The sequence below is a fragment of the Equus caballus genome, chromosome 6 (genome assembly GCF_041296265.1).
Source record: "Equus caballus isolate H_3958 breed thoroughbred chromosome 6, TB-T2T, whole genome shotgun sequence".
Classification (NCBI taxonomy): domain Eukaryota; kingdom Metazoa; phylum Chordata; class Mammalia; order Perissodactyla; family Equidae; genus Equus; species Equus caballus.
Window position 1 is genome coordinate 48,684,138 of NC_091689.1, and position 247,739 is coordinate 48,931,876.

The 247,739-nt window shown below is 38.9% G+C and overlaps 4 protein-coding genes, 1 long non-coding RNA gene and 1 pseudogene across 18 annotated transcripts; 4 read left to right on the forward strand and 2 right to left on the reverse strand.

Annotated features, from left to right (window-relative positions):
• The first annotated feature begins 3,944 nt into the window (after nt 1-3,944).
• On the forward strand, nt 3,945-4,756 carry LOC100061174 (large ribosomal subunit protein eL18-like; annotated as a pseudogene).
• Nucleotides 4,757-7,847: 3,091 nt separating this feature from the next.
• On the reverse strand, nt 7,848-21,776 carry MFAP5 (microfibril associated protein 5). Of its 4 annotated transcripts, XM_023643098.2 has the most exons (10): nt 20,012-20,568; nt 19,424-19,483; nt 18,373-18,408; nt 15,552-15,596; nt 15,164-15,196; nt 14,535-14,570; nt 12,532-12,561; nt 11,713-11,800; nt 11,060-11,133; nt 7,848-9,756 (listed from the first exon to the last, which is right to left on the reverse strand). In XM_023643098.2, the coding sequence occupies exons 2-10, from the start codon at nt 19,479-19,481 to the stop codon at nt 9,644-9,646; spliced, it is 513 nt and encodes a 170-aa protein (XP_023498866.1). In that variant the 5' UTR covers nt 19,482-19,483; nt 20,012-20,568; the 3' UTR covers nt 7,848-9,643. The 4 variants fall into 4 exon arrangements, with proteins under 4 accessions (XP_023498866.1, XP_023498863.1, XP_023498864.1 ...); XM_023643095.2 differs by lacking the exon at nt 14,535-14,570 and having other exon boundaries at nt 20,012-21,776; XM_023643096.2 differs by lacking the exon at nt 18,373-18,408 and having other exon boundaries at nt 20,012-20,251.
• Nucleotides 21,777-74,473: 52,697 nt separating this feature from the next.
• LOC138924721 (basic proline-rich protein-like) lies at nt 74,474-79,086 on the reverse strand. The gene is made up of 3 exons (XM_070270341.1): nt 79,001-79,086; nt 76,974-77,024; nt 74,474-75,971 (listed from the first exon to the last, which is right to left on the reverse strand). Exons 1-3 carry the CDS (start codon nt 79,084-79,086, stop codon nt 74,474-74,476), a joined length of 1,635 nt encoding a protein of 544 aa, XP_070126442.1.
• RIMKLB (ribosomal modification protein rimK like family member B) lies at nt 74,553-145,270 on the forward strand. 7 transcript variants are annotated; one of them, XM_070270977.1, is made up of 11 exons: nt 75,213-75,514; nt 77,332-77,567; nt 89,996-90,227; nt 120,270-120,500; nt 122,421-122,507; nt 124,557-124,760; nt 133,555-137,399; nt 137,890-138,101; nt 140,306-140,383; nt 140,848-141,008; nt 145,087-145,270. In XM_070270977.1, the coding sequence occupies exons 3-7, from the start codon at nt 90,053-90,055 to the stop codon at nt 134,016-134,018; spliced, it is 1,161 nt and encodes a 386-aa protein (XP_070127078.1). In that variant the 5' UTR covers nt 75,213-75,514; nt 77,332-77,567; nt 89,996-90,052; the 3' UTR covers nt 134,019-137,399; nt 137,890-138,101; nt 140,306-140,383; nt 140,848-141,008; nt 145,087-145,270. The 7 variants fall into 7 exon arrangements, with proteins under 7 accessions (XP_070127079.1, XP_023498870.1, XP_070127077.1 ...); XM_023643101.2 differs by lacking the exon at nt 75,213-75,514 and adding an exon at nt 76,983-77,117; XM_070270978.1 differs by lacking the exons at nt 75,213-75,514; nt 77,332-77,567 and adding an exon at nt 74,553-74,664.
• Nucleotides 140,868-215,145, forward strand: A2ML1 (alpha-2-macroglobulin like 1). Of its 5 annotated transcripts, none has more exons than XM_070270974.1 (36): nt 140,868-141,008; nt 178,979-179,162; nt 179,539-179,701; nt 180,269-180,321; nt 184,576-184,596; nt 185,405-185,564; nt 186,089-186,173; nt 186,667-186,793; nt 187,241-187,355; nt 187,689-187,798; nt 188,817-188,984; nt 190,273-190,500; nt 192,162-192,222; nt 192,463-192,608; nt 193,091-193,240; nt 193,669-193,863; nt 195,098-195,191; nt 195,586-195,703; nt 196,199-196,427; nt 196,627-196,753; nt 197,932-198,053; nt 198,639-198,690; nt 199,038-199,121; nt 200,788-200,964; nt 201,126-201,207; nt 201,567-201,723; nt 203,433-203,507; nt 203,687-203,849; nt 205,053-205,267; nt 208,048-208,263; nt 208,904-209,031; nt 209,187-209,277; nt 209,593-209,661; nt 213,640-213,742; nt 214,179-214,220; nt 214,713-215,145. In XM_070270974.1, the coding sequence occupies exons 2-36, from the start codon at nt 179,127-179,129 to the stop codon at nt 214,715-214,717; spliced, it is 4,167 nt and encodes a 1,388-aa protein (XP_070127075.1). In that variant the 5' UTR covers nt 140,868-141,008; nt 178,979-179,126; the 3' UTR covers nt 214,718-215,145. The 5 variants fall into 5 exon arrangements, with proteins under 5 accessions (XP_070127075.1, XP_070127074.1, XP_014596075.2 ...); XM_070270973.1 differs by having other exon boundaries at nt 214,718-215,145; XM_014740589.3 differs by lacking the exon at nt 140,868-141,008 and adding an exon at nt 178,315-178,506 and having other exon boundaries at nt 214,718-215,145.
• A 1,233-nt stretch (nt 215,146-216,378) lies between these two features.
• On the forward strand, nt 216,379-219,874 carry LOC138924771 (uncharacterized). Its single transcript, XR_011439982.1, has 2 exons — nt 216,379-218,277; nt 219,447-219,874. It is a non-coding gene; the product is annotated as an uncharacterized lncRNA (long non-coding RNA).
• The last annotated feature ends 27,865 nt before the right edge of the window (nt 219,875-247,739 follow it).

A 247,739-nucleotide genomic window follows, 5' to 3' on the forward strand; every position in this document is an offset into this window, starting at 1 on the left:
TGAGAAGCGTAAGGTGAGGTTTCACTATGGCCAGGACGTGAGGCCCAGACGCCCCCTGGGAATTCTCCAGGGTGTATATTCCTGTGTCTGAGAGCCAACATGCTCAGGCATAGACTCCCCAGGCCACTATTTTTGGACACCAGGTAGATTGTTCAATGTGATACTTTGTTGTTTTTGAAAGAGCCCAAAAAGAGGTCCGCGTGGGTGAAAGTGTGGTTTTTGGAGTGCTTCAACTTCTGCATTTCCCAATTTTTGTTTTTCTCAGTTTACTGCCAGCCATATTACTGAATTTCTCGGGGGTATGAAGAAGTTGAGGGACAAACCTTTAAACATATACAGGAATTACTCATTCAGCCTCTGCTGTGCAGCTGCCCAGGACTTACTCAGGGTGAGAGAACACATAAACAGGTATTCATCAAAAGCCTAAGGCTGGGCAGAGGGCTAAAGAAAAAAGAGTTATTTTTGATGAGAAAATTAAAGAAGCTTCATTGATCATGCATACATAAGAAATAGTGTATGGGTGTGGAAAAAGCTAGGTTTTGTAATCAATCACATAGAGACTTGAATTCTATCTCCACCATTTTCTAGCAAAGTGTCTTTGAGTGTGTTGCCTAAGACTATGTGTTTCGTCTTCTCCATGTGTAAAATGTGAAGAGGTAATAGTAATAAAAGCTAACCTTTATTGTGCACTTACTTTATGTCAGGTTCTGTGCTAAGCATGCTAAGTATGTTGCGTGTATAGGGAGGGCCTATTATCCTCGGTCTCAGACATGAACACTGAGGCTTAGAGAACTGGAACAACTATCTTGCAAGATTGTTAAAAATAACATAAAAAAATGGCTCAGCATGTTGCCTAGTGCGTGGGAGATATTCTATAAAGAATAATTGTTTTTATAAAATATTACCTTACAATAGCTGATATATTTAGAAGACCAGACATTTCAAAAATATAAATTGTGAGCGTCAATAAGTTATCTGTGCTCATCGTCCAAAGTTTTCTGAATAGTAATAGAATGTGAGCGAATGGTTTTGAGATTCTCACACTGTGTTTCTGTCTAAATAGCCCCTAACAGTCGCTGGGATCAGATCACCCTCTGCTCTAGGAAGTCCTGGCACGGCGTCGGCAAATTCTTCCTCCTTGGGTCTCTTTCTATTGAGGGCCTGTGTTGGTCATTGCCTTTCTTCTACAATCATCACTCCATCACAACCCCTCTTGATTTAATTATATTCAGTGTCCTTGATGAAATTTGAGAAACAACTACTTGGTATCAGCAGCTCCAAATTCTTTAGTACACGCCTGAGCCTGGTTGCCTCCTCCCCCATGACACCCACATCTTTCCCCCTCACCCCACATTGGCTAAAAGTATCAACAAGGATTTCTTTATTTTGTTACCAGAGGAGGACAGGAAGAATCAACTAACTCAGCTAATTAGGAAAAAACGCCACTAACGCATTCAGCACGCGGGCCACTTTGGTTAATTAATTCAACATGGCTCTGCCTCCCACACACCCTGGTTACTTTAGACCTCCATCCGCAGGTTCCCTAAAGGAGGCATGGCGCCAGAATAGAAAGAAGAAAAATCAAAGATCTCCCTATTGACTCAATTATCCTGGATACACTCTGTAATCAGTAATTTATGCCCCATACAGATAATCTTAGACATCCTGATGATGGCAGACCCAAAAGGCCACATAGTATCTAATCCCATTTATATGAAATGGGATAGGTAAATTGACCGGAATAGGTAAATCCAGGGAGGCAGAAAGTGGATTGGTGTTTGCTCAGGGGCTGGGGGGAGAGGGGAACAGAGAGTGACTGTTTAATGGATATGAGGTTTTCTTTTGGGGTGATATCTTTTGAAGTAGATAGAGGTGGCAGTTGTACAACAATGTATGTTCTAAAGTCAATGAATTGTACACTTTGAAACGGTTAATTTTATGTTAATTTCACCTCAATAAAAAAAATTCCCGATCAATTCAGAGACTTCAAGGGACTGAACAGTCAGGAAAAGGTTGAGAGTGATAACTAGGGTATCACTAGACTAGGGTATTCTCTCTTAGATGTTAGTGTGTATCAGCAGAGGAGAAAGTCCCTAAGTAAGGGAAGGAAAGGCAATATGAGGTCTGGGACAGAGGAGAGAAAAGAAGAGAAATGGGAGGGGGAGGAAAGAACCAGAATAAATGGGAAATTCACTTGATTGAAACTTAGGGAGCAGGTACTTATGGGGAACTGAAGGCTATGGGCAGGGCTGTACAAAATTAAGGCCCTCATGGGGCTGCCCCACTGGCACAGTGGTTAAGTTTGCACGTTCCGCTTCGGCAGCCCAGGGTTTGCCGGTTTGGATCCCGGGTGCGGACCTATGCACTGCTCATCAAGCCATGCTGTGGCAGGTGTCCCACATATAAAGTAGAGGAAGATGGGCATGGATGTTAGCTCAGGGCCAGGCTTCCTCAGCAAAAAGAGGAAGATTGGCAGCAGATGTTAGCTCAGGGCTAATCTTCCTCAAAAAAAAAAAAAAAAAATTAAGGCCCTCTATGTCCCTGAACAGGAGGAAACACTATAAATTTGTACTATAAATTAAAGCATTATGTTATCTTTCATCAAATCAAACCTGAAAAGAAAACAAGAAAATATATGCCATTGTAGAAGGCAGAAGGTGTTATTCAAAACAGAAAGAAACAAGTTGAGTAATAAAAAAAGTGACTCTAATCTCTTTGAAGGAAGAGACCATGTCTGACTCAGCTTTGAGTCCCCAGCACTGTCCAGGCACAGATATTCAAAAGTTGTTGTTGACTGAAGGATAATGACTCACACTTAAGTGGGGCCTGTATGCCAGGTGCTATTCTAACCATCTAATTCATTTAATTTTAAAATAGTCCTAAGGGTTAGATATCATTGAGCTCTCCTTTACAAGTGAGGAAACTGAGGCACAGAAAGGTTAAAATCACAAGGGTGGAGTCAGGACTTGCACCCAGGTAGTCTAACTCCAGAGTCTGTGTACCAAAACACTTACTATACTTCCTGAAGAAATCAAAGAAACCATGATTAAGAGATTGACTAGTCAGCAAACACAGTGATTCTCCATTCTTCTGAGAAGAGGAAAAATATGAACCTCTTCGGTATTTTGCACGTTCTTCCTTCTGGTCAGAGTCATAGCTCTCAACCACTGGCTCTGTCTCCACAAAATTCTGGAGTAGCACGTTCCTGGGTAGTGAATGTAGTGTGTGAAAACCTGTAAGTGTGAAAGAGACCCCTGCAGTCAGCCTCAACTTTGACTAAGGGAGCACACATCGCATCCCGCAGTCAGTGGGCAAAAAAAGCATTCGCATTCTGAGATAAACAAGAAAACAGATAAGCATAAAACTACTGTCTAGTTCATCTCCAAAATAAATAAAACCTTCAGTCTTTCCTGTAAGTTACTGACTCTCTAGCAAAAACCACTATATCCCTGACTTTGGCAATGGTGATGTTTGAAGATAGGTAATCTGTGAGGACGTGACAATCAGGGGGAAAAAATGCTGTTTTCCCACCATGAACAGACTAATAGTAAATTTGGGAACCTTAGAAATCTAATTTTTTTTTCTTGTTGTACACTGTACTTTTTATTCCAGTTTTTCTAAACTCCAGACTCCCTTACAAACCTTCGGCAGACAAGTAAGCTACTTTAGATTTCTCTACACCTGTAATTGAATGAACATTAGCGTAAGTTGTAGAACTGATGAGCTCAGGCCTGGTTCTGTCATGCTAAACTTTACGAAGTTAGCCAGATCTCTTTACTTCTCTAAACCTGGTCCTCGTCTGAAAGATAGGAACAATAATCCCTCTGCTGCCCATCTTACAAGGTCATTCTCACAATGAAACGTGATGTTTGTAAAAAAACTACCTGACAAGAAAATTTACAAATTAAATCTAGTCCAGTCCTGATCCAGCAGGGGGCGCCATCATGGGAGTCAGCATCCGCCACAACAAAGATGGGAAGGTTAAACTTCGGCTCAAGGAGCCCAAGAGCCTGGACATCCACCAAAGGCTGTTGGTTGAGCTGTACGGGTTTCTGGCCAGACTAACCAACTCTTCCTTCAACCAAGTTGTGCTGAAGAGGTTGTTAATGAGTCGCACCAACTGGTCGCCTCTGTCTCTCTTCTGGACCATCCAGAATATGAAGCTTCCTGGCGAGGAGACAAAACAGCTGTGGTTGTAGGGGCTATAACAGATGATGTGCGTGTCCCTGAGGTGCCCAAATTGAAGATGTGTGCCCTGCGTGTGAGCAGCTGCCCCTCGAGCCGCATCTTCACTGCTGGAAGCAAGAGCCTCACCTTAGTGGCCGGCCCTGTGGCAGAGTGGCTAAGTTCACGCGCTGCACTTCGGTGGCCCAGGGTTTCGCGGATTCGGATCCTGGTCGCCGACATGGCACCACTGATTAAGCCATGCTGAGGTGGCGTCCCACATGCCACAACTAGAAGGACCCACAACTAAAAAAATATACAACCATGTACCGAGGGCTTTGGGGAGAAAAAGGAAAAATAAAATCTTTAAAAAAAAAAAAAGAGCCTCACCTTAGACCAGCTGGCCCTGGGCTCCCCCAAGGGCTGTGGCATCATCCTGCTCTCTGGTCCTCACGGGGGCAGAGAGGTGTACAGGCATTTGGGCAAGGCGCCGGGAACAGTGCTCAGTCACACCAAACTCTCCGTGTGCTCCAGGTGCCTTACGTTTGGGTGTGCCAGAGACCGCCATGCCAGCCGCAGCTACAAAAGCTAACCCAGATCCCGCCTGCTATTAAAAAGATTTTTGGATGCTGAAAAAAAGTTAAATTAAAATTAGAAACCTTAAACCAAGGAGACACCAGAATTGGTGGTATTGTCGACCGTTGGCAGATTTCCACACTGCTCCACTCAGTGGCTAACCAGCAAGGGTAAACTCATTGTGTTACAACGGAAGGAACTGAAGAGTCAACCTACTCAGGAAGAGTTAGGGAGAAACCAATCAGCCTAAATGGGAAAAAAAAGGCCTATGGCTTTATTATTATTTTTCTTTTGAGGAAGATTAGCCCTGAGCTAACATCCATGCCCGTCTTCCTCCACTTTATATGTGGGACGCCTGCCACAGCATGGCTTGATGAGCGGTTCGTAGGTCCGCACCCGGGATCCAAGCTGGTGAAGCCTGGGCTGAGGAAGTGGAACTGTGAACTTAACCGCTCCACCACACGCCCAGCCCCTTACAGCTTTATTAAATATATAATAGTTTTACAGGTGCTAAATCTTTTGAATACATGAGCTTGTTAATTCTCAGAACCACTGGTAAAGCAGATGTATTGCCATCAATTTACAGTTGAGAAGTTATTCCCTTAGCATCACAACTAGTGAGAGCTATGTCAGGACTGGCCCTGAAACAAATACCAATTCTTTTATATTGAAATGGACAGGATGCTGTAATGTACATTTTATTATACCTAGAACCATAAATTTAGTAGTGTATTCCATAAAGCTACACAATACAGATGCATGGCTAGGTAAACACACAGAAGAAATGAAAAGGGAGAGGAAAGAGAAAAACACCAGAGAGAGAGAGAGAGAAGAATTGCAGGACGCCTGTATTAGGAAAAAACTAGAACCTCACTGAAAGTGATTGGAGAAATTGAAAAAAAAAAGAAAACCCCACTATCAGCTATTTTTAAAAAATTGAGGGTTTGAGGTGAAGTGAAGCTTGATTTGTCAACAGGAAACAATGGGCTCTGCACCTCTATTTATATAAACAACATTTGCTTTTTCCATCTTAGGTTCTGCCCAGAAGTAGTCGTCTGACTGCTGCTTTTGGCTCTGCTTGACTGGTTTTTAGAAAAAAAAAAAACAAAACTGTGGCCACCTGTTCCTCTCTCCACCACAGAGGAACTCAACAAGTCACTTTCCCTGATGCTTGGTTAGTGAAAATGCTAAAAGATATAACAATTTCAATTTTTATTGGAGTGTTGTATTTTTAACCAAATCTTTGCCTCCCTGAGTGGACAAAGCTGCAAGGACAAGGCTTCCTCCCCTCCGCTGCTCCTGATGTCCTTCCATTCTGCCCTGTGAGTTTCCAGATTGCTCAGGTCCTCTTCACCACACTTTCCAGATTGCCTTCTCCCATACAGATTTCTCTATTCCCACCTTCTAGCCTCCTGGTTCCCCTTCCCTGAGGTCAAGCTGTCATCACTCTGCCGTTCCTTATCCCCCTTGTCCGGTGCTCTTCTGTCTTCTTTTCTATTTCTTCTCACATTTCTTCCTTCACTGTGCTACAGCTACTTCAATACAGAAGGAAGGGGAACCTCAGAGGCTGCAAGTTGCTTGCACCTTCTGACCAGTTGTAAAGCATTTGGTTAAACATCCAACTCTTGCCACAAGCACCCTGAAGCACAGGAGGGTGGAGCTTGTGGGTAGCAACTTATACTGCTTGATGTCATCAAAGGTAAGGGCCAGAAGTGGGTAAACCAGCTGGGTTTTGCACCTTCTGCCTGTGAGTCAAAAGAATACTTAGAGAAAGTGTGCATGAAACTATATTTAGAGAGCATAGTGCACACTTGAATTTCCAGAACTTGTTCATTCAAGGAGAAAGCAGGATTTTCTCCAATCATAAGCATGAAATATAGAAAAAGTTAGGCTCAGAGCAGGATCAACTCAAGTTTGGAAGAGAAAATAAGGGTAAACCTAATGGGTAGGCAGATAAGCCCACTATCTCTTCAAGGTACCAGGAAGGTATTCGAGCTCAAAAATTGCCAAATGATACTTTCACCAAATCCTTTCATTGCAACATTAAAGATACATTGTTTTGGTTCACATAATTTTTTATAATGTCTGTTTATTTATTTATTTTGCTGGGGAAGATTTGCCCTGAGCGAACATCTGTTGCCAATCTTCCTCTTTTTTGCTTGAGGAACATTCACTCTGAGCTATCATCCATGCCAATCTTCCTCTATTTTGTACGTGGGCCACCACAGCTTGGTTGCTAACAAGTGGTGTAGGTCCGTGCCTGGGAACCCAACCTAGGCCGCCAAAGCAGAGTGCACCTAACTTAACTACTAGGCCATGGAGCCAGCTCCCACATAATTCTTTTTCATCAAAATATATGTTCCTTGCTTAAGAAGGTTATCATTTGTGTTCGCCAGGAAAGGGATAATATTAACATCTTAAAGGGTAAAAGGTTTTAAATCCTTTCCACGGGAGGAACAAGGAAAGAAAACTAGAACAGCAGGGACCTGAAATGAGGCAAGAGTGAAAAACAAGCAAAAGGAGGTGAATGGAATTCTGCCGATGGGGAAGAGAGTGCAGAGGGAAAGAACTGAGACAGAAGCAACCTCCTGAAACTTTGACCTGGGACCCTTCTTAGGGCAAGGTTATGGGGGAAAATGAGACGTTATAAGGATGAGGAAAGAAAGAATGGAAAGCAAGTTAGAAATGTTGGTTTACCTATCAAGAAGAGTAAAAAAGGTAGAGAATATAAGAACAATGAGAAATGGCAAAACACAGCAATTTGACCATGCAAAAAGAAAGTGAGAGTGAGGTATGAAACCTCACCTAGCAAGACTGATGGACCTCAAGGGGGCAGAAAAGGAAACGAATTTTCTGGGGAACCAAGGAGGGGCCATGTCTAGAGGGGACTAAATAAATTTGGAATGTTGGAGAACCAATGGTAAAGTTGTGGAGTGAAGAAGGATGCAACAGAGAATAGCAGAATAGAGAAATTGGAGCAATGTTGGTATTCAGTTTTCAAAAGGAGATGAAAGCATAAATTCAGGTCTTCCTTCTAAACATAAAAGGGAAAGAGAAATAACCAGACCAAAGAACACTCTCTTCTGAAAATGAAACTTGAGAAAACATTATTTTAAAATGTTTAATTTGCAACATACACAATACTGGGATTGAGGTGCTTTCTGGTGGAAATGCCACCTCTCATTCAACATGCAGTAGGAGGGTCAAGTTCACGAAGAGATTCTTGGAAACTCTGTGCCTATGAGATTTCTCTACAGTAGCTACAATATCCACTTAATATGTCTTTCTAGGTATGAGTACATTTACTTCTAGAGACTACGGAGCAGAGATGACATGCTTTGGGGCTTTTCCTAGCATTTCTCTTTATTCAGTTGTGCAAATCCATTAAATTAAATTGCTTCTTAACAGCAAGAGCCTGATCGTCATTTAGGTAGTCTTCTCAGCAATACGAAAGGAATCCATCCCTGCAGAGTGGAATTCTCTCAGGTAACTTGTTGTCTCAGAGTCCCCTGGTTCTCACTTGAATTTCATTGGCTTTGTAGAAAGTTACTGAGTTATTCAGATGGAAGGGCTCATAATATATAATTTGTCACTTATAATGGGATTTTGTTCTATGACATTGTGGCCTGCTGTCCTAATGGAGGGTATTTCCCACCTTATAAAGCAGACGTGGTTGTTGTGAATTAGACTACGTCTAGGTTTCAAGAAACAAGACTAATGCATTCAAATCTTGAGAATCATATAATTAAAAGAAACCTTAGAACTTACATAAATTTAACTTTCTCATGTTAAAGATAGGGACATTAAACCAGGGCCTGCCGAGGGAACATGACTTATTTGAGGCTACCTGGTTACTGCTAGAGCCAGATAACAATGTGGTTTGACTGAATATCGTGTTTCTTTTACTCTTTCCTAGAAACCATTGGGTAAACTTCGTGCCTTCCTATTGAAGTTCAGGTCTGAATGCCCTTCTTAAGGCCCCAAATCAGGCTATTCTAGAATGCATTTGCACAATAATCTCTATAGATTTTGGTAAGTGATGAGGATGAAAGAAGTAGCAACAACTCAAGGAAGCTCAGACCAATGATATGATTTCACATTAAGTTGTCTAATTAATGTGTGGAGGTGGGCTAAGTAAATACATGAGACTTACTTTCCAGCACTATCTGCCGATTGGACAACTGCATGAAAAATTGAATGTGGAATCATGAGTCCAAGTTCTATACCTGGTGTGCTCCTCTAGCCTCAGCCTCTGAGCTTAGTAAAAGACAACATTTTGGGTCTTTATATGTTGCTAGTAGGATTGTATAACTCTTGGCTCTGGAAAATTTCCTAGGACTACAGAAATTACTGTGATTCTTCTCATAAAGAGGAATTGCCAGGCAAATGTTAGGACAATCAGCAAAACAGTTAAAATAAGAGTAAAGAGGACCATGTAGATGAATGGGGTGTTAATCTAGGAAACTCTTGAAAGCAGAATAAATGAAGTTGTATGACTAGTGAAAATAGACAATGATAGCTTCTTTCACTCTAAGATCTTTCTCAGACAGATTTAATAGTAAATATTACTAACCTAAAGTTTATGTTCCCTTGAAATTGTATGTAGAATGTTTGTATATGAGTCACATGGTCATCATTTATCTACCATGTCTATGATATTGGGGAGCACCCAAACCATGCAATAATATAGACTTTATATTTTATGTATTGAAAAATGACATAAATGTTAATTAGTCAGGGTGAAAAATCAGGGAGTAGGGGCAAAAGCTAGACATGCAAAGCAATTGGTTTAAGAAATGCTAATGTCTATGGGTTAGCTGAAAATGGTTGGACAAGGAGTTCCCTATTCTTAGAGCATTCTCTTCCTCCCATCCACACATTCTTCTTTCCTCTTCCTTGATGATCAGAGACCACTGGGTCTCTGCAGATTCACATTGTCACAGGGAGGAAGTCGGAAGTAGTTGGAACGACGGAGTCGCCTTGGGGGTAGACCAGCCATCTGACGGCAAAGTTCATCTAGAAGAGAAGCAGAGCATGATGGAATGAGAATGCAGGGAGAAATAGGGGCTCACGCTTGAGGAGAAAGAGAAGACTGCAGTGTGGGGTCACGAAAAGGTTGAAGAGAAATAGATGTGGGTTAGAACCCCAGCTCTGCCACTTACTGGTTATTTGCTATTTACTATAAAGTTTCTTAACTTTTCTGAACCTCACTATCCCTTTGTGTAAAATAAGTGTTAAAATACCTGCCTCAACACTGTAGTTGAGAGTATTAAAGTGAATAATGTATGCAAAGTACCTAGCACAAGTGGTCAGGAAATTTTAGTTTCCTTTCTATACCTAGCTCCCAATTCTTCTAATCATGGGCTTATTAAATAGCAAAAATATGAGGTCCAATCATTCAATATATGTTTAAGTGTTTACTGTGTGCAAAAAGCTAACTTTAGTAAGTCCCTTGAGACACTTGAAAGTGCCTAGAGTCCCAAATACTCATCCTCAATGTCAAGGTGCTTCCCTTGCAGGTGGCTTGCACAGAGCCAATGGGGGCAAGCAGCAAGTTTCCTTCTGCGAAGTTCGCTACAGGTCTTACTCAGGAACTCAGCTCAAGGCGGGCTGCTGAGTCAGAAGTGGCTGTGTCTGTGGTGGCTTCATCAACCACAGCCATCGTTTAAGGCTGGCCATGGGGAAGGTGAGAAGTATCTTTGCTTCCACTATGTGTGGTCTATAACCACACACTTTGGACCATTTTAATTGTTTTAAAGTCTTTCTATCTTCCTCTACCTCTGAAATTTCACAATAAGTAATGTAAATAGTTCCTGGAATTGGTGGACTGTTTATAATGTAGCCAGTGTCTAAATGTCCAGTAGATTTTTAATTTATTTATAGGCCCTATCCAAACATTACTGTCTCCAAATAAGTGGTGGGTTTTTTTTTTTTTTTTCTTTTTAGAGTTGTCAACATGGCTGCAGACTAGTAGAATCTGTGATCTGTAATGGCTGACTTGGCCCTCTCATCTAGAACTCTGATGAAAGATCTTCAAAGTGGCCAGAGCTTCAGGAAGAGAGGTTGGGGGTTACAGTCTAATTGGAAAGAGATCTAGGGGTCCTCTTCTTAGGGTTATGTTTATATATTAAGATACTGCTTTATTTAGATTGTTTATTTGGGGTAATGTGGTGGACCAGGGGCTGACAGAAGTTAAAGGGGTGGCCTAAAGCCCTTCTCCAAAGCCAGAGCTTAGATCCACGAGATCCATGAGCATCATGTCCCTATGTACCTCTCTCCTGACTGTCTCTCTCTCCTAAAAACCCAGACATCGTCTTACCTTTCATAGCTTCGTGTTCTTTACAGACAAGACGGGAGCAGATCTCATTGTTGATGATGTACATCCGTCGTAAACTGCCATAGTCCCAAGGTCATGGTTAAGGACAGAGATAGAAAAAAATCATTGAGAGGGAGGACTGGCCTAGGCCTAAGATGTCTCTTTACCTCCTGTATTCCCCACTCTTCCTTATCTGTTCTCCCCTATTTGGGTTTCCTTAAGTGTTTCAGACTTCTTTTTTTTCCCTCCAGAGGAATGTGGAGATGGAATGGTCTGAATTACTCTTCATAGCAACACTTTGCACATTCCACCTACAATCAAGCTCAATACTCCTCCCCACTATTTTCTGTCCTCAGAGTTGAATCTCTTACTTCAGCCTTTTTCTATGAGGTAATAAATTCAACGTACCAGTGTTTGCCTCATGACTTTCCTTTTTCCAGCCCTCTCATTCATTTGCTTTCTTGGGTCTAGAGTTCTTAGTCAGTCTGTTCTCCATATGCCTCAGTCCAGACTCTAGGTTCTAGCTGGCATCTTCAGGAATGGCTTAGGAGGGTCATGCTAAAAACTTCTGCCCCATTCACAGTGGGTGCTCATTAGTTACTGACACAAAACCACTACCATGTAAGATGCTCTCTGGGTGTTCTGGGATTCCTTACCTGGTGAAACATAACTGATGAACGCATTGCTTGACTGGCCGATGCACAGAATAGAGTCTTGTGCAAGCAAATTTCTCATCCCGGCACTCTGAAGAAGCCCAAAAATCGGGAGAGGCATAACAATAGGAAAGCCATAAACAAAAGATTAAAAGGCTAGAGGAGAGGAGATAAGAGTGGGAAACAAATACAAAGTAGTTTCTACAGAGGATCATAGTAAGTTGGGGCATGTCTTTCCCGCTCACTAAAACAGAGCACTAGGAAATTGGCTAAAATGAAATTTCGGTGTTTCCCTACCTGGAAACAGAAGTGGATTAAATAATCTCTGAGGGCTCTTCTAGGAAAAAGTCCTTCTAAGGCTTATCCAGGTGGCAATATGAAATATCAGATTGAAATCCTGATAATCCCATTCTGAAGAATGAGAATTCTTAGGTGGGCCACTGTTTCTCTGTTCCAGTGGTTTTCTGCACATCAGAATTATCACTACATTAAAGAAAGCAATTCTAGTCATGACATCTATGGTAATCTTGAGTCCTTGCAGTCACTTCCCAACACACAACCCACGAGCCAAATAAAGTCCCAAGGTAGTTTAGGGACAGGATTGTTTCAGGACCATGCAAAAGGGGTTCTGTCTTTTCCCCATGATTTTTAGGACAGGAGCTCTTTAACAAAGGGGAGTGGGGTGGGAAAATAAAGGGTAGTAAAAATATTCTCTGAGAAAGAATTGGAAGTAAACTAGAAGATGTACCAAGTGCCCTCCAAAGAAGAAGGAGGTAAGGAATCCTCAGGAAGAAAAAAAGCTTAAGAAAAAGACAATCATACCTGCAGTGGCATTTTTATCATTGGGCGAGGCTGGAAGGCAGAAATTTTATTCAGTTATTACTAGTTCTAGAAGTTGCTTCCTCTGTAATTCATGTTGCCTCACTTGAGACCCACGTGGGACACCCATAAATAGGAAACAAATGAGTTAATAACTCTTTTAGCAACTTCTAAAGGAAAATCCATAACGAGCTGTTTCGATCCACAAAATTGAAGAGATTTGGAAGTTAGGATGGGAAATTTGATTTTGCCTTTCTTGTTTCTCTCCTAGAAAGTTGAGAAATTTATTGTATTTTGAGTATCTTTATGTTGTTGTCAAGAAGCAAATTTAGTAGGGGACACAAGGCAGAGAGCCATATGTCCAGAAGAGCTTCATCCTAGAGCTAAGGAGAGAAAAGATTATTATCCTGTAGAAGCTCTTCCTCATTAAAGACAATTTCTTCTCTGTAAATTAGATACATCATCATGGTTCTTTGATAAAGGCTTTTGGGTAAAGAATAATGAGAGTCATAGCCACAGCCAAACCTACCCTAGGGCAGGTTAAATATGGCCTAGTTTGTTGAATGGAGAACAAATGAACGAGTAAGATGAGTCTTGAGGGAATACGCTAACCATGGGCGTTATCTGTAAAGATGTTTTGAAGGAGTTGCTAATAGGATACTATGGGAAGTATGCTAGGCGATTGTATCTATTCCTGGGTTCCAGTTGCAGGTTTATATGCTGAGAATTCTCAGATTTATACTTCTACCCCAGACCTCTCTTCTAAGCTCCAGACCTATAAATCCAACTGCTATTTTATGGAAGAGTTCATGGATTTTTCAAAGATCTCTCAAATCCAACATATCTCAAACTGACTTGACTATCTTTCCCTTCATCAGTTTAAATTGTTCTTCAGTGAATGGTACCACCAGGCACCCAATAACCACCCTCTACCCAGTAGAAAACTGGCCATGGTCTCGATAGTCCTCTCCGCCTGACAGCTCACATTTCATTCTCACTACCTCTACCTTAGTTCAGGCCACCATCTTTCATTGAGTCTATTACAACAGGGTCCTCACTGGTTTTCCAATTCACAAATCTGATTAGAACCTTTCTTTGCATAAACTCCTCTCTGATTGGTTTTCATTTCTATCCTAAGCCTTTGTCCATGTGGTTTTCTTTACCTAAAAGCTCTTCCCGCCTCTATTCACTTGATTCACTTCTACTTGTCTTTCAAGAAGCAAGTTAGCTACTGTGCCCTCCAGAAAAGCCTTTCCTAACCCCCAGCGCTGGATGTAGTCAAGGACTCTTTTTGAGTCTTCTGTAGCTTCCTTTGCCTGTACTGATTATAGCATTTTGTGAAACTGAATAAAGTTGTCTGTTCATTTGTCTATCTTGTCTATTAGACAAAAGATAGCTAGTAGAAGAAAATCAGTTTTGTTCACATTTATATCCCTGGCACCTAGTAGCAGATTTTCAGTAACTATTTGTTAAAAATAATCTAGCTTCTTTTTCGCACATCCTACCACTTACTTGTTTCTTGTAGTTTTTGCCCTAATCAATAAAAAAACTCAGTTTCCCCAATGTGCCAAGCGCTATTTTTCTTTCGCATCTCTGAACATGCTATTCCCTCTGGCTGGAATGGCCATCCCCTACATGACTGCCGGGCTTACTCCAATTTTTCCTTCAAAATTCAGTTTAACCATTGCTTCTTCTAGAAAGCTTCCTTTTATCTTCCCAAACATGTATTTGTTTATATATTTGTCTTGGCTTTACCTGTCCAGTCTTGGAAACTTTGAGGAAAAGATCACGTCTTGGTATTTTGTATATCAACACCTAGCACTGTTCCTGCTTGTTAAGGCATCAAAAATGTCATTAATTTAAAGTGAACTGTTGGAAGAATGTGCTACATAAACTGTGGTGCTGTCTATTTAGGATCCTTCACCAGCTGTACTGCCTTCCATAATGGGCTCTGAGGAAAGCCCAGAATGGCCCTGGGGGCCCTGGGATCCCGGATCTGAACTCACCCAGGTCATCTGTGGAAGGCGTGATATCAGCCAGAACTGAAAAGGCACAAAACAGCAGGTATGAGGAGGGCTTTAAATCGGCAAGGGGGAAGGCAGAGTAGAAGAGGGAGAATGGAGATATCAGTGCAAGGTCAAGGCTATGGCTGGGTGCATCATGTTCAAGGGAATAGTGTTAATTGAAGTAGTGGTGAATATTTTTTGAAGAATATTTGGCCTATAGACATTACACTAATTTTTAAAATCCTTTATTATCCACTTATTTTAGCTATTAATTTGTTATTTTATATTAAATTTTATGTTTTATATTTTATATATTTTATATAAAATAAAATATTTTTAATAAATATATATAATATATAATATGTATTTTATATATTTTATATATATTTTGTATTATATTATATAATTTATTATTTTAGCCTTATTTTAGCTATTAATCCACTATTTCCTTCCTTTAGCGAAGTCGGAGTCCCTTCTTGGCTTTCATTCCACTGTCACTGAATAACACACCCACAATCCCTCTATCCCTTTCAGAGAGATAAAATATAGGATTAATTTGAGAGCTGGAATAAATATTGTGAATATTAACAAAAATCATGCCGTTTTTAAAGAACTGTAGTAAAATCTACCTGTTTCATCCGTCGAAGGATCATTCACCAGATCTGCAAAGACAAGAGAACAGAGAATGAAAAACGCAGGTAGGAAATACTTTTCCTAAAAGAAAAAGAAAAGAAAGGCTGGATGAAGGGATGATGATCTAAAAGGAGACAAGAAAGATTGAAGTGAAAGCACGTGGACTCTTGGGCAAATATAAGGGACCGTCACAAGAGGAAATGGAAGAGATAAAAAGACTGGGCGTGTTTACAGTGTCAGAGGCATCTAAGACAGACAACAGGGCTCTGCGTGAGCTCAGAGTCTCCACTGACCTCTCTCCTAGTCCTCGTTTTTCTTTGTACAGACATCATCCTCACCCTTCTATCACCAAGATGAAAGCAAAGAAATAAACAAGTAGCTTACTGGGATCCTCTGTGAAGGTTTCTTGCGTCACTTGAGTCACATCGTCTGAATGAAAAAATCAGAAAGCATTTGCTGAGCATTCTGTGCCCCTCCCACCTTTGCACTCCCAGTCAGTGAAACTGACCAGCACAGCGGCCGGCACGTAGTAAGTATCCCACAATGTTGTTTTTTGGCTTCCTTCTCAACCGAAGCCCTTTCCCCTGTAACCCAAACAAACGTCACGCTTTCCTACTTCCGTGAATACACCTACACAGTCCCAGCCTAGAATATCCTTTTTCCTTTGTCCGCCTTATCAACAGGAATGAATGAACTACATGCCCATCAGATAATCCTCCACAGGCATCCTCTTTCTCAACTAGATGTTGATTAAGCATTGGACTGCAGGAATAGCATATTATTTCATTGTCCTAACAGATAATAATACATATAGTTAATCTGGGTTTACTCTGTGCCAGGTACTGCTTAAATCTGTTTTGTTTGTTTGTTTTTCTGCTTTATCTCCCCAAATCCCCCTGGCACATAGTTGTATATCTTAGTTGCAGGTCCTTCTAGTTGTGGCATGTGGGACGCTGCCTCAGCATGGCCTGATGAGTGGTGCCATGTCCGTGCCCAGGATCTGAACCAGCAAAACCGTGGGCCGCCACAGCGGAGCATGAGAACTTAACCACTCAGCCACGGGGCTAGCCCCTGCTTAAATCTGTTTTACCGATGATAAAACCGAGCACCAGAAGAATAAATAATTTACCCCAAATCATAGAACTTGTTAATAATTGCAGTGGATTGATGACCTCTCTGTGATACTTATTTAAAGAGAAATTGTCTTTACCAAAGACATTGTGATTTTGATATTTATAATTTTGATACAATTCAATATCAGTTTGCTGATATGCTTATAGACAAGAATTTTCACAAAAGGTCATGTTGATGGGTTTCTGATGCTCAAGGAGAAGTGAAGGTGAAGAGAGGGGAGGGGAAGTGCCAGTGTTAGTAGAGAGTGTCTTGCACTTGATCACTGGAGACTAAAGGCGGGCAGAGAAGAAACAAAAACGACCCAGGTCTTAGGTGAAATCAATTACAATAAACTAAGAAAACGGAATTTGAAACTATAAATAATAGCACCTCCTAAAACAAATTGTCTTGACTTTAAAAAACAAACTAAGAAAACAGTGTTAACATCCATATATTTAGCAAATGTCTCATCTATAGTTATCCTTTGTAGACGGCTGATAATCATAATCTATTTTACCCACTAGGGGTCAGCAAATTCACAGAGTTTGTTTTGACTTTTTTTCTTTTTTGAAAACTTCAGTCTAAATGTCAGATTTCAATCTGGTGAGAATAGCATTTTTACAAAGCGTGTCAGAGGTGTTGATCATTGTACTAGAGGCAAAACACGAACAGAACATTTTGAATGGATTTTCCCTGCTTACTGCTTACCTCATCCCTTTCAAAAGAATTTCAGATAGAAAGTCATCCATCTGACAAAAGAGCCTTCGTGTCTTTAAGACTCACTATAAGCTTTCTTCTTTCAGAACAAATTTTGATAAAAGCAATCCAGGTCTGTTCCAATCCCATAGGATATTTTTTAAAAAACCACTGACCTAGTCATTCCAGAGCCTGTAAGAGAGGCGTGGAGCCTCCCCAGGGTGCAGCCCTGGCCGGCCCTGTTTCCCTTCCTCTAGCTGCATTCCAGTCCAGCCACGCAGAGAAACAGAAATGAAGCAGTGGGAGAGCAAAGAGGTTGAGTGCATCCTAGCTGTCTCCTTGGGTTTCAGGGCAGAGCACTGCTTTTCTGTATATTCCTCAGTTTGCCCGCTACCCACTTTTCCATGAGCTACCATCATATAAATGCTTATCTGGGATTCATGAATATTCTCTGAAAAGGAATCTTAAGGTGACATTTTTATTGTATAATATTTCTGCTAGAAAAGCATCATTAAGTCATTAAACAGGACTGGACCTTAACCAGCCCAGAGAAATTAATTCAGATTTTTACTTTTGGTAGTACTGAAATCTGAAACAGCTTCAGAAACTTGAGGATTCAGCCCTTTTTACCCACAACAGAGAAAAAAAGTTTTGTTCCTATATTTTTATTTTGTGTATGAGGACACACAGTAAGAAATTATGTTGTGCCCCAGTGTACACATACAAAACTAAAAGAAGTTTGGTAAGATAATACTTTACTCTTGCAATGTACTTTATTTTTATTTTAATCTATCCTAATTCACTAAAAAATACCAATTGTGACCCACTAATTTGATTTGAGGCCCCATTAATGGGTTACATACTGTCATGGTCTCAAGGGTTGGGAAAGGTAAGAGAGAAATCATAATTCTGTTGAAGGTCTGGAGGCAGAGCGGAGATGTTGATCAGAGTTTCGCTCATCAGGCTGAAGGAAGTGGTCTTTGGACACCAAAGCTTTTGGGTTCTGTCCAGTTGTGCCACAATTTCACTGTAGTACTGAGATGACTTCTCATCCTGTCTTCGCATTTTAATTTTTCCACTGTTACATGGATAGGAAAATGCTTTCTGTTAGGATTAGTGGGCATCTTCTGAGTGAGATAAGAGATGTATCAAGAAGACTGAAAACAAGAGATGGGCATTGAGGAGGTCTTGGGAATTTCAGTAGTGAAAAAAAAAAAGACAACAAGGTTTTATGAATGGGATAATAGGATTGTGAAAACTGGTGAATTAGATCCTGTCCCCTACCCCACCCCCGGAAGTGTATCTCTGTCGTGTTACAGATTCTTTAACTCTCACCATTCAGCTGCATTATCCTAATAAGAATCCCAACAGAGCGCAGATCCAAGGGTTTACCTACCTCCTCGTTGACCATTGACCCCTAGGGGTGTCCAGTCTGTACCAAAGGAAGGAGAAAACGATGTGAGTGACTCCTGCTCTATGCTCCATAAAGCTTTGATGAGATGAACCAGAAAATGATGGGTTGTGCTTTATCTTTCTATGCTTTACTTCTATATTGCTTAAAACAGAATTACTCAGACTGTTAGCGCTACAAACAAACATGGAGACACTCAAGAAAGACCAGTTCCTGAGAACAAAGCCCTGCTCTGCTGTGCCCTGACTCAGGATGCCCTTTGCCCTCATCCCCAACCAGAAGGGGTGGGGTCCTGTTGCAAAGACAGGGCCAGCAGCCTTTCTAATGTGTGCTGTCCTTCTATTCCCACAACTGTCCCACTAGGTACACTATTGAACAAGGCAAAAAAATTATTTTTTCACAGTCTGTATCTGGAAGAAAGAGAAAAGAAATCAAGCAGGATTTCTTTGAGGTTTGAGGTTCACTTTCTGTGGCCAATCTCCTAGCTAGATTCTGTGAAATCTGTGAAGATCATTTTTCTTTTGTGTACAGACATGGCATGTGTTTTTTGTGTGCGTGTGAATATATTTGTGTGTATGCTGGTGCTGGTGTTTGTTAGGTGTTAGTGTATATTCTCCCACTATTTTCCTTCAGAATTTAAATTTGGTCCAGTTTCTTATTAGGTGGTCTCTATGTTTGTGTATGCACTTGTATATCAGTTTCTTTTTCCTTTGGTATTTACTTGTATATCTATGTCTGTGACCCTATTTTGGTTCATAGGCATCTGTGCATCTTCATTTAGCATTAGTTTCATAACTCTCAGGATACCTTTTTCCAAGCCCGAGGTCATCTCTATCCATACTCTTGCCCTTTCTTCTTTGACACGAAATCTGTTCTTTTCTCTCTTTAATAGTAATTCTAGAACTCAATAACAAGCATCTCTCCTCCCATTCCCCTTCAACCTCCTTCCATCCCACGCTCTAACACGCACCTCCACACACGTGTATCGCTGAGGAGCTGAAGTTTAGGGAGCAAAGAATAAAAGGTAGGGACTCACCGCAGGGGATGATGAGTGCAGTGAGAAACAGCAGCGCCTTGGGTCCTGAGAGCAGCATATCTAACAGGGTGGTAGGTAGAGTAGAGATTGTAATGCTCAGGGACACATCAGCATCTCAGTTCCAGGCACGGAGGTCTGTAGGGCCCTGTCTCTTTGTCACCCCAAGAGGTTTCTTGGTCCCCCATATGACTCAAACCCTGTCTCTCTTTTCTTATCTTTCACTCAACATTTATTTCTCCTTAAAATTCTATTCTTTGATCACCTGCCATTATTCTCACTCTCATTGTTCTTATCTACCAAGTCAGAGGAATTTTTATATTCAAAATGGTCCAACTTTGCCCCTACCCTGTGGCTTCTTTCATCCCTAGTATCTAATCTTCCTTTTTGGTATCTGTGTCATTTTTATATCATCTGCTCATCTTGATGCCTCCCTTCATTAAACTTCTATAGATAATTGGGATGTTTGCTCAAATCCAAGTTCAGTAACATTCCCCATTGCCTTCCTCCAGCCTTTCAATGGACAAACACAAACAAACACACACACACACACTCCTTCTATTTCAAGTTTTATATAATTGAATAACTCACTGTCTATGGTCCTCTGCTCTTTCCACCGAGTCCTTTGGCTGCTGAAAGTGTCTCTCTCCTTCTCACGCTGTTCCTGCTTTGGCTGGAGAATAAGATGAACAGGGCCACTCCCTGGGAAGGACTTCAAATTTGGCCTACTCTGAAACAATGAGATGAGGGAGAGCGAAGGGGAGAGAGAGAGAGAGAGAGAGAGGAAGCCAGGCTAGAGGAGTGCAATGAGGCTGGAATGAGAAGGGGGATGGGAATTTGCAGTCACTCACACCCTCATTCCTAAGATTATGACCACATTGGTGAGAGATGCTGCCGTTCGCTAGGAGAGTTGGCCCGAGCTCGTATTTGCCTTTCTTCCATGAGCCTATTTTTCCTCTCACAATCTGGCCCCAACATCCCCTTTTCCTTGAGTGCCTTCTTACTTAAATAGTTTCCCCTCATCCTTGGAGTGTTTTACTGAACATCACCAGAATCTGTTTCTGTCTCTCTGGCTGTCTTCTGTATTTGAATCATTCCTCCATCCTCCTTTCTCGCTTTCATTTTTTTTCAACGTTCATCTCTTCAACACCAACAAATTCCTTTCTATCCCTGTATTTCTCTTTTTTCTTTGCCTCTTTCTTGACCCACGCATTCAGGCTCTTGTTTTTTTCCCCTGGGAATCCTATTTACTTCCAAATCCAAGCCAACACAGACACCACATGAATTTCATCCAAGAGGAGCGCTGTCTGTCTTAGGGTTAGGAAAGGCTGAGAAACACAGAACTCTCCAAATTTGTTTTTGAAACATGGAGGAGCTCTGTGAGAGGAGATGCCAGACTTGTTCTGTCTTTTGGCTTTGTTTAAGCTTATGCTAAGAATCTTGATTTCTAGAATCTTAAGGATAAAGTGCCATCAGAAGCCCAAAGGAAATTGGGAGCCAAGTTCATTTTGCTTGCCTTTTCCTCAGATCATGTGCTTTTCCTCAGATCGTGTAATATGTAGATAACACTTTCTCTGATCCAGGAGTTTTAATGACTTTGTATTTGCTCTTATTCATAAAGACACTGGTGGTTGGACCATTAAAACATCTCCATTTTGGAGGGAATAATCTTGAATTATAGAAACTCATATTTGAGAAATGGTCGACCTTATGTGTACTAGAAGGGTATGAGTTTCAATTTATCTGTTAGCACCTTTAGTCAACACTGAGGGTCTCCTTAATGAGCTAAGAGGAAGGAAGGAAGGAAGGAAAGAAGGAAAAAAAGAAGGAACCTAGCTGTCTAGTTAGGAGGAAGGGACAGCTATAGACGTAGTCAGAAATAAGCAAATGACACCTCCAGTTCCTCCAAGGGAGCTGTACATGTTCCGTCTCTGAGACACATGGATTCTGGTGAGTCCTCAGAAGAAATCTGAGTACAAACCCAGCTCTTCAGATCTCCCTGGCCCGGACCTTGCTCTTCTCCCATCTGCTTCACAGTGAGAGTGCAGAGGCTGGAAAACAGATGTGACTCTAGTCTGAGGAGAGTTAGGGAAAGAAAAGGCAGGGAGGTGAGGGTCCAGGAGAAACAAAACGGCAGATGCAAAGCAGAACTAAGGCAGGACATATAATAGAGAGCCTAGAGCAACAATCATGTTTTCCATGAAGCTCAGACCGATGGAGAAACTGAACTCAGGCCAATGATTTGGCAGGGAGAGCAATGACCTCAGTGTGCTGGCCTAGCTAGAGACTATAGGAAAGTCTCCCCAGGCAGTAGGAGGGGGTGCTCTCCTGGGGTCTTAGGAGGGAGTCTGAAGTTAAGACAGTGAAAACAGGAACAGAATGTTCAGAGCAAGGCAGATGGGGAAGACAGGCAGGGTGCAGAAGAGGAGAGGAAGCAAGGCAGGAACTGGCAGAGAGCAGAAGCCACTATCTCTTCTTGGGCTTAATAGGCATTCAAGAAGGCAGTTTATTTCACAATAGTTTGGTTACTTTTTTTCTTCATGGCAGCTACGGTGGCCCCTTTCTTCTGGCACTGTTCCCCATTTGTCTTCAGAGCCCAGGCTTGGCTACCAGGTTTGGAGAACCTCAGATTTACTTTTCTCAAGGTGATTGGGTGAGCCTCTGTTCGATTACACTATCAGTTTATCCTTGAATTACATCACGTCAAAATCAGCACCATTAGCCAGAAATGAGCAACTACCATCCAGAGATGTGAGCCCATAATTTTCTGAGGTTCTCCCTGACACTGGGGGAGAATTCCCTGGGCAGCAGTCCATACTCCCTTCTGACACAGGCTGGATCTCCGGTGGGTGAAGAGCATATTCTCCAGCAACAGGAAAGTCCTCATGGAACTGACGGGCAGATGCAGAAGGCAATCTAATGTTTGTGTTACCTAAGAAAATTTTAGTTTTCGGAAAAGATCTCCAACCAATGGAAGATGAGTAAAGTGCAAAGAAAGAGAAAGGAGACAGAGATGCGAGACAGCACGCTGGCTTTAGTCATCTGTTTATTGGCCTGTAAAGAATACACCCATTAGCTGAAGGCCTCTGGGCAAATGTACAGAAACGTTATTACTACAGTCCAATCCAACAAAATTAAATCCAGGGCCTAAACACAAAAAAAATTCCCATAAAAGGAAAGAAGGAGGATTGTATGAGGTGGGGAGGGAGGGAAGAGAGAGAGCGGTGTGTAGAGCAATGAGGCAATAAAATAGCAACAGCCAAACTTAAAAGATGGCCTCAGTGCAGGCCTTAGGAGCCAGCAAACATAGAGTCCTCAGAAAACTCTCCGCTTCTTAGTAACCCATACCTGCTCCAATACGCTGTTCTTCATGCCTCTGTACATTGCACTTTCTGTTCCTTCCTTTCTGAAATATTCTTTTCCCAACTGCAGTAAATAAATGCTTATATCTCCATCAAAACCCAGCTTAGATGCTGCCTCTTCCCAGAAAGCTTTCCTGGTCCCCTCTGCTTCTGAAGAGAAGTCACTCCCTCTCCTGAGCCACCTCATTGCTTGTTTTTATAGCTATGTCATCAACTTTATTATGTTCTTTCTTTTACAATCTGTCTTCCCCACTAGACTGAGTATTCCTTGATCACAGAGGCTAAGTCTTACTCGTCTCTGGCTGACATAATGATTAGCACATAACAACTCGAAATTTGGTCATTTGAATTGCGTTGAGATGGAGACTTGAAATAGTAACTTCCTGTTTCCAGATAGAAACATTTAAAAATTGAGTCAAATGCAAAGAAATAGAGGATAAAGTTCTAGAGAAGAAAGTAGTTTGAGAGAGTGAAAGGAGTCTAGGCAGTAGGACAGCTAGCTGATGTATTGAAGTGATACAAGGGGAAGTCCGCAAAAGGAAATAGGCAAGGGAGTTAGGTAACAGTTATTCCAGAGAAACAAAGGCGTTTTGGCAGGAAGCTGTAAAATCAGTTCGTGTAAAACATGTGTAACTTACACCTATGCTAACTAGCGCTTCTGTCTCGTCATTTTGCCATCTGCAAATGTTGTGATGGCGCTGGTGGTCTCGCGCTGTGACTCTCTTGACCGTGCAAATGTAAAATGGTTGACCAGGTTCAGGATTCTGTTAAGATCCTTGAAATAGAACCCACAACCAAAAGACTTTAAATAACTGATAAAACTGTCCGTAGACAAGCAAAAGAGGATAAATACTAGAAACTCATTAATGGGAGGGAAATCTCCATCTTCCCATTCTACCCATCAGAAAACAAAAACAGAAGGCTGGAATTTGCGAATATGGAAAAGGGAAGTTCAGTGTACATAATTATTAACAAATAGTAATAGCTAGTATAATTATTAAATTTAGTATATTTATATGATTAAAATATATGTATATTTTATATATTATATGTGCTAAGCAGCCTGCAAGATGGCCCTAAAGATCCCCACCTCCTATTCTTCACCCCCTCGTGTAATCCCCTCCTCTTGAGTGTGGGCTGGATTTAGGGACTACTAGTAAATAGAATATAGCAGAGGCGATGGGGTGTATCGTCCCAGATTAGGTTACAAAGAGACTCTGGTTTCTAACTTTGGTGCTCCCTCTTAATTTCTTGCGTGCTAATTTGCTCTAAACACAGATGCTGCCATGCTATGAGCTACTGTATGGAGATGCTTGTGTGGCAAGAACGAATGTCACTAGCCAACAGCCAGCAACCTAAGACCTGCCAAAAGCTGTGTCAATGAACTTGCAAGTGGTCCTCTCTGCAGCCCCAGCCAATACTTTGACTCTAGCCTTGTGAGATACTCTGAGCCAGAAGTATGCAGCTAAGCTGTGCTTGGATTCCTAAGCCATAGAAACTTAGGGAAAATAAATGTTTGTTGTTTTAAGCTGCTAAATAGAAAACTAACATGTCTTATAACTACCATACCTGCTTATTTTACCTCTTATATAAATGTAATAACATTTATATATTTATAACTATATATTATATAATGTGTTATAAAACTGATACAATTATATTAATATGAAAGACTATAAATTAGCTATTATTATATGTTAGCCATTAATATACACTAGTTAGTAATAATAGCCAATGCTTAGGGATCATTTACCATACGCTAGACACTATCCTAAAAAATAAGTATAGTTGTGCTCCCTTAGAAATTAGTAGATTTGTAGGAAAGCATAGAGAAAAAGGAGACTGAAGAAAAGAAAGAGATAAGGGAGAGGTATAGAAGAGAAGGGAGAGACACAGATAGTAAGGAGGAAAAAACAGAAAGGGAGGGAGAAACACAGAGAGAGGATGGGAGAAAGAAAGAACTCACATGGAAACCACAGAATTACCTTTAATATTCACTATGAATCAAACCTTTATACCATTTAGTACTACAACTTAGTTGAAATGTAGAAAATCTGATAAGGGACCATAGAAAAGAAGTAAACAGTTAGAAAATCTAGTTTGCAAGAAAGAACTAAAGGAACTTCAGTTGTTTGGCCTGGAGAAGAAAACCTGAAGGAAGAATTTAATAATTTTTAAATATATATTATTCTGAAGATTTTTGGTAAGTTTATATTTACCACTTTCACAAAAATTAGGACAGAATAAAAATCAATTTATTTTGGAATTTATTTTAAATTATGTCTTGGAGTGACTTCTTGAATAAATGAACAGTGAATCGTTAAAATTCATTTATTCATTCAACAAACACGGAGAACTTTCTATACTCCAGCCATTCTATTATAGGCCATTGGAACGCAACAGGAAAAAACCCAGACATTTTGCCCTTATATTGCCTACATTTTCTAAGGAAAGCTATGGAAATTCTTTCTTTGGAGATAGACTTCTCCTCTAGTGACTTTGCATTGATCTGTTTCTAGAAAGACAGTGATAGATTTGATGATTAATAAAGGTTGGAACTGAATGTCATCCCAGGGAAATTGGAATTTGCTTGTTGCTCAGTGGTTGCATTTTCTGGTGCAAGAGTGAAGGAGGCTCATTAGAGAGATGAGAATGGTGATGGGCAGAAGCAGAGTGCTACTCTTTCAAATACTATTTGCAGATTGGTTACCATGAACCTTTGATATCTTTCTATTTGAAGATGCTTTTCCCCAATTCCCTTAATGGTGTTGTTTTAAAAACCTTACCAAAACTTAGCGATTTAAAAGAACAACAATTTATTACTCTCCATGATTTTGTATGTTGATCAGGCAATAATTCTGCTTTACGTGGTATTGGCTGAAAGATCCAAATAGCTTCATTCAAACAGCTAATTGGTGCTAGCTGCCAGAGGGGATCTCAGATGGGGCTGCTGCCGAAAGCGCTCTTCGATGTAGGATCTACACCTGACTCCCTGGGCTTCTGACAGCGTGGCTACGGGTTGACAGAGGGAGCATTCCAAGAAGCAAAGGAAAAGCTGCAGATCTCTTAAGGCTCAGCCTCAGAAGTTACCCAGCCTCATTCCCACCACGTTCTATTGGCCAAAATAAGTCTACAGGGAGGTCAACCGTGCAGCCTAGTGGTCAACTTGGGCATGCTCTGCATTGGCAGCTTGGGTTTGGTTCCTGGGTGCAGACCTACACCACTTGTTGGTGGCCATGCTGTGGCAGCGACTCACATACAAAATAGAGGAACAGATGTTAGCTCAGGCTGAATCTTTCTCAGCAAAAAAAAAAAAAAAAAAAAAAGAAAGTCTACAGGCTCAGTTCCAACTTAATGGGAGGAGAAACAGACTCCACCTCTTGATGGGAGGAGTGGCAAAAAATGCGTAGCCATCTTTAATCTCCCACAGTGCCTCAGAAGTTAAACTGAATCTTTTCAATAGACTGGATGAGTGCCAAACAAGGAACACTTGTATTTTGCACTTCCCTGAAACCTAATCCATCCTCTTCACAATTCTAAGAAAAGGTGTCACACAAAGACCTCTTTGATGCTCAATATCATACATAAATTCTAGTCTTATTTGACTAGATGTTAGCTCAGGCTGAATCTTTCTCAGCAAAAAAAAAAAAAAAAAAGAAAGTCTACAGGCTCAGTTCCAACTTAATGGGAGGAGAAACAGACTCCACCTCTTGATGGGAGGAGTGGCAAAAAATGCGTAGCCATCTTTAATCTCCCACAGTGCCTCAGAAGTTAAACTGAATCTTTTCAATAGACTGGATGAGTGCCAAACAAGGAACACTTGTATTTTGCACTTCCCTGAAACCTAATCCATCCTCTTCACAATTCTAAGAAAAGGTGTCACACAAAGACCTCTTTGATGCTCAATATCATACATAAATTCTAGTCTTATTTTCTTGTTTTCTGCAGCACTGGGCACTGTGGACCAGTCTCTCCTTTTTGAAATGTTCTCTTCCGTTGGCATCTATGACATCACATCCCTTGTTTTCCTCTTAGCTCCACTCAGTGTTCCTTTACACATCTGTTTACACTTTCAGGCCTGTAGTTTTCCAGGTTCTTGCCCCAGCCACCTCTCTTTTTACTCTCCTCTCCTTCATGAATCACATCCACTCCCATGTCTTTGTTCACCTTCTATGGGTTTATGCTCCCAGGTCTATACTTCAGTCTCATCTGCATCCATCTCCTGAGCTCTGCCTCGGAATGTGCAATAGCACATCTCTATTTGGACGTCTCAGAGGCCCCTTGAGTCAGTCAGGCTTTAATTACAGATTTTGCTGTATTGAGAGCAGAATCATCTAAGCACAAAGGGGGTAAACTAAAGAGCAGATACTAGCCTGAGCCTCCAGGAGTGACACCAAGAGACCCCATTGCTCCTCCCACCATCTGGAGGCCACTTTCCAAATTGAGATGTCACTGCTCAGGCTCTTGAGCCACACTGGCTCTGCTGCAATCCACACAAGCAAAATGGATCCTCGTTCCCTGCCTCTGTTTGAATTCAAGTCTTACGCTAGTGCACATGGCTGGTGGAATGTATTCACATTCAAATTCTACTAGGAGAGTCTAGGGTATATGGTGTTTAGTTTTCTACCCTCTGTAATGCAGGAAGGTGCACAAGGAAGTTTGGATAAATGTTGAGTAAGCTAAATGACAATATCTTGGCATGTCTAAAACTGGGTCATTATCTTCCCTGCACAGTCCACTCTATCTTAGGACTATGGTGCCACTATCTTCCCAGTTACCCAATTTACATATGTGTGAGTCATCCTCAGTTTCCTCAATTTCTCTTTTTCCCTCACATTGAGTTCCAGCACACACACACACACACACACACACACGTACCCTTTGTTGTCAAAATCCTATTGAGCTTACCTCCTTACTATCTTTCAAATCCATCCATGTTCTCCATTATTTCCACCACTCAGTTCAGTCCAGTCATTGCTCTAACAGAGTCCTACCTGGTCTTCCAGGTCCAGGGTTTCTCCACCCTTATTGATAATACAAAGCAACAAGAGTAATATTTCTAGCACTAATCTAAGTAACTCTGGTTCAGAAACCTTAAAGACTCTCCATTATCCTTACAATATAGATGGAACATCTTAGGATGGCATATATAGCTATTTATAGTATTTTTATTTATTCATTTATTTTTAGGAAGACTGGACCTGAGCTAACATCTGTGGCCAATCTTCCTCTTTTTGCTTGAGGAAGATTGTTGCTGAGCCAACATCTGTGCCAATCTTCCTCTATTTTATGTGGGACACCACCACAGCATGGCTTGACAAGGGGTACAAGGTCCACACCCAGGGTCTGAACCCAGGAACCCCAGGCCGCCCAAGTGGAGTGTGTGAACTTAACCACTATGTGCTACCAGGCTGACCCTGCAATTTATAATATTTTTATCTCTTATCACCAATGCGCCAACCTACCCAACCTAATACATTTGCACCTTACTTTCCAGCCATATTGAATTACTTGTAGTTGTGCAAAAGCTCCAAGCTCTCTTGCTTCTAAGCCATTGTACATGCTACATTCTATTTGCAACACCTCCACCGTAATCCTTACATTTCCACAATCCTTAGGTTCAGCTGGCTAATCTCTCCTCATCCTTTATACCTTAGCTTGTGCAATATCTCCTTTGGATTGTTTTCCAAAATGTCTCCACTACACTGAGTGGCTCCTTGTGGAGACACCTTGTTCACTGATGTATACCCCAAACCAAACACAGGGACTCACAACAATCTGTGCATCAGAAAGACTCATTGAATGTGGAGGGGAAAGGCTGTATTTCCTAAAACTGGACACAAGAGGGCAACAAATAACTTCTAGACCAGTTTTGCAGTTTAGCTGCTTTTTCCTACATCCCATTTACTATTCCAACTGACTGTTGACGTAGTTCCTGTAACACGACTCTTGAGCTATGCCTGACAGGATGGAAGATCCTAATGACTCAGAACTGTACTTCATTTATATTCTGGTTGCTTTCTCAATGCTAGGCACTTCACTAAGTACTGGCAATTTAAAAAAATTAATCAGACACAGTTCCTATATTCAAGGAATCAAGAATTTAGTGGGAAGGAGAAATGATTCTGAACTTTTTAAAAATTGCCCAAACATATGAAGAAATAAATGATTTAGCCCATTTTCATCAGTAGCAATGTCTGCTTAAGATGGTGGGAAGATTAGCTTTATGGGGGGCAAGGAAGATAGAAACTCGGAGTCACTAGATGGTTGACATGTTTGAAAACCACCGTCACCGGCTCAGCTTGTTCCACACCCAAGTAATTCTAGGACAGCCAGAGAAGTGTGACTTAAACCCATCACCTTCCCTCCCCCACCCCCATTTTAAATAGACTTTTTTTTTAGAGCACTTCTTAGGTTCACAGCAAAATTGAGTAGAAAGTACAGAGAATTCCCATATACCCCCTGCCCCACACACCCACATCTTTCCCTACCATCAACATCCTGTACCAGAGTGGTACATTTGTTACAACTGATGAACCTACATTGACACGGAATTATTACCCAAAGCCCAGAGTTTACATTAGGGTTCACTCTTGCTGTTGTACATTGTATGGGTTTTGACAAATGTATAGTGACACGTATCTACCATTATAGTATTATATAGAATAGTTTCACTGCCCTAAAATACTCTGTGCTCTGACTATCCCTCACGCCCTCTCCTCTAAGCCCTGACAGCTGACCTTTTTACTGTCATGGTTTTGTCTTTTTCCAGAATATGCATGGTTGGAATCATACAGTATGTAGCCTTTTCAGATTTGCTTCTTTCCCTTAGGCTACGCATTTAAGATTCTTCCATGCTTTTTCATGGTTTGATAGTTCATTTCTTTTTAGTGCTGAACAATATTCCATTGTCTGAAACGTAAGACAGTTTTATTATCTATTCACCTACTGAAGGGCATCTTAGTTGTGTGGGGGATCAGAATTTGCCAACCCCAAATGTGTTTCTTGGCTTGAATATTTTTAAGAACAAAAGACTCAGAGAGAAACTTTGATCTTCCCCCTAACTACTTAAAAGAATTTAAGATAGAAGGCCTGTCCCAGGCAGAAGCTACAACCCTACATACACCAGGTGTGGTAGACAGGGAGGAACCTAGCAAGGCCTATTTAATCAAATTTCTCCCCATATCCCATTGTTTTTGAAAGGTATGACAAACGTTTGCTTTTCCATCTCCAGATGAATTGCCTTGCTTCCCTTTGAAGTCCCAAACCACTAACCCTGACATCCTCCTTTGTGTTTAACTGAAGATGGTATTTAAGGTGGTGGCTTCAGCCATTTTGGTGAGTTCCTCAGTTTTCCCGGGTTTCTCCTGTGTATACACGTTATTAAATTGGTTTGATTTCTCCTGTTATTCTGTCTCACGTCAATTTAATTCTTAGATCAGCCAGAAGAGCCTATAGAATAGAGGAATAGTTCCTCCTCCCTTACAGTTGCTTCCAAGTTTGGGCGATTATGAATAAAGCTGCTATAAGCATCCATGTACAGGTTTTTGTGCAGACATAGGTTCTCAGTTCCTTTGGGTAAATACCAAGGAGCATAACTGCTGGATCATATGATAACAGTATGTTTAGTTTTATAGGAAACCACCAAACTGTCTTCCAAAGTGGCTATACCATTTTGCATTCCCACCAGCAATGAATGAGAATTCCTGTTGCTCCTCATCCTTGCCATTGTTTCATGTTATTAGTGTTCTGGATTTTAGCCATTCTAATAGGCATGGAGTGATATCTCATTGTTTTTAATTCACATTTCTCTAATGACATGAAGTGGAGCATATTTTTTATATGCTTGGTATCTTATATCTTCATTGGTGAGGTGTATATTCAGGTCTTTTGCCCATTTTTAATCAAGTTGTTCATTTTCTTATTGTTCAATTTTAAGAGTTATTTGTATATTTTGAGTAATAGTCCTTTATCACATATGTCTTTCTCAAAGATTTTCTCCCAGTCTGTGGCTTGTTTTCTCATCCTCTTGACATTCTCCTTGTCTCTTACTAAGCAGAAGTTTGAAATTTTAAGGAAGTTCAGCTTGTTAATTATTTCTTTCACGGATCATAACTTTGGTGTTGTCTCTAAAAAGGTCATTGCCATATCCAAGATCATCTAAATTATCCTCCAGCAGTTTTATAGTTTTTTTTTAAAGATTTTTTTTTTAACTTTTCCTTTTTCTCCCAAAGCCCCCGGTACATAGTTGTGTAATTTTTTTTAGTTGTGGGTCCTTCTAGTTGTGGCATGTGGGATGCCACCTCAGCATGGCTTGATGAGTAGTGCCATGTCCATGCCCAGGATTCGAACTGGTGAAACCCTGGGCTGCCGAAGCAGAGCACGTGAACTTAACCACTCGGCCACGGGGCCAGCCCCAGGAGTTTTATAGTTTTGCATCTTACATTTAGGTCTATGATACATTTTGAGTTAATTTTGAGAAGGGTGTAAAGTCTGTGTCTAGATTCATTTTTTGGCATGTGGATGCCCAGTTGTTCCAGCACCGTTTGTTGAAAAGACTATCTTTGCTCCATTGTACTGCCTTCGTTTCTTTGTCAAAGATCAGTTGACTGTATTTGTGTGGGTCTATTTCTGGGCTCTCTATTCTGTTCCTTTGATCTATCTGTCTATTCTTTTGCCAATATCACACTCTCTTGATTACTCCAGCTTTATAGTAAGTCTTGAAATCAGGTAGTGTCAGTGCTCCAATTTTGTTCATCTTTGATATTGTGCTGACTATTCTGGGTCTTTTCTCTCTCCATATAAACTTGCTGGGATTTTGATTGGGATTGCATTGAATCTATATATCAAGTTGAGAAGTAACATCTTAACAATATTGAGTCTTCCTATTCATAAACATAAAGTATCTCTCCATTTAGTTTTTCTTTCTTTTCTCAGAGTTTTGTAATTTTCCTCATATAGATAATAGCACATATTTTCTTAGGTTTACACAGAAATATTTCATTTTGTTGGATGCTGTGACATAATAAGTTATATGTAATGGGTCTTTGCCTCCCACCCCCATTTCCTGGCACACAGCTCCTAAAACCCTTGGAATCTGGGAAGTAATAAGTGTCTTTTTGTAAGCTAATGAGATGACTAGTGGTTGGAAGCCCCTGGATAGCCTCAAGATGGATGCTGGTTGCCAGAGAGAACCAACCTGTGTTTAGAGGGCTGGAACTTTCAGCCCTATCCCCATCTCCACGACAGTGATAATTGCTAATGGACAATGATGTAATCAAACACCACCATGTAATAAAGCCTTCATAAAAAACCCTAACTGAAGGGATTTGGAGAGTTTCTGGGTTGGTGAACACATCCAAGTGCTGAAAGAGTGGTGTACCCTGAGATAGTGTGAAAGCTCTCCACACTCCTCCCTCATCCCTTGCCCTATGCATCTCTTCCTTTTGGCTGTTCCTGCATTTAACCTTTATAATAAATGGGCAAAAATATGTAAAGCACATTCCTTTGTTCTGTGAGCCATTCTAGGAAATTATTGAACTCAAGGAGGGGTTGTTAGAACCCCTGATTTATAGCCAGTTGGTTAAGAAGTACAGTAGGCAGGACTTGTAATTGGCACCTGAAGTCGGAGCAGTCTTGTGGGACTTAGCCCTTAATTTGTGGAATCTGACACTAACTCCAGGAAGATAATGCCAGAATTGAATTGAATTATAGGGCACCCAGCTGGTGTTTGAGAATTGGTCAATGTGGGGAAAAAATCCACACATTTGGTGTCAGAAGTATTGTAAGGATAGGTGAAACAGAGATTTTTCCTTTCAGGAGCTAATGTAAATGGTATTGTGTTTTTAATTTCAAATCCCACTTATTCACTGCTGGTATATAGGAAAGTTGATGAATTTTGTATAACTTTTTATCCTGCAACCTTGCTCTAATCCTTAATTAGTTTCATGTTTTTTGTGTGTCAATTTTTTCAGATTTCTACATAGATGATCATGTCATCTGCAAACAAAGACAGTTTTGTTTCTTCTAATTAATTTTGACATCTTGTATTTCCTTTTCTTATCTTATTGCATTAGCTAGACTTCTAGTATGATGTTGAAAAGGAGTAGTGAGATGGGACATCCTTGTTTTCTTCATGATCATAGTGGAAAAGCTTCTTGTATCTCACCATTTAGTATGATGCTAGTGTTTTGTGCCAGTCTCAGGCTATCAATAGCCAATGTTGTGGTTGCATTTGCACTTACAGTTCTTATTATGATTGAAAAATCATAATAAGTATTCAGTAATAACCACAAGGAACTTTGAAAGAATAAACGTTTGTTACTTACAGGACCTGGAAATTACACAGCATAACTGGGAGAGGGAGAGAGAGAGTGCATAGGCCTGGGGTGCTGCTTTTATTGATGTAGAGGATAGGGTCCTAGGGGTTTCATGGGCTCACACTTTATTGGTAAATTTAAAACACAAGAACAGGAATTTAAAGTGGAGGAAGAGAAAAAAAAGTATCCCAAGTAGTCAGTTATTGAAATCAACAAAGATCTCTAAAACCAAGGAGCCTCAATGAAGGGGAAGATGGCCTGGCTGTTTATCTAGTCATGTGGCTGGCAATATGTTTATTTGAGAAATAAATAAACATATTTGAGGTGGATGGCTCTTTGAAATGGATGCCTCGGTAATCAAAACTAAGTCAGTCACTTGTGTTAAAAAAAAAAAGAGAAAACCCAACTGTGAGGGTTTACACAACTGATACTGAGGTATCAGAGTCAATGGTGAGGACACTAACTGCCTGGGTAGCTGATATGCTAAAAGTCAGGGGTAAGGCACATTGTAATCCAGAAAGTACACATATAAATAAGATTACAGTAGCAAATCCTATAATAATTATACAGACAATAGTCTGAAATCCAGTCCATAGTGGTTGTCCCAAACTTAAAAGGGTCTCACAATGAAACTAAGCCGGTGATCTTGGGTCCCTAGGAATCTGTTCAAAGATTTGGGAAATACTGTGAAATATTTTAATCTTGAGTCATCTGGTATAAGTAGGTTTGAATCCATCCTGAGTTAGTAGATTGCTCCATATCTCATTGGACCAGTTTCTTAGTCCTGAGAGCAGGCCAGTTCACTTAAACGTTCTGTTTCATTTCAAGAGGCATTGATGTAGGGTGGCTCTCAAAGTTAGGCCTATGGTGCAAACAATCAGGTTTAATTTAATTTTAATTTAATAAGAGGCATTTCTATGGATACAAAAGAAAAACAAAAAGATCAGAGTAGTTTCTGGTTTCTCAGTTTCTGGGTTCTGAAGGCAGCCAATTAAGAAGATATCTAGATGTCTGATGTGAAATGTCTTTAGATGGAGTGAGGGCAGAGAGTGACAATCTGATAGATTTTTCTGGTTTGCAGTTTGATTGTCTCTGGTGAGCTTTCTATGTGGCCCAAACAACCACAAGCTTGAAGATTGTCCATATATTCACTGTTATGTGGTTTCTCTGAAGTTTAAATTAAGTTGTGCCACTTCAGCTTGCATGGCCTTGAGAAAAGGGGAGTTTTAGTTCTCAATAATTCCAAGTCAGAAGGGTAGGAGAAAAATTGGAAACATTACTTTGGAGAGTAGTGGCCAGATATTAGGGAAAGCAAAAAGAATTTAGCATCCAATCAAATTTACAGTTAAATAACAAAATCTCAATGAACTTTACAGGACTAGAATCTGATATCCACAAGAGTATATTATGGTTTCTACTGAAACATAACTTTTCTACCTATAGTCACCCCCATTTCTGCCAAAGATAATTATAGTAAAACTAATTCATTTGTAAAATGTCTAATTTCAGTAAACTCAGCTTCATTATTTATATAAGTACAGCAAGAATAGTGATTGATCATATACAGTCTTTTAAACGTGCTTTGCTGGAAGTTTTCATAAAGTGTATCCAGATTGAACTTTTAAATGCCTCTCAAGGCCAGGGAACCAAGCCAAGGATTTGCTATCAGACTCCCCTGCAATGCCTATAGATTTGAGTGAATTTCTCTGCTTGAGATTTCCAAAATATCCTGAGATTCTTGCACTTGCTGAGAAGTGGCCTTCCCTCCTCAACTGGCGAGGCTGCTGGGAATCCTGTAAGCAGGGTACCAACTTGTTTTTCCAAGAGGCTTTATTGGCTACAGAAAGTCAATCATATTTTCTTAAAGCTGTCTGGTCATATCTGACTTTATGTGTGTCTCTCTCAAATATGAGATTCTAGTCAAATCCTTGGAAATATAACCAATATTTCCAATTGTGTCTTGTTAATGGAGAGCAAATTCTTATTGCACTTATGCAAATAGCTGTATTGCCATGAAAATAAGAATATTCACTCACTAACAGTTTCCAAATTCTGGAGGGATCCGGTAGGGAGGAAAAGATAAATGTTTCATCTTTGTTCACCAATGTATATTTTACCAAATTGTTGATAGCTTGAGAAAAGAGAAAAAATTTTCCTTAAATCTGAAAAATCAAAACATTACAAAAATCAGCAATGTTTTAAATAAAAAGTTATTTAAAAAATTATAGTCTTCCTTATCAAGTTCATTCAGTCCTAAGTAATTAATTCTTGATTTTGATCTTTAGCAGTTTTATGAAGCCATCCGTTTCTTTTTTTAGGAAGATTAGCCCTGAGCTATCATCTGCTGCCAATCCTCCTCTTTTTTTTTTTTTTTACTGAGGAAGACTGGCCCTGAGCTAACATCTGTGACCATCTTTCTCTACTTTTTATACATGGGACGCCTACCACAGCATGGCTTGCCAAGCAGTGCCATGTCTGCACCTGGAATCCAAACTGGTGAACCCTGGACTGCCAAAGTGGAGTGTGCGCACTTAACTGCTGAGCCACTGAGCCAGCCCAAACTATCCATTTCCTTTTAGAGTTCTGTAAATTCTTATAGAGCTCAGTGTCATGATCTGAAAGTTCTCAGAAACCTATACTTGTCAAAAAGCCCCTTCTTGAAGATGAAGCATTTTTGCAAAAGCAGTAGAATAAAACAGCTGCCTATAAATTACAAAAGACTCAAAACGGCAGGGTTAAAGATCTGATTAAAATCATTGTAATGCAGTTGACAAAAAAATTTGTTATTTCTGTGACATACAACATTTTCAGATACTAACTAGAATTATGGCTGATAACAGTATACCAAGACATATCAGAATTTTTTAAAATTTCATAAAATTTCTAGAATTTTTATATTAGTAATATATATGAATACAATAACCATAAATAAGGTTTAGCACCACTAATTTTACAGTGCTTCCCATGTAATTTAACATATCAAATAAGCCTAGTTATTTTTATATCTCCCTTTTATAAGAAGAGACAGCAAATTTGAGAAGTCCCAGGCACTCCAGAAATTCTCAAATTTACTTTCAGGTCAAAAATAAACTTTGGGGTGGGCCTCATGGCCAAGTGGTTAAGTTGATGCACTCTGCTTTGACAGCCCAGGGTTTTGCCAGTTCAGATCCTGGGTGTAGACCTAGCACTGCTCATCAAACCATGCTGAGGCGGCATCCCACATAGCACAACTAGAAGGACCTATGACTAGAATATACAACTATGTACGGGGGGATTTGAGGAGGAGAAGAAGAAGAAGGAAAAAAGGAAGATTGGCAATAAATGTTAGCTCAGGTGCTAATCTTTAAAAAAAAAGAAATGCTGGAGAGGAAGAATATAATGAATGACATAAAAAGCAATCTAGAGATGAGGAGAGCAATGTCAGCATCATGGTGGAGTGAGTTCTCTGGTGATCTCTCCCCTCCACCATACAATGAAAAAGGCATTCATACTCCAACAGAGGACATCTATACAATACACAAGATATCTGAAAGACCCACACAGCCACACGTCGGAGGGTGGAGAGCCTGGAGCCCCCATCAGAGGATGTGAAATGGTGTAAGAAAAAACTTTGCTCCCTCCCCAAAAGACTGCAATGTGGGACTGTGTCTGGCCTCTGACAGGGAAGGAGGGGGGAAGGGATGCTTGCTCACAGGAACATCACAGATCCCCAAGGTCCCTCACAGCCTAGAGGAAAGCCCCTACCAAGGTGAAAGCTAATGCAGGGGTGACCTCATCAAGCCAACATGCCAGGAGACCAGATAGTGAGTGCAGAGCAAAAAACCCTGACAGCATGCAAAAGAAAGTGTCCCTCCCTCCAACCCACCCAGCACCAGCTCCAGTGTCTGGGATCCCAGCAGATTGCAAACAGCACAGAATATGCGGCTCTTGAACCCCACTCAGTGGCCATAGGTGGTAACTGCAGCCAAATAATACCCGGATGCAAAAGAACAAAGCCACACCTTCTAACAGTATCAAAAATTATATTAAATCTCCAGACCAGAGAGAAAATGACAGTACCCAGACGTCAGTCCTGAAGACACAGAAATATGTAATTTAAATCACAGAGAATTCAAAATAGCTATCATCAAAAAACTCAATGAGTTAAAAGAGAATTTAGAGAAACAATTCAACAAGTTCAGGAGCTACTTCACAAGAGGTTGAAACTATAGAGAAGAATCAATCAGAAATATTGGAGATGAAAGACAATTGATGAGATAAAACAAAATATGGATTCCCTGAATGCTCAGGCAGAGACCATAGAGGACCGACTCAGCATAAATGAGGATAAAAATATTGAAATGCTCCAGATAGAGGAGAGAGAACTAAGACTAAAAAGAAATGAAGAAAGTCTCTGAGAAATAACTGACTCAATTAGGAAATGAACATAAGAATTATAGGTATTCAAGAGGGAGAAGAAAAGGAGAATGGAGTAGAATGCTTGTTCAAAGAAATAATAGCAGAGAACTTCCTAAACCTAGGGAAGGAGATGGAAATCCACGTGGAAGAGGCTGCCAGATCTCCTAACTATGTCAATGTAAAAAGACCTACTGCAAAACATATAGTAGTGAAACTGACAAAAGTGAATGACAAAGAAAAAATAATAAGGGCAGCAAGGCAGAAGAAAACAACCTACAAAGGAAGCTCCTTTGGGCTTTCAGCAGATTTCCTCTGCAGAAATCTTACAGGCTAGGAGAGACTGGAATAACATAATCAAATATTTGAAGCACAAAAGCTCTCAGCCAAGAATACTCTATCCAGTGAAAATATCCTTCAGATATGATGGATAAACAAAAACTTTCCCAGATAAACAAAAGCTAAGGGAATTCATAACCACAAGACCTCCCCCCATAAAAAATCCTCAAGAAGTCCCTCAGACATGGAAAAAAAAAAGTGAGAAAGAGGTTACAAAGCACAGAGTAAGGAGATAAGTAGGTAGATAAAAATCAGAAAATTGTAGCTATACATCTGAACAGGTTAGCAAATATTCAAGTATAACATTAAAGATAAAGGGAAGGAATATACCCAAAACAAAGATAAATATTGTCATTTTAACCACAAACTCACAACACAAGATGGAATAAGATGTGAGAAAAACAACTTAGGAAGGGAAGCAGAAAGGGACTGAATTGGTTTAGTCTAAGGAAACAAGAAGCCATTAGAAAATGGACTATCTTATCTACAAGATTTTGAATACAAATCTCATGGTAACCACTGAACAAAAAAGCAGAATAGAGACACAAATAATAAATAAGGAGGAAACAAAGAAACATAACATAAAAAACCTCATAACTTAAACAGTAGACCAAAACACACAGGACGAGAAATAGAGGAAATGCAAGAGAACCGGAAAACAAGTGATAAAATGGGAGCATTAAGCCCTCATATATCGATAATCACCATAAACGTAAATTGAATTCTCCAATAAAAAGACACAGATTGGCGACATTGATTAAAGAAGAAGACCCAACAATATGCTGCCTCCAGGAAACACATCTCAGCTCCCATTACAGACGCAGGCTCAGAGTGATGAAGTGGAAGATAATACTCCAAGCTAACGGCAAACAAAAGAAAGCAGGTGTCACAATACTTATATCAGACAAAGTAGACTTCAAGATAAGACAGGTAAAGAGGGGCTGGCCCCGTGGCCAAGTGGTTAAGTTTGCGCGCTCCACTGCAGGCAGCCCAGTGTTTTGTCAGTTTGAATCCTGGGCACAGACATGGCACTGCTCATGAAACCAAGCTGAGGCGGTGTCCCACATGCCACAACTAGAAGGACCCACAACTAAGAATATACAACTATGTACTGGGGGGCTTTGGGGAGAAAAAGGGAAAAATAATTTAAAAATCTTTAAAAAAAAAGAGACAAAGAGGGGCAGTATATAATGATCAAAGGGACACTCTACCAAGAAGACAGATCACTTATAAATATCTATGCACCCAACACAGGAGCACCAAAGTAAATAAAGCAACTATTAACAAACCTGAAAGGAGATATTAATGACAACACAGTAATAGTAGGGGACCACAACACTCCACTCACATCAATGGATAGGTCATCCAGACAGAAAATCAATAAGGAAACAGTGGAATTAAATAAGAAGCTAGACCAGTTGTACTTAATAGACATATATGGAGCACTCTATCCAAAAACAGCAGAATACACATTCTTCTCAAGCACACACAGATCATTCTCAAGGACAGATCATATGTTGGGAAACAAGGCAAGCCTCAATAAATTTAAGAAGATTGATAGAATAACAAGCATCTTTTCTAATCACAATGCTATGAAGGTAGAAGTTAATTACAAGAAAAAAGCTGAGAAAGGGATAAAGATGTGGAGACTAAACAACATGCAATTAATAACCAATAGATCATTGACGAAATTAAAGGATAAATCAAAAAATATCTGGAGACATATGAAAATGAAAACATACCATGCCATCTCATACGGGATGCAGCAAAAGCAGTACTAAGAGGGAAATTCATTGCCATACAGGCTTACCTTAACAAACAAGAAAAAGGCCAAATAAGCAATCTTAAACTACACCTAACTGAATTAGAAAAAGAAGAACAAACAAAGCCCAAAGTCAGCACATGGAGAGACATAATAAAAATCAGAGCAGAAATAAATGCAATTGAAACAAAAAAGGAAGTAGAAAAGATCAATGAAGCAAAGAGTTGGTTCTTTGAGAAAATAAACAAAATTGACAACCCCCTTGCCAGACTTATAAAAAAAAAGAGAGAGAAGCTCACCTAGATAAAATTAAAAGTGAAAGAGGAGAAATAAAAACAGATACCACAGAAACACAAAGGACTATAAGAGACTACTAGAAAAAGCTATATGCCAACAAAATGGACAATCTAGAAGAAATGGGTAAATTCTTAGACTCTTGCAACCTCCTAAAGCTGAATCAAGAAGAAATAGATGATCTGAATAGACCAATCACAAGTAAAGAGATTGAAACAGTAATCAAAAGCATCCTCAAAAATAAAAGCCCGGGACAAGACAGCTTCCCTGGAGAATTCTACCAAACTTTCAGAGAAGATTTAATACCTATCCTTCTCAAGCTATTCCAAAAAATCAGGGAAGATGGAATGCATTCTAACACATTCTTCAAGGCCAACATCACTCTGATACCAAAGCCTGATGAGGACAACACAAAAAAGGAAAACTGCAGGTCAATATCACTGATGAATATAGATGCAAAAATACTCAACAAAGTATTGGCAAACTGAATACAGCAATACATCACAAAGATCATACATCATGATCAAGTGGGATTCATACCAGGGACACAGGGATGGTTCAACATCTGCAAATCAATGAATCTGATACACTACATTAACAAAATGAGGAATAAAAACCACATGATCATCTCAATAGATACAGAGAAAGCATTTGACAAGATCCAACAGACATTTATGACAAAAACTCTTAACAAAATGGGGATAGAAGGAAATTACCTCAACATAATAAAGGCCATGTATGACAAACCCACAGACAACATCATACTCAATGGGCAAAAATTGAACGCCATCCTTCTGAGAACAGGAATAAGACGAGGATGCCCTCTGTCACCACTCTTATTCAATCTAGTACAGGAGGTTTTTCCCAGAGCAATTAGGCAAGAGAAAGGAATAAAAGGAATCCAAATAGGGAGCGAAGAAGTGAAACTCTCACTGTTTGCAGATCACATGATCTTATATGTAGAAAACCCTAAAGAATCCATCAGAAATCTATTAGATATAACCAACAACTACAGCAGAGTTGCAGGGTACAAAATCAACTTACAAAAATCAGTTGCATGTCTATACTCTAATAATGAACTTACAGAAAGACAGGTCAGGAATACAATTCCATTTGCAACTGCAAAGAAAAGAATAAAATATCTTGGAATAAATTTAACCAAGGAGGTGAAGGACTTATATAATTAAAACTATAAGACATTATTGAAAGAAATAGATGATGACACAAAGAGATGGAAAGAGATTCCATGCACATGAATTGGAATAATAAACAGGGTTATGAGGTCCATACTACCCAAAGCAGTCTACAGATTCAATGCAATCCAAATCAGAATCCCAATGACATTCTTTATGGAAATAGAACAAAGAATCCTAAAATTCATACAGGACAACCAAAGACCCCAAATTGCTAAAGCAATCCTGAGAAAAAGAACAAAGCTGGAGGCATCATAATCCCTAACTTCAAAATGTACTACAAAGCCAGAGTGATCAAAACAGGATTGTACTGGTACAAAAACAGGCACACAGATCAATGGAACAGCACTGAAAGCCCAGAAATAAAACCGTATGTCTATGGACAGCTAATCTTCAATAAAGGTGCCAAGAACTTACAAAGGAGTAAAGATAGTCTCTTCAATAAATGATGTTGGGAAAACTGGACAGCCACATGCAAAAGAGTGAAAGTAGACCATTATCTCACATGATACTCAAAAATAGACTCAAAATGGATCAAAGACTTGAAGATAAGTCCTGAAACCATAAAACTTCTGGAAGATAATATAGGTAGTACACTCTTTGACATCAAACTTAAAAGGATCTTTTCTAATACCACATCTTCTCAGACAAGGGACACAAAAGAAAACATAAACAGGTGGGACTTCATCACACTAAAGATCTTCTGCAAGGCAAAAGAAAGTAGGATCAAAACAAAAAGACAACTCACCAATTGGGAGAAAATATTTGCAAATCATATATCCAATAAGGGGTTAATCTCCCTAATATATAAGGAACTCGCACAACTGAACAACAAAAAAATTAACAGCCTGGGGCGGGCCCAGTGGCACAGCAGTTAAGTTCACTTGTTCCACTTCAGCGGCCTGGGGTTCACCAGTTCAGATTGTGGGTACAGACCTCTGCACCATTTGACAAGCCATGCTGTGGCAGGTGTCCCACATATAAAGTAGAGGAAGGTGAGCACGGATGTTAGCTCAGGGCCAGTCTTCCTCAGCAAAAAGAGGAGGATTGCCTGCAGATGTTAGCTGAGGGCTAATCTTCCTAAAAAACAAAGGAACAGCCTGATCAAAATATATGCAGAGGATATGAACAGACATTTTTACAAAGATATACAGATGGCCAATAAACACATGAAAAGATGTTCAACGTCACTAATCATGGAAATCCAAATCAAAAATATACTAAGATACCACCTTACACGTGTTAAAATGGCTATAATCACTAAGACTAAAAATAACAAATGTTGGAGAGGGTGTGGAGAAAAGGGAACCCTCATACACTGTTGGTGGGAATGCAAACTGGTGCAGCCACCAAGGAAAACAGTATGGAGATTCCTCAAAAAACTAAAAATTAAAATACCACATGACCCAGCTATCCCACTACTGGGTATCTACCAAAAGAACTTGAAATTTTAAGTAACTTTTTAAGTAATTTAAGTAAATTTTAAGTAATTTTAAGTAACATATGTACCCCTATGTTAATTGCAGCACTATTCACAATAGCCAAGACATGGAAATAATCCAAGTGCCCATTGACTGATGATTGGATAAAGAAGATGTGGTATATATATATACACAATGGAATACTACTCAGCCATAAAAAAGACAAAACTGTCCCATTTGCCAACAACATGGATGGACCTGGAGGGTATTATGCTAAGCAAAATAAGCCAGACTGAGAAAGACAAACACCATATGATTTCACTCACGTGGAAGATAAACACATGGAGAAAGAAAACAGCCCAGTGGTTACCAGGGGAAGGTAGGTTGGGGGTTGGCACAGGGGGTGAAGTTGTACAACGGAGATTTCACAATGATGTGAACTATAAACTATTTTATTTCACTTTAAAAAAAATCACATGGGAAAAAAAGCAATCTAGAAACCTTAAACAGCAGAGCTGAGATTACGGACAACAGAATTAGTAATTTAGATGACAGAAATATAGAAATGTTTCAGGTGTAGGAGGAGAGAGAAGTAACTAAAAGAAAAAAATGAAGGAATTCTCTAAGAAATATCCAAGTCAATTAGGAAATGTAGCATAAGAATTATAGGTATTCAAGAGGGAGACGCATGGGAGAAAGGAGCAGAGAGCTTGTTCAAAGAAGCAAGAGCTGAGAATTTCTCAAACCTAGGGAATGAACTAGAATTACAAGTAAATGAAGTGAACAGAACTCCTAATTACACCAATGCAAAAAACACCTTCTCCAAGGCATATATTAGTCAAACTGGCAAAAGTCAATGACAAAGAGAAAATATTAAGGGCAGTAAGGCAAGAGAGAATAATCTACAAAGGAACCCCTATCAGGCTTTCAGTGGACTTCTGAGCAGAAACTTTACAGACTAAGAGAGAGTGGAACAATATATTGAAAATTTTGAAAGACAAAAAATTTCAGCCAAAAATGCTTTATCCAGTGAAACTATCCTTCACATATGATGGACAAATAAAAACTTCCCCAGATAAATGCTGAGGGAGTTCATTGCCACAAGACACCCACTACGAGAAATGATCAAGAAGGCGGTCATACCTGAAAGAAAACAGGAGAAGTTTTGCAAAGCACTGAGCAAGGAGATAAGTAGACATCCAAAATCAGAAAACTGTAGCTCTTTATCAGAAGAGGTTATCAAACACTTAATTATAGCATTAAATATAAAGGGAAAGAAAATATCAAAACTAACTGCAAGCACTTCATTTTAATCACAAACTCACAACACAAAATGGAATAATATGGGGCAACAATAACTTAGACAGAGGAGAGGAAAGGGATGGAACATGCTTAGGCTAATGGAGATAAGAGGCTATCAGAAAATGGACTATTTCATCTAAATATATTTTCTACAAACCTCACGGTAACCATTAAATAAAAAATCAGAACAGAGACACAAATGACAAATAAAGAGAAAACCATCATAGAAAATCACGAAACTGAAATTGTAGTCAGAAATACAAGGGAAGAGAAACAGGGAAATATAGAACAACTGGAAAACAAGGGATAAAATGGCAATATTAAACCCTCATATATCAATAACCACTCTAAATGTAAATAGATTGAACTCTCCAATCAAAAGACACTGAGTGGCTGGACAGATTAAAAAACAAGACCAAACAATATGCTGCCTCCAAGAAACACATCCCAACTCTAAAGACAAACATAGGCTCAGAGTGAAGGGATGGAAGATGATACTCCAAGCAAATGGCAAGCAAAAGAAAGCAAGTGTTGCCATGCTTATATCAGACAAAGCAGACTTCGATATAAAAAAGGTAATAAGAGACAAAGAGGGGCAGCATATAATGATAAAAGGGATAATCCACCAAGAAGACATAACACTTGTGAATATATATGCACCTAACACAGGAGTACCAAAGTACATAAAACAATGATTAACAGACCTAAAGTGAGAAATTAACATCCAAACAATAATAGTAGGGGACCTTAACACCCTACTTACATCAATGAATAGATCATTCAGACAGAAAGTCAACAAGGAAATAGTGGAATTAAATGAAAAACTAGACCAGATGGACTTAATAGCTATATATAGAACACTCCATCCAAAAACAATAGAACACAGTCTTCTCAAGTGCACATGGAACATTCTCAAGGATAGACCATATCTTGGGAAACAAGGCAAGCCTCAATAAATTTAAGATTAAAATCATATCAAGCATCTTTTCCGACCATAATTCTACAAAACTAGAAATCAGCTACAATAAAAAATGTCACAAATATGTGGAGGCTAAACAGCATGCTACTGAACAACCATTGGATCAATGAAGAAATCAAAGGAGAAATCAAAAAATATATGGAGACAATTGAAATGAAAACATATCACACTAACTCTTATGGGATGCAGCAAAAGTGTTTCTAAGGGGGAAATTCATAGCAATACAGGCCCACTTCAACAAAAAAGAAAAATTTCAAATGAATAATCTTAAACTATATCTAACAGAACTAGAAAAAAGAAGAACAAACAAAACCCAAAGTCAGTAGAAGGAGGGAAATAATAAAAATTAGAGAAGAAATAAATGAAATAGAGACCAAAAAAAAAAAAAATCCAATAAAAAGGATCAGGGAAACTAAGGTCTGGTTCTTGGAAAAGATAAGCAAAATTAACAAACCCTTAACCAGACTCACTAAGGCAAAAAGAGAGAAGCCTCAAATTAAAAAAATTAGAAATGAAAGGGGAGAAATTACAAGAGGTACCACATAAATACAAAGGATTCTAAGAGATTACTATGAAAAACAATATGCCAACCAATTTGATCACCTAGAAGAAATGGATAAATTATTAGACTCATATAACCTCCCAAAACTGAATCAAGTAGAAATAGAGCTTCTGAGCAGACCAATCACAAGTAAAGAGATTGAAACAATAATCAAAAACCTCTCAAAAAACAAAAGTCCAGGACCAGATGCCTTCTCTGGAGAATTCTACCAAACATTCAAGGAAGATTTAACAGCTATCCTTCAGAAACTATTCCAAAAATTTGAAGAAGAAATAATGCTTTCTAAGACATTCTATGAGGCCACCACCACTTTGATCCCAAAACTAGATAAAAATAACACAAAGAAGGAAGATTACAGGCCAATATCACTAATGAACATAGATTCAAAAATCCTCAACAAAATATTGGCAAACTGAACACAGCAATATATTAAAAGGATCATACACCATGATCAAGTGAGATTTATACCAGGGACACAAGGATGATTCAACATTTGCAAATCAATCATTATGATATACCACATTAACAAAATGAGGAATAAAAATCATGTGATCATCTCAATAGATGCAGAGAAAGCATTTGACAAGATCCAATATCCATTTATGATAAAAACTCTCAATAAAATGGGTATAGAAGGAAAGTACCTCAATATAATAAAGGCCACATATGACAAACCCACAGCCAACATCATACTCAATGGTGAAAATTTGAATGCCATCCCTCTGAGAACAGGAACAAGACATGGGGCCCACTCTCCCCACTCTTACGCAACATAATACTGGAGGTTTTAGCCAGAGTAATTAAGCAAGAAAAAGAAATTTAAAAGATCCAAATTAGAAAGGAAGAATCGAAACTCTTGCTGTTTGTAGATGACACGATTTTATATAGAGAAAAACCTAAAGAATCCATCGGAAAACTATTAGATACAACCAACAACTACAGCTAAGTTGCAGGGTACAAACTCAAATTTCAAAAATCAGTTGCATTTCTATACTCTAATAATGAATTTACAGAAAGAAAACTCAGGAATACAATCTCATTTATGATTGCAAGAAAAAGAATAAAATATTCAGGAATAATTTAACCAAGGAGGTGACCATTATCTTTTGCCATACACAAAAATTAAGTCACAGTGGAGCACAGACTTGAAGGTAAGCCCTGAGACCATAAAACTCCTAGAAGAAAATATAGGCAGTACATTCTTTGACATCAGTCTTAGAAGCATCTTTTTGAATATTGTGTCTACCCTGACATGGGAAACAAAAGAAAAAAATAAATGGGACTACCACAGACTAAAGAGCTTCTGCAAGGCAAAGGAAACCATCAACAAAGTGAAAAGACAATTCACCAACTGAGAGAAGATATTTGCAAATCATATATCCAACAAGTGATTAATCTCCAAAATATATAAAGAACTCATACAACTTAATGACAAAAAAACAAACAACCCAAACAAAAAATGGGCAGAGCATATGAACAGACATTTTTCCAAAGAAGATATACAGATGGGCAACAGGAACATGAAAAGATGTTTAACATCACTCATTATTAGGGAAACACAAATCCAAACTACACCTTATACTTGTTAGAATGTCTTTAAATAGATTACCAAGAGAAAAAAATAACAAATGTTGGAGAGGATGTGGAGAAAAGGGAACTCTCATACACTGCTGATAGGAATGCGAACTGATGCAGCCACTATGGAAAACAGTATGGAGATTTCTCAAAAAATTAAAAATAGAAATATCATATGATCCAGCTATCCCACTGCTGGATATTTATCCAAAGACTTTGAAATCAGCAATTCAAAGAGACTGATGCAGCCCTATATTCATTGCAGCATTATTCACAATAGCCAAGACATGGAAGCAGCCCAAGAGCTCATCAACTCATGAATGGATAAAGAAGTTGTGGTACCTATACAATGGAATACACTGACCGATAGAAAAAGACAAAACTATCCCATTTGCAACAACATGGATAGACTTAGAGGGTATTATGTTAAGTGAAATAAGCTAGACAGAGAAAGACAAACACCATATGATTTCACTCATCTGTGAAAGATAAACACATGGATAAAGAGAACAGATTAGTGGTTACCAGAAGGGAAGGGTTGGGGGTTGGGCAAAAGGGGTGAAAGGACACATATGTATGGTGACAGATAAAAATTAGACTATTGGTGGTGAGCACAATGCAGTCTGTACAGAGACTGTTAAATAATAGTGTACACCTGAAATTTCACAATGTTATAAACCATTATGACCTCAATAAAATAATTTTAAAAATATACATCAAAGGTTTTAAAACACTTGGTCAAATATGATCATACGTCACTGTGAAACAATGCTTAGTTATTCATTTAACCAAAGTGACAATAGATGTTAAAGGCAAACACAAAAAGTTAAACAGCTGAAAAAAGCAAACAAACTGTACCTCTCTTAATAGAGAGGCCTCAACTTTTTGAACAGGAAATTATTTTGACAAAACATAGAATCCCTATTTTTTTAAGCAGATTGCTCTAGGAAAACAAAACTTTTTACAATCTCTTATCAAGAGCAGACCTACAGTCCAAGAAAACCTCATCCTCCCAACAGAGAGAGAAAACCAAATTCCAACCCTGCATCAGTTCACCCCTGATATTACAATTCATTTATTCAATTAAATTCATTCTAATTTCAGCCAGTCCTGACCATGCACAAAAAGCCCCCCTCCAAAGACTTCTTTACATGCCTTTTATAACTTTCTTTTTACATTCAGATTTTGTTCCATGCCTTTCCTCCTTCCCAGCCTCAGGGACAAAAATTACTTTCTTTCTCTTTTGCAAAGAATGTATCTTCATTTCTCATGCCTGTCTTTACTAAGAGCATACATTTTACTTTCCTTGTAGACAGAGATGTTTCCCTTATTAATTTTAGTGGTTTTAATCACATATACTAATTAGAATTCTTAACGCTTAGACGTCTTAATTTTTAGTGAAAACTCAGAAGTGGGTAACTATGAACTGTCTTTCACATTAGCATTCTATGGATTTGCAAACTTATAAACGTTTCTAGAAACGTGCTTTTTCATAGAAAATTTCTCAGCATGGCACAAAACATGTTTATTAATAGACCTATTTTTTTTTTAAGATTGGCACCTGAGCTAACAACTGTTGCCGATCTTTTTTTTTTTCTGCTTTTTCTCCCTAAATCCCCCCAGTACATAGTTGTATATTTTAGTTGTGGGTGCTTCTAGTTGTGGCGTGTGGGATGCTGCCTCAGCATGGCCTGATGAGCGGTGCTATGTCGGCGCCCAGGATCCAAACCAGCAAAACCCTGGGCCGCCGAAGTGGAGTGTGTGAACTTAACCACTTGGCCATGGGGCCAGCCCCAAGACCCGAATAATTTTAACTACTCTGTAAAAGGAAACAAAAAGTAGATAACCCTATATTCATTAGCCATTATATTTTATTTGGAAATGATCTAGATATTCAATGAGTTTCCATCATTTAATTTAATTTAGCAAAACTCTAAAGTTTCAAGTTACAAAAAAAATTTTGAATGCTATTTTTAAGTACATATACAAAAAAGTTCACCTGAAAACTTTTTCTTGTTTACACCTATTTAATTCGTTCATTTTTGCCATACTTAGATAACTCATGAAAATTTCAGCAGACATTAAAGCAGATAGCCATCACATTCATCACATTGTCATTTTTATTCTTATTTTAATGTTGACAAATTTTGCAAGAGAGATGACATGAACTTATTTGACTTTTAGTAAACCTAGGTAGAATAAAAGTATTATACATGATGTTGATAACTCTAAAGCACGTCTGTATTAATTAAACCAACAAAATCAAAGTAGCTTTAATACCTAATATTTTCCCAGATCACATGAACCTGAAATTCATTCGGGTTAGTTTCTGTTATATTTCTGAGAACTTTTAGAAAGACTTATAAGCATTTGTTTTTAAGCCAATTAAGTAGAGTTCTTTACAAATGAATTTTGGCAATACCATCTGGAGGTAAAAAAAAAATCACACAACTACAACATATGTATATACATATACGAATACACAGACAGACACTCTACGGCTTCTGTTAAATTTTTGCTACAAATCAGGTAAAATACAAAACTTACTAGTTTGTAAAAGAACAGTTGTGTCCAAATTTTGTTTTGGCAGTTGGAAAAAGTTAAGTTCACCTATTAAAGCTTTCTACTAATATTTGTGGAGAGGACATTTAAGATTTTTTTTATTTGCTCAATTTCCAAATACTTCCTCCTCCCTCTTTTTTTTCTTTAGTCTTAGGCAGAGTTTTAATTGCCTCCTGGGGCGTTTGCATTTCAAAAGACATAGTAAGATTCACATCTTCAAGGGACAGAGAAAGAAAATATAAGTTTCTCCTAGGAGTTTTAGTGCCTTTTGAATGGTTTTGGCAGTGCTAATAAAATGTAGCAGTGTCACACCGTAACTAGGGGGAGCGCCCTGTAGGGAGTTTCTCCAGACTCAGTCAAATGGGGCATCTTCAGGGTTGGAAATGGAGAGGGGCTGACTTGGGTCACTGTGTTCATGGAAATGATGAATCCATTGGATCATGCTCATTTTACACAGCAAGAGATGGGCTTTATCTTAATGTTTTCCATTCACCAGGAGCCTTAGTAGTGATCTCTGTGATAGGATAGGCACAGCATCAAGCAATAAATATCCAACTGAGGAGAGGGAGGGCCCTGGTACGCATATTGGTGGCTCTAGAGGACTTTGGCTCCCATTTCCCTCTTCCTCTGCACTAGAGGCTTTGATGACCCTGTCAGCTTTTCCCTTGGTGGTAGGGGCCCCTCCTGTGTTGTGTTCTTTAGTTTTGTTTCTTTCAGGGGAAAGCCAAGGAGACTTAAGATCTGTGGTATCCTGGAGGCAGTGAGCATATAGCCTGGATGGATCTTTAAGGAAGTTATGGAATTTCGGGTCTTTAGAGATACCAGCCAGTAGACCCATTTTGACAGCTGTGAATAATAGCTCAGAGCCCATTCCAAACAAACAAGCAAAAGACCAGTTAGTTCCCCACTCTCCTGCTTGCTGCATGAAATCTTTAAGAAAGGTCTGAATTCTAATTAACGTATAGTTTCTTATCTTAGTTTTTATTTCTTGACTTTCTCCTGTTACCTTAATCTTGTATGTTGTCACTGGAAAACTTTGGATGACATCACTGTGAGCCCTCTTCATAGGTTGCCATTTTCCATTCTAGGGTGTCCCAAGAGACCTCTCTGGGACTCAGGTTTGCTTCTACTAGCTTGTTATGCGCAGGGTCTTTGGGAAAAACCCCTAGGCTTCTGGGACATAATACTAGAGTCTTGGCACGTTGGTCATGCTGTGGCACTGAGTAATGCCTGGGAAGCTTCCATGGCGTTTTGCATTTATCAGGGAGCTGGTTCACCTCCTCAGAGTTCTTAGGAGGTGCTGGCACCAGATGTTCAGGACACTTAGATTTTTCCGTTAATTTTTTAGCAATATTTCACCAGAGATTGGACCTATAATATCCTATCAGGTCAGGGACAAAGAATGACAGTAACGGGTAAAGTGATGCCACAGAGACTGTAGGGCTTCGGTTATATTTTCCTTCTGGCATTGCCACTGGTTTCCAGTTGTAAAGCCATTTCACTTTTCTGGGTTAGGATACCTAGTCTGGGCACAACCCACCAACTCAGCGGTCGCAGGCAGAGGTCTCCCATCCTCCTCACCTACGGCAATCTTTTCTTATTGCCTTTAGCCAGAGCCTCTTCTTGGGCAGTAACAATAGCCTTTCGAGCCAATCCACCCTCGTTAGCTCTCCTTGGCTTTGAGGCATGGAGGACCCCTTACATATATTAATAGTCAATTAAGGCCTTTGTAATTAGTGGTCCAATCATCTTGTCAGACCAGATGGCCTTGGTCATGCTATTCTGTTGGATTATTATAGCACGCTTGACATTTTGGTCTGTATACTACAGGCAACACACAACAGAGGCAATATATAAATGCACATAGCAGTGACAGACAACCAGCAAGCAGTGCTCCTTTTCCAGAGGGTGTTACCCACCTGAGTTAGGGACTTAGGAAGCAAGTTGCAACTAGAGGGCTTTTCGCCTGGTTAATTGCAAAGGCAAGCATGCAATACTGCCAGCTAGACCAATTGTTTCGTGCCAGTCTCTGCCTATCAATAAGCAGTGTTGTGGTTGGAGCCGTTCTCGTGGTTCTCATTACGATTGCAAGATGCTCTTCAGCAATAACCATCCAGGAACTTTGAAAAAATAAAGGGTCATTACTTCTAAGACCTGGATATTACACATCACACCTGGGACCACATAGTGAGGTTTTAGATAGAGAGAGGGTGCATAGACCTGGTGTTCTGCTTTTATTGGGGTTGAAGGTGGAGGCCTTAGGGTTTCTTGAGCTCATTCTTTATTGGTGAATTTAAAACATGAGTGGGAATTAAAAGCACAGGAAGAGAAAAAAACAAGTAACCCAAATGGTCAGTTATTGAAATCAACCAAGATCCCTAAAACAAAGGAGCTTCAGTGGGGGGAGGCGGCCTGGCTCTTTACATAGCCATGTGGCTGGCAATGCCTTCTTTGAAGTGGATGCCTCTTTGAAATGGATGCCCTGGCAAACAAAACTTAAGCCAGGCACTTGCATTACAAAAAAGAGAAAACCGAGGGCCGGCCCATGGCCTAGTGGTTAAGTTTGAGCACTCGGCTTCTGCAGCCCAGGATTTCGTTGGTTCAGATCCTGGGTGCAGACATGGTGCCTCTCATCAAGCCATGCTGACGCGTCATCCCACATGCCACAACCAGAAGGACCCACAACTAAAAATACACAACTATGTACCGGGGCGGGGTTGGGAGGGCGCGGGGCTCTGGGGAGAAAAAGGAAAAATAAAACCTTAAAAAGAGAAAAAAAAGAGAAAACCCAACTATCAGGGCTTACACTACAGTTAACTGTAGGCTTTTTGTAGATGTTCTTCATAAAGATGAGGATGTTCCTCTCTGTTGCTAGTTTGCTGAGAGTTTTTATCATGAATCAGTGTTGGATTTTTGTTGAATGCTTTTTCTGCATCTATTGGTATAATCGTGCAATTTTTCTTCTGTGGACTGTTGGTTTAAATGAATTACATTAACTGATTTTTTTGAATTTTAAACCAGCCTTGCATTACCTGGGTTAAATCCCACTTGGACATGGGGTATAATTATTTTTATATATTGTTGGATTTGATTTGTTAATACTTGGAAGATTTTAGCATATATGTTCATGAGAGGTAATTGGTCTGTAATTTAATTTTTTTGTAATAGCTTTGTCTGATGTGAAGGTAATGCTGGCCCCAAAGAATGAGTTAGGAAGTACTTCTTCTGCTTCTATCTTCTGAAAGAGCTTATAGAGAATTGGTACAGTTTCTTCCTTAAATATTTGGTAGAATTCACCAGTGGACCCATCTGAGCCTGGCACTTTCTGTTTTGAAAGATTATTAATTGTTTATTCAATTTCTTTAATAGATATAGGACTATTCAGATTGTCTTCTTCTTCTTGGGTGAATTTTGAGAGATTATGAGTTTCAAAGAATTGTTCTGTTTCACCTAAATTATCAAATTTGTGGACATAGAGTTGTTCATAGTATTGCTTTATCCCTTTAATTTCCATGGGACCTGTAGTGATGTTCTCTCTTTCATTTCTGATATTAGTAATTTCTGTCATATCTTTTTTCTTAGTTAGCTTGCCGAAAGGCTTATCAATCTTATTGATCTTTTCAAAGAACTGGCTTTTGGTTTCAGTGATTTTCTCTATTGATTTCCTGTTTTCAGCTTCATTGATTTGTGCTCTAATTCTTATTATTTCTTTTATTCTGCTTACTTTGGATTTAATTTGCACTTTTTTTTCTAGTTTCCTGTGGTGGAAGCTTAGATTATTGAGTTTAGACGTTTCTTTTCTAATATATGCATTCAGTGCTACAAATTTCCCTCTAAGTACTGCTTTTGCTGCTTCTCACAAATTTTGATATGTTGTATTTTCATTTTTATTTTCCATTGACTTTTAAAGTTAATGCTATTTAGTGTGACATATGCATATAGATGTATATAAAAATGCAGTGTTTAACATGTTAAAAGATAAACTGAAGCATACTAAAAATTCTAGGAGTTTATTTGGGAAAAGTCTATTTGAATTGAGCAGTGCCAAATTGGAGTGCTCCACCAACAGGATCTTGGAGAGAAACTTTTATAGAGAAAAGGAGGAAGCAAAGCAAGGGAATTATTGATTGGCTATAGCTTAAAACCTGTTTGGCTGTTTGCTCTTGGTTATCCCTAGGTTTCAATTTTGTAACCTTGAGGCATCTACAGGCTGAGATTTTGGTTTGCTTATATGGGGCACCACAGCATTAGAGCCACCTCAGTCTAACGGCCTCCTTGTTCAATTAGTTTACACGAGAGATTTACCAAAATTTTGGTATCAGGGCCACTCTCAGTTACCATCACAGTTAAGTTGCTCTCGTCTCATCATGAAACTTGTAGATTATGATTTCAGGTGCATAGAAGAATTGTTTTTGCTGTTCATCTTGTTTCTGTTTCTCCAAATGCACTGAGACCATCTGATGTACTGCTGATGGCTGCAAACAGGCATTTAAGACCTTTGAGAGAACACAGCACACCAGGAAGACTATAATGATGACTATTTGAAGGATAATACCAGAAGTAAAGTATATTTCTTAGCTAGGTCCCCCAATGAACCAAGCCAGTCACCAAAGAAATTTAAAAATATTACCTGAAGGTGTATCAACCTGTTTTAGCCAAGTGGCTTGTTTATTAATTTCTTATATTTGCTATAAAGCTAACAGTGTTCATCCAGGTATAATAGATACTTTGCTATGACGTAAACTCTTATTTGTTCAGCCAATAAGTAATCTAAAGCAACTCTATTATTTAAAACCATCCTAGCAAGAAAGTCTAGGGAGTTTTGTTATGCCAACATGGCCTTACTGGTATATTCAGGGATAGTTGCCAGAGTTAAGGAGCATTGTCTTCCTGTGCAGAAACAGAGAGAAAAAGCAGGTAGTAGAAAGGCAAAAAGAATCAAGGTTTTATATTGGAGATGGAGATCTTGATCTGCAATCTTGGGAGAGCTGTCCACCTCAAGATGCCATCTGCTTCTGGGGAGGAGCCTCCATAGTCAATTTTAATTTTGGATCTCCAGCTGGTGTGTAGTTCCAAGAGTCTGCAGGAGCCCTTTTTATTGGGAGTCCTGGACCCAAGGTTGAAGACTCTGAAGTTTGGCTGCCATCTGGGTAGTGAGGAGAATCTGCTATGGTTCCTTCCAAGGAAGTTCAAATGCAGTCTTGGTTCTTAGTGATTCCAAATCAGAAGGGTGGGAGAAAATTGGAAACATTAGTTTGGAGCATCTTAGCCAGATATTTGAGGAAACTAGAAAAATTCAAGATCCAGCCTGGATTGTAGGTATATGAAAAAACCTCATAAAATGAACAGAACTGGAATCTGATATCTGCAAGTTGTATTACAGCTTTCTACTGAAATATGATTTTTTTTCTTTCTCTTCAATCACGTTCATTTCTATCAAAGATAATTGCGGTAAGATTAATTTGTTTGAAAAATAAGGGTAATCTCATTAAACTTGGCCTCATTACTAACCTAAGTGCAGCAAGTATAGTAATTGACCATACAGGCTCTTGTTAAATCTGCTTTGCTGGAACTTTTCATAAGGAACTTAGATTGGACTTTTAAAAGCCTCTTCAGCTTAGAAAGTCAAGTCAAGAACTTGCCATCAGGGACTGGCCCCATGGCCCAGTGGTTATGTTTGAGTGCTCTGCTTCGGCAGCTCAGGGTTTCACCAGTTGAGATCCTGAGTGTGGACATGGCATCACTCATCAGGCCACATTGAGGCAGTGTCCCACATACCAGAACTAGAAGGACCCACAACTTTTATTAAAAAAAAAAAAAAAAGAACTTGCCATCAGACTTTGCCTGGTATACCTATAGAAAGAGTTGGGTTAATTCCTCTCTTCTTCTTCTTCTTCTTCTTTTTTTTGAAGAAGATTATCCCTGAGCTAATATCTTCTGCCAATCCTCCTCTTTTTGCTGTGGAAGACTGGCCCTGCATCCATGCCCATCTTCCTCTAATTTATATGTGGGACACCTGCTACAGCAGGGCTTGACAAGCAGTGAGTAGGTCCACACCCAGGATCCAAACTGGCAAACCTTGGGCCACCAAGGCAGAACATTTGAACTCAACTGCTGTGCCACTGGGCTGGCCCAATTCCTCTCTTCTTGAGGCACCCAAGAGATTCTGAGCTTCCTGGGTCTGCCAGGAAGTGACCTTCTTTACTCACCTGGTAAGGCTGCCAAGAATCATGTAAGCAAGACAGCAGGCTGGTTTTTTAAAAGGGCTTTATTGTCTCTATAAATTCAACATTAGTTGCTTAAAACTGTCTGGTCATGTCTGATTTTTTTCTTTCTTCTCTTCTAGGTTCTTTGATCTAATAATTAAATTGATGTAATACAAATTAACAGGAGAAAAAAAAACAAGTTTAATAAGATATATACCTCCTATATACATGGGAGAGGCCCAGGAAAATTGAGTAACTCTCCAAAATGGCTGAAGCCACCACCTTAAATAGCACCTTCAGTTAAAGACAGAAGACGGCTGGGGGTGGAGAGTCAAATATGGGAGGTTTCCAGGAAAATCACAGTAAATAAGGGTAAGGTTGTTATGCAGATTTTATTCACTGTCTTCTGCATTGATAAGAGTTTCTAGAGATTGAGTCATTCCTGTCTTCCTGGTACAGCAAGGGAGATGCCATTACAAAGGGAGATTTTTTCCTTATGAACGTAAATGTCTCTTACAAAAGGGTAACTTCTACTCTGTTTTCAGAGCTTTTCCTGTGTCTGCAGTTTTTTTTTATTATATATTTATTTTATTGGGGTCACGTTGGCTTATAACATTATAAAAATTTCATATATTGCTGTTTTTTAAGGATAATCAGCATAGAATAGTCCTTATGCCAAACAGACATATTTTGGGGTATCAAATTCATCTCCTCTACAAAGCACTTTTTGCAAAAGCATCAGAGTAAAACAATAACTGTCTGTAAATGACAAAAAGACTAAAAAACAAAAAAGCCATGATTAAAGATCTGATGAGAGCTCATTTGGATAAGGAAGTGTAGTTATTTCTGTGGCATGTAACAATTTAAGATAATAATTGGACAATAAGAATATTAAAAAATTTCTAGAGGTTCAAATAATTTCTGGAATGCCTATATTAGTAATGTATATCCATACACATATAACTAAGAAGGTTTATCATCACTTAATTGACAATGTTTCCCACATAATTTAACATGCCAAATAAAACTAATTAGTTTAACATCTCTCTTTACAAAGTGAGAGACAAATCCTTTGAGACTTTTCAGGGGCCTTGTAAGATATCTCAAAGTTAGTTGAGGTCAGAAAGACTCCATTTATAATTCGATTTGGGGAAATTGCCAAAAACTTCAAAAGGTTTGAATATTTGACTAAACAGGATCACAGATGATTATACAATAATAATTAATTTAATCAAAGTAACAATAGAAGATCTTTAAAGGCAAATTCAGAAGACTATATAGTTGTGAACAAAACTAAGCTCTTCTAATATTGAGAAGACTCAGCTCTCCTAAGTAATTAAAGTCTTGATAAAGCTAATTTTAGGCACAGAAAATTATTTTGATAAAATACAAAATCCTCATCTTCTAGCCAAATTACTTTAAAGGTAAATAAAAACCTTTCACAATCTCTTATATGAGCAGATCAATAGTCTAAGAAAAGTTTGTCCTTTTAACAGAAAGAAAATCAAGTTCTAATTTTGCACTAGTGTACTTTTGATATTATGACTTACTCTTTACAAACTTAAATAAATTCATTCCAATCTTAGCTAGCTTGACCACACATAAAATTCCTTTTCTAAGATTCCTTTTCCACAAACCAGCTACAACTTTTTTTATATTCATTCAGATTTTCTCCTATATTTTTTTCTATTTCTCATTCTGGAACAATCAGTCATTCAACTTTAAGACAAAATTGCTCTTTTCCCCCTGTTGATGCAAAAAAAAAACCATTCTATAGATAAGAGAAATAAGGTAGGTTTTACTTGAGCTGGAATGAGGATTATAACCCGAGAAGGCCTTAGAAAACATCCCAGAGAAGCATGGTTTTCAGTATAGTCTTCTATCTTTTTAGAACAATGAGCATACATTAAACACACCCAGGATACATTTAAGTTTCAAAGGGTGTTCACTTGCAAATTAGCAGGTCAACATGACCCGGATGTCAGGAAAGGGACTAATATTGGCTTTACCAATAAGGTGTTACCAAAAGGGCATAGGAAGGAAGTATGCATTCTTACCTTAAGAGAGTGCATTCTTTACTTTAATAATTAAAGCAGATGTACAATGTATGTTTGCTAGGCCTTAAATCAGGTTTCTTTTATTTTTTTTTTTTGAGGAAGATTAACCCTGAGCTAACTGCTGCCAATCCTCCTCTTTTTGCTGAGGAAGACTGGCCCTGAGCCAACATCCATGCCCATCTTCCTCTACTTTATATGTGGGACGCCTACCACAGCATGGCTTTTGCCAAGCAGTGCCATGTCTGCACGCGGGATCTGAATTGGCGAACCCTGGGTCACCAAGAAGTAGAACGCACAAACTTAACTGCTGCGCCACTGGGCCGGTTCCGAAATCAGGCTTTTTTAGTCCAAGCTGAATCAGTTACCTCACATATCTCAATATGTGAAAATCACTTGACATCCCTAACAAAAACATGTCTTTCATAATTTTCATTATCCAAAAGAATCACATTTTACTTTCCTTACCTACTTTTCATACACAGTTGTTTTCTTTTGGACTTAATATTAATATTTCCAGTATTAATTACTTATATTGATTACAATTCTTAACCCTTAGAAACTTTAATTTCTAGTGAAAACTAAGAAAAGAGCAATTGTGGGCTGTCTGTTATACTAGTATTCTGTAGATTGGCAAGTTTATGAATACATTTCATAGTTTCTTTATATATATTTTTCCTCATAGTAAATTTTAAAAGATGGCACAAGACATGTTTACTGATAGACCCAAATATCTTTAGTTCTTTTGTAATAAGAAGTCAAAGTAGATAAACTTGTCTTCAGTAATTAATGTCTCAGTATTTTATCTTATTTGAAATAACCTAGATATTTAATGAATATCTATCAGTTAATTGCATAATTTTAAGGTTTCAAGTTCCAAAAAGATTTTGGAAATTCTTTTTAAGTAAACATGCCATACAACATAATTATTGTTTAACAGTTCATTTATAAACTTATCCTATTTACATCTAATATACCCGTTCTTAACAATTATGTTTAACTTAGTCAAAAGAACTTCAAGAGACATTAAACAGCTAACCATCATCTTATATTACTTTTCTTGCTGACAAATTTTGTGAAAGATAAGATGAATTTATGATGAGTACACTTAGAATAAAAGTTGTGTGTCTGCACTATATTTAATGCTGATAACCATGAAAACATGCCTATTTTAATTAAACTAACAAACCCAAACCAGCTTTTATTTACCCAAGATTGTGCTGGATCATGTGAACTTGAAAAACATTTGGGTGAGTTTCCATATTTTTGAGAGTATACTTAATTTATATAAGCACTTATTTTCCTTTAAGCCAATTAAATAGAGTTCTTTGCAAATTGATTTTGGCAGTACCATCCAGAGGTAGGAAAACCCACACATCTACAACATACATATATAGACATCTATAAACATACAGACAGACGCAAAGAGATCTTATAACTTTCATTTAAAAATTTTAGCTATGACAAATAAAAATGGCAAGCAATAGGATATACTGGAGAATATGAGGAAGCCATTTGGTATAAACCTAATTCGGCCTGACCTTGTCTTTCCAAAAGGGCCTGACCTCGGCTGTTGAGCATGCATTGTATATCTGCTTTAGATATTCCCTATGGCAAGCACAAAGGCCCTTGAGATAAAGGTGCAACTTCCCTCCCCCTCCCAACGGTGGCATCTCCTTAAGGATTAAGCATCTTTTCTTAGGCTAGAAACTGATTGCTGCGCTCACCTGTGACCGCCCAGCTTGAGACAATAGTCTTGCCTCCTGCTACGCCCTCTGAGATAGCAGACCCACTACCTGCTGTGTCCATCAAGTGCTGTGCAGACAGGGCAATCTTGTGACTGTTGTGGGAGGGACATTTCAATCATATGTGAAACATCTTGCTTGGGGGTATATAACCACTCTGTACACCTCACTTCTTTGGTGCCCTTTCTTCCTTCGGGAAGAAAGGCCCCGGACCATGGTCCTCAGATTTCAGCTCAGAATAAACTCACCCAAATTTTCATTTATAGATTGGTTATGGATTATTTTCGTCGACAGCTACAAGACAGGTATGATAATACAAAACTCACCAGTTTATAAAAGAACAGTTGGATCCAAAAATTGTATTTCTGGCAGATGGAATAAATTAAGGTTACCTACTCAGATGGCTTAAGCTTTATGCTAATATTTGTGGGAAAGACTTTTAAGATTTTTTATTTGCCTAATTTCTAAATAGTTTTTTTCCCTTCTCATAAGAATTACCTCACTGAAATTTGCATTTCAAAGAGATGTCTCTGGGTTCCTAGAGAAGCCCAAGTAGAATATTTACATCTCAAAGGCACAGACAAAAGATGTAAGTTTCTCCAAGAAGGGCTTTTGTTTCCTAAATCTAGATCTTCTACAATGTCTTTAAGCCTTTTGAGTTGAATAAGGGAAGTTTGGGGATTGGTAAAAAGAATAGGTGAGCTTTGAACTGCTTCTAGGGCCACATTTCTGTTCTTGTAAAGACTAGACTAGTAAGGCAAGTACAGTCATGCATTGCTTAACAACAGGGATACATTCTGAGAAATGTGTCCTTAGGTGATTTCATCGTTGTATAAACATCATAGAGTATATTTACACAAACCTAGATGGTATAGCTTACTACACACCTAGGCTACATGGTAGTAATCTTATAGGACCACCATAGTATACACGGTCTGTCATTGACTGAAATGTGGTAATGGAGCACATGACTATACAGTTGTTTTTAATTCCTCAAAGAATTGGGTTGTGATCTGAATGATATTGATGCAGGCTCAGCGAGCCGAGGAGTTGGAAGAAAGATTTCTTGGACTCTCAAGGTCTGGTAGCAGTGCTCCTTTATTCAGAGAATAGCATGGAGTAGCATGGGCAGTAAAGTGCTGCAGCATGAGGACAGGACCCATGGGCACTGAAGAGCTGTAATGAGTTGAGGGTAGGGCTAAATTTATAAGGCATATATATGTGAGTTATTTCTTTACAGGACAAAGGAAAGATTATGTTAAAAAGTCATTAAAATGGTATCAGTGAAAGTGGGGTCTGGTTCTTGGGTGGTCCTACAACTTCGGATGCAAATCAGGTGGGATCAGGTCAGGACCTGGAGGATGATATGGATGGGTCTGTAGGGCGGGACTTCTTGGGCTTCTTTCCCTGGGGCAGCCTTGATCCTCATCAATATCAACAGGCTGACCCACCCATCCAAATACATTAATTTGCTTCTTTATATCAGGGAGATTTCCAACTAAGATGGAAATCAAGATTCCTATGTTCTTGATTTAAAGCTGTGTGACTTTGGAATATTTTCATAAATGCTTCCACAATGGCTTCAGAATGGTTTCCCTACCTTCTGGGTATGTAGTTTTATTTTAGCTTAAGGGAGAAGGCCTGAAACAAAGTTCTGTCAAGCCCTGAATATCAGCTTGCAGTTTGGCTAACTTCTGACCATAGAGCTACTTAAAAAAAAATGTCCTTTCAAATATCTTGTCAGATTTCAGCTGGGACAAACAGTAAATATTCCTGTCAATATTAACCCCATGGACACAAGAATTGTTCCCAAAGAGGGTGCAAAAAGTACTACCCTTCCAAGATCCAGAGACACTCCTGAAGATAGCTAAAAGAAACAAAGTCTTATACAGTTGTCCTGAGAGCTAGCAACAGTCAGTAGGACCTTAGCCAAAAATGGAGTGCAACTCACATTTCAGTCCAGCCATATCCAGTTCCAGATGTGGTGCAATCCATATTTCCATCCGGCCATATCTGGGAGGCTCCCAATCTGATGGTTGAGCTGCCTGTATAAACAACCTGCATGTCCCAAGGAGGCAGAAAGCCATGTCAAGTTCTCAGGGTACAAAATGAGGCAAACAAGGAGGCAACAGCTGTCCCTAGGAGAGAAGGATGGATAACTAATGAGTACCCAAACTCAAAATTACACGAGTCTGAATTTGGAAAGGGAGGGACAGCATGAAGTTTTACCTTCCTGTCTCAACCAGGCACCACAGACAGAGATCTGGGAGAGCTGACTTTGGTAAGAATTCTTACCTTTGCCAGCTTCTGTCAGTTTCCCCAGGATCCCATCCGCAGGCTCTGGAGAGAGTGGGATGTCCTAGTGGGTCTCGTTCTGGTTGCTAGAAACTATAGAGGAGGAAAAATAATCTTCCGTCTACTCTATAGTGAGTGCTTGGCTGAAACCCATCTTTCTCTGGGGCAGCCATAAACAGATCTAGGTTAAAAGTTCCCCACTGTGGCCACTGTAATTCAAGACTATCTTTGGTAAGGGTAGCCTACTTGTTCAGCCTTAAAACAAAATTTTATTCACCTGAGACCTCACGCTGGACTCAGTCCAGTTTAAGCCAGACCCAGTTTGACCCCAAAATCAGTCCAGCTTCTAAATTGGACCCAATCCAACTCTGACTGGTTTCCAGACAGTCTACTTTGGTTCCCTCTTCTGACGTAAGAACTGTTAAAAGATAAACTTAGGCATATTAAAAATTTTGAGTTTATTTGAACAAAAATTTATTCTAATCAGGCAGTGCCAAACTGGAAGTGGTTAGGCGTTCTCCATCCACAGGAGCTTCGGGGGAAACTTTCATAGAGAAAAGGCAAAGGCAAGAAAATTATTAATTGGCCACAGCGTAAAGCCTAGTTGGCTGATTGTGTTGGTTGTCCTTAGGTTTTGGTTTTGTAACCTTGAGACATCTATAGGCTTAGATTTCGGTTAGCTTGCATACCTGCCATGGCATTAGAGCTACCTCAGTCTAATGGCCCCCTTATTTAATTAAGTAAACAAATTTTATACAGATTTAGGGCTCCCTGGAAGAATTGTGGGGAAATCAGTGGTGATCAAACTTTAGTGCATCAAAATCATCCAATGTACATCAAAGTGAAGGTTTTTGAGCTCCTTCTTTGGGATGTCTGTGGTGGGGGTAAGAATCCTCACTTTGCAACCACCTCCAGGTGGTCTTACTAAATGGAAGCTTTCTTTATACCATATTTCTCAGACTTGAGCGTGTATCGGAATCCCCTGAGGATGTAATTGCCAGGTAAAATACAGGATGGCCAAATAAACATGAGTTTCAGCTAAACAACAGATAAATTTTTAGTATATCTCAAATACTGCAATATTTGGGGCAAATCATCTGTTGTTTTTACTGAAAGTTAAATTTACTTTTCCTGTAGGTATCACTGACTACTTTCAAATTAGTAGTTTAAATCTCCCTTGTGGCAGATACTTGCGATGGCTGTCGATTTTGTCTTTTTAGGAAATTTCAAAACATACAATCTCATCAGGAGATTATTCTCTTTGTTATTGATTTTCCTGTTAACCTTCTCTAAGAATCTTCTGTCCTACTTCCAGGGTCATCTCAGCAACTTATTGGTTAACAAAAAGCTCAAGAAATTATTTTAACTAATCTTTCATACATTTATCTTATTTCTTTGTTACTCCTTTTACTTTCATATCTCCTGCTCCATTTCCTCTCTCCTTCTGCTCTGCTCTTCTCTCTTTCCTTTTTAAGTCTATTTCTCTGCTTTTGTCCGAGTTGTTTTCATTGAAATTTCTACCAGGGGTTTCTCTCTTCTCCTTCTTCCCTTTCCTCCTCTTCTTTCCCTTCTTCCTTTCCTCCTGCCTCCCTCCCTCCCTTCTTCCTTCCTTTCTTTCTTTCTCTCTCTCTCTCTTTATGGGGGATCTGAATTGGCCACCCCAAAATGTGTCTCTTTGGCTTGATTATTTACAAGGACAAAAGACTCTGAAAGAAACTTTGGCCTTCCCCCTAACTGCCTAAAAGAATTTTTTTTTAAGATTTTATTTTTCCTTTTTCTCCCCAACGACCCCCAGTACATAGTTGTATATATTTTAGTTGTTGGTCCTTCTAGTTGTGGTACGTGGGATGCCACCTCAGCATGGCCTGATGAGCGGTGCCATGTCTGTACCCAAGATTCAAACCCTTGAAACCCTGGGCTGCCCAAGCGGAGCACGCAGACTCAATCACTCAGCCATGGGGCCGGCCCCTGCCTGAAAGAATTTAATATAGAAGGCCTGTCCCCAGAACAGGCCTTCACCATAGACAATTTTGTGTGTGATAGACTGGGAGGGTCCTTGCTAAGCCCATTTTTATCAAAGTTCTGTCTCTCAGGTCACATTGTCTATAGATGGCCCAGCAAACACTTATTTATCAAACATTTGCTTTTCCATCTCCATGTAAATTGCCTTCCTCCCCTTTGAAGTCCCAAACCACTAACCCCAACATCTTCCTTTGTCCTTTGTCTTTAGCTGAAGATAGTATTTAAGGTGGTGGCTTCAGCCATTTTGGTGAGTTACTCAGTTTTCCTGGCTTTCTCCCATCTATACACGTAATTAAACTCTCTTTGATTTTCTCATTATTGTCTCATGTCGATTTAATTCTTAGATCAGCCAGAATGACCGAGAGGGGAGAGGAATAGTCCTTCCTCCCCTTCATTTTCTTTCTGTTTTCTTTCTTCTTTTTCCTTCTTCTCTGCCTTCTCCCCAAACCTTCCATGTCAAAATTAAAATCTGAGGAAACAAGTTAGGGCACTAGGGGTCAACCTAAAGTATTGTGTTCCAGAAGGAGATTCTGTTCTGACAGTCCTTTTGCTAGAGCAAGTTCTCAGTCAGCAAGTGGAAAAGAGAGCTTCAAGAAACAATTGCTTTGCCTGAGGATCTGTTGCGAGGGTGATGGATGGCACTGCAGCTAAGACTTGAACTACAGGAAGAGGAGGGGAGTCATTGCCAGGCAGTGTGAGGGGAGGAGGTGGCTAGGAGAGCCAGTCAGGAAGAGCTTGTGAAAGGGGTGGAGAATGCACTGCTTGTGTATGCTGCCTGTAAGACCTTTCTGCAGATATTGTGTCTTTGTGAGCTGACTGCAGAGGCCATGTGCATGCAGAATGTATGTGAATGTATGTGTTGCTTATTTCAGATCATGGGTCTGTGCGAACTGCTGACTGCTAGAAACAGGAATGTTTTGTTGAAAGGATTTTGCAGTCGGAGTGCTTGTTTGTGGTTGTGTGGTATGTGTGACTGACTTTTTGCCAAATGTGCTGTTCTGATTCCAGCTCTGAAAGTTTAGTGGAAGTCTGGCTGACTAAGCCAGGACATAACAAAGTCAGGAGGAAATGTGGGGGCACATGAGATGGAAATAAAGACAGAAGCTGTTGCAATGAGGGAAAACAAAAAGGAGATTTGGAGAAAGGGGGTATGAGAAAACAGAAGGTAAACAATAGAAATTCCTTGCTTAGAAAAGGAAGACGTTGAAGAGGAGGAGGGAAAGAAAAGCAGCATTCTTCCATATATAGGTGTGAGAGAGGAAAAATTTCCCTCTCCTCTAGATTCTTCTGGCTGGTCTGAGAATAAAAATTGACATGAGACAGATTAATAAGAGAAAATCAAATATAATAAATTATGTACATACGGGAAGCCCACATACATGGGAGAGGCAGAGACACCACATACAGGAGAGGTTCAGAGACAGAAAGGTAAAGTGAGGTATTTATGCCATCTTGAGCTAAGGAGTGGGCGAGGGGCCTGGGGCGTCAGAGGGGAGGAGGGTAATTCACACGGGATGGTAACAAGAGCAGACGTCCACTAATTAGAGGTTTGCCTGCCATACAGATAGGTCATAAAAAGTTGTTTCTGGTAATAAGTCATTATGGGCAAGGTCGCCAATTTAAATTCTTTAAGGGAGAGGTAAAAGTTTCTCTTGAGCCTACAGGGTCTCGATTGCCTTTAGCTCAAGATATTTCACATGCCAAAGTGGCACATATTGGGGAGGGCTGTTCTGAACCCCTCACAGGCACTATATATCCCCAGTTCTTCTGGCACCTTGGTGAGATATTTCCTAGTTTTTCCTCCATTATTTCTTTCTAGACATGGTTTATCTTGACGTGTATATTACAGGCATACTTTGGTTACACCAGGGAGTATTTAAAAACTTAACAATTATCCAGAAAGGAGCGTTAACAGTGTTTAGGTGAGAAAGAAAGGGTTTTTGTTGTTGTTGTTAGACAGGAGAGCTATTGGCCATAATGGAAAGATAGTTTTGATCAGAGATCAAACGAACAGGACTAGAGAATTTTTTTTGTAAGTAAAATAATACATGAATTGCATGACATATTTCAAAAGCAGGAGTGTTGAAATACACCCTATCTCCACATTCCAAAGATGGCTATTGTTATTATTACGATTATTATCAGAATTTAACGTGAACCACCTATACCTGGAATGAGAAGTTTAACTTAGTCGTGAGAACTTCTTTTAGATCTAGTCAGATAAACACAGAGACAGCATAACTTTGACCTTGGGTGTGGGCTGGAGGGGGATGTCTTAGTTGGGATCATCCCAGTTTTGTTTTGTTGCCAAAACACTACATATTTTTGACGATTTCAAATTGCAACCACTATGATGTCTTTTCAGCTTTTGCTCACTTCATTTTTTAAGCCTAAGTAATTGGAAATTACTATAATTATATTTCCAATACTACTTTTGCTCCATTTATTACTGTCTTTTGTTTCACTCAGCTATCTTTTCCTCCTTTTCTTTCTACTATTTTTTTATCTGCCTCTCTCCTTTGTTATTTCTTCCTCTTCATCACGTCTCCCTGAATCTGATTAAAATTCTTTTCACTTTTTTCCACACCGCTCTCTCCTTAATCAAAATTATTCTTTTTCAGGCTTGTCTTCCTCTTCATTCCTTTCTGCAGTGGCTTTGTCTCCAGCAGAGGGGGTCTGATGGTGACACGGAGGTAGGGAATGAGGCCTGGGAGAAAGCCGGCCAGGCGTGGGGAGGAGGAAGTGGTGCTTCAGCTGTTTCTGCAATTAGCCCATAAAAGGCTGACTTAAGCCGCCTCTGTAAATTCCTCCTCTCCCGCCCCCACGGTTTTCCCACTCAAAGGGTCTCTCCATTTCCCTACCTTAAATTCCACCTCGCCTACCCCACACCCCATTTCTCGAGTGACATCACTCTCTACCAGCTGTGACTGCCAGGGACATTGACCTACTTTTGCCCTCATTATTAAGCGCTAAAGCCTGGTTTCTCTGCTAAACCCTGATTTTTCTGCTAAACCCTTTTTTGCCCCAGCATGTCAGTGGTTCTCTTTTTAAACCTCAAAATCTTTCAGTCTCCCACAGGATAGTAGTTTTATTTTTAGTATCTGAAGTTTGAGAAAAGGCATAATGATAAAAAAGCTTCTATGATATAGCAAATTCATATATGACTTAAACGGATTTGTATTTGTTAACCAAAATAGAATCTCTAAATATTTGAAGAATATCACATATATTAGTAATAATTTTTTGTTGTGTCTTTATAGATATGCTTGGTTAAAGGACTTTTAGCTCCTTTGTGACAAACTATAGTAATATGTGACATAATTTTTCAAATGTTTGTATATGATATTGGAGCCATTAGCCAAAACAGCAGGCATTGAGTTCTCAAGAAAACTTTGCTTTCTAAGAAGCAGGGTGAAACTGCTGACAAAATCAGTTTTACAGTCTTTGGAGGGATTATAAGAAGTGGCTAAGAGCATGGACTTTGCTGCTTGGTTTTGTCACTGGTTAACTGTGTGAGTTTGGACAAGTTACTTAGCTTCTCTGTGTCTCAGTATGCTTATTTGTAAAAAAGAAGATGCTCAAATCAGTATTGTTATTAGGAAGATTAAGCTGTTTAATATCTGTAAAAGCTCTGAGAACTTTTCATGTTCTAAGACATGTAAGGTTTATTATGAGACTGGAGACAGATATATAACTGTATATGTTCCAATTTTTTTTTTTGTAATTTCTTTACGCCTAAGTCTTCATTCACTGTTTCTTTACTAAGCAAGCCAGTATTATAGATCCTCTATCTTGGTCTAAGTTGTCTGCCCCAGTTGTCCAAAAAAGTTCTGGGAAACAAGCAAAAAAGGATGGGAATCTGTATATTAGAGATTTGCTTAGTAATTCCGTAGTGTCACTCTCCATAGTTTTCTTTTTCATTTGTTCTTTCTTTCTCTACTGTCTCCTCTGACTTTATATCATCCTGTTAGGATGAAACCCAATTTGAAAGGCTTGAGAGAGAAGAAAAATCAAGGAAAGAGTTAGTTTGGGACTCAGGTGGAGTTGATGGAAGAAAGGTTAAATAGGAAATGCAAGAAAGATAAAAAAAAAAAATCTAGCTCAATGACCACTGTGGATTTGAAAACCAAGAGAGCAAAAATGATTTAAAACAAAATGAAGAGGGTGGCCTGGTGGTGTGGCAGTTAGGTTCGCATGCTCTGCTTTGGCGGCCTGGGGTTCGCTGGTTCGGATCCCAGGCACAGACATACGCACTGCTTATCAAGCCACGCTGTGGCAGGCATCTCGCATATAAAGTAGAGGAAGATGAGCACAGATGTTATAGCTCAGTGACAATCTTCCTCAGCAAAAAGAGGAGAATTGGCAGCAGATGTTAGCTCAGGGCTAATCTTCCTCAAAAACAAAACAAAATGAAGAAAGGGGGCAGATAAGAATTTGGACAGAATAGATATAAATCTCTCTGTTTCTTGCACTGAGGATAACTACATGAACTTAGGTTAATGAAGACTAGGACTCTCTAGTCTAACTTTTTCAACGTGCAAAAGACACAAAACAGACCAGGACAATCATGGTGGTGCCAGGTCATTAGGATGCTTCCAGAATTCATTCATTCATTCAGTAAATATTTGTTAATTATTCAGGGTGCTGCTGGTGACATAGATGTGTGACAGATCCACACGGCCCTTGTGTGGTTTAAATATCATCATTTCTAAGGTTGAAATGTCTAATTCAGTCACGTTTCTTTGCATCAAGTAGTGGATTCTTGTTTTCTCTTTTCCTTTATTACTTTGTGCTTTCTCTGTTCTTTAGAAGAGAACACACTGCCTTTCCACATTTACGTTTTCCATTCACTCTTTTTCCATTCTTCCCAGATTGATATACTTTTAAGATATTCCAGTGAACGGGGAATCAGGAGACCAGGAAATTGGCACTAATGATTTAATCTCATTGTCTCAATTTTCTCTTCTGTCAGAGGGGACTAACAATATCTGCTCAATCCTACAAAGTTGCTTGAGGCTAAAATGAATTTATAAATGTTGAGTGCTATAATTAAAGAGCATTTTACCAATGGTTATTTCAGTCTCTTGAAGATATGATTCTCAAACTTTCATGCGTCTAAGAACCACTTGGTGTGCTTATTAAAAGTGCAGACTTATGGCTAATTCCATGAGCTTTGAGTTTGGCTCAAAAAGTGCAGATACACAGGCTGATTCAGAAGGGCAGAGGTGAGGGCCAAGGAATCTGTATTTTAAACAAGCATCCCAGGTTATTCCTGTGTAGTAGAGAAAAAGAAATATTACTAACAACCAGATAGGGGAAACCCTACATCACTCCTCTTTCTAAGTCTTTTTTTCCTTTACACCCTTTCTTTCTCTGATTTAGCCAATGTACAGTCTTTCCTCCCTTTCCCCACCCCAGCCTCCTTTGTGTCTGGCATTGGCATTTTCTTAGCATAGTTAGAGAGGCGCTCAGTTTAATGTGCAGAAATGGAGTGGAGGAAAAGGAGGAGGGATGTGGGTGGAGAAAGGCTAGATCAGTGTTTAGCTATTCTGTGAAGACTGTTGTTGTCAGGCTGGTTCTGGCCGGCTGGCTCAGGCAGAGGAAGCATCAGGGAGAGCTAGCTCTGTTGCAGCTGCTGCTACTGTCCCTTATTCGTTAGTGTAGGTTCTGATATGACACCCACTACGTTTTCTCCAGCCACATGAATTTTACAGTAACCACATTAGATACTCCATAAGGAACAGTATTTTAGGCACTGATAACAATCCTGGACTCGTTTCCGTTTACAATTCTCCTCTTTACTACTTCACAGCCTTTAGTTTTGATTGTATCCCTGCCTGTTTCCTTGTCTTTACACTCAAGAGGAAAAGATTTGCACTAGGTGGTGTCAATGGGGTACTTAAAGATTTTTGCTTGACATGCAGTCGAGAAACAATTTCTTACTATTGCTCCAAAGGTGACTTATGCTTTTCTGGCTCATGTAGATATACACCAATGCACACAAGTAGAATCAGACACACGGGGTTGGTTGGACCTGAGCAACTTCATTAGGAGAGATTTCGTTTTCATCAAACCCTTGCTTTTATGCACCTTCCCCTTAGTATCTTCTTATTGTCTACCAATAACTTTCAAAAATGCTTCTTGCTTCAAATCCAGCTATCACATTCTAATCAGCTACTCTGATTAATTGAAATGTCTAGATAACACGCACATTTCAACACAGTCATATATAGTTAATGCTAACATCCATCTTGTCTAAACCTGGGTCTTTAGCTTGGTTACACAGTAGAATTCCCTGGAGAGCCTTAAAAAAAACGTTGGGGCCCAGTCCAATCCCAGATATTCTGGTTTAATCAATTTTTAAAAGCCCTTCGTTGATTCAAATGTGTCCAGGAATAAGAGCAAAAATCTCGAAGTGTTTTAGTTTAGGCAAAGGATGCACTTCAGTTTGTCTCAAAGATATTACTCATCTCAAGGTAGGTCTCATACTCATAAGGACATGCAGTGAATATGTACAACTATTTGTACTATTACCGCACGTGTCTAGGCACTGTATAGCTTCTTTCTGATATTTGAGTATTTTGGTATTAGTTAGTCTTGTATAATAATAGCCAATATTTATTGAGCACTTACTATGTAGTGCATTATATTTGTTACTTCATTGATCTTTATAACTTAGTGAAATAGTTAATCCTCATTTCGCTGATGAGAAAACTGAGGCTTATAGAAGTTAAGCACAACCTCATGTCACTAATAAATAAAGCTGGGATTGCAAATCAGACTTCTCTGACTCCAAAGATGCTAGGTTGCTTATAATATGTCTTCTCAAGGGATTCAGTTGACCCCAGAGCTCTCTGAATAATATTAATTTACTTGTTAAAAATGGGTGGTGCATGAATAAACCAAGACAAGCTACTTAAAGTACTTTTGAGCACACACTGCTACCCAAAGGAGATGTGAATCCATACCTGTCTAAACATATCAACCATGAAAGCACAAAGATTATGATTGAATCGAAGAAACTGAGCCTTTCTGGACCTTGCTTTCCCATTATGGAAATGCTAAAAATAGTTTCTGCTCCATCATTACTTCATACAAAAATATGAAGTATGAATTTGGTTTTTGTTTGTTTGTTTGTTTTTTGGAGAGGAAGATTGGCCCTGAGCTAACATCTGTTGCCAATCTTCCTCTTTTTGCTTGAGGAAGATTGTCACTGAGATAACATCTGTGCCAATCTTCCTCCATTTTGTATACGGGATGCTGCCACAGCATGACTCGATGAGTAAAGTACATCTGTGCCCAGGATCGGAACCTGTGAACCCTGGGCTGCCCAAGCAGCACATGCAAACTTAACCACTACACCACTAGGCTGGCCCCTGAAGTGTGAATTTGATCATTACTCATGTAAATATTATCTGATATAATGATAATCTATTTAAAATAAGCCTTATCATTAGCTTTTTAAAAAAATTTTATCGAGGTCATCATAGTTTATAACATTGTGAAATTTCAGTTGTACATTATTATTTGTCAGTCACCATATAACTGTGCCCCTTTACCCCTAATGCCCACTCCCCAACTGCCTTCCCTCCTGCCAACCGCTAAACTGTTCTCTTTGTCCATGTGTTAGTTTATCTTCCACATATGAGTGAAATCAAATGGTGTTTGTCTTTGTCTGGCTTATGTTGCTTAACATAATACCCTCAAGATCCATCCGTATTGTTGCAAATGGGATGATTTTGTCTTTTTTCAATGGCTGAGTAGTATTCCATTGTGCATACATACCACATCTTCTTTATCCAATCAACAGCCACTGGGCACTTGGGTTGCTTCCATGTCTTAGCTATTGTGATTAATGCTGCAATGAACTTAGGGCTGCATCAGCCTCTTTCAATCGTTGATTTCAAGGTCTTTGGATAACCAGTAGCGGGATAGCTGGGTCACATGGTATTTCTATTTTTAATTTTTTGAGAAATCTCCATGCAGTTTTCCATAGTGACTGCACCAGTTTGCACTCCCATCAGCAGTGTAGGAGGGTTACTTTTCTCCACATCCTCTCCAACATTTATTTTTTCTCTTGGTGATTATAGCCATTTCCACAGGGGTAAGGTGATAGCTCATCGTAGTTTTGATTTGCATTTCCCTGATGATTAGTGATGTTGAACATCTTTTCATGTTCTTGTTGGCCATCTGTATATCTTCTTTGGAAAAATGTTCATATCCTCTGCCCATTTTTTGATTGGGTTGTTTGTTTTTTTGTTGTTGAGTTATGTGAGTTCTTTAGATATTTTGGAGATTAACCCCTTATTGGATATATGATTTGCAAATACTTTCTCCCAGTTGGTGGGTTCTCTTTTCATTTTGTTCCTGGTTTCCTTTGCCTTGCAGAAGTTCTTTAGTCTGATGAAGTCCAACTTGTTTATTTTTTCTTTTCTTTCCCTTGTGTAAGCAGACAGGGTATTCGAAAAGATCCTTCTCAGAATGATGTGAAAGAGTGTACTGCCTATATTTTCTTCTAAAAGTTTTATGGTTCAAGTCTTACTTTCAAGTCTTTGATCCATTTTGAATTAATTTTTGTCTATGGTGAAAGTTAATGGTCTACTTTCATTCCTATGCGTCTGGGTGTCCAGTTTTACCCAACGTCATTTATTGAAGAGACTTTCCTTTCTCCATTGTATGTTCTTAGCTGCTTTCTCGAAGATTAGCTGTCCAGAGATGTGTGGTTTTATTTCTGGGCTTTCAATTCTGTTCCATTGATCTGTGTGCCTGTTTTTGTACCAGTACCATGCTATTTTGAGTACTGTAGTTTTGTGGGATATTCTGAAGTCAGAGATTGTGATGCCTCCAGCTTTGTTCTTTTTTCTCAGGATTGCTTTAGCTATTCGGTGTCGTTTGCTTCCCCATATGAACTTTAGGATTCTTTGTTCCATTTCCATGAAGAATGTCATTGGGATTCTGATTGGGATTGCACTGAATCTATAGACTGCTTTAGGTAGTATGGACATTTTAACTATATGTATTTTTCCAATTCATGTGCTTGGAATATCTTTCCATTTCTTTATGTCATGATCGATTTCTTTCAATAATGTCATAGGTTTCATTGTATAGGTCTTTCACCTCCTTGGTTAAATTTATTCCTAAATATTTTATTCTTTTTGTTATGATTGTTCATTGGCTTTGTTTTAAAAAATATAGTTCTGGGTTTTTACTTTTGTTTTTTCTGACTACCTTTAATTAAAAACAATTCTGTTGTATACATTAGGAATTTCCTTGGAGGTGTCTGCCACATAGTGACAGTACACTGAATGACAGATAGCATTTTTTAAAGGCAAGTGGGCAGTGAGTTAATAGTGTAATACTCCCTTTCCACAGTTTCACCAGTACAACCTGTTTTTCTGGGTGGTGCGTGGTTACTATGAATTGGGTTCCTGAACAGTGAGACTGAAGGATAGGCTAGGTGTTCCTGATCCTCTGCTGGACTGACTCATGCAACCTTTCCCTGTGTCAATTTCCCTGTGTACTGTTTGCTGGATTCTCATAGGGTTATTAGTTCTGTGATCAAGCTCCCCTTGATCACAAAATGCTTCTCTTCTTTGCCTTTAGGTTAAATATACTTTATGTTCCAGGAGGCTGAATATAAAAGTGGAAGTAAATAGCAACATTTTAGTTCTGCAGACTTTTTCCCCTTTCTTCTGAAAGCACTATATCATATAGCATATTTGTTCCTCTAAATGTGTCCTTTGTGAAAATAGTTCACTATCCTAGGTTACTCTCAGTGACATAACATATAATAAGAGCAGTAAACACTTATAATAGCACTTGCTTTGTGCCAGGCATTAAGTATTATATACGTAGTTAACTCATTTACTTATTATAACAATTCAATGAAATAGGTAACTGTTTTTATGAAATATTTTTATACTTAACTTTTACAGTTAAGCAGATTAAAATACAGAGAAGTTAAGTTGCTTCAGAAGATCATAGAAGTGGAATTACAAGTCCCAGCCAGTGCAGAAGTTGTCACCCTAGGTTATGCTACATCGCTTAAAGGACTCTCACTATCCTGAGGGGAATCAGCAAAAAAAGTAGACCCAAAAGATTGGAAGAGGAGTGCTGAAGAGAATTTGTTGGCTGAGGCGACTGAGAAGGGGACGTGACCTTCAAAAAAGGCAACCTGGTTGGACATTATTGTCTCACATCTGGGATCTCTGGCGGTAATAAATGACTAAGGTTGTCTGAAAATGAATCTTCCATGTAAAGTAGGGCAGACATCTGTTGCCTTTGGTTTTACTCTTCATAATCTAGAAAAATTTGTTAACATAGTAGTAATGAACAAAAATATGAATTGAATTGAATGAATTGAGCATATTCTTAGCCTCCTTTGGACTATAATTTTATTTTTATATATGGTTGTAGAATTTCCAAAATGCTCTTAAATATCTTATTTCATTCTCAGAGCAACCCTGGAACATACTCATCTTTCCATAACAAAGACTTGGAGGAAGTTAAGTAACTAATTTGCTCAAGGTTTACACTGGTTTCTCAGTGGCAGAGCCGGCTGTACCACACTCCCCTGCCTATGTCTTTAAACCTGCTAAAGCCGGGAGAATTTAGGATGTAGTTTAAAAATTTGCCTCACAAGATTCAGAGGCATTGTCTTGACTCCCTACACGGATAAGGACCTTAAAGATATTAATGATCTTTGTCCCCAGATCTTGGCATCCCGCAGGGGAGGGGAGAGACCACGGCTAGAAGGGACTTTAGGCGGTGGCCGTCCGCAAGGCTGCGCGGGAGGTGGGCCGGGCGGAGGCGCAGAGGCGTGGACACGCAGACAGGACCCCGCGCCCGGGAGGCTCGGTGGGCTCGCGTCGGGGTTCAAACCGTGGATGAATGGGGCCCGACGAGGGAATGCGAGGGCGGGGAGGGTGCACAACGGAAGGGATCGATCTCGCGGTTTCGAGTTGGGAACAAACCTTGCCCTCCCTCCCCCCAGCCGTTTCCCTTTCTCAGGGAGGACGGTTTGGGGGCGGGTGGGGAAAGCGCGTCCTCGAAGCGCTCTCGCGCTCCCATTTTCCCTCCCGGCGCGCGCGCTCCATCGCCTCCCCGCAACCCGAGAGGCCCGCGATGGCCGCGAGTGGGGACGGCGAGCCCGGAAGGCGGGTCCCGACGCAGGTGTCAGATCCACTCGGCCGGGGCCGCCCGGCTGTCGCAGCCCCTCGCTCCGCCCGCCGCCGGCCGCCGCCCCCCGCCCGCCGCGCGGCCGCGCCTGGAGGGCGGGGTCGCGGCGCGCGCGGGTCCTCTGCACGCGGGCGGGCGGCGCGCGGCGCCTCGGGCTGGGGGAGCGCGGGGCGGCCTCCGCCGGCGTCGCGCGCTGTGTGTGAGCGGGGAGGCGCGCGCGCGCGCGCACGACAGGCGAGTGAGGGAGCGAGGAGCGGCCGGGTGTGAGTGCGTGTGGGAGTGCGTGTGTGCGGGAGTGGGGCTGAGGGAGAGCCCGAGCGGGCGCGAGGCTGCGAGGAGGAGGGCGAGTGTGCGAGGGCGCCCGGCCTGGCCGCGGGAGCCGCGGCGGCGGAGGAGAAAGGAGGCGGCTCCCGGCATCCCGACCCCTCCCCCTCTCCTCGGGCTTCCAGCCGCTCGCTGCCCGCGCTGCCCTCCGAGGCCCCGACCCGGCTCCGCTGGCCGCGAGCGAGGGAGGAGCCGCCGGAGCCAGGTGAGCGGTACGGCCGCTGCCCTCCGCGGGCGGAGGGCGTAAGGCGGCGGCGCGGCCCCCGCCTTCTCCCCCGGCGGGCGACTCGGGCCGAATGAACTCGGGGCCGAGCGGGGCCGCGGCCGGGGAGGGCAGCGGGCTGGGGAAGGCCGGTGGTCGCCTCGGCGCCGGGGCCGGGGGGCGGCGGGCGGCGGGGCGGCCCGTGGGCCGTGGCGGGCGCCGGGAGGGGTCGCTGCGGCCGGGAGCGTGCGGCCGGCAGAAGCGTGCCGGAGCGGGGCGGCGAGGCGGGCGTGAGGAAGTATGGTTCCCGGGCTGAGGGGGTGTGGTGACCCTGCGAGTGCTGGTTGGAGGACGGCGGCGTCGTGCTAACCTGTCCCCGGGTGCGTGGCGAGCCCTGCCGCCCGTGCCTCCATCAGGCGAATTCCTGCGGTGCGACCGCGGCGAGGATGCGGTGTGCGTCCTGCAGTTATTGTTTTTAATTCCGTTTGTTCCTCCTTACGTGTAAATTTTAGCGTGTGGCAGTCATTCCTCTTTTTCGTTTGACAGCCCTCTGAGTGAGAATGGGGTGACAAAATAATGGCTTATCTTTGATTTCTTTTAAGCATTGGACCGTAATGCAAATTTTACCCCCCCCCCTTTAAAAAATCCCAGTTGGGGGACAATAACTTAAGGTTTACCTTATTGATTTAGCCTTATCTTTGATTGCTGATCTGTAATCCCAGTATTTTATCCCATTTGTGTTGATGAGTAGAGACGGGGCGTTGATTCTCTTCTCTGAGTGGGGTTATTATACGAACCTTGTTGAATGTAACTTGTGTGTGAATTCTTTCAAGGTGCTGTTATTTTCCCCTTACTGACATAAATTGTTGCCCCATCTTTGTGGAGTTGGGTCAGATTCTCAATCTGTATGAAAAGTATGCGGGCAGCCTAATATGGGAGATTTTTCTTTTTTGTGGGCTTAGTATGTTTATAATATTTGTGGAGTTTCTTAATTATTAACTGTAACCATTCAAATTTAAATGTTACTTAAATCTCATTTTTTTGTACAACACTGGGTAGTTTACAGGTCATTTTTTTCTGTTTTTTAAAACGATTTCTTAAAAACAATTCATTGTCAGAGTACTTTCAGATATTCATTTGAAATAAAACACTCTCTGAAATTCCAGCCATGGAGATTCAATATTTGTTTTCTAACTTTTAGAATGAAAACCTCTAATTTTAAAGATTAACAGTCACAGTTAAATTATTTTTCTAATGGTTACTGTGTGCTAGTTGGTTAGTGCGTCAGAGGGGAGGAGGCCTGTTTGTTTTGAGGTAACCTTTTGTTTATCCCTTTCCGACTTGGTTGGTCCTGTTACTTTTCCTTCTTTCATGTCTAGATTTAGTTGTTAGTTTGGCAACATGGCTGTTGATGTTTTCATCTTTCTCTGTCTCCCTTTTTCTCTCTCCTGTCTTCTCTTACCCCCACCAGGTGCTGGAGTCCACTTGTCGGGGAGGGGGGCGGTCTGTGATTCTGAGAACAAGAAGGGGAACAGCAAATTCAGTCACAAAATCCTCTGCTCAGTCAACAGCCACTTTCCTCGTCCCGCCTTTACCCCTGCAGGGGGTAAGGAGCTGTCTACCTAACCTTTAGACTTTTGGCTACCAGCTAAAATTCCTCTTATCTTAGTTTCTGGTGGATAGTTTTTAAAAAATTTTTCTCACGTTTCCTTTGAATCCCTACTGAATATAATAGCTATTGAATATAATAGCATCTGGGGGGTGGAAGGGAAAGTGACAACAAGAAATTATCCATTTTTTTCTTTTCCTTTCTTATTTAGTTCTCTTTTCCTCTCCGGAAGGAAATTACCAGGAACATCTTATAAACCCTCTATCCCTTCTCATCCATATCGTGAAGAAACACACTAAACGGAGTATTATTTTTTGCCTCTGACCAGTGAACACCAACCAAGCTTCAGGCATTAGTTTTTTGGGGCACAGGATGAAACATATCTTTTAAAATATCTCCCAATTCTTCCTTTCCCCAGTTTGTATCCGCCTGGGATTTGCTACTGGGGTAAGTCACTAGACTGATTTCTCAAAACTTCTCCCCTCCCTGGGAGGTAAACACTGTGAACACTGGAAGAGGTTGGGGGAAGGGCACAGAGCACACCCCATAGTTCCACACGTTGGGAAGTAGCTTTTATCATCTTCCTCTGGGGAGCAGGTGTAGAGATCTAAAGTGAGTGACAGTGGGTGGACGAAGAACTTCTCTACCCACGAACAACTTGTGAAGAGGGAGAGAAAACCAAACATAAAGTAAGGAGGGTGAGTTTTAATATATATATTGCTTGCTGACAACTGTTTTTGGGGGGGTACTCCAGTGAGGTGGATTTTTAGGGAGACTTTATGGCAGGTTAGTTTACAAAGAGTAGTCTCTGCAAGTGAAATTGTTGTAAACCTTTGAGAAAAGAACCTTTAGAAATTGTAATAGTTCTGTTATTTTAAAACCAGAGAGTAGATTCTGATAGGAACAATGAAAAAAGTATTGTTTTTAAATGTTAGCTGTACTGGCACATGCAGTTATTTCAAGAGAGGTTGAATAGGCGAGATTAGGTACAGATGTTGGGGAAATTGTCTTTCAATACTTGGGAATTTTCCTGCTTGTCATATTAAGGTTTGTTAAGAAATATAGTACCTCCAAAAATATCTGTACATAATGTATTTTAGATTCATGTGCCACATATATCTGTGTAGATGTTAGATTTGCAGAAAAGGACTTTCTTACTTCATGGTAGCTAATGCCATGGTGATATTTGCAATGTTTTGTTTTCTAGTGTTTTTTCCTTTCAAAATTGGCTTGGAGGACAAAAGCCACAGAGCTAGCCAGCTCTACTCTTTTAGAGCGTGGTCTGCATGGAACCCATCTGCTTATATCTTTTTTCCTCCTCTTACAGAAATTGTTTTTTTTCCTACTACTTTTGATTGTTAATAAAGCTAGTTATTTCAGGATCAGTTGTATGATGATGATGGAAAGTAGCATTAGGCTTGGGTTTTTTGTTTTTAATGAGAAACTCAAAAAATAAATTAAGAATTTTTGACAGGTTTAGATCTTCTGGGGTATGTATTTGCCTGCTATTTAGCATTGAAAATCGCTATGACTTTTTGATACTCCCTTATGACTTAATACAGCAGCCTCCTTTAAAGTAACTCATAACCCTTAACTTTTCTCTCTCGCATTTGAGGTTCAGTATTGTCCACTGGGGATAACAGCGGAGAGTGAAACAGGGATTCCATCTTCTTGGAGTTTACAATCTAATTTTGTTGATCCCTGTTCTTTTTGTCTGTCAATCAGTTCTCCCAGCAATGTCTGGAAGAGTCTACTAGATTCTATAAAATGTGTGCCAATTGGTGTAAACATTGATATGGCTAAGTAGTTTTTACTACCTTCCTTTCACAAGTGGCAACACATCACCAAGTTGACCCAAAAAAAAAGTAATCTAAACCTACCCCTCACTTTTCACTCTCATCTTTTTACATTCCATTTTTCTTTCTTTCTCTCTCTCTTTTAATGCCTTCTGATACCAGCTCTCCATGTTCTTAGAAATATAAGGTGTCCAAAGTAGAACATGGATTTACTATGTAAGATCAGACCAGTTCTGTTATTGTTCTGCTGCCCCATATTTGGCAGCATGTCAGACTTTGATTCTTTATCAGAAAACTACATCTTGAAAATTCATGCAAGTTTGGCCAGATAGCAACCTTGGAATTTTTCCCTAGTGCTTTGGAGGTCTCAGTTGTTAGCTTCTTCCTTTGACATGTGATTTAGTTAGCCATGTTTATAAAGCTTTTGGCTGAATTACATAAATAGCTTCCTAACTCCTTTTTCAAAGTAATGTCCAGAAAGAAAATTTGCAAGGAAGGCCCAACATTTAGCGTGTTAAATGTGATGAACTTTGAGCTAAACTGTGCATTGCATCTCAGCAACATTTTTCAAATTTTGTGCCATGTTCCGGAGATACTTGGATGTAACATTCCTCTATTAAGTGAAATCATTAGAAATTTTATTTGAGGGGCCAGCCCTGTGGCCGAGTGGTTAAGTTTGCCTGCTCTGCTCTGGCGGCCTGGGGTTCATGGGTTCATGGGTTTGGATCCTGGGCATAGACCTACACATCACTCATCAAGCCATGCTGTGGCGGCACCCCACAGAGAAGAACTAGAATGACTTGCAACCAGGATACACAACTATATACTGGGGCTTTAGGGAGACCAAAAAAAAAAAGAGGAAGATTGGCAAAAGATGTTAGCTCAGGGCCAGTCTTCCTCACAACCCACCCCCCCCCCCCACACAAAATTTTTATTTGAATTCCACGGAAAACTTTTAAAAAAAACATTTAATAGGTTTTATATGCCACAGACTATTTTGGGAATCTTAGTAACCAAGCTACAGGTAATTTAAATAAAAACATAATTTCCTGACCCTTTAGTTGGAAACGTGTAAAAATTTGCTTGTTAATTTGCTCATGAGATTTTTTCCCCCTTTTCCAATTTTCTTTTTGTTGTGGTAAAATACAACATAAGATTTACCATCTTAACTGTTGTTAAGTACACAGGTTAGTGGTATTAAGTGTATTCATATTGTTGTGCAATCATCACCATATCCATCTCTGGAATTCTTTTTGTCTTGCAAAACTGAAACTCTGTGCCTGTAAAACAGTGTCTCACCATTCTCCCAACCCCTCAGCCCCTGGCAACCACCATTCTACTTTCTATCTCTATGAATTTGACTGCTTAAGACACCAGAGCATAATATCCTCAAGGTTTATCCATGTTGTAGCATGTATCAGCATTTAATTCCTTTTTAAGGCATTGTATGTACATAGTGCATTTTGCTTATTCATCTGTTGGTGGACACTTGGCTTGCTTCCACCTTTTAGCTATTGTGAATAATACTGCTATGATCATGTGTGTACAGATTCTGCTTTCAGTTCTTTTGAGTATATACTTAAAAGTGGAATTGCTGGATCATATGGTAATCCTATTTTTAATTTTTTGAGGAACCACCATACTGTTTTCTGTAGTAGCTGCACTATTTTATGTTACCACCAACAGTTTCCAAGGCTTCCAGTTTTTCCACATCTTTCCCAATACTTGTTTTTTTGTTTTTTTAATAGTAGGCATCCTGATGTCTGTAAGGTGGTTTTGTGGTTTTGATTTGCATTTTTCTAATGATTAGTGATGTTGAGCATTTTTTCTTACTCATGACATTTTAACGTGAGATCATTTTTGAACTCTGTGAGGGCTGGGACTATGTCTGTTTTGTTTACTGTGGTGTCTTTAGGTAAGAGTGCATAGGCATACAAATATTAATTGAATGTATTACTTAATTAAATGCTTAGTTTTGTGTAGTTAGTAGTTCTCTTAGACTCTTAGTTTATCTGTGATTATGACTAATTTTTGACTTTGAACGGTTTGTGTTTTTGGAGGGAAGGATGTAGAAATACTTCTACAGAGATGTGAAAATAAATGTAAAAGTAAAATCCTCAAATGTAAAATGATAATCTTAACTACTGTAAAAATAAAGTACCACTTAGCAACAGCACCGCTGCTTGCTAACATAATGCAAACCTTGATGTCAAGGGAATAATTTCCTATAACCTTTGAGTAAAGTATGAAAGAGTAAATTTGTTAAGGTAAGTTTCAGTGGCCTGCCTATAATAAAGAATCCCCAAGTATCATTATCATATCACACAAACAAGATAGAAGTTTCTTTCTCATGCAAAAAGCAGTAGTTGGCAGTCCAAGGCCATGTCACTCACAATTGTCAGGGATTTAACTTCTAACATGTGGCTGTTCTTTTCCTAGAGTTGACTTCTGTCCTCCTGGTCCAGATGGTTGTTAGAGCTGTAGCCATAACATCTACATTCCAGGTAGCAGGATGGAGGAAGGACCAAGGAAGACCATGGCCTCTGAAGTATGCTTCCTGGAAGTTGCAGTGCAGTACTTTCATTCAGCTCTCATTGGCCAAAATTTAGTTATTGGACCACATCTCGTTGCAAGAAAGCCTAGGGAAACAGTCTTTTAGTTACATGGCATTGTGTTGAGCTAAGTATCAGATACTTTACTACTAAGGAGTAGTAGATAGAAAATGGATATTGGGAGGCCAGTGGAAATCTCTGCCGTAGAGTGTGTGAAATTTGAAGTCACTCTGGGCTCTACCACTTTGTAATTGTGTAAATTTAGACGAGGTAAATAACCTCTCTGCTAGAATAGTTTCACCTGCCAAATGCCTCCAAGGGATGCTTTTGAGTATTAAAGGAGGAGAGAAAATAAACTGCCCAACACTGTTTTTGGTACATATAATCACTCAAAATGTGAATTATTTTCTTTGTCCAAATTCCCTTTGATGTCTTTGGGTTTAGTGGAAAAGAGTACAAAGAAATCAGAAAATGTGAATCCTAGTTCTGGCTCTGCTATTGTGATATCTTGGGCAGGCCATTTTTTTAAAGTGGCATAATAGGTGTCTGTGTTCCTTACGTAATTACATGCAGATTTAATGAGAAAATGTATGTGGAAAGTGTTTTGTGAACTGTAAATGGAGAATGTTTTTAACCTCACCTGTATGTATGTTTTGCCTTTGTCTTGCATGTATTTTTTTGTGTGAAGAAGGGGAATTTATAGGCACTTGTCTCCAGTCTTTAGTCTTTAAAGGAACCATATTGAGTTTGGGTAGAAAAATGGTTGTGCTGTCATTTTTCACCCATAATCATGCATATAGCTTTTTTTAAAAAACGGTATTATAGGTGAAAGAACTATCAGAACGAGAGAGTTTGAGTGAATGTGTCATGTAAACTTTGGGAAATTAGATGTTTTCTCTATTTTTTTTTTAAAGATTTTATTTTTTCCTTTTTCTCCCCAAAGCCCCCCGGTACATAGTTGTGTATTCCTCGTTGTGGGTTCTTCTAGTTGTGGCATGTGGGACGCTGCCTCAGCGTGGTCTGATGAGCAGTGCCATGTCCGCGCCCAGGATTTGAACCAACGAAACACTGGGCCGCCTGCAGCGGAGCGCGCGAACTTAACCACTCGGCCACGGGGCCAGCCCCTTTCTCTATTTTTGAAGCATACTCCTTTGAGTATAAGGAGGGGACTTATGGGGGCTGTCATACATTTCTTTTATGTCACCACTAAAGTATACTTTGATTAATATCTAGCCTCCTCATACTTTCACAGCATTTTGGTCCACCTTCAAGTTAATGTGGTAAAGAAAATGGCATTTTATACAAAGATATTATTTTAAGTGGCATCTTAACTAAGGGGTGAGATTGTCTAGGAACTACCCAAGTTTCAAAGGAGCATTGTTTTGTGATCATTTATTGATGAACATTATTAGTGGGTAATGGAGTAACTGGACTAATGCTATTATTTGATTGTTTCTGAGACTCTCCTGAGATTTTCATCTTATCATTTATTTATTTTCTTTACCTTTAATAAGAGCTACAAAGAAATCACTCCCTTTCTCCCAAATAGGGTAGTTCTCCCTTTTTCCGATCCTCCTTCTTAATCTTTTGTCCCTCTACCACCTATTCCCATTCTTTCTCATTTCTAACAGTAATTCAGGTCGACCTCTGACAGGGACTTTGGATAGAGTAAAGGAAAGGAAAAAGGGTAAAATTTCATATATATCCCAAATTGTGTTTTGTTTTGGTTTGGTTTTTCGGGGGACAGGTTTGAAAAGAATTGGAGGCATTGGAACTCAATGAGAGAAAAAGCCATGGTAAACAGATCCTTGGTTAAAACCTGAAGCATCACAAAGTTGGTGTTAAAAAGTAGAATTATTAAGTCAATTAATAGGCACATAGTGCGATTTGAGGGGAAACTGTTGGGGCTTAGAATCAGGAAATCTCTTGAAATCCAGGCTATGCTATTTGGTGTTGTTTAGTAAAAGACATTTTTTTCAGGTATCTCTTAACCCTCTTTTTTTTTTTTTTTTTTTTTTTTAAAGATTTTCTTTTTTCTCTCCAAAGCCCCCCGGTACATAGTTGTATATTCTTCGTTGTGGGTCCTTCTAGTTGTGGCATGTGGGACGCTGCCTCAGCATGGTTTGATGAGCGGTGCCGTGTCCGCGCCCAGGATTCGAACCAACAAAACACTGGGCCGCCTGCAGCGGAGCGCGCGAAGTTAACCACTCGGCCACAGGGCCAGCCCCTCATAATGGTTACTATAATACCTGAGGTTTAAGTGAAGTAATATATATAAAAGTAGTCAGTAAATTAGCCCAGTATTTGGACTTTGATCAGATATGTAATCATTCAACATCTTCAAACATTGTGTTTCTGTTATAGCGTATAACAACTTGGAAATGCTAGGTGCTTAGGATAGAAAGGAAGACGTAACTCACGTGTACAATAAGATTAAGATCAAGTTTTTTTTTCTGTGCCTTTTTTTGTCCCCAAATGCCCCTAGTACGTAGTTGTATATTTTAGTTGTGGGTCATTCTAGTTGTGGCTCGTGGGACGCCACCTCAGTGTGGCCTGACGAATGGTACTATGTCCGTGCCCAGGATCCGAACCGGCGAAACCTTGGGCCGCTGAAGTGGAGTGTGCCCACTTAACCGCTTGGCCATGGGGCTGGCCCAAGATTAAATTTTTGTGGGGAAAAAGGCCCATGAACTTTTCAAGCTTGAGTATTAAAGATAAATGGGAAAAAAAGTTCACAGCCCTTGAATATATTTCAGGATCCTAGTTTGAAAAACACTGACTTAAACTAGGCTTATTCTTTGAACGTACCTTTCAATTATGATTTATCCCTCTAAAAGAGAAATTGTGTTTATGATGAATAGAATCATTTAAAATATGATCATCTACATGAAAACAAACTTTTAAGAATTCATCTTATAGCACTGGCAGACCCTAGTTACCAAAAAAACCCCCTGAATTACAACGTAGTGTGATAATTGTTAGAATATATGTATAATAAGGTAATATAGACTAATGGAATTAAGATGAATTTAGGAGTCAGGGAAAACTTAACAGATGTGTTAAGACTAATTCACTAAGTAGATAGGTCTAGGATATATATTCCAAGGAAAAGGAGGCATGAGAGAATACAGTATCTTCAGAAAATTGGAAATGAGAGAGAATGGAGGGTAGAGGATTAGTTTGGAGGCTTTTTGAGTATTCTCAGGTGTCGTGATGAATGTACTGGAGATGAAGAGAAGAGTAAAATTCAAGTGATACTTAGGACTTAGAATTGCTAAGGGGTGTGTGTATATTTAAGTAGTAAAGGAAAGATGGAGGTAAAAATGATGTCTAGGTTTCTGAATTAAGTGCCTTTGTGAGGATGGGTATGTATCAGTCAGCATTCTCTAAAGAAACAGAACCAATAGGAGAATATATATATGTGAAATATATATATGTAGAGAGAGAGAAAAAGAAATAGATATTAATTTTAAGGAGTTGGCTAGTGTGATTGTGGGGCTGGCAAGTTTGAAATCTGTAGGGCAGGCCAGTAGGCTGGAAACTCAGGCAGGATTTCTGTGTTATAATCTTGATGGAGAGTTCTCTGGGAAACCTCAGTTTATGCTCTTTAGCATATGCTCTTCAACTGATTGGATGAGGCCCACCCTCATTGTAGAGGGTAATCTCCTTTACCCAAAGTCAAATTATTGTAGATATTAATTATATCTACAAAATACCTTCACAGCAACATGCAGACTGGTATTTGACCAAACAGTTGGTCACTGCTGCCTAGCCAAGCTGACACATAAAATTTAACCATCACAAGGGAAAATCCAGGTGTTGAATAAAAATAAAAATTCATTTTTTACATTTTTATTTTGAAAATAAAAATTCATTTTTTACTTGCTCAACTGAGGCAGTAGTGGGTGGCATTTAGTTAGAGATGCCCAGTAGGCACATTGAAATAGGATCTGAAATTCGATTGAGAACTCTTGGATGGAAAGAGATATTTAGTGGGTCAATGATATATTCTGGTTTCAGTGATAGTAGCTGAGGATGACATTTCTAGAAAAAGGAGAGAGGGTTTAAGAATGAAGCCCTGGGGATTATGTACAGAAGGAGAGCTGTCAGGAGAAAAGAATCACAGAAAAGGAGACTGTGAAGGAATGCCTACAACTCAAGATACACAAATTTGTTATTTTCTGTACAAACTTGATCCAACTCATATATTTCACATCCAAGACAAAATGATGTTGTTGAAAGCACATCTGTAGTAATTGTCTACTGGAGTAAATTCTAGTTTGTAAATTAGTATATATTTTTTTCTTCTCCAACTTTATTCTTTTTCAGTCTTTTGATTCTGAGTTCATATGCTATGTCTTATCTGGAATAAATACTTTTCCTAATAGTAAGAGGCGCCTTAATATCTTCGGATGGTAGACTGTGATTTTGCTTTTTCCCTACTGGAATAATTACTATTGGGAACCAGGCCTCATGAGAAAAATGAATGAAGCACTTTATTTATGATTCCCATTTAATTAGCCTTGCCTAGACTATTTGAAGATGACACATTTTTTTCATTGGTGTGCCTATCTAGAAGTCTGCATGGGAAAACTATCTCTAATAAAAAGTAAATTCTCTTTGTTGAATTTCTCTTTATTTCAAAAAGGCTAATTTAGCAGTTTGTTGCTAGCATTTATTTGGTATCTGATATTTATGCATTATTTTCATTAATACTCCTGGGGAAATAAAGAAATAGAGAATGGGAATTAGTGGATCTGAGTTTACATTCTGAAAGGAGAAATATACTCTTATGTATATGTGGACATTTGCAAATGCTGTATTTATCTTACACTGTTGAAGAATAAACTCTTTTCTTAGAGATGTCTTATTGGGTAACCAAACCTATTCCTTTAAATATTGGGGGAGGGGGGAAGGAACCATTCACAGGGGACTATTTTCTGTCTTTTAAAATGGTGAATAATATTTGAACTTTCTGTGTGTGTGTGTGTGTGAGGAAGATTGGCCCTGAGCTAACATCTATTGCCAGTCTTCCTCATGTTGCTTGAGGAGGATTGTTGCTGAGCTAAAATCTGTGCTCATCTTTCTCTGTTTTATGTGGGATGCAGCCACAGCATGGCTTGACGAGTGGTGCTAGGTCCACGCCTAGGATCTAAACCCGTGAACCCTGGCTGCAGAAGTAGAGTGTGCAGACTTAGCCACTGTACCACCCAGCTGGCCCCTGAACTTTCTTTTAAGACTCAGGGCTGTCACTTTCTTCCTATACTTTGGGTTCCTGGACTGTGTCGATTTACTGTTATGCTGTTGACTTCTTACCAGTTTTTTTGTTTTTTCTTTTTCCCTCATGTTAATGGATGGGAAAAATAGAAAAGCAGATGTTTTAAAATAATAGAGAAAGAAGTGGCCATTGGAGGAGGTGTTGACCTGCTGGTCTCCACTGGCCCACAGGAAGGCGCTAGTGGCGTCCCAGGCCAGGAGGGCCATGAAGGTGGGGTAGAGATGGGGGAGTGGGACATGGAGCCTCTGCTCTTCTGGTAGGAGAGTCTTCCACCTGACATTTTCCTGGGTATAGGTTTAGATGTGAACCCCAGTGCAACAGCTTGAAAAAGGCAAGCAGCTACCAGCAGCATCAGGGCCCCAAGGACAGCCAGCTGCTCGTCCTTCTGTGGAAACAGGAGCAGATTATTGGGTGGAGGAGAGGTGGTGCCCTTTCATTCCCTGGCAATAAACTGGTCTCTGTAGATCACTGTAAAATTATAATGGATAAAATATCTGGGCAGGTGTCACTTGAAGATACCAGCACCAGTGGAACAGGGATTAACAAGCTGAAGGTTGTTAAGAAGCAGACACACCCTTTACGAAATGAGGATATCGTCTACTTGGTGTATAGGAAGAATGACTTGGAACACGTGTCATACCTCTCTGAATCTTTACATGAAAAGCGAGGCATAACAGAAGAATCCTTTTGAATTTGATAAAGAAAATGTATTCCACGTGACCAAAGATAGCTCAGTGTAGGGTGAAGTGAGGACCCCCAGATCCTGCCATGTTGCCTGCCACTTGGGTGGGCTTTGAGGAACTGCAGCCATTGACAGACCTCTTCAACACAGCCTCTGCCTTTTTTCATAGTGTCCTCCTCAGGGTGAGAGTGTTGCTCCAGGTGCAGATCTGGGGATTCAGGCATTCCCCCTGAAAGGATGTGGTCCAGTTGTGGCAAATGATGAGATCTTTAGCTTTGCTTCAACTCTCCCAGACAGAGAGGGAACATCATTTTCTTTCTTAGAACCCCAGGATCAAGAGGATTTGCAGCCTGTTAAAATGAAAGGAGACAGGAAGCCTAATCTGAACCTGCATTTGGTCACATACCAGTGTAGAAATGCTCAGACTTTACTTGAGGACATCATGTCAGAGTTGCTGCTGTGAAGCCAGACAAGAGGGAGATGCTCACGTGCATCATCTGTCAGGAGTTGCACGACTGTGAGATTGCAACCCTGGAGTGTTTTTATTGTCTGATTATGGAATCACTGAAAACACCATGTTGTGTAACTGTTGCAGCCTGGGCATTTTCTGAGAGCTGACATCAGTATTTGCAAAACATTCCTGCTTCCCATTTGCCAGTGGCTGTAACATCCTACCCTGATTTCTGCTGGGGTCACACTGCTATACTCATGCAATGCAGTTTTGTGCAGTAATACTGGTGAACAGATGATCAAGAACTAAGTGGTGGGGAGGCACCAAGATGGCTTTGGAGTATTGGAGCCATACTCCAACAAGAGAGTTTAAAAAGCTACCCAACATAAACATTTGAAGGGCGTTTTTACAGTTCCCTTCTGAGGGGAAACGGGATCTCTACATTAAGTACTTTGGTGTCACTTTTCTTTTGTGAAGCTTTTCCTTCTGAGTGGCATCCTTCCTAGTGGCCTGGAAGGCCCTGTAAGGCCATGTCCCATTTTCCTAGTGTGTAAATTGAGTTGTTACTGTATCTAGCCTAGGGCTTGAGTGAGCACGCTCTCGACCACAGCTGTGGAACAAGGGTGCACAGGGCCAGGAGGCTCTAGGCATCAGGCATCCCCTTTGCTAGTGACTAAGGTCTCTGCTTGATGCATCACCATGGCTGAGAGTTCCTCCCTCCCTCGCTCTTCCATAGCTACAAGCCCCTCTCTCCTGATTATCTCCCACATTATTTTTTTCCATTATTTTTTTCCTTCCCTGCTTTTCAGTAACTAATGCCTTTGAGACTGTGGGTTGTGGGGCAGGTGGGTGAGTGTGGCAGGCACAGCAGGCTAAGGTTCGGGGGTGCACGCCCACGCACATATGTGTGTGGTGGTGCCTCTGTCCCACAATGTTCTGGTCTTGCTGTGTCCATCTGTGGAGCAGGCCCTCTGGCTGACATCCTGGAGAGCGTGTGAATGGTGCACAAGGGACTGGTTCCAGCTGCTGTGATGCTGGAAGCCATCCATCTGTATGGCCATTGCTTCCTCTTGTCCTTGCCCTTGTCCTTTCCTTCTGTGCTAGATTTGCCGTGTCATCTGGAATAATAGTAGAAATTTTATTTTTGTAAATAAATGTTATTTTATCTTTTGTTGAAATCACCTGTCAAATTTGTTAGTAAAACTTATGACTTTTTGCTTCTTAGGAAAACTGTTTTCAGCTATTGTCTTGCTCATAGTACAGACTTGAGAAACAGCACTCTGTTTGTGGAGGAAAGTCCTTTTTTGTGTTCTAGTAAACAAGTTGTGTTTGTTTAAAAAAATTCTATTTAAAGAAAGAATAAAAACGCTGAGTAAGAGCATGCTGTCCTCTGACTGAAATAAACAAATTTTAGTGAATGGACTTGGTTTGGCATTTTTTTTTGGTTAAAGTTTTTTTCCCCCCATTCTTAAATTATTTATTTTGATTAAAGTTGCTGTGTAAATGACTTCAGTGCTGATGCTCATCTGGTAAAATATAGGTGCTACTATCTCATTTTTTTTTTAACATACTTATGTGTAGGTATATTTTATTATGAACATTTATAACAAAACAGGGGAAGAAAATTGAATAAAAAACTAGCTACAGATACATGAATATTCATAATTGGAGTTTGTAGTGGTGGAGAGATATGGGGATATATTGTTGATAGTTGCAGTCTCATCTATTTCATATCAAGGGATTTGCATTTTGGGGGAGGGATAAATCAGTCAAAAAGAGATGATCAGATTAGAGTATATTCCTAGACAATATATAATAGAGGGAATGGCATTGAAAGTTTCTGCTAAGTGACCTGCTGTAATTATAAAATTCCAGTGCTAGCTTCCCTAGTGGAAGATGGAGAAATCTTATTTCAGGGGAGGTTGACAGTTCCCATATTTCTTGTGTTATAAAAATTTTTAACTTGAACTAAAGGGAAACAGTCATACTATAACTCCATTAGTTTTTTCCTGTTGTATAGTTAGTATATAATCATAGCATTTATTTATGTAAAAGCCAGAAATTAAGTAGATTTCTTGATTTACCTTGTATGTGTATTTTTTTTTTTCCCGTCTAGAAAGAGTTTACATTGAGGAGGAAATAATCCAGGAAAAGGAAGAACAAGCAGATCAAGATGTGTAGCTCTGTGGCTGCCAAGTTGTGGTTTTTGACAGATCGTCGAATCAGGGAAGACTATCCCCAAAAAGAAATCTTACGAGCATTAAAGGCCAAATGTTGTGAGGAGGAACTGGACTTTAGGGCTGTGGTTATGGATGAGGTGGTGCTGACAATCGAGCAAGGAAACCTGGGTAAGTCTATATTAAGTAATTTTTTGAATTTTTACTTAGAATATGGTGAATCTGCGTATTTTAGGAATAATTAGGACAGAGGAATTGTTAATAATCTTATCATTACTAAGTATTAACTAATCTTAAAATCCAGTACATTTTATGGAAGAAATGGGAACACCATTGTTTATTGAACCCCTTTTTGTATTTAGAAAACAATTGGGAGGGAAATTAAAGATAACCTACTAGTTTTCTTCTATTATTACTGTCTTCTGCTTTTAAAGTACCTTGTTTTATAATGTGCTCCTAAGGGAATCTCTACCTCATGGGGGGTCCTTTTGGTGAATTCATCAAAACCTGTATGTGATTCTTATTTTCTTTTTGAAATACTTTATATATATGTTACAAAATACTAATATAGTTTTGTTATGGATAAAAGTGTCCTAATGATTTGACTCAAGTGATAAGTATTTCTAATATTTCATATTTGTTTTAGTATTACAAGATACCTTGGAAATGGTATAGAAATTCTTTAGGACTGACTTGCAGGAATCTTTACATGTTTGCTTTGGAAAGTTATGACTTGTTACAGCTAAATTGTTCATTTCTGTTAGGGAGCATTATATGTGGCATATAAGTGGCATTTTGATTAACTTTCAGAAAATACTTCATGGTTTAGTGATAGTATTGGATAAGGATATAAGACAAACACTTAAGTACATTCTGGTTCACTTATTTTCTTTGTGACTGGAATAATGAAGCCACGTGTTTTAATTTCCTCATCAATAAAATGGAAAGATATGGTTATTGTGAGAATTAATAATATACAAAGTACCAATCTGCTATTGTAGGGTAATATCACTCACAGGCTAGTTAACAGATCCAGAATCTTGCCTGATTATTAATGATACCATAGATTTAAGTAAGTAGAATCTCTTTGCAAACAATCGCTTTAGTCTCTGCCCTCTTAACATTTATTTATTTCATTCTCAGTACCTTTCAACAGGTATTGTTTCTTTAGAAATAACTGCTCTAGAAATGTTTCTAAGTTGTTTCACTTGAGCAAATAAGTAGTTAGTACCTTTATAAGAAAGATGGGCACTATTTTGTTTTCAGTGTGTGCCTAGGTCCAACACTTAGTTATTCAGATCCAGGAGATCTGGGATAGAGCCTGTTTCATTCTTTTATTAAATATTATTTGAACACTTACTTATATGCTAGCTGTTTGGTTTGGTGGGCAAAATGAGACATAGTCCCCACATTCTAAAGAATAAGATTAACATTAATCAAGTGATCACATAAATAAATGTAAAATTATTGTAACTTTGGTGAGTTACTAATGAATGGAATGGATATCACTTTGCACCCTCCTATCCCTATGACAGATAGTCCTGATCAAATCATGGTAAATCTTTTCTCTAAAATCCAGTATCTGTTATGTGCTTTTATAGCTTACAACTTTTTCAGCGTAAGTGCATGAACAACTATTGTTGAAATTGGAGTCAGAAACTCAGACGCCTTATTGTGGTAGGAGCCATGCTCTTGAAGTCTGCGTGAGTAGAGATATAAAGGCCAGTGTAGTACATTAGTTCACTAAACACCACTTACACGTATTTCTCATATATGTTTCTATGTTTTAAAGGTTGAAAAACTTAAGGCTGCTTTTCTAAGAGTTCTCTGCAGCCAGGATTTCTGAGGTGACCTACCTTCTGCTAAGTAGACACATTACTACAAGATTTGGGAGGTGGAAATGGGCATCTCTATTTTTAGAAGGCTTCATAGGTTGAAAAAGATCTAGGGTCGAAAACCGTTGCTCTTGATTGTTTTCTTATTTGCCTACTGGGCATTTTTACTTTTTTTTCAACTGTCATTTCTATGCCACTATGTCAAAATTGAACTTACGTTTTCCTCCTAAAACTGTCTTCTTATCTCAGCTTTTCTGTCCCTGTTTGTAACATCCCTTTTCATCCTTTGACTTGGGCTTACCTTTGACAGATTTTTTCTTTTATCCTTAAGAGCCACTTCTGCCACAAAATTTTGTTGCTTTTTCCTTCTAAGCCACAACTGTTCTGTCTTCTGCTTCTCACTGTCCTGGGTAAGGCTGTTGTTGCTTCAAATTTTAGTGACTGCAACATCCCTGTAGCTCTTTCTTTTTAACAGCAGTGCTTCCTCTCTAGTCCTTTCTCATTCATTAAATACCACTTTTATTATTCTTAACATCTCTCTAAACACCTTCAGAAACTCACTTTTTCCCTGTGGCATTAAATCTGATTATTTTTAAGACTTTTAATTGGTACATCTCCTGTATCTCCAAGAATTTCTAGGCTTTTTTTTTTTTTTTTACATTTTGCATATTTTGCTTTATTTAAATCTCATGCCGTCTTGTAGGGAAGGTGATATTATCATTTTACAGATGAGGAAAAAGCCTGTTTTGCAGAATTAAGTGGTGAAATATGAGCAAAATTCCTTTTTTAATCTGTCGTTGGCTCTCTTTGCTACAAATGCTGCTGCTTCTTGATAAGATAGACCATTTCTCCAAACGCGTCTCTTATTAGTCCTTATTCTTTGCCTTGGATCACTGTGTTCACGATGGAAGTTCAGTGTCACTTAAGCTCGTATATTTCACGCTGTCTGAATTTCTTCCCTGATCTTATCATATCTCGTGTCAAGTTTTACCTGACTACTTTCTTCTGAAGTTTTAAACCACTTAATGCCTATGCAGCACAACTAATACTTAATTACATAGTCATTTTTTTCTCTAACAGATTTATTTTCATTTTGTTTTTTCAGTTTCTCACATCCAGAGACTGTATTATATTCCATATTGTATCTCTCTTAGCAAGATATGGGACACATAAATACTTGTGATCCTATTCACACATTAGTTTAGTAAATATGTGTTGAATATCCATTGTTTACAGCATAAAAATGTTACTCAAATCAACAACAATGAGATGCCACTTAACACCCAGTAGCAAGGCTGTGATCAAAATGACAGCAAACGTGTATTGGCAAGAATATAGGGAAATTGGAACCCTCCTACATTGCTAAGGGGAATGTAAAATGGTGCAGTCCCTTTGGAAAACAGTCTGGCAGTTCCTCTAAAGCTTAAACATTGAGTTACCATAGGATCCATCCCACTCATATGTATACATCAAAGAGGAATGACAACATACGTTTGGAAGAGTTTAAGATGAATTGGTGTTAATTCTTCTTTAAATGTTTGGTAGAATGTTTCACTGGTGAGTGAAAACATCTGGTCCTGGGGTTTTTTTTGTTGGGAGGTTTTGGATTACTGATTCAGTCTTCTTACTAGTTATAGATCTCTTCAAATTTTTAATTTTTTCATGATTCACTTTACGAGGTTGTATGTTTTTAGGAATTTATTCATTTGTTCTAGGTTATCCAATTTGTTGGAGTATAATTGTTCGTAGTAGTCTCTTATAATCCCTTTTATTTCTGTGGTGTCAGTTGTAACAACTTTCATTTCTGATTTTTGTTATTTGAGTCTTTCTGTTTTTCTTGGCTAAGAGTCTGTCAATTTATTGATTTTTTTCAAAAATCCAACTTTTAGTTTTGCTGATTTTTTTTTTATTGAGGTCATAATAGTTTATAACAATGTGAAATTTCAGTTGTACGCTATTATTTGTCAGTCCCCATATATATGTGCCCCTTTACCCCTTATGCCCACTTCCCTAACGCCCTTCCCCTCTGGTAACCACTAATGTGTTCTCTTTGTCCATGTGTTTATCTTCCTCATATGAATGAAATCATACAGTGTTTGTCTTTGTCTGGCTTATTTTGCTTAACATAATACTCTCAAGATCCATCCATGTTGTTGCAAATGGGATGATTTTGTCTTTTTGAATGGCTGAGTAGTATTCCATTGTATATGTATACCAACATCTTTATCCACTCCTCAAGTGATGGGCACTTGGGTTGCTTCCACTTCTTGGCTATAGTCAATAATGCTGCAGTGAACATAGCAGTGCATAAGTCTCTTTGAATTGTTGATTTCAAGTTCTTTGGGTAAATACCTAGTAGTGGGATAGCTGGGTCATATGGTATTTCTATTTTTAATTTTTTGAGAAATCTCCATACTGTTTTCCATAGTGGCTGCATCAGTTTGTATTCCCATCAGCAGTGTATGAGCGTTCCCTTTCCTCCACATCCTCTCCAACATTTGTTATTTTTTGTCTTGATAGTTATAGCCATTCTAACGGGTGTAAGGTGATATCTCATTGTAGTTTTGATTTGCCTTTCCCTGATGATTAATGATGTTGAACATCTTTTCATGTTCCTATTGGCTATCTGTATATCTCTTTTGGAACAATGTCTCTTCATATCCTCTGCCCAGTTTTTGATTGAGTTGTTTGTTTTTTTGTTGTTGAGTTGTTTGTGTTCTTTATAGTTTGGAAATTAGTTTTGCCGATTTTTTTCTATTGTTTTTTGTATTTGTGTTATTTCTGTTCTCATTTTTTTATTTCTCTCCTGCTAACTTTGGGTTTAGTTTGTTTTTCTTTTTTCTTGCTCCTTGTGGTATAAAGTTAGGTTGTTGATTGCAATCTTTCTTCTTTTTTAATGTATGCAGTTAGAGCTATTTCAGTGAAACCAGAAAAGATACTTGGTATGATATCAATATTCTTAAATTTATTAAGATTTGTTTTGTGGCCTAACATTTGATCTGTCCTGGAGACAGTTCCATTTGTGCTTGAAGAATGTGGGTTGTGCTATTGTTTGGGTAGAGTGTTTTTGATATGTCTCTTAGATCCAGTTGGTCTATAGTGTTGTTCAGTTATTTTGTTTCCTTATTGATTTTATGTCTGTTTGCTCCATCCATTATTGAAAGTAGGGTATTGGAATCTCCTCTTAGTGTGTTAGTGTCTGTTTCTCCCTTCAGTCTGTTGCTGTTTGCTTCATATATTTGGGTGCTCTCTTAGGTGCCTATGTATTTACAATTCACAGCTTCCTGGTAAATTGACCCTTTCATCATTATAGTGATGATTATCTCTTGTGGCAGTTTTTGTCTTAAAGTCTGTTTTGTCTCACAAGTATGGCCACTTCTGCTCTTTTTTGGTAACCATTTGCATGGAGTACCTGTTTTCAGTCTTTCACTTTCAGCCTTTGTGTGTCTTTACATCTAGAGTCTCTTGTTGATAGCATATAGTTGGGTCTTGTTTTTTGATCCATTCTTTCCCTCTATGTCTTTTGATTGGGGGAGTTTAATCCATTTACTTTTAATGTAATTACTGATAGAGCAAGTCTTATTTTTTCCATTTTGTTAATTGTTTTCTGTGTGTCTTGTACATATTTTGTCCCTCTTTTCCTGCTACCTTTTGTTTTTTGTTCATTTGTTGGAGTGACATACTTCAATTCCTTTCTCATTTACTTTTATGTATCTTCATGTAGGTTTACATATCTTCTATAGATATTTTGTTTTTCCTGTGAGGATTACGTAATACATCTTAGAGTTTTAATAATCTGTTTTAGGTGTTAAATTCGTTTATATCCAAACTCTACTCCTTTACATCCCCCCCACTTTATGTTATTTATTTCACAAATTACATCTTCTATTTTGTATCCTTTAACATAATTTTATAGGCATAATTATTTTTTATGCTTTTAACTTTTAAGTGCTATACCAGAAATAACAGTGATTTGTACAGTACCATTACAGTATGCCAGGATTCTATATATATCTATATGTTTACCTTTACCCAAGAGCTTTATATTTTTGTATGCTTTTGTGTTGCCTTCTAGCATTGTTCTGTTTGAACTTGGAATCCATTTAGCATTTCTTATAAGGCCAGACTATTGGTAATGAACTCCCTCAGCTTCTCTTTATCTGGGAAAAATCTTTCTTTCTCCTTCATTTTGAAGGACAGTTTTGCTGGATGTATTGTTCTTGATTGGTAGTTCTTTTCTTTTAGTGCTTTGAATATATTGTCCCCCATCCTCTTCTGGCCTGTATGGTTTCTGCTGAGAAACCCTTTGATAATCATATGAGAGCTCCCTGGTTTATAAGTTGCTCTTCTTTAGTTGATTTCTAGATTTTCTATTTGTCTTTGGCTTTTGACTTTTGAGTTTGATTATAATGTGTCTTGGCATGGGTCTCTTTGAGTTCATCCTACTTAGAATCTTTTTGTTTTTTGAAGAAGATTAGCCCTGAGCTGACATCTGTGCCCATCTTCCTCTACTTTATATGTGGGATGCCTGCCACAGTGTGGCTTGATAAGCAGTATGTAGGTCCGCTTCCGGGATCTGAACCGGTGAATGGGGCTACTGAAGTGGAGCATGCAAACTCAACTGCTACACCACCGGGCCAGCCCCATGAGCATTTTAGATGTGGATGTCTATTTCTTTTCCCAGATTTGGAAAGTTTTCAGCCAATATTTCATCAGATAAACTCTCTGCATCTTTCTCTCTTCTCCTTCTGGGACTGCCATAATGCCTGTATTGATCTGCTTGATGGTGTCCCACATGTGCCTAAGGCTTTCTTCCCTTTTTTTCGTTGTTTTTTTTTTTTAATTCTTCTGACTCAGTAATTTCAAATGTCATGTTTTTGAGTTGGCTGATTCTTTCTTCTGCTTCAGCAATTCTGCTGGTGGACCACTGTAGTGTATTTTCAGTTTGGTTTTTGTGTTTTTTAGCTCCAAAATTTATTTTGATTCTTTTTTTATAGTTTCTCTCCCTTTGTTGATATTCTCATTTTGTTCATTGGTTGTTTTACTAATTTTTGTTTAGTTGTTTATATGTATTCTCTTGTAACTCATTGAGCTTCTTTAACACAGTTATTTTGAATTCATTGTGAGATAGTTCATATATCTTTTTCTCTTTGGGGTCATTTCTGGAGATTTATTTTGGCCCTTTGATTGGACCATATTTTCATGTTTCCCTCTGTGCCTTGTTATTTTTTGCAGGTATTTTGGCATTTGAAAAAGCAACCACCCCTCTCATTCTTTATGGACTGGCTTTGTACAGAAGACCTTCAGCAATCAGCCCAGTTAGAGATTGTGGGAGCCTCCTAAATCTTATCTGGGTTTTTGTCTTCTGTGGGCTTGTGCATGTAATTTCCCAATTAGAGAGGTTCGTCAGTTTCTTTTTCAGGAGTTTGTAATATCTCTTTCTTTCTGGTGTCTGCCTGTGGTACTGCAGGTTCTCTGGTTCTGCAACAAGCCACTGATCTTTGCTTTGTTCTTATTGGCCCCCAGGCATCCAAAGAATGCTGGATTGTCATGTCTGGTTTTCTGTCAGACAAGACAGAAACTACTCCCTTGGGCAGCCCTCCAAAAATCTGGAAAGTTGGATATACGTTTACTCTTTTTCTCTCTCGAGGTAGAAACCTCAAGTAGGGTAATTTCTCTGTGTCACACTGAGCTGTGCTGGCTTGTGGGAAGAAATATTGTGATTAAAATGCAAAAGGCTTTTCTTACCTGTTTTATTGTGCCTGTTTTTGGCCTTCCACTTGCCTGAGATACTGTAACTTCTTGACCATTTTCCCCAATTTGGATTTCTAAGAAAGACTTTTTAGACTGTATGTTGTTGTTAAATTGGTGTCCCTGTTGGGGAACAAGGTCTGGGGTTTCCTATTCTATCTTGCTAATGTAACTCTCCTTCTTGTCTTATGACCTTGAGAGTTGAAACATGCTGGTCACGTATTTTGTGGAATATCCCACATTTTGTACATTTCTCCTGATTAGATTGAGCTTATGTGTTTTTTTCAGGAGCCAATAAACTGGCCCATAGGCCATATCAGGCCTGCTACTTGTTTTTATAAAGTTGTATTAGGACATAGCTGTGCACTTGGTATTCATGTTGTCTGTGGTTGCTTTTGTGCTACAAGAGCTAGCGTTGAGTAATTGCAACTGAGACTGTATGGCCATTTGACCGTATATGTGATGATTTCTTTCTGGGTTCTCTGTTCTATTCCATTGGTCTGTAGGTCTCTCTTTTTGCCATTACCACACTGTTTTGATTACTGTAGCTTTGTAGTAAGTTTTGAAATCAGAAAGTGTGAGTACTCCAGTTTTGTTCTTCTGTTTCAAGCTTAGTTTGGCTAGCTATTCAAGGTTCCTTGAGGTTCCATGTGAATTTTAGGATGGGTTTTTCTATTTCTCCAGAAAACTTCATTGGGATTTTGATAGGGATTGCATTGAATTTGTGGGTCAATTTGGATAGTATTGACATTTTAGTAATATCATGTCTTCCAATCCATGAACATGAGATGTTTCCATTTATTTATTCTTCTTTAATTTCTCTTAGCAATGTTTTGTAGTATTCACTGTACAAGTCTTTCACCTGTTAGGCTAAATTAATTCCTAAGTGTTTTATTCTTTTTGATGCTATTGTAAATGGAATTGTTTTTATAATTTCATTTTCAGATTGTTTGTGAATAGAAATGCAATTGAGGTTTTTTTCTTTTTCTCCCCCAATCCCCCCAGTACATGGTTGTATATTTTAGTTATGGGTCCTTCTAGTTGTGGCATGTGGGATGCCACCTCAGCATGGCCTGATGAGCAGTGCCATGTCTGCTCCCAGGATCCAAACCAGCGAAACCCCGGGCTGCTTAAGTAGAGCGTGCGAACTTAACCACTTGGCCATGGCGCTGGCCCCTGCAATTGATTTTTGTGTGTCAACTTTGTTTTCTGCTACTTTGCTGAGTTTATTTATTAGTTCTAACAGTTTTTTGTGTAATCTTTAGGGTTTTCTCCATATAAGATCATATTATCTACAAACAGAGGTAATTTTACTTCTTCCTTTCCAATTTAGGTGCCTCTTACTTCTTTTTCTTGCCTAATTGCTCTGGCTAGAACATCCAATACTATGTTAAATCGAAGTGGTGATTGTGGGCATCCTTGCTTGTTCCTGATATAGAGGAAAAGCTTTCAGTCTTTCACCATTGAGTATGATGTTTGCTGTGGGATTTTCATATATGGCTTTTATTATGTGGAAGTAGTTTTCTTCTTTTCCTATTTCATTGACAGTTTTTATTTGAAAGGATGTTGAATTTGTCAAATGCTTTTTCTGCATCATTTGAGATGCTCGTGTAGTTTTTTCCTTCATTCTGTTGATGTGTGGTGTATTACATTGATTGGTTTTTATATGTCGAACCATCCTTGCATTCCAGGAACAAATCTCTCTTGGTCATGGTGTATAATCCTTTTAATATGCTGCTAGATTCTGTTTGCTAGTATTTGTTGAGGATTTTTGCATCAGTGTTCATAAGGAATATTGGTATGCAGTTTTCTTTTTTTTTTTTGAGGAAGATTAACCCTTAGCTAACATCTGCCACCAGTCCTCCTCTTTTTGCTGAGGAAGACTGGCCCTGAACTAACATCTGTGCCCATCTTCCTCTACTTTATACATGGTACGCCTGCCACAGCGTGGCTTGCCAAGTGATGCCATGTCCACACCCAGAATCCAAACTGGCGAACCCCAGGCTGCCAAAGCAGAATATGCGAACTTAACCCCTGTGCCACTGGGCCGGCCCCTGATGTGCAGTTTTCTTGTAGTGTGTTTGTCTGGTTTTGGGATAAGGGTTTTGCTGGCTTCATAGAATGAGTTAGGAAGTGTTCCCTCCTCTTCAATTTTTTGTAAAAGTTGGGGAAAGATTGGTATTAATTCTTCTTTAAATATTTGATAGAATTCATCAATGAAGCCATCAGGTCCAGGGCTTTTCTTTACCGGGAAACTTTTGGTTACTGATTCTTACTAGTTATCAGTCAGTTCAGATTTTCTGTTTCTTCATGATTTAGTCATGTTAGATTTTTTGTTTCTGGGAATTGGTCCATTTCATCTATGTTATTCATTTTTTTGGTGTTCAGTTGTTCATAGTACTTTCTTATAATACTTTTTATTTCTGTAGAATTGGTGGTAATGTCCCCACTTTCATTTCTGATTTTAATAAGTTGTCTTCCCTCTTTTTGTCTTAGTCTGTCTAGCTAATAAGGCTTTTTCAATTATATTGATCTCTTTGTAGAACCAGCTTTTGATTTAATTGATTTTTCTCTTGTTTTTCTATTCTGTTTCATTTATCTCTAGTCTAATCTTTGTTATTCCTTCCTTTTGCTAATTTTGGGTTTAGTTTGTTCCTTTTCTAGTTCATTAAGTTGCCAATTTGGATTGTTAATATGAGATCTTTCTTTTTTTTTTGATGTGAGCATTTATAGCTATAAATTTTTCCATTAGCACTGCTTTCACTGTCATGTTTGGTATGTTGTGTTTTCATTTTCATTCGTCTCTGAGTATTTTCTAATTTCACTTTTGATTTTTCCGTTGATCTATTGGTTGTTTAATAGTGTGTTGTTTAATTTTTACAATTCTGTGAGTTTTTCAGTTTTACTTGTGTGATTGATTTTTAACTTCATCGCATTTTGGTCAGAGAAGATACTTCGTATGATATTTATCATTTTAAGTGTTTTGAGACTTGTTTCCTGGCATTTGCTCTGTCTTAGAACATGTCTCATGTGCACTTGAGAAGAATGTGTGTGCTGTTGTTGGGTAGGGTGTTTTGTGTATGTCTGTTAGATCTAATTGGTTTATTGTGCTGTTTTAGTTCTCTATTTCCTTACTTGTCTTCTTCCTGGTTATTGTATCCATTACTGAGAGTGGGTATTGAAGTCTGTAGCTCTTATCATAGACCTGTCTATTACCCCTTTCAATTCTGCCAGTTTTTGCTTCATATGTGTTGGTGGTCATTAAGTGCATAAAAGTTTATAATTGTTATATCATCTTGCAGTATTGAACATTTTATTAATATAATTTCCTTCTTTTTCTCTTGTAACCTTTTTTTGGTTTAAATTCTATTTTGTCTGATATTAGTACAGCCACCCCTGCTCTCTTGGTTACTATTTGCATGGAATATCTTTTTCCATCCTTTCACTTTCAACCTGTTTGTCTTTGGATCTCAAGTGAGTCTCTTGTTCATAGCATACCGTGTGATTGTGTGTTTTTATCCATTCTGCCAATCTCTGTCTTGATTAGTGAGTTTAATCCATTTACATTTAAAGTAATCACTGATAGGGAGTGATTTACTTATGGGTTGTGCTATTTGTTTTCTAAAACGTGCCCTCTATCTTTTTTTTGTCCCTCATTTCCTGTGTTAGTGTCTTCTTTTGTGTTTACTTGATTTTTTTGTAGTGAAATGTTTGAATTCCTTTCTGATTTCCTTTTGTGTATATTCTGTAGCTATTTTCTTTGTGTTTACCATATAGATTACATTTAACATCCGAATGTTATAATACTTTAATTTGAATTTATGTAAGCTTAACTTCAGTAACATACAAAAACTCTGCTCCTTTACAGCTCTGACTCCCCCCCTCTTTTTTAATTGATGTCACAAAGTTACATCTTTATACATTTCGTGCCCCAAAACATAAACTAATAATCCTTTTAAATGCATTAGTCTCCTAAGTTACGTAGAAAACAAGAATTAGAGTTACCAACAAAAGTTACAGTAATATTAGTTTTTACACTAATGATTGTTTATTTTTTCTTTAATTGTATTACTCTCTAAAATCATGTAGAAAACAAAAAATACAGTTACAAACTGTTGTTACAGTACTACTAGCTCTTCTAATTGCCCATGTATTTACCTTTAATGAGATCTTTATTTCTCCATACAGCTGCGAGTTACTATTTAGTGTCCTTTCATTTCACTTTGCAGGACTTGTTTGAACATTTCTTTCGGGACAGGTCTAGTGGTCACAGACTCCCTCAACTTTTGTTTTTCTGGATATGTCTTCGTTTCTCCTTCATTTTTGAAGGACAGTTTTGCTGAATATAGGATTCTTGGTTGACAGTCTTTCTTTTAGCACTTTGAATACATCGGCCCCCTGTCTTCTGGTCTCCATCATTTCTGATGAGAACTCTGCTGCTAATGTTATTGAGAATCCCTGGTATGTGGTGATTTGCTTCTGTCTTGCTGATTTCAAGATTCTCTCCTTGTCTTGGGTTTTGAAAGTTTGATTGTAGTGTATCTCAGCATGGTGCTGTTTGAATTCATCTTACCTGGAGATAGTTGAGAGTCTTAAATGTTTATATTCATGTAGTTTATCCAATTAGGGAATTTTTCAGCTGTTATTTCAATATATTCTTTTTGTCGCTTCCTCTCTCTCTTCCTCTTTCTCCCCCTCCCTGAAGTCACTTCAGCCAGAAAAGGAGGGGCTTTTAACTATGGGAGAGTAGTGTAACAACAATGGCTACTGGCTGGTTTGTCTGGAGCTCTTTGATCAGAAGTGGCAACTTAGGTGTCAGAGCAGAGATCCACAATAATTGGAGAGTAGGGTCTTTTCAGCCACCCTGTCTCCTGCAAAATGTGTCAGCTGTTCCAACTGCTCCAGAACAGGTCCACAGTGTGGCTGAGGGGTGGGAGATGGGTAGCTGCTACTGTGTTAAGAGCTGAAATTGACTGGAATTAATGCATTTACCCTCCCAGTCGTTTTTTGGAAGTTGCAATCTTTCAACAGACTCCACAGTTCCAGAATAGTTACATCAGACAAAATTCTGCCAATACAGTTATCTAGATGGGGAGACAGATTCTTGATGCTCCCTAGTTCACCATCTTCTCAGAATCCTCTATATACTTATTTGTGATTGGGTTGTCTGTCTTTTTGTTTTGCTATTTTGCATTATATTGTGGGAGCAGGTTTCTCATTGGATATGTGTATGTGAATATCTTCTTTCACTCTGTAGCTTGCCTTTTTCACTCTGTTAATGGAATCTTTTGGTCAGTGGAAGTTTCTAATTTTAAGTACCATTTGTATTTTTAAATTCTTTGGTTAGTGCGCTCCCCCCCCCCCCCCCCGCTGCTGAGGAAGATTAGCCCTGAACTAACATCTGTTGCCCATCTTCCTTTTTTTTTTGCTTGAGAAAGATTAGCCCTGAGCTAAGATGTGTGCCAGTGTTCCGCTACTTGATACGTGGGTTGCTGCCACAGCATGGCTGATGAGTGGTATAGGTCTATGCCTGGGATCTGAACCTGCAAACCCCAGCCACTGAAGGGGAGCACCCTGAACTTAACCACTGTGCCATGGGGCCAGCCCCTGGTTAGTGCTTTTTGTATCATAGTTAGGGAATATTTATGTGCCCAAGAGTCCTTCTTTTGAGATACATACTGAAATGTCTACTTGATAAAATATAACATTGTTAAGTGAAATTATTAAACTGGGGAAAGGGCATGTAGAATGGTACCATTTTCTAAGGGGAAGGTGATATGTGAGTATAATTTCCACTGGTTTAAAAAATAGATAATGGAAGGATAAACTATAGTTTTTCAAATATGGTTACCTTTAGGGAAAAGATTGAAGAGGGTCGAGCTGGACTTCTGACTGTACCTTGTTTTGTAGACTCAAAATAATCTATGGTTGGGGAAAATAGGAGTATAGAATAAAACGGTTGATCATATATTGATAATTGTTGAAAGTGGGTGATGGTACATTGCATTATAATCTCACTGTTTTTCTGTTGAGAAGTTTCCATAATAAAAAATTTGAAATAAATGGAGAAAAAGTTTGAACGAATAAAAACTTGTTATTCCCAGTCTCATTTTCTGATTTAAACTAAAGGTTTCTCTTCTACTCTGGTAAATTCACCTGAAAGTGTACATTGCTTTGAAAAGTTCATGAAAGGTCATGAGAAAAGGCAAATGTTACACTTGATTTATAATAGGCCTATCTAATTGTTTAGGTTCTGTGCATGTATAATACAAATTTATGTAATTTGCATCTTGCATAAAATGGAAATTATGTCTTATATGTGTTAGCCTTTAAGGGGACCTTGTAATTTTACAGTTTGCCCGTGAAGACCTTTATTGTTTAACTGATTTCTTTAGGGGAGAGATGACAACAAATCAGATTTATATTCTCCAAAACGCATGTAATTCCTGAAACAGTTTGTAATCTTCTTTTCACGTGTTATTTTTATGTTTCCGCAAAGCTATAGAGTCTGGAAATTAGACTCTATTTTTTTCTTCTTTTTAAAAATGGTTTTGTAAGAAGAAATCAGTTTGCTTTTACATATACTGTGTTATGTTGGCATTTTGGTTTTAATTTCTAGTAGACTTAGAAATTACCTGCTTTTAGTATAGGCATATACTTCGTTACTTTCCCTCCTAATTCTATGTTATAGTGCTCTCATGACGGTGAGTCAGTTATTTAAAGCAGATTATTATTATTGAGAGCTCAGCTGGTCCTAATTCATTGGGCTAATTCTGGCTGTTTGGTGCTGCTTTTCCATTGTTGTATTAGTAGATAAACCTACCCCCAAATAACACTTAGTTATTTCATATAGTTAAAACATTTTAATTTGTTCTGGACATTTTTCTTAAATATTCCCCTGGAAGTTTCCTCTTAGTTAATTGCACAGGGAAGAGAAGGGAACAGTTTGAGAGCACCTACTGTATACAAAGCATAGTGCTAAGTACATCTTTTTTAAAATACTAACAGCCTTGTATTGTTCTTGATTATACAAATGATGCAAACAGTACCAAAATATAAAGATTAAAGCAAATATCATCTGAAATTTTACCATCCATATGTTGATCACTGCTAAACACACACACGTAAATGGATTTGTAACATATATGCTATTCTTTAAAATTTTTTCCCCTTGTCAGTGAGTGTCATCTGTGTGCCAAGATACTAGGCACTGGTGATGTAGAGTTTAGCAAAATAGACATAGTTCAACTGGTTCGTGTCTTCTTTACGCTAAGTGGGAGACATGGACATTACACAAAAGTCACAGAAATAGTTACCTACTAAGTGTTATAAAAGAAAAGTACAGTGTGATATGAGAGAGTACACCAATAGAATCTACTTTAGGTTAGGAGGTCAGAAAAGGCCTCTTTAAGCCTGGAGGATGCGTAGGTGTTATCCAGTGAGTGAGAAGAGGAGTATGTGCATCACCTAGGATTCCTCTGCCATGAAGTCCCAAAAATGGAATCACTGTTCATTGCCAAACTGTCCTCCTGAAAGAGCGTGCCCTTTTCCAATATCCTCTCCAGTGTGGCTGTTTTCATTTTAATGTTAATTAGACAAGGAATGGCCCAGGATGAGTTGCTTTCTGCTTCATCTTTTGGGAACTTGGACTGTACATGGGATTTACAGTTGGTTGTTTCCATAAGTCAGAAAATAGCTTGTTGAGTATTCACAGGAAAAGCCTTTAGTGTCTTCAATCACCAGGAAGAAATTTCTTTTATGAACTCAGGTCTTTTTTTTCCCCACTCCTCCTATCATCAAAGTAGGCAGCTTTGATTTATTTAGTGTGCATGCTAAATCAGTCTGCGTTTTCATGATTAGTTCTTCAGTGAGATACTTGAATGAAATTTTATCTTTCAGCTCTGACTACACCTGTCTTAGAGTGATTGCTTTCCCTTTCCGAAGTAGTTGAGGAAAGTGAAGGAATTGGATTAGTTGTACCTTTGATGCTTTAAACTCTTTCTGGTTTAGGGATAAAATAGCTCTTGGAAATGGCTATAGTTTATATGTGATGTTGAGTATTATAAATTAGGACACAGCTGTATGAATAAAAGTTACTATGATGAATTACAGGCAATTGAAGTGAGGTAAATTTGGAAATGTGGTGCTCTTGGAAATAAATAAGCAGATCCTTATATATAAGTGCCGTGTCAAATAATTCCCTTGGTTATGATGTGGGATGAGATAGTGATGAAGTGTTAAAAGACATCGAGTATCCCTTGTCCCTGCCCCCTAAATGCTGTTATTAAGATAACCAGAACTGTCCCACCAAATGTTATTAAATTTTGAGGACTAGATATACAGATAAAGTTGCTAAGTCAGTTCTTGGCCTGTGGTACATTCTACTTGTTTCTTGACCTTCAGTATCACACCCCTCACCCCTCAGCTCCCCCCTTTTTTTTTTAAACTAACAGCACATGGTTTTCCTTTTGAGAAATTCCCTCTTCCATATTGTCTAGCCTTGGTGGGGCTGTTAGGCATAGTGCCCTTTAGAGTCAAGCTAGGTCATAGTTGGCTGTCTGTTTTTAATGTCTCTCTTCCCTTTGACTTTGAGCAGTTCAACTCAAGGATGGAAGGAGAAAGTTTGGAATTTAATTATTTTGGTGTGGCACCTTGATGAGACTCAGGGTTGTTTCTTGTTTCTTGGATTCCCAGAATTGCCTTGGTCTTTTTTTCTGAGCCTGGTTTTCTCAGCATTCGTTTTAGTTCTTTGCACAATCCTATCTTCATCCATTAATTTTTTTCCTGTTCAAGTTAACTAGTTACTTACAAATAAAATAACCTTAATCAGTACAGAAATCAATTCCAGAGCACAGATTGCAGACAGTAGACCTTCAGAGAATTTGTTACTTGGCATAGATAGGGCAGAAATCAATTAGGACCACCTTTCTTATTCCAGAATGGGAATCTAATAACCCATGGTATATAGGGATGAAGCTGGTAATTAAGTAATTACCTTTATTACCTTGGAACCATGGTTTTGTTGAGGATAAAGCTCAGGGGAATCTGGTAGTGTTGCCACAGAAAATTTTTTTTAAAAAAGTATGAGGAATTTGGAAGCAGGAGACTAAAATGGTGTTTGAAGGCATTTGGGGACTTAAAGGAATGAATGAGGAGCTTAAATCTCTAAATTCTTTCTTCAAGGCAAATGATGGAATTCAGGGGCTTTCCAGTATTTGGAACTGTAGGTCTAACTTAACCATTAGAGTACATTCATACTAAAAAGAGTCTTCCAGCTATCATGCTGTTTAGGAAATTATTAGCACAGGTAGGGATTTGGAGGTAACCCATGTGACATAATGAAAAGAGCTTGAGCTTTAGAACTGGTTAGGTTTGCTGTCCTGGCTGATCTAGTTACTAAACTAAACGTTTTTGCAGTTGGTCACACTGATTGTCTTGTTTCATTGGGGTAGTGTTAGTGTGGTCGAGTGGATTCCACCTCCTAGCGACCCTGTGTACAGTAGAGTGTAACCCCGTGTTTCATTTACTTACTGCTATATTAAATTGTTGGTAAATTCTTCCTTTAAGGACAAGTAGGATTAAAAATTAATAGGCCTGCTTTGTAATGTGCTTAAGATTACTTGGGATATGTATAAAATGCTGTGGTATGTTGTCTGACACATAGGAAATATTCAGTAAATGATACTGTTATTAATTGGTGACATGATACTCTTCTATTGTTTATGCATAGTACTTTTGACAGTTATGAAATTGGAGGATTTGATTCTCTAAGACTGTTCTCTGAGAGATACTCGATGACAAGTCACCAAAGAAGAACTTAAGGAGTAATGGGTGTAGTTATAAAGTGAGCTAGGAAAAGAATGATAATCTGTCTCAGGTCTTAGAATGCCAGTTTTAAAATTATATTTCTTTTCAAACACTTATATAGCAGTTTCATAGCTTTTTACAAATATTAACTCATTTGATCCTGGTAATAATCCTACGGGGTTGGTACTGTTGTCTCTATTTTATAAGTGAGAAAATGGAGTCCTGGATTGGTTAAATGGCTTATGCAAGATCGTAAGCTATTGAGTGGTGGAACCAAGATTTAAAATTAGGCAGGCTGTCTTCAGAGCTTGGAATATATTCATATTTCTTCCCTTTACTTGCATATGAGGTGGCATACTATAAATACTCTTCTGTCTCTTGCTTTTTTATCCACTAGATTCTCCAGGATATCTTATGCACATAATCATATCTGCAAATGATGACAGTTTTCTAGTTTCTATGTCTTTTATTTCTTTTTCTTATTTTACTGGATTAAATAGGACCTCCACTATAATGTTGAATAAAAATGATGATATGAGCACACTTGTCTTATGCCTGATCTTAAAGAGAGTGCTGTGATGTTGTTTCAATAAATAAACCTGATGTGTACTGTAGATGTTTTTGGCAAACACCCTTTATCGGGTTAAGGAAATTTCCCCTCTCTTCCTAGTGACCATAAGAGAGGATTCTTTTTACACCACGTACTTATCAGCACTTGTTAACCGTCAGTTTGATTTTAGCTATTCTAGTGGGTATGAAATGGTATGTAATTGTGGTTTCATTCTTATATCACGGCTCACTGATGAGGTTGAGTATCTTTCATATATTAATTTGGATATCCTCACTTGTAAAAGGCCTCTTCAGGTCTCTTTTCTATTTCCTTTTGGGTTGTCTAATTATTTTACTTTTGTAAATGTCTCATTTGTAGCTTAGTTTTTTAACTTAATGCTGTCTTGATAAATAGAAGAATTTACTTTTAATGTAATCTAACTTGTCTTATTGTTCGTGGTTGATTCTTTTTGTGCTCTGTTTAAAAAGTCTTGGGGCTGGCCTGGTGGTATAGTGGTTAGGTTTGTGGGTTCTGCTTCAGCAGCCCAAGGTTCGCAGGTTCAGATCCCAGACGTGGACCTAGCACCAATCATCAAGCCATGTTGTGGCTGCATCCCACATAAAATAGAGGAAGATTGGCACAGATTTTAGCTCAACATCAATCTTCCTCAAGCAAAAATAGGAAGATTGGCAACAGATGTTAGCTCGGGGTCAGTCTTCCTCACACACGCACACAAAAAGTCTTTCCCTACTTTGAGGTCATGAAGATACCCCTTGATCTTAAGTTCTAGAAAGTTTATTGTTCTGTCATTCACATGTAGATTTATAGTCCACCTGGAATTGATTTGTGTGTGCTGATGTTTCATTTTCTTTCTCTTTGAATATTTGGTTGTCCCAGCACCTTTTACTAAGAAGACTGACCTTTTCCCACTGCTCTCTAGTGTTACCTTTGTAATAAATCAAGCATCTGTACATAGATGAGTTTATTCTGTTCCTTTGTTGTAAGTGTGGTTCTTTTCATCAATACTGCACTGACTTAATTACTGTAGGTTTATGATATCCAGTAGAGCATGTCTTCTCTCTTCTTCAAGAATGTCTAGATTAGAATTGTATTGAATTTATAGATCAATTTGGAAAGAAATTCATACTGTTGAACGTTCCATATATGTGAACATTCACACATGGGCTCCCCCTCTTTCTGTCTGTCTTTCTCATTGTCTTTGGTGTCTCTAATATGGTTTTGTAATTTTATCCTCAGAGGTCTTGCACATCTTTCATTAGATCTATCTTATTCCTATGAATTTTATAATATGTGATATAATTAAAGTTTTTTTCATTTCTCACTCATTGCTGGTTGAGTTTTATATATTGACAAATACCTCACTTCAGTAATTTATTATAGATTTTTTTGGATTGCTTACTTTCAAAATTGTTTTATTTGCAAGTAATGACAGTTTTATATTTCCTTTCCAGTCCTTATGTCTTACTTCCTTTTCTTGACTAACTTGCACATGATAGGACCTCTAGGACAATGTTAGATGAAATAGTTATAGTGGATATTTAGTCTCATTCCTGACCTCAGAGGAGAGCTTTCAACATTAAACCATGAAGCACAATGTTGGGAGTACAGTTTTGAAGACACCTTTATCAAAATAAGGAAATTTCCTTCTACTCCAGATATGCTAAATATATTTTTAAATACTGAATGCTTCTTGGATTTCATCAAACAGTGTTTATACATCTATTGGATGATCATATTTCTTTTTACTGTATTGCAAATTACATGATTAGTTTTTAAGTTTTTACAAGTTAAACCAACTTAAAGTATTTGGAATAAACCCAACTTGCTTATGATCATTATTATTATTGTTGTATTGCTGGATTTAACTTGTTAATGTTTTGTTGAAGATTTTTGCATTTATGTGTATGAATGAGATTGGCTTGTAACTTTCCTTTCTTGAAATATAATTGTTAGTTTCTGCTAAGTTATGTTGGCCTCGTGAAACAGGCTGAGGAGTGGTTTTTGTTCTTGTTGTGGTTGTCTCTCTCTGCTTGCTGAAAGAATTGTGTAGCATTGGTTTTACTTCTTCCTTAAATGAATGATGTGAATTCACCTTTGAAAGCTATTTGTGCCTAGAGTTTTCTTTGTGGAAACTTTTTAACTAATTTCAGATATACTGTTGTTCATGAAATCCTTCCATTATCTTTTATATGTAGTGATGCCCCCTTTTCATTCTTGACTTTGTTTATCTGTGCTTTGTTTTTTTTCTAGATCAGTCTCACCAGAGATTTAACAAATTTATTAGTTTTCTAGGGACCAACTTTTAGCTTGGCTGGTCTTTTCTGTTGATGTTTGCTTTTTGTTTAATTTCTGCTCTTTTAAATTTTCTTCTGTTTACTTTGGGTTTTTAGATATTAATATGATTTGATTTACTTTTGGTGTTTTGAGTTACTTTTGGTATTTTGAATTTGAATTGGCTTATTTTTCTGCAGCATTTATAGAGACAATCTTGTTTTAGGCAGGATAGCTTCAGACTCAGACCTGGGTTTAAATGCCTGCTCTGCTTCTTAAAAACTGTGAGACAAGTTCAAATTTCAGTAAATAATAATTGAGCATCTATTGTGTGCCACATAGTGCTGGGGGTAATAGCTCTGAACAAGATAGTCAGATTCCTACTCTCATGGAACTTAATTTCTAGTTACTCCAGCTCTCAGTTTCCCATCTGCAAAAGGGGATGTTGGATGGTAATGATGATTAAGAGTTATGTTAAGTGATTGTTATGTCCCAAGCGCTTCTTCATTAATGTTAATCAAATTAATCCTCACACAATGCTGTAAAGGAACTTCTGTTACTAGTCCCATTTTACAGATGAGGACTCTGAGGCACAGAAAGGTTAAATAACTTCCCTGAGTTTACACAGTAGGTGGGTGGTAGAACCAAGATATGAATCAGATGTGGGGTACCGGGGAGGATCTTGCAGTAGGTCTGCTCACTTTCTGTTTTTGCCTTTGCTATCCCCTCATCACTATCCGTTGTTATTTGGGGTCTAAGTAAAACATTTGAGGGAAAAACCTTAATCTCCTAACTTTCCCTGTAGTTTTCTTTGGAGGGTTCAGTATTCAAAGGGTTTGATATAGTTCCTCTTCCCCTTGTTATTTCATTATTCCATAGCTTTTTATTTATATTTGTTTAAAATTATATAAGTATATTTATATATTTTTATTTGTATTTATTTTTACTTCTAGCTGTATTCACAGAGTTCTAGGTGTCATGAAGTAGTGTAAGCTTCTCTGGATTGCCAAAAGTAGGATAGAACAGATTGATATAAATATTTGTCTTTAACCTGGAACCACTGTTAAAAAGAAGTTTACCCTTTTTCAAAGTGGACAGAGGCACTCGACATTTAAAAGAAGCTTTGTCTGCATTACAAAGACACTTTGCTTCCTCTCTCTCCTCTTCTACAGTAGTCTGTTGTTGGGAGGATGTGGTAAATTTTTATGGCTAGCTTCGTTAACAGTGACTTAAATTATACATTTCCCCACTATCTTCTATATAGCTTTTCCTTACCATTTCAGTAAAGATTGCTGTTTTATGGGAGAAGAAAATGTAATAATTAGATTTGATATAGTATTTCAGCTTTTTAATTTCCAAGTCATATTAGGATAATAATAAGGAAAAACATTAAAAGTTTCCATGCTAGCAAAATAGAAATATGTCTTCTTGCTTCTAATACTGAGTCCTTATGCATCAAATATTAAATAAACCAGATAAGTTTGATTGGGTGTTGAGGGCAAAAGGAGATAAAGAAACAAGTTCTCCAGTTGTATTGCTAGTAACAGCACAGGAGCCATCAACCTACCCCACCCCACCGTTGTAAACTGAGAGCAGTTGATAGCTACTAACAATTGTTAAGCACTAACTGTGTACCAGTCATTTATTAAGTACTTTACATGCATTCTTCCGCACCCCTCACCCTCCTCCATACTCCTCAAAACCTCTCAAGTGGGGCTTGGACTTTATCCCAAAGCACAGAGTATCTTGAAGTAGGTGCTCCGCAAATGTTTTTGAATGAATAAAAGAATGATTGGGTAAATAGATGAGTCCCTTAAGGGTATTTTGTGTTTTTACTTATCAATTCCATGAGGTATATCTCCCGAGCCAATTTTTTTTTCTTTTTTTTACTATCTATAGAAAAACTAAAGAGAATGTATTTAAACATGCAGAATTTGAATAACAACATTTATAAAATTTAAGGAGATGAATTATTTTAGCTAGTGCATCACGTTTCTCTACATTTCAATGCGTACCTCCTTTTGCCAAATTTTGGGATAGAATTGGTTCTCTTGACCTGAGTTTCTGTGGTTTTTTGAAGTTACTTACAAAAGAAGCTAGCCAGTCATTGCCTTCAATAAAAGATGCTTTTAAAACGGACAGCTATAATCTAATAGCTTGTTTGCTTGCTTTCTGTTTTCCTCTTCTCTTCTTTCTTTTCTCTCTCTTTTTTAAAAATTCTTATTCAGTTTATTTAAACTAAAAAAAAAAAGCAACAGTTCACCCATTTTCTTTCTCCCTCTTTTTTTTTTTAAATACCTGACTGTCAGCTACAATGCCGCAGTGCTCTGTGATAATGAGGTACACTGATAGCATACACAGAAACACTTCCTTTTGTTTCTTTCTGTACCACTCAAGAGGATCTGGGAAAAGAATTTTATTGGTTCCTCATCATTCCCCAAAGAGCATACCTTTGAAGAAAAAAATTGTATCTAACCTGGGATTAATAACTCGATTAGAGTTGCAAACAAATTGGAGGGGAAAAGGATTGCTGAGGATATTAAAGAGGGATGTTTTGATAGGAAACACAAAATATATCTTGTTAGGAAGCAGCTAAGCAGATAGGAAAGGCCTATCTATTCTTATAAGAACAGATTCTTATACTTATTTTTTATGTTTGATAATTAGTAGCTGTATGAGTTCTCATCCAGCCTTAGCAAAGACTTCTTAGTGCTTTGTATAACTCTTCTCAGAATTATCTGACCATGAATTCCCATTACAAATTGTCCTATTCTCTTCAAAATCTAGGTAATTACTTTTCTTCCTTTGTTTTTTATTAGTTTGAAACTTGGTGGAGGAAACAAAATTAGTGATTAAAAGAAAAGTTTGAGGACACTTTTGATGTGTTAGACATATGTGAAGACAGGATTGCATTTTTGGTGGGCGTCAGCTCTGGGTGATCTAAGCCTTCTTGCTGAAATCTTTTATTAGTCAATGTCCTAGAATAGATTAATTGAAAAATAGATTTATAGTGACTTGAGTATTGTAAATGTTCGGAACTCATCTGGTCTTTTTTGGTGATATGACTCTTGAGATTTTACATTGTCGATGAAAACTATCCCTAACCAATCTATAAATGAAAATTTGGGTGAGTTTATTCTGAGCTGAAATCTGAGGACCATGGCCCGGGGCCTTTCTTCCCGAAGGAAGAAAGGGCACCAAGGAAGTGAGGTATACAGAGTGGTTATATACCCCGAAAGAGGCTGGTTCACATGTGATTGAAATGTCTCTCCCACAATAGTCACAAGATTGCCCTGTCTGCACAGCACTTGATGGACACAGCAGGTAGTGGATCTGCTATCTCAGAGGGCGTAGCAGGAGGCAAATCTGTTCTCTTGAGCTGGGTGGTCACAGGTGAGCTCAGTAATCAGTTTCTAGCCTAAGGAAAGATGCTTAACCCTTAAAGAAATGCCAACGTTGGGAGGGGGAGGGAAGTTGCACCTTTATCTCAAGGGCCTTTGTTCTTGCCATAGGGAATCTCTAAAGCAGATATACAATGCATGCTCAACGGCCTTGGTCAGGCCCTTTTGGAAAGACAAGGTCAGGCCGAATTAGGTTTACACAAAATGGCTTCCTCATATACTCCAATATATCCCATTACTTGCCATTTTTATTTGTCACGTGTGAAACACCACTTTTTGGTGGTGAATTCAGTAGCTCTGTTGGTTAAATAATGGATCAGTTTGCTGAACTATTGACCTAAACAACTAAATTTTGTTAGGTGAATTTAGTTGGGAGTAGGAACCTCAGAAATTGTGAATCTCTTACACTTCCTCCTTGCTTTTTCTAGTTGAAACTCACGGACTGAGAAAGAACATGTTAGATTTCTGGTTTTAGATATGGTTCTGATTACCTTTTAAGTTATTTTAGGTTTTAGTTAGAATTTCCTCCTCCCTCCTTCCAAGATGAGCTAATATAACTACTTTCATTGCAGTAATAACACTTAAAACATAAATGAGAAGGGAAATGGGCCAGTGGTAGAATAGTAAATAGGCTTTTGGTGTTGGTGAAAGAAAAGATGAGAAACCACTGAAAAAATTTTTTAAAAAAGAGCTGAGCAACAAAACTTGGGGATTTTGAAACAGGAGTAACTAGCATCAGTTTTCTTTAGAGTATACTCAAGAATTTGACATGATGTCTTGATCCATCCACCCCCCTGCCAACTAAACCCCCAAATCTCGTTTTTTAACTAAAAAAATTTTTTTTTTTTAAAGAGTGGCACCTGAGCTAACAACTGTTGCCAATCTTCTGTTTTGTTTTGTTTTCTGCTTTATCTTCCCAAAACCCCAGTACATAGTTGTATATCTTAGTTGCAGGTCCTTCTAGTTGTGGGATGTGGGACGCCGCCTCAACGTGGCCTGACCAGTGCTGCCATGTCCGTGCCCAGGATCCGAACCCTGGGCCGCCGCAGCAGAGCACGCGAACTTAACCACTCGGCCACGGAGCCAGCCCCTTACTAAAAATTTTAAGTGAAAAGAAAAGTGGAAAGAATTACAAACAGCTATATTCTTGCTACCTGGATTGGGTGTTCAGTAGTAACCTTTAGTCATAGTTCTTTCATATATCTTTTTCCTAATATGTACAAATGTTATATACATTATAGCCTTTTGACGGAGTTATTTACCTTTCAAAACAAGTAGCTGTCTATGTCACCCCTAAATGCTTCAATGTCTGTAGCTAAAAAATAAGGACACTGTCCTATATAAGACAATACCATTGGCACATCTAAGAAAATGAATAACTCTTTAATATTATTTAATAGATACTCTAGAATCAGATTTTCACAATTGACTCCAAAATATCTTTTTCACTTATTCTTTTCAGATGGGGCTCTGCAAGGTTCTATATTTGGATGTGATGTCTACTTAGCTTTTTTAACTCTAGAGTGGTCTTCCCATCTTATTTCTTCAATGACGTCAACTTTTTGAAGTGATCAAAACAGTTTAATGTCTCACATTCTGGATTTGTCTGATAGTTTCCTTGTGATGCCCTCCTGAAACTTCTTGTGAATTGGCATGATCAGGTAGAGGTTATGCATTTTGGGCAAAAAAATTACTTCATAGGTGATGGTAGATACTTCATAGTGCACTCAACCGGGAAGCACAAAATGACAGTCTGTGCTGTTTGATCACTGAGTAAGGTAGTGTCTGCAGGGTCTGTCTGTTACAAAAATCTGTTTTTATCTTTGGCTTAGCAAATGTCTGATATTTTGGCAGCATACAAATATTCCATCAACCTTTCCTTAATGCTTTTAGCATTGTAATGATCCTTGCCTGGTTCACTGATTTCACTGGGATTTACAAAGTAGTGATTTTCTAATTTTGCTATTTCTTCTATATTAATTGGCATTCTTCTCCAAAGGAGAGCTTTTCCTACTGGTGGTAAACTATGGTTCCTCCTGAAACAGTGGGATAAATGTAATTTTTCCTCTTTACTTACCAGTTTTTAGAATAGAGATTTGTATAATAGTCCCTCCAGTGATACCAAATAAGGCTTTTTTACCTTTCTCCATAATGATTATGGATTCATGAACTTTTTTGCTGTGTTATCAGTTAATTATTCTTTTAATGGTCAAATCATCTGAAATTTGGCTAATGGGAGCCCCTCCAGACTGTCCCCGTATTCCAGTTAACACAACTCCCTTAGTCTTTGAGTGCTTCCTTGATTTTTGGCACAGAGATTGTGTAGGTTTTTAAATATATATAAACAGCACCTTTACTTGGAACTTTCTGTTAAAATTCTTAAAATTCTATAAGGTTTAAAAAGATTCCAGAAGTCTCAAAAAATCCTCTAGAACACTAGAGGATGGAAGAAAAATAAATGCCAGTCAGCAGGAGTCTATGAGTTGTCTGTTTCTTGTTTCCTGAGGACAAAAACACTAATACTTATTCCTAACAGTGCAGCCAAACTCTCCTTTCAAAAAGTACAGCTTTAGAGTAGCCTACATGAGAGAGTCCCCACTTAAATTACTGGCAAGGAGATTGTTAATATCCCGAAGAGAATTATCAGACACTAGCACCTTTTCACTCTGCCTTGACAACAGCAGCAGCCTTTTAATACATAATACATTTTTATCCTAAAAATATAGGAACAAAAATTGTCCCCCCATCCCATTGCTATTCTAAGCTTAACTCATCATTGGCTGTTAATTTGCTTGATCGTACACTTAACCCAAAACATAGATCCAAAGTATTCATATAGTCGTGTGCCGCATAGCAATGTTTCGATCGACAGCGGACCGCATGTACAGCAGTGGTACCGTAAGATTAGTACCATATAGCCTAGGTGTGTAGTATGCCCTACTGCCTAGGTTTGTGTAAGTACACTCTGTGAGATGTTCATATAATCACAGAATTGCCTAACGATGCATTTCTCAGAATGTATCCCCATTATTAAGTGATGCATGACTCTATTGAATCTTCGTCCCAGCCCAAGAGATCAATAGCACATAAGGCAGAGTTGTAAGAGATGTCACTTTGCCTTTTTTGGCTCACATTCATTTGTACCTGCTCTGCTTTCCTGTCCTGGATCACCTTCTCCTTGCCTAGAATAACAGAGTGTTTGTTTCTGTTACAGGTGGCATTGAATTTCTTTGCATCCTCGGTAATACCCATAGTGTACTATGCAGATCTGACTGAGCTTTGGGTCGAGTACTCCCATACACCCAATTTCCAGTGGCAGCAGATAGGTGGTTCCTACTAGTGGTATGGACTGAGCGTGGAACAGTTCCATTGCTTCCTTTATCCTATCTCTTAAAAAGGAGCAAAAGCTGTCTTTAGTTTGGAGAAATGAGAAGATAATGTAATAATGGTTTAATTTTTCTCTTGACAGTTGACAGTATCTCTTTTTCTGATCACTCAAGCTTTTCTTAAAACTCAGTCTTCTTGTTACCTCTATTTCATTTAATGAATTTGATCATTCTCTCCTGATAATATTGACTTTTCTTTTTTTTCTCATAATACTGCTTAAAACTACATTATCCTAGTTATTTGACTGATTTTTTTCCTCAGGTGGTTGTATCCTTTTGTCTCATTGAGATCCATCAAATTTTTGTCCTAGGTGTCTCCATTTTTTTCTTTTATTTTTTCAGCCTATATATCCTCATTTCTTCGGCTACTACGTTTTGGGCTGACTCCCATAAATAATAAATAAATAAATAAATAAATACACACACACACATACACACACTCTCTCTGTCTCTCACACACACACACACGCTCTCCACAGTACCAATATGAATTATATATACGTATATGTATAGTTCCAATCCATACTTCAACTGTTATAGAATAGTTCTACTTTGATGTCCTTATTGTTATCACCAAAACTTTCATCTTTAGATCCAAATTCAGCATCTTCTGCCCTAAACTGGCTTCCCTTTTCAACTTTCCCATTCTCCATATTGTGGTCTCAAAACTTTTAACCCCCAACCTGGTCACTAGGTTTTTCTGATTTAAAAAAAAGGGTGCCCTTTAGATTTGCCTGTTGAGGCAAGTCACTAAAGCCTAAGAAATGAGAAAGTGCAGAATTGCAGAAATCTGCTGCTGCTGTCAGGATTGCTTATAGCAGCACAGTGAACTATCATGAGGAGAATGCCTGAAGCCACTGGCAAAACCTCACATCTGATGACCACACACCTACCTGTAGTTGCCCCTTGAGGATAATGACTTCTGCTTCTCTTTCATCTTTAAAATTCTCTGTATTTGTTTCATTGCATTCTCAAAATGGAGTCTTGCTGGCAAGGGAGTGTGGGAAATGCTTACTAGCCTCTGCCGGACAGGGAGGGATTAAAAGATGGGAATAGTGTGAAGTTTCAACAGGCAGTATCTAGCACACACCCTCAGTTCCCTTAATGAGAGCAGATATAAACTTGTTAGCTCAGAATGTGGATTCAGCAATTCCATTTCTCAGTGTTTACCTGAAGGAAATGAAATCATTATCTCAAACATATTATCTGTACCCCACTCTTCATTGCAGCATTATTTACAATAGCTAAGACCTGGAACTAATGCCAGTATCCATCACTCGATGAATAGATAAAGAAAATGTGGTATATATACACAAGAGAATATTATTCAGCCATAAAAAAGAAGGAAATCCTGCCATTTGTGACAACGTGCATGGACCTTGAGGGCATTATACTAAGTGAAATAAGTCAAAGACACATACTGTATAATCTCACATGTGGAACAAAAAAGAAAAAATCTAACTCATAGGTAGAGAAAACACTTTGGTGGTTGCCAGAGGGTGAGAGGTGTAGGATGAGGGAAATGAGGAGATGTTGATCAAAAGGTGCAAACTTCCAGTTATTAGATAAATAAGTTCTGGGGATGTGATGTACAGCATGGTGACTATACTTAGCAATACTGTATTGTATACTTGAAAGTTGCTAAGAGATTAAATCTTAAAAGTTCTCATTACAAGAAAAAAAATTGTAGTTCTGTGAGGTGATGGATGTTAACTAAATTTATTGCGATAATCATTTCACAATATATACACATATAAAACAAATACAGTGTTATGTGTCAATTATATCTCAATAAAAATTTGTGGCTTTGCATATTTGACACCTTAACTGACCAACCTTATCTTTCATATTACATCAACACAGATTGCAGTTCACGCACACATTGTTCGTATTGCTGTTTTTTGCCCTGTGACTTCTGTTACTCTTTACAACTGAAATGTCCTTTCTCTTTTCTTTAAACACACGCATACCTTAAGGCTAATGCTCTATTTCGGCTGTTACCTCTACCTCACTGATCTCTCCTGTATCAGAACTAACACGTTTAAAAGCTAATACTATAAAAATTAATACATAGAATGTCTGTCTCTTCTGCTAGAATGAAAGCTTCAAAAAGCAAGGACCTTATCTGCCTATTTACCAATCTGTTTCCGACTTCTAGAAGAGAATCTGACACATAGTAATTGCTTAATATTTATTGAATGAACAAATGTCCATGAGTAAGGATTGATCGTATGGTATATCTATAAAATAGAATTCCATTCAGCCCACTAAAAAAAGGAGGAAATAAAGCTATATGTGCACTGACATAGAAATATGTCTCTGGTAGAATTTTAAGTGGTGAGAGAAAGTGACATAATATACATACAAAATATATCATTTTTCTGAAAACTATCTACATATCTTTCTATACTTAGGTAACAGTAGGGAAAATACATACTATTTACACAGAGTACCTGGAATGTTAGATGGGAGATGAATATGTTATATATTTTTGTATTCGAATATTTTAAACAAGTGTATATGTACTATTTTTTTAATGAAAATAAGTTTTAAGGAGCAGCTCATATAAATACCTTGTTCATTTATTATTTGGGACCTCTTTAAATAGAATAGTATTGGATAAAATTTAAACTTATCTTTTAAAATTTTTTTTTTCATTATAAAAGCATATATCCTTACTTAAAAGAAAAACAAAGAAGACAGAGAATTGTATGGAGCAAAGTATTTAAATTCCCCATTCTACCTTTCTCTTCCTGCCTTGCCACCCACTCACACTCAGAGAAGGCCGCTTTCATCTTTTATCCTTTCATATATTTTCTATGCATATGTAAACACAAACAAAACTTACTCTCAGATTTGCTTTTCTTTTTTTTTAACTTAATGTTATGTACCTGGACCTTTTTTCCATCTCTGAACATAGAGATTTATGACATTCTTTTTAAAGGCTCTGCAGTATTTCATTGTATTGACATGTACCATAATTTATTTAACTAGTGCAGGAATTTTCCCCCTTAAATTTTCTTTTTTCTTACAAAGGAATATAGTTTAAGGAGGAATGTCTATCTGTCCCAATGAAATGTTAACAAAATAGTACCTTTGGTTTTGTGACTCAAGCCTTGGTATATTTCTCTTCCTCTATTTTATTGTATATTCCCTTTTAATGGGTTTGGCTTCATTCCTATATATTTCAGGCCTACGGATCAATGGAGAACTAATTACTGCCTACCCCCAGGTGGTGGTAGTGAGAGTACCAACCCCTTGGGTGCAAAGTGATAGTGACATCACTGTTTTGCGCCATCTAGAGAAGATGGGATGTCGGTTGATGAACCGACCTCAAGCCATCCTGAACTGTGTTAATAAATTCTGGACGTTTCAGGAGTTGGCTGGCCATGGTGTTCCTCTGCCAGACACTTTCTCTTATGGTGAGTTCACTAATAATTTATAACCCAGGTTTTAGAACACTGATAATTTTTAAAACCATACTAAATTTATAGTTATGTGATATAAGGAAATTTGCGAACATGAAAGAAGTTGTTATAGAAGTGACTTTTAGTTTTAATAAACTGGACGGGAGAATTATGAATCATCTCTTAAGATTTAGTTCCATGGTGTAAGTAGAATGGGCTTAGCAAACTTCTCCTGTAAAGAGCCAAATAGTAAATATTTGAGGCTTTCTAGGCCATAAGTTCTCTCTTCTGATCCTCAGTAATGCTATTGTGGTATGAAAACTGCTATAGATAATGCTTAAATAAATGTGGCCGTGTTCCAGTAAAACTTTATTACAAAAAAAGGCGGTAGACCAAATCTGCCCCACAGGCCTTAGTTTGCCAACCCCTGAGGTAAAAGATAATAGAATTTGATAACATCTTTGTTTTATTTCTGATTATCTTCGTTACCATTTTCATGTTAAGTTTTCATAAATATTTTCTTATTTTTTTAAGGAAATGAACTCTACCTAGGTATGCTTTAAACCAGTGGTTCTAAAACTGTCTGTGGTAAAGGATCATTTTTTTTTTAAAAGCCCAGTCTGCTGTAGATACTCTCATAAAGTATAATTAAAATATCATAGGAATGTCAGATTGCTATAAAAGTCTCTAGTGCTTACTCTTTTTATATTTATCTGGTCACATATCAAGAGCAAAGAAGTCACAAACAGGTACAGGTTACTGCACCGCACTTTGAATAGCACTGCTATGAACAATATTAAGTTAATATATTTCCTGCCTTTCCGGTAGTTCTAGTTTGGAAAGGATTGGATTTAGTATAAATCAGTACAGTTTTTCGTAAAGATATTTCTCCAAATAAATGTACAGTAGCATGCTTGGAGAATTAAGGAGGCTTTTTAAAAAAGTCTCTATCGTCTTCTTATTTTTAATATGTTAAAGAAGGGAACTCCTCATCGGTGTGGCATGTGTGTATATAATTGCTGTTTCTAGCAATTGCTTAGAAAAAACTGTATGAATAGTTTGAGAATTCTGTCTTCCTGATGCTTTTGGGATGTTATGACTTATATCATTGGTCTACAATTCATGATTTTAAGAGAATGGAAAGGAGAAAAAGGTTAACCAAATTAACAAATATTACCTATGGTCTGATGTTGAGGGTTTAAAATTAGAGGACTGAATCATCTTAATTTCTCTAAGCTACAGATTTATGATATTACAGTTGCTTAACAAACTTTTTTCTGGTTTAATTTTTCTGTATCATCATGCTGATTTTTTACAACTACAGTCCAGTTTTGCTCTAATCTTGATACTGTACCATTTGTTTCTGGGCAATAAAAACAGTCAGAAGCAAGACTTATTAACCCATGGGCACTGAGTATCTTAGTGTAGAAAGAACTCTAATAATGGAGATAAAAGTAAATGTGTGTGTTTGTTGAGAGTATGTGTGTGTATGCATTCAGCATCTTTTCAACCTTGGATGAGTCTCCTCAACTGACTCATTCTTCCATTTCTTAATCCAAATGGGAATTGAATATACTAAAGTAGATCTTCGGGCTTCTATTATTTGTGTGGTGGAGGAATAAGGGATGTAAGAATGAAAAATTGTATAGAATTAGGAAACTTTGTTTTAGCTGAAAGATATTTAATTTCTTTAAGCTGGATATTAGAATATTTATAGTTTAAGATAGCTTTCATTCATTTTTAAAGTCTGGTTGTTTTAAACTGATATTTAACTGTATTTTCAACTTTTTGTTTATTACTTTCTCCAAGGAAAACAAAACTTAGCCATCAGGTTTTACCTTCTTCCTCCTTTGTGCTGCTGACTTCAATGTAGATAAAATTTATACAGAACACCTCTATTGCTTTTTTTCTTAAATTTCTTTTTTGTCCAACCAGGTGGTCATGAAAATTTTGCTAAAATGATTGATGAAGCAGAAGTATTGGAGTTCCCAATGGTAGTGAAGAATACACGGGGTCATAGAGGTGTGTATGAGTTGTTGCTACGGGACATATTTTGAAATTACTCGTGAGAATTAGCAAGGGTGATTATACAAAGTAGATTTTTTTCTTAATCGAATCAAAGCAATTATTATTTTCTTTGTATTCACTCATGGTTATTGACTAGACAATAATTCTTGTCAATTGGAATTCATAGCTTTTGAAGCAGGGCTTCTGAAGAATAATTAGAAGGAAATTGTTAGGTGCATGGTACCTCAAACTTAGAGAAGGCTACTGTGAGTTGTTCAGTTTGGCTGGAAGTTATTTCTGTTCATTTAGTGATTGTCCAAGGGATTTTTAAGAGGCACACTTATGGGCCAGCCCCGTGGCCGAGTGGTTGAGTTCGTGCACTCCGCTTTGGCAGCCCAGCGTTTCGCCAGTTCAAATCCTGGGCATGGACATGGCACTGCTCATCAGGCCGTGCTGAGGCAGCATCCCACACGCCACAATTAGAACGACCTACAACTGAAAATACACAACTATGTACCGGGGGGCTTTGAGGAGAAAAAGGAAAAATTTAAAAAAAAAAGATGCACACTTAATTTAGACTGATTCTCAAACCTTGGATCACTAGCCTCAGGCATCCCCTTCCCAGTTTATATACTTCAAAGACTTAAATGTATAAGGCAAAACTATAAAGCTTTAGAAGACTGTGTATAAAAATATCTTAATGACTTCAGATTAAAGAAGGATTTCTTAAGGAATAAAATGATTCATAAATCTCAGTACTTCACAAGGTTTAGTGCCTTGGCAGAGATAGCTGGATCAGGGTTCAGCTGGGAATGTTGATTGCATTGTTTATTTTGGCTTCTCCAGTAAGGCAGCCAAGAAATCTCAGGGATCCTACAGTAAATGCTCCAATGAACAAAGAAGCTGCCTGACCTTTTATGACCTAGCCTCAGAAGTCATGTAGAATTCTTCTGCTGAATTCTTTTGGCTGAAGCAATCACAAGCTCTCCTAGATTCATAGGGGTGGAGCATAGATTCCGCCTGTTCTTGATGGGAAGGAAGTAAAAGGATTTATAACCGTGTTTTTATTTTTTATTTTTTATTATTTTTTGTTTGTTTGTTTTTGTTTTTTTTTGGAGGAAGATTAGCCCTCAGCTAACTACTGCCAGTCCTCCTCTTTTTGCTGAGGAAGCCTGGCTCTGAGCTAACATCCTTGCCCATCTTCCTCTAGTTTATACGTGGGACGCCTACCACAGCATGGCTGCCAAGCAGTGCCATGTCCGCACCCGGGATCCGAACCAGTGAACCCTGGGCCGCCGAGAAGCGGAACGTGCGAACTTAACCGCTGCGCCACCGGGCCGGCCCCTATAACCGTGTTTTTAAAACATCCACTTTGGGGCCGGCCCTGTGGCCGAGTGGTTAAGTTTGCGCACTCCCCTTTGTTGGCCCAGGGTTTCGCTGGTTCGGATCCTGGGCGCAGACATGGCACCACTCATCAATCCATGCTGAGGTGGCATCCCACATGCCGCAACTAGAAGGACCCACTACTAAAAAATAGACAACTATGTACTGGGGGGCTTTGGGGAGAAAAAGGAAACAATAAAATCTTAAAAACAGCCTCTTCCATTGGCACAAAAATTGATAGAGCAATGGAACAGACTGGAGAATTCAGAAATAAAACTAGGTATATAGTGACATACTGCTGTTTTACCATATGCAAATAGAGTATATTAATGTGGAAGATACGTTTTAACTCAGAGGGAAATGTTTTGCTAATACGTGAGGCTGGTATTGGCCAACCTTTAGGGATACATCATAGATCCATTCCTCACAACATTTACCAAAATTAATTCTAGATTACTGTTGCAAGAGTTTGGGGATTGAGGGAGTGGTAGAAGGATATTATTAACTGTGTTTTTATATACATTTTTGTATTGTCCCACTAATTACCATGACTGTATTACTTTGGTTTAAAAGTAATTGATTCTGAAACAGCAGATTGGGACACAAGAAGATGCAGGAGATAGATATCAACTGCCCACAGTTTGATGACTTACGGATATTTTTATTCTTTTTCAAACACAGGCAAAGCTGTTTTCTTGGCTCGAGATAAGCACCATTTGGCCGATCTAAGCCATCTTATTCGCCATGAAGCTCCATACCTGTTCCAGAAGTATGTTAAAGAGTCTCATGGACGCGATGTACGTGTCATTGTTGTTGGAGGCCGTGTAGTTGGCACCATGTTACGTTGTTCAACAGATGGGAGGATGCAAAGCAACTGCTCGCTAGGTAAAAACAATGCAGGTGTCTTGCTAATGTATAAAGTAATATTACAGCTTGTCCAGTGTGTATATGGAATATAACCATAGATCTTTTTACCTAGTGAGTTGAAAAACAGTTTTTCATGTTACATGTTTTCTTTCACATATAAATATGATTAATAGACTTACCATAAATATAATAAATATACTTTTGAGCTTTTCTAGTAGTGAAATTGGATCATAAATTTACTGGAGTTGGTAACTAAGACTCAATTTGTAACTGAATTCACAGATGTATGAAATGTCTGATCAGAGTTAAAGATTCCCTCTTTGGTGATGTACTTACTTTGTGTATAATTGGAATTCATTTAAGCTGTGTTCTAACCTATTTTACCCATTGGTCCAAACAAGATTGCTGATTTTGATTTACTTAAGTGTGTATTTTCTGAGATCTCTTATTGTTGAAATGCCTCAGGGCTTAGTCTGGGTTTTTTCTTCTTCGCTGTTTGTTTCTAATTTCTTAGTAATCTAATCTAGCTCATGGCTTTAAATACCATCTATCTATATGTTATTATTTTCCAATTTATATCTACAATTTGGGTTTTCTCCCTGAACTCTAGGTACATACAAATAACCGCCTACTCAATATTTCTGTGTAGATGTCCAATAGACATTTTCATCTTAACATGTCCAAAACTGAACTTCTGATCTAACTCTCCCTCCCCGTGTGTTCCACCCACAGTTTTCTCCTTATCATTTAATGCAACTCCGTCTTTCCAGTTTAGATCAAAATCCTCAGTGTCATCCTCGATCCCTCTCTAGTCTCACACCCCAGATCTAAACTGTCAGGAACTCCTCGAAATCTCTAGTGTCAAAATGTATCCAAATATGACTATTTCTCGTCATCTCCACCACTAATACCATCTTCTCTTATTTGGATTACTTGTAGTCGCCTCTATTTGGTTATCTTGCTTCCATCCTTACTCTTCTTCAGTCTGTTCCTCACACAGCAGCAATATGATAGATCCTTTTAAAATACAAGTCAAATCAAGTCAGACTTCCTTCAGAATCCTCCAGTGGCTTCCCATTTTATTCAGAGTGTGGTAGTCTACAGTAGTCTAACAGGCCCTGCATGATTTGACCCTTAGTCACCTCTCTGAGATCTACAACCACGTGGATGAATCTCAGAGACATAATGTTGAGAAAAAATGAAAGTCACAAAAGAGAGTACATGTAGTATGATTTCATTTATATAAAACTTATATGCAAAACTAAACAACATTGCTGGGAATGCAAACGTATGTAGTAAAACAGCTATAAAGAAAAGAAAAAGCAGTGTATTGATAAGTGTGAAGTTCAATATAGTGGTTTGTTTCTGAGAATATGGGATAGAATAGGAGCACACAGGATTGAAAGATATGAGTGATATAAAGCCTCGTTTCTGCTCTTGAAAAACTGACGTACACCCCCTTGAATTAGTTCTTCATGTCCCATCTTACATTTTTCATCACAACATATCATGCTTAATGCTGCTAAGAGCTAAATGGCATCTTTTCATTTCTGGGACACCGTTCCCTTTTACCGTGCTACCATGAGATTTAATTAACACTTCTTATACTTTATGTAAAAGGAAATTTTTAAAAAGTTAGTTTTACATTAAGAAGTGGTCCTTTTTTTATTTTGAGATAACTGAGGCTTACAAAAAGGTATAAAGAATAATATAAAGGATTCCTTTGCACTCCCTGATCATTTCTCCCTTTCCTCCCCAAGTTCTGAACTTGATGTTTATCTTTCCTCTAAGTACTTTCAGTACTTCCATCTTCCTAAACAAGATACTATTTTGTGTTATAAAACTTTATATAAATGATTTATAACTATATATACTCTTTTTTCCCCCCCACTTAGCATCATTTGTGAGATTCATCTCTGTCAACATTATAGCAGTAGTTAATTTTCACTGCTGTATGATTTTACATGTTGACTATTTCTAGTTTGGGGCTTTTACAGACAGTGTTGCTGTGAACATTTTTTTGTGTCCTTAGATACATGCCCACGAGTGTTTCTAGCTTAACCCTTTTGCCCAGAGGTGGGATTTCTGTATCATGGTGAATTAGGTAACTTCACCTTTCCTGGATATTGCCAAATGATTCTCCAAAGTGACTATACCGCTTTAGGATTCTTCATTAAATACTGTTTCTTGTAGTGCCGCCTTCCTGTCAACTTGTGATATTGATAGACGTTAAAGATTTTGTCACACTGGTGGAAATTATATCATGTTGTTATTTTAATTTACACCTCTAACCCTTAGTGCTATTCGGGTATCTTCAGCTGTGAATTGCCTGTTCAGGTCTTTTGCCTCCATTTTTATTGTTTTTTTTTTTTTTTTTGCTTTTGCTTTTCTATATTGATTTGTAAGAGTCCTTTATGTAATCTGATTTCAAATCCTTCATCACTTACATGAATTGTAGATACAAGATTTTCATCCTGGTCTGTGATGTCTCTTCTCTTTTTTGTTATATATTTTGCTGGACAGAAATTTTTGTTGATTGATTGAGGAAGATTGGCCCTGAGCTAACATGTGCCCATCTTCCTCTGCTTTATATGTGGGATGCCTGCCACAGCATGTTTGATAAGCAGTGCGTAGGTCTGTGCCCAGGATCCAAATGGGTGAAGCCCAGGTCACCAAAGTGGTGCATGGGAACTTAACCACTATGCCACTGGGCTGGCCCCAGAAATTTTTAATTTTAATGTCAAGCATATTCATCCTTTTCTTTGCATCTCTGCTTAGTGTTTTTTTTTTTTTTCCTGCTTTTATCTCCCCAACCCACCCCGTACACAGTTGTATATCTTAGTTGGATGTCCTTCTAGTTGTGGGATGTGGGACGCCGCCTCAACATGGCCTGACGAGCAGTGCCATGTCCGCGCACAGGATCCGAACCCCGGGCCGCTGCAGCAGAGCGCACGAACTTAACCCCTAGGCCACGGAGCCGGCCCCCTCTGCTTAGTTTTTTTTTTTTTTTTTTTTTTTTTCTGCTTAGTTTTTTGTTGAAGAAATTCTTCTCCACCCCAAAGTCATATTTTGTTCTTGTATATAGTCTTCTAAAAATTTTGAAGTTTTGCTTATTATGTTTAGGTCTTTAGTCTCCCTGAAATTGATTTTGTTGTTCAGTGTGAGATAGAGATCCTGTTTTCTTTTTTCCAAATGAATAGTAACGGGTTTTTCCAGCACTGTTTATTGAATAGTCTATTTGTTACTAATTTGTAATGCCATCTTTTTTATGTATTGTATTTCTGCATATTCATTGGTCTCTTAAGGCCCTCTGGTCTGTTGTATTATTCTTTTTTCTGTGTGAATATCAATCATACAGGCATTATTCCTGGATGTATCTGGCCTTATACCTAGATGTCTGATAGAGCAAGAACTCCTCTACCTTATTCTTCAAAATTGAATGCCCTCATTACTCTATCCCCAGAGAGACCTTTTTTATGATGAATATTCTCCCATCTTCAGTATTAACAGTAACAGCAGCTACCATCTCTTTAGTGCTTTAGTGCTTTATGACTATTAGTTGCTTTAATTCTCATAGCAACTCCACAGGTATTGTTATTACTTCCATTTTACAGACAGGGAAGACCCAGAACAGTTAAGTAACTTGCTCAAGGTAACAGATCTTATAAGTGTAGCTAGGATGCAGATATACTTTTTGGCTCCAGAGTTGTCCTCTTAACCACTCTATTTTACTGCCTCTTGAATAACTTGGCTTCACAATTGGAAAGATTACATGGAAGCTTTGCAGACATCATCTAGATTTTCAAATAAATTTTATAAATTTAACCATCTTTTATAACTGTTAAGCTCTGTGCCTCTCATACTCTTCTTACTGTTTATTAACAATAATATGATCTCAGTTATGTGAAATTTCATAGACACACCTGATGGACATTCAACTAAATGTTAGATAACTATGGTTGTCCCTGGAAATCAACTTTCAACCTATTTTTGCAAAGACTTTTGGCTTTTCTATAATGAATATTTTTTGGTTGACCTTAAAACATTTAAATAGTTTTATACACACAAATAATTTTATAATGTTATTTAAATATGATCTTTATTGTGTTACTGTTTAGCTGTGTTATTTAAATTTTGATCCTAAAATGTGATCCCCTGCTTTTTTCCTAACCCCTCCACTCTCCTATCATGTACCATATACGTCTATTCCTATATTGATTTACAATCTATTTTCAGTTTTTTGCCACTGTGAGCTGTATTGCTATAAATACATATCCTTGTGAATATGCTTTTACATACTGCTGCTTTTATCATGACCAGTCTGAAGGTTGGTATTGCTGGATCAATATATGTACTTTTAATTTTTATAGATGTGGCTAGAGTGCTTTCCCAAAAGGCTTTAACTCTGCATTTCAACTTGCAGCATATTAAAGTACCCTTTTTTCTCCCTCCCTGCAAGCAGTGTTGTTCTTTGGATATATAGTTTTTGCTAATCAAATGGGAGTTAAATGATATCTCACTATTATTTTAGTTTGTATTTCAAACCTAACTATTAATGATTAGAGTATCTTTTCATAGCTTATTGGTCATTTATCTTTACTTTTATGTGGATTACTTTTCATTATATTTGCCCACTTTTCAGTTGAGTAGTCTTTCTTGTTAGTGTTTTGACCAATAACCACTAAATGCCATTAGAGCCCTCCCCCTCCAATCTCAATTATACATTCAAAGTTGCCACCATACAGTTTCCAAATTCTCTCCAGTTGAGAACCACTGTTTTAGAATCTCTAGCACAGTGTTGAGCAATAATGATCATAAGTATCTGTCTAGTTTCTGATTTTCCTTGAGATAGATTTAGTGTTTTGCTATTTAGGATGTTTATGTAGCTTCATTCTACTAGAGTTTTTAGTAGGAATGATTGTCAAATTCTATCCGTTGCCTTTTTGGCATCCTTCTGTGGATAAGATCATTTGTGTGTTTTTCACCTTTAATTTCTTGGTGTGTAATGGGTTATGTTGATAAATTTTAGATTTAAAAGGTTTTTTTGAACTACCCTTCCATTTCTAGAATAAACCTCTTTTGACTTGTAATAGTGTAGTGTTCTTTTGAAAATTTGAATTCAGTTCTTTATTTAGAATATTTACATATATTTTCATAAGTAAGATTGGCCCATACTGTTATTTTTTTACACTTCTTGATAACATTTAATATTAAGGTTATGCTGGCTTTATTCAATGTATTGGGGAATTTTCAGTCTTTTCCTGGGACATTCTGTAGGTAAAGTGACATTGGAATAAAGAGTAGCTAAATAAAACTCACCTCTGAACCCATCTGGTCCTGGTTCCTTTTGTAGTAATAGCTCTTTTATCACCATTCCAGTCTCTTCGGTAATAATTTGCTTGTTTAAGCATGCTGCTTCTTGATTCAGTGTTGGTAATTTATCATTTGCTTAGAAATCATCCATTTGTTTTGGGTTTCAGATTTTTTTGCCAGTTTCATGAGATAATTGCTTATGTTTCTTTTAATCTCTCCTTTGTGATTCTCGCTTTGATATCACGCTTAATCTTGTCAAAGTAGCATGTGGATATTTGTGTCCTTTTTATTTTTCTGTTCTATTCATTCTACTTTTTGTCTTTATTAAATTCTCTTCTTAGTTTCTTTTTCTAAGAGTACTTAATTTCTTCTTTCTGATTTCAAAATTAACATTTTGGTACAAAGTGTTTTTCTCTATCTAGATGGTTCTCATTTTCCTTTAATTCAAGGAATCAATTTTGCAGGTTCTAGTAGTTTTTATTCTTTTGGTTACTTGAATTACTAAGTTCTGGTTTCTGATTTTCTTGGGTTATTGTCAGAGACCGTGGCCTGTAAAAGTCTTCTAAAATTTGTTAAGGTTTTCTTTGTGGTCAAAAACATGATTGTTTATTGTTAATGTCTGATAAAGGAAAAATGCATATATGGTGTATACTCTAGTCAAAGATATAAGGCTAAGAAGTGGTTTGTTATTCCTTTGTCACTTATCTCTTTGCCCACTCCCTTTAGTTTTCAAAATTTCCTTTTCATTTTGTTTAAAGTATGTTTGTTATAAACAACATATAGCTAAGTTTTGTTTTCATTCCAGTCTGACAAGTTTCTATCTTTTAATGGGAATTTTTCAGTTTGTTTTTAGTGTAATTGCTAATGCACTTCATTGTATTTCTTCAATCTTATTTTGTGTTTTTTACTTAATTTAAGTTGTTCTTTCTTCTTTTTTCTTCTCTAATTTTTGCTGGTTTGTAAGGTACCATTAATTCCATTCCACTCCCGCCGCCGTTCCTAAGCTCATTAATCTGGAGGCTCAGCCGTGGTTGTGCATTCCATTAGTGGTTACCGTCTCTTTCCCTACTCTTATAATCACACACATATTTTCTACTATTACTTGAGGAGAGAACAGTTTTTCCTGATGCTCTTTCTTTCCTGCTCCCCTCTGCCATCATAGTAATATGAAGTCTTTGGAATACCTTCACTTTTCCTCTATCATCCCTTGATCCCTCTCTCCTCCAATGAGAAGATTAGAACAGTTTTACTTTCCTTCCTACTCCTCCCTCTTGATTCATTCATTCATTGAACAAATATTTTTGAATACCACTTAATTATCAAGTACTGTTAGCAATATTTTGTATATATCAGTGAACAAAAGAGACAAAAATTCATGTTTTCATGGGCTTTTACATTCCAGTGTTTTGCTGAAATCTTTTAATAGTTTTAGTCCAAGTCTGTATTAGAATTTCTCTTATTGTATGTCTTCTGTTTCGAGAATTCTTTTTTTTTTTTAAGATTTTATTTTTTTCCTTTTTCTCCCCAAAGCCCCCCGGTACATAGGTGTATATTCTTCGTTGTGGGTCCTTCTAGTTGTGCCACGTGGGACGCTGCCTCAGCCTGGTTTGATGAGCAGTGCCATGTCCGCGCCCAGGATTCGAACCAACGAAACACTGGGCCGCCTGGAGCGGAGCCCGCGAACTTAACCACTCGGCCATGAGGCCAGCCCCCTCGAGAATTCTTATATAGCACTTACATTATCCATTCCCAGGCAGTCATTCTTTATCCATTTAGAGTTAATTAGACCTATATTGCAAGAATCATTACTCACCATTTTTTACTTCCCATCTTTATCTTCCCATATCTCAGAGTCTCTATTCTTAGTTTATGTTAGTATCTGTTCATGATTATTTTCCTCAAGGGGGGTATATGAGTGATAGATACCTTCATATATCCTTCTTTCTTTCTAAAAGGAGAATATATTGGCTGAGATAGAATCTTAGATTCTAAGAGTCTAGCTTCGATTCTGCTGCCTTATAGGTTACGTTGTTGCATTTGAATGTCCAAATCTACTCTGATTTTAGGGTGGGTAATTTATTCTTTTTAAATTTTTTTCTTTCTTCCTTTCTTTTTTTTTGGCAGAGCTCAAAAGTTTTGTCAGGATATTTTCAGAGATGCATCTTTTCTCAATCAGCCCAACCTGGATTTTAGCAAACTGTTTCTATCAGCAGGCTGTTTTTCTACAGTTTCAGGAAAATTTCTTCCTTAATTATTGCTTATCCTCTATGTGTTTCTCTCCTTCTGGAGAAGTTTTTTTCTGATGCAGTTCTCCAAATTTCTTCTCTTTCTTTTGTGATTTCATCTTCAGTTTTTTGTATGTGCTTCGAAATATTTCTTATACTTTATTTTCCAAGTTGTACGTTAAACTCCCACAGGTGACTGTACTCTCAGTTCCTCTAATGAAGTTTTTAGTTGGGTAATTATGCTTCCATTTTAGGTTCAGAAAGTCCTTTTGTGCTGAACTTGAGTCTCCTTAAACTGCTCTTATTTCTTTCATTCAAGTTGTGGATACTTGTTATTTTGCTGTTACATCAGGGCTCTGCTCTGGTTATTTGGAGCATTCAGATGCCCTCAGTCGTACAGATGCCAAGAAGCAGAGTTGTTTAATTAATTGATTAGTGTGCCAGTCACCTACTGAGGTACTTCAAAGAAGCATTCCTGTTTCCTGGACTCCTCTACTCTTCCAGCCTCAGTGGTAGGGAGGACTAAGCTCACCTGTGCAGTTACTTTTTGACCCCTTTGGGGTCAAAGACGTCAGGCATACTAACATGAAACTGATGTCAGCTTTCCTCCTGTCGATACACAGAACTCTGTGAGCCAAGCTCTTCTCAGAATTCTTTGCTTTCTAGTCCTTATCTCAGAGCTTCCTGGACAGGTCTGCAAATGAGAAAATCTAGTTCTAATTCCTTTCTCTCAGATACCAGCAAAACTCAAGATTTCACCTGTATTCAACCAGCTACCATAAACCCTACAATCCTTTTGGCTTAGGAATGGCAGATAGATTGGAGTGGGGACTGTAGAGGAAGAGAGCTGTGTTTAGGTTACCATCTTCCCAGATTCTGTCCTATTCTCTGTCCCTGTTATGCATCTCTATTATTTTTACAAATCAAAAACTGAACCCTTTTTTCATATATAAAATAAAGTGGTTTTATTGTATTTATGCAAAAGTCTCTTCTACTTGGTCACATTATTGAAAGTAAGATAGGCTTCAGTGGAAGTTTAATGTCATCTTCAGAAGAATAGCATACTGAAAAAGTACTAAGTCATTGATTCTTTGAGAGACTGGGTTGAGGTGAAATTCCCTGATGAAGGAAACTTAGACTTCAAAGTCCCAGTTTTACACTAGAATTAATTTTTACTACTGCTTGAAAAGAAAGGATTAACTTTAGAGGCCAGCTTTAGTTTCACTCCAAAAATCTGTCATTTTGGTGACTTTTTATTTTGTTTCTCTTACCAGGTGGTGTGGGGATGATGTGCTCATTGAGTGAACAAGGGAAGCAGCTAGCTATCCAGGTGTCTAATATCCTGGGGATGGATGTGTGTGGCATTGACCTGTTGATGAAAGATGACGGCTCCTTCTGTGTCTGCGAGGCCAATGCAAATGTAGGTTTCATCGCCTTTGATAAGGCTTGTAATCTAGATGTAGCTGGTATCATAGCGGACTATGCCGCCTCCCTTCTGCCCTCTGGCCGGCTCACCCGGCGTATGTCCCTGCTCTCCGTGGTGTCCACAGCCAGTGAGACTAGTGAGCCGGAGCTGGGTCCCCCAGCCAGCACTGCTGTCGACAACATGAGCGCAAGTTCCAGCTCTGTCGACAGCGACCCTGAAAGCACGGAGCGAGAGCTGCTCACCAAGCTCCCAGGGGGCCTATTCAACATGAACCAGCTGCTAGCCAATGAAATCAAACTCCTGGTGGAATGACTCCACCAGTAAATAATTAACCAACAAAACCCTTGTAAAACTTTCTTTTTCTTCTTTCTTTTTCCTTTTTTGTTTCTTTTTTTAAACCAACTTGCAATGCTGTTCATGGAAGATACTCAGGAGAATGAGAGAAAATTGAGTAGGATTAGTTAGGAGAGGAGAAAGGGGAGATAGACTAGACCTCTGCTATTAAGATGTTGCTTTCACTTACAAATCCTATAGATAAAGAGGCAGAAGAGGTAAGATACAGAAAATTGTCAGGCTCTTGTAGTTACCCTTTTAAATTACTCAAAAATGTGTATGCTCTCAGGCCATGAAGAACATACAAAATTTTTTCATGGTCTCTGTTGTTTTTGTACAGTTGGTACAAATTTCAGAGTAGCATAACTTCACATTGTGTTGCAAAGATTTGTAGTGGGTGAGGGAAACATCTACCTGAAGTACAGCAGTTTTTTAATACAAATCTGAAAATTCTGCCTTTACCATATTAACTAGCAGCTTTATGTTCATAGTTTATGAGATCTTGAAGGATTTATTATTTTTGTTTTTTCCCTTAATTTGGGTGGGAGAGAAACATGACTGTGACTCAATAAAGGTTTTTTAATGACAAAATTGGCATGTTTGCATGATAAAAGGGAAATGAACAGTATTGCAACGTCTGGTACACAAAATAACATTTACTCCAATGTAGATAAAATTACACTAGTTTAAAATATGTGCATTGACTTGTATTTGTTAGTGTTTTAGTCTTTTTTGAAAGATATATGCTCTGTTAATGTTGCATTTTTTTTTAATACGTGCTAGTCTAACATTCCCTGATCTATGCCTGCATCTTTAACAATGGCCAAAGTGAAGAAAATGCTACCTTTTTTGTTAACAAGACACTGACTTGAAATATGTGCATTTAAAGCCTTTTTTTTCCCTTTTTTCTTTTGGTGGTTGGGCATTTAAACAATAAGGACAAGGAAAAATATTTTTAGGGGGCAAATCAAGGGCCTATAAGTTCCTAAGTATAAAGCGGAAGTGATTTCTAATACCAGTGTTATATATTTGCATTTTTCACATTTTAGGAGGGGGTATATGTGTGTGTGTGCACGCATGCATGTGTATGTGTTTTGCTTTTTGTTTTCACCAACCAATCAAAAAGGATAGATTCTAGAAAATGGAGCATGATGGGAAACAGTTTTTTAATTTAAGAAACAGATGAGTTGTTTTCGTAGCTATGCTCCACTGGGGTGGAGGTACTCACCTAAAGACATAAGGAGAATAGATGCTTCTTAGGCCTTTCTGTGTATCTATATGTTTGATTTTTTCCTTTGGTTCTGGACTGTTCAGTGTATAATTTATTCAAGGCTACATGCTTTTCTTCAATGCTTCTGGCTGTGCGTTTTCTCCTATTACACAGGTTTTGGGGTGGGATGGACTGGACGTTTTTGGTTTGGGGACTTATTTTAGCAGTGTTGAGTCTCTTATAGCCCTACTCTGAAGCCTTCAATACTCTTCACTCTTTATATTCCTTTACTTTCTGATTTATAAAAGCCCTGAAACTGCATATAATAGGAGCCTTTAAAACATGGGTAAAGCCATCCCAATGATGGGTTTGGAAGGTGTGTTAAGAAATGGAGATGCTCCAGAGCTCAACGTAATTTTTTTAAACAGCAAGTTCCATCTCCCTACAATCCTCTGAAGCTTTTACCCAAGTTGTTTCTTGCCTCTCCAGTGCTTTTTTCCCCTCAGATGGACCTTAAACATAATTTCTCGGACACTACTAGAGAGACTTCGAGGCAATAATAAAAGATCAGTATTAACCAGCTCTAACAGAGGTTTGATCATGCTTACTTGTACAGTTTTTCCCCCGTTTTAAAAAGGAATGTAATAAAATTTGTTTTTTCCATAGAATTAAATAATATTAAAATTGAGTGGAAGGTTGACTGTTGACAAATAGAATAGTACCTCTAATCTGTGCAGTGTCTCTTTTCACCTCAGAAAAAGATACATAAGAGGAGTTTCTAATTTATTTTTAGGATATTCTAATCTCATCTAAAAGAATTTGACTTGCACAGGGTTATTGTGGGACTTACATACATATATAAGTACCTCTGACTTATTAACAGAAAGAAATACTTGGTACTTCTTTCACTGAATGACCAGACTTTGAAGGATGCATACCATTTGGGATAGAGAAATAAATAAGGGAGAAATAACTGCTTAATTAAATCATCATTCATGTGTTTGTGTAGAGACCATCTGGTTGACATAAATTATGGTACATATACTTTGAATAGTTACATATCACATGTACATAGATTAATGAATTTTAAAACACAAATAAAACACCCTCTCTATTTGATGAAAAACTCAAGTTTCGTGTTGGGTTACCAGGAAAAATATAGGTAGCCTTTAAAAAAATCTTACCCAATTAATCAAGTATATCATAAAAAATATCTGAGATTACTTCACCTTTAGTTTTATTATTTATCCATCTTTTTGCATTCACACTATATTAAAATATAGTTTTACAAACATATTTCTGGATCGTGCACTCACATGTTAGAATGAGAAGGGCAGGAATGGTCATCTTAGACTTTAAAAACATGAATATCTTCTTGAATTCCCTCAAAAATTAAGGTAAAGAATGTGAACAAATCATTCTGGAAGAACCCAAATAAAACAGCCCAGATGTTTAAGTGAAAGTTAAATATATTTTCGTATTATTTAATAACTTTTGTATAATCTTAATTGCTATTATAAGAGGTAAAATTGTATTTATCAAATATGTATAATCATTATCTCGCCAAAATCTGAATTATTGTAAAATTATTGTGTATTGTTAAAATTGTAATTCTGAATTGTATTTTGAAAGTAATTCTTTCTGATATTGTTTTTTATGTCATCATGATGAAAACTGGACTATACACACACACACACATATAAATATGAACTAATTTAAAATTTTTAATAGTTTTTTTCTTTTTTGGTGCCTAAAATTGATTGGTGATTTCTGCTGGCTTTTATTCCACTGAACTTTGAAATCTTTCTGTATATACTATCAATAAGAAAATACCCTGGAACATTAGAAAATCCTTCAAGAGACTTGCTTTCCTCAAGCACTTTATCAGACTTTTGAGAAGGTATCGAAGGCGTTGAAAGAAGTAATTGACTTTCAAAATCATCTCTTCTTTTTCTCAAGAAGAAAACGATGAAAAAATAAATTCTCTTCATTCAGTGAATCCCCAGTTTGGGGTCTGGGGAGCTTAGAGACATTGTGAAATCAAATCTTGTGTTACAATTTTCTTCTGGCTCACTCTTTTGAGAAGGTTTATGGGCTATATGGCTGGTGAGACACGATCCCCTCCTAAGAAAATGTAGGTGCTCAGACAGGTAACCTCTGCTGCTACTGTTTTTATTTGTTTGTTTGTTTGTTTAATTTCATTTAAAATTTGTTTTTATTATAGTAGGATATTTTTAAATGTAATATATTTCAGGATTTATAACCAGGTTCACTGCTTTCTTTCTTTTTTTTCTTAAACAAAACAAAACAAAGTTTCATTTGAGATACATTTAGGCGCCTTTGAAGCTTGGATTTTGGAATGTTTCAGTAGTGGACAGAAATCTGCTGTTGGAATCTTCTAGTCTTCCAGGTTTAATTTGAAATGTTTTTAGTTTTGTTTTGGATTTTTGTGTGGTATTTTATTTCCTTTATGCCAATGCCCTTTTGCCATGCTGTTTTGGGGTGGCTGCCTAACTCTAGTGAAAATTCTTTCTATATTAACGAAAGTTTGATGTTTTAAATTCCTTAATGTTTTTGCATTTTTAAAATTGTTTTTAAAGAAATATTCTAACTGCTTGCACTGTTACTGTTCTTTACCAGCCTTTTCAGGAGCCAAAAAAACAAAAACAAACAAACAAAAAAATACCCAGAGAAAAAACTTTCCTTCTCCCCCTTCCTGATGATGAGTGAGAAGTATTGAGAACTTTCGGGGTCAGTGCCCTTCTAAACTCCCCTTCCCCCAATAATGCAGCTGTATAATGAATGGTAAATGCAGCGGTTTGGATTCAGGCGCAGCCCCAGCCTGCTTGCAGGTAATTTGACTCTTCCTCCTTTCTTTCCATCCCAAGGCTAACTTTACTTTCTTTTTTTAAAATTTCTTTTCTTTATGTACTTTAAAGGCAACCATGGGTTTGTAATAACTCTCATTTTAAAAAATAATGCATAAATGTATCTAGCACATAATTTGATTGAAGAACTTTGGGGGTCAAGTTTTTATTGTTTGGGATGAACTCAGGACTTTCTTTGGGGATTTGCTTTAGCCATTTAGATAACTCCATTCCTTGCATATATGTCTATAATTAAGTATTCAGAGTGTGACTTTTTTGGCTTTGTTTTTGTTTTGGGTTTGTTTGTTTCTTCCATTGTGCTACTCTGGCTTAAGCTTTTTCAGGGGTTGGTGTTCCGAATACACAGCTCACAGTATAAAGACATCAATTAGGAGTTGACAGGTATGGAAAACTAGAGTTTTGAAAAGGTAAAATTAGGTTCTAGGTTATATGTTGTAAAAACTCACCATAGCATTCAGTTGATGTTAGTGCTTCTCTTTTTGTGACATCATTATGGAAGTGAAAGGGAATAATGAGACAAAGATAATAGAAACTATTCCAGTTATTTTAAGAGCAGTGTGATTTCAGAACTAATCATTTTAGCATTTTTGGGACACTAGTTCTAACAGAGATGTGAGCAGTTTGAGAGTATCATAAAATAATCGTGTAAACATTCAAAAATTACAGATTTGAACAGATTGGAGGGCATTTCTGAAGCACAAGATCATTAAGCAGATGAACTAAGGCCATAAAACAAAGTTAGTGGCAGGAATTGGAATATAAATTGTCTAGTTTAATGGCCTTTTTATTAGTTAATATGCTATCTACTCCTCTGTCTACCCAAGTCCACCTACCCTTTCCTCCTTTTCCTGTCCTTCCTAAAGTTTTAGCTCTAATATGAGTTACCATTTTGGGAGATAATCTTCTTTCTAATAGGTAGAATTGTAGTGACAGTAACCAGGACCTTTTCAAGATATAATTCTGCATAATTTTATCCTGTGGCTTTGGATGTCCTATCCAAAGAGGCTATAAGTCCAATAAACCACTAGTTAGTAAAGAGGAAATCCTGGCTTATAATGCTATTTCTACAGCTGAAGGCATAAAATAAATCATTAACCTATTTTGTGCTTCAGTTCACTCATGTAAAATAGCAACAGTCACTCCCCTAAGCATCTTAAGACAAAAATATTTATCTGTTGAACTGAAGTTTACTAACAAAGGAATCCCACCTGCACTCCTGCAGGAATTTATGATGTATACTAAAAAAGGCTTGTACAGCAGGACCTTGTTCTCTTGCTGCTTAGAATGGCTAGCATTAGGATGTGTGGACTGTGTGATTGCATGGGCCATGGAGAATTTAACAGTCTCCATTCTTCTGCTCCTATGAGGATCATTGACTTGTTAAGAATGATCTTGCTTTCAGATATCACCATATTCACTTATTAGATGAGCCTTATATAGCATATATACCTGGCTGCTATTGTGGGGTTTGGGAACATGAGGGGTGGGGTGAATTGTTGTTGTTTTAGGTTTCAGTCAGACAGACATCCCTGTGCCCCAGTTCCCAGAAGCACAGCAGGCCTCTAGGAGCATCCGTGGGAACGGCGCAGTCCTGACATCACCAACTCTTCTGCTCAGGCTCATCCCATATACAGAGGTCAAAGGGTGGGGTTTGAGATTGGGGGAAGGAATGAGAAAGTAGAAACAATGTCACTGCATTGCCACTGTTGACTAGCCTTTGGTGCTTATGTCAGTGTTTGTTTTGTTTTTAAGTTGGCAAAACTGTACCTATTTTTATTTTGGGGTAAAGGTAGTGGGAGGGTGGAACAAAAACAAGCCATTACTATTATTGCTAGTTCATTACTGGATACTGTTCTTTAGTAGCTAATACAGAATAAATTTGAAACGTAGACCCCAATGACAAAGAGAATGGGCATAGAAATGAGTCTCAGGATTTTAACAAACAGAAAACGTTTATGTGGTGTTAATTTCCAGTTCTGTAACTGCTACTACATTTGTCACTCTGTCTCCCTTTTTCACCCTAATTCTTCTATATATGTATACAATTTGAGGAAATGTGCATTTGTGGTCAGTCCTTTTTAAAGGACATAATAAACTTACTACTTTTTTGCAAAAAATATACCCAGTGCTTATATGGGCATACAAATGCTACCCTATTTTAAATGTAGGTGGCGTATGTGTTCGTGTTTTAATGTATTCAGAGCCATTGGGCAATAAGCAGTCCAGAACATTGAAAACTCAAGCAGGTAAAGCACCTAACACCCTTAGTTTCTAGAATTACTTTTAAAAACTCCTTTATTGCTGCATCCTTCACAATTCTTGTGGTAGTCTCTGCACTTAAAATTTGTAGGAGTTGTAGACTACCTGGTTAAAATTGTAAATTATGTATTTATTTGTAAGATTGTAGGGATAGGTGAAGAAGGAAAGTGTAACAGAAAAGAAATGGCTCCTTGAGATGGCAACTGCTGAGTGTCTAAATCTTTCCACTTTTTTTTTTTTTTTTTAATTTTCTCAGCTTAGCATGAACATTGATCATACATTGTTTGATTTCCTGTGATGGGGATTTTTGTTGTTTTGACTTCTGGCGGGGAGGTCTTGGGAAAACATGAGGAAGTTCATGCACAGGTGAAGATATGAAATGTTAAAGGAATTTTTCTGTTTAATCTGAAATAGTAAGCAAGAACTTTTTCTATATACCCTTCTGCTGCAGCAGAGAGATAAACTGGTAGGTGGCAGCAGAAGAAGGAGTTCTTCAGATTGATGGCTACCGACAGAATCTACATAGAAGAGAGAGAGCATGGCATACCAAGTGAAGCAAAGGGGGCACAAAATAGAAACAAGACTCAGATAGCTGGATTTTGGCTCTAAATGGTAAGTTACTTTCAACTAAGAATGTGTTTTCAGTCTGATACTGGTATTGTGTAAGTCACTGTAGTGTGTAATCATAAATAGGTCCTTGCCTTAGGATGAATTTGTCCTAACTAGGGTACTATCATTCTTTACTTAGAAAAAAAATTAGAACGTGCAAAATTAGGGATTTCTCCCTAGTATATTGATGTATGTGAACCTTTTTTCCCCTCTAGGTTTATTGAGGTATAATAAACAGATGAAATTGTAAGATATTTAAAATGTACAACATGATGATTTGATACACGCATACATTGTGAAAAAATTCCCCCCACTGAGTTACTAATACATCTGATATGTGAACCTTAATGATGGCAAAAATTATGATATCTTATAGTAAATCTGATTTTTAAAAAATCTGCAAGATAAATGACATATGCATTGTTAACCACTTTGTAAAAATAAAATCTATCCTCTTTTTAGTGGGAGTACTGGGAGGATAACAACAAAAATATGTAATTTGAAAAATCATGGGGTAAAAGATGATCTTTTCGGGGCTGGCCTGGTAGCGTAGCAGTTAAGTTTGCGTGCTCCACTTTGGCAGCCCAGGGTTCGCCGGTTCCAATCCCAGGCACTGACCTACACACTGCTTATCAAACCATGCTGTGGCAGTCGTCCCACATATAAAGCAGAGGAAGATGGGCACAGATGTTAGCTAAGGGCCAGTTTTCCTCAGCAAAAAGAAGATTGGTGGCAGATGTTAGCTTAGGGCTAATCTTCCTGTAAAAAAAAATCTTTTCTTCAGTTGGCTGTCTCTCTTTTGTCTAGTCCCATTTCCTTGTCACTGTGTCTGCTCGTCAGTTCCACTCTGTGATCACTTTTCTCTCTTGCTTATTGCCTCTGCTCTTCTGCTCTTCTTCTTTCTTTGCTTGTGCTTCTGCCTCCCCGTTTTTGTATCTCTGTTCCACCTCAGTCTCTGTATGCTTCCCTCTCTCATTCATTCCCTTTGAAGTTTACTTCTCCAGTGTTGCCATTTTCATCTCTGCCTGCCTCTTTTTCTTTGTGTGTGTGACTGTGTGTGTTTGTGTGTGTGTGTCTCCCCCTTTTCATTTGCATTCTCTATCTGCTCGGGTAAATAGCTTTATTTCCTTTGTGTATGAATCAGAGTGGTGATTCTCTACACTTTAGAATTTGATGAGGCTGAATTCTAAGAAATCAAATGATATTTTGAAGTCTCGAGAGTTAAAGAATGTAAGTTTCAACTCTTAAATTCATAATAAAATACAAACTTACTCACTCACTTGTTAATTTTAACTATAGTATACTTTATTGTTCCTGGCAACCAAGCTGTTTAAGATCGCTTAGAAAGAAAAGGCATATGGTTCTTTTTTTTCTTTTTTGCTTTTTCTCCCCAAATCCCCCCAGTACATAGTTGTATATTTGTTTTTTAGTTGTGGGTCCTTCTAGTTGTGGCATGTGGGATGCCGCCTCAGCATGGCTTGATGAGTGGTGCCATGTCCACGCCCAGGATCCAAACCAGTGAAACCCTAGGCCCCTGAAACGGAGCACGCGAACTTAACCACTCGGCCATGGGACCGGCCCGGCATATGGTTCTTAATCTTATCTAGACTTTTCAGTTCAAATTGTCTCTGATTTTTAAATTTTCTTATGAAACCAAAAAATGAGCAAAGCAGTCAGTATTTTATAGACATTTATGAAAGAAAATCAGTTTTTTTAATTGAGGTATAATTGACAGAACATTATACTAGTTTCAAGTGTACAACATAATGATTCAGTACTTGTATACATTGTGAAATGATCACCACAGTAAGTTAACATTTGTTACCATATATCATTATAAAATTTTTTTTGATGAGGACTTTTCTTTTTTTGAGGAAGATTAGCCCTGAGCTAACTACTGCCAATCCTCCTCTTTTTGTTGAGGAAGACTGGCCCTGAGATAATATCCACTCCCATCTTCCTCTACCTTATACATGGGACGTCTACCACAGCATGGCTTTTGCCAAGTGGTGCCATGTCTGCACCCGGGATCCAAACCAGTGAACCCTAGGCTGCCGAGAAGCAGATGTGCGAACTTAACCGCTGTGCCACTGGGCCGGCCCCTGATGAGGACTTTTAAGACCTACAGTCTTAGCAACTTTCAAATATGCAATACAGTATTATTAACTATAGTCACCATGCTATACATTACACCTCCATGACTTACTGATGTCATAACTGGAGAAAAAAATCAATTTTTAGTCTTTCAGGTGAAAGTTAAAAGTAACTGATCTAAATCTTTTTTCTAAAATACATATATTTATATTTTAGTAGTATTTGTATTAGCTTTCTTAAAGTAGCACGCACATAATTTTTTTCAAGTTTTATAAATGGTGAAAACAGGACATCCAGAGGAGAAATTATTATTTAAAGAAAAAGAGTCCTGACCACTATTAATATCTGCAGTAACAGATTGAGCTACTGCCCTGCAAAGGCCTCCCATAGAAATTTAGAATTTTTAAGCTGTAAGGTCATATAGTATAATCTTGAATGTGCTGGTAAGGAAACTGAAGTTCAGAAAAGTTAATACCTTGGCCAAGATTACAGAGCCAAGAGTAGGACCAAGTCTCCTAACTGCCAGTACAGTGCTCTTTGCGTTATATACCGTGCATCTTTCAAAATCTACTGTAGTCACTGAGCAAGTGAAGTGTGCTGCAGCGAGAGCTGTGATGTCACAGAGTTGTCACTTTTGTGCTTGTGGTTATCTAATATAGGATAGGGAGTCTATTCAAATAAAGGATATTAAGACAAGCTGTAGGTGGCCACTTTAGATGGTTTGTGTGTAGAATTAATGAGTATATCAAGGTTTACATGATTTGGTAATGAGAAGATGTCTGTTATTAAGACAAAATGCAAAGAGGCCTTCAGGTTCTTTGCAATTTCTGGTCAAGGGAGAAGAGTAATGGAATCCTTAGATCTAGTATATGATTCTTCTACCTCTCCTCTTGCTTACTGCTGTTCCTATTGTAGAAAACGAATCAATCTACAACAAAGATAAAACTTTATATTGTTCTTACATTCCTTTTTTTTCTTGCAGATTTTTAGGCTAGCAGTGGGGGAAGTGGGTAGTTAAATGGGATGATTGTGTAAACTTGGATAATAGGATAAATAGTAACATGAAACCAGAATAACTGATATCATTGTCTAGAATAACTGATATCATTGTCTAAATGTAATGAAAGCTGTATATTATTATGTTCCATACTAATATACAAAATGTATTTGGCATTAGGATAAACATTTTTAGTAGAAGGTGACTTCTTTTTACACGTTTTTTTAAAAAAAGAAGGAAATTTCACCATACATTCACAAACATCAGGACTAAAGAAAAAAAGTGTTGGCTGTAGTGTTGGCAACATCTTGATGCAGTAAACAATATGATGGACTTATAAATTGAACTATTGATTCTTCATTCACTAGAGAGAACAAATTCCAGGCAGTTAGAATAGTTTCTCCTGAAGAAGGATCGAGTATTTGGGAAATAAGATTGCTCCTATAAGCCAGTCATAGATTTAAACTTTTAATTTTTTTTTTTTTTGAGGAAGATTATCCGTGAGCTAACATCTGCTGCTAATCCTCCTCTTTTTGCTGAGGAAGAATGGCCCTGAGCTAACATCTGTGCTCATCTTCTTCTATTTTTTATATGTGGGACGCCTGCCACAGCATGGCTTGTAAGCATGCGTAGGTCCACACTCAGGATCTGAACCAACGAATCCCGGGCTGCTGAAGCAGAACGTGTGAATTTAACTGCCATGCCACCAGGCCTGCCCCTAAACTTTTTAAATTTTTAATGATAACATTAAATGTCTTCAAAGTCAGAATCAGATTATACCTTAATATACCTTTTTCAGCTGAGATTACCAAGATAAAGTCTAGTAATTACAGAAAAACTGGTTGTGGTCTTTTCTTTGGTAATCTAGACAATTTGTAATATTTCATTGTCACATTAGTTAATTTGTTATCTTTCTTTTTTTTCCTCCTCCTAATTATAAACACTGTTTCAATCTGTGATTTAAGTGAGCTGTATGTGTTTTCCCCCCAGGTTCTTTTGAAGTAACCAGTGATCCTTTTTGCTTATTACCTCATTCACAGACTGGATGAAGATAGATTTGACTGTATGCTTTTTCAAATGGAGCATAGAAATACACAGAACAAGGAAGCAGTAGCTGTGACCTGTTTGAGTCAACGTGTTTTCTAAAATAAAAACACCAGAATTGGAAATGAAATAGCATGGAGTGTGATTTGTTCTCTTGGCAGCTATTTCTACACACTCCATCATCTGTGAATTCCCTTCAGTCCACATATGTAGACTTGAAGTCCAGCTCCCTGTGTGTCGTTCTCTTCATTCTTTTCATTTCTTCACTTTTTGCAAGATGAAGTTCCTTTGGTTCTTGACAGACTGATCTCTCTATAATGTATTCTAACATGATTACTCTTTCTTTTGGCATATAGACAGGCACAGGCACTAAAATATGTATTACATGGATTTTCCTCTGCCCCTTTCATCATACTTTATCTGTCCATGCTAAATAATTGTTGCTGTTTTTGTTTTATCTCTGAAGAAACACAGCCTTTTTTCTGTTTCACTCTGACAAGGCTCTGGCACACACTCGTCACAGCATCGCTCCCTACATGTTAATGTTTTTGTGGCTAGAGACCATGTCTGATCTAGTGTATTTGAACTGTAGGGGGTCTGATACATACATGTGTATACAGAGGCAACCTTAGTACTTGTGACAAAGAATGGGCTTTGTAGTCAGATATTAATACAAATTCTAACTTCATTACTGGTTACATGACCTTTGGAAAAGTCACCTTCAAGCCATAGGGGGCTGTTTGTGAAAAATGGAAGTAATTGTACCTGTTTCACTAGGTTAATGTTTGAGGATTAGCTATGCTATAGTATATGTATACTGCTTAGCACATAGTTGAGTATTGAAGAAACACCAACTGTCCTTTAATTCTGTAAATTTTGGCTATTGATATTTTATTCAAGACTGCTGAATCTTTTCATCTCAGAATTGGAGTTTATAAGGTTTTCTTTCTTGATTTCCTTTCAGTTTTCCTATTTAAGCTGCTTTCGCAAGATCTTATGGTTGAAATGTTGTGTGTTTGTGGCATTTCTCCTAATCTAGATTGATTATTCCTTATGTCCACACTCCACTGGCTAACTGAGGAGTTTTGTATAAGAAAAAACCTTTTATCTCATGTTTTCTCTGGATTTTTTTCCTTGTCAGCTCATAACAAAAATATTTTTTCTTGTTCCTAAACCGGGAGAATTAAATCAGTAAGGAATATGCATGCCATGTACTATTAAGAATAATTTAGGATATTGTGACTTGTTTTCCCAAAAATAATTTGAGATGACTTAACAGAGATGTATTAAAACAAATGGAAAAGATTGGGATGAGGCCAAAATAGAGGGAAAAAAATAAGGTGAAACAAGCATTCTTTACATTTGCTTAGAGGTGGAACCAAATTGGCAAAGAGTGGAATAAGATCATTAGAAGATTCGTGCTTAAGATAGAATCAAATTTCTTGCACAGGAAAAGTAATATTTCCTGATCCTCAGATGTCCTACAATGCAGGTCAATATCCTGACACTAAAATACAGTCCAATAAAAGCAGTCCAGTAAGAAGTCCTCTTGATGGTCTGAGCTGATCCAATGATAACATTTACAGTTTTCTCAAAGTATCCTAGAACCACCCACATCATAATCACTTGAATTATTTGTCTAGAATATAGATTCTAGGGCCCTAGACATGAATTTTTGGATTGCCAAAAATATATGTTTTGACAAACTCTTCAAGTGACTTATTCATACTAACGTTTGAGAACCACTACCCTAAATCTGGTCAGCACTAGTGTCTTTAAGAAATACTGCTCCAGGGGCCGGCCCTGTGGCCGAGTGGTTAAGTTTGCGTGGTCTGCTTCGGCAGCCCAGGGTTTCTCCTGTTTGGATTCTGAGCATGGACATGGCACCACTCGTCAGGCCATGCTGAGGTGGAGTCCCACATGCCACAACTAGAAGGACCCACAACTAAAACTCTACAACAATGTACTGGGAGCTTTGGGGAGAAGAAGGAAAAATTTTTAAAAATCTTAAAAAAAAAGTACTGCTCTGGAACTTGTCAAACTTACTCTGTGAAAGGACAAATAGTAAATATTTTAGTCTTTGACACATACATATAGTCTGTTTTGTCTTTTTTTAATGTATTTTTAAAATAACCCTTTAAGGACAAAATTGTCCCATTCGCATCAACATGGATGGACCTTGAGGGTATTATGTTAAGCGAAATAAGCTAGACAGAGAAAGACGAACTCTGTATGACTCCGCTCATAGGTGGAAGTTAACATATAGACAAGGAGAACTGATCGGTGGTTACCAGGGAAAGGGGGGGGGGGTTGGTGGGAGGGCACAAAGGGTGAAGTGGTGTACCCACAACATGACTAACAATAATGTACAACTGAAATCTCACAAGGTTGTAATCTATCATAATCTTAATTAAAAAAAAAAACAACAGAATTTCACAAATAAAAGAGTGAAGATAACTAGAAATTGTAAATAAAGTTAACATAACAAACATCATAAAAAAAAATAACCCTTTAAAAATGTGAGAACCGTTCTTAGCTCATAAGTTGTATGGAGCAGGCTGACCCCTCTGCTAGAGGAATGGGTGGATTGAATGTACCTTAGGCAATGATCCCTGAATTTCAGTTCTCTAAATTGAGACTTTGGTAATAGTGGAGTTTGAGGATATTTGCTGTGGTAGGAAAACGGATGTGTTGAAATGCTATGTAGTGAACTAAGAATGATGCTTTAGTAGTCAAGGAAGGTGGAAGAGTTGATATTCTCATGAAAGCCTAACTAGAAATATCTGAACAGAAAGGTAGAACTTGTATGACCAGAAAGTGCTAAGGCACTGAGTCCTTCAAAGTTCTTAGGACTTTAAAGCTCAGTAAACAATGACTTTAGTACTACAAACAGATGGCCTTGGTGGGTTGTTTAATTTTTTAAGTTCCTGTGTCCTCAGCTACTAATTACCCAGGAAGAATCCTTTAAAGTTCAGGGCTCCATGAAGTAAGCCCTTATAGGGCCATGACAGTACTCAGCTATTGATATTTCATGACATCTAAAACATCTAACGTGGTATAGGGCTGGCCCCATGGCTGAGTGGTTAAGTTCACACTCTGCATCGGCAGCCCTGGTTTCGCCAGTTCAGGTCCTGGGTGTGGACATGGCAATGCTCATCAGGCCATGCTGAGGCGGCGTCCCACATGGCAAAACCAGAAGGACCTACAACTAGAGTATACAACTATGTACTGGGGGGCTTTGGGGAGGAGAAGAAGAATGAAAAAGAAAGATTGGCAACAGATGGTAGCTCAGGTGCCAATCTTTAAAAAGAGAGAGTGTGGTATAAATTTGAGAGACAGCATGGATTAGGCCATTGAAATCTGTTCCTGAAAGTTGTGTAGAGTCAAGAGACGTGGATGGTTTTGGATACTCTTCCCCACTTGCTTATTGATTATTGTCATTTTAAAAGTTAATTGTTAGAGCATCCATGCGAGTATCACTTTGGATACTTCAACAGGCAGACACCAAGATGGAGTCAGAGGTACTAGAGGTGTATTGAAGAAGGTGCCTGTGAAGGATACAAGGGAGGAAGAGCAGCAGCCAGGGAAAGCCATCAAACCGCAACGTGGGTCTGACACCTGTGAAAGAAGAGAAGAAAGTTGAGTAGAAAGAGCATCAGACCTGAGCTGCTCTCAGAAAGTCTCTGCCAGTCTGTTGAGGAATCTTAGAGTGGATTACCCATTATAGTAGGCCTGCATTGGAGAGAAACTGTGTGACTCATCTGCAGGTAGCAGGCTGGGGAGAAAGCAGGACCTCCATGTGAGTGCCACAGCAGATCAGAAAGAATGGTAGCTAGCAGCTGCTTGCATCAGGTTTCCTTTTTTCTTTTTTCCTAGCTTTATTGAGATACAGTTGAAATATAACATTATATTAGTTTAAGGTATATAACAATGATTTGGTACATATATTGTGAAATTGTTACCACAGTAAGTTTAGCTAACATCTATCACCTCACACAGTTATAAATTTTTTTCTTGTGATGAGAACTTTTAAGATCTCTCTCGGCAACTTGCAAATATACAATACAGTATTGTTAATTGTAGTCACCATGCTGTACATTACATCCCCAGCACTTATTCACCTTATAACTGGAGGTTTATACTTTTCGACCACCTTCACCCATTCCCCCTCGCCCTTTTGCCCCCAACTCCCAGCCCTGGCAACCACAAATCTGATCTGTTTCTATGAGTTTGGTTTGTTTTTAGATTCCACGTATAAGTGAAATCATGCACTATTTGTCTTTCTCTGTCTGACTTATTTCACTTAGCATAATGCCCTCAAGATCCATGATGTTGCAAATGGCACGATTTCCTCCTTTTTTGTGGCTGGATAATCCATTATGTGTATATACCACGTTTTCTTTATCCATTCATCCGTCAGTAGGCACTCAGGTTGTTTCTATATCTTGGCTATTGTAAAAATAGTGCAGTGAGCCTCAAACATAAACATAAACATTGCGTCTTTTCTTCCCAATGACACCTACGATACCGTAAGATCTGCCAGATTATATAGCCAAGTTGCAGGGCTATCTGCATTGCAGCCCAAATCTTCTACAGCGCCCTTTCTTGCTCTAGGCCTTCCTCGAACCAAGTAGCCTTTCATATCATCCAGTATATGAGCTGTAATAGTGTTTCTAGATGGAATGTATTGCTTCTAGAATCTAGAGAGATCCATCAGGTATTGTGCTTGTTTCCTTGTAGCAGGTGATGCAAATGTAGCAAGCTGTCTTATACTTTGACAGGATATTCCAGCATGCCCCTTACACTGGTCTCCTAAAAACTTGATAAGAATGGCAGATCCCCAAATCCTTGTAAAGTTTGTCTCCTACCCTTTGAAACACATATCTCAGAAAGGCCTCTGGTGTGCTAAGCTACCTTATGCTCATTTTGTCCAATCAGCATGATGTCATTGATGTAATGCATTTATGTAATATTCTGTGGAATGTCCAGATGGCCTATAATTTACATTATATCATCAAAGGTGCAAGGGTTAACATATCCTTGGAGTAAAACTAATTGAATGTTGTCCATTCTGTGTGGATGCAAACTATTTTTGGTCTTCCTTCCTGATCAAGATAAAAAAAATGCATTTACCAAATCAATGGCTGTATATGATGTACCTAAGACCTAGTATGCCTGCCATGTGCAGGCATTGGCTAAGAGTAAACCAGGAAGAGACTGGCCTTAGTGTGAATCCTGAGGTAGAGCCAAAGAGAGGCAGCTGGAGGCTGGCCAGCCAACTACATTTTTCACAGCACATTTTAGGAGAGGTCTGATTGACAATCATCTGTGGCTGCCACAGTCCTCGTGGTAAACAAGTAGTTCTCAAAAAGAGAATAAACTGGAAAGTAAAGTCCACCGATACCCCTCCCTCTCCTCCTCACCCTACTCCCTGGATGGGATCATTGTTAACATTTTCTTGCACATCATCCCAGTATTTCTAAATTCATCTATAAGCATGTCTTTTTTTCCTTAACCCAGTGGAATCATGATAGAAACAGTGTTCCGTAACTTCACAATATATGTTGAACATCTTACCTTACCAGTAGGTACACTGCTACCTCAATTTTTTACACAGCTACATAAAATTCTACCATTTGCTTCTGTCATAATTTATTTCCTTGGCTTTTGTTAGATGAAATATTCCACTATTTTTCCAATAAATTTCCCCTCTTTCTTTCTGTTACATGCAACAAAAGAATTTTAATATAAGTAAAAGGACTGTTGGGTCCGGCCCAGTGGCATAGTGGTTAAGTTTGGCATGCTCCACTTCAGCAGTCTGGGTTCATGGGTTCAGATCCCAGGCACAGACCTACACCTCTCGTCAAGCCATACTGTGGCAGCAATCCACATACAAAATGGAGGAAGATTGGCGCAGATGTTGGCTCAGGGCCAGTCTTCCTCAAACAGAAAGAGGAGAATTGGCAATAGATGTTTGCTCAGGGCCAATCTTCCTCACAAAATAAAAAAAGACTGAGAACAAGAAAATAAACTTTGTCAATTTTCTTAGAATAACCAATTGAAAATTATTTGAACACAAATTGAGCATTGCTAGAGAGGTAACCCTTTGGGGGAAAAGTCTGTATACTAATGGTAAAAAATAAATAGTACCTTGGAAAACTATGGAGAAGCTTTCCATGGTTATTTCCAAAATGAATCCCAAAATTTGGTCATGTGATTAATTATCACAGGATGAGGAAAAAAGGACATAGGTTGATAAAAAAAAAAATAATGTCTTGCTTCTGCAAACCAGGAGAAGTCTTGGACTGACCTGAGTGGCAGTAGATCTAGTGGAGGGTAGCTGAACCATAACAGGGATGGGGGGTTAAAGAGTTACCAAGTTTAATTAACATCTAGGGACCATAAAATACCAACAAGAATAGTAAAGTCATTCGTACCAGTTCAATAAAATCACTTATTTAAACAGACATTCAGGGAATATATTCAAAATCCCTATTTGGCATAATTAGGGTATGGGATTATAATGAAAGCAGAAAGAAAAGAAAGACTTCCAACCAATTCAATATTTCCAAAACAATTTTATGGTCTTCAATTTCATTTCAGTTTATACTCCACTCTGTCTCTAAATCTATAGGAAATCCACTTGAGTGAAAACACATGCCAACCTTAGCCAGCCAGAAACATTTACTATATGTTTGTTGGCACAGGTAATAAACATTTTATAAATTAGGTTGATCTGTAAGCAGATGAATTAGCATAATTCTAGTCCACTTTATGTGAGGCATCTCTGCCAAAGAGCCTAAAGTTTTATATACTGGGCCTAGTCTGGGTTGAACAGACCTAGTTTTTGATAACATAAATACGCTATCCCCAGAACAGACCTATACACGTTTCCCAGTTCAGGGAGTTTGCAGTGAAGTCAACTAATAAATAAGATCAATCAAGTCTATCATTTGCCCAATAGTCTAATAACCCTAGCCTAACCATTTGACAGATACCGTCATGTGTAGTGAGCAAAGTCAGGTTAGAACTGAGTCTGAATTTCAGCTTTGCCACATACTAGTTCTACAATTGTGGATAAGTTAACCTCTCTATGCGCCAATTTTTTTATCTGCAAAAATGATCAATGATAGGTTTTTCTTTCATTTAAGGATAATCCTAGTAGCATTTGGAACATAATTGATATTAAAGAAATGCCTCTCCTAGATTTTCTCCCCTTTGCACTGAAGGATCATAAAAGAACTGTAAGTGATAATGTCTATTTTCCACTAGCCTATAATTCTACTGAGATATGGAAAAAAAAATACTTACAAACAATTAAAACAAAAATAAATTTGTATACTGTCAACAGTAAAAAGGCAACCCACAGAATGGGAGAAAATATTTGTAAATCATATATCTGATAAGGGATTAATATCCAGAATACATAGTGAACTCCTAAAACTTAACAACAGAGAAACAACTCGATTCAAAAATGGGCAAAAGACTTGAAGAGACATTTCTCTGAAGAAGATGTACAAATGGCCAACAAGCACATGGAAAGATGCTCCACATCACTAATCATTAGGGAATTGCAAATAAAAACTGCAATGAGATATCACCTCACGCCCCTTAGGATGGCTAATAACAAGTGTTGACAAGATAGACCAGATAAACATAGAATTAGTTTCCCATAAAAAAGGGGAGCCGTTTTCTTCCCTAAAAAGATACAGAAGCGATAATGAATGGAATGAAAATGATTAGAGAATGTTAATCTAGAGAGAGTATTATCTAAGTTTAGTGGAGACAATATTTAAAAGATTAAGACATAGGTTTAGAGAAATTGTCACCTTCCCATGGTCACATAGTAGCAAAGGCAAAATAAAAAAAAACACCAGCCTTTTGTTAACTCTTAGTCATTGCTCTCAAAGTGAGGATTTCAAGCATTTTGATCTGTTTTATGATGATCTAGTAAAGGGAAATCAATTGGAATAGATCTGGATACTCAGGAAGTGAGAATGAAATATCTTCCATTACATATCGTAGTAGGCAGAATTCTAAAACAGCCCCAGGATTCCCCTCCCCCGATGTACATGCCCTGTATAGTTTTCTTCAGTGAACGGGACCTTTGAATATGATGCGATGATATTCCCATGATTAGGTTATGTTATATGACAAAGGGACTTTGCAGTTACAATTAAGGACTCTAATCAGTTTATTTTAAGTTAATCTAAAGAAGATTATTCTTGGTGAGCCCTACCTAATCAGGTGAGCTGGTTAAGAGAAGATCTAGAGGACAGAGACAGGAGAAATCAGGTTTGAAGCAGCAGAGACACTCTTGTTGGACTTGAAGAAACAAACTGACATGGAGAGGAGAGGGCCATATGGCAAGGGACAGTAAGTAACCTCTAAGAGTCTAAGCCTTCGGTCCTAACAATCACAAGGAACTGAATTCTGCCAACAGCCTGTGGACTTGGAAGAGGAACCTGATGCTCAGATGAGATTGCAGCCTGGTAAGACCCCAAGCAGTCCTGTGCCCAGACTCCCAAACCATGAAAACTATGAGATAATAAATGTATAGTGTTTCAAACCACTAAACTGATGGTTCATTATATAGCAATAGAAACTTAATAAAAGTATCTTTATAGTAAAAATATTTGTATAAAATAAATATATATTATTAAATACATTTATATAAATCTATATTGTATTTAATATTTTTATGTTTGTATTTATATATTTACATATATCCTATTAGGTGTTTTTATATAAATATATTTTATACTATAAAGATATTCATAGTATGTAGACTCTGGCAGAATTGTGCTGCCTTGTCTGATGGTGGGATAACATGTGCTGGACATAGCTTATAGGTTCACAGGCATAGGGGTCTAGTATATTGAATCATTTAGGGTAGTTGCATTGTGTAATGGAAAGAGCACTGGATTGAGAGAGAGGAAATATTATTCTGGGCTGGCTCAGCCACTAACTGAGAAACTAAATCACTTAATTTGGGGAGGTTCAGTTCCCTCATCTGGAAAAGGAAAGAATTAGACTGGGTTAATTCTGATGTCCTTTCTAGCTCTAACCTATATTGTTTCAGTTATATGTAGGATGTAGTTAAACCTGGAAGGGAGGATAAATTTTCCAAGGTGGTGACATGCACCTCTTGACAAACTGATTTTAAAAAAAGCTTGATGGTGTTATACAGCAAGTCTTCAGTGAATTCTAGTAGGAATAATGTTTTCCAAGTACACATCCAAGCTCCTCCCGAAGTTCTAGCACTAGACGTTTTTGCCCTTTGAAATCATTCAGAGACTAAAATGTATTGTGTGCTCACAGTTAAAGACCAGGTCAGATAAGAGAAGCAGCAGAGACAAATTTATGAGAAAGATGAGGGGGCAGAGAGAGACAGGGAGGGAGGGGGAATGAGAGAGACAATCTAAGGGAGCAGAGTCTGAAAAGCAAGGGAGCAGAGTTTCTAAATGCAACTGGGATGTGAATTGTAAGAAAGTGACCTTGCCAATTTATGGCCAAAGGATCACAGACAATAAATATCTTGTACTTTTTATAATTCTCTGGCCTAAATGAGAACACCAAGATAACTACTACCCTGAAAGCAAGAACATATTTTAGAGCTTCTATGGGTACTACATGCTGCCCTATCTTCTGCAGACAGAGACCTCAGCCCACAAACAGCTGCCGGGTTCAAAATGAGATGGCCCGATGCATAAACTCCACCCACTGTCAGTGCCAGGAGAATTGGTACTGGCAGCTATCACAGAGGAAGAGGATGGAGAAACTGCCAAGTAGTCTTCCTGGTAAGACATATATTTGAAAGGGAGATGAGATCTGACGTGAAAGAAGGTTGAGTCAAGGGACATATGTTTTTCTTCTTAAAGAGCTGTAAACCTTTTCTGTCTTAAAGATAGAACACAATAGGTGGTCAAATGTACATACAGGGAATTAGGCCTCTGGGATTCATTTGTGCTTTCTCCTGTTTTTACTTATACTATATAACTAATCTCTTTAGGATATTGAAGGAAGAAATTTCTTTTTAGTTCACCAATTATGTAGGTGGGTAGATACAAATACTTTTAGAAAAAAATTGCTGCATCTTTTTTTTTTATTTTAAAATGGTGATATTGAACCAGTCCTGGGAGATGATTGGGCTGCACAGCAATGTGAATGTACTTAATGCCACTGAACTGTGCACTTAAAAATGGTTAAAAGAGTAAATTTTTTTACCATAATTTTTTGAAATTAAAGTTTGCAGCACAGTTCTACCATTAGTTTATAAAGTGCCCATTTCACCACATCTTCATCAGTATTAAAAATCTTGATAAACGAATTTTTTAAAAAAGATTATGGTGTTATATAGCAAGTCTTCGGTGAATTCTAGTAGGAATTATGTTTTCCAAGTACACATCCAAGCTCCTGAAGTTCTAGTACTAGATATTTTTGCCCTTTGAAATCATGTTTTTGAGGCATTTCAGGCTGAGCTTAATTATCAGGTCCTGCTTCCCACAGTTTGAGTCACTTTATCCCAATTTCTAGGTTAAATTCTGGTCTTTGGTAAAACATATTAAGTATCGCCTGTCCAACAATAACTCTTGGCATCAAATGACCGTTGTTACTGGCAAGACTCTGATAGACTCCATTTTTGGTAATTGGATTTTTGTTTTGTCTCTTATGGCTGAGTGCCTGTTTTTGTAACCTTGGTAATAATCCTAAATGCTCTATGATTGGGCTCAGACTTTCATTCAACAATATTTAAAGGATCTACTATGTGCCACACACTATTTTAGGTGCTTGGGTTAAATCAGCAAAACAAAATCCTTGCCATCACTTACTTTGTAGTACAGTAGGGAAAAGAGATAGTAAATAATAAGTTATTAAGCTGGAAGTATGCCTGGAATGTTTGAGGAACAATAATAAGGCTAGTATGGATAGAGCAGAGAGATCAACAGTAACACAGAGGTAATGAAGGGCCAGGTTAAATAGGGCCTTAAGATAACCATCGAGACATTGTTTTATTTGGAGAGAAATTGAGAGGCATTGGACGGTTTTGAACAGAGAAGTAATATGATCTAACTTACATCTTCAAGGGATCATTTAGGCTACAGTGTTGGCAATAGATTCGCAGCAATCATAGGTAGAAACAGGGAGACTACTGCAATAACACTGGCAAGAAGGTTTCTGCTTCTGGCCAAGGTGGAGTAACAATGACTGAGTTTACCCTGCCATCTGAAACAACTGAAGAACAGGACATAAAATATAAAACAATGGTTTTCAAATATTGGACATCAGTTAGCACGTGGTAATGATCCCTTAGAGATGGAAAACAGCTAAGCTGAGCCTGTGATTCCTCCAGCTTACTACCTGGAGAATTTCCAGGTCACAGTGCAGGGGAAGACAATCTAACAGGAGCCTATTGGTCTTACTGAGTTGAAGAAATGGAGTTGAGAGTTAGAGGGCCAGCACAGCTGAATTCTCAGAGCAGAGTACCAGGGAGGAAAGAGCTGCACAGAGAGAAAATACAGAGATCTGCTGAGGGTCTCCCTGAGTTTTTGGATGAGTACTGACCAGCACATGCATGTGAAGACACTACCCAAGAGCAAGGAAAGAGCCACCTGAAATTATCGGGAGCAATCCCTGGAGCTCACGAAAGGATCAGGATAGTTTGTATTCCCACCAGCCAGAGTGGAAAAACCAAGTATGTCATGGGACAGAAAGTAGAGAACTCAAAAGGGTATTGCCTCAGGAGGGGAAAAAAGATTGCTCTAGACTAAAGGCTGCTGGGTCACCCCTAACAAAGCTTAAAAGCAAGCCCTGATCACAGTTGGGGCAAACAATAGATTAACCAAAAAGCTTAAAAGAGAAAAACTAGAGAATGAGGTGACCACAGGGGCTTTGAAAGCTCCAATATATTCCTGGGACCTAGGAGGCCATGTGCATGAGTAGGGCTGTGCACATGCTCAGGAATGACCTGAAAGGGCCCTGAGCTCTCACCTCTGACTGACCTTGAGACTACACAAGCAGGAAGTGAAGGCTAAGATAAAGTTGTGAAGTGCCTGGCTAAATGTCGAAGATGTGCCCCAACATGCATGCAGAATCCTTCCATAAAGACCGAGAGATTTATTGCTTATAGGCATATAGGGAAATCTCCCTCTAGTTATTAGCCAACCAGTAAGCTAACTGAGTAGGAATTTCAGTGGCTACACACACACAAAAATACAGACTTTACAGAATCAGTAAACAACTTGGCAGAAGATGAACAAGGAAATAGAAGACTTGAACAACACTATAAACCAACTACACCTAACAGACATCTATGGAATACTTCAATAGCCAACAACAGCAAAATACATATTCTTCTCTAGTGCATACAAAACATTTTCCAGGATAGAACATATGCTAAGCCATAAGACAAGCTTCAATAAATTTAAAAAGATTGAAATCATATAATTTATATTCTCTAACCAAATGGAAAAATTAGAAACCAATAGCAGAAAGAATTTAGGGAAATTCACAGCTATGTGGAAGTTAAACAACATACTCCTAAGTAACCAGCGTGTCAAAGAAGAAGTCACAAAGAAATTGGAAAATAATTTAAGATAAAGGAAAATGAAGAGACAGTATACCAAACTTACAGGATGCAGTGAAAGCAATGGTCAGAAGAAAATTTATACTGTAAACACCTACATTAAAAAAGAAGAAAGTGGGGCTGGCCTGGTGGTGCAGCAGTTAAGTGCGCACGTTCCACTTCAGCAGCCTGGGGTTCACAGGTTCGGATCCCGGGTGCGGACATGGCACCGCTTGGCAAGCCATGCTGTGGTAGGCGTCCCACATATAAAGTAGAGGAGGATGGGCATGGATGTTAGCTCAGGACCAGTCTTCCTCAGCAAAAAGAGGACGATTGGCAGTGGATGTTAGCTCAGGGCTAATCTTCCTCAAAAAAAAAAAAAAAGGAACTCATATCAATAAGCTAAACTTCCATCTTAAGAACTAAAAAGAGAAGAGCAAACTAAACCCAAAGCAAGCAGACAGAAGGAAATAATAGAAATATTAGAGTGAAAATTAATGAAATAGAGACTAGAAAAACAAGTGAGAATATCAGTGAAATCATAGTTGTTTCTTTAAAATGATCAGCAAAATTAACAGACTACTAGCTAGACTAACCAAGAAAAAAAAGAGAAGACTCAAATGACTAAAATCAGGAGATTAAAATAGATTATAAGGGAATACTATGAAAAATTGTACATCAACGAATTAGATAACCCAGAAGAAATAGGTTCCTAAAAAGACACAAACTACCAAAACTGACTCAAGATAATAGAGAAAAGCTGAATAGACAGAAAGTAAAGTTAGTAATCAAAAAATTTCTCGCAAAGAAAGCCAGCCCAGGTGGCTTCACTGATGCATCCTATCAAATGTTTAAAGAAGAATTAACACCAATTCTTCACAAACTGTTCCAAAAAACAGAACAGTAGAGAACACTACTCAACTCATCTATGAGGCCAGTATTACCCTGATATGAAAACCTGACTAAGACATCACACAAAAAACTAGAGACCAATATCCCTAATGAATATAGATGCAAAACTCCTCAACAAATAGCTAGCAAACTGAATGCAGCATTATGTAAGAAAGATTATACACTATGATCAAGTGAAATTTATCTCAGGAAAGCAAAGTTGGTTTACCATCCAGAAATTAATTAATGTAATATACCGTATCAAAAAAATAAAGGACAAAACCACATGAATATCTCATTAGGCTCAGAAAAAGCATTTGGGCAATTGATAAAAACACTTGATAAATTAGGAATAGAAGGAAACTCCTTTGACTGGACAAAGGACATCTAGCAAGGCTGGTTCAACATTCAAAAATTCATATAATCCATCACATCAACAGATTAAAGAAAAAAGTGATCATATTGATAGATGCAGAAAAAGCATTTGACAAAATGCAACACCCATTCTTGATTAAAACGAAACAAAACAAAACAAAATTCACAGCAAACTAGGAATAGAGGGGAACTTCCTCAACTTGACAAAGAACATCTACAAAAAAACCTACTGCCAACATCATACTTAATAGCGAGAAACTGTATACTTTCCTCCTAAGACCAGGAACAGGACAAGGATGTTTGCTCTCACCTTGCAAATAACAATCGTTTGTTTCTTTTGATTGCTAAGTACTACTTCGTGTATACTATCAAGTATTCCCTCTTCCATTTTCTTCTTTTTCAGGGACTATTTCTATTGATTTTTTTTTTTTCCTGCATAAGGGTCATACTTTCTCATTTCTCATAATTTTTTTTGTTGAAAACTGAACATCTCAAATAATATAATGTGACATCTCTGGAAATCAGATTCTCCTTCTTCCTTATTGCTATCACTGCTTTTTGTAGTTGTTATTTGTTGTTCAGTGACTTTTGAACTAATTCCACAGAATTTTTCAGTGTTAGAGTTTTTCAGTGTCCCTATGAATATCGCACTCCTCAGCTTTTTCCTTTTAAGCTTTTTGGTTAGTTATTGTTTGTGCCATCATCTGAGGCAGCTGTGATGTTAAAGCATTCAACAGAATCTCCCCCCACCCCAAGGTGTTTAGCACAGTACAAGTTTGTGTGAAGTTGAATAAAGAAAAACCTGTCCAGGTCTTTCCAAGAACCACTGGCAGACACGTCAAATAGTGATATTTCTTTGGGAATGAGAGCCTTTCTGCTCCTCCCGGTGTTAGGAATGTAGGCTATTGTTTTTCACACCTGTCACGGAACTGGGGTGGGGGAGATGGGACTAAGGTAAATTAAAATGTCACAAAACTCACTGCTCTTACCATGATTCAGCTGTTTTTCTTAACTAAATGTTCCCTGGATTGCTGCAAGCCTTTGGTTGATTTCCAGAGTTCCAAAGTTGATTCTGACCATTTTTGCCAGGCTTTTCTGCTGCTTTTGTGAAGAGACAAACTTTTGGAGATCCTTACTACATAATTTTTGCTGAAATCATCTCAATTAGGCTTTTTTGCTCTCATTTTTTTTTCATTTATTCATTCATTCATGTTTATTGAGTGTCTATCACAGTTAGACACTATCCAAGCAGGCTGAGGATATATGTTCTTCCCTGGGGCTCACATGTTATATAACTACAGTAATAAAATACTGGTTGGTGGTATTCAATTTTATCTAGATATCTTGCTGTAAAGAATTTATGTCCTACTTGTTCTCTTAAGCAGTCAACAAAAATGTACTGAATGCTTACTACATGCCCTGCATTGCTGAGTTTCTAGAAAACCTTTTGCTCTTCTCTCCCATCAATCCTGTAAAGTCTTCTTTTCCAGAAGACGTCACAGCGGCACTTCCATCTCTTCCATTACCTTCCCCCTCCTTCCTCCAAAAATAGTACCTTCAAATTCAGAGGGGGTTGTTTAATATCGATAAGCCAGTCCCTTATAGAGGAAGTAATATGGTTAGGACTGGGGAGGATGGTCTTGTCTTTCAAAAAGGAAGACTTTTTTTTTATTTGAAAGAGCTTAAAGTTAAAAAGTAAGAAGGGTAAAAGCATAAGGAAAACCTGGATGAGAGGTTCCCTGAAACTTCTCAGTTACTGTACTCCATTAAATTTTTCCTTACAACTCTGATCCAGGCCACAGATCTGTCTTCTATTTGTCATCAGTAGCACGTTCTAGGTACTAAAGCAAATGCTGTTCAGTGGCATTTCTTTAATATTTTTCTTGTTATTGAACTTTTCATTTGTGAATATTTTATGTTATGAAATATTTCCCTTGAAGTCCAAAAAACGATCTTAAAATATATTTCCTATTGTGTCTAACATGCTCAAGATATATATATATATATAGAAAGAGAGAGAAAAGAGATTGATTGATAATTGGCTCACGTGGTTGTGGAGGCTGGCAAGTCCAAAATCTGCAGGGTAGGCTGGCCGACTCAACCCTATCTCCAAATACAGTCACGTCCTGAGGTACTGGGCGTCAGGACTTCAACATATGAATTTTGAGGGGACACAACTCATTCCATAACAGTGATCAATAAGTATTTGTTTAAAAAAAGTCCTTCTCCCTGAGTAATTTGAGCGTGTGATCTCTGTTTTTCCTTTGCCTCTTTTAATATGAACTTTCAGTTTCCTTTCATTTCTTACTTTAGGAAACTAAATGTTGGTTCAGGTCCTGTTGAGCTTGGGTGGGGCTGGGTGGCAACCTCCTTTGCCCTGATGTGTTCATATTTGAACTTTGAAACACTGCCTACTTCACTTGAATGGATTTGAAAAGGAAAGAGTGAAGCCTATAATTAATAGAGAAGGGTGGAGACACAGAGGCAAGCAAGGAGTGGCCCTTGCTTCAGGTGCTTTCTCCCTTCCTTTTCCCCAGTATTATAACTTGATTGGATTGGCTATGCTCTCCAGAGGTAGAGCCTCCGATCAGCAGTCCTGACGTGGGGCAGAGACAGGCCTCTCTCTTCTAGCCTCCTCAGGAATGAGGAGAGCAGAAGGCTTGCTGAAGTTGCCCTCCCCTAGGGGATAGTACCAAGGAATAACCTAGGAGATTACCAAGTAAAGCGAGCAAGTGACTTTTTGGACAGCAGAGTATTCAAAGAAAATGTTAGCAGATGGAAAACCAAAGGCTATAAGTGAAAAAGTGTAAATAATCTGGAAATAAGGAAATAACATCCTTGAGAAGAATGGTGTGGGACAAAATTATTAGAAAATGATCAAGAAAGCTAGGATAATATAAAGAAAGAAGAATTCCAAATACGCTAGAATAAAATTCTTTCCTTAGCTGTACTGAGTGCTTATTACCACTAATGTTTGGTGAGGATGAATTGAAAATTTATGAGTCCCCTTGAATGACAAATTACATATATGTAGTAATGCCTAAGATAATATGTAGCATAAGATAATAAGCTATTAGGATAAGATAATATATAATTAACGTAATTCTTACTCCAGAAATACTTTTATTGTTTACAATAAAGGTCTATGTACAATCACAATAAGATTAGTTACCACATCCATCACCTCACATAATTATCTTTTTTGTATGTGTGTGGTGAGAACATTTAAGATCTATTGTCTTAGCAAATTTCGAGCATACAGTACAGTATTGTTAACTGTAATCACCATGCTGTACATTAGATTCCCCAGAACTTATTTTTACCCTTTGATCAACATCTCCCCATTTCCTCCACCCCCCAGCCCCTGGCAACTCCCATTCACTCTCTGAGTTTGAGTTTCTTAAATTCCACGCTTAAGTCAGATCATACAGTATTTGTCCTTCTCTGGCTGGCTTATTTCACTTAGCATAATGCCCTCAAGGTTCATCTATGATGTTGCAAGTGGCAGGATTTCCTTCTTTTTTTATGGCTGAACAGTATTCCATTGTATATATACACCATATTTTTTTTATCCATTCATTCAGTGACAAACACTTAGGTTGTTTCCACGCCTTGGTTATGAATAATGCTGCAATGCACATAGAGGTGCAGATAAGTCTTCGAGATAGTGATTTCATTTCCTTCAAATATATACCTAGAAGTAAAATTGCTGGATCATATAGCAGTTCTATTTTTAATTTTTGAGGGATCTCCATACTGTTTTCCATAGTTGCTGTACCAATTTAAATCCCCACCAATAGTGCAAAAGGGTTTCCTTTTCTCCACATCCTCATCAACAATTGCTATTCCTTGTCTTTTTGATAATAGCCATCTAACAGAGGTGAGGTGATATCTGATTGTGGTTTTGATTTGCATTTCCCTGATGATTAGTGATGTGGAGCACCTTTTCGTGTAACTGTTGACCATTTGTATGTCCTCTTTGGAAAAATGGCTATTTAGTTCCTCTGCCCATTTTTTAATTAGATTATTTGGTGTTTTGCTATTGAGTTGCATAAGTTCTTGATATATTTTGAATGTTAACTCCTTATCGGATAGATGGTTTGCAAATATTTTCTCCCATTCCATAGGTTGCCTTTTTATTTTGTTGATTATTTCTTTGGCTGTGCAGAAACTTTTTAGTTTGATATACTTATTCATTTTTGCTTTTGTTGCTTGTCCTTTGGGTGTCATATCCATAAAATGATTGCCAAGACCAATGTCAAGAAGGTTTTTCCCTATGTTTTCTTCTAGTAATGTTATCGTTTCAGATTTTACATTTAAGTCTTTAATACATTTTGAGATAATTTTTGTAAGTGGCGTAAGATAGGGGTCCAATTTCATTCTTTTTCATATGGATATCTAGTTTTCCCAAAACTAGTTGAAGAGACTGTCTTTTCCCCATTGAGTATTCTTGGCTCCCTTGTCAAATATTAATTGATCATATATTCATTGATTTATTTCTGGGCTCTCAATTCTGTTCTGTTGGTCTCTGTGTCTGTTTTTATGTCAGTACCATACCGTTTTGATTACAATAGCTTTGTAATATACTTTGAAATCAGCAAGTGTGATGCCTCCAACTTTGTTCTTCTTTCTCAAGATTGCTTTGGCTATTTGGGGTCTTTTGTGTTTCCATATGGATTTTAGGATTTTTTTTTTTTCTATTTATGTAAACATCCCATTGGATTTAGTAGGAATTGCATTGAGTCTATAGATTGCTTTGGATAGTATGGGCATTTTGACAATTTTAAATCTTTTGATCCATGAAATGATATATCTTTACATTTATTTGTCTTCTTCAATGTCTTTCATTAATGTCTTATGTTTTCAGTGTACAAATCTTTCACCTCCTTGGTTAAATTTATTCCTAAATATTTCATTGTTTTTGATGCTATTGTAAATGAGATGGTTTCTTTATTTCTTTTTCAGATAGTTCATTGTTTAAAGTTTCCAAAAGGCAAGACTGGCCCCATCAGCAGTTAAAAGCTACCTGACACTTACCCTTCATGGACATCTCAAGGGGGGTAGATAAAAGGGAAAGATTGGTATCGAATAGAACCATGTATTTAGAGACAAGTAGTTATTAGCAATAGAAAATGGAATATAGTTCAGGATATCTCAAAATTCTGGGTTTCATGTTTCTCTAAATTGGTGTTAATTTTCATATAAACTTTCTGTAGCCTATGAATGTATTTGTAATAAAATTGATTATTAAGAATTTATTAGATGGGGCCGGCCCGGTGGCACAGCAGTTAAGTTCATATGTTCCGCTTCTTGTTGGCCCAGGGTTCGCTGGTTAGGATCCCGGGTGTGAACATGGCACCGCTTGGCATGCCATGCTGGGTAGGCATCCCACATATAAAGTAGAGGAAGATGGGCATGGATGTTAGCTCAGGGCCAGGCTTCCTCAGCAAAAAAGAGGAGGACTGGCAGTAGTTAGCTTGGGGCTAATCTTCCTGAAAAAAAAAAAAAAGAATTTATTAGATGTAGACTAAAACCTAGATTTGAAGTACTAGTTTTCCCTGTGTGCATATCAATCAGAGCCTCCAGAGGCAACGCAAAGTGTTCCAAAGAGTTCTGGTGTGTGTATGTATGTGTGTGCCTGTTGTGTGTCTGTCCTGGGAATGAGGGAAACATGGAGGGATTATTTTAAACTGTAGAAACGAGTTCCCTAGGACATTCCTAACAAAGCTCTGAAGAAATATTTATGGAAAATTCAGTCATGATCTCACCAGTACTCTCCAGTATTGACTGATTAGCTGAAAGCATATGTAGTCTGACTGTGCACCCTGGAGAGGTTTCCAAATGAACGTATATATGAATCTTTTAATTTTATTTATTTATTTATTTATTTTTAGGAAGATCAGCCCTGAGCTAACTGCTGCCAGTCCTCCTGTTTTTGCTAAGGAAGACTGGCCCTAAGCTAACTTCTGTGCCCATCTTCCTCTACTTTATATGTGGGATACCTGCCACAGCATGGCTTGCTGAGTGGTGCCATGTCCGCACCCAGGATTTGAACTGGCAAACCCCTGGCTGCTGAAGCAGAACGTGCACATTTAACCCTGCGCCACCGGGCCGGCCCTTATATGAATCTTATATTCTGGGCCTTTGAATGTTAACCAACTACTCCAGGGTGTAGATTAAGTTTAAAGGATAACATTCACTGTTTTCCTTATGCATCACTGCTTATTTGGATATATTTTAAAGAAAATTATAGACAATAAACAGAGGCAGCTCCTCATATTTTCTGAGCAGCTCTCCTTTCCCATCAAGGGAGAGTTCATCTGGATTCATTCCATAGAGAGCTCATTAGTGTTGGCATCCTGTTTCTTCTACCCCATGTGGTTACTATTTTCACTTTACTCCGGGTAGCAGAATACCAGACTAGAATTGTAGATGATAAGCCCAGAGAAGTCCTGGGAGAAAAAGACTGCAAGAGACAGAGGATGAAGAGAGAAGGAAGAAGTTTCATGGCCTCATTCTATTGGACATTGGTGGGGAAATGCAGGAGAGAGATTGGCATTCTGCATCTTTATTAATCAGAACTTTGCTCTCAACTCCAGGAAGCCTTTCTCACTAACTACTCCTAGATCCAGCATTACAGCAGTGGTTCTCAAAGTGTGGTCCCTGGACCAGCAGCATCAGCATCACCTGAGAACTTGTTCAAAATAAAAATTCTCAGCCCTCACCACAGACCAATGGATCAGAAACTCTGGGACTGGGGCCTAGCAAAACGTCTTTCAATAAGCATTTTGTCGTGTCTCCCTTATTAATAAATCACCTGAGACAAAAGGTGGGTTCTTCTGCCCATAGGATGTGCAGTTAGCTATAGGAAAGAATAATTATTTAATGATGCCACTAATCATAAAATCGTACCAAACGAGAGCCCCAAACATTGAAGAAAAGAAGGGAAGGAACATTCAAAGGGTTTTGGAGAGCAGGAGTAGAGGAAATTAATTTGGAGGTAATAAAGAGATGGAAGGGATGTGGGATAATCTTTGCCCTTTCTCCTCATTTATGCATTCTTACTGAGCACCTGGGCTAGGGAAGAAAGATGGATGAGCTTTGATTCTCTAAAGAGTTTCACAGAATGGGTGGGAAAAAGAGGCATATAAGTAAAGAGTGACAAGATATGATGGCTAGTGCTGTGGTCAAGTTCACTGAAGTTTCAGGGCACAGAAGAAAGGAATTATTTCTCTCTGGAGTTGGAAGAATATAAGGTGGGTTAGAAATGCCTTCATAGAGGTGTTAGCTGAACCTGGAAGGATGATGAGAAATTCTCCAAGTAGAGAAGGAGAAAAGCAGTCCGGGCAAAGGTAACGGCATGGACAACAGCACGTGCATTAAGAAGCTGTCTTTCAAGTTTTTTCCTGTCTGCTTGCTGTCTCTGGGCCTTCTGCTGATCATGTGGAATCCTCAGTGCACCCAAAGAGAAATAAACATCTGCCCACAAATCTTTTTCTTTTCAATGAAATTTGCCAATTTTTTAAATTTAAGAAATGCTAGAATAGGGGCCGGCCTGGTAGCATAGTGGTTAAGTGCACACACCACTTTGGCAGCCCGGGGTTCATAGGTTCAGATCCTGGATGTGGACCTACACATCACTCACCAAGCCATGTTGTGGTGGCATCCCATGTACAAAATAGCTCAGTGACAATCCTCCTCCAGCAAAAAGAGGAAGTTGGCAACAGATGTTAGCTCAGGGTCAATCTTCCTCACCAAAAAAAAAACCCCTTTATTTTCAAGAGTCCAAGTATATAAGATATGTGCCATTTTTGTTCTCATTTTATAGATGAGGAAACCAAAGCACAAAGAGGTTAATAACTTGTCATAAGTCACACAGCTAATGAATGGCATCCTTTGTACAGATTCTTTGCACAATTATCTTTTTTTCTGCAAGATTGGTGTCTTCTGGTTGCCAAGGCAGTAAATAGCTGTTTTAGTGGTTACCCTGAGGTTTGTATTCAAAATCTCATGGATAAGATAGTCCCTTTTCTGATGGCCTCTGATTTCCTTAGACTAAACCGAATCAGTCTCTTTCCTCTTCCCCTCCTAAGTTGTTTTTCTCACATCTTATTCCATCTTGTGTTATGAGTTTGTGGTTAAAATGACAAGATTATCTTTGTTTTTGGTGTTTTCCTTCCCTTTGTCTTTAATGCTATACTTCAGTATTTGCTATCCTGCTCTGATTCTGTCTACCTATTTATCTCCTTACTCTGTGCTTTGTAACCCCTTTCTCCCTTTTTTCTTTTTTCAGGTATGAGGGCCTTCTTGAGGATTTCTTGTAGAGGGGGTCTTATGGCTATGAACTCCCTTAGCTTATGTTTGTCTGGGAAAGTTTTTATTTCTCCATCATATCTGAAGGATGTTTTCACTGAATAGAGTATTCTTGGCTGAAAGATTTGAATATGTCATTCCAGTCTCTCCTAGCCTGTAAAGATTCTGCAGAGGAAATCTGCTGAAAGCCTGATGGGGGTTCCTTTGTAGATTATTTTCATCTGCCTTGCCGCCCTTAGTATTCTTTCTTTGTCGTTCAGTTTTGCCAGTTTCACTACTATATGCCTTGCAGTAGGTCTTTTTACACTGACATATTTAGGAGATCTGGCAGCCTCTTCCACATGGATTTCCTTCCCTAGGTTTGGGAAGTTCCCTGCTATTATTTCTTTGAACAAGCTTTCTACTCCATTCTCTTTCTCTTCTCCTTCTTGAATACCTATAATTCTTATGTTGCATTTCCTAATTGAGTTGGATATTTCTCAGAGACTTTCTTCATTTCTTTTTGGTCTTAGTTCTCTCTCCTCCTCTATCAGGAGCATTTCAACATGGCTATCTTCGATTATGCTGATATGCTTCTCTGTGGTCTCCACACGAGCATTCAGGGAATCCATGTTTTGTTTTATGTCTTCCATTGTGTCTTTCATCTCTAATATTTCTGATTGATTCTTCTTTATTGTTTCAGTCTCTTTTGTGAAGTAGCTCCTGAACTTGTTGAATTGTTTCTCTACATTCTCTTTTACCTCATTAAGTTTTTTGATGATAGCTGTTTTGAATTCTTTGTCATTTAGATTACATATTTCTGCATCCTCAGGACTGATTTCTGGGTACTTGTCATTTTCTCTCTGGTCTAGAGATCTAATCTAATGTTTGATATTGCTAGAAGGAGTGGCTCTGTTTTTTTCATATCCTTGCATTATTTGGCCACAGTTACCACCTATCACCACTGGGTGGAGGTCCAGAGCCCCATATTCTGAGCCCTCTGCCTTCAGCTGAAATCCTAGAGGCTGGAGCCATGCTGAGCTGGTGGAGGGAGAGGTGCTTTCTCCTGTGTACTCTTGGGGTTTTCTCCCTCTGCTGTCCCTGTCTGCTCTCCTGGGATGTTGGCTTGATAATGTCAGCCCCTGTGAGATCTTTCATCCCAGTAGAGGCCTTCCCTGTAGGCTGCAAAGGCCCTCAGGAGTCCTTGGTGTTCCCAGGAACGAACGTCCCCTCCCCTGTTCCTTCCCTCTTGGAGGCCTCCTGTGGTCCCAGATCACAATCTTTAGGGGAGGGAGCGAAGTTTTCTCTTACCCCTTTCCACCTCCTCCCAGGGGAGCTCCAGCCTCTCTGGCCTCCATCATATGGCTGCGTGTGTCTCTCCAACGTTTTTGTGTTGTGTTTGAATGTCCTCTGTTGGAGTATGAATGTTTATTCATTGTATGTCTGAGGGGAAAGATCACTGGAAAAACTTACTCTGCCATGATGTTGACGTCACCAGTAAATAGCTGTTTTAAATCTCCCTTAGCAGTATAGTTAGTTTCTTGGGAATACAAGATAAAAACATTTATGTATAAATAAGCACCCCTCTTTGGCTTGGGCATTTCTATTTTTCCATTGCATGGGTAATAGATTACTGGATGCAAAGGTAGCTCCCATAGCTGGAACAATACCTGTCTCCATTCTAGCTTCTCTCTTAGATCCACAGAATTGGAAAATGTTCAATAAGATCCCAAAGTTAACAAATCATCTGTACTAGAATCAAAGGACCAGGGTAAAAGAAGATTCATGGCTGGAGAGAATAAAGGTGTCTTTACTGGGATTTTAGAAAAGCTGAGAGAAGTAGACATGTAGTGGTAGGCCCTGAACAAGTTACAAAGGGAAGAAAAGAAATATTTAGAATCAGAAAATTCAAAATAGGAGAGAAGGAAAAGGTGCCAAAGGAATTATGCTAAGCAGATTCTACAATGTTTCTTTCTTCATTTATCATTCTATCTTGACATGTAAAAAATGCCTCACCCCTACGTCATACTCAGAATGAACTATTTTTTGCTTTAGGCAGTCATTTATCTTTTAGAGTTATTGGAAATTGATTTAAATGTCTTTTATATTTTATTTGATACCATTTAGAACTTCATTTATTTGTGCAGTTTTTGTATGGTGTCTTATTTCAGGAGTCAGCAATTTTTTTCTCTAAATGATCAGACAGTAAATAATGTAGGCTTTGTATGCCATATCGTCCCTTGTAATGCCTCAGATCTACCATGGTAGCACAAAAACAGCCATAGACAATATGTAAACAAATGAGAGTTACTGTGCTCCAATAAGACTTTATTTACAAAACCTGTAGCAGGCTGCATTTGACCTGCAGGCTATAATTTGTCAACCCCTGTCTTATATCTTCTGCCTTAAAAACTCTATTTAATAGTTCATGTAGCACAGATCTACTAGCAATAAATTCTCTCAGCTTTTGTTTACCTGAAAAAGTCTTTTTCTCCTTCAATACTGAAAGATATTTTTGCTGGGTACAGAATGCTAGATTTCCTTTTTTTTTCTTCCTTTCAGCGTTTTAAAGATACCAATCTATTGTCTTCTGGTTGATATTGTTTCTCATGAGGAGTTTGCTATAATTCTTAACTTTGTTCTTCTATATGTAATGTATCTTTTTTCTCTGGTCACCTTCAAGACTTCCTATTTATCTCTGATTTTCAGCATTTTGAATATGATGTCATTAGTGTGTTTTATTGTGGTATTTATCCTGTTTGGAATTCTAGAATTTATGGGTCTGTTGTTCGGTCTTTTGTTATTTTTGGAAAATTCTCATCTGTTATCTCCTTACACATTTCTTCTGCTTGTTCTTTCTCTCTTCTCCTTCCAGAATTCTGATAACATTTACATCAAACCATGTGACATCATCCTGCAGCTCTTGGATACTCTGTTCAGTTTTTTCTCTGCTCTTTTTTTTGCTTGTGTTTCAGTTGGTTACTTTCTATTGACTTATCTTCAGGGTAGCTATTGGTTGATTATTTCCTCAGCTGGGTCAAGTTTACTAGTGAGGCTGTAGAAGGAGCTGCTCATATCTGATACCATATTTTTTATTCTCAGCATTTTTATTTGACTTTGTTGCTTCCATCTTTCTTTTGAAATTCTCCATCTATTCATGGATGTAGTCCACCTTTTTTATTAGATCATTTGACATATTACTTTTAACCATCTTAAAGTCCCCTCTTTGATATTTCTAACATCTAGATTGTCTGGATCTGGTTCTGTCTGTTGCTTTCTATCTTGACAGAGGGCTGTCTTCTTCTTTCTTTCTTTTCCTCTTCCTCTTCCTCCTCCCTCTCCTTCTCCTCCTTTTTCTTCTCCCTCCTCCTCCTCCTCTTTTGGTAAGTCATATAAATTTTTATTGAATGTCAGATACGTATAGAACAGGAAAGATTTAGGTAAATAGTATTTGTGCCTAGAAGTGGACATGCTTTTTCTCCAGCAGTTTAGCATGGTGGATGGAGTCAATCTAGTTAAAAAGTGAGCTGGATTTAGGTTTTACTATTGCCAAGATTACTTCCAGTGCATCACAGGCTTCGAATTCTTATGGTACCCTTTGCTTAGGGCGGGGTCTGGAATGCCAGAGGGTTTTTTCAATGTTTGTTCTCCACACTCAGCTCTCAACCTTCCCTGTACACTTTGTAGGCATCACAGAGGTAGTCCCTCACCATGTTCTTGCCCCTCTGCCAGTGACAGACTGCTACTCCTCGTTACTTGGTATCTGCTAGGGTGGTGGTGATGGGCAGAATGGTTCTCTGTTGTCCTCTTCATCTTCAGTCTTAGGTAGGTTTCATATGTCTGGGCACTGGAGAATGAGGTTTTCTCAGCGTTACTGCCTCTCCTCCCTGCCAAACTCTGCTTGCTTTCTGTGGCAGGTCTTGTGTGGGAAAGATTTTCCTGCCCCTCCTGCAGTTTTAGGAGACCTCTAAAAGTATTGGTATAATATTCTGGACTGAGAACTCTTCCTTTCCTTCTCCCAGGAGTAGAGTTTTTTCCCACTATCCTTCCCCAGGCAACAATGGGTCTTTACCTGTGCAACAATGGGGGCAACAGTACTTGCTGCTCCTCCCCAGATGCTTAAGCCTTTTGAGAGAAGAGTATGGGCAGCTGGGGCCTCTGCTTCAGTGATAGATGATACTGTCCTCTGTGCCTATATTACGAAAGGAGGCTTTTCTCAGTCTCTCACCCTTGCCCATTCTTTCTTGCGAGCATCTGGTAAAGATCATGGGAAAGAGCCTGTGAGTAAGTACAAGCTCCCCTTGCTTCTATGGCACACAGAGATTCTTTGTAGTTACTCTGGCCCACACTAGCCCTTTAGCAATTCATTAAAATTTTAGCTGTGTTCTTCTTACTTACTTCTGTGATGGTCCACATACTTCCCATGCTCTGGCACAGATGAGACAGTCCACGCATCCAGTCTTGCTCTAGAGGAACTGTGCCTCCTTGTATTTCAGGCTACTTAGTTGACCTCCAACCTCAGCTCAGCTCTTAGATTCAACTTTTTGGTGCAAGAAAAGTTGTGATTTTGCAGTTTGCCTGGTTTTTTCTCATTGTCAGGGAGAGAGCAATACCCTCCAGTTTTTTACATCCTAAGTAGAAGTGGAACTTCCTATGTATTGTTTTGTATCATTCCCTCCTTCCTCCATTCAATTATCATTGAAAGCAATTTCTCTTTTCATAAAAACATTTTTTCATGTATTTGTTTGTTTATATTGAGGTAACTGGTTTATAACATTACATACATTTCAGATATACATTGTTATATTTCGACTTCTGTATGGACTGTATTGTGTTCACCACAATGTGGTGTATTTAGATATTGTGTATCTAAACATATCTAAAAGTCTAGTTGCCATCTGTCACTGTACACGTGTGCCCCTTTACCCCTTTTGCTCTCCTCTAGCCCCCGTTCCCCTCTGGTAACCACTAATTTGTTCTCTGTATCTATGTGTATTTTTGGTTTTTTGTTTATCTTCCATAAATGAATGAAATCACATAGTATTTGTCTTCCTCTGACTTATTTTGCTCAGCATAACACCCTCAAGGTCCATCCACATTGTTGCAAATAGCAAGGTTTTATCTTTTTCTTCTGGCTGAGTAGTATTCCATTGTATATATATATATATATATATATATATATATATATATATATATATACACCACATCTTCTGTATCTATTCATCTGTTGATGGGCATTAGGTTGTTTCTAAGTCTTGGGTATTGTGAATAATGCTGTAATAAACATAAGGCTGCATATATCTTTTCGAATTACTGTTTTCATGTTCTTTGGATAAATACCCAGAAGTAGAATAGCTGGATCATATAGTAGTTCTATTTTTAATTTTTTGAGGAATCTCCATACTGTTTTCCATAGATGCTGCACCAGTTTGTATTCCCACCAGCAGTATATTAGGCTTCCTGAAAACATTATTTTTAATGGCTACGTAGTATTGCTTTGTATTAACATGACAATTTATTCAAGCAGACTCATATTATTAGGTATTGTAATAGACTTAATGTTTTATTTTCCCAGCATTTTTACCCCAACTCACTTCCTATGAAAAGGGGCTCCTTTCTTTAGAGGACTTCTCTTCCCCAATTCTATGTGGCTCTATGGGGTTGCCAATGGCAATACTGTATCACCCTGGCCTCTGGGTGGTAAGAATGACTCAGGTCTTGCCTATCACAGTATTCTGGCTACAGTGATTGATTCAGAGGTAAGCTTGTGAGAGAAAGAGGAACAAAATACTTCTTCAGAAATTCCGAGGGGCCAGCCCCATGGCCGAGTGGTTAAGTTCACGCATTCCGCTTCAGTGCCTCGGGCTTCACAGGTTTGGATCCTGAGTGCAGAACTAGCACCACTCATCAAGCCATGCAGAGGTGGTGTCCCACATAGCAGAACTAGGAGGACCTACAACTAGGATATACAACTATGTACAGTGGGGGGCTTTGAGGAGGAAACAAAAAGAAGAGGAAGATTGGCAACAGATATTAGCTCAGGGTCAGTCTTCCCAAAAAACAGAAAGGAAGAAAAATTTCTATAACATAGATTAAACTTTTTGTCTACTGCAGTCATAGAGCTGGAAAAATATGGATAGAGGATTCACAGCTGCCATCTTCCCTACTACTTGAAGGAAACCCTGTGTGCAGTGGGAGACAAGCAAATAAGACTAAAAGATTGGGGAAAATGAGACCTGGCAACATCAAGTCTCTAATTCCAGGCCATAAAGTCTTCGGAGTTTCTCTGGTTACTTCAGTTCTTTCTTCATGTCAGTTACCAAATCTCTTTTTTGTTTCAGTTGGTTTGATTTGGGTTGGTCATTGGTCCAGAAATTATCCTCTCTAATTTAGACAGCCATGCATCACTTAATCACCGGGATACATTCTGAGAAATGCGTCATTAGGTGGTTCTGTCATTGTGGGAATATCATGGAATGTACTTACACAAAACTAGATGGGATAGCCTACTATCCCAGGCTATATGGTGTAGCCTATTGCTCCTAGGCTACAACCCTGTACAGCATGTTGTACTGAATACTATAGGCAATTATAACACAATGGTAAGTATTGTGTATGTAAACATAGGAAAGGTACAGTAAAAATATGATATAAAAGAAAAAATGTTAACACCTGTATAAGGCACTTACCATGAATGGAGCTTACAGGACTGGAAGTTGCTCTGGATGAGTCAGTGAGTGAGTGATGAGTGAATATGAAGGCATAGGGCATTACTGCATACTACCGCAGACTTTATAAGCACTGAACACTTAGGTTACACTAAATTTATAAAAAAAATTCTTTCTTCAATAAATTAAGTTTAGCTTATTGTAACTCTTTTACTTTATAAACTTTTTAATTTTTTAAAACTTTTTGACTCTTGTAATAACACTTAGCTGAAAATACAAACACATTGTGGGACTGGCCCCATGGCCGTGTGGTTAAGGTTCCGTGTGCTCTGCTTTGGCAGCCCAGGTTCACCAGTTAGGATCCTGGGTGCAGACATACTCCACTCATCAGCTGTGCTGTGGAGGCATCCCGCATACAAAGTAGAGGAAAACTGGCACAGATGTTAGTTCAGGGCTAATTTTCCTCAAGCAAAAAAAAGAGGAAGATTGCTTATGGGTGTTAGCTCAGGGCAAATCTTCCTCACCAAAAAACAAACAAACACATTGTACAGCTATACAAAAATATCTTATTTCTTTATATCCTTACTTTATAAGCTTTTTTTCTATTAAAAATTTTTTTTCTACTTTTTGAACTTTTTTCTTAAATACTAAGACACAGAGACACACGTGAGCCTAGGCCTACATAGGGTCAGGATCATTAATATCACTGTCTTCCTCTTCCACATCTTGTCCCACTGGAAGGTCTTCAGGGGGAATAACACACATGGAGCTGTCCTCTCCTTCGGTAACAATGCTTCTTCTGGAACACCTCCTGAAGGACCTGCCTGAGGCTCTTCTTGAGGAGCTGTCTCTCTCTCCAGAAATATGTCCATGGTGGTTTGTTTGGTTTGTTTCTTTTTTTCATCATTGATTTCCTTGTAAGCATATAATACATCATGAACATTCCTTTCTATTAATGAAAACCTTTTGGTGTTGGTGTCCATGTTTTCCAGCTTTTTAAGGAGCTTGTTGAGGTCTACAAAAGCTTCTGCTAAACACTTTACTGTGAATTTTCTTGAGGGTTCTTCTCCTACAGTTTTTTTTCTCTTGCCTCTTCTTTGCTCTGCATCTCTGTTCCAGTTCCAACTGGAGCAACTCCTCACTAGTTAATTCTTCAGGAGCCAGTGTCTAGGAGCTCCTCAATGTCATCCTCGCCCACACCCAGGTTAAAACTGTTTGTCATCTCAACCACAGCCTTGTTGATTTTTACAACCTTCTCACCCTTGGCAAATCCTTTGAAGTCATGGACGAACTTCTTGAGTGTCTTCTTCCAGATGCCATTCATGCACTCCTTGGTGACATCACCCCAAGCCCAAGCAAGGTGTTTTTGTTTTGTTTTGTTTTTAAAGATTGGCACCTGAGCTAACATCTGTTGCCAATCTTTTTTTCTTTTTAAATTTTTCTTCTTCTCCCCAAAGTCCCCCCAGTACTAGATTGTATATTCTAGTTTAGGTCCTTCTGGTTGTGCTACCAAGCAAGGTTCTTGATGCAGTCATAGATGTTGTAATTCTTCCAGAATGCATCAGTGTCTTCCTCAGTAGCAGCAATAGCCTGGACAAAGGTCCTCCTCAGGTAATAGCACTTAAAAGCTGAGTTTTTGATCCATTGGTTGGATCAAAGAGGTGGTGTTTGGAGGGAGAAGCACCACTTTGATATTGGGATGAATATCACCAATAAAAGGAGGATGTCCAGGAGCATCATCAACAATAAGCAAAATCTTGAAAGGTATGTTATTCTCCAAACAATACTTCCTCATTTCACTGGCATAGTGATGCAGGAGGGCATCTTGGAAGAGAAGCTGGGTCACCCATTACTTCTTATTGCTCCTATAGCGCAGTGACAGTGTGTGTTTACTGATATGCTTGAAGGCCCTGGGGTTCTCACTGTGCCAGATCACAAAGGGTTTCAATTTGTAGCCTGCAACATTGCCCCCAAGGAAAACTGTTTTCCTGTCTTTAAAAGCCTTGAAACGGGGCCAGCCCGGTGGCACAGAAGTTAAGTTCGCATGTTCTGCTTCTTGGCTGCCTGGGGTTCGCCAGTTTGGATCCTGGGTGTGGACATGGCACCGCTTGGCAAAAGCCATGCTGTGGTAGGCATCCCACATATAAAGCAGAGGAAGATGGGCATGGATATTAGCACAGGGCCAGTCTTCCTCAGCAAAAAGAGGAGGATTGGCAGTAGTTAGCTCAGGGCTAATCTTCCTACCCTTGAAACCTAGCATTGACTTGGCCTCCTTATGGGTCAAAGTCCTTTTAGGCATCTGTTTCCAGAATAGGGAGGTTTCATCCGTATTGAATATTTCCTCTGGCAGGTAATTTTCCTCCACAATCAGCTTATCTCGAGTTTCCAAAACTTCTTCAGCTGCCTTCACATCAGCACTTGCAGACTCACCACTCACTTTCACATTATGTAATGAATAATGATTTTTGAATCGTTTAAAATCATACCACCCAGAGCTAGCAGTAAAACTAACATTGTAGCGAGCCAGCCTGGTAGCACAGCACTTAAGTTCACACGTTCTGCTTTGGTGGCCCGGGATTTGCTGGTTTGGATCCTGGGTGTGGACCTACGCACCACTTGACAAGCCATGCTGTGACAAGCGTCCCACGTATAAAAAGTAGTGGAAGATGGGCATGGATGTTAGCTCAGGGCCAGTCTTCCTCAGCCAAAACAGGAGGATCAGCAGCATATGTTAGCTCAGAACTAATCTTCCTCAAATAAAAAAAAAAATTAACATTGTAGTCAGGTCCAGCCTTTTCTGTCAACATCATAAACAAACTTTTTGCTTCAGCTGTGATCATCATGGTGCTGAGAGGGATATGCTTCTGTGTCTGGTCTTTATTCCAGGTCATTAGAAGATTCTCCATGTCTCTTTCTCAAATTTTTCTTAGTCTCTTTGCCTTCAATGAAGTAGATCCTTTAACAGCTTTTGTCACTTGTTCATCTTCTTCAAGATTGTAGCTATGGTGGAATAGGATATGCCTGACTGGCGAGCAAGAACCATCACTGATTTTTTGCCTTTGTAGTCCTTAAGCACTTTTAAATTTGTTTCCAGGTCAATCACTTGACATGGCCTCTTACTGGCAACAATGGCAGTGGCCTTTGTATGCTTAGGGGCTACGATGAACAAAACAACAAACGATTAAATCAAGTATAAAAGAAAATGATGCCTTCAAGAGATGCAGTAAACACGAGATGGATGATGCAGCTGCCAGCATTACACAGCATACTGTTTTACAGTAAACTCTTTTTTTAATAAGTAGAAAGAGTACACTCTGAAATAATGATAAAAGGTATAGTATAGGAAATACTTGGCCCTGAAAACCCTATGAATAGCAGTGGAGCGTTGTTTGATATAGTGCCGGAAGATGAGAGAATGGCACAAAAAGACCAGGCTGGGTTCCCTTCTGCTGTCCACAGGGTCACCAGGAGTCGGAATCCACTCCATGGCACTAACAACAAATGGTAAATACATAAACCAGTAACATAGTTGTTTATTATTGTTATCAAGTATTATGTGCTGTACATAGTCGTACGTGCTGTACTTTTATACGACTTTCAGTACAGCAGGTTTTTTTACACCAGCATCACCACAAATGTGAGTAATGCATTATGCTACAATGTTATAATGGCTACCACATCACAAGGCAATAGGAATTTTTCAGCTCTATTATAATCTAATGGGACCACTGTCGTATATGCAGTCTGTCATTGACCAAAACATTCTGTGGCGCATGACTGTACTGTAGATGGCTTTCAAGTCTTGCCATTAAAAGGACACTGTGAAGAAACTCAATGTAGACGCACATTTTTTTTGCATACTTGCATGTTCTTTTTCCCCATTAAGATACATTTCCTGAATAAGAGTTGCTGAGTCAAAAAATATGCAAATCTGAAAGGCTTTTGATGTGTATTGTGAAATTGCCCTCAGAAAGGTTGCCTAATTATGTTTTCTCTAGAGTGTGTATATCCCTATTTCCATACAGTTATAACAATACTGAGTAGTATTAATTTCTTTAAATTCCCAGTTAGATAGAAATATACTGCTTTCCTATTGATACTGCTTCCATACCTGTGTTCCCAAACATGCCTTAATAAAATAATAAAATGAGAAAGAAAAAAAAAAGGATCAAATGGGGATGGGAATTTGGAATGAATTCAGAAAAAAAGGGAGGAGTCCAAAACGTGTTCTGAGAGCTTTACCACTGTGAATACCCAGCCCTGGTTTTTCCCCTCAAACGGGTATTATGGACTGGCTGAGCCAGTATGAATGTTTCAGGGAAAAATACATTTGAGGAAGTTATGAGAAGCCCTACCCTGGTCTACACATTAGCCTGAGGCCCCAAAAGGTGATTGGCTGGAGCATCAGTCATAGCTCCACACCCTCCCTGGGGGGCGGTTAATATATACGCTACAGCAGGGGAGTAGACCTCTAGTTCCTGTTCGTGAGGAGGCTATCCCACCCACAAAGATGTGGGCTCAACTCCTTCTAGGAATATTGGCCCTATCACCAGCCATTGCAGAAAAACTCCTCCCGTAAGTGCTGGGTGTCAGAGTTGATTCGGGGCAGATGGCTTCTTTGTCTCTCTTTCTGAAACAGAAATACGGATGAGAGAAGATAACTTCGATTTATTTTAATTTCCTTTTCATCTTTTCGCTTCTTTGGTTCCGTTTCTACTTTACCCAGAGAGAAAAGCTAAGGCACCAAGAAGAAGCTTTTAAAAAAGATAATATTAAAATGAGTAGATTCCTTGTGCCTTGTTCTCTGTAATGGAACGAGTTGCCTCCTTGGTACCCTAGGCATAGGTTCTCAGTGATGGTCTCCTAATGGTGGGAAGTTTAAGGCTGTGCACTGTTATTTGTTACTGTCTGCTCCTCCCTTCTAGAAAATAAGGTTCATATAGGCAGGGGCTTGGTGTGTTTAATTCGTTGCTATATGCTGTGTGCTTAATTTTTCATTGAATGGATGAATCATTACTGCCCTGAAATCCGTTTTCTTCCTTAACAGAAACTACCTGGTGACATTACCTGCCACTCTTAACTTTCCCTCTACTCAGAGGGTTTGTTTGGATCTGAGCCCTGGGGACTATAATGTAAAATTTACCGTTACTCTGGAGACCAAGGACAAGACCCAGAAGCTTCTAGAACAGTTTGGAATGAAGAAGAGGCACTTACATTGCATCTCCTTTTTGGTAAGCACAGACTTAACCCCAGATCAATGCTTACTTTCCTGTTCTCGTCTCCAGGCACTTACCGTAAGCCAACTTTAAGGATAATTTCTGCTCTCTTACTTTTGCCACGACCTTTAAGCCTATCTCCCCTAAACATAATGTCAGTTCCCCGCTATAGCTCATCCACAACTTCCTTAACTTTGGATTTCTTCTTTTAGTTCCTGACCTTAACTTCTTATATTATTGTTTCCATTCTTCCTGGCAGCAGGAAGGCTCTACCCTCGCTACTCCATCTAACTCAGTTCATTCCTTTTACTCTCCCACTCTTGGGTTGAGACCAGTTGATTCTGTTCCCCCAATCTCCTACTTCTCCCCAGAGCTTCCCTCTTTTCATCAGGTACCCCCTCCTGCTGGTGGCACGGAAGAAGTGGCCACAATCCGGGTGTCGGGAACCGGAAAAAACATCAGCTTTGAGGAGAAGAAAAAGGTTCTAATTCAGAGGCAGTGGAATGGCATCTTTATACAAACTGACAAACCTGTCTACAACCCGGGGCAGCGAGGTAAAAGGCACACTTACGGATTAGACAAAAGACTGGGGGAACAGTTGCACAGACTCGTAAAAAGGGGCTTTGTGGTTTGGCGGTAGGCCTATGGGGCCAGGAGTGCAGAAGAGAGGAAGGTCTGGAGGGATGGAGTGTTACGGGAGTTGAATATATGCCGTGTTACGCAGGCAAAAGAAGAGTGGATAGAGTTGCTACTGTGTGTGTGTGTATGTAAAACAAAAGTACAAATTTCTCCTGGAACGGAACGTGGCGAGTGTAATTGGATTGCTGGGTCTGGTAGCAAGCTGCTTGTGTATGCATAAGAGAGCCTCAAGGGAATTTGGCTGAGCTCCTGTTATTTGTATTTGTTCTTTCTTCCTTAGAGGCGCATTCAGTTCTGAGGTTTCAAAGCCAGGAACTGTGAAGAGAAACTGTTTTGGGGCTTTCTCTCTCTTTCAGACTAGGTTTTTTTAAAAAAGTAAAACCTGATGGGGTTTTGCTGACTCAGAAGTATGTGTGAGTGGAAGAAAGAAAGATTCCGAGAGGGGAAAATCCCCTTTGCTAATGATGCCCGTTCCCTTTTAGTGCATTTCCGCATTGTCAGCCTGAACAGCAACTTTCTTCCAGTGAACGACAAGGTGAGAATGTAGTGGGAGGAGGGAAAGGGAAAGGAGCAGGGCCGACTCAGAGAGAATGGGGGAAAGAGAAGAGATTCTTCCCAAGGGTGGGATGTGGTGAGGCCCTCTGGGGTGCAGAATGCATGTGGGACTTGAAGTACTAGCCTCAGGGTGTTCACGTCTGAATCCTCCTAGCCTCTGTCTGCCTGAAGACAAGCAGAGATGTCTAGTTCTCAGCTGTGATAGCTTCACGTCAGTTAGGTTCACATTCCTGAGAGAGGATTACGTTCCCTGTCATTTTAAAAGAGTTTTTGCAAACTTCAAGATTTTCTCTCCAGGAATGACACCAACTGGAATGAACTGGCTTTGCAGTTCAGATATTAAGACATAATTCAGGAGAATATTTAACAAAAGGAAGAAATAAGAATATCCACCCCCGCTGTCTTTTTTTAGTATGGTGCAAGGCAATTTATAAAATAGACAATTCTCTTAAGGCAACATTTAAAAAATACGTAGGGTAAATACCAAGGGTAAAAAATGTGATAACATCTGGCAAATACTTAAATTTTCCTTGAACAGCTCAATCCCTAGAATTGTAAGCCTTAGAAAAGGTTTGATCTCCATTCAGGCCACATACTTCCAAAATACTTACCTCTCAGACACCCCTGCTGTCTTTCTCCTTCAGTCACAGCCCACGTATTCAAGTGAAAGTTTTAAAGATAGGAAAAGCTTTATTTTAGTTTCCATCTCCACGTTCTCAGAGATTCTGTTTCCTTTCCCCATGTACAGAGAAGCTATGAGCTTCTCCACCACTACAGGTGTACCTCGTGTTATGCGCTTCGCTTTATTGTGCTCTACAGATATTGCGTTTTTTCACAAGACCCTTCACCAGCAAAAAGATTACAACTCACTGAAGGCTCAGATGATGGTTAGCATTTTTTAGCAATAAAGTATTTTTTAATTAATGTATATACATTGTGTTTTTAGACATAATGCTATTGCATACTTAATAGACTACAGTATAGTATAGTGTGAATGTAAATTTTATGTGCACTGGGAAACCAAAAAGTATATATATGACTTGCTTTATTGAGATGTTTGCTTTATTGCGATGTTCGCTTTATTGCAGTGGTCTGGAACCAAACTCACAATATCTCTGAGATAAGCCTGTATTTTCTTTCTCAATTTAGAATCTTTTTAGCTTCTCTTTCCTCTCACTTGTATCCTTTATTTGTTAGTTTAGTATAATTTTAAGTACTTTTTTCTTTTCAGACTGTTGATTCCAGAGCTGAAAAGAGGACATGCTAGGATCAAAGTGTGGCCACAGCCAGTTATGACTTGTGTTAGACTCTACTGCCCCCTGGAGGCTGATCTCCTAACTACCCCTGCTACATTATCTTTGCTCAAATTAAGCGGGGTTACTGAGAGGTGCTCCATAGTTACTCTCTATTTCCCTTGTAAAATTACTCCTTCCTCCCCACTCCCTTCTTCTAGCCAGCTCCTCCCTCTAAGTTCCAATTTGAAACTCCAGTTCAAAACACTGAAATTAAACAAAAGGAATTTTACTAAGAAACTGAGGGACAAACATTATGAGTTTACAGAACACAATATTTTATCCTCAAGCAGCTAAAGTAGACTTGAGATTAGGTGACCCTGTCTAGTTTGGTTGCTACACCCGTTTGTTCAGAAAGCTCAGGCAGCTTCCAGCTGGAAATGCTATCTTCTTAGTTGAACACCTGTTTCCTTCCAGAGCTTGTTTCTGGCTCACTGGTGTGCTCCCCGATTCTTGACTCTCTGTTGAGAAAAGTACTTTGTCTTCTGAGGAAGTATTCTTTCTCTGGAATTCATAGCAATCCGTAGTAATCTCAGTGATATTTGCCTTCTTATTGTCTATATAGCCCCGGGTTTATGGAAGTCCTATTTTGCCTTGATCCTTGTCTCTCATTTTTGGGCTTTTCTGAAGAATTGGCATTACCCTTGATACCAAGGCTGATGTTTGTGTGTAGTGATGCTCTACTTCATCACTGCTTGGCATCACATGGTACTTGGCCCAAGAATCAAAGGCAAGCACCATCTTGATTTCCTTCTCTCTCCCTTCCAAGTGAGACCCAAACTTTGTACCGTCTCCGAGACCCCATATCTAAATTCCAGCATTCAATCTCATTTAGTGGCAAGTCCTTTTACAAGTATGTAATTCTAATTGGAAAACCATGAATCCCATAATAATACGGTGTCTAGTCATGTTTTTAATTATATTCACATCTAGACATTCTAATTATCTACTTCCTTGGCCATGATTTTGTAAAATTCTAACTACTATAGTTTAAAAAAATCAAAACATCTTATACAAACAGAAAAAACATAGCGAAAAGATAATTCTCTCATAGAAAGATTATCTTCAGCAGTTATTTTGTTTTCAACATTTTATTGTTAGAATTTTCAAACATAACACCAAGACTCAACATTTGTTTCATTTTGCCGTATATGTTTTAATCTATCATTTTTTTCTGAATCATTTAAAAGTAAGTTGCAGACATCATGTTACTCCTAAATGCTTTAGCATGCATCTTCTAAAAATACTATCTTTAATAATCATAATATTATTACACCTAAGAAAATGAACAATAATTATTTAATATCATTTAACCCCATTTTTCCAAATGACGTTGAGGTTTTTTTAAAACTAGGATCCAATAAAATTCATGCATTGCATTTGATTTTTTTTTTTTTAAGGAAGATTAGCCCTGAGCTAACATCTGCTGCCAGTCCTCCTCTTTTTGCTGAGAAAGACTGGCCCTGAGCTAACATCCACGCCTATCTTACTTTATATGTGGGACGCCTACCACAGCATGGCTTGACAGGCGGTACCATGTCCGCACTGGGATCCAAACTGGCAAACCCCAGGCAGCCGAAGTGGGATGCGCGAACTTAACCTCTGTGCCACGGGGCTGGCCCCTGCATTTGATTTTTATATCCTTTAAATTTATCTTAATCTAAAATAATCTCCTTTTTTTTTTTTATTTTTTTAAAGATTGGTGCCTGAGCTAACAACTGTTACCAATCTTCTTTTTTTTCTTCTTTTCTGCTTTTTCTCCCCAAATCCCCCAGGTACATAGTTCTATATTTTTTAGTTGTGGGTCCTTCTAGTTGTGGCATGTGGGATGCCACCTCAACATGGCCTAATGAGTGGTGCCATGTCTGCGCCCAGGATCCAAACTGGCGAAATCCTGGGCAGCCGAAAAACCTTGGGCCACCAAAGGAGAGCACGCAAACTTAACCACTCAGCCATGGGGCTGGCCCCCAACCCTTATTTTTTCATTATGTAGACTTTTGTTTTTTGAGACAGAGAGAGAAAGATCAGACTATGTGACTTATAGAGTGTTCCCCCTTCTGGAATATAACATTAACTTTTGAGGAAGCCTAGTTGTCTCATTGAATATTTGACTTTTTATTTGTCTGTTATTTCCTTATTATGTAATCTAACTTGTTCCTCTATCTTCTGGAATTACGTTTGAGGTCTTAATTAGGTTGAAGCTAAACATTTTTGGCAAAAATACTTATTAAATAATGCTGTGAATCTCAACTATGTCTCTTCAGGTGGCATATAATGTTAGGTGGGCCATTATTAATGATGATGAATTTAATCACTTGGTTAAGGAGGTGACGGCCTAATTTCTCCAAAGTAAGGGTACATCTTTTTCCCTTTGAAATTAACAAATAACTTTGAGGTGACACTTTGACACCTAGCTCAATGACCTGTCTCCCTCCAACTTAATGTAAAACCATTTTCTTCAGGAAACTAGACATGATCCTTTGATAGAACTCTTTTAAACAAAAAAAAATTTTTTGAAGTTGTTTTGCAATACTTGAAAGTAAGGTTGCCGCCCAGTGGCGTTCAGGCAGCAGGAGACCAGGAGACAGTTGGCTCCCAAGAAGAGGTTGAAACACTGGGGGGCCTCCAGGTGCTGACATCTTTTAGGGCGTGCTGTGGAGGAGCTCAGTCAGAGCACTGCGGGATGCTGAAGGGACTGAGAGTCTGTTTGTTCAAATTTTTTGGAGACTAATAATCCCTTTGAGGAAATCTCTTCTCTTCCCTCCTTCAGCCAATAAACCTTTGCCCCATTGTTACTTTTATCAGGGCACACAAGAACCATTTAGAAAGAAAGGAGTGGGCAACAGAAAAAGAAAGAGTCCTTTGTGAACTTCTTGGTTTCAGCAAGCCTATCCTCGTTGCTTATCCTCCTTTAACTCACATTATCTGGTTTTCCTTTTCAGTACTCCATAGTGGAACTGGAGGTAAGCAGAAGTTTCTTTTTCTTTTCTCTCATTTGGGGTGAAGTAGGAATGAGAATTGGGTGCTAAACTTTGATGTCAGAAACAACTCAGATTTTGGCCGAGAGCCTGAGACTCTGCCCTACCCAGAGGACACACAATTCCTCCTAAGCCTCTGCCTGCACGTTCACTCAGTCCTAAACCTCTGTAGATAGGACACCAACCTCTGCTGTGGCTAACCTGCCCACTCTCATTCCTGTAATTCTCTGTGCCATGCCAAGCTAGCCTTGGTTCTGTACTCCTCTTAGTCTTTGGTAAGGGCTATTGTTGAAGACCCTCAAGAGCTGAATATGACATGACTACCTGTGAGAAGTGCTTAGAAAGAAAGGGACTAGAAAGACAAATTCCCCACAGCATCCCCTCCATTTTTCTGCTAAATTACCTATCTTTCAGGCGTCTTATGATCAATCCCCTCAGTGTTGTCCTGTAATAGGGACCAAGAAGAGTAAACACTCTTTGTAATGTACATTCTAAAGCCTACTTTCTGAAACTGGTGATAACACCTTGAAGGACTCAGTCTGATCACTTGAATCCACAAGGACTTTTTTCTTCCCAAAGGAGGGCTGGACCTATAGGAAAACTTATCTCATTCAGTGGTAAAGAAAAGTATAAATAGCACAGGGAGCTGTTCTTCCTGGACACAGACCATGGCAGGTCATGAACAATGGGTGGGATTCTCTACCTGCTTTTTACTTCTTTATCTACTTTTTGCAGTGCAGAATGGGAATCAAACAGGCAGGCACATCATGAGGTTTCTTTTTAATGGACACAGGATCCGAATAGCAACAGGATTGCACAATGGCTGGAAGTGGTGCCCGAGCAAGGCATCGTCGACCTATCCTTCCAACTGGCACCAGAGGCAACGCTGGGCACCTATACAGTGACAGTGGCTGAGGGCAAGACCTTTGGCACCTTCAGTGTGGAAGAATATGGTAGGTGGGAGCAGGTCAAAGTGTTGGACATAATCTTGTCTCAAAATCAGCAAAGGTAAAGTAAAATCTTCTATGGGAAGGGATTGTTTACTCATTTTTGAATCAGTGCTAAACCAGCTAATAACTTCAGGAGTTTTACCTTAACAATGCCCCTTTAATTTAACTAATTAGTTGGATTACCACTGTTTTTTTTTTTTTTTTTGAGGAAGATTAGCCCTGAGCTAACTACTTCCAATCCTCCTCTTTTTGCTGAGGAAGCCTGGCCCTGAGCTAGCACCCATGCCCATCTTCCTCTACTTTATATATGGGACACCTACCACAGCATGGCTTGCCAAGCGGTGCCATGTCCACACCCGGGATCCGAACCAGCAAACCCTGGGCCGCCGGTGCGGAACGTGCGAACTTAACTGCTGCGCCACGGGGCCGCCCCCGGATTATCACTGTTTTTATACCCTTCTGTTCACTACTTATATGGTCAAGTCCCTCTCCCATTCCTTTTCTATTTCTCTTTCCACTCTCTCCAGTGCTGCCGAAGTTTAAATTGGAGGTCGTGGAACCCAAGCAGTTATCAGTGGTGGACAAATCTTTCCTAGTAAAAATTTGTTGCAGGTAAGAATAAAGCTCTGGATCTGGTGGTGATTAAAGCTATATTGAGAGATGTGATGAGGGAGTGTTATGGGGAGAGGGATTATGGACGTAGTGGTTGAAACTTGGGATATTTTATGTAGTCTAGTCATGACTTCTCCAAGAACACATTTTCTAATTGTGTTTCTGCTCTTACTTTCCACTGCTCACTCAGTCAGTGTTATTGGTCTAGTGTCTACTTTGTGCAGAATTCAATATCGAATCCCATGGAGAAAATAGGAGTAAGGAAAAAGAAAGACACTGTTTCTGTCCTTTGGATGGTACTTATTGTGTAATGGCAATATTCTAAGGCTTTGAGTAAAGTAGGGAAGTGAAAAAGAGCTGGAGAAGGGTGGGGTTCCTAGATTACTTTCAGAGGCTGGAGTGTGGGAAGGAAGGAAAAGGGGTGTTTGGGGGAGGAGAGTTGGATCTCAAGTGAAATTTCCCAACTCTGACTCCTCGTGCTTTTCTGGGCTAGGTACACCTATGGAAAGCCCATGCTGGGGGCCGTGCAGGTATCAGCGTGTCAAAAGGCACATAATTACTGGTTCCCAAAGGCAGAAGAGGAACAGCTACTCGACAACTGCAGGAACATCTCTGGACAGGTGAGCAAATGGGATGCAGAAAAGGAGCTCTATTCACACGTCCTAAAGAGTAAATAAGCAGGCACTAATATAGAAGAGTGGTGAAAGCCCAAAGTAGAAAGCATTTCGTTTGATTATTACCCCAGTTCCAAAGCACAAAGCAGTCTTTTTTATCCTAAACAAATAAAGTCTTTTAGATTCTGCCTTGTACTAATCCCTTGGGAGATACGATTTTCCTATTCTACGGTTGTTTCTTTTCCCCTTGTCATATTTTGGAACTTCAAGGTTGTGACATGATTATATATGTGTGGGTGTATACTTCATGTTACAGGAGAGTTTTTCTATCTTAAAGATGGAGAAATTAAAGTATAGAAATAAGAAATTATTTCCTTCTACAGTACATTATGAAATGGAAGTTGAGATTGTTGTTCATCCTCTCTCTCTCTCTCTCTCTGATTGCCTCACCAGACTGACAAAGCAGGATGCTTCTCAGCTTCTGTGGACATGTCCACCTTCAACCTCACTAGTTATAGGTATAGCCACAGGATCAATATTGTGGCTACTGTGGTGGAGGAAGGGACAGGTAAGTGGGATACTCCTTGTTCTACTAAGAAAAGAGAATGAAAAAAGACTGTCCCAGGGACAGACCTCCTCAGAAGATTCAAGACCTACCCTCATTAGTGTTTGGGAACTAGTATTCTTAGTTCACAGTCAAAGGGAAATGCTCGATTCCAATCTGCCATCCACTACCTATTTCCCCAAAAGTTTGGAGAAGAGGAGTTGGTTTGGATCTTTGGCCAGAAATACATTCAGCTTCGTACTTCCAGTGGCACCATCCTTTCAGGGATTTTATGTTAAACATAAAATTGAGGATATCAGGTATTTAGATCATCATATGTCTGGTTTCCCTCTGCAGGAGTGGAGGCCAATACCACACAGGAGATAGACATTTCTTCACAAATGGGATCAATGAGCTTTGAAGACACCAATAATTTTTATCACCCCAATTTCCCCTTCAGTGGGAAGGTATGTTGAAACTTGTCTCTGCACAGACAAAAATGCTTAACCACCCACTGTTGACTCCTTCTTGTAGACATATAATAATGGCTAACTTAGCATTGTTCTAAGTACTTTATATGTGTTTACTTATTTAATCTTTACAATCCTATGAGGTAGGCACTATTATTGGCCCCATTTTACAGGTGAGGATCCTGAGGCATAGAGAGGTTAAGTGATTTTCCCAAGGTTATACAGCTGGTAAGTGGTAACTACCATCAAACTCAGGCAGTCTGCATCCCAAGTACTCTTAACTCCTTCACGGTGTTGCCCTTAATCCCCTGTGAGATATGCCTTGAATATTAACGTGACTTCAGTGCCCTTCCCAGTGCCAGCGGCTCATATTCTACTGTACAGATCTTTGAGTTTTAGAGCTGCAAGCATCTGGAGAAATCATCTAGTCTGGGCATCTGCATCTAGGCATGGTTAATATCAAACTTTCCTTGACAGAGAGCCATTTGTAGCTCCTTAAGCATTTTCTTTAGAGATTTTAAAATTTCTTTTGTTGATGCCTTCTTTCCGATGCCTAACAATCTACCCCTTTCTTCACTTCCCAAACAACTGGTCAACACAATAATGTTGTGCATATTTAGATACGTTTATTTCTTAGTCATCCTTTCTCTAGACCGAGAGTAGATCCAGAGTTTCTTAGAGCCTAAGAATTATACAATTTGGGAGGGGAAGGGGAGTCTCTTGAAGAAAACAAAAGCGAAACAATGTACAGAACCTTGGAAAGAGCCTGTGCAAATGAAGCACCCTAAAGCTTCATTAGCTTCCTGGCAAATCTGCTTCTGCTCCAGGCTAATCTACTTCTGTTTGTTTCTCAGTTCTTCATAGATCCTAGTTTCCAACCCTTGAGTCACATTTACCTTTTTCTGAACTCATTCCTGAAGTGTACTCTTAGAGTTTCTGTGATCACTTCACTTTATGTCATACTTGAACCTACTCCAAACCTAATTCTAATGTCCTAATGACCTTCACCCCTCAGATAAGAGTCAGGGGCCGTGATGGCTCCCTTCTCAAGAGTCATTCAGTGTTTCTGGTGATTAAAGGCATAAATGGAACCACCAACCAGACCCTAATTACAGACAATGATGGCCTCGCTCCCTTCCAGTTGGATACGATTACTTGGAATGGGACAGACATTTCTCTAGAGGTAAGCACTGGGGAGGACCGGCTTTCCAGCAAGGAAGGCTTCCCTGAAGGAAAACTTCAAAATTTTTCTATTTCTCCCCACACATCCATTTGAAATTCCAACTCCCTCACTCACCAGTCCTGCTCTTCAGTTGATAAACACTTTTTCTTGGATCCTGTTTGTTTTTAATATCAATCAAATAAGGGATGCTTCAGATCAAAATTCCTATTTCTACTAATTCGTCTTATAATTTATCCCCATCTCTATCTGATCCTATATTTGAAGTCAGAGTAGGGAGAAAAAAATGGTTCAGGGTCATCTTCTTCCTCCTATTTCCCTTCCCCTTTCCCCTATTACTCATAAAAATGGCAAAGAAGTGAACTTTAGAGTTTGGACAACTTATAAGGAGGGCTTGTATCAGTTATCAATTCCCACACAATGCTCTTAACAAACCACTACAAAACTTTAGTATTTTACAACAAGAAGCAGTTATTGCTCCTGCATCTAGGGTAGTCAGCTAGGCAGCTCTGCTGACCGTGGTGCACTCCCTTATATGTTTGTGAATCAGCTGGCTATAAGCTAGTGCTCCCCATGTCTCTCATGCTCCAGCAAACTAGCCCAGGTGTTTTCTCATGGCGATGATGAGATGCAAGAGCAAAAGTGGATGTGCAAAGGCTTTTCCAAGCCTCTGCTTATCTAGCATATGCTAGCATCCTATTCCCAACAGCAAGTCACATGGAAGGCCCACAGTTAGACTGAGAGGGCACTGTAAGATTACATGGTAAAGGATGTTGATGCAAGGAGCGATGAAGAGTTGGAACCATTAATGCAACCATTCAGCTATACTATTTAACTAAACACATATTGTTTGCATGGTGTCTAATTTAACTATTTCTTTACTCTTGGCATCACTCAATCACTCAGAGATAATCATTTTCAATCTTATTATCCTCTAAACCCAGTTTTCTTGTCTCTGAGATATAGTCTTTAATTTCTATATAATCTCAGTCATGCTTATCTATCTCGTAGGCATCAGATGTGTGAAGATATATCATCCTCAATTTTCCATCACTTGACAACTATAATTCAGCCCTTATTTCACTCCTTCACATCCCAAAATGCTGCTGCACATAACCACTATTAGTGGATTCCTCAAACATCCTTGGCTGCACCTCTAGTGACATATATATATGCCATTTTTAGGCAGTGAAGATTTGTGAGAGATCTACGTGAAAATCATAACAAATCCATGGGGTTAATATGGTTGGGGTACATGCTAAAAGGACTTTTTTCTCTCTCTTTTTCTTAGGGCAGGTTCCAAATGGAAGATTTGGAATATAAGCCAGAACAGGTGCATCATTACTACCAAAATGCCTACCTTTACCTGCGACCTTTCTACAACACAACTCGCAGCTTTGTTGGCATCCGCCCACTAAGTGGCATCTTGGAATGTGGCCAGCCGCAGGAAGTGCTGGTGGATTATTACATTGATCCGGATGATGTGAACCCTGACCAGGAAGTCATCTTCTCCTACTATGTGAGGCTGGGAAATAAGGATTGGTGAAAGTGTGTCAGGAAGAAAAGGGGATGAGGAGAGTGAGCCAGAGAAGGTGTATAGCCTGTCTAGATAGAGAGATAATACGAACCACATAGGTAATTTAAAAACTTTTAGAAGCCACATTAAAAAAATTAAAAGTTGAAACTATTTTTTAAAATATTTTTTATTTAACCTAATATATCGAGCATATGATTATTTTAACATGAAATCAATATAAAAATTATTAAAATAGATATTTTACATTCTTTGTTTCAGCTAAGTTTCAACTCTTTGAAACTCAAAATATATATTTTATTTTATTTTATTTTTTTGAGGAAGATTAGCCCTGAGCTAATGTCTGTGCCCATCTTCCTCTACTTTATATGTGGCACTCCTGCCACAGTATGGGGGACAAGTGGTTCATAGGTCCGTACTGGGGATCCGAACCAGCAAACGCCAGGCTGCCGAAGCAGAACGTGCGAACTTAACCACTGCGCCACTGGGCCGGCCCCTGTATTTTATTTTAAAGCAGTTTGAACTAGCCCATTTCAAGGGCTTGGTAGTCACATGTGGCCAGTGGCTACTGTATTGCATGGCGTAAGTATAAAAGATGGGGACAAATGAAGAATAAAGAGACTGTGAGAAGGAGCCCAGGGAAATTGTGTGAGGAAATAAAACAAAGAATTAACAAAAAACTGTTGCTGGCCAGGGCTGAAAGGGAGCTGGGTGAGTGAGTAGGAGGGAAGGTGAGGAGGGGATAGGAGTCAGAATAAATTTCATTCTGTGTTTCCTTGGTCAATACTTTTAATAGATGATATAGGGTTAAAATTAACATTGATAGCAGCCTTGTTGGAGGAATAAAATCACAATTTGTAGCCTGAAGGAAATATACAAAGATAAGCAGCTTTGCTGGTGGCCTTGGTGATAGTGAAGAATTAGACTCATGTAAACCTCAGGTTTGATGGTCGAGAGTCTCTTTATTCTCTTATCTTCTCAAAGTCTCTGAGAGACTTTCTCCCCACTGAATCATTCCAGTGTCTACTATCATTCAGTGTCTTCATCAAGCTGAAACAATCATCCTGACACAACAGAATGAGGAGGTGTAGGTGGAAAATAGCAAGTCAGAGTGATAATGCAGGCCCTGTCTTCAGGACAGAAGTGTGGGGAGGCCCAGGAGAAAAGCAGAGTTGGATTGATCCGTGTGGAAGGGCTGAGTGTCAGATGGCTGTCTGAGAAGCCGGCCATGCAGCCCTTGACTGGAGTCTGAGATGACAGCCCGCTTAGAAACAATTTCACTGAATTTAGTTTCAAGTGAGAGTGAACAGGAAGGGAGAGTTAGAAAAGGAGATTGTTCCTCCAGAGAGTCAAATGTCAGGAGGACTCAAGACAGTTTAAGGTACACTCACTTTCATTGCATTTTGAATTAAGTGATAATAAAAAAAGGTTGTAAGGGTGGATTTTAGGTGGAGGAAGAGTCATTAGGACTGTTGGCAGTGTCCGACATTTGACAAGCAAAAGATGCTCCATGAAGTATTGATCCAGGCTCTGGAACTGTGAAAGGAATGTCTCGTTATGGAGAGATGCAGGGATGCTCCAGAAGCAGGGTCAAGTCTAAATTCCCATAACTACTGTGCTGTTGATGATTTTTTTCTCTTCTTTAGTTAACAGGGAAAGGAAATTTGGAGATGGAGGGGCAGAAACACTTGAACTCTAAGAAGAAAGGTGAGTGTTCATGCTTCTGTTAGAAGAAAAAAGGATATTTTGAACTTCCAGGAAACAGGTCTTATAAGTAGAAACAATGAGAAGAGAACACTAACAATAACCATAGAAGAATAGGAAAATGAGAAGTAACTTGCACCATGAGGCCTGCATCTGGCCCAGCGAGAAGTGCAAACACATGTTGGATGTCATTGGTAGGTGGGTGTGCACTCTCACCCCTGTATATTCCCTCTTCTCTTGCAGGACTGAAAGGCTCCTTCTCTCTTTCACTGACCTTCAGTTCCAGACTAGCCCCTGATCCTTCCCTGGTGATCTATGCCATTTTTCCCACTGGAGGTGTTATAGCTGACAAAGTTCAGTTCTCAGTAGAGCTATGCTTTGACAATCAGGTAAAACGGCAATTGAGGAGGGTGAAGAAAAGATCTGGGTGTAGTGTGAGATCTTGCATATGCTGGGGTTGGAGATAAGGCAGGGGCAGGGAAATGAGAAGATAATATTGAAGTTGGATGTTGTATTGTGTTTATATCTTTAGTACATTTTGTTGAAATCTATCTCCTCCTTCTTTTTAAAAAGTCATGCTGGGAAAGCACATATATAGCTATTCCAAATATAACTATTCCATATGTTCTCTTTCTTTCTACTTTTTGTGTTTTAAACTTTCTACATCCTTCTACTGTGCTGCTCACTTTTTACAACTCTATCTTAAGACACTGGTTGTAAAGGGCTACACTTTACAAACGAAAATCAGTATGAAAGTGAAGAGTGGGCTGGATACCATAGTTGGGGCCTATCGGCTGATAACCCAAATTACATTTTTTCTCCTCCTCTCCAGGCTGACCTGATCTTCAAGTTATACTTTTCCCTTCCCCAGGTTTCCCTTGGCTTCTCCTCTTCCCAGCAGCTTCCAGGAGCAGAAGTGGAACTACAGCTTCAGGCAGCTCCTGGTTCCCTGTGTGCAGTCCGGGCCGTAGATGAGAGTGTCTTACTACTTAGACTAGAGAGAGAGCTGAGCAACAGCTCTGTGAGTAGTCTTCTAATTGGATGGGAAGAAGGAGTTAGCAAAGACAATTGACTGCTTTAGAATAAGAAATGTATTTCAGGGAGTGGGAAAGACAGTCTTAGGGAAATAGTGGACCACCATAAAGTGGTAGAAAAACTGGTATGGAAATGAAGGTAGAAATGATGGTATGAGAAAGGAATGGTTAATATAGACATGGAGATAAGGAAAGAAGATGAAATAGGAGATAAGAGTGACAGATTATGCAAAAAGGGGAGGTAAAGGTTAAAATTTTAAAAGTAAGGAAGGGGTTATGGTGGAATAGGAAGAATTCTGGACTAATGAAGAGAAATAATGCAGGAGTAGTGAATTGTGGCACCAGAATCTGAAAGAAATTTCTCAACTGATTTCACTGTATTGATGGTTTATTTCCTTATCCTCTCTTATCTCAGGTCTATGGGATATTCCCATTCCGGCATGGTTACTACCCCTATCAGGTGGCTGAACATGATGAATGTCCAGCGTCTGGTCCGTGGGACTTTCCTCAACCCCTCATTAGGCCGATGTCTGTGGGGCGTTGGAGCGAGCATCCGATTATATGGAGGCCTTGGTTCACTGAAGGCACGGACCTTTTTGGGTTTTTCCAGGTAGATGTTCTTACCCATTTTGTTCTTATAGAAACAATGGTGGTGGGAGGGGGGAAAGAAAAGTCCATATCTAAAAGGCAAAGAGACTCATATGGACACAGACAGGGATGAAATCTTAAAAGAAACTCCTGATACGTAAGGTAGTCTCTCTTGGTCTTTATGCTTGAAGAAGTTGCCCAGGTGCATTGGAAGAGAACCACTGTGAGAGGCTGTACACGTAGTCCTCCTCTCTCTGTGGTCCCCAAACATTGATTTCCATGGGATCAGTCAAGAAGGAGAAAGAAAAGGTACACCAGAGGTCTCTTATCATTATTATTAAAAATAATACACCTATTTTATGAGCAAAAATTTGGGACGCTGTGGCCCAAGTCTGACCAGGAGGTCTCTGAGGTCAAGTACCATGTCTTGTTCAGTTTTTTATTCTCATTAATGCCTAATCCATCACAATGCTCAGTGTATTTTTGTTGAATTGACTGAGTTGATATGGTCCCTCTCCTCAGAAATTTCAGTGTCTAAATCAAATAACAAGAACACAGTGACTAATAATTAGAAGAAGCATTGAACAAGTTTAACAATAAAATAAGTGGAATACTATTCAACCATAACAAAGAATGAAATCTTGTCATTTGCGACAATGTGAATGGACCTTGAGGATATTATGCTAAGTGAAATAAGTGAGATGGAGAAAGACAAATGCCATATGATCTCACTTATATGTGGAATCTTTAAAAAAACACAAGCTCATAGATACAGAGAACAGATTGGTGGTTGCCAGAGGTGGGAGGTGGGTCAAATGGGTGACTGTGGTCAACAGGTATAAACTTCCAGTTCTAGAATGTCAGTCATGCAGATAGAATGTACGGCGCAGTGCCTATAGTTAATAATACTGCACTGCATATTTGAAAGTTGCTAAGAGAATAGATCTTAAAAGTCTTCATCACAAGAAAAAAATTTTTTTTGTAATTATGTATGATGTTGGATGTTAACTAGACTTATTGTAGTGATCACACAATGAAATAAGTTTAATTGAAAGCCCTTCACACTAGCAGGAACAGAAGTGAACCAATCTTGATGCTGCATATTAGGTAATAACCACCAGTCTCCTATTAACCATAATTAATAGGAAAAGAATGTTTTGGTTCAACCCTTTGAGGGTAGAATTCCTAGGCTGTAGCCCTTGTAGTAAAGGAGGGGACTTAACACTTAATTCTCTGGTCTCTTTGGTGCCTATCAGGATATGGGCCTGAAAATTCTGTCCAATGCCAAAATCAAGAAGCCAGTGGATTGCAGTTACTGGTCTCCAGAATACAGCATGGTAACAGGAGGAGGTAAGCTACCTCTGTGGCTTATGAATTCACTGAGATGTTTAGAATCATGGAAGTCCTAAAGCTCCTTCTTTGCTTCCTGTTCTTGCACTGAGTCTCTAGCCTTAGAATGATAATGGGTTGTGGGTCATAGATGCAGGCGGTTTCCCCTCTCTCTGGGGGGTGCTTTTGAAGCCTGAAGTCCTTGTCTATTCATTCCCTGGCCAAGCCTCCTTGTCTGTCACTTCCTCCTGATGGCATTATGACTAGTCGGTTCCTCAGTGGTCCTTCTTCCTTGTGTCTGACTGGATGTTCTCTGCTTTCCTCTGAATTTCTTGCTGATAGTCCCTCTGCCTCAATTTATCTCACAACAGAAGTCTTCTGTTTCCCAAAAGTCCCTTATTCTTGGTCTCTTTAGCAAGTGATAAAATTCGTCCAGTGGCTTTTGAGTCATCCTCTTCATCACTTCAGTCAGAGGATTCTCAGGTCCGCCAGTACTTCCCGGAGACTTGGCTCTGGGAACTGTTTCCTATTGGGTAAGTGATGCCTCAAAGGTACAGCAAGATTATACAGTGTGGAGTCAGCAGAGAACTCAAAATCAAATAATTTCTAATGAATCTAATTCTCAAGCCAAGAAAGTTTAGTAGGGGTAAGGAAACCTGTTTCTTTCCCTGAATTCTTAAACAAACATATACAATCACTCAAAACAAATTCACCCATCTTCACATTTACACAGTGCATCACAGATTCAGAGGGCACTGGTCCCTTTTTCAGATATTTTTCACACAGGTGCCCACCCACACCTACTCCACCCCCAGATTCCGTCATCCCCCTTCTCCCATATTTGTACATCCTCATTCACCCGAAGATTCACACTCTGAGGTTCACAAGTTCCTCCAGTTCAGTTGCCTCTGCTTTTTCACCCATGCACAACAAAAAAAATTCACTTCTGTAGATGAATTTGTAGCTTAATTCCCAAATGCTCTAGTTCTCCTGCTGTCTGCCTCACCTGGGTTCTTGTGTTCTCACAGTAACTCAGGGAAGGAGGCTGTCCACGTCACAGTTCCTGATACCATCACTGAGTGGAAAGCCATGACTTTTTGCACCTCCCAGTCCAGCGGCTTTGGTCTTTCACCCACTATGGGACTAACTGCTTTCAAGCCATTCTTTGTTGATCTGACTCTCCCCTACTCAGTAGTTCGTGGAGAATCCTTTCGTCTTACTGCCACCATCTTCAATTATCTAAAGAACTGCATCAGGGTAAGAGCTGGGGTTACAAGAAGCAAATGTCAGCCCTGGAACCACAGCCCCCCGCCATAATTTTGTCCCTAAACTGGAAGAATACCAGTTTTCCCTGGGAAAGTGATGAGATGTCAGTGTCTCCACCCCCAAATTTTCCTAAGCCTCTATGTGCCATCTCCTTTTCTCATACCCTTTATCTCTTAAATATGCTCTTCAGGTTCAGACTAACCTGGCTAAATCAGATGAGTACCAGGTGGAATCGTGGACAGACTCTCAGGCCTCCAGCTGTCTCTGTGCTGATGAAGCAAAAACCTATCACTGGAATATCACAGCTGTCAAATTAGGTAACAGAAGGAATTGGTAGATGGGCAAGGAAAGCACAGAGCGAAAGCTCAGTGATTGAGAACTCTACCCTTTTCTCTGCTGCATTTGCTTTGTTTCTTCTTTCCTCTTCTTTTTATTTGCCGCTGTTTCCCCCCTCCTAAGTTTATGTTATAAATAAATAAAGAAATACTCTTTGATAGATGACCAAAAAATTATCCAGACTGGACTATTTGAGTGTGAAAGGGGGAGCTTTTGATATTTATGCCGGGACAAGGGATATATGGTCATGTTACTAATCCAACGCTTACTGTGGGCCAGGCACTATCTAACTGTTCTATGTATATTAACTCATTTAATCATCACAACAACCCTATCAAATATCATTTGCTCTTGGATTAAATCCTTACAACTCAAAGTATGGTCTTCAGATGTATTAGTTATCGACTGCTGCTTAATAAATTACCCTAAAACTTAGCAGCTTAAAAGAACTAATGTTTATTATCACACAGTTTCTGTGGGTCAGTAATCCAGGTATAGCTTAGCTGAGTGCCTCTGGCTCAGGTCTCTGAAGTTCTAGTCAAGCTTCAGCCAGAGCTGTGTTCTCCTCTGAAGACTTGACTAGGATCCTTTGATCCACTTCCAAGCTCATTCCAAAGCCTCTTTTCGTCACAGGCTGTTATACTGAGGCTGTGGTTCTTGGCCTCAGCTGTTGGCAAGTGGCCTCTCTCCACTGGGCTGCCTTGTGACATGATAGCTGGCTTCCTCCAGAGGAAGGGGTTCAAGAGAAAGAGTGCACCTGAGACAAAGAATGCAGTCTTTTTTATAACCTAATTTCAGAAAAGACATTTCATTACTTCTGCCCTATCCTCTTGCTTAGAAGTGAGTCACTATATCCAGCCCACACTCATTGAGAGGGGATTGCAGAACAGCACATATATCAGGATTCAGAGATCATTGGGAGCCAGTAGAGGCTGCCTACTACACTGGACCAGTGTCATTGACATCACCTGGAAGCTTGTTAAAACTTTAGACTATAGGCCCCACCCCAGGTCTACTGAATCAGAGTTTGTATTGTAACAAGATCTGCAGGTGATTTATATGCCATTAAGTTTAAGAAGCACTGGTCTGGATGGAAAGGGACCTCATTGGTACCTCTGGGAATACAGCTAATGCGTCCTTTCTTTTTCTTTGTTTTCAGGTCATGTAAACTTTACTATTAGTACTAAGATTCTGGACAGCAATGAACTCTGTGGGGGCCAGAAGGGGTTTGTTCCAGAAAAGGGCCGGAGTGACACACTCATCAAACCAGTTCTGGTCAAGGTGAGTATTCTGTGGGCCTAGCTTCAGAGGCAGAGACAGCAACCAACCCAGGGATGTTCAGTGTGTGTCTAACCATACCAGTGAGTCTCTCACAGCAGTCTTACTCCAACTCCAATCAGGTAGCTCACCTTTCCCATTCCTTGGCCCTTTTCTGCCCTTAACTGTTTGCTTAACCAATACTGATGGTTATGGTTACATGAATGTGCCTAATACGGTGCCTGGTGCTTTGTAGATACTCAATGAATGTTAGTTTCTCTTATTAGAATCCATGATGTCATCATTAGCTGCTTTTTTATCCTATCATGAACCCCATCGTCAATCCTCCCTCTTAGAAGTTTCCTAAACTTGTCCTTGGTTCTAGCTCTTGCCCAGAAAGAATTTTACTGAGAGGCCCCTCCCTTGATTGAAACGGAGTCCTCCTGAGTTTCGAAGAGAAGCTCTGTTCTCTCCAGCTCTGAGAAAATCCTGGGGGCACAGGGAGGGCCTGTTCTCCCCATTTCCTTCCCTCTTCCTGTTTCTTCACTGCCACCTGCCCTGACGTTCATCTTCATTGTTTTCACCCATCCATGCCTCTCTTCACTTCAGCCTGAAGGAGTTCTCGTGGAGAAGACACACAGCTCATTGCTGTGCCCAAAAGGTGGGTGAGCACAGAGAGGGGTTGGTAGTGAGAATTCCCTTAGACAACAGGAGATTTTCTTAGGCAAAAGGAGGGACATACGGGACTCGAAGGGATAGGAGAGTCTAGGGGTGCCATCCCAAACAGGGCCAGTTAGTTGGGAGAAAGGATGAAGAAAGAAAATGTAAAACACAATTATGGCTCTCTTTGAAATTTGTTTTCACCAACAATCTCTATGAATAGGTTAAAAAAATTTGCCTCCATCCCACAGAAAGCACTGGGTACAGAAAACCCTGGATTATGGAAAGTTTTTCTATGGTTTCATTTTGACAACCTCACTATTTTTGCCTTTTCTCTGGCTCTCGCAGGAAAAGTGGCTTCAGAATCCATCTCCTTGGAGATCCCTGTGGATGTTGTTCCTGATTCAACCAAGGCTTATGTTACTGTTCTGGGTAAGCAGCTAGAAATTCTTGGCTCAAAAAGGAAAAATGGGGTGGGAGGCTGCCAAGGTGAGGAGTGGGGTTGGGCATGTGGACCTATCTGAGGAAGGTGTGGTAGATTAGAAATGATGAAGGAAAAAGAGCTTATTTTATATAGTGGACAAGTACAGCCTATAGGTAACAGTACAGACAGGATTAGACAGACTATGTTCTGGTTAAAAACAAAAAGGAGTCTGGGCAAAAGGAAGTTAAAGGTCATTGAAGCTTAATAGGTATTTAAATTTAGGTGGTCTATAAATTGGGTGGAGGGGAGACAAAATATTTGCAACAACCATTTAGAAAATGAGGAATTTATCTATTTGAGTATCATTTGGGGAAGATTCAACCTTATTTATGTAGGCAGGACATTTCACTCCTTTGGACAAGGAGGGAGCAAATAGAAAAGGGTGAGTTTGAAAAGTATATTAAACTGGGTTAGGATCCCAGTTCTGCCATTTATGAGCCACATGACCTTGAATAAGTTAGTGAACAATTCTGCTCCTTCTTTTCCCTTCTGTAAGACAATGATAATAACCTATCTTAGGACTGGTGTAAAGATTAAATATAATATCAAGTTCTCAGCACTATATCTGGCACATAGTAGGAGGCCTGTAAATGTTAGGTTCTTTCTTTACTCTTAACCCTCTACCAAGATTCCTTCTAGGTTAAAATTTCTCCATTTTGATTGTATTTGATTCATACCTCTGGTATAGCACTCATCTTATTGTATCATAGCATGCTGTCTATGTCTGTCTTCCACACTGCATTGTGAGCTCCCTGAGGACAAGGGCCATGTCCTCTTCATGACTATTCCTAGTACAGTTCCTGCAACATAGTTGACTTTCAGTACATATTTACACATTTGAATTGAACTTGATGACTAAAATCCAGATGTTCATGAGTCACTTATGTCAAGCTTACTGGCTTATGAAGTACATGTACGGGTCGGTAGATATGACTTGGAAATGAGTATAGGATTGTGTGTGTTTGGGAGAGACTTGGTGATTTGGAGGGTGATGTATTTATATGCAGTGGAGGAACTTAAGAGATTGAGTTTAAGTATCGTGGGTTTTGTTGCATCACTCATCAGCTCCAGTGACTTCCCTTAGTGGCCTATGTACCTCACTGTGTACTCTAGCACCTTGTACATACCTAATATTATGGTACTATTTTATAATTGTTTATAATGAATTTTAATTGTAATGTATTATAATTGTTTTCCTCTCTGACTATGAGCTCTTAGAGGTAGAGATTGTGTTTGACTTATTGTTGTCTCCCAGGCTGGAGAGTAGGTATACACTAAATAATAGCTAATGCATGTTTGTTAAATGAATGATAATAATTCTTTTTTTTCTTTAAAGATTTTATTTTTTCCTTTTTCTCCCCAAAGCCTCCCAGTACATAGTTGTATATTCTTGGTTGTGGGTCCTTCTGGTTGTGGCATATGGGACGCTGCCTCAGCGTGGTTTGATGAGCAGTGCCATGTCCGCGCCCAGGATTTGAACCAACGAAACGCTGGGCCACCTGCAGCGGAGCATGCGAACTTAACCACTCGGCCATGGGGCCAGCCCCATGATAATAATTCTTAAGGGTTCTTTCTTCTACCATCACCTTTTTTTTCTCTCCTTTTGTATCCTAGGAGACATTATGGGCACAGCCCTGAAGAACCTAGACAATCTGGTGCAGATGCCAAGTGGCTGTGGGGAGCAGAACATGGTCTTGTTTGCTCCCATCATCTATGTCTTGCAGTACCTGCAGAAGTCAGGGTTGCTGACTGAGGAAATCAGGTCTCGGGCAGTGGGTTTCCTGGAGATAGGTGAGTTGGTTCGATCTTTCTTCTTAAACACCTTCTCTAGGGCCTATGATACGTAAATAAGAAATAGAGATGTTTTCCCATGAAGTGTCCTGCATCCTTGAAAGCCATGGGGTGTATTTTGAAGTTGTCACTGTGATCTAAAACTACATCTGGCTTCCCAGGGTACCAGAAGGAGCTAATGTACAAACACAGCAATGGCTCATACAGTGCCTTTGGGGAGCAGGATGGAAATGGAAACACATGGTAATATTGCCCAATTCCCAATGAGTTCTGTACCCCAGAACATAATTCCTGAACCCTATGGAACTATTCCTCTACCTGTCCCCTTAACCCCATTCCTTCTTGCACTCTATCCTCTACTTCTTTCATACTGTTTATTTCAGCCTCATGTATGGTCAAGCCCCTCATGCTTCTCCCTCACCTCATGCCTCCCCAGTTCTTGTCCCCATTAATGCCTGTTAATGCCTCCCTTCTCCAGGCCTCCTATGGCATTATGTTTCCTCAACTCCCTTTCTGGAACCACATACCAGAGTAAGCTATAGATATTGCACTCTCACCTGGAAATCTTCCTTCATGCCATGTTTCCCTCTTTACCCATATAGGCTGACAGCCTTTGTCACCAAATGCTTTGGCCAAGCTCGAGAATTCATCTTCATTGATGACAAGAACATCCAGGATGCTCTGGAGTGGATGGCAGGAAACCAGCTCCCCAGCGGCTGCTATGCCAATGTGGGAAAGCTCCTTCACACAGCGATGAAGGTACGGATCTGCCCGGGGCCTGCAGCCTACCGCCGTGTCTGGGAGGGACTTGTTCCTCTGACTGAGCAGAATCAAAAGAGCCAGGGCCTAGGAGTTGGTATTATTCAGGTCTCAGCTCTGGCTCTGGGTGACCTTGATCAATATACTTAACCAGTCTGATCCTCAGTTTCCACATCTGTAAAATGAGAATATTTACTAGAACATAGTTCTCAAAGTATGATCCCCAGATCAGCAGAATCACCATCACCTGTAAACTTGTTTGAAATGCGAATTCCAGCCCCCACCCCAGATCTACTCTGAGGTGTAGGCCAGCAATTTGTATGTTAACAAGTCCTGTGGGTGATTCTAATACTTGGTAAAGTTGAGAACCACTGTACTAGAAGATCTTTGAGCCTTCTCTCTGTCTCTAAATCTGAAGCAGGGCCATTTCCTCTGGTGAGGACTAACAGGCTGCATAGTGTCTTTTGCGAGGGATCTACTCTCTGCCAGGCACTTTGTTTACTTCATATTATTTAATGTTTACAGCAAATCCATGAATGAGGTACTAGTTTACCATTATTAATGCCATTTTACAGATGAAGAAACTAAGGTGCAGAGATTAAGTAAATTGTCCAAGGTCAGTGCTAATGAGTGGTAGGACTGTGGTTTGAATCGCAGCAGTTGGACTCCAGAGGCACTGGTCTCGCCCGTTCGCTACACGACCTGCATCCCCCACAAACACAGGGTGAGGTGGTGATGCTGCAGGAGAACTTGTTCAATTCAGAACATGCTCAGTGAAAGAAAGATCCATAACAACTTTCCTAGAGAAGTTGTTTACATTGCTGCTCCAGCACCTGAATTAAAAATCTGGAACATTGAAGAAACAATCTCTGTAGAAGATTCATTCGTATTCCTTATGCAGAATCTTTTCAGTGCCCCCAAGTCTCTCTCTTCTCTTTTCACTGTGTGAAATACACCTGGGAGTAGTACAAGCCGTGACTTGACTAAAACAAGATCTCAGAGGTTTTTCCTCCTTCCTTCTTACCAGAGCCGGCCGGTCTATTAAGAAACCCCTCACTTATGTGGCCAAGCTTAGTGGTTTCGGCACAGGAGCTCCAGAGTTTAACTCCCCGGGTTTGAATCCCAGGCCTGCCACTTATTAGCTGTGTAATCTTGAACAAGCTATTTAACCTTTTTAAGTGTTTGTTTCCTATATAGAGAGTGAGGATAATAATTTAGATATTTTTTAAAACTTGTGAATATCTTTCTGTGAAATGCATTAAACAGGGAAGGTGTCACCTAATCTCCTCTGGAGAAGAGGCTGGGCTTTGTGCTGCCTGATGGGACCGCCTTTTAAGGAAGCTCAGATTTAGTAAGAATATGAGAAGAAAGGATTCTCTCCTTATTCCCCCCGTCTTTTTTTTTTTTTTTTTACCTCTCATTCTTCCTAACCCCTTTTGTTTGGGTTTCCTAAATGCCCACTCAGAGCTGAAGACCTCATGTTACCTCTTGCAGGCCACTGTTTAAGGCTGTGCAGTTATTGAAGTCCAGCCAGTTCTCCCCTCATTGTGTATCCTGGAAGCTTGGGGCTGCAGTCAGCCTGTGGAAAGGAGCACTTTTTTTTTTTAAATAATTCATCCGTTCAGAGGGGACAGCTTTTTGCAATTTGCACACAATCCTTGCGTGTGCTGGCTGCTGCCTTGACTTGCTGTCTCCCTGTTTCCCTCTAGGGTGGTGTTGATGATGAGACCTCCTTGGCTGCATACATCACAGCTGCATTGCTGGAGATGGGCCAGACCCCAGATGTGAGTTTCTTTACCTCTTCCTCTTCATGCTCTTCTTATCATGCCTATTTCTAGAAAAATTCACCTAATTTTGTCTTTATTCAGCCTTTTAAACTCAAGGAGGGTATAGATGATTTTCTTATTACTTGCCATTTTATAAGAAATACCTTATAAATTCCATCTTCACCTTCACTTTTTAGGATCCAATGGTGAGTCGGGGTCTGCAGTGTCTCAAGAATTCTGTTTCCTCCACCACCAGTCTCTACACACAGGCCCTACTAGCTTACACTTTCTCTCTGGCTGGGGAAATGGACATCAGAAACATTCTTCTTGAAAAGTTAGACCAACAGGCTATCATCTCAGGTATGTTGGCCACGTTAGGAGTTTTTTGAAGTTGCAAAAATATACTGTGAGCTGTCTATAATTTCCCCCACTCTCCATAGTCCTACATATATTCATTTCTAGGATTCATTTTAGCAAAAGTTGTAAAGTCATAAAATCATTGTTGAGAGTTTTGTGGGAAAGCCCATGTAGGTCCTCAAAGGCATTGTTATACTTTTAACACAAAGAGAAAATAGATAGTAGAAGCTAGTCAGAAACCTTATTGGTGTTGTAGAAGCACCCATTTGCAGATATTGAACAATTCTTTGGTGTGAGATTACTGAGGTTGACGGTAAGACTTAAACTTAGAGATTTCTCAAGGTCTTTTTAAAACTTTGAATTTATTTAGAATAATATTTGACATTCTAACAGATCTTGTAAATAAAATATTAATGCATTTAATTTATCTAGCTGTGTTTTTAAAATTATAATTTCAGACAGAAATTTAATCTCAGCTTTCATTTATACAAATGTCATTGCGGAGTTGTCCTTTCATATGGGCTCTGGGTAGTTTTTGGCCTGTGTACAGGCAACTCTAGTCATGGAACTGGTTATTTATTTGTTATCTCTAAACATATATTTAATTAAACTTCTAGCTTCCACTCTTCTTATTTCCCTTTTTTCTTCTTGTCTTCAAGTTATCTGTCATCTTGGCTGTCTTAGAGTTTTGATTTAGTCTCATGTTCTATTGGCTTACCCTCACTAGCATTTCCTCTATGGCTTCTTAGACTTCTTGTGTGTGTTCTGACATCTTATTATTCTTAAAATGTTAAACCTTTGATTAAATAAATAAAAGCTGAAAATTAATAAAAATTCTGTAAGCCCCAAAAATGCCCCCAAATACATAAGATTCTTCTAAGACGTTTTTACTTGCTTATCTACATTAGCGTTAGAATTTATAAATTAACAAGAGTGGTTTTCATATAATTATTGGAGGCATTTATTGGTGCTCCCAGCTTTACCTTGGGTAATTAGGTATGGATACACACACACACACACACACACACATATCCATGCGTATACCTTATGGCGAATAAATCAGAAGATTCTGAGAAATATTTTTTCTTAACACATGATTAATTTTTGGTTGGTACTTTCTCTTCTTTAAGGTGTAGCATTTACAAGGTGAATATGGGAAAGTCATTTCCTTCCAAGACCTTCCTAATTATGCTTCTTTCTTCATAGGAGAGTCCATTCACTGGAGCCAGAAACCTACTCCATCATCAAATGCCAGCCCTTGGTCTCAGCCTCAGGCCGTAGATGTGGAACTTACAGCATATATATTGTTGGCCTGGCTTAGCAAATCCAGCCTAACTCAAAAGGAGATAGCCAAGGCCACTGGCATAGTGGCTTGGTTGGCCAAGCAACGCAATGCCTATGGGGGCTTCTCTTCCACTCAGGTAAATAGCCTGCTCTCCTACTGCCACTTACCAGGTAGGATTAGATCCTGTGTAGAGATAGAGGGAAAACTATTGCCCTTGCCCTCTAGGGCAAGGGACTTATAATTCTATCTACATATATAGAAAAATCATTTGAAAAATGTATAGAAGGATTCATAAAATTGGATTATATGAGCACATAAATAGTACTATATGCATTTAATGTTCTTTCTTTATAGAGTGTGAAACATCATGAGATCCATGTTTCATATGTAAAGAGAATATACATAATTATGGCTAAATTTATACAGTAACAAATTAGAAAGCCAATTATTGGGTCTGTAAGCATAAAAGCAAGATTTTATGGCATACCTTCTTCTACTATTGCAGATATTGGAAAGGTAATAAGATATAGCCTCTACTCTAAAAAAGTTTACAATCTAGAAGGAAAGCTGGGAAAAGTACTATATATTACAAAGCAGGATCTGCTTATATAACATAAGAAAGCTGCAAATGATTGAATTTCAAAAGGGAGAGAGAGCTCACCATCAGCTTGAGGGATAAGAAAAGTCTTCACAGGGGAATGGCATTTGAGGTAGATGTAAAAGGATATTTAAAATTTCTGTAGGCAGCTATTAAGAGGAAGAGGGAATGGTGTGAATAGAGATACTCATTTGCAAAAGTATAGCATGGGTTTTGGGAAAGTTGGTATAGCTGAAGCATACTGAGACATGAGTTGGAAAGGTAAGGTAGGTTCATATTATGAAGGGCCTTACATATCAGGCTCAAGTCTGTTCCCAATTCTGAGGAGCTATTAATTTTTTTAACTTTGTTTCAGAAAGATTAATATGTCACTTGGTATATGGGGTGATTTAGAGGAGGGAGACACTGGATTTGAAGAGATCATGAGACTGTTCATTTGTCTAGGTTAGGAGTAACGAGAAATTGAATTAGTGGGGGAAAAGAGGGAAAAAGGGGGGGTAGAATTGTATGATAAATTCAAATAATGTCATAAAAATTATCTTAGATCATCACAGAGTAGTCATTAATTAATTTGTTCTACAGATACTATTAAATACCTACCATGTCCAAGTCATTGAGGATACAGAAGTAAACAAGAAAATATATTTCTTGTCCTCAAAGTGATTATATTCTGACTCATTGAAATGAGTGTCAGTTTCACTGAGGATGTAACATGTAAATTAGACCTGGAAGAATGAACAGATTTTTTGTTGTCGTCGTTATATATTTCAATTGACTGGTCAATTCAAAACAGTTAATTGAATCCAACCTGAGCTTTTCAATAGGTGATCAAAGTAAATAATCAATGTCATCTATCTAATGATCCTTCCATGAAAATTAGTTGTGATCTTAGAAGTGATAATATGGTGAAATGACCTTATGGTCATATACCTTTATGTGAAAGTGAAGTAGACAACAATAATTTTTAAAAAGTGGTAGCTCCCAATGCCAAGAGAGCCAAAACCCTGGTGCTGTTGATCGCTGGCTTCAAAATCCTCCAGTACAGGTGTGCGTCAATCACAGATGAACAGGTTCTAATAGATGGAGGGTCTGGTAAAGATGTTAAGAGCCCCGAGCTTAAATATGGTAATGGCTTAATAGGAATTTTTAAAAATTATATGGTACTATGCTTTCTTATTTCAGGGAAATTCTTTGCCAATCAGTAAAGACTTCCTTCTACTTGCTGAGCCCTAAGTAATTACAACATACAATTTTAGAAAGCAGTGGATGAAATGTTTATAACTCTCAGTGACAGATATATGTCAGAATTATTTTTCAATAAAATCCTGGCTATTACAAGAAGTCACATATCACTCACATTGGTTTTTCAGCTGATGTTGAAGTCTCATTCCTTGAATTGTTTTTACATGTCCAAGCAATAAGACCTCCTTGGCTCCAGGTCACAGAGGGTTGACACACAGTTGTTTGTAGATGGTTGAGTTGCACAGGTATAACTTGTTCACAGCTTCCCCAGGGTGAGTTACCTGTCTTCCTGTTTTTATATGACAGTGTGATGTCTAAATACATCTGTTCTTTTTCATATGGGATAGGAAGAAGTGGGGTTCCTTTATTCTGTAGTAGATATTTCACAAAGTGTTGAGCATATAGAAATTCTCATAACACAGAGTGAGATATGACAATTTGGCTGAACACTTCATTCTTTTTTTCTTTCCCCTAGTTGTAATTTATATAAATCATGTTTTCAGAGTGGAATGGTTTAAACTACATGACGCCATGCCCTCTTAGTGACAGTTTATCTGTCTTATTCCCAAATGAAGAAAAGATTGTTACACGGCTAAGAAGCCTTGGCCTGCAAGGAAGGATTTTCCAAGGATCCACTATTACGCTCTCTAACTATGCCATGGAAGATTATTACACAGTTAAATAAATTTGAAGAACATGCAATTTCTAGGGCTATCAAGTTACTGCTGTTTCTTCCCCAAATAAGGAAAATGCAAAATAGATACTGAACAATTATCCACTTGCTTCTAACAACAGCCTCTTCTGAAGCAACGTTTGGTTGCTGAAGATGGATATATGAGATTAGCCTAGTGACCTGTGGATTTTTGATAGTAACTTGATGGTGATTTTCTATACACGCAAGATATTGTGATTTCTATGTCAGCTTCCCCAGCATTGGTGAATGTGGTTCTTAGATACTTAGAAGAGGTATCATCCAAGCTAGCAAACAGCAGCGAGATGTGTAGGTTATAGGGTTGTTTGAGGTTAATTCCAATGGCTCATAAAATGGTAAGTATATGCTTGATTGTTTTCCTCAGGATACTGTAGTTGCTCTCCAAGCTCTTGCCAAATATGCCAGTACTGCCTATAAGCCGTCGGAGGAAGTCAGCCTGGCTGTAAAATCCACTGAGAATTTCCAGCGTACTTTCAACGTTCGTGCTGCAAACCGGCTAGTATTTCAGCAGGAAACTCTGCCTAATGTCCCTGGAGTGTACACATTGGAGGCCTCAGGCCAGGGGTGTATCTATGTGCAGGTAAGCAGAGAGCCATTAGAACAAGTATGCATCGGGAAGGAGAGTCTGAGAGCATCTTTGCCTTTGGTAGAACCTTCTCTCTGTTATCTTGTTTGTAAGGAAAGAGTTTGAACTGTACAACTGTTACCGGCTACAAACATAGGTTCTTTACCTGCCACAGAAGAGGGGCCAAGAAAAACCTGGAATACCAGGCTTATTGCAAGGAAAATGTTTTTATTTCTGGTGACATAGCTGGGAGACGAAAGTGAGCCCTCAAATTTTTCTCATCTCCCCGAAAGATGGGAGGCGAGGGGTTTTAAAGTTTGCAAGGAATGTGTCTGCTTGTTGGGAGGGGGAAGCCTGTAGCCCTGCTGGTCGGAGCTTTCCCACCAGCCTGGGTTAGAATTTATGAGGCTGCTTATAGATATGAGGAGGAGGAGATAACGGAATCCACAGGTGGCTGTCCTTTGTTGTCTGCCTCTGTGGGGCATGGTGGATTCTGATGCCAGAAAGGCAGGGAGTAAGCAGGGAAAGGGGTTGAGTGCTTTGATTTTAACCCTATCTATGCTGGGTTTAATATAGGGGAACTGATATCAGGGCCAGCATCACAATCTTTAAAGTTCTTCCCACTCTGATTTGGTTATCTATTTCCTCCTACTAGACGGTGCTGAGATACAATATTCTCCCTCCTAAAAATGTGGAGACCTTTGATCTTAGTGTGGAAATAGGCAAAGCTAAGTGTGAGCTATCTACTTCACCTCGATCCTTGACTCTCACTGTTCACACAAGGTGAGGAAAGCTGAGGTGGTGGTGGGGGCACCTGCATCATAAAAGCTGAGTTGAGGGGTGTGTGTGTGTGTGTGTGCGTGTGTGTGTTTGGCATGCAGAATGTGCTGAGAGGGAAAGTAATGGGCTCACACTGATCTCCTTCTTTTTGCCCTCAGTTATGTGGGGAGTCGCAGCTCTTCCAATATGGCCATTGTGGAAGTGAAGATGCTTTCTGGGTTCAGTCCCATGGACGGCACCAATCAGTTAGTAAGTAGCTTCTATTTTCATCATTTAACCAGCTCCAAGGGGACCTAACATTATCATTAAAAGGCTGATGAAATGATCATCATGGTGTTTGTGTGTATCTATATATATATGCATGCAACTCATGGTTGTATTATCTAAATGCACAAAGGTGCATCAGATATATGAAATGGAACCTGTAATAGTCTCGGTCCCTTTTTCTTACCTTTTCCGCAGTATATAGTGTTTCCTTGATCATGACAGAGCTTTGGAAGATTACCCTAGGGGATAGGGAACGCTCTGGCTCTCAGTCTCCTTTTTTTCCCCTTTCTTATTCAGCTTCTCCAGCAACCACTGGTGAAGAAGGTTGAATCTGGAACTGACACACTTAACATTTACTTGGAAGAGGTAGGTATTCAGGAACTGAACCAAGGAGACTGATGGTAATGTATCTTCGTGACTTCCCTTCTAATCTATATGTACTAGTGTCACAAATACAGGGATGAGGGACCTGAGAGAATGAGTCCACAAGCACATGATGAATTCTACCTCCATGCTGGTATAGCATAAAATACCCTCATGCACCTCCAGGGCAGCACTGTCTAACAGATACAAAATGTGAGCCATCTATGTCATTTAAAACTTTTTAGCAGCCACATTTTGAAAAGTAAAGAGAAACATAAAATTAATTGTAATAATATATTTTATTGAAACTTATGTCCCCAAAATATTTTCATTTCACCATATAATTAATATACAAAAATGTTAATGAGATATCTACATTCATTTTCTTTCTTACCACATCTTTGAAATACATCTTTGATGTATTTATTTTATGCTTATGGCACATCTCAATTCTGACTGGGCACATTGAAGTGGTCAGTGGCCACCTGCAATATGACTGCTCTAGAGTATAACATAGTGGTTAATAGCAGGAGCTTTGAAGCCAACTGTCTGGTCTAAAATCCTCGTTCTATCATTGGTTGCATAACTTTGGGCAAGTTGTTGAATGTCTGTTTCCTCAGCTGTAAAGTGAGGGTGGGAGTGGTGAAAATAGTTATCTATCTCATAGAGCTATTGAAAGAATTAAATGACTCAAGATGTGAAAATATTTAGAACTCTGCCTGGTGTAGAGTAAGCCCTCCATAAACATTAGCTATTGATATTATTTTAATTTAATGTTAATATTAATTAGACTTATTTTGTGTAACCTTTCATTTCAACAAAACAAGAAATTCTCAAGTACTAGTCATGTTCTACAAATTGTTACAATACCTATTTCATCATATTCTATTCAACACAAGGAACAAAGGTAACCTTATTGTATAACTGACAGACAAGTGTATCCCAAATTAAAATTTACTGTTGTTAGTAATATCCATTTGCAGCCCTCTGCCCCCAAACCAGCTCATTCCTCTAATTGCGGTTTTCTTTTTCCCAGGCAGCCAGGGGTTTGTTATTTTGAGTGAGCCCTGTATAGTTTCTTTTGAGACAACTCTGGTTAAGCTGTCAGGAACAACCCTAAAATCATGATGTAGTTGTTTAAAATCTTTGCAAAGTTTATGATGTTTTCATATACACCTCGTTTGAGTCTCACCCAGCAGCCCTCCTTATATATCATGAGACTGAGGCCTGAAGGGATAGAGTAAGAATGGCTTGTCTAAGTCAATGTTTGTCAGTGGCCAAGGTGGAGTAGAACCTGGGAATTTCAATTTCCACAATACCATTCCTGAGACTGTAATGACCTGCTCATCAGTGTACCCAGCCAAATTTGTCAGTCAGCTGCTAATCTGAGATATCAAGTCTAATGGTCTAAAGGCCACTGTTTGTAATTATATCTATGATTATTTCCCCTTTCTGTGTATCTTCTCCCCTTTTCTCCTGATCAGTTTCACCAGAGAAAAATCTTATTCACATTTAATAAGAATAGCTTTTGGTTTTATTCATCTTCTCTGTTGTTTTTTGTTGTTTGGTTGAATTTGTGCACTATTTCATTAATTTCTTCCTTATCTTTATTATTTCTTTTCTTCTTTATTTTGGATGGGAGGAAAGGGGAAAGATATTTTTTGTTACTCTTTTTCTAACTTCTTAAGTTGAATCTAAATTTTGTTGTTTTCAGTCTTTCTTATTTTCTAATGAATTTAAACTATGAGTTTCCGTCTGAGTACATTCTATCTCTGTCCCACAATTTTTGACAAGAATTTTTTTCATTACTATTTAGTTCCATACCTTCATGATTTGGGAAATGCATGGGATTTTGAAAGCCATGTTTTTCTTATTAATTTTTAATTTTATTGCATTGTAGTCTTCATGATAGTGATCCTCTGGAACATATTCAAGTTTCTTTTATGACCTAATTCACGGTCTTTTTTGGGAAATGTTCAGTGTGCACTCCAAAAGAATGTCTATTTCCTTTCTCAGGTATAAATTTGATCTAGATCTGAAAGTCCAAGATCATTATTTCTATTGTTCATGTCTTTGATATCTCTGCTTATTTTTCTGCTTGATCTAACAGTTTCTGAAAAGGGTGGGTTAAAATTTCTAATTACAATTGTTAATTTATCAATCTTTCTATGCAATTCTATTAGTTTCTTTTTCTTTTTTTTTTAAAGATTGGCACCTGAGCTAACATCTGTTGCCAGTCTTTTTTTTCCCCCTTCTTCTTCTTCTGCCCAAAGCCCCCCAGTACACAGTTGTATGTTCTGGTTGTGAGTGCCTCTGGTTCTGCTATGTGGTATGCCACCTCAGCATGATTTGACAATCAGTGCCTTGTTCGTGCCCAGGATCCAAACCAGCAAAACCCTGGGCCGCCAAAATGGAGTGCACCAACTTAAGCACTAGGCCACGGGGCCAGATCCAGTTGTTTCTTGATATATTTTGCAACTACATAATTAGTTGTGTGTATTTTTATGAACTTATATTCTTATTCAATTTCCCTTTTATTAGTATATACTGTCCTTTTTTTACCCTTATTATATACATGTGTGTATATCTTTGTCTTGGATTCCATTTGGTCAGCTATTAAGACCAATCCCAGCCTTCTTTTGGCTTATGTTAGTTATTTACTTGAAATATTTATGGTAAATAAATGATGGACAAGAACAGTGGTCCTAAAAACTTTTAGTTTCAGGACCCCTTTATATTCTTAAATTACTGAGGACCTCAAATTGCTTATGGTGATGTAGGTTATATCTATTGATGTTAATCACATTAGAAACTAAAACTGAGAAAATCTTAAAATATTTATTAATTTATTTAAAATAACAATAATAATCTTACTACGTTTTTATTTAAATAACTCTTTTATGAAAAATAACTGTATTTTCCAAAATTAAAAAAATGAGAATAGCAGATTGTTTTATACTTTTTGCTTTAATATCTGGCTTAATTAAAGACAGTAAAATTCTCTCGTCTGCTTCTGCATTTGATCTGTTGCAATACTACACGTCACGTAGCCCCTATGCACTTATAAGAGAATGAGAATGAAAAAAGCAAATAATGTCTTAGTATTATTCCAAAAATAATTCTGATTTTACAGACCCCCAGATATACTCTTGGGGATCCCTGAGAGTTCCTGGACCACACTTTGAGAAGCATTGTACCAAAAGAATCTTGGAAATCTCTTCCTCTTAGGCGTTTATAACTCCATATCTAAATTTATAACTTGAAACTTGTTTTCTTGTTATATTAATTTATACAATTGTCTTAAATTCTCCATTTGTTTACTTATTCAACAAATATTTCTTGAGCAACCAGTATATGCCAGACACTCTTCTAAGTGATGGAGATGCAGCAATGAAAACAATAGACATGATCCCTATCCTTAGAGTTGATATTCTATGGGAGAGAAACGATATTTGCAAGTTTTAAAAAATTACATATATGTTTGTACACACACACATGCTCAGTAGTGATTTCAGTAGTAATAAATGCTATTCAGGATAAGGGAATAAAGAGTGATGGTAGGGGTAGCCCAGGATGTGACTATTTTAAAATAAGCTGGTCAGGAAAGGCCTCTCCAAGAGATGTAATCTGAGCAGAGACATGAATGAAGAGAGAAAACCAATAGGGAGCATGAAGCTGTTGGAGTAAAATGGAAGTCTCTTTGGCCACTTCAATTAATTTAGTGGAGGAGCAATGGGTTAGTGTAGACCAAGAATGGAGGGAACAATTTTACAGAAGGACCAGGAAGCTGTAAGATCCTAAGAAGAAAGAGCCAGAAAGTCAGCAGGAGGCAATATCTTTAAGACTGGCATAGGTCAGAAGAGACAGGTAGAAGAGTTTCAGAAAATCTGTGTGAAGACAAGAGTCTTTTGACCTCCATATTACATAGAGTGTTGTTTTCACTTTAGTTGTATTGTGATATTTTGTCTGTCTTCCCCACAGCTCAGTAAAAAGACTCAGAGCTATACATTCACCATCAGCCAAAGTGTGTTGGTCACTAACTTGAAACCAGCAACCGTCAAGGTCTATGACTACTACCTACCAGGTGAGGGCTGAGATTTACCTGCATCTCCCAACACATTTCTGCCTCATTCTTCATGATCTCTCTCTTAATTTTACAAATACTCCTTCTCAAGCCAAATAGCACATAATTATATAATATAATCTCCTAAAACATTTCAATTCAATTATATGCCATTTTAAAAAGTCTTCTGTACTAGAGAGGTTTTGTATGATATGATCCGTAGACCAAAAGAACAATATGGACCATTGTTCTCTAAGGGCTAACCATTCTCAAGATTTCTGCTATGATTAATAATTTACCAAGAGCATGCAAATATTAGTGATTGGAGCCTTCCTATAATTCTGAATATGCTCATGACCTGCAGGGATCCTCTGAAAAGCAGTAGCTTTTAGGAAAGATTTTCTCTCCGAATGTATGAGGCCCACGATGCAATAATATATGCCATTTCACTTCACAGATGAACAGGCAACAATTCAGTATTCTGATCCTTGTGAACAAGGTAAGCCCAGAGGGGAGAAGCGTGGGCATTTGGGGTAGGGTGGTCTTATTCAAAAGTAAAGGGACCCTCTTCTGAATTACTGTTATTGTCTTTTCGAAGCTCATTTTTCATAGAAAGCAGGCTTTCCTTTTTTGACCTAAACTCTTGAAGAAAGAATAACAATTTCTGTTGTTCACATCAGAAAAAGCTAGTAGTGGCATTTGTATGAAGAGTTTTCTGTGATTTTTAAAAACAATATTTCCTATCAGATTGAAAATTGATGAACTTTTCCTAATTATTTTTACATTGTACATCTTTGTTACATAAAAATACTAAGACAGGTTACCTGATTCTTCTCCCCTGAGATAACACTATTAATAACCTCATCATGCATTTGTGAGATTTTTTTTCTTAATAAAGTTGTCAACTCTCATGGGAAAAAGCTCTCCTATAGCTGTGAAAACCTGAATACATGATGTTTTCTTCCATTTTTGTTTTTGTTTTTTTCCCCAGGATAGAAGTTGGAAAGAAACTGAATTAATCCTCTGTGACGTTACTGGACAGCATTCTTCAGCCTCTTAAAGCAGAGCTCATTCAGTTAAATAATTTGATTTCTCTGATTGACTAGAAAGTAGATAAAGATGAACATGCCGGAACCTCAGCTACTTTCTACCACTTTTTAGACGCATTGGTGCCAGAATAAAGGGTTGGGGGAGATGGGATAGGGATAAAAACAAAGGGGGAACTACATAGCAAAGATCATTGCAGGAGGAGATGAGGTTTAGCCTTCTCTTTAACCATTTAGAGGACTCTCCAGAGAGGAGATGGTAGTAGAGGGTGATCCAAGGAAGATGAGAATGTCCTCCTGGAGATTAACTTACAGGAAAATGTAATTTAGGGCTTTTGGAATAGACTGAAAAAATAAATTTCCTTTTTTGGGAAAAAATCCATGTACTAGGCTCTGTACATATTTTTGTGGATATCAAAGGTTCTGTTTAAGGATAATAATCTTCCTTTGACAAAAACTCACAATTTGACTTCTTCCTTAAACCTTTTGACCCAGACTTCTCAAAGAATCATGTTGAAATTCAGGGAGGGATCAGAGAAGAGAATCGTAATTAACTGGCCAGTGTTCCGCCAGCCCATCACTGCAGGGCAAACAGTGATTGATAACAAGAAAAGTGGGCGGCCAGGATTCCCTCTCTGTCTCTGCTGTTCTCCTGCATGATCAGTCCCAGCCTTTCCCACACAGATACCTATCATTGTGTAAGCTCTTCCTTGGAGCGATATTTTTGTCGCGGAAACAGAGGTTTGGAGGCAAAGGGATGGGGGAAAAGATGAGTGATATTTAAGAGAGAAGATTGTCTAGGTAATTACACTCTAGGAAATTACACCCTAGGTACTCTTTTACCCTAAATGTCCACACTCTGATCTCACTCCTCTAGATCATAAACTCTGATAGAAAGAGTCAGGGAAAAGTAAGTCCTTGACTAGAGAGAGTTGAGAGATTCGAGAGAGAGATTTCCCTAAGCTCAGGGCCACACTTGCATAAACGATTTGTCCCCTGTCTGCACCACCCTAGACTCTGCCCTGGTCCTCCTAGGAGGTCCCAAAGTGAGAGAGGCTGGGGAACATAGCCAGAGGAGGTCATCCCCAAGCCTCCCTTATACTTTGGTATCGAGAAGAGAACGGTGAGCACTCTATAGAAAAGAGGGCAGTCGTGAAAGCTCCTCCTCTCACTGAAAGCCCCACCCCTACAGTTTGGGTCTGCAGCTCCTACTATAACTTTCCATTTTTTTGCAATGGAGGGAAGTAGTAATCCTCAAGACTGAAGTTCTATCTGGACAGGATACATTTTAAATGTTTACAGAAACTCTTTATTCTTTTATCTTTGGGGTTTCAGAGAGGAGAAAAAGAATATTCTTATGACTTAAATGATCAACTATACTGTATAAAAGGCTATTTACCAGAAGATGTACATTGTTCAACTTACTGAAATGTAAACATTTGTGCATATTTGAGAAGCAAGGTGATTGTAAAGAGTAAAGTCATATTGTATTATAGTACTTACAGCAAATACTCAATACATATATTTATTATATGCCAGACACTTTACAGGCCTGGGAATGCAAAGATAAATAAAATGAGGTTTCTATCCTTAAGGAGCTCACAGACTAGTACAGAGAGAAAGCAAACAAAGTTATAATACAGTGTGACAAGAAAGTAACAATAGAAGAAGAGACAAAAAGCTATGGGAATACATAGGAGAGGTACCTTCCCAGACTGAGGTGAGGGGGTGGTCAGGAAAACCTCCTCCAGGTTGATGCCTGAGCTGGATGAGCAACAGCCGGGAAATGAAAGAGGAAGCAAGTTTTGGCAAAGGGGGCTACATGTGAAAGGCAGAGAGGCGGTAGAAAACGATATTTCACCCAAGTAGTTCAGTGTACTCATGGATAGCGAGCGTGTGTGTGTGTGTGTGTGTGTCCTGGAAGTTAGACTGGGGAAGTAGAGAGAGGTTAGATCAAGACTTGCTTCTTAGAAAGATCATTCTAGGGGCCGGCCTGGTGGCACAGTGGTTAAGTGCTCACGTTCCCCTTCGGTGACCCTGGGTTCGCCAGTTCGGATCCCGGGTGCAGACATGGCACCATTTGGCACACCATGCTGTGGTAGGCATCCCACATATAAAGTAGAGGAAGATGGGCATGGATGTTAGCTCAGGGCCAGTCTTCCTCAGCAAACAGAGGAGGATTGGCAGCAGTTAGCTCAGGGCTGATCTTCCTCAAAAAACAACAAAAAAAGAAAGATCATTCTAGCAACAGAGTGAAGAATGAAGTAGAGAAGGGTAAAGCTGAAGACCTTGAAACCCTTTAGGAAGCTGCTGCAGTAATCCGGGTAAAAGCTGGTGAACCGGCAGTGGGGATGAAGGGGGGTGGGGGCATATTCAAAAGTTACTCAATTTAGCAGATAGCATCAGGAAGACCTAGTGATGTCAAAGGCGAAAGGCACCAGACGATTAAGGAAGTGGTTTTATTCAGGCTATAGCAACACAGAACATGTTCATTAATAAGGAATGTCTGATAGAAAAAGAAGGGGACCTGAAGTTTTATAGAGGTAGGAAAACAAAGGAGTTATGCATGAATCTTATTGGAGTCACGAGGAAGGGTAGAAATGGTTCTTTTCATGGAATACTTAAGAGAAGGAGGTCTGGAAGTTAGCTATTTCCCCAGAACACAAAAGGTAGGGGGGTTTTGGAAAACAAAAGGATGGGAGAATTTCTTAACTGGCCCATTTTGCAGAAGCACAGCGCTCAGGTAAAGCTCACCGCTGGCAATGACTAATTGGATGTAAGACAGGAGAGCCACAGAGGAGTCTGGGAAAACTGCCAGAATTCCAGACTGTAGACTCTATAGGAGAGGAAAACTATTCCTCTACCCTCTTATATTCAGTAGCTGGGACCTGTGAATTAAACTGGTAAAAGACAGATTAACAGGAGAAGTTTATTTCACATGCACATGGTCACTTCACAGGAAAAAAAGTGAAAATCCTAAGAATTGGTTAGGCCCCAGGGCTTATATTACCATTTTAACAAAGAGTTAAATTTTAACAAAGGATTAAATTGTGGAGAAGGGATGAAACAATGGAAAAGAGCTTTGGGCTTCTAGAGGTGGTAAATTGTGGGAAGGTAAATATATAGGGGAAAGGAATGGAAGATAAAGGCTATTTTAGTAAGGTTTGTCTACACAGATACAAGTCAGTGCCGGCTTCCATCTTCCATGATAAGGGTTGTTCTCCTCCTGCTATGGAAGGGAGACACCTTCACAAAGGGAAATCGATACCCTGCTTTCAGGCAGAAAGGGGAAGGGCAGAGAGTTCCTCCTGTGTCTGTCCCTCTAGCTCCATCTTTGGCCTTCCAGCCTCACACTTACTTCTCCAGGAATCCCAAACTACATTTAGTTCCCAATTTCTACTATGCTCTCTGACAATTTTGGTATATGCTTTCTATTATGCTGCTTGGAAAGCCTTTCCATCTCTCCCGCCTGGAGGACTTCCGCTAGTCCCATAAGGTATGGTCTTCAAGGTGTGTGTTCTACTCTAGCAAGTAAGTCTCCCCCAAGAACCCCCCTCTGCCTCTACAGCACTTTGCTTCCCACTGAGGACTGACTAGGTTCACATTTTCTGTTAGCCCTCCCATCTCCCCACCAGAATGGAAGGTCCTTGAGTGTTGGTACCCTATGGTATACACTTCTTTTTTTTTTAATTTATTTTATTATTATTATTATTTTTTAATTGCAGTAACATTGGATTATAACATTATATAGCTTTTGGATGTACATTGTAATATATTTCAAATTCTGTCTAGATTACATCATGTTCACCACCCAAAAACTAATTATAGCCCATCCTTCACATGTGAGCTTAAATCAGCCCTTTTGCCCTCTCCCCTCTCCCCTTCCCCTATGGTAACCACCAATCCAATCTCCATTGCTATGTGTTTGTTTGTTGTTGTTTTTATCTTATACTTATGAGTGAGATCATACAGTATTTGACTTTCTCCCTCTGACTAATTTCACTCAGCATAATACCCTCAAGGACCATCCATGTTGTCACAAATGGCTGGATTTCATAATTTCTTATGGCTGAGTAGTATTCCATCATGTATAAATACCACATCTTCTATATCCATTCGTTTCTTGATGGGCATCTAGGTTGCTTCTAAGTCTTGGCTATTGTGTATAATGCTGCAATGAACATAGGGGTACAAGAATCTTTATGCCTTTGCATTTTCAAGTTCTTTGGATAAATACCCAGCAGTGGGATAGCTGGATCATATGGTAGATCTATCCTTAATTTTCTGAGGATACTTCATACTGCTTTCCATAGTGGCTGCACCAGTTTGCACTTCCACCAGCAGTGTACGAGGGTTCCCTTCTCTCCACACCCTCTCCAACATTTGTTGTTTCCTGTCTTGTTAATTATAGCCATTCTGACCAGTGTGAGGTGATACCTCATTGTAGTTTTGATTTGCACTTCCCTGATAGCTAATGATGTTGAGCATCTTTTCATATGCCTGTTGGCCATCCGTATATCTTCTCTGGAGAAATCTCTGTTCAGATCTTTTGCCCATTTTTTAATTGGGTTGTTGGTATTTTTGTCGTTGAGCTGTATGAGTCCTTTGTGTATTTTGGATATTAAGATGGTATACACTTCTAATGCCTTCCCATTATCCATTCTCTTCTTCTGCATTAGCAAAAAGCGCAATTTTATCTGGAGCAGCAATGTGCTAAACTAAAATATTCACCTTCTCAGAATCGCTTGCAATTAGGAATGTGGCAGAATTCTAGCCAACAAAATGTAACTGGAAACCTCTGGAAATAAATCCTTTCTGAATAAAATGACAAATCTTCACAAAGGGAAAACTTTTGGCCATCTTCTTCCTGACTGGAACAAGGACAAGATTCCTGGAGGAAGAGCAGCCATTTTGCAGCCATGCAGATAAAAGCCATATGCTGAAGAAGAGAGAGCAGAGAGATAAAAGGAGCTGGGTGACATCGCTGATGCAGCCTGGACTGCGTGCTCTTGGATATTTTGGATAGACAATGAGAAAAAGAAATGGTTTACTTTTTATTTTTTTACCTTTTTATTGAAGTATAATAAACTACAGAAAGTATACATTTCGTAAGTGTGTAGTTCAATGAATTTTCACCAGTTGAAAACATCCATGTAACCTGCTTCTAGAACATTACCAGCATCCTTGAAACCCACTCTCCAATTTCAGTCACCAATCCCCAAGAGTAACACAACACTGACTTCTAAGAGCAGAGATTATATTTGCCTGTACTCTTTGCCTATAAAAATAAGAATATGTAAGAATATGTCTGGTTGCTTCTGGCTTATTTTCCTCAACGCATGTTTATCATATTCATTGATATTGTTGTGTGTAGTTACACACCATTCGTTCTCTTTTCTTTTCTTTTTTTTGAGAAAGATTAACCCTGAGCTAACTGCTGCCAAGCCTCCTCTTTTTTCCGAGGAAGACTGGCCGTGAGCTAACATCCATGCCCATCTTCCTCCACTTTATACATGGGATGCCTACCACAGCATGGTGTGCCAAGAGGTGCCATGTCCACACCCAGGATCCGAACTGGTGAACCTGGGGCTGCCAAAGTGGAACGTGTGCACTTAATCACTGCACCACCGGGCCGGCCGCACACCATTCATTCTCATTGCTGCTCAGTATTCCATTGTATGAGTATAGCTCAATTTATTTATCCATTCTACAACTGCTGGCAAGTTGGGTAGTCTCAGATTTTTCTTCCTATGAATAGCACTGCTCTGACTATTCTAATACATGTCCTTTTGTGAATATATTGTATGTGTTAATATTGAGTGTATACCTAGCAGTAGGTAGGGTCATAGGGTATACATATGTTCTACTTTAGCAGATACTACAAAACCACTTTCCAAAGGGTTTGAACCAATTTACACTCTCAACAGCAATGTATGAGAATTCGCTATTCCACACTTGTGCCAACACTTTGTTATTTCCTGACTTGTTTATTTTCGCCATTATGGTAGGTGTACACTGGTAGTGCATTAGTTTTTAATTGGCGTTTTCTTGGTAACTAATGAAGTTCAGAACTTTTTTTTAAAAAGTTTATGGCCATGTGGATATCCTCTTTTTTAAAAAACAGCTTTATTGAGATATAATTCTCATACCATACAATTCACCCATTGAAAATGTACAATTCAATGGTTTTTAGTATATTCACAGATATGTGACCATCAGCACCGCCAATTTTAGAATATTTCCATCATCTCAAAAAGAAACCACATACCCTTTAACAGTCGTCCTTTATCCCCCTACTCTCCCTCCCTGACCCTAAGCAACCACTAATCTACTCTCTGTCTCCACAAATTTTCTTATTCTGAACTTTCATATGAATGTAATCACATAACATGTAGACTTTTGTGACTGGCTTCTTTCACTTAGCATACTGTTTTCAAGGCTCATCCAAGTTGTGTCATCTATGCTTCATTCCTTTTTATGGTTGGAGAATATTTCTATGGCCTGCCATTACATTTCTACTGTATGGATATACCACATTTTGTTTATGCATTCATCTTTGGAGGGATATTTAGGTTGTTTCCACCTTTTTACTATGATGAATAATGTTGCTATAAACATTCTCGTAGAAGTTTTTGAGTAGATATATGTTTTCATTTCTCTTGGGTTTATACCTAGGAGTGGAATTGCTGGGTCATATGGTAACTCCATTTTCAATCATTTGAGGAATTGCTAGACTGTTTTCCAAAGCGGGCATACCATTTTGCATTCCCACCAGCAGAGTATGAAGGTTCTAACTTCTACACATCCTCATCAATACTTATTGTTATCTGTCTTTTTGATTCTAGCCATCCTAGTGGCTATGAAGTAGTATCTCGTTGTAGTTGTATATCCTCTTTTCTAGTGTCTTTTAAGTCTTTTGTCTATTTTTCTATTGAGTTGTTTTTCACTTGGAATTCTTTATATATTCTAAATAAGAGGACTTTTGTTACATAGATATATTGCAAATTTCCTCTTTCAGTCTATGGGTTGCCTTCACACTTTTTTATGTGTTTTTGGTGAACAAGAGTTCTTAATTTTAATACAGTTCAAGTGAGTGCTTTTTATGTTCTATTTAAGAAATCTTGGTATACTCCAGGGTCACAAAAGTGTTTTCCTTATGTTGTCACCTAAAAGCCTTTTTTTTTTAACTTTCACATTTAGATATACAATCCATTTGGAATTAATTTTTTAAATTGAGTTCATAATAGTTTACAACATTGTGAAATTTCAGTTGTATGTTATTACTTGTCTGTCACATAAGGGTGCTCCCCTTTACCCCCTGTGCCCTCCCCCCAGCCCACTGCCCCCAGTAACTACTGAATTGTTCTCTTTGTACATGTGCTTATCGTCCACATATGAGTGAAATTATGCAGTGTTTGTCTTTCTCTGTTTGGCTTATTTCGCCTAACATAATACCCTCCAGGTCCATCCTTGTTGTTGCAAATGGGACGATTTTGTCCTTTTTATGGCTGAGTAGCATTCCATTGCATATATATATACCACATCTTCTTTATCCAATCATCAGTCAGTGGGCACTTGGGTTGCTTCCATGTCTTAGCTATTATGGATACTGCTGCAATGAACATAGTGGTGCATAATTCACTTTGAATTGTTGATTTCATGTTCTTTAGATAGATACTCCATAGTGGGATAGTTGGGTCATATGGTATTTTTAGTTTTAGTTTTTTGAGGAATCTCCATACTGTTTTCCATAGTGGCTGCACCTGTTTGCATTCCCACCAGCAGTGAATGAGGGGTTCCCTCTTCTCCACAACCTCTCCAACATTTATTATTTTTTCCTTAGTGATTATAGCCATTTTAACGGGTGTAAGGTGGTATCTTAGGGTAGTTTTGATTTGCTTTTCTCTAATGATTAGGGATGTTGAGCATCTTTTTATGTGCCTATTGGCCATCTGTATATCTTCTTTGGATAAATGTCTGTTCATATCCTCTGCCTGTTTTTTGATAGGGTTGTTTTTTTGTTGTTCAGTTGTGTGAGTTTTTTATATATAATGGAGATTAACCCCTTGTTGGATATATGATTTGCAAATATTTTCTCCCAGTTGGTGGATTGTCTTTTTGTTTTGATCCTGGTTTCCTTTGCCTTGCAGAAGTTCCTTAGTCTAATGAAGTCCCACTTGTTTATTTTTTCTTTTATTTCCCTTGTCCAAGAAGACATGGTATTCAATAAGATCCTTTTAAGATCAATGTCAAGGAGTGTACTACCTATACTTTCTTCCAGAAGTTTTATGGTTTCAGGTCTTACCTTCAAGTCTTTAGTCCATTTTGAGTTTATTTTCATGTATGGCATAAGATAGTGGTCTACTTTCATTCTTTTGCATGTGGGTGCCCAGTTTTCCCAACACTATTGAAGAGACTGTCTTTTCCCCATTGTATGTTCTTGGCACCTTTGTTGAAGATTAGCTGTCCGTAGATGTGTGGTTTTATTTCTGGGCTTTCAGTTCTGTTCATTGATCTGTGTGTCTGTTTTTGTACCAGTACCATGCTGTTTTGATCACTATGGTTTTGCAGTACATTTTGAAGTCAGGGATTGTGATGTCTCAAGCTTTGTTCTTTTTCTCAGGATTGCTTTAGTTATTTGGGGTCTTTGGTTGCCCCATATGAATTTTAAGATCCTCTGTTCTATTTCTGTGAAGAATGTCATTGGGATTCTGATTGGGATTGCATTGAATCTATAGATTGCTTTGGGTAGTGTGGACATTTTAACTATGTTTATTCTTCCAATCCATGTGCATGGAATCTCTTTCTATTTCTTTATGTCATCATCGATTTCTGTTAATAATGTCTTATAGTTTTCATTGTATAGGTCTTTAACTTCCTTGGTTAAATTTATTCCTAGATATTTTATTCTTTTTGTTGCAATTGTAAATGGAATTGTATTCTTGAGTTCTCTTTTGCTTAGTTTGGTATTGGAGTATAGAAATGAAACTGATTCATGAGTTGATTTTGTACCCTGCAACTTTGGCTGTAGTTGTTGATTATTTCTAATAGTTTTCCCATATGTAATTAAGTTTTGCATCCAGTGTGAAGTAGGGGTCAAGATACATTGTTTTCCTGTGTTGAATTATCACTGTCTATTGAAAGACCATCTTTTCCCCATGACATTGCATGTTTTGCTTTTATCATAAATAAGGTAACCATACATATGAGAGTTTATTTCTGGATTCTACAGTAGTCCCCCCTTATCTGTGGTTTCACTTTCCACAGTTTCAGGTACTGCAGTCAACCACAGTCCGAAAATATAAAATGGAAAATTCCAGAAATAAACAATTCATAAGTATTAAATTGCAAACCATTCTGAGTAGCGTGATGAAATCTCATGCTGTCCCCCTCTGGCCCGCCCGGGACGTGAATCATCCCTTTGTCCAGCGTATCCATGCTGTACAGGCTCCCTGCCCATTAGTCACTTAGTAGACCTCTTGGTTATCAGATCCACTGTCTCAGTATCTCAGTGCTTGTGTTCAAGTAACCCTTATTCTACTTAATAACGGCCCCCAAGCACAAGAGTAGAGATGCTGGCAATTCAGATACGCCAAAGAGAAGCTGTAAATTGCTTCCTTTAAGTGAAAAAGTGAAAATTCTTGACTTAAGGAAAGAAGAAAAGTCATATGCTGAAGTTGCTAAGATCTATGGTAACTTTTATTCAGTATACTGTTATAATTGTTTTATTTTATTATTAGTTACTGCTGTTAATCTCTTACTGTGCCTAATTTATAAATTAAACTTTATCATATGTATGTACATATAGGAAAAAACATAGTATATAAAAAGAATATAGTATAAGGTCGGTACTATCTGTGGTTTCAGGCATCCACTGGAGCTGGATGCCTGTCTTCCCTGTTGTGTTTTGTTTCATTCTTTAGTTTGCCTATCCTTGCAACAATACCACACACACACACACACATACCCGCTACAGTTTTACATATTTATCATATGTATGGTATCTGGTAGAATAGTCTTCTAGTTTTGTGATTCTTCTTGAAGATAGCCTTAGCTATTTCCGGTCTTATGAATTTAAATAAGTTTGTTAATTTCTTCAAAAAACCTGTTGAGAATTTAGGACAATTGCTTTGAAGCTATAGATTTGCAGATTACTGACATCTTTATAATAAAAAGCCTTTCAATTTATGAATATACTCTATCCTTCGATTTATCAAGGTCATCCTTAATTTTTCTCAGCAGTCTTTTGCAGTTTTCAATGTAGTGGTGTTGAACATCTTATACTAGATTTCTTTCTAGGTATTCAATTTTTTTGATGCTAGTAAGGTATTTAAATTTATTTTTCTATTTGTTTTGTATTTGGACTTGAATCCATCAACCTTTCTAAATTCACTTATTGTTCTGATTTTTTCTTAGATTCTTTTAGATTATCTAGGTACACAACCCTGTAATCCATAAATAATGACAGTTAGTGGACTCTGGCACACCACTTCCATCTACTCCTGTTCAGGAGAGAGGCACTTATTCCCCCAGTTGCTGAGAGTGTTAACAGCTAACAACTTACAGTTGTGTCCTCTCAGGACTATTGCTTTCAGCTGTTGTCCTCCACTTTCCAGGGACAGCCCATGATCAACAACTGACTGATGTGGGGGATAAAGACTCTGCCTTCTGGGGCCGGCCCCGTGGCTGAGTGGTTAAGTTCATGTGCTCCGCTTCGGTGGCCCAGGGTTTCACTGGTTCGGATCCCGGTGTAGACATGGCACCGCTCATCAAGCCATGCTGAGGCAGCATCCCACATGCCACAACTGGAAGGACCCACAACTAAAAATATATGATTATGTACCTGGGGGCTTTGGGGAGAAAAAGGAAAAATTTTAAAAACTCTTTAAAAAAACAAAGACTCTGCCTTCTTACCTCAATTGGGGAACACTCTGCACAGCCATCTCCCCTCCAGGGCTCTTCATGAGATTTGTCGTGACTGAATTGTAGCCCAGTTTCTCCCCTTATCAACCATAGGTGTTGATCTTGAGAACTTTCCCTAATAAATTTCCTGCACGCAAATCTGTGTGTCAAAGTCTGCTTCCTAGAAAACCTGATCTGAAGCACCGGTGTCAGAATTGGTCCAAGAAAATAGACTCTAAGTTATGCTTTTGGAGCTGAATCATTGACTGACCAGCTTTGAAGAGGACCCTATCCCTGCGGGCAGGGGGAGCATTGATAGCCTCTGGCACTGTTAGCAGTGCAATTATTGAAATTGTCACCTGTCTTGAACTGAAATGGCATATCTGTGGAAGAAAATACAGGGGGCTGGGCATTGTAGCAGGTGTTTGAGAAGTACAGGGGAAATAGTATTTATAAGGACAATGGAATTGGATGGCTTTTGATGAGGAGGGATTGATGCTTTGGAGAAAGATAATTACATATTGAGGGTGATTAATAAGCAATTAAGTGTTAAGCATAAAAGTCAGAGGGCCTCTTGGCAGAGTATAAAAATTCTCAACTTCTGAAGGCTCAAAGCTTTGTCACAAGATGAACAGCTCCAGAGAAGTTTGAATTCTCAGTCTTGCAGGTCTTGCTGTTCCAAGGCCAAATTTCTGTTTGGGAAGGACTGGGACCCTGAGACATTGGGATGGAAATGTCACAATTGATGCACTCAAAGGTTTAAATTTCTAGATTCCTCTGAATCCTCAAGGCTTGAAAAAGTGGCCGGCCCACTTCTCCGTGTTATAAAAGCTAGCATTTCTCCCTGTTTAAAGATGAGGCAGGGGCTTCTGCCTTGCAAGATAGCACATGCTGCCCCCAGAATATGCCCCTTATTCTCTTCTGTCCATTATAGCAATAACTAGGATTAAGTCACATGACAATCTGACTAGGGAAGTGCTGGGCCTATTAAGGAAGGAAAAGGACTATACCCAGAAGAAGCTGCAGGATCTAGCCAACACATACCATGAGGAGCCAGGAAAGTAGGCATGAGATAGATTCTGAGGTGCTGGATCAAGGGAGCTAGAACACAGGTTGGATAAGGAGAGTCTATCAATATGGGAGCACTTTCCCAGGATATAGGATTTTATACCCAGGCAAGGATCCCAGGAGTTGGTACAAAAATGCTACCAGGGTGGCTCTTAGGGAACTTGAGGAAAGTGATACCGACACTAAGAGAAGTAGAAATGACAACTTGCCATGGTAGATAGTCGAAGATGGGATCAAACAGCTCAGAAGTGGTCCTGCTACAATGTCCAACGGGGGAACCCAGAGGACATTTCATTTACCGAAGCAGTAGGAATGCCTTGTTGAGTGAGGGACCAGGACCAGAGAAGCTAAGTGGTGGCTGTAGTCTGCAGGCATGGGTTCAGACAGGAGACACTGTTACAAAACTAGACCCTCTGAGAGCAATGACAGCTTCCCAAAATCATAGAGACCAGGTGTCAGCACATCACCATCAGAAGCAAGGCGAGTCCCCTTGTCATGAAGAACGGCAAGTCAGAGTGGAATTGAATGGGACTAACCCACAGAGGGCTGTGGGGATGGTTAACAGACACAATATTGCTACATACAAGATAGGTGGCGTGATGGTTTAAAATATGTCCAAAAATTCTGGAGCATGCCTTTCAAAAAGTGGTCCTTAATTCCCTTCCTCTTGAATATCAGCTGTCTTAGCGACTCACTTCTAACAAATAGAATAAGGCAGAAATGATGGTGTACAACCTCTGAGATCAGGAAGTGATAGACCTTACAGCTTCTTGCCATGTTGTTAGGACATTAAAACAGCCTTATGGAGAGGCCTCCACAGTGAAAAACTGAGGCCTGCAGCCAACAGTCAGTAAGGAACTGGGTCTCTTGTCAGTAGTCATGAGAATGAGCTTGAAAGAGTGTATTCCAACACCAGTCAACTCTGCAGATAATCCCCTCAGCCGACATCTTGACTGTAACCTCATGAGAGAGCCTGGGCTAGAATCACCAGCTGAGCTGCTCCTGAATTCCTGGTCTACAGAAACTTGTGAAATAATAAATACATATCGTTTTAGTCACTATGTTTTGAGGGTAATTTGTTATGCAGCAGTAGATCATTAATGCAAGGAGGCTTTTCCCAATTCCCCTTCAAGATTAGATTTGCTGTGTGTCCCATAGAATGCTATACTTATCGTACCAGAGGGCTTGCTATACTGTGTGGCAAATGTCTCTGTACTTATCTGATCTCATCTCAAGGTAGGGAGAATGGCCCCCAAAGCTGTTCATGCCGTAAACCCTACAGCCTGCGAATATGATACCTCAGATAGCAAAAGGGATTTAGCAGATATGATTAAGGTTACACACCTTAAAACAGGGAGATTATCCTGGATTACCTGGGTGATCTCAATCTAATCACATAAACCCTTCAAAACAGAACTTTCTCCAGCTGGAGGCGTAAGAGACACAGCAGATGAAATCAGAGAGATTCCAAGTGTGAGCAGGAGTCACCAGCTGTTGCTGGCTTTGAAGATGCAGGGGGCAAAATGATAAGGAACACAGGCAAAGAAACCTACTGCTGCAAGGCAGTTAATTCTGGATGAGTTTGGAAGCAGACTGTCCTCCGGAGCCTCCGGAGAAGAATCCAGGCTGCCGATATCTTGATTTCAGTCTTGTGAGACCTGGACCAGTGGAACTAACTAGCAGAGCCTAGCCCGGACTTCTGATCTACAGAACTAAGAGAAAATAAATGGATATTGCTTTAGGCTGCCAAATTTGTGATAATTTGTTACAGGAGCAACAGAAAACCAATAAGCATCCAGACTGGAAACACCCTGAGAACAGATATTGTGACCTGGTCATCATTTTATTTCCACCACTTAAGACATTGTCAGACCCAAAATAGATATTTTATAAATATTTGTTAAATCAACTCAACTGAGATCAAGGTTATCCGACAGTGGAGGTCACCCAGCTTTCCTCCACTCCATTTTAAAATTTCATCTATTGCCTTCTTTTTTCTCAAGACCCAACTCAGGTGCCACCTCCTCAAGGACATCCTTGATCTTCAATGCTGTAAGTATTCCCCTAGGCTTCTCAACTGCCTTAGCACTTCAACCACATCTTTGGCATTGCTCATGTCTCTTGTACTTTGTATTGTCTTCATGATGCTTCCTGCCCAACTACAAACCCTGGAGGGCAAAAATCATGCCAGATTCGTTCATCTTTGATCCCTCAGTGCCTAACAAGATTTTGGATCCACCAGTCAGGATCACTAATTTTGTTTTCTATGAAGCAAATGTGAGGAAAACATGAACTTCAAACATTTTTTATTGCATAGCTCCTAAAAGAAATCTTTTTTGGGGGGGTGAGGAAGATTGGCCTGGAGCTAACATCTGTTGCCAATCTTTCTCTTTTTTGTTTTTTTTCTCCCCAAAGCCCCAGTACCTAGTTGTGTATCCCAGATGTAGGTCATTCTAGTTCTTCTATGTGGGATGCCGCCACAGCGTGGCTTGATGAGCAGTGCGTAGGTCCATGCCCAGGATCTGAACCAGTGAACCCCGGGCCGCCAAAGTGGAACGCATGAACTTAACCACTCGGCTACAGGGCCAGCCCCTCCCAAAAGAAATTTTAAAAAGCACCCACTTGGAGCAGGCATGGTGGTGTAGTGGTTAAGTTTGCATGCCCTGCTTTGGCTGCCTGGGGTTTGTAGTTTCAGATCCCAGGCATGGACCTACACACAGCCATGCTGTGGCAGCATCCCACATACAAAAGAGAGGAAGACTGGCACAGATGTAGCTCACAGACAATCTTCCTCAGCAAAAAGAGGAGAATTGGCAACAGATGTCAGCTCAGGGCCAACTTTCCTCACCAAAGAAAAATAATAAATAAATAAAAATTAAACAAAAAAAGCACACACTCCCTTGAATATTTTCAGTCAACATCTAGAATTTTTATCTTAAATTTAAATAGTTGAAAGAATATGATTTCTGGATATTATAATATTGACAATCACAATACAATATAATATTGTATCACTTAAGAAATATTATCCAATGTTATCTAGAGTCCATACAACTTGATACCCACTATCCATTAAAAAAAATTACACAGGGTCTGCCCAGTGGTGTAGTGGTTAAGTTTGCACACTCCACTTGGGCGGCCCAGGGTTCACAGGTTCGGATCCTGGGGGTGGACCTAAACACCACTCCCAAGCCATGCTGTAACAGTGTCCCACATACAAAATAGAGGAAGATTGGCACAGAGGTTAGCTTAAGGACAATCTTCCTCACCAAAAAAAAAAAAAAAAAAAAATTACACAAATAAGTCCTCCAACAGTCAGAATTTTTACATTGTTCCTTTTCTCCTTCAATCCATATTTTTATCCACTTTTTTTTTTAAAGATCAGCACCTGAGCTAACAACTGCTGCCAATCTTTTTTTTTCTGCTTTATCTCCCCAAATCCCCCCAGTACATAGTTGTATATCTTAGTTGCATGTCTTTCTAGTTGTGGCTTGTGGGATGACGCCTCAACATGGCCTGACGTGCGGTGCCATGTCCGCGCCCAGGATCCGAACCAGTGAAACCCTGGGCCGCTGCAGCAGAGCGCATGGACTTAACTGCTCAGCCACGGGGCCAGCCCCGTTTATCCACTTTCATCATAGAATTTTTCTAATATATTTTTATGCATAAAAGTTTTACTGATTACCCTATCAAACTTTCTGCCACAAAAATAATGTATAACTTGAAACACCAAAGTGTTTTTATTTTATAAGCCTTGAAGGTATTCAAGCATTCTTGTGGATTGAGTTAACATTACAATTATGAATAGACACAGTGGATCAAAAAAACTAATTTTAAAAATAAACAGTTAAAAAAACATATATTACATATTTTGGTAAATAAATATTGAACATAAAACCTAAAATAATGTTGGAAACACAGTTCCTAATGAGATAAATATAGTTGGGATTTTTTTTCGATTAGTGCATGTATCTATTGATGATTATTATTTACTTCTAGAATGAGATAGGAATAAGGATTACTTTTATCCCCATTTTTAATTTCTATCGATGCATTCTTTGAGAAATCTCACTCGTGTAAATGAGTAAGTGGGCATGGAAGGCATTTAGCTTTAGCGATGTCACTGAATTTTCTGAACTCTTTCAAGTTATATGCCAAAACCATATAATAATCTGTCATCAAAAATTACTCTTAGTGAGCTATTATCAGTGTCCAACTTGATTAGGTTCTCCTACAGAAAGAGCTGTAAATCTTGACTTGAAAATGAATTTTGTATTAAAGTAATTTACTTACATAAAGTGACAATATTTCAAATTGGTTTTGGTGGTCAGGAGGGTTTTTTTTAAAGCCCCAGAACAAAAACAACGCACCATGGAATGAATGACAGTTATAAGCTTTGTAAAGAGCAAAGGGAAAGGAGAAAGAGAAATCACGAAGCTTCGACGCAGACAGCCCGTTCTCAGTGAAGAGCTGAGCTGGAGAGCACATGTGGACGGCGAAGATCTAGGAATTTAAGCGCTTGTACCTTCGGGAAAGTCTTTGTACATCCCCAGAGGTACACGTACTACAGTTTGAAAGTTGCTGGTTTGACATATGTCTGGTATCAAATTTGCCTGTGTTCAAATACCCACTCTACAACTTGCTGGCTGACTGACTCGGGCAAGTTATGGAGCCTGTCTGCCCCTCAGTTTCTTCCTTTGTAAAATAGGAGTAATAGCCTCAAAGTGTGATGGTGGGGGTGAGAGAACATTATCTATACAAGGTACGTAAACACTTATCTAGAGACAGAGGGAGGGATGAACTACAAATTAGCGTGAGGAAACTCTCGGGGTGATGGACGTGTTCATTATGGTGATGTGGTGACAGTTTTATGGTTGCATACGTATGTCAAATTCATCAAAGTGTACACTTTAAATATGTGTAGTTAATTGTACACTAATTTTACCTTAAGAAAGGTCTTTTTAAATTATCATTTGGCGTTTAGAAAGCATTCAGTAAATCTTAGCTGTTGTTGTGAGGAGAGGTCCCCAACTCTTCTTGCCAGGAGTTAAAATTTCCAGCCCCGTTTGGGTCCTCTGCCATGTCACGGAGGCTCCCCTGTCATCCCCACACCTTCTTTCCCCAGCCCCAGGAAGGGTGGAAGCAGCTTGTACCTCGGCAAGGAAGTGACACCTTCTGGTCAGAGAGGAGAGTACACAATGGTGTCATTTTTAAGGGTTTAAATTTTATTTTATTTATTTATTTTGGAATAGATAAGACATATTGATGTAAAGATTCAAAGCTACAAACACACACCTTCCACATCCCTTCTCTCAGTTTCCTCCTCAGGAGTACTTACGATTAGTTTTGTTGATCGTCAGCTCCCTGAAAACACTGCCCAAGCATCCACTGGTAAGGCAGAGCTGCGTTCATTCAAACCGTGGTGAGGGAGCGCACCGGCTTGAAGGAGCCTTCCTAGCACCTGGGAGGGGAGGGCGAGTCAGGATATTTATGAGGTTTTGGGATCTGGTTTAAGCCGGGTTGGGGGGCGGTGGTCTTGCATAGTAGGGGTTTGATTAAACTTGGGTTCAGGTTTAAGGATCATGGTTTAGGACTGGGGACACAGCAAGGTGAGGGTTTTGAAAAATCTTAGAGAATAAATGATCATTTGCTGTCTATTGCAAAGGCAAGCAGTTTAATGGATTTTCTGCATGTTCCTGAAACGAACAATACAATTATTTGCAACTTCTATTTTCTGGCTAAGAGTTTTCTGGAATACTAAAGCTGTGTTGACGAAGATGGAATGGTAAAGTCAGTCAACATAGGCAGTAAACTGTGTGGGCGTGGATGCTTCTCAGTTTCTTGGATATCTTTTCAGAAATATTCTGTGCATATTCAATCATATATGTATAAATTTAAGAGATGTCATCTTTTACCCTCTAAGAGTTGTTGCAGAAATACAGAGAGTGGGAGATATTCCTTAAATAATAGCTACCCAATAGCATTTGCTCTGTAGTTACACGTGGTGTGCTTTTTTCAGAGCATGCATATTTTAATCTTTTGTGTTGAATGGAATTACTGTTTGCAGTATTTTACTAGTATTTTTCCCCGCAGCAATTTATCTAACACATTATGGTTTTGGCAAAACCGCTGGGGCTCGTTTCCTCTTATTCCAGGTTTCTTCTTTTCCGTCATAAAGCAGTTACAGGTTGTGTGGGAGGTGAGAGAAATAATTATTCCATGGCACTGAAATAAGAAGGCAGCTGGGGAGGCCTTCATTAAAGTCATGTGCCACTTAACGGTGTGGTTGCATTCTCAGAAATTTGTCGTTAGGCAATTTCGTCGCTGTGCGAACATCCAGTCTTCTTACATAAACCTAGACGGTATAGCCTACTATACACATAGGCTCTATGGTACTAATCTTATGGGACCACCATTGTATATTCGGTCCATCATTGACTGAAACATCGTTATATGCCAGGCCTGACCGTAAATACATATTTTCTAGGCCCCTACTGAGTGCCAGACACCGTGCTAGGCACACGACGAACATGACAACTACTCTCTCTGCTCTTCCAGGGCCTAGAGCTTAAGGGGGAAGAGAAACACTAAACATAGGGTATGAATGGAATGAATACCACAAAGGACAGGAGTTATGGCAACCTAATCTAATATTGGGGCCAAAGTAAGGATTCCCAGAAGTGATGTTGAAGGATAGGCAGGAACGATACAGGTATAGGCGTGAGGTGTGGGAAGAATGTTCCAGACAGAGCGAATAGCTTATGCCTTCTCTGGGAACTAAGGTTATTTTTCTCCATTTTCCTGTTTTCTGTGTCCAGCCATTTGTTCCATGCATCTTGTGATTTCCTTTCCAAACATTTTGAATAGGAATGTATACAGAGAATTTCCCAGTTGAAAGTCATCACCCGGAATACATAAGAATCCATCCTGTGACTAACGCCCCTCATCAGTGAGAGCCTCTCATGCTAGTGGTCCTAGGGAGACAAGCCTGCACTATTTTTTAGTTTCCAGGAGCTTCAATGAAGATCGTTTTCTGAATCCTGGATAAAATTCAAGAACCATTCACTACTGGCAGAAGATTAGAATCATAATTTTTTAGAATTGCAAGTGTCTTTAGAACCACCTGATATGGGACAGGTCCGGTGGTGCAGTGGTTAAGTGCGCACGTTCGGCTTTGGTGGCCTGGGGTTTGCTGGTTTGGGTCCCGGGTGCAGACATGGCACCGCTTGGCAAGCCATGCTGTGGTAGGCGTCCCACATATAAAGTAGAGGAAGATGGGCACGGATGTTAGCTCAGGGCCAGTCTTCCTCAGCAAAAAGAGGAGGACTGGCAGCAGTTGGCTCAGGGCTAATCTTCCTCAAAAAAAAAAAAAAGAAATCACCTGATATGATCTCTTCAACTGAAAAAATGAGGAAATTGAGCCTAAAGTAGAGAATTTTTTTAGGATATCCAAGACAAGCAGCACAGGAGACCTGAGGGCTACAGAAACCAAACAGGTTATCATCTCACAGAAAATCTGATGTGCTGATGTCTCCCCAACATTTAGCCTTCTGATGTGTGGAAAGTGGAGGTAATTTAGAACAAGGATCAGGTATCCTAGGTTCCCTTTTTTTTTTTTAAGATTAGCCCTGACCTAACATCTGCTATCAATCCTCCTCTTTTTGCTGAAGAATATAGGCCCTGAGCTAACATCTATGCCTGTCTTCCTCCATTTTATATGTGGGACACCTGCCACAGCATGGCTTGATAATTGGTGTGTAGGTGCACACCTGGGATTTGAACTGACAAACCCTGGACCACCGAAGTGGAGCGTGCAAACTTAACTGCTGCGCCACTGGGCTGGCCCCCTTCTTTTTTTTTTTTTTAAAGATTTTATTTTTTCTTTTTCTCCCCAAAGCCCCTCGGTATACAGTTGCATATTTTTAGTTGTGGGTCCTTCTAGTTGTGGCATGTGAGATGCTGCCTCAGCGTGGCTTGATGAGTGGTGCCATGTCCACACCCAGGATCTGAACTGGTGAAACCCTGGGCCGCTGAAGCAGACTGCGCGAACTTAACCACTGAGCCATGGGCCGGCCCCTCCTTTTTTTTTAACCAGAAAAATTAGGTCTCTTACTAGGTGATGAGGAATTTCCTTAATTAGGTGCCAATTTTGTTCCCCAGGAAGGAGTCACCAGTTTCTGTTTTCTGTGACTATGGCTCCACTCTCTGGGAGGTCTTTCTTTGCCTTCACCCTCCTTGGCCACATCTGAAAAGGGCACTGGACTACTAAGTTTTTATAGCTTGTTCATTGCCTGCAGAAGATTAAGAGTCCAGGAGTCATTTTTTAGTTCCAAGTGGTCACAGATTTCTTAATCTAGGTTCACGGTTTCAAAATTTAGTCAGCTTTTTATCTATTTTATTCTTTTTTTTTTTTTTTAAAGATTTTATTTTTCCTTTTCCTCCCCAAAGCCCCCAGTACATAGTTGCGCACTTCTAGCTGTGGGTCCCTTCAGCTGCGGCATGTGGGACGCCCCCTCAGCATGGTTCGATGAGCAGTGCCATGTCCACGCCCAGGATTCCAGCTGGCGAAACCCTGGGCCCCGAAGCGGAGCTCGAGAACCTAACCGCTCTGCCATGGAGCCGGCCCCCTCTATTTTATTCTTGTCAGCTCCGCATGTCAGTATCCACATCTATAATTCTTTCTTTCGAGACTTATCTCTTTCTCAATTGAACTGTGGCTACGTTAGGCCTATTAAGCTTTGGTGGGAGAGCTACACACTAAGCCATTTTTTCTGAGAGGATTTGCTGGGCAATGCATTAATCCATTCTGAAGTTTTAACAACTAATGTGACTATCATTCCTTGATTTGATCTTTGCCACAAAGCGAAAGTCTAATTAGCTTTCTTACTCAAAAGTTTTTCCATGCGGTTGTCTCTTCCAATTCCATAAGTCTACAAATTTCTGGACTCTCTCTTTTCCCTTTCACTCCTGATTGAAAACTGGCCAGTTCTGTGCTAGGGTCATCTCTCGTAGTACCTTGTCAAACTCAGTCAAATGCAGTAACCAACACATGCTACTAACATTCTATTTTCTAACTTCTTCTAGACCGATAAGATTATCCAACACATTACCTGACTTTCAAGTTATCGTGGACAAAATAATAACATATCGTTCCAGACTTTCAGTCTCCAGTAAGTTTCCTCATCACCTGCTGACTGGTCTTTAAGCTAGAGTTACATATTTTAGGAATTTAATGAGAAATGCACCTTATTTCCAGTACCAATGAGTCAGGATTGATTAGGTTAAGTTGTCAAAATAAACCACCTCAAAGGTTAGTGCTTAAAGTAGAAATATTTATTCCTCCTTTTACATGTCCACGAGGGTCGGATAGGGCCTGTGCTCCATGTTCTCTTCATTCCAGGACCAAAGGTGAGTGCGTGGTTGCAATAGCGAATATTGCTGTGTGTTGCGGCAGAGGAAACCAGAGAACAAGGGTAATCGTGTGTGCTGGCTCTTGAGGCTTCTGCGCAGAAGTGATGCATATCACACCCACTCACATCTCATTGGCCAGAGCAAGTCACATGGCCACACCTAACTTTAAGTGGGTGGGGAAGTACAATCCTACCATATGCCCAGAAAGAGAAAGATCTGGAACATTTGTGATGAGTCTTAAAGGCTGCCTCAATATGATAAAAACAGTAAGAGATTTAGAATTTGATATTAGCGTTTCAGTCCCTGTTCTAATATGTATGTTACCAGGGACAAGTCACTTAGCATATCAGTTTCAGAAACCTCATGTATAAAAATGGAGAAAATAGTCCTTAATTCAATGAATGCTTGAGAGGATTAAATAAGAATCATACGAAATCACTTAGCTCAACATTAATTTTCTTGTTTTCTTCCACCCATTGCCTGGTGATAATGTATCATATATTTTTAGTATTTTCAGTAAAGAAAAATTTGTATGCGTTGGTTGGCTGCTGCAATCTACATTGGTAATTTTCTTCTACTTTACCATGTTACAAGCTTTTTGAGAACAGGGGCAATGTTTATAGTTCTTCTGTGTCTCTTACATTGCCTATCTGAAAACATAATACGTGCTAAAAATATATGTATTGATTATTTTCTCCTGACAAGTGTCTTACTTCCATGGGACTAGGTTAACTCTCAAATAAAGCTTTCAATAAATTTCAATTTCTTCTCCTAGAACTTGTAACTTTTTTTACAGCCTTTTCCAATTGATTATTTTATTTTATATGTATATTATCATAGTGTCATGATGACCTTTTGGGATCCATGTGAAGATTAATGGATAATAAACAAAACACATCCAGCACAGTTAATGTAAATGACTGCTGAGGTGGTCATTTGGCCAGTTGGATCAAGATATAAGATTCTTAAAGACATCCCTTCTGACTCCTTCATATCCTGACCAAACCCTACTCCAAATAGTATTTTTCTTTTTTGTAGGAAAGGCAACTCTTTTGGAGACCAGATGGGAACAACAGTATCCTTGAGTCTATATAATCTTATAGAGTTGTTATCACAGTGTGCCTTACACTCTAGTTGTTGATTAATAATAACAATAAATATTTATTGAATGCTTACCTAGGACAGTCAATGAGCTAAATGAATTCTATGTACTACTCATTTAATTCTCACAACAACCCTGAAAGGTAGGTAGAGCTCTCATTTTACAGATAAGGCGAGTGAGACTTACAGAGGTTATGTCACACGCCATGTAAGTGGCAGAGCTAGTAAGGAGCAGAATCAGGAGCCAAACCCAGATCTCAAAGTTCATGTTCTTAACCACAACACCAGACTTAAACAATATACACACCTGACTGTGTTTCCTAGTTATGTTAAATTCCTTGAAAGGAAGGAACATTTGTGTTCATCCTAGCATGTCCAAAACGTCTAGCACAATACCTTGAACAAAGTAAATCATTAAATCATGGGAAACATTTACTAATTCTCTGTAGGGTATTATGTTTGTGGAAAGAACTATAGATTCAAGAATATGAATTCAGGTTTTATGAGTGATGTATTTAAAGGGTATCAGAATATGCGTCCCAAAAGTATGCCACTTTGGCATAGGAATTGTTTTGAGCTGAAGGCAACTGAGAAACAGCAGATGCAAGAAAAGCTCTCTACCCTCCCCATCCCCCATCTGCCTAAAATCGGGGAATAAACTTCCCTTTGTGAAGCTGTCCCCCTCCCCTCTGCCACACCAGGAAAAAGGAGACTGGCTTTTAATCACCAGGGACAATAAAAGGAAGATGGCACCAAGATGGGTCTACACAAACAAATCTTTCTAAAGTAACATTTAATTTCCATTAATTTCTTCCAGATATTTAGCTCCTTACAATTTATCACCCCTAGAAGCCCAAACCCCTTTTTCTTTGTCTTATCACTTCTCCAGAAATTTATTGCCCTTTGTTAAAGTTGTATAAAACCTCCCAGGCCTATCTGCTTTTTGGGATTTTCAATTCTTTTCTGTGAGCCTCCTCCCCCCACGTTCATACGGAATAAACATTTTCTTCTATTAGTCTGTCTTTTGTCGGTTTAATTCACAGGGTCCAGCAAAAGAACATAACAGGGAAGAGAAATGTTTTTTCCTCTTCTACATAATCAAAATTAAGAAATCAGACTACTTTTATGACACTCAGAGAATAAAATAATCAACTTTGGGGCCGGCCCCGTGGCCGAGTGGTTAAGTTTGCGCACTATGCTTAGGGGCCCAGGGTTTCGCCGGTTCAGATCCTGGGCGTGGACATGGCACCGCTCGTCAGGTCATGTTGAGGTGGCGTCCCACATGCCACAATTAAAAGGACATACAACTATGTACTGGGGGGATCTGGAGACAAAAGAAAAAAAGCAGGAAAGAAAAAAAAAAATAATCACCTTTAGCAGGACTACCAAGCTATTAAGCTAGAGAAGCTATATCCTGCGTAGGATCAGTGTTGTTGCTTTCTTTATTTGAGTCGTTATAAATTTTCTCAAAACAAAAATGAGAGAGACACTGACTGTTCATGTGATATTACAGTTCAAGTCTTGAAAAATCCAAACTTCTCTTCACCTATATGCCAAGTCTGAACCTGGGGAAAATGGCTCAATCTATTATAAAGTATAGATTTACTAAACCTGAGTACACCTAGATAGATCCTGGGGACAAGACTCCCAAATTTCCCACTAATACTCTTGATACCAGAATCCATTTGGGCTTGCTTTTTCATTCAATAATTTTGGTTTATGTGCGGAAAACTCATTTACGGTCAAATAATATACTTCTAACCCTAATCAGCATCTGGTAAACGTGATGGTGGACAATAAAACCTAAAAATCTCAGCATAAAATTCTTAGTACAAACAAAAGCATCAAAAGTGTGTATTCTATTGATAATACATTATCTTTCTATGGGAAGTACAGCTTATCTTTACCTAAATGTTCATAGGAGACGTTTTCTGTGTGTGTGTGCATGGAGGGTTGGAAAGGAAGGGCGGAGAGAAAAAAATTAAAAAGTTAGAAAAAAAAACTATGAAATTATAAGGCTTCGACAAGAAGCCATCTGAAACAGAGGTTTTCAACCATTTTGCTGCTACAGTATGTACAAGAGATGATATTTTCACACACCATCCCTATGCTGATTCATTTCTATGAGGGGTCCCAGGACTATGTCTAATTCTGGCTGCCCATTAGTTCACCCACTTAAGAAAACACAGGAGTACGACCTCCATACATAACAATTTTGCAATAGTTATTAAAATATAAAATATACACCTATTTTGTCCTGAGAATTATACTTTAAGGAACTTATTTTACAGTTATGCTTGCATCTATGTGTTCTGATACGTTTAAGGATATTGTGATTATAAAATATCACAACTAACGAAAATGCCCACCAATACATCTTATACTATATAATAACACAAACGTCCATTCAATCTATCTACACAAGGGAATACTGTGCAGTTGTCAACAAAAGAACTTGGCAGCATCCTCTTAAAAAGAATTTCTAAGGTCTCTTCTTAGGCCAAAAATCTTGGAGGCACCTTTATTTTCTTTCTTTTTCTCCCATCCCACATCTGTGATGTCGGTAAATCCTGTTGGCTCTAGCTTCATACTACATCCCAGTATCTGACCAGTTCCCCCCATTGCCACGGTTAACCATTCTGGTCTATTGCAGATGCCTCCTAACCAGTCTACCAGCTTCTATCTTTGTCTCTCATGTTTATTCTTCACACAACAGCCAGAGAAATCCTGTTAAAAATGTAAATCAGATTGCATTACTCCTGTACTGAAATCTTTTCAATATTTTTCAGAGTAAAAGCCAAGTCAGTTTTAATCATCATTATTTGCTTTCTTCCTCTCTCATCCTCCCCTCCCCTGGGACTCCCACACTTCTTTTTTTTTTTTTTTTTTTTTAAAGATTTTATTTTTTCCTTTTTCTCCCCAAAGCCCCCAGGTACATAGTTGTGTATTCTTCGTTGTGGGTTCTTCTAGTTGTGGCATATGGGACGCTGCCTCAGCGTGGTCTGATGAGCGGTGCCATGTCCGCGCCCAGGATTCGAACCAACGAAACACTGGGCCGCCTGCAGCGGAGCGCGCGAACTTAACCACTCGGCCACGGGGCCAGCCCCTCCCACACTTCTTGACAACTCTGACCTCATCTCCAGCTCCTTTCTTCTTGTCTCACTCTGGTCCGGACACACTGTCCTTGCCGTTCCTGCAGGGGAGGAAAAAATTTCCCTTGACCCTCTTAGGGTTCCTGGCTGGGTCTGAAAATTAAACTAACGAAGACAGATTAACAGAAGAAAAGCATACAAACTTATTTAATATAATTTTGACGTCACAATGGAGTCTTCATAAAGAAAGGAAGTCTTGAAGAAATGGTTACACCTGAGTATTTTCCTGCTGGGCTTGATGACGAACGGACAGGTGAGGAGGAATAGGGAAGGTTAAGCAGTCTGAGGTAATGCACTAAGCTGGGGGCACTCAGCAAGGCCTGTTTGTTCAGATTCTTTTCAGCATCCCTTTGTCTTCAGACATAAGGATGTTCCTTTCCTCCAGGTATAAAGAGAGCACCTGTCACAGGAGGCTTTTATGACCTGGTTCAGGGGAGAAGGGTGAGGCAAAGGTCAGAGAGACAGTCCTGTTTCTGTTGTTTTCTCAAACTCCTTCAGCTGAATATCATCAATATGGCAAGGTGCCATATTTTAGGGTAGTGTGTCCTGAACCACGTTGTTCCTCTAATGCACCAGCACATGATCTCTCTGCCTGGAGCAAATAAACACACGACTGCCTCTCACACTCCCTTCAGAATATGGCTTCCTAATTTTTCTCTTTCGGCTTCCCTGCTCTATGAACTTACTAAAATTTCAGTCCCTGAACCCCTTTCCCGGGAAGGTAAATATGAACAGGCCTTTACACAACTAAAACAAAAGCTTCAAGAGCCACCTGCCCCAGGTCTACCTAACTGTTCAAAACCTTTTACCTTTTCTGTACATGAAAGAGATAACCAGGCTCTGGGAACGCTCACATAAGAACATAGCAATAGGGGCTGGCCCGGTTGCATAGTGGTTAAGTTTGCCTGCTTCACTGCGGTGGCCTGAGGTTTGAGGGTTTGGATCCCGGGTATGGTCCTACACACCACTCATCAAGCCATGCTGTGGCAGCATCCCACACACAATATAGAGGAAGACTGGCACAGATAATAGCTCACAGACAATCTTCCTCAAGCAAAAAGAGGAAGATTGGCAATAGATGTTGGCTTAGGGCTAATCTTCCTCATTAAAAAAACAAAGGAACGTAGCAATAAACATAGGCCTGTTACCTATTACAGCATACAACTTTAATCACTTGCTTGTGCCTTCCCAGCTGTTTTAAGGTTACAGCTGCAGCTGCAAAGTTAATAGAAGCCGCAATAGATCTAAACCTAGAAAACCACATGTATTAACAAACACCACACATTGTCCAAAGTCTTCTTAACTCTGAACTGCTCATCGTTTCTCTGCAGGCAGACTAACCTCCTATGAGATCCTTCTGCTCTCACCTCCTAATGTGCATTTTCAGCATTGTAACGTTCTTAATCCTGCTAAACTGCTACCCCTGCCTGACACAGGTGAGCCCCACGACTGTGAGGCGATGTCCCGTTTCGTGACACCACATCCTGATTTTCGAGACACCCCTTTGACTAATTCTGATCTAATTTTGTTGTTGATGGGTCATATTGTAAAAATGAGAAAGGGAATTTCCGAGCTGGTAATGCTATTACCATCCAGCATGAGCTGCTTGAGAGGGGAAAACTCCCACAGGCTAAATCAGCCCAACAAGCAGAGCTCCATTCCCTCACCAGAGTATGCCAATTATCAAAAGGGCAAATTGTTAATATTTATCCTGCTGGCTGAAATGTCCTGGGGTCCTCCATGATTTGGGGATGTTATGGAAATAAAGGGGTTTCTTACTTCCACTGGGACCACAGTCAAAAATGGACAAGTAAGTGAGCTTCTTACTGCAATTATCCTACCTTCTGAAATTGCTGTCATCACAATGAGGCTCACACTAAAAGACTGAATCTGAGTGTCAGGGAAATGCCCTAGCCGACTTTCAGGCGAAGGCAGCAGCAAGGGAATCTGTAAAGGTTGTGGGACATGTGGATGAAGGTCACAGGCCCGAAATGGAGTCACTTATGCTAAGCTCCACCAAAACTCAATACCTAGCCTAATCGCAGTTTCAACCTGCCCAGGAATCTGACCTCTAACCAGCTGACCTGGAACTTCCTGGTCAGCACTAGGAGGTGATTCGCTGATTGACCCCTTCCGTTTCCTTAGGGGGGCAACCTTGCCCGAAACAATGCATTCTTTGCTAATGATTTCCTTTTTTATGCTCCCTCTCTGCCTTTAAAAATCTTTCTGTTTCTGCAGCTTGACAGAGCTCCCTTCTATTTGCTAGGTGGGATGCTACCCAATTCATGAATCATTTAATAAAGCCAATTTGATCTTTAAATCAACTCAGTTGAATTTTTGTTATTTAACAATGTGAAGCTATGGACAAAGTCTCTAAGTATATTTTGAATATTTTTTTCTATTTAGAATTCTTCCCAGGGGCTTAGCTTTTCTAGCCTAGAGCACACAATGCCAGAGGGTATAAAGCTAGAGTTTAGTCTCAACATGGATTTGTACCCCAATTCTGGAAAAGTAGACTAGAAGACACACTTGAAGCTCAAAAGAGGTAAATTTCATACACAAGGAAGGAAATATTCTTTTCATATAAAATGATATTAATGAAGGGAATCAGAATATGCCACCTCAAAATATGCCACTACGGCAGAACGATTATTTTGAGCTGAAGGCAATTGAGAATCAAAAGACGCAGGAAGAGTTCTCTACCTAACAGCAGGGCATAAATTTCCCTTTGAGGAAGTGAGGAAGGTCCCTTCTGTGCCCGCCCAAAACCCCCGCAAGCCAGGGAGAAAAGAGAGCATCTCCTTGAAATTTATGTTTCCTTGAAGCCCAAACCCTCTTCTGTTTGCTAAGAAGAGTACATAAGCTCCTGAGTCTAACAGCTTCTTTGAGTTTTACTTCTTCTCTATGAACCCCCACACAAGTAAATCTCAATAAAAATTGTGTGCCTTCTTTCCTGTTAATCTGACTTTTGTTGGTTTAATTACTGGGCTCTCATTAATGGAATCTAAGAGAGTGAAGCAAAAGTTTTTCCTCCTTGACAGTAAATTCGTTAACTAAACTCCTTAACTCATAAACTCATTCATTAAATTGTGAGTTAATAAAGTTGTGATGTAGGCTGAATAAAAAATAGAGAGATGTTTAAATACATTTGGTGATGACAAAAATATATTGGGTTACTAAAGGAAACGAATAGCTTGTACTAAGAGTCAGATACTGTATGAAACACTTTATAAACATTTCATTTATTTCCAACAATTACTAGGTGTTATTCCTATTTTACAGGAAAAAACCTCCAAAGCTGAGAGAAGGTGCACAATTTGCCTTTAATCACATAGTAATTTTCTAAACTGGTGAAGCCTATGTTATTGTCAACCTTATGCTACTCAAGGATGTGGGGGTATATCCATTTTTGTTTTTTTGAGGGCAATGATGGATGGAATATGGAGCCGAAACAATCAATATGGTAATTTTAAACTTTTGCTCTAAAGAAATAGTATAGAGGGCATAGGGTAGGAAAAATTTCCTTGACTCTCTTAGGGTCCCTGGCTGAGTCTGAAAATTAAATTGACAAAGACAGATTAACAGGAGAAAAGCATACAAATTGTTAAAGAGAAAATGATTAAAGAAGACAATTTAGGTGATACAAACAAACTTCATTTAACACTTCATGAAAAGGACCGTCTCCATTCAGAGAACTGAAAAATAGGGCGGAAGACAGGAAGCTTTTATAGGATAAAGAGTAAGGAACAAGGAAGTAAGTGCAGAGCCCAGAGTTGGCGTGGCCTTTGGGCATTGGCTGACCGGCTGCACTGCTGGATGTTTCCGCTCAAGTGAGGCACTTACAAGGACATGAAAGTGTCATCTAAATTTTGGTTTACTGATGGAGCACTTGGTCAGGCGTGGCTCTATCTTGGGCCTCGAAATTTATTTCAACAAAATTTCATATAATTATGATGTGACACGAGAGCCTTCATAAGGAAAGAAAGACCCAAAGAAACAGTTAGACCAGTGTGTTTTTATGCTAGGTTTGATGAAGAGTGGACAGTCACGGAGGCGTATCATAGGTTAAAGAGTATGAGGTGATTTTAGTTGACTGGGGGAAACTTAGCAAGGCCTGCTTGTTACAATTCTTCTCGGTGTCCCTTTGTCTTTGGAGACAAGAATGCTCCTTTCTTCCAGACCACCTCTCACATGAGGGTTTTATGTCCTGTTTCAGGGAAGAAGGGAAAAGGAAGGAGGAGGTCAGAGTGACTTTCTCGCTTGTGCCATTTTCTCAAACTCCTTCAGCTTAAAATGTCAAAGTGCTATAATTTAGGGTAGCGTGTCCTGAACTCCATCATGGGTATGAGTGGTGAGGAATGAGAGGTATCCTTGTATCTTTTAATTCCATATTTTTTTGAGTTGAGAGAAGGGCATCTAGGAAATTAATTCAGTTAACTAACATTTATTGGACCCCTTCTATTTGCTGGGGATTATGAAATGTCCCTCTTCTGCATTTATCTTTCAGCCTTCAATTTTCTCCACTTAAAATTGAGGGGCTTGGATAATTTTTAAGTTCTTTTTATGCTTTAGTAATCTAAGAATCTATAAATCCTCTTAATCTTCACTTCATTTTCTCCCAACTAGACCTTAATGTGGCAGACAGCACTGTGGCGAGACCGAGTGGGATGTGTATGGTGGTTCACGTCCGCAATTAGGGGTAGTTAGAGTAAAGGTTATCGTTTCTTTTTCTCCCTACTTCATTCCACCTCCATTTACATAAGAACGTGATCACACATGCTTGCTTACTTAGTTACTTGTAAATAGACACATTCCAGTGATACTAACACCTCTCGGGGAAGGGTCATCTCTTTCTCCACAATTCATTGCACAATGCTGGGCTAAGAAGAAAAGCTTGAAGAATGCTTATTCAAGGCACAGTTGTGCAAAATTATATTAGCCTACCTTCTATTCTATTTACTTTAGTTGCTGCCAAACAGTTGATTTCCTTTCAAACCCTGATCTTTACTTCTTTAGATAACTTTGCAGGGGGAAGCCTTCGATTTCTACACACCAGATAGAATGCATTTCCTTTTCACCTATTTAGGCTAATGGCTTTCAGTGTTATGTAGAGTAAAGAAATGATTTAGCCTCCATTCAGAAGGACTATTTGGTTTGAAAGAGAAAAGACTAGTTCCACCAGAATCATTAAATGAAAATGAGAAAGTTTAGCAAAAATTCAAAAAAAAAAAATCAGTTGAGGATTTTCTAGGGAATCACCAATTGTTTTGCTCTGTTTAGATTGAGATAAGCTCTAAAGTATCTGTTTCCAAGCTGATTTAGTCTGTGAAAGGGATTTTCTTATGGATGGAGGTTTTCCTAATTCTTCATTGTTGATACATTTCTTTTTTATACTGAATTTTTCTTTGGAAAATTGCTTAGACCTGTGATCCTCGTCTGTCTTGGAGAGAAATGAACTTGAAAAGAATTACTATGAAATACAGGTACTAGCCTTTACATATGAAAATTAAGCTACTGGCCCATAATCAATAAGGCATGCCCTGTGATAAGTATTCCTAGGCTAGATTTATATCATTCAACAAAATCATACATCATTATCTTATCCCCTTCATCATCTAAATGTACAACTTTTAGTAGAGGTAGGGGCCTGTGACCAAGTAAAGAGAGACAAACTTTAGAGATGGAATGAAATTATATGCAGTAGTAGTGACTCTGCTCCACTGTTAACGGGGCTGAAATGGTTACGTGCTATCTAGGTATGCAAGTTTTACAGGCTATTGGAAAAATGAGTGCATACACTGCCATCTGGATTCCCTACCCGTGGAATATATTACAGGCCTTCTTTAGACACTTAACAGTGATAATTCTCCCATGGAAGCACTATTTCTTGACCTGAATATCATATAATCTGAAAATTATCTATAGATACAACTTTTTCATTGGTGCCTGGAAATTCAGCTTAGGCTCAACACATCCATTCTAAGCCTCCGCAAGAAAGCTTTAAACTTCTTTGACATGCCAAAAATCTAGGTTTGAACTTAATGACTAATGCTTTACCTAGTTTTTACCACTAGTTCTTTCTGCCAGAATCTTTTCAATTCATCCTCAGCCAAAGTCTGTCATCCATCCTGGCAACATACCCTTTCACCTCCCCACACTTCATGTTTTTGCTTTTCCAGTCCTTTGGCTGCCCTCCGGTTTCTTCCCTCACATACTTGTCTGACTGGTTCCTAGAAGCCCGCAGAGATTTTTCTGTGACATAAATGTGGCTACCACAAATTAAGAGCCCAGGGTCCAAATACTCCTCTTTCAATGCAAATCTAAATGGATCTAATTTATAAACAAAGAGAACACTTCTATTTTTTCCCTAAAAACAAATCATGCATTGGCTTTTCAAGGAGAGAATGATGGGTTGATAGAGCAAACAACTGGCTAGAACAGAGGTCATGTAGACATGATGCAAAAATAGTTATTGCACTGTGATACCAACAGACAAAGCACCAACTCTGGTTATTAACCCGCAAGGCGTCCCTGGCCCCTTCTGTAAAGGTTAATGAGGGCAGTTATCTTTGTTCTGTGTACTGATGTAATCCAAGCTTCCAAAACAGTGGGCAGCACATTGTAGGTGCTCTCTAAATATTCGCTGAATGTTCAAGGACTAACAATTAAAAACTAATAAGTGGATATCATAAATAAAATGACAAAGGCCACTGCCTCATCAAATGTTTAGCATTCCCAAATACAGCCCCATTGTTCTACTCTCCTTCTAGTCCTGCCTCCTCCCTTCTTTCTATCGTTCTCTCTCTTTTGCATATACATTTAAATCTAAGAACACACGAAAGCCCTGAAATTACAGACTTAAACGTGTTATCCAAAGCAAGTTATATTAGGTTGCTGCTTTTAAATGAATGCCAAGTCCTAATGGGTTCAGTTTCTGGGCAGCATTCTTTCCCGCCTTCTTGGAGTTGAGGTGAGGGATTAAACAATCCACGTTCGCTCTCCTTTTCCTCAATCTTTGTTCTTTCCTGTTCTCTCCTTTCCTCGGCTTTATTTCCTTGCCTAGTCTATCGTTCTCCAGCGCTGTTGCTTTGCTCTTTCTCCCTCTCTGCCTGTGGGTCCCTTTGATCCTTTCTTTTATCCCTTATTCCCAGAAGCTCCAGAAAATACCTTCTTTTTTCCCCCTTTCACGTCACTTCCCTCCCTTCTCCCATGTCCCTCTCCTGCTCCGGGAGAGGTGAGTTCCCCACTAGAGGCCAGCACTCTCTCCGTTTCCTCCCTCCAACCTGCGAGCAGAACTCGGGGAGAAAGAAGGGAAAAAAAGAGGAGACAGAGCGAGAG

Excerpts from the sequence above, each read along its gene's own strand:
- MFAP5 (XM_023643098.2), bottom strand. The coding sequence starts at position 19,481 with ATGCTGCTCTCAGGACCCAAGGCGCTGCTGTTTCTCACTGCACTCATC. Across the intron at positions 18,409-19,423 it reads TGCACTCATCATCCCCTGCG|ACTGGACACCCCTAGGGGTC; the intron begins GTGAGTCCCTAC and ends CCTTTGGTACAG. Across the intron at positions 15,197-15,551 it reads AACCTTCACAGAGGATCCCA|ATCTGGTGAATGATCCTTCG; the intron begins GTAAGCTACTTG and ends TTGTCTTTGCAG.
- LOC138924721 (XM_070270341.1), bottom strand. The coding sequence starts at position 79,086 with ATGGAGAGCTGGTATCAGAAGGCATTAAAAGAGAGAGAGAAAGAAAGA. Across the intron at positions 77,025-79,000 it reads ATGAGAGTGAAAAGTGAGGG|AATCACAGACCGCCCCCCTC; the intron begins GTAGGTTTAGAT and ends TCTTGTTCTCAG. Across the intron at positions 75,972-76,973 it reads GACTCCAGCACCTGGTGGGG|GACGCACACCGCATCCTCGC; the intron begins GTAAGAGAAGAC and ends CAATAACTGCAG.
- RIMKLB (XM_070270978.1), top strand. The coding sequence starts at position 90,053 with ATGTGTAGCTCTGTGGCTGCCAAGTTGTGGTTTTTGACAGATCGTCGA. Across the intron at positions 120,501-122,420 it reads GCCAGACACTTTCTCTTATG|GTGGTCATGAAAATTTTGCT; the intron begins GTGAGTTCACTA and ends TTGTCCAACCAG. Across the intron at positions 124,761-133,554 it reads GCAAAGCAACTGCTCGCTAG|GTGGTGTGGGGATGATGTGC; the intron begins GTAAAAACAATG and ends TTCTCTTACCAG.
- A2ML1 (XM_014740589.3), top strand. The coding sequence starts at position 178,442 with ATGTGGGCTCAACTCCTTCTAGGAATATTGGCCCTATCACCAGCCATT. Across the intron at positions 178,507-178,978 it reads ATTGCAGAAAAACTCCTCCC|AAACTACCTGGTGACATTAC; the intron begins GTAAGTGCTGGG and ends CTTCCTTAACAG. Across the intron at positions 199,122-200,787 it reads GGCTTATGTTACTGTTCTGG|GAGACATTATGGGCACAGCC; the intron begins GTAAGCAGCTAG and ends TTTGTATCCTAG.